This window comes from Apodemus sylvaticus, chromosome 4 (genome assembly GCF_947179515.1).
Source record: "Apodemus sylvaticus chromosome 4, mApoSyl1.1, whole genome shotgun sequence".
NCBI classification, from domain to species: Eukaryota; Metazoa; Chordata; class Mammalia; order Rodentia; family Muridae; genus Apodemus; species Apodemus sylvaticus.
In genome coordinates this window covers 133,946,068-134,231,945 of record NC_067475.1, presented here as the reverse complement: position 1 = coordinate 134,231,945, position 285,878 = coordinate 133,946,068, and the positions used below count along the sequence as shown (strand labels likewise).

The 285,878-nt window shown below is 41.0% G+C and overlaps 1 protein-coding gene, 1 long non-coding RNA gene and 2 other non-coding genes across 5 annotated transcripts; 3 read left to right on the top strand and 1 right to left on the bottom strand.

Moving 5' to 3' along the window:
* Window positions 1-36,622: 36,622 nt before the first annotated feature.
* On the top strand, window positions 36,623-36,693 carry LOC127683870 (small nucleolar RNA SNORD45). Its single transcript, XR_007977657.1, has one exon. It is a non-coding gene; the product is annotated as a small nucleolar RNA SNORD45 (small nucleolar RNA).
* A 106,597-nt stretch (window positions 36,694-143,290) lies between these two features.
* On the top strand, window positions 143,291-143,395 carry LOC127683825 (U6 spliceosomal RNA). The gene has a single exon (XR_007977627.1). It is a non-coding gene; the product is annotated as a U6 spliceosomal RNA (small nuclear RNA).
* A 20,223-nt stretch (window positions 143,396-163,618) lies between these two features.
* Window positions 163,619-261,553, top strand: Atp11b (ATPase phospholipid transporting 11B (putative)). The gene is made up of 30 exons (XM_052180635.1): window positions 163,619-163,930; window positions 185,007-185,123; window positions 189,594-189,683; window positions 191,687-191,767; window positions 195,335-195,442; window positions 195,702-195,830; window positions 196,848-196,951; window positions 202,357-202,404; window positions 205,193-205,257; window positions 207,105-207,186; window positions 209,718-209,868; window positions 210,779-210,976; window positions 213,332-213,571; window positions 214,101-214,276; window positions 214,676-214,744; window positions 216,089-216,162; window positions 216,251-216,354; window positions 218,092-218,273; window positions 219,840-220,043; window positions 228,353-228,506; window positions 229,952-230,054; window positions 234,148-234,293; window positions 235,659-235,718; window positions 239,555-239,682; window positions 240,494-240,632; window positions 241,992-242,057; window positions 242,526-242,629; window positions 244,028-244,193; window positions 255,625-255,758; window positions 260,414-261,553. Exons 1-30 carry the CDS (start codon window positions 163,904-163,906, stop codon window positions 260,493-260,495), a joined length of 3,531 nt encoding a protein of 1,176 aa, XP_052036595.1. The 5' UTR covers window positions 163,619-163,903; the 3' UTR covers window positions 260,496-261,553.
* A 15,403-nt stretch (window positions 261,554-276,956) lies between these two features.
* LOC127683416 (uncharacterized) lies at window positions 276,957-278,152 on the bottom strand. Of its 2 annotated transcripts, none has more exons than XR_007977537.1 (3): window positions 278,133-278,152; window positions 278,031-278,081; window positions 276,957-277,996 (listed from the first exon to the last, which is right to left on the bottom strand). It is a non-coding gene; the product is annotated as an uncharacterized LOC127683416 (long non-coding RNA). The 2 variants fall into 2 exon arrangements; XR_007977538.1 differs by having other exon boundaries at window positions 278,116-278,135.
* Between the last annotated feature and the right edge of the window lie 7,726 nt (window positions 278,153-285,878).

Here is a 285,878-nt window from a genome sequence, read left to right as displayed (position 1 = left end):
ACTGAAGAGGGTGAGTTTTCTCCAAGAAAGGACTCTCCAGATGGAGGGCTGGGTTCACCTCTTAAGCCATCAGGTAACCTGCGGCAGTCTCTGAACAGACCTCACAAGGTGGCAGGCACTCCAGCCTGTCCCAACAGTTCCCATAGCATCACACGGGCCGTTTACAAAGAAAGGGGAGCATTTATTTAGATCCCTGAGTGAACTTATGGAATGGCAGATCCACCCACTCAACGCCGTCTGTCTCTACTATAGGAATAATAATGGTCTATGACCAAGATTGGAGTTTGGAGCAGGCATGCACCTCCTGGTTGCTAGACTCTGCCTGAGGTTCTTCAGAAAGAGATGGAGCTAGGAACCAGGAAGCCAGGGCTCTCCTTGTTGCTCTAGCGATGCCCTTTCAAAAACTGTATCTGAAATTCCAAGATGGTATACACCCTTTCAAACTTCACTGACCTGCCATCAAAACAGAACAAAAAGGATGGGATACAGCTCAGTGGTAGAGCTCCTGTCTACCATGTATGCATGAGGCTCTAGGTTCAGTCTCTAGTATCATAAAAAAGTAAAGCTTTAATTTTAATTAATACATAATTACATCATTTTCCCTTCCATTTCTACATTACAACTCCCTTTGCTCCCATAGCCCCAACCCTGCCAACTCCTTTCCAAAGTCATGATCTCTTTTCTTTGAATGTATGTATGTATGAATGTGTGTATGTGTATGTGTATGTATATGTACATATATGTATATGTAAGTGTATATGTGCATGTGTGTGTATGTGTTGTATATGTATATGTATATATGTATATATGTATATGTGTATATGTGTATATGTGTACATATGTATGTATGTATATGTATGTATATATGCATGTATGTTTTTGTATATATGTATATATGTATGTATATGTGTGTATATATATATGTATGTGTATATGCATGCATGTATGTGTATATATGTATATATGTATGTATGTATGTATGTATGTGTATATATGTGTATGTATATATGCATGTATGTGTATATATGTATATATGTATGCATATATGTGTATGTATATGTATGTATATATGCATGTATGTATGTGTATATATGTATGTATATATGTGTATATATGTGTATATTGTATATGTATGTATATATGTATATGTGTATATGTGTATATATATGTATATATGTATATATGTATATATATATATATACATACATACATATGCACATGCACACATACACATGCAGCCTGCTGAGTCTAGTGAGTGTTGTTCACATGTATAGGATTTCAGGGCTGACCACTTGGTACTGGATAACCATTTAGGGGGTTCATGCCTGGGAAAGACTAATTCTCCTTCTCTCAACAGTCTAGAGACCTAATGAAAACTGTTACCAGTGGGTAGAGTCTGGGCTGAGCATTTCCAGGCCTTCTTATCAAAACAAAACAAAAAAACAAACAAAAACAAAACCTGAAGTATTTGGGCTGCTTCACATGTGCTTGGCACAGGGAGTGGTACTATCATAAATTACAGCCCTGTTGGAGGAGGTGTGTCACTGTTGGCTTGGGCTTAAAGACCCTAATCCTAGCTGCCTGGAAGCCAGTCTCAAGATCTGGATCACAGGTGTGCCCTCCATTTCTGGACTGTAGTTTATTCTAGATGTAATCAAATTGACAACTAGGAATACCCATCACAGTATTCTTATAAAGCAAAAAACAAGATACAATAAATGCAAATGAAAGAGCTTATAAGTGCACTGTATATCCGACACTAGGGAGACTGAGCTAGGACAGTTCAAGTCCACCCTGGAGGATTGGGGGGGGGGAGGGAGTGACACCCAAACACAACAAAAGCCTTCTTTCAATTCAGAAAGTAATATTTTGAGGAGCCTGTGGCGGTCACTAATGAGGTTACCAGGAGCAGAATGTGTGCCCATAAATATGCAGCAGTGGAATTATGAAAGCTCCTGCTGGGAGGATCCCAAGGCCACCCAGGTTGCTTAGCTTTTGTACTAAATAGCTTCAGTCCCCAGGGAGTGGTAAGACACAAAGCACCTAGGCCTTCCTAGGGCAGAGCAGGGTGTGTTTCCCAGCACATAAATGCCAACCTTACAGAGAAGCAGGATCTTAGGACTGCAACACAAAACTTAGTCCTTCCTCATGGGGCTGCATCGTAGACACCTGCTGTCTTTTGTTTTCCTAGTTTAAAAATCCAGATTTGTCTTCCCTTGACCCTATAATTTCCATAATAGGTCCGAAAAATTGCATATAATATCCAGAAGTCTCCTTCAAGTATGGCTTGCTGTTACCAAGCCAGTGGAGGGACTAATCATTATCTTAGGGGACAGACTCAGTTATGAATGGATGGATGATAGTTACAATCTCCTGGAATAGGATGATTGTGGGATAGGACTTCCTGTAAGACCAGAGAGTGCATGAGATGGGAAAAATGACTGTAAATCAGACCACTGTGACAGTCACTGAAATAGTTCTCTAACACTCACACACACATACACACATACACACACTGCACACTACACACACACACACACACACACCATACCACATCACATATATACAAACATATGCCATGTGCACAAACACATTTACCATATGCACACATGTATGACATGCACAAATATGCTACACATATACTATATGCATATGCACATACCACATATACATGCATACTATGTGCAAATCTACTTACACACACATATCACATGCACACACGTATATAACATACACAAACGGACCACATACACACATATCATGCACATACACACCATTTATATATACATACATACTATGTAAACACACACACAGGCTAGGCCAGCTGCACACACTGTTCTCTCAAGTATGATATTTTCAGCCTGTGTCTTTTCATCTCTCTTGGCAGCTTTGCTGTGTACATGATCTCTACAGGAATGCAGAAAAACCACCTGAGGGAGAAAACTACCAATCGCTAAAGATTACTAATCACTCTCTCACACTAAACAAATTCCACTAGGGGATTTTAGTTACACAACAGGATATGGGTGTTTTATTTTTCTTTTCCTTTCAGGCTAATGATACAAAGGCATGCCAAAAAAAAAAAAAAAAAAGGAAGCATGCCATATCTTAATATGCATTAGCAGGGATATTTCTACATAATAGCATCTAAGTATTAGGCCAAAATAGAGAGAGGCTAGACTGAACGTCTCTAATGCTCACTGCTGGGTCCTTCAGAAAGAAAAGGGGCAGGATAGACCCATACTCTCCACAGAGGGGAGACAATCCTTACCACCACCTCCACCCCAGGCTGCCCTGTAATTCGTATGACATGGGGTGACCTTGTTTCCAGGACATCCAGCTCATAGAGCCCATGGAGAGCTGTCATCTCTTTTTCACTAAGTAGATGACCGTATCATTATGGTGGGGCCACCAATATAGTATAGCATTACTCTGTTTATCTCAATCGAGTTATCATCCGTTTTCTTTAGTCATCTGTAACACCCCAAGCCTATCGGAAGTTGAGGGTCTCCAATGATCACACTACAAATCAGAGAAATTAGTAGAAACAGCAGCGTTAAGAGTTTTATTTGAATGTGCTCTAGGGCCTTGATTTCTTCTTTGCAGTTGTTGTTTTGACTGGTTAGAAAACATGACATCATTCACTATAAAAATGTTTAAGCGAATCAATAGTGTGACAGCTGTAGAGGGGCATCCTTCTTTAAGCCCTGCTTCCACAGATCATTGCACACATTTATCTTTTGTGTATACATATAAATATAACATCTAAGTGAAATGCTAAATGTATGGGCCTATAATTTTCTTTTCACTTAGCACTGCATTATAAACGCCTTTCTATGTCAATAAATATAGAGTTATGAACTTCTTTTGAATAGACCCCAAGTACTTACTTTGTCTGAAAGTATACCATGATTAATTCAAATACTTTTGTACTAACCTATTAGTGGACATATATCTCATTTCCTACTTCTTATTTTTATTAATAAAGTTTGTGTGAGGAAACTGAAAACACATCTTGCAGTATCTTTCTGGTTTTCTTCGGAAAATCAATTTCTAATAGAGAATTAACATTATCAAAGGATACGAACCTTGTCTGTTTTGGTGTGTGGTGACCATATGCCTTGCAGAGAAGCTAATGTGGCAGACCTACATTTTTTTCAAGCTATATGTGAAGACAGTGTTCTCAGTCTTTGGCAATCTGGTAGATACTACAGAATTGAGAGTCTCTGCTCTTTTTAGTTGTATGAAAGTTCCTATACAATAGGACCTTTTTTTCCCAAACAAACAACAAAAAAAATTATATTTTACATTCTACCCTTCCTCGGGGTATGCAATGTAAAAACAAAGTTAGCTTATATCTGGTATTTAAAAAAAAAAAAAAGAGCCAGGCAGTGGTGGCGCACGCCTTTAATCCCAGCACTCTAGGAGGCAGAGGCAGGTGGATTTCTGAGTTCGAGACCAGCCTGGTCTACAGAGTGAGTTCCAGGACAGCCAGGGCTACACAGAGAAACCCTCTCTCAAAAAACCAAAATAAAAAAAAAAGGCTTAATCCTTATTTAAAAGCAAAAACCTATCTGGGACAATTGCATACTGACTCAGGACCCTGGCAGTAAACTGAGTCTTAAACTCTTCTTCTTTCTATGGGAGAAGCACACCAGACATACCCTGTGTACAAACATCATGTGTGAACACATGTTAAAATGTTCCTGTGACATTTGGCTTTCATGTCAAAAGGGTCTGTCCTGAGACTCATCTCCAAATACATCAGTTTTGTTTCTCCTCAATGTTTGTTTGGCTGGTGAGAGCCCATGGGGTCTCCCAATGACTATCTGGTCAAACAGTTTCCTCTAGATCAGCTGTTGTACCTGACCCACACATGAGCATTGGAGAGGCCTCAACATTCCTATTCTTCATTTGAGCAGAAAAAAAAATGAAAACAACAACAACAAACCAAAGAGGTAGATTGAATTGTCCACAGGCACATGCATATGAGAGGGAACTCGGGAAACCCCACGATAGCCTCGACCCTATTTAGACACATGGTGAATGAAATTTGAGATGCAGTTGACACCAAAATCAACCTTAAAATAAACAGTTGCAGACACAGAGCTCTCACTTTCTGCTACTGTGCCATGATTTATCTGTTAGGGCAATGGACATGCTGTGATAAATATGACTACAGTGTCGGAATGCAAGGGCGGCATTGGCATGAACTCTGAGCGTTGTCTGCCATGTGGTGTTTATACAAACACACATGGTATTTTTTATTAGAAGGCTGTGTTTTGACTCCAAGACACAAAGTACATGAAACTGCAGAAAGGGAGTTCTGGGGGCTGGGCAGTCTGCTTCGTGGATAAAAGCCCCTGATACACAAGTGTGGGTCTACATCCCAGCACCTGGGGTAAAAAGCCAGAGATGGCTGCATGCCTGTGGTCCCAGCACAGTGGAAAACAGAGACAGGCGGATGCCTGGGGCTCGCCCGCTGCCAGACTGGCTCCAGGTTCAGAGAGGGGTTCTGTCTCAGAGGAGTAAGGTCCAATAAACTGAATATCAGTGTCCATCTCTGACACATACATGCATTCATACCACACATATGTGTACCTCACATTTATGCATTACACACACACACACACACACACACACACACACACACCAAAACAGCGTTCTCTAGTACCTTCCCACCCTACACGAGCTCAATGGCTGTTCCTGATGCCTCAGCTCAGCTGTCTCTAAATATGAAAGCATTCTCCAATCCTGGTGCTCTTTATCTATGTATGTGTATATCTACCTATCTATAAACTGTCTATCATCTATCGATCTAGCATCACCACCTATCTATCTTTCTATCATGTAGCTGCCTACCTTTCTGTCATCTATCAATCACATTCACATGCACAATGTATTATAAAATAGTAATGAAAATTCTGCCTCATGGAAAGCCTACCAAAACCCAAGAATCGCTGGGTCTTTTACATGTAAATCTAACTACAGTACTGTACCCATCGAAAGAGGGGAAATTAGCATCCTTAAAGACCCTAAAGGAAGCCTTAAAGGCTTTGGGAGAGAATAGGAACTGCTTCATTGACTTATTTGCTATTTATTTATTTATTTATTCCTTTTTAATTTATTTATCCATTCATTCATTCATTTATTCATTCATTCATTTATTCAGATACAAAGGGGTGGCTCTTATGTTTCAGTAATATTTCCCCAACCTCAAGTGGTGGAAATACCATTCCTCTGCCCAGTATTACTCACTGGGTGGGTTATGTTTGCTCAAGCATTGGCATGCCAGGACAGCAGAGAATCAAAGAGAAACAGCCAGAGTGATTAATTTCTCTTATTTCTACAAGAAGAATAATTATCCTAAGCAAACCACCTGGACCAACATGAATACATAATCACAGTGTGTTTGTGAGGGGTCACAGAGAAGGAGCTTGGGCCTGCCTTTGTTTCTGGATTTCAAATTCCTGAGTTTGAAGATGGGAACACCAAACCTGACAGAAACCTGTTTCTGGAAGAAATTCGCTCTCCCAGACTGTTTAGGCGAGTTTCAAACAGGCTGACGGGGCACTGGATGAAAACGAGGAGTGTAACCGGGTCTCCAGGAAGCTGCTGCTACGTGAGGCCTCCAGATAATTATGCTGTGTTCACTGGAAAACTGTCCTGAGCGGAACTGAGCCTCGGGAGACCTGGCACCAAGGTTAGGAGACAGGCATTACTGGCTTCACATCTACCCGGTTCAGTGACTTTTTTTTAGTCAGTGAAGCAAAGCTCTTGAGATGGCTTTTTTCCCCCATTATTTAATTTTTTTTGTTTTATTTACTTACTTTACATCTCACTCACTGCCCACCTCCCAGTCACCCCCTCCCGCAATCTTTCTCCCATTCCCCACCCCTTCTCCTCTGTGTAGATGGGACCCCCACCCTGGGTATCCCCCTACCCTGGTACTTCAAGCCTCTGCAGGGGTAAGCACTTTTTCTCCCACTGAAGCCAGACAAGGCAGCCCAGCTAGAAGAACATATCCTATGCACAGGCAACAGCTTTTGGGATAGCCCCCACTCCAGTTGTTTGGGACCCACATGAAGACCAAGGGGCACACCTTCTACATATGTGCGGGATCCAGCTGTGTATGTTCTTTGGTTGGTGGTTCAGACCCGGAGAGCCTCAAGGATCCAGGTTAGTTGACTCTGTTGGTTTCCTGTGGAGCTCTTCTCCCCTTTGAGGCCCTGCAATCCTTCCTCCTCTTCTTCAGTAAGAATCTTCAAGTTCCATCCACCGTGTGGCTGTGGGTCTCTGTATCTGTCAGCTGCTGGGTGGAACCTCTCAGAGGACAGCATGCTCCTGTCTGCAAGCATGGCAGCGTATCATTAGTAGTGTCAGGAATTGGTGTTTGCCCATGGGATGGGTCTCAAGTTGGGCCGACTTTTGGTTGGTTGTTCCCTCAGTCTCTGCTCCATCTGCAGTCCCTGCATTTCTTGTAGACAGGATAAATTTGGTGCTGCAATTTTTATGGGTGGGTTGGTGTCTCTGTTGCTCCACTGGGGTTCATGACTAGCTACAGGAGGTGTCCTCTTCAGGTACATCCCCAGTGTAGTGAGTCACAGCTAAGGTCAACCCCATTGATTCTTGGACACTTCCCTTGTCCCAGGTCTCATCTTGGAGATGCCCCACCACCACCTCCTCACCCCTGTCAACTGCAGATTTCCATGACCATCTAGCCATTGAGATAACTTCTGAGTCTCAGGAGAAAGAGTCCTACTATTGCCCTCATTTGATAGAAGGAAGACAGTAACTTAGGCAAAATGATTTTTTGCTACTGTTTTTCGCTATTGTTTAAAAGGCTTAGGTCAAGGCCTTGGTGCTATGGGAAGACCTTCCTCACGATACTGATGCTGCGATGGGACGTGGGAACACCCACAGCATCCTGAGCTACACACACTAGACAAAGTTGACATTCTCCCCCCCACCCCCATCCCCAACCTGTGCCATCTCCTTAGAGGGGCCATGTGATTAACTTAGGGACTCCACATCTGTTAGACAAGACAGAATCAGATAAGCCCACACTGTCCACTGCCAATGTTATAGATGGAGCCTCCTCGACTTCATTGGCACTGCCATCACCAGAACCAGCTTGAGAGAGGAGTGTGCTTCCCATCCAGACCAGCCCTACCCAGTTCTACTCCCCCACTTCACCCTCACCCTCTCTTCCTGTGCCCAGCCACCCTGATAAGTCTCACTAGCTCTAGAATAACCAGATCTGAGTTCAAATACAAATGGATAAGGAGCTGTGGTCCAAAACCAAGCTTTTACCCCCTCAAACCCAGGTTGACAACTGTTGGCAATAATAAGACAAAGACAGGGCCCACCCAAACTCCAAGGAAGAAACGTGGTAATGTGATTGTAAAGCAGACCAGAGAGCACATTCCCACCCAAGAGAAAAATGAGGAGAAAAAAAGGGTGGGGGTCTTAGCTTGAAGGATTCTGAGTGGCTGAGGAAGAGGTTAAGAATGGAAAACATGGCAGAAGAGGGACGAGCACCTGTTGTGTAGGCAGGGTCTCAACACCATGGCAGGAAGGAGGCCAGGACGTGGTGAGGTCCCAGCACTCATGAGTCTCAGTGTGACACACAGTTGGTGTTGTCCCTGGTGGACCCACCCTGCCTACATGGCTCCAAAGAACAAGGCCAGGCTTAGCATCATCCAGGTACGGCTCCCGTGAGAGGATGGTTCCTTGTGACACATGTGGAGGGACTGCAGCCCATTAGTGCAGCATGTCTGCAGTGCTGGCTGAAGGAGGTGGCCTCTGACTTTTAAGCCCCAGTTGATTGCTACATGGAAAATGGGATTTGTCAATGAACCTTCCTAGAAGCTCTCTTCTCCATTACATAGAGCAAGCTTGTGTGTCTTCACTTCCTCTGACTACCTAGAAGAGTTTTCTAAGTAAGGAGATGGGATACCGTTATTTTCCCATTACCATACTCATTAACATTCAAAATGTGGTTAACGCTCTGAAATACTGGATTATAAATCTCTTTCCCTGCCCCTGTCACTCCAATGTGTTAAAAATAGAAAATAAGATCGGATAGAAGCATTTTTAACTTTTGAAAAAAAAGACTCATTTCTATTGTTTTTAATGAAGTGTGCATGCGTGTGTGTGTGTGTGTGTGTGTGTGTGTGTGTATCTGCCTGTCTGTTTGTGTGTGTGTGTGTGTGTGGTGCAAGGGTGCACACATGTGACTGCAGATGCTGTCAGAGGCCAGAGGTGACAGATCCTACTGGAGCTAAAGTTACAGGCAACTGGAAGCTACCTGACATGGGAGCTAGAGACTGAACCTGAGTCCTCTGCAAGAGCAGTAAATATTCTTAACTGCGGCAGCTGAGCCATCTCTGCAGCCCCTGACAGTTGCTTCTTTTTCAAAGTTCAAGACTGAAAGACTCAGCTGCATGAATGTTGTCATTGTCAATTTTCCTTGACAACAAAGCTGACTGAGAATCGCCTAAGAGTTACACAGCTGGGCATGCCTGTGAAAGTGTTTACAGAGGTTCAGTGGGGGAGGGAAGAATCACCAGATGTGCAGGTCACCATCCCACAGGACTGAACAGCCTGGGATGAATGAAGAGTCACTTAAGCAGTAGCGTTCTCCTGTCTCTGCTTCCTGATCCTTCCAGATGTGCGTCAGCAACCTCATCCTTCTGCCACCACAGTCCAAAGGCGTCCCCACCACACCGCACCTTCCCACAGTGATGGCCTGTACCCTCAAACTGTGAAGACAAACAGCTCCTTCAGGTTGTTTTATGCCTGGTATTTAATCATGGCAATGAAAACCAGATAATACACATTTATAATTTTCTATATTGTCAAATACACATAAGAAACAAGAACTAAAATATACCAGATATTAATATTTGAAACATAGATGACTGAAAGATCATGCTTTAATATATGAATAGCATATAAAACAAAAATCAATGTAGAGATAATCAGCAATAGAATTAAAAATAAGATCTGTAAATGACAAATAAAATATATGGGGAAAGTGATCACAGCAATCAAAGACATTCTACTTAGAACAGTATTTGCTGGCAAGAACACCAAAAACACTGCTTTCTACTTTTCTTCTATTTTCTTCTTTTTTTCCTTTTATTGAAAATGGATTTTCCCCTCACATCACACATCCTGATTATTGTGGGTTCCCCCCCCACCGACTCTTCCCAGTTCCCCCACCTCCCCTCCCACCTGACTCACCCCTTTCTGTCTTTCATTAGAAAACAAACAGGTTTGAAGTGATGATAATAATAAAATTAGATAAGATCCAAACACATAGGAATAGCACAAAACAAAAATGGAAGGAAAAGAGTCCAAGAAGAGGTTGGAGAAACAGATCCAGACGCAGAGACACACTCATTTGTACACTCAGGAATCCTGTAAAAACACTGAACCAGAAGACATAATATATAGGCATATATATATATACAAAGGACCTGTAAGGTAAAATGAGAGAAGAAAATACACACTAAAAATAAAAAATAAGAAAAAGTTTTAAAAATTAAAAAGAAGAATGACATAACATTATGAAACAACAACAAAATGTCTCCAAAATCTCCAGCAGTATCCTTTTCTTTTGGCCATCAACTGCTGGACACATGGCCTACCCTTAGGAGCACATTGTTTCCCTAGTGAAACTCACTTGGAGAAAACTAGATTTTCATTTTCAGGTGGTTTCCAATTGGAGATTGGCTCTGGGTTAGGAATGGGGGCACGTGTTCGCTTCTTCCTGCTCTAGAACATCTGGTATAGACCTGCTGAGGTCCTGTGCATGCTGCCTCTGCCTCTGTGAGTTCCTATGTGTGTTGACCATCTTGATTTAGAGGGTCTTGTTTTCTTGGTGTCCTCCATCCGCTCCAACTCTATATTCTTTCTACCTCCACATCAACAGGGTTCCCTGGCCCCTAAAGGGAGGAATTGGATGGAGACATTCTGTTTATAACTGAGTATTCCAAGGTCTCTCACTCAGTGTGATGCCTGGCTGGGGGCCTCTGTGTCTGTTCCCATTGGCTGCTTGAGGAAGCTTCTCTGGTGATGGCTAAGCAAGGTACTGAAGTGTGAGAATAGCAGAAAGTCACTGGGAGTCGTTTTATTGCTACACTGTTTTATTTGCTTTGTTTGCTTTTTAAGAATAGTAGTATTTGGTTTTATCCTAGGTCCCTGAGCTAGCTAGCATAAGGTTCGTGGTCACCTAGTGCCGGGTATATTTGTATGTCTATAAATACATTCCATGTGTATATAAATATGTATATAAATCCATTTCATCTTATGGAGTGAGCCTTAAGTCAAATCAGATATTAGTTGGTTACTTCCATAGCTTTGTGCCACCATTACTTTAGCATATCTTGCAGGCCAGACACCATTGTAGATCACAGGGTTTGTGTTTACACTCCTCTTTTGGTAGCTTGAAGAGAACCTTCCTATATCAAAGGCCTTAGTATGTAGGGGTGGAAGTTCTATGTAGGCACCAGCTCAACCTCTCCATGTTCAATGAGTTGCATAGGCATTGTCTTCAGCAGCGGGGCCTTACAGATTTAGAAAGCAACATATAGTCTTGGCAACAGTCTGAGTTGTTTGGGGGTTTCCATTGGTTTCCTTTGGCCAAAAACTCAATTAGACATAACCCAATCCTGGTACAAGAAGATTCAGTTGATGACAAGAGACAGCCAGATGGAGCTCTGTCTCCCCTATTATTTGATAATTTTATATATCCATATGTGTATATTTTAGGAATATTTTACTGTGTTAGATTTCAAAACCACTCCTCATATGGCTTAATCTTATCTCAATGTATTGCCTCCTTTGTCTCTCTTCTACTCCCCAGTTAACCCTCCCATTCCAGCCCCATTCCTATCCATCCATCCCTATTCTACTTCTCAATTTTTCTAGGCAGATACATCTGTCCCCTCTAGTCTCTTAATCTGTACCTGATTTCTGTGGTTCTACAGGTTGTAATTCTGTTATCAGTGAATTAATAGCTAATATCTATATATAAGTAAATACATACCATATTTCTCTTTCTGTGTCTAGGTTACTTCACTCTGGAGGATTTTTTTCCTAGTTCCATCCATTTACCTGTGAATTTTATGATTAATTTTTTAAATGGCTGAGTGATAGTCCATTGTATAAACGTACAACATTTTCTTTACCCATTCTTCTGTTGAGGAACACATATGTTGTTTCCAATTTCTGGCCATTATGGATACTGCAGCAATAAACATGGTTGAGCAAGTGTCTCTGTGGTAGAGTGTCATGCCCTTTGGGTATATGCCCAAGAGTTGTATAGCTGGATCTTGAGGTATATCAATCTCTATCTTCCTGAGAAACTTCCATGCTGATTTCCACAGCAGTTATACAAGTTTGCACTCCAACAAGCAATGGCTCTACAATCTTGTCATCATGAGTCGTCACTTGTTTTATTGATTTTAGCCATTCTGACAGATGTAAGATAAAACCTCAAAGTAGTTTTGATTTGCTTTCCCTGATGACTAACGATGATGGACAGTTCTTTAAATGTTTCACAGGCATTTGGGTTTTATCTCTGTTTAAATCTGTACCCCAGTTTTCAATTGGGTTGTTTTCATGATATCTAGTTTCTTGAGTTCTTTATATTTTTTGGATATTGGCCTTCTATCAGATGTGGACTTGGTAAATTCCCCATTCTGTAGGCTGCTTCTGTGTCTGAATTACAGTGCTCTTTGCCATCCAGAAGCTTCTCAGTTTCATGAGATCTCATTTATTTTAAATCAGAGTCTTGCTTTTCTAGTATATTGGAGTATCCAGGGCTTGCTGTGGTGGGAGAACTAGGTTCTGATGATGCCAAGTAGCCTTGATTTCTGTTGCTTATGTTCTTTCCCTTACCTCTCACCATCTGGTTATCTCTGGTGTTATCTGGTCTTAGTGTCTCTGACTGTGACTTGTCCCTCCTGCAAGCCTGTGTGTCAGTACTCCTGAAAGACCAGTTCTCTCCTGGAGGAATTTGGGTATGGAGTCCTGTGGCACAGGATCCTAGATCCCATTTATTAATTATTGATTAATAATTAGCACAGTGTCTGTGCTAATGGTGTTCTGTTCAGAAAGTCTTCTACTGTGAAAATACATTCAAGGTTATACCCCACTTTCTCTTCTATCAGGTTCAGTGTGTCTGTTTTTCTATTGATGTCTTTAATCCATTTGGATTTGAGTTTTGTGCAGGGTGACAAATATGGATCTATTTGTATTCTTCTACATGAAGCTATCCATTTAGACCAGTACAATTTGTAGAAGATGGTTTTTTTCTTGTAAGTATTTCTGGCTTCTCTAGTTTCTATTTTTATTGACAAACATTCAAAAATATCTGGATCCCTTTTTTATGTGCAACTGGAAAATGTAATTTTATAGAGCATAGTGTTCTAGTCCTTATCTAAGAGAGACAGGAAAGGCACACTCTTCCAGATTTTACTTTAGAATGTAATGGGGGAAAAAGGTGTTAGGAATAATTGCATGGAAGATCAACAATAAACATTTGTTATGGGGAAGATATAGAAAAAATATCTTCATTGCAGAGACATAACCTGAACTGTAGTAACTGAGACAAAAAGGAGAGAGAAATGGAGATAGAGGGGGAGGAAGAAATTGAGATGGAGATAAAAGGAAAAGAAAAGAGAGAGGAGATAAAAGGAAAGGGGAGAAGGGAGAGGAAAGGAGTAGAGAAAAAAGGAAAAGAGGGAAGAAAGGAAGATGGGGAGAAGATGGGAAGAGAGAGAGGAAGGGGAAGGTCTGGGAAGAGAAGGATGATGCTGGGCTGGCGGGTGGAAAGAAGACGAAAATTCAGAAGAGCTGTCAGATAATTCCCTCATGGGCCTTGATTAACAGCTAGCCCTACAACAGACAGCTCCTTAAGGGAAGAAAATAATCTTTATTTTCTGAATGTTCTTTCCCAACTTTCCTGGAGTATGCCATTCCACTGATTAGAACTGAACTTGTGAAGCATTGATGGCATTCACGGATTAGACAGTGGTTTAGAAGCTTTCTGCTTGTAACACCATAAATGGGAACAGACATGGTAACAGAGACACATCCAGGAGAAAAAGGAAAAAGGACATCAGGAATCATGAAAGATGTAATGGATAGTAGAAAGTCGTTGAGAAACGGCCACAGCTTCATCCTGCTTCCAGGGGATGACAAACTGCAGCCCCATATGTCAGGCTAACAGTAGACAAGAACTGCATCCAGTAAGCTACAGCCATCACCCTGAGAAACCTGCTATATGAAATTGAACGACCAGGAACAGTCACATCTCAAGAAGTTGGAGACACACTGCCACGGTGTCTGAGGTAGGGAGACAGGTCAGGCCTGAACATCTGAGGAATTGTGACAGTGGGGCCTTGGACTGTGAGAGACTCACACTTCACCAGTCCCACTCTATGCTGGGATACAATCTCCACCCCTTTTGGATACTAGTGGAGCCCAAAAGCTCCAGCCCTGGTTGGCCTTCCTCCTGAATGTGGTTGAGCCTAGGTCCAGGGAAGCTCTTGATTTCCACAGCCTTCACCTTCTTGGTAGTGGTTTGCTGCTGGGAAGCTCTGGAAAGCACCGAGACTGCCAGGTCGAGGGTTAAGTTCCCTCTGCTCTCCCCTCGGTGCAGATTTCCATATTCTGTTACTTTTTAATGCAGTTGAAGCATGGCACTCTCTCGGGTCAGTCACCAGGCCTGGATATGCAAACAAGGGGGCAGTCTGTCTAAGCAAGAATCTTTCTAATTTATAGATGATAACGCTCAATACAACTAGCAATGGGTCCCAGAACACCACCACACAGGAAAAGGAAGCTTCCAAAATGAATGTGGCATTGAAATGGACAACTGACCCAAGACACTGGCTAATCTCTTAGTAAACTCTAGACCAAATTGAAAGAAGATTAAGAACCTCCAGATAAAACCACCATCTAGCCAGGTATGGTGAGATACATTTATGATCCTAGTACTTGGAAGGCAGAGACAGGCATGTATCCTTTGAATTTGAAGCTACATTGATCTACACAGTGAGTTCCAGTACAGCCAGGGCTACATAGTGAGACCAGTCTCAAGACAACAAGAAAAAAAAAAACCACCATCCCCTATACCTAGAAGACTCCAAGTACAGGACCAATAAAGAAAACACTCCAATTCTTTGTCATCTTATAAAGGTCTCCTTCTCTTCCTCATCGCTTTTTATGTTTGCCTGCTTCAACATTTTGTTGATGTTTAATTGATTTATATTCTAAACTATTTTATCTTTTTATTATTTATTCCTTTCTTAGAGTTATTCAATTTTCTTTCTTTATTTTCTAAAAAGATTGTCTATTGCTTTTTTTTCTTTCCTTCACATTTTTCTCCCTTTTCCTTCACATTTTCGTATTTAGCTTGGTTCACTCTTTATTAGTTCCCTTCACCCTTCTGTGTTTTCATTCATTTACTATTATAATGATTACTGATTTTATTGTAATAAATATTTAACCTTATAGCTTACTATACTTTGTGTTCTCTTTTCTGCGGTTATTAGTTGCAATAGTGGTTGGGTTTAATTTATATTTCTGTGTGGCTTAGTCTGGTTTTGCTGGTGTTGTGGCTGTGCCTTTTGTGCTCGCAGAAGGGTGCTTGGGATTGAACCCTCAAGACAAAGCTGATTGACAAACTCACCAAATAAAACAGGAAGAGAAGCCACCCCAACAGACGCACAAATATCAACCCAGAAACAGAAGAGACACGAAAGGTCAATGCAGAGGCTTCCTCTAAGCAAAGTATTCCTAGGTCTAGTTTTAAACATGATTGATGACCCCAAAGAGCATTCCAATGAGCAAGCGGACAAAGCAAAGTGGTTAGTTTAAGACGTGGACTAGAAATTCTGCAACATGATTGAGAAAGTCCACAAGGAAATTAAGAGCTTGTAGAAACAAACAGAAAAAAGAAATGAAAAACTCAATGAATCAAATTAAAAAAAAAAAAAACTTTAGAAGGCAACGCCAATGCACTCAAATAACACAAGCAATAGCAGAGACTGAAGACTAAATTAAGGTCAAGATAAAAATCAAGAAGAAATTAACAAGCATAGATACAACTGTCATGATCTCTGGGACTGGACCAAACAAACAACCCTAGGGATCCATGTGAAGAAGATATAAACTAAAGGCCCAGAAAATCTATTTCATGACATTGTAGCTGAGCATTTCCAAATACCTCAGTTTCTTTTCCAATTGCTTTGATAAAATAACCCCAACCAAAGCAACTCACCAGAGACAGTAACCGTCACTTAGAAAGAAGTCAGTGATAGAAAGTCAAGGCAGTAGAAGTTTGGGGAATCTGGTCACACTGAATCTACAGGCAGCAAGCACAAGAGATGAATGAAAGTTTCTGCTTGTACTCCATATGTTTTCTCTACCGTCCGAGGCAACACAGTCCAGGTTCCTCTACTTACAAAATGGTGCCATCTGCATCTCGAGAATCTACCCATTTCACCTCAATGAACTTAATCAAGACACTCCCCAACAGACATGCTCAGTGGTTAATATTTTCATAATCCCTTGCCCCAGGGACTTGCCTCCAGGTGATTCTAGACACTGTAAAATTGACAGTTAAAAGTAACCATCACTGTACTCAAGTACAGGAAACATTTAGAGCTCCAAATTGGCACGACAGGGAAAGAACCTCTCCATGTCACATTATATAAAACGCTAAGGCTAAGAACAAAGGAAGAATATTAAAAGCTTCAGGAGAAAACTGCCAACACATTCACGAATGCAAATTCATCAGAATAAGATGAACTTCTCAGCAGAAAGCCTAGTTGCCAGGAAAAAAATCACAGAATAATAAAACCCGAGCCCTGAAAGGAAATAACTGTCAATCAAAACATAAAGTATTTTTTTAATCAGTGCATGAATGAAGACCTTTTAGAATAAGCACAATCTAAATCAATTCATGACCACAAAGTCAGAACTGCAGAAGATACTTAAAGTCTATCTAGTCATAGAAGAAGGACAGTGACAAGGACTAGAGTCCAGGAAAGAAAAAAATTGCATGAGAGGAAGAGATATGAAACACCAAACGAGAATGAAAATGATCACTCATGGCCAAAGCAGTAACTAGCAAACCCCTAATCGAATAAGGGAGAAAGAACAGAAGAAACTGTATTTCATCAAACCAAGAACACACTGAATAAAATCACAAGATTCACCCACCTCCTCTTAATAATATCCCTAAATATAGGTGGTCTTAATTCTTCTTAATTGTAAGATACAGATCAAGAGCTGGAGAGATCGCTCAGTAGTTAAAAGTCCTTTCTGCTCTCACAGAGACCAAGTTTGGCTCCCTGCAGCCTCTTCAGCCAGTTCACAACTGTTTGTACGTCCAGCTCCAGGAAGATTTGATACCTCTGACCTCCTTAGGGGCCTGCACTCATTTGCACATAACCTCACATACACACATATATAAAAAAATAAGTAAATATTTTTTAAAAGTTGGTTATGAATTGGTTTGATTAAAACGCAACATCTCTCTGTTCCCTGAAAGAATTTTATCTCTGTATCGAGGATACACAAGAAAGACTGAAAGGGAAAGAGTGAAAAATGATGCACCAATTAAGTGAAATGCAAAAAAGCAGAAAGATTATCTCTAACTATGTGCCAAATGACCCGCTTACAAAAATTAGCCAGAAGAAGTAATGATCACAACATGCTAGCAAAATACATCAATTAATCATGAAGATACGGGGGCACCAATTTCATTTAAAACAAATCACAAAGAAGCCTCAGTACTGGAAATCTGGAAATAAAGGTGTCTAGAAGCCCAAGTACAGTAATGGTGAGTGACTTTAATGCCCACTCTCATAAATAAGGGAGAACATCCAGACAGAAATTTCAATAAGGAAAAATCAAATGTAAAATTCACCACACATCAAATACACTCCATATGTACCTACACTCCATCCAAACATTGTAGAACACAGTTTTCTAGGAATCTAGGACCTTGCTACAAAATAGATAACATTATAGGTCCCAAAGCAAATAAATAAAATTGTGTCTTATATCTTATCAAATTGTAAAACAACACCCCCTCCTATACACACACACACAGACACACACACACACACTCACACACACACAAACCTAGAACCGAGAATAACTGTATGTGTGGAGACTGAACAGCATGCTATTGAATGAACAGTGGGTCATGGGCAAAATCAGATAGAACCAAATACTCCATGTTCTATTGGCACAGCCTAACACACACCCCTGCCAGCATTTCTGCATTGGTATGGTAGATTGTGTTCCACAAACCAGGAATAGAATAGACCCTTCCTCCCTTTGATTTCAAAATCTAAGGTACTTGGTCACAGAAACAGAAAATCATCTGCTGCGGACGCCAGTACAGAGCTGTGAGAGGGCAGGATCAGTGTTCTATTCTAGTACCAGTGATGCTCTTCAAACTATTTCAGAAAATAGAAAAGGCATAAACACTCCCAAATCCATTCTACTGAACTAGTATTACTCTAAAGCAAAACTGATAGTCAAACAAAAAGAAAAGATTCTACCCCCATTTGCCCAAAGAACATAGTATAGAGAGTCTCATAAGATTCCTATAACCCACATTCTCCAACACCTTAAAAATGTCATGAGCCATGATCGCATTGATTTCATTCCAGAGATGAGAGAGTTAAATGTAATATGGTAAGTAAATAGAATCAGAGAGAGATATCACACTATTATCTCAATACATTCAGTAAAAGCCTTTGCAAAGGTCATCATCTCTCCATGATAAGAGCTCAAAAAGAAACTAGATCTAAGTGGAATATGTCTCCACATAACAAAAGCTATTTATAACAAAATGTATAGCCATCATTACACTAAACAAGCAAGAAGTGAAAAGATATTTTTTAAAGTAGGAAAAAAATAAAACAAGAGTATTCTCTCTACTTTTACACAATCTGCTGCCTAAATACTGTTCTAGTTTGGTTTTCTCTTGCTGTGATAAACACCATGATCAAAAGCAAACTTGTTTAGTAAATGGTTTATTTCAGCTTTACAATTCGTAGATTATTATTGAGAGAAACCAGGGCAGAAACTCAAGCTAGAAGCTTGAAGCACAAACCACAAGGCAACACTGCATACTGCCTTGCTCCCCGTGGCTTGTTCAGCTATCTTTATAGGCTGGAACCAGTTACATCAATTAGAAGCCAAGAAAATCCTGCACACACCAATCTGATAGAAGACAATTCCTCAACTGAAGATCCCTCCTCCCAGGTGTGTCTAGATCTGTGTCAAGTTGATAAAAACTTGACAGCAGAAAGGCTTAGCACCACAGTAAAACAGGAGAAGAAATAAAGGGATGCAAATCAGAAAGGAAGAAGTCAAATTATCCCTACTGAAATATGACATGGTAATCTTAAATGACTCCTGGGGGTGGGGGGTGCTGGACATTGAGAATTGATAAATTCTAACACCACAACAGCATCATAGAAAATCAACATACAAAAATAAAATATCATTTTTACACACCAATAACAAACTTTCCAAGAAAGAAATCACGAGTACCATTTACAACATTAAAAAAAAAACCCTACCTATAAACCTAACTAAAGAGTTAAAATATCTTTTATAATGAACACTTCAAAACACCGAAGAAAGAACTGGAGGGGGAAAAAACACTGGAAGATGAAGAAAATCCTGTATTTATGTACTAAGAGAATTAATATTGTGAAAACAGTTGTATTACTAAAACCAATCTATAGAGTCAATACAATCCTTCATCAAAATTCTAATTATATGCTTCACAGAACTACAGAAAGTAATCCTAAACCCCCATGAAACACAATAGATCCTTAATACCCAAAGTAATACTGAGCAAAAGGAGTAATGCTAAAAGTATCACCAAACCTGAGCTCAGTTATTTTGCATGCCGGGGTGGTTTGAATAGGCATGGCTCCGCAAAGACTTATTCATGTGTTTGAATGCTTGGTCCATAGGGAGTGGCACTATTAGGATGTGTGGCCTTGTTGCAGTAGGCGTGGCCTTGGTGCAGTAGGCGTGGCCTTGTTGGGGGAAGTATGTCTCTGTAGGGGTGGGCTTTGAGGTCTCCTATGCTCAAGCAATGCCTACTGTGTCACAGTCTCTTTGTGCTGCCTGTGGATCAAGATGGAGAACTCTCAGCTCCTTCTCCAGCACCACATCTGCCTGGACGCTGCCATGCTTCCCACCATGAGGATAATGGACTGAGCCTCTGAACCTGTAAGCAGCCCCAATTAAGTGTTTTCTTTTACAAAGAGTTGCTATGGTCATGGTATCTTTTCATAGGAAGAAAACATTTATATATATATATATATATATATATATATATATATATATATATATATATATATATATATATATGTTTTATTCCTGAATCTATGTGTACCATACAAGCAAGTGGCAGCCAAAGTGTCAGGTTGTCAGCTGAGACTTGAACCTGGATCCCCTGGAAGAGCAGCCAGTTCTCTTGACCACTGAGCTACCTACCTTGCAGTACTCTTCACAATAGCCAGGCTACAGAATCAGCAGAGGTATCCATTAACATATGACCTGATAAAGAAAATGTAATTCATGTACATACCACACACACACACACACTGGCGTTTCATGCTTCCATATAGAACAAGAGAATCCTATTATTTACATGGAATGAACAGAGTCAGACATTATCATATTAAATGAAACCAGAGTTAAAGAGACAAATATCATGTTTTCATACCTATTTGAAATACAGATTTTAAAATCACCATATAGAGGGCTGGAGAAATAGCTCAGCCAAGAGAACATGCTGCTCTTGCAGAGGACCCAGGTTCAATTATCAGCACCTACATGGCTGCTAATAACTTTCTATAACTTCAGTGTCATGGAATGCAATGCCTTTCTCTGCCTCCACAGGAACCAGACATGTATGTGATATACAGACATCCATGCAGGCAAAACATTCACATGCACACAAAAAAATGAAAAACTAAATCTTCAAGAAATAAAATAAATGCAGAGGGGAGATTGTTTGTGAAGAGGGAGAAAATGGGACATGATTACAAAAAAGCCCCATTATATACAATATAAAAATGTCACAAAACTATTATTTTTGTACAACTCATATCTGCTAACACAAATATTCTAAAGAATGAAGTTTAAAATATTTTAAAAGTAAAATTAAAATAAGGGATAAAACAAGTGAGCCACATCTGAGTGTTATACGATACTCCTCAGATGAACGTTTCATTCCCTTCTTGATTTCACTCTTTTCCTTATTTTTATTTACTAGTGAGTGATTCTGTCTCCATGAGTTTGTTTACTTTTTGCCACTTTTTACTGCTATCCATCTTTAATCTCTGGTGATCAGATAGGATACAAGGTATTATTTTGATTTTCCTCTATTGGTTGAGTTTTTCTTTGTCTTATTGTGTTGGCATCTTTGGAGAACGTTCCATGTGATGCTGAGAAGACAGTAGACTCTTCAGTGTTTGGGTGGATGTTCTGTAGATGTCTGCTATGTCACTTGATTTGTGGCATTATTTAACTCCCATGATTCATTGCAGTATTTGTGGACCTGCAGCATAACACTATTTAGGATGGAGACTCCCATGATTCATTGCAGTGTTTGCAGACCTGCAGCATAACACTATTCAGAGGATGGAGGTTAAACCAAAAGAGCAGGATGCTCCAAGACCCTCATCACATCTGGAATTATTACTTAATCCAAATGGGAAATGTTAGCCTTCGGAGCTAAGCCTTTGTAAGCCACAGAAGGCTCTCTGTAGGGGAAGTTGCTCTTCTGGGGTCCTCGTGATCCGCTCCCATGGGGCTCACCAACATTCACCTCAGCATGTGACATCTGCATGCTCTAGTATGGCTGATGGTCTAGCTAGCACACATCGGCAAGTTTATTGTAGTTTCCAGTCTACAGTCTTGATGCCAAGAGCTGTACATTAATCTGTTCTCATATTTGGCAACATAATCTTAGGAAACAGCCAATTCTCAACCTCTTTGCAGAGATATTTGAAATGGATCTGCAGTGAAAGGTTCAGTGCTGTGTCTAAATTTACAAAGCAGAGAAGAAGAACCAGTCAGTTGGGCGCCACGCTGTCTTCATGGCACTAAGGTCTGCCACAGTATTGCGTGTTCCTCGGCACGGAACAACCCTCAGACAAACCCTCAGGGAAGTGCATCCCAGAGGCCTCACTGGTGGCAAAGCCTTCATCAGATATTTCAGTAATTCATCAACATTTGCTCTTCTCTCCGTGACCAAAGTCCCAATGCTTCTCAGTGTCACTTAGCAAGGACTCTCACGGCTATCGCTTGTCCCAAAGACCCTGGAAATCTAGAAAGACAAGATTCCCCTGTGACTTGGACTCTAAGAAAGGAAGCAGCAACCAAGGACATGAGAAGGGAAGATCAGACTCACTTCTCAAGGTCATGGGCTACAGCCACAGTGTAGGGATGGCCCTGACATCTCGTCTAATCTAGTAGCCTTGTCTTGGCCATTTAGATGCTTCTCAATGGTTTTATGACCTCTGCCTCAATTTTCTTACCCCTAAAATTATGATGATAGAGGGCAAAGGCCTCGTCACAGTCTGTATTTCTTTTCTCTTCTCAGCTGTGTGCATCTGCCCATGTTACCCAACCACTGCCCAAATATGTAGAGGAAACTACAGCTTGGATGTCTTTTTTTTTCCCAGAGAGGGTTTCTCTGTATAGCCTAGAATGTCCTAGAACTCAATCTGTAGTCCAAAGTGACCTCGAAGTAATAGGAATCTGCCTGCCTCTGCCTACTGACTGCTGCGATTAAAGTCCTGCACCATCAATGCCCATCTTAGATGCTATTCTTTAAGTAAATAAATAAATGTGTATAGCATGATATTCAACATTCCCACCTTTCTCTCTCCATCAACATTTTTATGCATTGACTTTCTTTTTACAGTTTTCTTAAGGAAATAACTTAAACCACAGCTTCCAGGGTGTGTGTGTGTGTGTGTGTGTGTGTGTGTGTGTGAGAGAGAGAGAGAGAGAGAGAGAGAGAGAGAGAGAGAGAGAGAGAGAACACATATACACTGTCATCATTCTGAAGGCCACAAAATGCTTGCAGCTGGCTTGCATTGAAGGTCCTCTTCTAGCCAGTGGCAGCTGGGGACCAGAAGGCATTTGTTCCAGGACACCCATGGTGGCAACAGCAGATTCTGGCCCTTGCTGAAGTTCAGCCCAGCATGGAGCCTGTCCAATCACACTCCAAAGACCCCAGGGACCCCATTGTCCTCGGAATCGTATCGCCCACATGTGGTATAAGATGCTCCCTGAGAGCAATTAATCCCCGAGGATACACATCACACCACATCCACCACTAGCCCTCTGAGACACCCTCTGACATCCGAGCACTATAAATTGTGTCCTATGCTTTCCCACAGAAGGAACCAACAAAAATGCAGACAGTTGGGAGGATTTTCTGTCTCCTTAAAAATAGGTAAGGAAAAGTGAAATATATCCAGACGCTGAAGTGTCTAAGGGGGAGTATTAGGTAGAGGATACAAGCCTACTACAGAGAGAGAGCAGGGGGCAAGGCCGACCCTCAGAAATTGCTACGCCATGTTCCCTATTTTTGTTTAAACACGTTCAAGGCCTTTTACAGACATCCCCCCTTCTGCTCTTCCCAGAACCTGCAGAACTGGGTAGAAGGAAACGGCATCCTTTCCTCTGTGTTTGTATTGCTTGATTGCCGCTGTGGTATTTTCCTTTATGAATGCTGCTCAGTACAGCCTAGAGAGGAGGCAGACCCAACGGAAAGAACGCCATGGGCTAGACAGTGAGCCAGTTGGCTGGGGACCAGCAGAGCCTTTTCAAAAGCAATCAAAAAGAAGCAGGTTTGGAAGACAGAACAGGCAGGCTGCCTTAGAGGGTTGATCTAGGAGTAGATGGCCAGCCTTTGTCTCTGCCGCACCTGGAGTTCAGTTTTCCCTGCTTTGAAATGGGAGAATACTATTTCCAAAAAGGTTCCCTACAGGATGTCAGACTCCCTCACCTATCCCCAGCATCCATAGCCACAGGGCAACTCTGAGATTTAAGCCTTCTTTTACCCAGGATGCCTTTGTCCACCCCAATCCTAAGCAGGAACCCTTTTAGATGGCTCCTAAAAACTGTCCCCACTTCTTGTGTAGCACTAAACTAAGTTTTGTACTTTAGGTAAGAAAAAAAAACATAAATTCCAATGTGCGCAGAGGACAAAAATTAAAGCCATATTCTTCCTTTTCATGGGACTTGAATTGAGAGGCCCAGAACATTCAAAGTGCTGAAGACACTGGCTTCACCAGCCCTGAAATTTTAGATTATCTTAAATTTTGTATGCTAACTCTTCCCCCTTTGACATCTGAGATATTTGGAGCTTAGAACCCGTTAAGTTTGTTCTAAAAAGGCAAACAAATTGATCAGCAATCTTGCGACAATCAATCATTTATGAAAGGTTAACATTGTCCTCCCTGGAAGTGCTGCAGTCATTAGTCAAAGGAGACAATGTCCACTGTGGCCAGTGGCCCTTGCAGCTGGGGACAAGGCAGGGGAAAGCAGAAATAACATAAAACTTGTAGGTGTTCTTTCCTCCATAGAATCCAGTTCCAACCCTGGGGCTCGCACTGGAAGTGCTTCAGTCCCTCTGTCCAATGCTCCGCTGTCAGCCAGTCATTCTTTAAAAACATAAATAGAATTGTGTTATTTATCTATTTGAAACATTCTAAAAAAATTTAATTCCAACTCACCTGTACAGAGTGAGTTGGATTCCAAAGAAGAGTAGGAAAAAGAAAAACTATTTCATATGAAAAAAAAATTGGCAAACCTACCTTAATCAAATGCTGTTCACATTGCAGTGATATCATAGAATGTTGGTTCGAAACCTTCCTAATGCTGTGAACCTTTAATATACTTCCTTATATTGTGGTGACCTCAATCATAAAATTATTATCTTTGCTACTTCATGACTGTAGTTTTGCTAGTGTTGTGAATCATAATGTAAATATCTGAGTTTTCTAACAGTTTTAGGTAACTCCTGTAAAAACCCCCATGACTCATAGGTTGAGAACTGCTGTCTTGAAGGCTCGGGCTCCTTTGTTGTCATGCAGTAAGCTGTGTTCCTCACCTCTACAGAATTATCCTAAAGACTCAAAAACTAAGTCTGATATTGAAAGAAGCAAGAAAAATCCACAAATTTGGAGCATTCCACAGGATTCCGTTCTAGTATTCCCCAAGGCAGGCAAGATCCTGAAGACTAAGAAGGACCACAGCATAGATGAGGCATGGGAGGAGTGATAATTTCTTTGGAACTGCTCTCAGGTTTGGTTTTCTTGTGAGGAACAAACATCACAGTTTTCCAAGAGGCATGCTTTCAACAGAATAGAGTAAGTATTTATAGTACTCTTTTCTTTACTTTCCCAGAGATGACCTGATTCACTATGGCTGCAATGTTAAATGTTTTCATATTTCTAAGTGAAGGTTGCGTGTGCAGGTATTTATGATGAATACAAAACTTTCCTGGTATCATCTACGTGCTCCACACCACTCTTCATCACCTGAAGATATACTATGTATGTTTGCTTACCAACATGCTAAGGGCCAATCTTTACTCATGTGTGCACTCATGGGCATGAAACTTGGATTCACCTGACCTCCTTGTATCCCAGCACCTAAAACAGTAGCCAGACACACAGCAGGCACCGCTTACCCGGAGGGCACCCCTGTGTGAGCAGTGGGACAAAATAGGCATAAGCAAGAACTCACATGCCATTAGAGGGGTGGCCAAGACCAGGTTCAGTCCACAGGGTATGTGGAGGGGGTGGGGGGACACAACCTGTGATGTGGTGGTTCTGGGCTGATAGCTGGAGAAGAGCAGACAGAAATATGGCTCATTGGCAAGTGATGTCTGCTGTAATAGAAGGGTGGTAAGTTAGGGCCCAGCAAAGTGGGCAAAAGACAATGTCTTGCATGGTTCATAGGCAAAGCCAGTTAATGCCCTATCAGTACTCATGAGTAGAAATTTAAATGGAAAATCCAGGCAGGAAAAGAAGCACAGCAGCCCTTCCTGTGTAGATATTTCTGTCTCCGATCTCTATCTAGTCTACATACTATGTTAACCATGGCATCCAGCAGAAGCACATCCTCCAAATGTCCTCTCTAGCATCCAACCTTATGCCTTCCCTCACTGTTCCTTCTGTCTGAACTGTCCTGTCCTGTCCTTTCCCATCTCCTCAGGGTGACTCTACCTGCTTAGCTTGTTGAGGGCCTCCTTTGCTACAAGGACTCCATCTTATATATAGTCTCCATTGTGTAGTAAGCTAAATTCTAAGAAACAGCTGAGTTCCCAGAGATGGCTTCTGGCCCCAGGTGTCCTGGATGAACTTAGACTACATAGGTGGGAACCCTAGGCTTCATTGGTTAGTTCTCAGCTGGAGGCCCTTCCAATATGCCCCTCAAGGAAACCACTGGGGAATAAACAAGGTCACATGAAACACCAGGTGTTAGGTACCTAGTGTATGCACAGACTTGATTGGACGCCCTCACCCCTCTTAATCTGTGGTTTTCTGTCTTGAAAGGTTATTCTGCCCTGTCCTACCACCACCACCACTGCTTTTGGATCTCTAATCCAGTCATCTCCCTGATATTACAGTTTCTGAATAAAATACTTTTGCTGACTTGAACTTGATTTTCATAGTGGATTATCTCCCAAATTCTTGAACCCTAATAAGCCAAAGGCCAGTTCTGGTGCTATAGTGTCAAAAGCTGTGTCTCATATCCTTTCAGAAGGTAGGTCTCATTAGCACAGAGATCCTCCGTCACCAGAGAAAAGAGGCTGCGATGTCAGAGAAAGCTCTAGGCTTGGGAACCAAACACATCTCGTTCAAACCAGCCACGCCTGCTTTTCCTGCAGTGCAGGCTTACTAGTTCCGCATTCTTCCCTCTGCTCCTAACCTATGGACCAAAGGACTAGCAAGATTCAGCCAGTGGTAAGTTTGTATTCCTCAAAGGTGTGAATTTGAGATAGGTGGGCTGATAGCCTCTTTGGGTTGGCAACATTCAACAACATGGACAGTTTTTAAACAAGTCATCAGGGCAGAGGTAGAAACCTTGGCTTGCTGCTGCAGCGGCTGCTGTAAGTTGCCCTGCCCTCACAATGTCTAGGTGTGACTGCTAGAAGTCGGACAATCTTTTCATCTTGGGTGGTGTTATGAAGGCCTTGGAGTCTGAGAGCAGGCTTTCCACCCTGGGTTTGAAGCTCTACAGGATATACCTTACAACCATCAATTTCTGGGGTAGTGGTAAGATGCTGAAATAGCATTCAAAGCCAGAAACAGCAAAGTTCCACTGCTGCTCCAAATTCAGATGCTCAATTCCAATTTGGTAAAACAAAACAAAACAAAAACAAAACAACAAAAGCATTTACATGTGGCTTCCTTGGTCACAAGGTTACATGTTAGGTCTATAGAGGCAGGTAGTCCTGCAGGCTTAGTTGACTGGCAGCACAGATTATACAAGAGGAACACATTTTGAAGGTCTGGACCAATGAGTTTTGTGTCACAGGATGCTGTATAAGGTCTGAAAGCTATCAGGTGACAGCGTTGAGATAAGAACCAGCATTTTGGTGTTTCCAGGAGTGTCCCCGTGTCCCAGGTAGTACAAACTGTCACCGTTCCCATTTTATAGACACAGAAACTGAGGCTCGGAAGTGAAGTATCTGACATGATATCATAAAGTGAACAAATATTGGAAGTGCGACATGGCTCCATCTGCATCAAGACTTTCCCCATACGCCAGATTGGAGCAGAACCTGGGAAAGGTTAGGGAATGGACAGTGTTGTGAAAGTGTCCCCGTCTGAGCATCATCTCAGTGAAAGAGGCCAGATGGAGGTTAGGGGAGAAAGGAAAGACTCATTCTGGGCCAGAACTATTCCTTTTAACTCTTCCAAAAGTAGACCCTAAAACTTTATTATTCTATTCTGAAGCTATATGGTGCATCTGGCCATTTCCCCCGTCTGTGGATATATCATGTTTGTATTAAGGTCATTTTACGTGAGACACAGGCACAAAAGGACCCTCAAGGATCCAGAAAATCACCCAACGCAGCCTTGCCAGTCTGAACATCGCTTTTTAACTCTGTGATTTTCATCAATTGTCAGACATTTCATATTATTGGAGACCTGGAGTTCCTTTAACCCTGACATGATTATGCCTCCAGGGCATGTATACGAAAGTCTTTGAATTACAGGTTGCAGCAGGGACACATCAGGACCGTGTGTCTTGGAGCATACACTAAACATTGCTCCTTCGGTGGCTTTTGAGTAAAAGGCCGTGGCCCTTGCTCTCGGTGTAGCACAGACCTCTTTGGCCACTGGAGGGTTCTGAGGCCTGAAGAACCTGGAAGATAACCCAGGCACTGAACCCAATATATCCTTCTTCACACACCCTGGAAAGATCTCAGAATCCTCTGCAGTTGGGTGACTGAGAGGTTTAGGAGAGAAGAGAGAGACCAGAGGAAATTCCACCATTTCTGGAAAAAGCTGTCTGACCTCACCTTGCTGAGGCTTTAGGGCTCTGGGATGAAGGATCTGAGAACCATGACATTAAAATACCCAGGTCTAGATCAGCAGTTCAGGAAAAATTTGCAATGCAAAGCTAAGAACAGTACCAAGGGAAAATTATGAAAATGGGACCCAGTGGATTCCTCTGAGCTAGTGGCTCTAGACCTGCCTAATACTGTGACCCTTTAATACACTTCCTCATGTTCTGATGACCCCCAACCATAAAATCACATCATTGCTACTTCATAACTGCAATTCTGCTACTGCTATGAATTCATAATGTAGATATCTGATATCTAGGATATAAGATATGCAACCAGATATATCTGATATGCAACCTCTGTGAAAGGCTTGTTCAACCCCCGTAGAGGTCGAAATCTACAGGTTGAGAATCATCACCCTAGGCAGACACAGAGCATCCATGCTTTTGAAAGTGACGGGTGAAGTTAAGAGCACTGAGTCTATTGAAACAAACTGTAAACCCCATGCCATCAACTTCATACTGTGTCTAGTATTGTCTTTCCCCATAAATGGCAGATAAAGCGATCGACGTGAGCTCACTTGTTGACAGATAGGTGAGTTCTCTTTTTTACTTGTATGTTGGAAATGTTTGTGACATATACATAGCTTACCTATGTTGGTGACTTATATTCACAGATAATGTATATCAAAATCTAGAGACATACACATAACACTTCTACAGGTATGATATCTAGCTAATGGACATGAAAGGACAGGACACAGACACAGTAAAAGTTCACTTAGAAAAGTTAGAGATTGAAAGAGAGAAAATGTGCTGTACTTGTGGAGTCCTCCACACAACGGAAGCCGGAGTCTTCGCTTCTGAGAAGGGGCGTGCTCTGGATTCTGAACGCCATGTCAGGAAGACAATGTCCATGTCTGGATTCTGTCTGGGTTATCTGCACCTTGATCTTAGTGCAACAGGGCTTGCCAGTGGACCATATCCCCAGGACAGAGATGGAAAACGGAAGCACATTCCTTCGCACATTATCCACTGCGACCTCCAGGGGCCAAGGGCCACTTCTGTCTGTGACATGTCCATCTCCTGTCATTAAGCTTCGATGCCTTCAACCATGAAGACTTTGTGAACAGAGAGGGGAAAGAAGCTTGACACACTCAACAATTTATTGTGATAAACACCCTTGAGATACGCGTTTTCCATACTGTTGCTATTTTCTGCCTTTATTACCCAAAGCTACACTTGACTGCAGGTGAAGAGGAGAAAATCCTGCTTGCAGATGTCCCTGTACATTCCTGCTTGTGGGGCACTACTCAGCCCCTTCCTTCTGGGGTACAATTCCTTTAGATAAAGAGTTCACGTGAGAACTGATACCCCCACTGTCAAGGCGTTCAGGTCTGCATGCTCCTCTCCAGTGTGGGTCACTTCACATGGTAAATGCTGGAGGCTGTCAGGTTAGAGTTTCCTGAAATCCTAGCGTTCATTTGTACAAATAAATGTCATCTGATGCTTAGCAAATGCATTCAGCTGAAATGGACAGAGAGCTTGGGTTTCGAATCCGGATGAGCAATGGGGAGAGATGGAGCAGAGGCTAGGGGATGCAAGAACTCTACCATATTGCCTTTTACAGCACCTCAGAACTTGGCAGAAAGTACCTATGTGCTGATACAGAAACATCTTAATTCCAGAAACTTTAACTTAGTAGCAAAAGAATTTAAATAATAAATGAGTCGGATGTGTGATACTTCCTAGCATTTTGGAAGTAAAGGTAAGAGGATCAGGAATTCAACACCAGTCTCAGCCACATAAGACACTATCTCACAAAACTAAATTTTAAAAAAAAGGAAATTAATATGAAGGTGCTGATTTCTATTAATGTCCCAAGTCATTGCATGTTTTCTAAAGGACACTAGCATGAAGCAACCGTCCTTCTCTCCACAGGCTTCCCTTGGGCCCTCATCTTCTCCAAGTCGTCCTCTAATAAACAATGCAGTTAGCCATACAAAGAAAGAGCTTAGGAGCCTAATGGTCTTCTAAGAAATCCTACAAGAGTACATAATGTGGATGTCTGTATGTATTAAAAGTATTTCTGCATCACAAAATTTGTTCTTTTATTCCATAAAACATTCCCTGAGCAGAAAACTAGAATGTCAGCTGGCTTGCTGATTTTATAAAACTTTCAGACTTCTAGGAAAAATCACAAAGAAATCACAAAGAAAAAAATCTAGAAAATGGAATTTTAGAGTTTCATCACACAAGGACAAATGTTTAAGGTACTGGGTGTGCTGCCTGTCCAGATTTCATCATTCCACAGTGAATCCACATACAGAAAGACAATAATGCACCCCGCTGGTCTGCACACTTATTACATGCTAATTAAAAGTAACCCTTAAGAGGTTCCTCAGAAAACTGGGCATGACACTTCCAGAGGGCCCTGCTATACCACTCCTGGGCATATACCCAAAGGATTCTCCAGCATGCAATAAGAACACATGCTCCACTATGTTCATAGCAGCCTTATTTATAATAGCCAGAAGCTGGAAAGAACCCAAATGTCCCTCAATGAAGGAATGGATTCAGAAAATGTGGTATATTTACACAATGAAATAATACTCAGCAATTAAAAACAATGAATTCATGAAATTCTTAGGTAAATGGTTGGAACTAGAAAATATCATCCTAAGTGAGGTAACCCAATGACAAAAGAACACACATGGAATACAGTCACTGATAAGTTGATATTAACCCAGAAGCTCTGAATATCCAAGACACAATTCAAATATCAAATGATTCCCAAGAAGAAGGAAGGAAAGGGCCCTAGTCCTAGAAAGGCTTGATGCAGCATTGTAGGGGAGTACCAGGACAGAGAAGTGGGAGGGGTTTGATTGGGGAACAGGTGGAGGGAAGAGGGCTTATGGGACTTATGGGGAGGAGGGAACCTGGAATGGGAAAATCATTTGGAATGTAAACAAAGAATATAGAAAAAAAAGTAACCCTTAATAAACTATGTAAATCCTAGCTATAATAATGACACATACTATGAGTGAGACCTACATAGACTTGTGAGAACGTATACTCCATATACTCAATGGACTTCATCTAGAGTTGACAAAGTACTTTCTTAAGGAAAAGACAACAGAGATCTCTATTAAGAGAGCAGAAGAAAGAACCAAGTTATAGGGTCTGGGGAAAGAGGGGCTTCATCTGATAAGGTGGTATGATAAGGAGAAAGGATATACACCAGAAATGGAAAGCAAGCCAGTTGCTAGAAAGAATTTCAATCGAAACCACAATGAGATGTCATTTTACAGCTATGAATCTGCTTATGATCAAAAGGCAAAGAGAGCCCTCCTACACCAGTGTAAGAATGTAAACTGGGGCAGTTCCTTTGGATATAGCTTAGCTTCCATGTGGCAGAGCAGTTCTACCTACATTCATATGTATAGTGTGTGTGTGTGTGTGTGTGTGTGTGTGTGTGTGTGTATAAGTATTCACAAACATTTATCCATATCTACTATGCATAGTAATCAACAGGTAAAAACATTCAGGTATACAAACCATGTTATGCTCATATCATTTTATAATAAAAGTGAATAAAGTGTAGACACAATCAAGCACACAATGGTCCTTGGAAACAGCTTGTAAAGTACAGGAAGCCAAATAGACAAGTCTGTGGATCCAATGGGTTCTATTTATGTAAAATGTCAAAAATATGAGAATCCAAGACTAAGAGGCCTGCAAGACAAAGGCATGGGGAGTGGTCACTGACGGCTTCTTTGGGCAAGTGCTTTACCGCCTGGCTGTGTCCTCAGCCCTAGTGACTCCTTTTAAGAGTAATGGGGATTGTCTGTCACTACACAGTGATTCTGTTTGCACAGCCTTGTAAGCACAATGAAAATGACTTGAGCTGTGCACTATAAAATGAGTGTTGTGTCTGATACATAAATGATGTTCCCGTTTTGTTGTTGTTTTTAATAAGTCAGAACTAGAACAGTAAAGACTGTTGTGAGTGTGACACAGGTGAAGCTGAACAAGGGTGTGTCCATTCAGGATATGGCCTTCATTAAAATAATGGAATCTTAAGGAGAAGGAGAGGTGGGATTCGTTATTAAAAAAAAAATCACTTTGACTGTGCACAGCAGATCACAGAGAAAGCATGGATGTTAACAGGCCAACTGAGTGACCATAGGAGATCAGACAGGACAAGTTAGAGGCCTAGACCAGACATGGAAGTAGGGGCACAGCAAGGTAGAAGGACAAAAGGTGGAATTGTGAGAATCACAAATTACACTTGCGTCTCTCAATTGTCAGCGCATCTTCCATAATGCTCCAGAACTAACAAATGTGGAGGAGGAAAAAAAAATCCCTGTCTGTGTGAATCATCTCTGTCCTCCGTGATATCTGCAGTACAGCCCTGTCCAGACTCTAGACTTGGATGTGTAGCCGAGGCAGTTACAGATGGAAGCCGCAGATGGTAGGCAAAGGCCATGTCAATAATTGTAGAGTTAGACATTACATTCTTCATGTCCAAGGACAAGGCATTGCCTGGTCTGTCTGGCTGCTATAACAAAATGCCTTACATAGAGTAATTCACAAGCCATGGGATGTATTGTTGACAGTTTGGGAGGCTAGAGGTCTAAGAACCAGAGTCTAGTGAGGGATGCTCTCTGCTTTCATGAGCACATACTCCTGATGACGTCACAGGATGGAAAGAGAAAGCAAACTTTCTCAAACCTCCCATTCATTTCCTAAAGCCCTCACCTCTTTCTTTTTAAATTTGCTTTCATTTTATTTATTTTACATCCGGACAGCAGTTTCCCCTCCCCACTCTCCTCCCATCTTTCCACCACCACCTCTCCCCTTCTCTCCCAGCCACCAATCCACCCCTCCTCTGTTTTTACTTAGAAAAGAGGACACCTGCTATTGACTTTAGATCTGCTTCTTCTTCCCAGTCCCATGCTCCCAGAAATAAGACTCAGACTCAAACTATATTTACAGATACATTGGTCATATAGGTAGGCTCTCCTCTGACTAGCTCATAACCTAAAATAACCCATTTATCCTAATCTACATTCTGCCACGTGACTGGTTACCTGTGAGCAGGCACCGTGTTCCAGAACTGGTCACATCTTCCCAGGTGAATCTCCCATGCCTGACACTATCCCAGAAGCCTTCCTGCCTACAGGATGTTCGACATCCTGTTTTCTGCCTAAGCTACAGGCTACCAAATGTATTATCAACAAGTGCCACGTCCATATAGACATGAGATGTTTTTCTCTACAGCCTCCCATGGATATCAACCAGCCATGGCATATGAAGTTGTTAAGAAGACTAGGAACCTCCCTGGCTTTTAAAGCTAAACAAAACCCAGAACAGGAAAGGGTCCCAAACTCGGGCAACAGAGTCAGAAACAGCTCCGGCCCCCACTGTTAGGAGACCCACAAGAAAGCCAAGCTACTCAACTATAACACAGATGCAGAGGGTCTGGGTCACTCCCATGCAGGCTTTCTGGTTAATACCTCACTTCTTAACTCTACCACAATGAAACCTAGAATGAATTCTGAAACAACATGGACATCAAGTGCGTGGCAAACATCTAAGAAAATGTGTCATGAGGAGAACCCCATCACACGCATTCCCAGACCCTTACCTTGTTCCCCTGCAGCAGTGCACCCCTCCTGGATCTCTCGATACACATAGCCCCTCTACCCTCACACCTTATTAGCTTCTAGAGGAATCTCACCTCGAGTATCTTTCCTCTGTCCACTCAGAGGACTGTTCTCTAAGCCTGAGTCTTAAAAAGAATATTGCCAGGAAATTTCCCCAAATAAATTAGATAGCAGTACATCAGACTCCAGCTATAAAGTCAGGTGGAAGGGGTGTGTGTTCACATAGCAGCTACAAGACTGAAAAACCATAGTGCAGTTGGGGCAAGAATTCCAAGTGAGTCTCTTTAGGATTTACACATATGCCACACACTGTGTTCAGTAGATAGCTATTGTATCCTACACTTCCCAAGACCTGGGACTAATTCTCAGAGACAGTGCAATTAAAAGAGAGGAAAAACTATTTCTCTGGTCTCTTTGTGCACCTTGTAAAACCAGCCATCTCACAAGGAAACTGGAACTTCACATTTTCATAATAATTTTACGAATTTTATAACAATTTAATCTTTCAAGCTGGCTTTTTTTGCCATCTACATTCAACCTGCTTAAAAATTGCACCCTCTCACCAAGGACAACAACAACAGCAAAAGTCCCATTGTTGAGACAAACATCCTTAGATGATTACCAATTACAACAAATGTACAGGAAGCCCCACCAAGTTTCTTTTTACAATGTCAAAGAGTTTATTTGTATCTACTAGACAAATAAAGCTTGGTTCTTCATGTTCTTAGAAAGGCATTTCGGACATGGAATGGCAGTAAAAGCTTCTTAACATCTAGACGTGTCAAAGATGGCTATACACTCATGATTGCTTTACTTTCTGTGTAGGCAGTCCCTGAATTCTAGACCCTCTGAGATGTGGTGGTAGTTCTCTGGGCCATTTGCAAGGCTTTCACACTCAAAGAAATCACACTCCTTGGTCCTTGTGAAGGTGTCTCTATGCCCCTATGGCCTGTGGAAGGCTCTTTGGTTTTAAGGGAGATTACAGTGATGTTGTGCTGAGGCTCCATCTTTGCATTTGATCACACTTGCTACCTGGTAGCTCTCATGTTTGGCAGCCAAAATGTAATGATTCTAACAAAACACAATTTGTTGGGAGGAAAATTCTCAAAATTTGTAGACCTTAGGCTTTTGAAAATGGCAGTATTAGAAAAAGGTCTTTGTGACCTTAAAACAATTCTTCATACAGAGCAGCTGCTTCCTGGCTTCCTAGCCATAGAAGCAGGGAACATTAGGCCAACGCAGTTCTGTTTGGTTTTCCGTATTTGTGTTTACAGTTGAAAACATTTCTTCCTTTGCATCTAAAGGTTATAATTATTAGGTGTTCCAATAATTAGGTGTTCTATTGTTGCATGGTTTTGAAAACATGCTATCTTTTTTGATGGCTGTGATATTATTAATCAGCTAATTATCATCATTGGAAAATATGTGTCCAAGTAGTTTTAAAATACACCTTCTCAAAACAAAATAATTTATAGTCTTAAAATGTGTATGGTGTTTACAATAAGATGCATTTTTGCAGCTCCAAGCAATGGGGAAAAAAGAAGAAGAAGAAGAAAGAAAGAAAATCACAGGACCCCACAGGAGTTGTGTGCCACCGTGCTGACTTGTGTGTCGGGGGCATTCCCACCAAACTCAGCACAAGGCATCTGTCTGTCAGCACTGGCCAGCTATGGGATCAGCTGACAAAGGCCTTTACTCTCTGGGTCACCGGCAGAACAGACAGGTTCAAATGCACAAGATGCTGGCTCTAGCTCTTCCTCAATGCCTTTCCTACTTTATTAAGCTTTAATCATGGGTGTTTTTGTAGGACAATAACACATGCTGGCACTCAAAACTTTAAACCTACTGCTTAAGTGCAGAACAGCCAACATAGGAAGACTCTGGCAAATGGATTCCCTGCAAAGACTTTGTTTTTTGTTTTTTGTTTGCTTTGTTTTGTTTTTTAATTTAATGAGGCTAAGATGAGAAGAATTTTCAACTAATTTATTTTGAAGAATGTTTATCCATATCATCGCATAATAATGACACAGCCACAAGAGAAAAATGTGGTCATGACAATCTACTCTTCATCCTTAAACCACACCACCAAAACCAAATATTGACCAATGTCATTTACTTTTACATTTAATTTATCAACTCATTGCAAAGTTTTTATTCAGGTGGAGGACAGAAGACAACTTTGTGAATCAATTCTCTCCTTCCACCTTTACATACGTGGCTTCCAAGTCATCAGGTCTACAGGGCGAACAGTTTACCTGCTGAACATTGCACCAGCCTGAGATGTGTTTTACAAAGCATATGTTTGTTTAACTGAGTATTGTGGCACTATATGTGTTAGAAATGGTTGAGGTCAGTGATGTCATGGCGTGTATTAGTTGAATGCTAACCTGATGCAAGTTACAAATGGCACTGAGACCTTGGAAAAGAAAATAAGGAAAAGAAAAAGAAAAAGAAAAAATGGCTGAGGAAAACAAGCCAGTAAAAACAGGAATAGAATCAGCACAACTCAGAATGAAACTGACAACCTAATGTCTCATAACATTAAGCCCGCACTGAGTGGGGTGGGCCGTCTTCCTTCTACAGAAATCCAAGGAGGTACAGAGCAATTGCAGAGGTTCTAAGAGATCAAAAACCCTATCTCCCCAGATCATTCCTAGTGTCTGCTCCTTAAATATTTGTTAATGAATAAGTAGAGTTCAGTAAAACCTCAGAACTCTTACCATAGGCATTTTCACAGGCCATAGGAGGAGAACTGAATTTCCAGACACAAGCCCTTGGCAGTCTAACCCTGGTACTTCCTATGGATGAGATGAAGTTTAAATTACCATGTTGAATTTGACTTGTGACTTCATCTTATTCCCCCAAAGCACCAGGGCAGTTCTAAAGAGACTCCTATCCACAGACCACCCGACTTGATTTCTCTTAAACTGATGACTTGTTGTTAATGGATGCCAAGGGCTGGTTCAAAGTGAGTCTCGGCATGTCAAATAAAGGAAAAGTTGTGGGAGATGGAGGAGGCTTAAATCATGAAATAGAAGGTCTCGTTGACAGTAAATGATATATTCAGACAGGAAAGAGTCTATCCCTTATGCCCAATTCCCATTGTGTTAAAATGTAAACTGAAATCCTTAGTACAGAAAAGGAAACATTTTGCAGCCTCTCACTCTCTATACTTTGAACAGTTGTAGGTCTGCGTTGAAGAGATCTTTTTATGTACTGTGTAAAACTTGTCTTTGTGTTATTCTAAAGCTGATTTCTGTACCAGCAGAGATCTAATTACAGGCTAGACTTTGGTATTGCTATTTTTATAAAGCATCACCTGTCTCAGTGTTTTGTAAACATCTTATCCATCACCTTCTGATTGGTTTAATAAATAGCATGAAGGCCTTTAGCAACGCAGGAAAGGATAGCTGGGACTTCCCGGAAGTGTTAGGAACTCTGAGAAAGAGTCTGAGGCTGGAGATTTGCTAGTCAGACACAGAGCAAGAAGCAAGTGTCCCTACTCAGGAGATAAAGAGCCACAGGACAGATAAGTGTGGATCAACTTAAGTGGAAGAGCTAATTGGGACAAGCCTAAGGAAGCTACGGCCATGCTTTCAGAATTAATAAAAGTTCTCAGTGTCATTTCCTGGGGGTCTGGCAGGCCAGAGACAATAGGTCTGTAGTAGGGTTCTGTAGAGGAGCAGAGCTGACAGAATGAATACATATGGTGTCGCTCTTCCTGCCCTCGGGGATCATCTACCAATACAGTCCACAAGGGCAAGGGGAGCAGAGATGACAATGGGGGTCCAGAAGCCCTGGGAGTATGTACAGTGTGAATATATGCATCAGGACCAGCTTTGGGGAGTCAGCTCGGTGTCACTTGGGGTGATTCAAGGCTTATATAATTTGGAATCTACAGGGCAGGAACATCCAGGATGGGCAAAGAGAACTGGCTGAAGGCTTAGGGTACCGAAATGCCTTTTAAGCATGGGAAAGCATTTCAGGAATCTCAGGTGCTAGGTGAACAGGTTCTTATCAGGAGAAAGGAAGTTGAACCTGTAATTTAACTGAAGCTATGTGGCATTCTGTAGGTAAGGGTGTGTGTGTGTGTGTGTGTGTGTGTGTGTGTGTGTGTGTGTGTTTGGGGGTGAGGGTTTGAATTCCTCAGAAAAGATCAGAGGAGAAGCCCTGATAACGATGGGAATCCTCCATTACACATGGAGCCCCAAAAGGCTATCCAGTTAATAAAGGTGGACTTCAACTTAGCTAGCAGAGTTTTCCCACAACCTGGAATTTATTACAATGGCTTACAGGCTGCATTCTGAATATTCCAACTATGGCTGCTGCTCAACTGAGAGGTCAAGAATCAAGTAGTTGTTCAGTCCATGAGGCTGGATGTCTCAGTGAGTCTTCAGTACAAGTCAGAATACCAAAGAAATCAGCTCTAATGTAAATGAAGTAATAAACTTGCCAGGGAGAGTGAGGGCAAGCAAAAGAAAGACAAGAGTTTCCTTCTTCCATGTCCTTTACATAGGGTGACAAGAGAAATTCCAGATTTAGGGTGGGTCTTCTTATGGAAATGTCCCAGTTAAGTAAACCACAGGTATCCCCAACTGATTGAGCTTTTAGTTAATTCCAGGTATAGTCAAGTTGAAAAACAAAAAATAGCCACCAATGCATCTTTATGTTAGTCACTGTACTGGCTGGGTTTCCACATCAACGTGACACATGATAGAGTCATAATCAGGAAAGGAACCTCAGTTACCAAAATGTATCCACAAGACTATGCTGGAGCAGGGCTGTAGAGCATTTCCTTAATCGTGATTACTAGAGAAGGGTCCAGCCCCTGTGGGCAACGGCAACCCTGAGCTTATGGTCCTGGGTTCTAGAAGAAATCAGGCTGAGGTAGACATAAAGAGCAAGTCAGTAAGCACCACTCCTTCAGGCCTCTGCATCAGCTCCTGCCTCCACGACCCTGCCCTGCTTGAGTTTCTGCCTGGATTTCATCCTTTGAGGATGAACAGTGAGTGACATGGAAGTATAAACCTAATAAATACTTTTCTCTTAAACTTGAGTTAAACTAGTAACTCTAAGTAGGACAATCACCATCTACTATAAAAGGATCATATCTGATGAGGATTGAGGATACACAAATCAGTTATGTATGAGAATACAGGACAGTTATGTCAAACTCCCTCCCCTCAAGGCTCAAGGATCACTGCAGAAGAAGGGACAGAAATATTTTTTAAAAGCCAGAGGTATTGGATGATGACAAATAAGCACTATTTTTCAGACACAGCATAGCAGTTGAGATAACCTCAGTTTGTGTCAAGTTGACACACAAAACCAGCCAGTACACTTTGTCTATCTCATGTGTAGGTGTGCGATGCCAGAGGTCCAGGCCCTGGCAACTCTCTAATTAAATGCATGATTTGGCCTCCTGCTCCTATTTTAGAAATGGATTTTGTCACTCTAAGGAGTTTTGTAGGACAGATAAATAGAAAATATATTTGGGGAGTGTCGGATAGCACACAAATCTCCCAATCCGAAGCTAACTAGTGCACCTAGCATCTACTCACGGTCAGTGTTTCAGAGGCGTTGTCCTGGAATGGTCGCTCCATCTGTGGTTTGGCCCCTCTTCCAAGCCCACCTCCACCTACTATTAGGTTGAGAATTTTGTTCAATGTATTTTGATCACATGCATGCCTTCTTTCTCTCTCTGCTCAACTTTGTATCCTTTTCTTTTTATTTAAACTGATTAAATGCAGTTGGTACCAGTCATATATGCTTCGATATGTGGTTTTCCATTAAATCACTGCCAACCTGCCAGAGGCAGTCTCTGTCCCAACAGCTATTAGTAGCCAATAGTGCCTTAGCTAAGGGTAATACATCACACTTACTTCTCTGTGAGTGGAGACTTTTGTCTGGCTTGAGCTTGTACAGGCTGGTTTTGTGTGTCAAATTGACACTAACTGAGGTCATCACAGAGAAAGGAGCTTCAGTTGAGGAAGTGCCTCCATGAGCTCCAGCTGTGTGGCATTTTCTCAATTAGTGATCAAGGGGGGGAGGGCCCCTTGTGGATGGTGCCATCCCTGGGCTGGCAGTCCTGGGTTCTATAAGAGAGCAAGTTGAGCAAGCCAGGGGAAGCAATCTAGTAAGTAACATCCCTCCATGGCCTCTGCATCAGCTCCTGCTTCCTGACCTGCTTGAGTTCCAGTCCTGACTTCCTTTGGTGATGAACTGCAGTGTGGAAGTGTAAGCTCAATAAACCTTTCCCTCCCCAACTTGCTTCCTGGCCATTATGTTTTGTGCAGGAATAGAGACCCTGACTAAGACACAAAGACTTTCATATGTATCTCCTCAAAACAAATCCCAAAGAAGTGAAGTACACAGCCCAGAAGAGTTGTGGGTAGCAGGTGTTCTGATGTAGACCTTGGTATTCACGATCCTGGGGTGTCTTGATCACTGAGCATCTCCTGTGTTTCCCATCTTGGATCTGCCATGGAAATGATGCCAAATTTCTCTCTCATTTTCTCTTAGTTCTTTGAAAATACTCACTTTCCTCTATGAGTACAAAGATGTATCTTAAGCCAATACCTCTGTCTACATTGGCAGAGACAGAGGAAGTAGCATTTCATGTCTTATGTATGACAAGAAGGATAAGAGATGGCATTGTGTGCTAGAAAGTGGGAAGGGCACAGAATCTAGCATGAAAATGTAAAGTCCTGAGGTGTTTCTTTCAAGTGTGTAGTATTCTTGTCATACATAAAGTATACTCTATGCTAACTGTATACTGGAAAGTAGCTTTTCAGATAATATGCAGACCATTAAATAACTCACAGGCCCAACACTTCAACAGGCCAATTATTCTGCTGAAGATTCTTGGGTCTGTTTCATGTCTCAAAATAGACATAAAAACTTGATGTTGCTACTATATCAAGCCTACGATATGAAAAAGAAAGAATGGTTAACATCTCATGTTAACGTGACTAAGCCAATGACTTACCACAAAGAATTTTTATATTACCACAGCTGGCAAGGCATGGAAGCAATTAATAGAAATATTTTCAGTCACTCAGCCTCTTGGTGCAGAACCAGATCCCCCTAATTCTTTCCCACTGCCTTTTTCACCCTTTCTTTCTATCCTATCTCCATTCCTTTAACACTTCCTGACCCACAAAACCCCTCTCTGCCAGAGACCCCCAGTGGCCACAGAAGGCTGGGGCTGGGTAGGTGACCTTTCTTATTTTCCCTTTCTTCCATTGGGTGTCTGTCCAAATTTACTGTTAGTCCTGCGACAGCCTGCCCACAGAAGTCACTCATCCAAGCCTATCTTCATCTGCTCAGAACCCTGCCTGCTGGCACAGTCCCTAGTCCTTTCCCCACCGGCTCCTTTAGCCTTTCTTTCATTCCTTGGTGGCACCATTAAGCATCATGGACTCCACAGCCACCACACTCGGATAGGAGCCAGAGCAGGCGACAGAAACCAAAGATCTGATCATCCATGGAACAAAAATGAGAACAGGTACCTACAGCAAGAAACAACTCAAATGGCATAAGTCCAAATACCTAGATCCTGGCACAAAACACCTCCTCGGAAGCCAGCAACCCTATTGCAACAGGCACCCAAGGAAAGCAATTTAGCTGAAGCAGAAGACAAGAAGCTCGGTGAGTATACTCAAGGACCTTAAAGAATATATGGCTAATGTGTTAGCGAAGACCCTGAAAACACAAATGGGTGAATGAAACAATTCAAGATATGAAAGCAGAATTTAGCAAGGAAATGGAATCACTAAAGAAAACCTAAAGTGAAATAAAACTGAGGATGAAAACCTTAAGGGATGAAAAAGAACCTCTGGCGCCAGTTCCACCAACAGATTGAGATGTGGAAGAGAAAATTTCAATTCCGTAACACAAAGAAGAAAATGGACAGCTCAGTCAAAGAAAATGTTAAATCAAAAAAAAAAAAATCCCAGGCACAAAACATCAAGAAAATCCCGGATACTATGAAAGGACTAAACGTACGAATAATAGATATAGGGGCAGGAGAAGAAACCTAGGTCGAAGTCACAGAAAGTATTTTTAATGAAATAATAGAAGAAATTTTCTCCAGTCTAAAGAAAGAAATGCCATCAAGGTGCAAGAAACAAGAGAACACTAGATAGACAAGACCAGAAAAGAAACTTGCTACAACATATAATAAAACAACAAATGAACAAAAGAACCAAGAAAAATATTAAAAGCTGCATGGGAGAAATATTAAGTCACATATAGAGGCAGGACCATCAGAATGATACCTGACTTCAGTGGAGACTCTGAAAACCAGCAGGGCCTATACAGATGTTCTACAAGCCCTGACAGACCACAGATGCCAGCCAGACTACTATATCCAGGAAAATTATCAAGCACAGTTGACAGAGAAAGAAGCACATTTCACAATAAAAAACAACTTAAGCAAGTTTTAATTAAAATTTTCTTGCATACAATGTATTTTGAGCATGCTTTTTCCTGTAACTCCTTCCAGATTCTTGATTTACCTCCCAACCCACTTGATTTTATTCCCCCAACTCAGAAAACAAAACAAACAAAACATGAAATCAAAAATCAAAACAGGCAAAAAAAAAAAAAAAAGGCCTAAACAATGAGAAGCGAGACAAAGCACCTGTATGAATACTGTGGGTTTATCTTGTGTGGCTAACTACTTGTGAGCAGAGGGCCCACCCCTGAGGGTGGTTGATGCACCCAGTGACATTCCATTATACCAAACTGATTTTCCCTTTGCCAACGGCTATCGAGTGCAATGGCTTCTTGGTCACGGTGGGAATGCAAGTCCACTTCCTGACTCAGTGCTAGACTTTGCCTGGCTTGAACCCAGTGCACGCTGCCACTCACTCTATGAGATCACCCGCATTAGCTCTGGTGTCTGGAAGACAGTTTCCTTGGATTCATCCACCACCTCTGGCTCTTACAATCTTTCTGCCTCCCTTTCACATAGATCCCAGAGCCTGAGGGTTGGGTGCTAATGAAGAAATCCCATTTAGAACTGAGCACCTAGGGATAATTTGAACTAAGTCAGTACCTAAATCCCCACCAGTTCCAGTCATGCTGAAAGCAAAGTAGCAGGAAGGGGGAAAGGGGTAATGGCTCTTACTTGTGTAAAAAGCACTGAACCTGAAAGAACTGGATGCTGACAAGCACGTTTGGTCTGATACAACAGTGTTGAGCATTCCCGGAGATCCTTAGTATCTACAAAAGCGATCGACGAAGGAGAGCAAGGGATTGCAAACAGGAAACCAGTGGGCGAGAGTGCACACAGTGAGACTAAGACAGTCTGACAGGTTACTGCATAGGTCAGCCTTAGAAGACCTGGGCCTGGAGCCATGGGGAAGAAGAGAAAGATAAGACTGCCCGTCATCTGGGCAGAATTGCACTGTGCAGGAGCAATAGCTGAGCTCTGGCCCCAGAGGCGCATCTGCTTGCATTCTACTTTGTCTGCAGAAACATCTGGAATCCAAGAGCATCACTTGGTTATGAGCACTTGGGAGGTATAGGTAACAATCTTCTGTTCTGAACACACACACACACACACACACACACACACACACACACTTACCAGAGAAAGGAACTAGAATATGCAGATACATAGCCAGGCCTTCTGGATACTTAGAAAGTTGAACTGCCAAAGTACATTGTTGAACATCATGCTACATTGAAAATCAAAGCTGAATAGGTAAGTAATGACGTTGGAGAACACTCTAGGCCCAAGAAACTTTCCAGCGTGAGGTTGGCAGCATCCACGGGACTTCCTGGCCCTTGACCTAGTGTTTGCTTATACAGTGATGATAAATACATATTTGAAGAAAAATTTGCTTTCCCCAATAGTGGTACAAGATGTTTAGTAACCCAGATACATCAATGTGCTTGTTACTGCTTGGTGGAGTCGGTATGGGAAGATGATACGCACACCTCCCTTCCTATCCTGACCTCACTACAGTTCTATGTCCTGGCAAGTGGCCAACAACCCTATGGTCCTACTCATGTTCATACAAATGCGCAGTTTATTTTTCCTTACATCTAAATGTGCTATTTCACACATGAGACTAGATTTTGTCTAAAACCTTCAGGACTGGTTTGTCTTCTTTCTCCTTGTTCTTCTGCTAGTGCATTTGCAGAGCTTAGACTGACGCTGCTGCCTGCCTTTAGGGCCCTTTCCTCCTACTGGGATGCCTTGTCTAGCCTCAGCAGGAGAGGAGGAGCCTAGTCTTACTGCAACTTGATATACCATGGCTGGTTGATGTCCTTGGGAGGGTGGCCTGACATAGGACTGGGTGGAGAAGAGGGAGGGGAAATTATATATATATATATATATATATATATATATATATATATATATGCATACACACACATATATACATATATATGTATGTGTATACATATATATGTGTGTGTTTATATATATACATATATATGTGTGTGTTTATATATATATACATATATATGTGTGTGTTTATATATATACATATATATGTTCGTGTTTATATATATATACATATATATGTGTGTGTTTATATATATACATATATGTGTGTGTTTATATATATACATATATATGTGTGTGTTTATATATATATACATATATATGTGTGTGTTTATATATATATACATATATATGTGTGTGTTTATATATATACATATATATGTGTGTGTTTATATATATACATATATGTGTGTGTTTATATATACATATATATGTGTGTGTTTATATATATACAGATATATGTGTGTGTTTATATATATATATATATATATATATACAGATATAAGAAAAGGAGCTTAGAAAACAGTAAATGCAACAGAAAGAGAATGTTTTATCAATTCAAATACAAAGGGAAGTAGCCACCAAATGGTTTTTCCAGCCCCAGATTTATTTTTTCTAGAAGGATTTTACAAAAGGAAGTTTGCTACACACTGTCACAACTCAGAGGATAGCACTCAGGCACCATTGTCCATGGGGCACACACCCAATGAGCATAATTTAAAGACAACCAAGAGAATTCTATTACTTCTGTCTCAGAAATTACAGTCAGCAGAGAAAAGAAACAAAAGAGTTGGCTCCTTGTCTCACTTTAGAAGGGCTGGGTAACTGTTTCTGTGCAGGAGGTTTGGATGTGAATAATTTGGAACAAATCCACAGGCCATTTAGGCGATTTACTCCAAGTTCTGGCTTCCACACACCCATTTGGCTTGAATCAAGAGCTAAATTTCAATTTCAAGAAAAGCGTCATAATATGAAGATTAGCCCGAGTGCTGGGGTAGTGATCAGAGTGAATTAGCATACCAAGCTACAACCGCAGCACAATAATCCACCATTGTCAGGGTTTCTACCCTTCAGTTTCAGATACCTGGCATCAGCTTGGTCCAAACAATTGAATGGAAAATCCAAGTGGTAAACTGTAAGTCTTCTGCATGCCGTGAAGAAGTCTCACGCCATCTCACTAGCGCATCGACATCGTCACCATGTTCTGCAGCTACCAGGCACCTCATTGAACGATCTGCTCCCCTGCTGTCCCGGTGCTCGTGATCAAGGAGCTTTTACTTTCCTTAATAACATCTCAGAGCACAAGAATAATGATGTCAGCCATTAGCGTGCAGAAGGACAATTTGCAAGGTGCTTTCCAGGGGGGAAAAAAGGTAAAAATCTATCATGGTTTATATGGAAAGGTATAGCATACATGATGTTTGCTGCTGTCTGTAGCAAATCCCCACTAGGTGGATTTGGAAATGTCCCCATAGGTGAGGAGGAGCTGCCGATGCTACAGATGAGCACTCTATTCCCCCTTTGAGATTTGGGTGAACTGCTCATCTTACTATAATATTTTTATTAATTTATTGAGAATTGCACACATGCATGCAAGATAGACTGAGCATATTCATAACCCAACACTTCTTCCTAACTCCTCCACATCATCCTCACTTCCCTACCTCCTTCTAACTCTCCACCCGCTTCTCTTGTTTTTAAACATCCAACAAATTCGTATTTGTGCTACCCACATATTCCTAGGTGTGGGGCCACCCACAGGAGTATAGTTTACCTACCAGAAACCACACCCTCTTCAGAAAGCCAACTCTCCTGCTACCTGAAAACATCAACTGTCTGCACCTACTAATCTAGGAGTGGGGGTCATGTGGCCTCATCCCCATCTTATGTTGGAATATTTTTCAGATTGTTCTTGTTGGGGTCTTGTGCATGTATCAGCATTTGCTTCCCATTCATGCCTGCAGCGACCCTGTCAAGTCCAGACTGTTTCACCAAGGTCCTCCCCAACCCTTGGCTCTCACAACCTCTCGATCCAGTCTTCTGAGATCCCTGGGCTTTGCAGAGATTGAGTGGCTCTGCCACTCTTCCATCACTGCTTAGCTGGTTATTGATGGGAATGTTCAATTTTCTTAATGAAAATAAATGTGGAAATCTTGAACTGCTTGGAGAATTTATTGAAATACAGATTTCTTAGTCCTGCCTCACCCTATCCTTAAATTTCTGGCTTAGCAAACCTAGAGAAATAGCATTTCTATTATAATTTGCATTTCTGACAAGTTCTTGGCTGGTGTTAGTGTTCATAATCTAGAGATGATGGCTTGAATATTAACAGATTAAAGGACATTTTTGTTGATTATTAGTCTTAACGTATGCAAATAACTCTGCCTCCCAGGCTAGCATCATCTGCATTTCATCCATGGATATTTCTATCATGTGATCACTGACATCTTCACCAAGTAAAGAGTAAACCTGTGGAGAAGCTAAGGAGTGTGCTGGTGAAGCAGAGAAAGGAAACTAACACAAAATACCAGAGTCACAGCTGTGATGTGAGGGCTCAGGACCCAGAGCAGGGGCAGAGCATGTGCCTAGCATGAAATATGCTATGGGTTCACTCTCCAGCAATATGCATGCATGCTTGCATGCGTGTGTGTGTGTGTGTGTGTGTGTGTGTGTGTGTGTGTGTGCGTGTATGTGTGTGTGTATACACGTGTGTGTGCATGCACGCGCGCACACACAGAGAGAAAGACAAAGACAGAGATACACAGAGAAACAGAGAGACATATATACAGAGAAAGACAGAGAGAGATAAACACATACAGAAAGAGACAGAGAGAGAAGGAAGGAAGGAAAGAAGGAAGGAAGGAAGGAAGGAAGGAAGGAAGGAAGGAAGGAAGGAAGGAAGGAAGGAAGGAAGGAAGGAAGGAAAGCTGTAACTTGGTCTGCCTAAAACTCTGAACTCTATCAAAGGATTCAACTGCAAAAGTCCATCTCTAAACAATGCTTGGTTCTAAAAACCATAGAAATATGGCCTGTATGCGAATGTTTAGAGAAATGTGAGGTATTTGGGGGTCAGATAATGCATATTTTGCAGAAATGTCATAAATATGCATTTCAGAATTTTGTTAGCAACAAATAAGAGGCAACTTCCCTTGGAATTGGATGACACCATAGGAAAATCTTCATAATGCATTACCTGGGGGACTTTAAAATATACTACTGCCTAGGCCACAGCTCAGACATTAAGCAGATTCCCTAAATGGCATCGCCTGGGTAGCAATGACTTCAAATCTCTCAGGTGACTCTGTTTGAAAACCCTTGGGATAAAACACCAATATTAACCTCTTTTGCATATTTAAGGTAGTTAAATTGTTGCCTCTTTAAAGGGCAATAAAATTGAATAAAAAATAAAGCAAAAGAGGCAAGCCAAAACAATTTAATACCTCTAAAATAGAAAGGCAGCCTAACATTCTCAGTTTAAAGATAGGCCTCAGAGATAAACACACCAAGATCATGTGGTAAATACAAAGCTACACTAAAAAGAAAACTGTTGCTTTATTTTTCCAACCCAGTCGCCCAGTAAAAGAAATCTCAACTCAATCAATATCAGTACAAGCTACAAGCCTACAGTGGGCGGATCTCCCACTACACTACTCTATTCCCATCTATGTTATCCCACATAACTTGCAGTTTCTCCAGGCCACAAGTTTCTCTCCATCCTCTCCATCTGTCCTCCATAGCTCCTCCCCCTTCCCATAGATCCTTTTCTCCTTCCCCAGCCTCTCAGCTCCTCCTTCTTCCTCCTGCCCAGTCATTGGCTCTAGCCTTTATTTGAAAAGTTAAGGTGGGGAAAAGGTTCACAAGGCACTTGTATATGTGATTAACATCTTGTCTGCAGTCCCTCCCAGGAGTGGAATTAACATCAAAATACAAGCCCAGGACTGTCCACAACAGAAAACTGCTAAGAATGCTAGGCTGGACTTGCCTCCACGTGGCCAAGGGTCTGTATAAGAAAAACACTGCTGTTGTAGAATGAAAAAAAAAATACTCTATTCAAAAAGCAATAAAAATGATAAAGATCATGACCATAGTGCCCAAAAATACTGCTGTGTGATCAAGAGCTCAAACCCAGAACCCACAAAATAGGAGACAGGATAAAAAATTAAATAAATCAGAGGTGTAGAGAATCTACACTACACATGTAGAACTGAAATATTACAAAATCTAAAGAAAAAATAGACATCGAACCCCATAAGATGTATTTAGAAGCCCACCAGACTATAGAAAGAACGGGCTTTCTGTGAAGTATTACAGTTGATATATCAAAAATACAAAGCAAAGAAACAGTATTAAAAGGTATTCCAGGAAATGCCAACTCGGCTACAAAGACAAACATGCCAGAAGATCAACCCTAAAAAGCAGGAGTCCTGAAAAGAAATAACTGATAATCAAGATTTATGTAGCCGACAAAGCTATCACAGAATTGACAGAGAAAGAGACATCTCCAGATAAGCATAAATTAAGGGAGTCCTTTACCACTGAGCCGAGTGACTACCACAACTGTACACAAAGGAATGTAATACACAGAGAAGGAAGTTTATCTGCCTAGCTTATTTTCAACTTTGTTCCTTCTAAATATCAGAAGCCTGCTCAGGTAGCCACACAGGCTTGACACTTGTGATATTGAGACGGGAGAATTATTTGAGTTCAAGGTGAGCTTGAGCTATCAAATGAGTTCTCAGGCCAGCCTGGGCTAAGAAAGAGAGCATATCTCAAAAACAAAAGAGAACAACAAACAAACAAACAAACAAAAAACCCAAAAGACAGAAAAGAAAAGTCTACATCTTACTTAGAAATGTTGTAATTCTTTAACTTTGAGAAGTACAATGACGTGTGTGTGTGTGTGTGTGTGTGTGTGTGTGTGTGTGTGTGTGTGCACATGCGCGCGCACATACGGGTGTGCACACCTATAATAAATCCAGTCACTGCTCCATTGGAAATAACACTTAAACCTAAAATCTAGCCATAAGATGTATTCCTTTCTAAAAGGAAAATCAGAAACAATGCAATACGGGCACAGAGGAACCACAGCAGTGCTACACATAACTCTAACAATCAGAGATTCTACCTTTCATTAACTTGCCAATTTTTACGGTGATTTGTATTTTTGGTGAGGGGAAGAGCACATTATTGAGAAGGAGGGGAGGAGCATGTCTTTGATGTCTCCCTTGTCTTCCCACGTGTGGTGGGAATGCTCAGACCTGACCACAGCGCCTGTCTGTTTATCCCTCTGGCCCCTCCCTGAGTCCCTCCACTTATGGCCGCCAAGCTGTGCCTCCCCTGATCCGCAACGCCACTCAGTGCCAACGTCTCTGCCAAGAATGGCATGAAACACATGCCCTCATTTTTTTCTCATGGAAATAGGAACTGGCATCGTCAGTATAGCAATGTACAAATCGAATAATCTTAAGTATGTTAAGCTGTCACTCTAGTAACTCTTCCTGTGAAGAAACAATGTGCACATCTGAGAATCATTCTCATGGTAGTGTTGTACATTAGAGGAAGGAAATGCAGAACGGCCCAAGGCTTCAACAATAACATACTATTAACTTACAGCAGGGCTGGTAAGTGCAAGTGGCCTTACAAATCATTCTTGCAAAGAATATGTAAAGGAATGCAAAAGCAGACCATGCTATCCATGCTGAATATTGACAACAGATGCAAACCTTACACATACGCCAAGTTATTTAATGATAAAGGTAAATATTTGTCAGGAACAGAACAACTAGAAGCAAGCAAAGGTGCCTTGAGCTTTTCTGTTAGGTGGCAGGCTGAGGACACTGCCCTCTTCTCTGTTTCGGCCTGTATTTCACTTCTGCTGGTCCCTCCATATAAACACCTCCTGGTCAGTGTTGCCTTTCATGACCCACACCTCCAGAAAGATGTCCCCTTATTGTCCCTTTGAAACACCAAGCTTTCTCCACCTCCACATCTTAGCTTGAACCGGTCTCCAAGCTTGTCTAAGAACAAGCTTCAAGCTAGCTCTAGCTAGTTTTCCCTGGCTTGTAGAGCCTCTTCTTCCCTAAGCCTCTGTGGTCCCGTGAGTGGCATCCTATACTGTTTATCAAAGACAGGAGTTCCTCCTTCTGTCTCACAGCCTCCCGAGGAGTCTTCTGTTATTGTATCCATTTCACTGTGAGAGGCACAGTGTGAATCAAAGCGATTAGGTAGCTTGTACAGAGCAAGCTTTCATTACTCTTTAATGATTTCATGTTTTGACATGGCTTTGTCTCTCCGCTAAAATTGTAGCCATGTGGTTTTCGGGGATCCTACTTTACTCCATAGGACTTTACTTATCTGGTATTCAGGAATTAATTTCTGTCATAATTGAATTTTTTAAATAACCGTTGTAATTATGAAGCTATGTTTTATGCTAACAACTTTTAGCCATTTTTGGCAATTCCAGATGTCTTGTAATATTGGGAACCTAAGGAACTGTTTCCCCAATATGTGCGTCCAATATAAAATCAATTATGATACCAGGCTGTAACACAGTGATGTTGTCATGAAATAGCGGTGAAGAGAGAAACGTGCCTTTCCATGAATGTTACTCTAACTCCTTCCTCTCCCCCTTCTGAGAAATGAATAGAGAAGCTCATTTTAACACGTGCAGCACTCTGTCTACGCGTTCCCAGCCGCCTCTGTCTGCAGATAAAATGAGCTCAGTACTGAGAGCACAACTGGGCTAACTGGAACTGAAATTGTAATGAAAGTGAGTAATTGAAAGAATGGGGAAAAAAAAACAAAGCTTGTCTTATCTCAAGAACTCTCAAATAGGACCCATGCTGCAATCCTCAATTAAATTCTAATTAGGAAATAGATGGTTGAAAGATAGATAGATAGATAGATAGATAGATAGATAGATAGATAGATGGATAGATAGATGATAAAGGATTAGATGATACATATATGCATAAATATATATGGGTAGATGATACATACATATATAGTAGATACATAAGTAGCAGTGGTTGCTGGCCAGAGACCAATTGGATGATAAATAATAGATCCGATAGATGATATTTACATGACAGATTATTACATGATAAATTGGGTGATAAATGATCACCAGACAGACAAATAGATGCTAAATCAACAGAATAATATATTTCCACAGACACATAGGTACCCTGTGGTTATTGATATTAAAGTATATTCACATGCTTTTGTTATAAAATTAGAATCACAGAACCATCCATAATTGCCTTATGGTGGAAATACATGCATTTGGAAATACTACTTGGTGCTATGTTAGGCTTCTAGGGTGTTTTTCTGGAAATTCTGATTTCTTTGGGTGAAAAGAAATCTGAGAACCTAATTTATTTGGTTTTTGTTTGGTTTTGTTTCTTTTTTTAAAGCAACCATTCTAGGTGATTTGAGGGTCTTCACCAAGAATATGTTTAACGTTCATGCGTGCTGTTCTCCAGCTTGCCGGATGTGCTGACTGGTCCCTTTGTGTCACAGCAGGAGGAGTGCACTGGGGCTCTGTGGATACGTGAATTTGGTACCGAAAGCATCTATCTCTTACTTTGCTAAGGATGGCTCCTAGATGGTAAGAGAGAACAAGGGAGTCCTCTGACCTCACAGTGTCCATATCCAAACAGGAGACAGGAGACAGTGAACAGGGAGCTATGGGATGCCCACATGCCTGAGGCCCCAGTTCCACACCCAAACACTACAGAAAGTAAAATTTAAACTAAGTACACAGTAAAGCAAGAATGATATGTATGTATAGAAAACCAAGAGGGAAGGGAGACGGAGTAACCAAGAAGACTGTTATCTAACTAAAATACAGTAGGCCAGAAAGGCCTCTGTAATAGACAATAACTAAGCAAGGCAAACCCACACAACCATTTGTCACAATGGCAAGGTTCATTCCCTGCTGAGGGGAAGCCAGCAGAGGTCAGATGGGAGATGGGAGCTGCGAAGGGGTTTGGCACACTGAAGTTCCGGGATCTGACAGTTGTTCTCCAAAGGGTCTTCTGGCTGTTGTGGGGGAACTGACTGCATGAGAAGCTACTGGCGTCCTCCAGGTTAGAGAGCACCGGGGCTTACATCAGTTGTCTGAGGGCAAAGGTTCACAGGCTTGTTGCGATGTTTTTCCTGCTCTCATATAAATCAGATTATAATAATTGTGTCTCAGCCTTCTGCAGGTGTTGTATCCCATTGTCTTCTGGCTTTCATGTTTCAAAGGGAAAGCACAAGGCCACTCTTTACGGGACGTGTTCTTCTGTTTGGAAACTCGAAGGACTTCCCTGCTTATCCTTGAACTGAGGTCTCCAATGAAGTAGCGAGGGCAGGATTAAGTCAGGTCAGAGAGGGTGACAGTTAAGTTATCAAATCTAGGTCAGAAAAACACAAAATCAGGGACAAGAAAACCAGTGTAGGCCTTGGGCCTGAGCACACCGTCCAAAATGGATGAAGGGCAGGAAGTCAACTTTCAAAGAAAGTTCCTGGGGCTGCTTTACCTGGCCACAGAGTAACTGCAGGACAGCTGACTGCATGCTCTAGCCGGCTCAACTCAAAACACTGGCCCTTAGATCCTGCCTCTGGACTACGCTAAGAGTATCTGCCCTTCCATCTCCATTGCCATGCTCCTCTGACCAGAATTTTAAAAAAGATTTATACTTGGTGATATCTTCATGGGCCTCCCCTATGTTGACATTTTAAATTCTGTATATATACTTTCATCTCTATTCATAAGCATCTGCTCTATATACTTAGTCCTTAGATAGATCTAAGTATCTATTCACATATATCTGTGGCCCTGAAGGAACTTGGATATATTTATTCAAATGTATAAGTAGAAATTCTGCTTTATTTAGATGCGTTTCTTGATTTTTTAAAATTTCGTATTTGGCTAAAAGCTGAGTTCATTTGTATCTATAAAAAGTTGGTCTCATTTGGGATGTAGGCAGAGAGGAGCTTGAAGGAAGTGTTTATTCCGTATACAGCTTTGTGTGAGCGGTGGGAAGAGGAGAGAAGGGAGGCCTGACTGAACACAGAGAACGCAGCCCAAATAAAGGAAGTGGCGCATCCACCACAGAGGGCGGCCGACAGCTGACTGGGGAGAGATGTCAAGACATGACCAGGGGGCTGGGAATGTAGCTCCCTTGACAGAGTGCTTGCAGGCATGCAGCAAGCCCAGGAGTCAATCTGCAATGCCACATAAACCAGGCATGGTGGCATCTCCTGAAATCCCAGGATACTGTCAGTGGAGCTAGGAGGATCCATGCTCAGGAGGTTCAAGACCAGCCTCGGCTATATAAGACACTGCCTTGAGGAAAGACTGCTGTAGGGACATACCACCACAGGACAGTGGAAAAGCCACATCATTTACTCTGTTTTCCCCTGCTTTGTCTCCTCAGGTGACATGACTTGTCTTCCTCCCCAGTCTGGCTGCTCTCACACAGCCATTTCTCTTTGACCATTCCACGAACATCTTAACCCACATGTCCGTGTCTTCAGAGAGATACTCTGGGGACGTGCAGTGTACACAACCCAGAAGTGGATGCGTATGAATTGTGGCCCAAGAGAGGTGATCAAGCCAGAGGGTTGGGCGAGATGCTCAGGCAGTGGAGAGAACAGAGATGAGCAAATTCCAGAGAGCCTCTTGGCTACCAGACGGGGAATCAAGACCGAACTGCTTCCCAAATCAAAGGGAAAACAGGGGGCAGCCCAAAGACTTGCAGGACAGAGAGAAGAAGTAAAAAGAGAACCAGGACCTCTGAACTGGTTTCCAAGGAGATTTTCCTAAATAGGAGGCAAGCAGAGTGGAGGATTGGGAGGAGTGATAACCTTTATGTCTTCGTGGGATGCCTAAAAAGTGGGATGTGTAGGAAAATCGCAAAGAGCGTCCCCATGTTTGACTTCAAAGTGACCTTCCACAGTGGCTGCATTTGTTGTTAAAAATGCAAGTGCAGTAAAGCGTTCCTCAAGGGAATGTCTAATGCTGAAAGGGTATGCGGGGGACACGGTCTGGGGTGGTATTGTCACCTTGTGTGAAACTCCCTCCTCCTCACTTCATTCTTCATGAGGTTGGACTTGGGATGAAAGAGCAGAATGGGTCAGAAGGTCCTGTTCCAAGTAATTAGAGAGTTTTTCTTTCATCTAAATGTGCCTTGTTAAAGTATATCAGTGTCAGCCAGGTTAATTGGAGTTTTAATACATAATTGATGTTAATTTATGGTCCTTTTTGTTCCGGGATGCGACTGCAGACCTTAAAGTCAGGATACAGTTTTCTTGTTATTAATTATATACAGAAAGCCAATATCCCCTTTGAGAAGACACCCATGTCTTCTGTAGCTTATTTGAGATCCAGCATGTCAACCATGGGCCTCTGTCACTGTGAGAGGCCTCCTTAGACGCCACACTACCTCACAATGGACTCAAGCTTCAGAGCCGTGCATACTCTATATTAAAACGCTTAATGTAGAAGCGTTCGAAATGAATCGCGTTTCTCTGGACTCACTGTGTTCCACTGTATCTGTAACTGCACGGAGGTCAGTTTGCCATCTTAGAACCACAGGTATTTCTAAAATGCAAAGGCTTTGAGAGCTGAGGCTGCCTTGGAAACAGAGGGCCCAAGGGAGACTTTTAACTGTTGGGTTTTCCTGTAGACTTCTGTTGCACATCTAAATCCTTTTGACTTTTCTGGAAATAGAGGGCAAGTTAAGGATTTTATCCCACTGTTAAACTGATGATGAAGTCAGTGCAAAAGTACAGGTCCGAAAGCTCAGGATACATTGTCCAGAGTGGCCCAACCAAAGCTTATGGTGGAAACTGGTCAAGAGCTGACTCAGAAGCAGAAACTCACCTGATGGCTAGCCGCTGAGATGCGCTGGTGCTGAGAGACTCACACCACCAACTCTCCCTAACGGCTTTTGCTTTGAGAGAGCGGGTGATCAATGACTTTATACAAGTCCGAGGTTGGCTTTTACTAATAACTCACCATCCTCGTTCAACTTTACCACAGCATCGTCAGCTATGACATTGTGTGCCAAACGGTAGGCTTGTCTCAAAGGAACAGGACACAATTTAATGTGTCAAGTTTCTTTTGAACTTTTCTTGGGATCCGATATCAGCCAAAAGGAGGTCATTTTAATTATCAAATGATTAATTAATTAGATAGTGAAGCATCAGAGGCGGATGACTGGGTTCACAACAGTGTTGCTGGGCTCACCCATGCTTCCACACAGGGGAACCATGACTTGCAAAGGCCTCTGGTAGATGAAAAGAAATGGAGGTGTAAGGACCAGAGTTATCCTTCATTCCTTTAACATCCACAGACACACGCTTTGTACACAACCAGGTGTAGGAGTCATCTCAGGGGTGGGGAATCCTTCCTGCTGTCGGAGGACTAATACTCGGGAGAAAAAGGTAAAGCCTTCCTAGAAACAATCTGGACATTTAGAAAACAGCCGGCAAACACATTTTCGAGCTAACAATTACAAAACAATGTGAAAGCAATAAATTAACAGAGGCACATACTAGCAGCCAACCATTGGACTGCAAGGGGTTCCCAAGGGAGGAGTTGGAGGGAGGACTGAAGGAGCTTGTGGAGTTTGCAGCCCCATGGGAAGAACGATGATGTTGGCCAACTGGATGCCCCAAGACTCCCAAGGGACTAAGCCATCAACCAAGTGGTACACATGGTTCCAGCCAAAAGAGTGGCAGAGGAAGGCCTTGTTGGGCATCAGTGGAAGGAATGGTCCTTAGTCAGGTGAAGGCTCAATAGAGACCCCCAAAAAAGGGAAACCAGGGGTGGGGAGGTGGGAGTGGGTTAGGTGGAGGGACATATACATGGAGGCAGGGGGCAGGGGGAGGACAAATTGGGGGTTTTCCGGGAGGCAGGAAACCGGGAAGGGGCATAACATTTGAAATGTGACTGAAGCATATATTCAATTTAAAAAAATGAACTATTTCTAGTACTTTCCTATTGTGTGCTTTTTAGGGAAAGTTGCCACATTCTAGGTACAAGAGTGATCCAGGACAGGGCATATTTCCTTTTTAGAAATATAATGAAATCCGGTAGCAAAGATCAAAGTAAGTTGCAAGTCAAACTGTTAGAATCCTATGCGAAACTTTCATAAATTAGTGTATGTGTGTATGTGTATGTAAGCGTACATGTGTATATGTGTATGTGTGTGTGCATGTATGTGTAGTATTTGTGTATGTGCATGTTTCTATATGTGCATATGCATATGTGTATGTGTGTATATGTTTATGTGTGCATGTGTGTATGTATGTGTATATATGTATTATGTATGTATATATTGTGTATGTATGTGTGTGTGTATATATATGTTTGTATACATGTGTATGTGTGTGCACATGTGTGTGGATGGCAGAGGTCACCCTTGAATGTCATTTCTGAGGAATACCATCCACCTTATTTCAAGAGATAGGGTTCTTTCTTTAGCCTGGAGCTTGCTATAAATTAGGCTGGCTAGTCAGTGACACCAAGAGCCTCTTTTCCCCATCTTCTCCATGCTGCTGGTATTACAGGTGCACACCACCAACTGGCTTCTCCTCTGTGTGTGCTGGAGCACTAACTCGAGGCCTTATGCTTGCACAACAGGTAAGTGCCCGAGTCACCTCCCCAGCCCACAAGTAAGAGTTTCAAAGGGAATGCTTTCCTTGTATTTACCTACTACACGCTCAAGTGCAGAACACCTCACTACTCAGTTTTCTTCAAAGAGCTGGAACCTCCCAACCCCAGCATCAGAAACTGCCACCATCATAAGGTCTTTTATACATATTTAGAAGAGGTCTTGGCAATCAATAGCCATTAGTGTGTATGTAGAATCATTGCCAAATGCACCTACTTATCTACATGCATGAGAGTCTGTTCTAGGCATTATAAAGCAAAATAAGAATGCAGCTAATGTTCAACAATTCAAGATTTAAACTACTGAAAATGAATGACACGGTTTCCGCACGATTTCCCATCCTCTGGCATTTGCAATTAGTCTCATACACCTTTCTGGGCCTCTGTCTCTTCCACTGGGAAATGAGAGTACACGTCACGCGCAGATTGGCAGCATCTCAAAATCACATGTGCTGTTTATCGGCCCTGGCACCCTAAGAGAGAGGTTGCCAGAGCACTCAGTGGATTTTTAGATAAGAAAAAATACGATAGCGCACTTTAATTGTTTAAATCTAAAAGCTCAAGCTTCCGTTTCACTGTAAGTGATGCTGTTAAAATGTACTCCCTCTTTAGCATGCGTTTCAAGACAGGGTTGAGCTAGGTCCTGCCATCTCCCTTGTCCCCCACTGCAGATCCACCAGCAACTTCTGCACGTCTGGGTGCAAAACACACCTGGAATCTATATTCTCTCCCTGTGCAGCAACAGCTCCCTGTCCTGGGCATCAACTTCTCCCCTCAGCTTCCCTAAAGATCTTTGGCCCATACAGCCTCCTATTGTAAGTTCATGTACCACTACAACCACCTACTATGTGCTCATTCACCCATTCTGTTCCTCTTCCTGTGATGCTAGATGAAAGACTTGCATTCCCAGCTAAGCCCGGTGTTGTATTCCACACCCCATTCCTTCTGCTCACTGGAATACTCCAGTAATGCGTCCTCAGCATCTCCCGTTTCCTTCTCTCTTGACAATTCCTATCCACAAACAGCTTACCACACAATTCTCCCTGAATCTCACCCATGCCTGCTGTGTAACAGTTTCCTCAGAGACTGAAACATGCCATCCTTGGGGCTGGAGAGATGGCTCAGGGGTTAAGAGCACCGACTGCTCTTCCAAAGGTCCTGAGTTCAAATCCCAGCAACCACATGGTGAGTCACAACCATCCGTAATGAAATCTGATGCCCTCTTCTGGTGTGTCTGAAGACAGCTACAGTGTACTTACATATAATAAATAAATAAATCTTTAAAAAAAAAGAACAAAAAAAGAAAAAGAAACATTCCATCCCACACGGAAGCTCCTTAAACAGGAAGGTAAAGGACTCAAAATTGCTTCAGGAAGTTCCTGAAATTGAACAGATTCGCTAGGCGTCAACCTCCCAGAGTAAACAAGCCAAGCTGCAAAAATATCTTTCAGACAGTAAAGCTACAAAATGACTCTGCAACCGGACCAGCTGCCTGGAAGCATCAGAAACCAACCGAGCTTCGCAGAAGTAGTTTCACTTGGAAAGCAATCCTTTGAGCTGCCTGCCGGCGTGCAGCTCCGTCACCCATACTGGGGTGAGCCTTGGTGGCGCAGCTGTCTTTGAGTCATTTCTGCTCCTATAAGTACCCACACACCCATATCCCTATAAGTAACCCTCAATAAAACTCATGGTTCACAAAGTTAGAATTTGGTGGTGTCCAATATAATTTGGCTTGTTGTGGGCTCGCTGTCTGGGGTAAGTGGATGTGTGTGTCACACAACAGTCTCCAGGCTAACCTCCTCCATGTGTGCAACTCCAAACAATTCCACATATATGTCTGAAGCATTGGGTAGCATGTCCACCCTGAGCACACAGTCTTCCTGTAAGCCTGGTCTCATGCTATATCATGCTAACTACCTGGTCTGGGTGCATAGGGAAGCCATCCTTCCAAAATATTCAGGTCAGGACCTTGATTCCTCTGTTTTTCTTATGAAGAAATCCAGACTCTCCCTGCATTTGCCTCAGAATCAATTTCTATCGGCTGTCCTGTAACATACTGTTCTAAATTACCATTCCCTTCTAAATTATAACATACACAAAAATTGTTGTTTCCGGTCAACAACAGACCATACACACTGTGGTGCTGCATTAGTCACCCAGTGGTACAGATGACTTGGTGTGAGTATATTCTGTGATGTTCACTCACATAACAGGAGGTCCCAGAGCACATACCCTTAGGAAATAGTATATGGATGTACTGTAGTAGACTACCCACCCGCCCACCTACCAAGCCCACCCTGTTCTTCCTTCAATCTGTTCTCAGCACAACAGCCATAGAAATCCGTTCACCTACGAATGTGCATCTCCTCAGCTCAAAAGCCTTCTCCAGTATGGTGACTGCCGTAGTGTTTAGAATGATGTAAAATTTCCTACCTGACCTACTCACCTCATACCCCCTACTTATCTTCCCATTCCAACCTTACCTGTCTCCCCATTGCTTCCTGAACTGGCCAAGAGTGCATGCATTTCAGGACCTTGGCACTGGATCCTCCCACCAGCAGAAAGCTCACCCCTGGGGATGTTCAGGTCTCCTTTCACATCTTCCCAGGTCGTCACACAAATTCACTAACTTACCTCAGTGGTGACTTAACACCTCCCCAACCCAAAGCACTGGGTCTTTCCGATATTGGACCAAAAACTCCAACTCTATAATTGAGTCTAGAGAAATTCTTACAGACATCTCTGTAGAAGGATGCTGCCTGTGCTTATATGTGTAAGAAAACAAGAAATGAAAGGATCATGCAAAGATGTTGTCGTAAGAATGCTCCAGGCGTTAATATTTACTCTGCAATGAAATGGCAAATGTACTAAGACTGCCACAGCTTTGGGGTCCAGGATTGACCGCACAGAAAAAAGCAAAGGCTGCATCCTTGTTCATCCTCAGGTGGGCTGATGAACGGTTCTTCTCCTGGTTCACAGTAGACACAATGTTGAAGCCAAGGGCAGAGACCAACTCCCATTAGATGCTACCACCCACCCGCCCTCCAATCCTGCTGCCCATTCCCCAGCAATATCTTCCTCACCCATCACAGTCCTCACCCACAGTAAACCGGAAACATCACAGATGATCACTAACATCTCCCTCAAATATCCCTGGGTAGACAGACTACACAGAAGTGAATGATTCAATGTGTCAACTAGAGATTGTTTACTTCCTGCACTGATGTCTCAGATATAACCAGATAGAAACTCAAAGAAAAAAGGATAATCAGTCAGAGGTCAGGGGTTAGCTATTCCTACTGAAGAAAGAAGGGAAACCCAAAAGATGAAATGACTTGTGGGCCTTCAGACTTTCAATTCTGTATCTCAATACGTAACAATGTATTAACAGGCAACAATGTATTGACAGGCAACAATGTATTGACAGGCAACAATGTATTGACAGGCAACCATGATAAGTTTCAAAGAGAAAAGGCTCAGTGTAGCAAATGTTTGTTGAGAAAGCGTCTCTTCCTCACTAAGCGGATCCATGTGCTGCGGAGCTGGAGTCACCGCAGATTTTGAGTCAGAGTGCTGGTGCTTGGAGCAGTGCTTCAAAAGGCTGACCAGATTTCAGTGAGACCCTGCTGGCTGTGGTGGGCACAGCTGTGATTCCAGCACCAGTGTTGCTGAGTCCGGCGGACTGTTTGAAGCGATCCTAGGATAGGTAGGGAGACCACCTCACAAGGGAGAAGAGAAGATAAAAGACAGAAGTACATTCCTAAGCAAAGGCCATCTGAGGAGCCAGCTCTAAGCCGTGAAAGAAACCAAACACCTTGACTTCAGATTTCCAGGCCCCAGAGCTGAGGAAGCCCATTTCTGTTAGCTAGTCTCTGGGATTCTGCCATGGCTACTCTGGGAATCTAGCCCAGTGGCCATTCTTAGAAGGTGGTAGGAAAATCCTTCATTCACAGTGATTTGAGTGGGGATCTTCTGACCCTTCAGTGGTGTGAAAGTACACCCACGTAAGCATCCCGTTTTCCATGCTCAGTGCTCAACACGTCACTGAAGATGCTCTGCTCCTCTTTATACGTGGGCTCTGTGTTCGGTGTCTCCAACCAGCAGCCAGTGTGTGGGTTTTCTGAGCATTCTGGAGCATGCACAGCTCGCACAGTGTAGTCCATCCAATATTTTCAATTTACAGTGGCTTTATCCCCACTGTACATCAAGGTGACATCTAAATTGCTCCCTTATTCCCATCTCACGACCCCCAACACTCATTTTCATCAGACCAGGAGGGGCACGGAAGCCTCATGTGTTTGTGGGGATGGAGAAGGCATAGAAGACCTTTAGAAGTGAAGATCTTTTCTCTCCTCATGTCGAAGTTATTTGGACCTGGGTAAAATATTAAGGTCTAGATGGAATGTTAAAGCCTAGGTAAAATGCGAAGGCAGAGGTAAGTTACCTGGCTAGCCTGCCGTTATTATAAAGAAACTTTCTCATATGTTTCTGCTGTTACTAGGAAACTTTCTAATGGCAAGGCTGATTACATAGTCTGTTATGTTCTGTGCCCTTGGAGACCAGTCACGGTAGACGTCAGTAGAACTGCTTTGTATGGTTACCCACACCAAGCTTGGACCCAAACCAACCACCCAGCAGCACTTCCTGTACCTGTATATAAGCTTTAATGGCATTTACCTTTATAAGCTGCTTCTGGGATACACCCCAATATAAGAGAGACACCTGTACCAATATAAGGAACTATTTGGAATAAGACTTCCATTTTGAGTAGGGGTCTAGTAAAGTTTAAGTTCCCAAGGTCTCCCTGGGCACTGATATCCTACTTGGTAGACATCTGGGTTGGCAAGTTAAGACATGAATTTTATTTAGACAAGTGCCATCCTAGTAGGCAAGCTACAACAGGAATATTAGACAAGGCAAGTCCTGCCACAGTTGAATACCCTAACCAATGGGAGCAGGATACGTGTACAACAAAGACATATTCCCAAGGAAATCGCCTATCCCTAAATCCTGATTGGTGGAATAGCTTGACACAGATGTTTGTGGCATGGGGCTTTAAAACCCTGCAGAATCTTAACTTGGGTTCATGGTTCAGTTCCCGAATCTGGACCTCAGCCCTGGAAGAGCAGTCCTGGGGAATATGCTCAATAACTATTCCTATCTGACTGAGATTGGTGTTCATGTGGTTTGTGTGGTAATTCCTGGAGCCCAACAGAATTGTAACAAGGTAAAGATGAAGTTGTCTGGAGAGATAAGGGATGGACAGTTTCTTCACGTGACAACTCAGAACCAGAACTTATAGTAAGCTGCCTTTCCACACATGTCCCCCAAAAGTGTTCTAAGTCCAAGGCAAACCCTGGTTGGTAGGAGAAGCAGACTGTAACGCATTTATAGTACTGGTTCTAATTAATGAGTGGGGTAAAGATTATCATAAAAATACAGCCTTAGTCGTATATTTGTTTTTTGGAGAGGAGAAGGTTTGCTGCATGTACCAAAAAGAAAGTTAAATACTTAAAAACAAAAACAAAAAAAAAAAAATTACAAACCCATAAGAGACAACTGTCACAATGCTACTGAACAGATAACATGAAGAGGCAATTCACAAAATAGAAACTCGAAATGCCTTCCTGTCGCCTTTGTTGAATTAATTCAATCACTATTTCAGGAGCTCCCGTGAGTGCTCGGGGTCTGCTCCGTGATACAGCACCAAACTGTCAAGCCCAAGCTACAGAGATGTAGAGATTCCCGTGGTGGAAGGGACGCCTCAGGCGTAGGTGCAGGCGCAGGCAGGCAGATGCCCACACAAGCAAGGCCGTAGGCGATTACTATGGAAACTAGAAGCCACCCTCCTGCCCCGCAGTTGGCATCATGTTAAATAAATTGAGGCAGACCCTGAAATTTTTTTTTCTAAAAATGTTTAATGTCATTAGAAAACTCTCACAGCCAAGTCTGTGTGGGGAAAGTACAGTATGAACGTGGCCACAGCGATGCTCGGCCGCGGTTGTGTGGGTGGGTGAGCATAAGTTCCGCATTTTCTAGAGTAAAAACAGTAGTCTAGCAGCTAAAGTGCCGAATAACCTGTTTACATATGCACCTTCCTTTTGGTTTAGATTTTTTAAAAAGTGGCAAATCACCTTTTTAATACTTTTTATTAAATTATTTTAAACATTGCAAAAGTCGCCCCCTTTCCAGGTCCCCCCTCCACGGTTTCTTAATTTTTTTTCTTTGCGGGGTGGGGGTGTTAATAGTTTATTTGGTCACATTAGTGACATTAGACATAAATGATCCTCATACAGTTTGTGAAATTTCACTGTCAAATATTTTGACACTTCTAAAATTAATTTTTTTACTTTTTCTGAGTACTGTACATTTTTAAATACTTAGCTTTTTTGATACATTTTTCTCTCAGTCTCCAGAATGAGAGAAATGTGCCACCCTGCCTCTGAGAGGGTGTTTCCCCCACCCACCCCAACCTCCCCCCCATCCCGCCTCTCTCCTGCCAGCGTCCCTCTTCCCTAGGACATCAAGTTTCCACAGGACTGAGTGCATCTGCTCCCGCTGAGGTCACACACCGCTACTACATATGTAGCCAGGGTCACACACCAGCCCATGTATGCTCCTTGATGTTGATTTTTGAGACAGGGTCTCACTTTTTGCTCTGGTTATCCTGAAATCAGTATTGGTTGGCGAGATAAGGTTGGCGAGAAATTCTCCTGCCTCTGCCTCCCGAATGTTGGGTTAAAGGTGTGGGACGCCATGCCCTGCTTAACTATTCTCTCTCTCTCTCTCTCTCTCTCTCTCTCTCTCTCTCTCTCTCTCTCTCTCTCTCCAATATGATATGATATCCTACATTAATGAAACTATACAGATGTGCCTTTTGGACCCAGAATGGCCATCCATGCCTGCGATCTCAACGGCGGAGAGGCTGAGCGTGGTGGGCCACAGGTGAGGCCTGCCTGGACGATTACCCCCTTCCCTATGGGAGCGCTCAGCTCTGTGGGCTCCGTGCCCCTACTAGGTTCTGTCCTCTGTGCTGCACCCTCTCTGCTCTCCAGTCTCTTGGACAAGATGTGCATTTGGGACTTCCAAGACCGTCTGTCCTGAACTAGAGATCGAGGTTAAAGGCCACTGTCGTATTTGAACCCATCACACCTGACGCAGACTCCCAGCTTACTCGGCTGCTGACTTGGGTCATGCACACTATGGATGTGTTGTGAGATTTCCATCCTAAAACATGGATGACGATTCTGAACGTGCTTAGACATATTACCTATAACTCTATTTACACAAAATGCAATGTGAATTCTATACTACCAACTCAGGTGAGAACGTGAGATTTTTTTTTTAAGGTGGGCTGACTATAATCTTCCGATAAAGCGTATTTTAACTTTAAATGAAAATTATTGTCTCCAAAACTAATCTGTCTTTTGTATAGAGGAGACACAAACAATGTAGGTGAAACTTGTTTTCGAATGTAACACGTTTCTATTACATTTGTCAACGTGCAGTAATTTAGAAGCGGCTGCTAGCACGGTAGGCACTGATACTAAAATGGTTTTGCCTGGTCCACACAGTGCCCTGCTAATGTGCTTTTAATTGCTCTTCAAAATCCCTGCTAGGAGCAAAGAAACCTAGCTCTCCCTGAGTAAGCAGTCTCTGAAGCAGCAGCGTGGCATTTTTGGTGATGAGCTTGGAGCGCCTCCCTGTGGCCGAATTTGAGTACTGCAGTCCCAGACTGCCTTGGTTGATCTTAGTAACCTTCTAGCTCCCTTTCCAACCTCACAGTCAGTTACCTGTTATGCTTCCTTTCCACCTGTGCGTTTAATCTCCTTTGTATCCGAGAAATTTTACGTATTTGTTAAATTAAACAAGTTGTACATTTTGCAATTCTGTTCTCCCCCAAACTTCCCAGGTGGTGCAAAAATACAATGTTTTTCAGCCAGCTGCATTGGTGTACATCTTTAATTGCAGCACTGTGCTCAGAAGGCAGAGGCAGGAGGATCCCTGTCAGTTCAAGGCCAGCCTGGTCTACATAGCAAGGTCCAGGACGGTCAGACTTACAGAGATCGAAAACAACAACAAGCGACAACAATTTTTTTCTTGCAAAACCTGAGTTAGTCTCTACTGTGACAGGTGGGAGCTCTATACAGAAAGGGGTGGGGAGCACCATAGTTGCTGCTGCTGCCTTAGATGTTGCCTTCTGAGACACCTTCCAGCAGCTGGTAGGCATGCTGCCACAGATACTGAGACCTTTGGCTCTGAAGAACAAAGAGGTACAATACGGAAAGAGCAGAGAGAGAGGCTGGAGAGAGGCCTCGGTGCCTGAGAATACTTGTGCTCTTGCAGAGAACTGTGTTCTGTTCTAAGCACTGACATCCAGTGGCTTACAACCTTCCTAACTCCAGTTCCAGGAGAATGAGACACCTCATTTGGCCACTGCATGTGCCTGTGTACCACGTGGTGACTGCAGACACACACACACACAATCAATCAACCAATCAATCAATGTTTAGATTAAAAAAGAAGAAAATGAAGTGCAGAAGTAAACTGATTACTGTCCTCTGGAGACGAACCTGTGCTATGGACCTATTGGGGATTCCGTTTCTCTGAATTTAATTTATTCTAGTTGTGGTAGCTAATCGTGGGTGTCAACTAGACACACCTTGTTGTGGGGGGGACTTCTCAATTACAGAATTGTCTCTGTCAGATTAGCCTGTGGGCCTGTCTATAGGGAATTTTCTTGATTGCTGATTAACATAGGAGGGCCAAGCCTGTAGTGAGTGACGTCATCCCTTAGCAGGTGGGCAGGAGCTGTTTACAAAAAGTAGCTTAATGTAGCTCTTAGAGCAAGCCAACCAGTCAACTTCCTTTCCTGTGTTTGGTTCCTGCTTCAAGCTACTGTTTTGGAGTTCCCGCCTTGACGTCCCACCATGAGGGACTATAAACTTAAAGTCCTTTCTTCTCAAGTTGTCTTCAGTCACAGTGTTTATCACAGTAACAGAATACCAGTCTTTGTTTTTAATCTCAAAATATGGGCTGGCCTGGATAGCTCAAGTGGGACTACTTGTCTCCTGCACAAGAAGGCCTGGGTTTGGTTCCCCAGCACCACATAAACTAGACATGGCGTCGCACACTTACAATCCTGTCAGTGAAAGGGTAGAGGCAGGAAAACAAGGCAGGCCTCACTGACGAAGCATTGGCCACCTCCGCATAAACATCAGGGACCAAATAGCTGTGGAGGCAACTTCTGAATGGGGACCAAATAGAAGACTGCCTGAGAGCCTAAAGCTCGGTTACTCAGACAACGACAACCAATGAGGAACTGCCACGTGGAAGACCCAAGGAACGAGGGGAGAGGGTATAAAGCGCGCTCTGAGAATTAATAACCGAGCTTGGCTGAGTTCTCAGGAACTTGCTGCAGCCTACTCGCCTGCTTCCGGAGTCTGAGAAGAGTCTGAGCGGTTGATTCCGGTCAAGCAACAGCCTTCAAAGTCATCCTCGGCCACATAGTGAGTTTGAGGCCAGCTTGGGCCACATGACAGCCTATCTCAAAACAAAACAAACAAAAACAAAAAATAAGACACAAACAAGAAAAGCTAAAAGAGATACACAGTAGCTAAAAGCCTTCCCTGTGTGATTAGTGCTGCTGTCAAGTCTTGTTTGGGGACCGCTAGTCCAGCCCCTCTTATCTGTTTACCTTGTTCTGATTTGATCTCCGTGCTTCCGCCAGCTCTCTATGATGCTGCAGGTCTCACAGAAACCCATATAAGATCAGCTGAAGCTGTCTAGAAGAAGTAGGAACAGTCAGTCCTAAAGTTCATCATGGGGGTCAATGTGCCACCCCAACATTTGATGATCAGCACGGCCACCTGCTGTGCTCTGCTCTCAGAGACGATGCGCGTTGCCACGGGTCATTCCATCTTGTGTATCTGACACCCAGACTCTGCACACTTCAGTCTAACTCTCGGGGGATTCAGGCATCTACCTGAGACATTGCCTACCAGTGGACCCTCAGAAATGAGAACAGAGCTGGCACTGGGTGCCCCAGAGATCCTGAAGAGGTGTGCTCCAACTTCGCACAGCCGACATGTGCCTGGAGACACATGCGTCAGACGAATCATGTTAACTTAGTGAAGAAGTTGTCTAAGCAACAAAACCATGCAGTGGATGTCCTATGCACTAGACCCCATTTCATGTGTAAGCAGTGCCTCGCTTTGTAAATACAGACTTGGGACTCTTGAAAAAGAAAATAAAATGTTACCTAGAACTTTGCATTAGAATCGAACAGGAGATCTTATTAGAATGTTTTTGGACCATGAGTGACTGAACCCAGATCTGCCTGAGAGATGATAAATAACACGGAGATTAATAGCTCAAAACTAAGCCTAGGCTTCAAGTAACGGTTGATCTAGAGGTCCCCATAGTGCCACCGAAAGTTACCTTTTTCCTGGCTTTCTGCCTGTCTTCCCAGGGACTTGCTTCACCTTTGGATAATGCTGCAGGGGGTGACTCAATATTGTCTAAGAAGGAATCACGTGTGAAAACTGCTCAGTCACTTGGCCATTTTTTTTCCTAAAATTAAAACAATCTAGAGAGTAAACAGTGTTTAAGAAACAAAACTTTGTTTGAGTCTGCTAAGGAAGGTCCGAGGGGAAGATGCCGTTTTGCTGTGGTACAGAGATGTCTGACCTGTCATTCAAGGGGGCTGCAGACGAACACACATTTCCCAAGCCGCGTAAGTGCGCTAAATTCAGTGCTGGGAGAGACTGGTCCAGCCTCTGGCCTTCCTTGTTGATTGCATCCTCGGAAGTAAGTGAGAGCCAAAGAGTGGAAGGGATTTAAAAGACACCCCAACCATGAATGGGGGTAGAGGCCGTGTGGGCCCAAGTTTGTTTATTTGTCAAGAAAAACCAGCCGAAAATCAAAGTCTCGCCAAAATGTCTCTACTCCGAATCAGCCACATCCCCACGCGCGGTCTCAGAGAGCAAGTTCACAGAGCTCTGATACCCTCAGCATCCAACCAGCTCAGCCTGGTGTCCGGGAATCAAGCAACTCTGACGACAAAGGACACTGTACGTTTCAGAAAATATCCTCTCACACTCAGGACTTTGGGAAGATGATGGTGTAGAAGGAGACTGTGGTTTATGGATTCATCCTGCTACAGCTTGCACAGTCTTTTTTACTTCCGGTACAGGCTTCAGAAGTACCCTCGGATCTCCCCCATCAACTTCGCATATTGAAAGCAAGTCTGAGGTGCTGCCCTAGTCCAGAAAACCTTCCTATACTCTAGGAATCTGAGGGCATTGGGGAATATTTTTTAAAGACTTTTAATAATTTAAAAACATTACTAGTGTTGAGTTACTAATTTCTATGCTTTTTCTGAAAACTGTAAAGAGATGGGATTCATTGGCATTCACCCAGCTGTGTTCTTGCTCCTCTGTTTGTTTTCCAAGGAACTTCAAGTCCTTTCTGCACACCATCTTCAGTCTGCCAAATTGTATGCACAACTTGTGTTGGTGTTGAGAGGTCGTTGCTCATTTGATCATTCTGAGTCAGGCTGTCTGTGGTGAGCTTATATTTCCCCATACTAAGAGAGAGAAGTGAGCAGGGAGACCACAAAGGGACTCTGAGCAACACCATTACCTGATCACTGCGAATAAAACCCCATCAATTCTTCTAAAGTACTGTTGGCAAACACTTGAAACCTTGTTAAAGACAGGATTTAAAAGTCTCTCAGACTGGTCTGCTGGCGCTAGACAGTCAGAAAAACTCTTCTGGAAGTTGAACACTACTAGCACCACACACCCTGAGACACACACACATACACAGACACACACACACACACACACACAAGCTAGTAGATGCATGCAGATCCCCATTGCATTCTGAATCTGTAAGGAAAGGAAGTGCCTCATCATGACTCCTCCAAAAATAAATTTTAAACATGCGAGACAGTTGGGAGGGAAGCTAGCATAGCAGGCACACAGTTAGTTATCTGCTGAGCTCATCTCATGCTAGAAGCAAGCACAGTAGATGAAGGAACGCCCCATGCTGAGGCCCCCAAACGATGCTGCAGCTTCTTGAGGCACTAGTTCCCTAGCCTTAGCAGAAGGTCTTAGGGAAGGCATCTCCAGTGCTCTCCCATAAGATTCCTATAGCTCCAACAGGCCTGATGAACAGAGCCCAGTCCCTAGATCCTGCGTCAAAAGCCAGATGCAGCGGAAGGGTGCAGGTGCAGGTGCAGGAGCAGGTGCAGGAGCAGGTGCAGGAGCAGGTGCAGGTGCAGGTGCAGGTGCAGGTGCAGGAGCAGGTGCAGGTGCAGGTGCAGGCCCAGTGCTCTCATGGCAGTGTGAGATCACCAGAATCCTGGAGGGTCATCCTGCCAAAACAAAGTGGAAAAAAAGAACTGACCTCTAAAGGTGTCTGTTCATCTCTACACACTGCACACATGCATTGTGGCATGTGCATTCACACATACGCACACACACACAAATAATAATGATAATAATAATAATAAATGATATGAATATATCTTTTATTTGCCTGAAGTAATTGTTGTCTCCAATGCCTTCATTGACTAACCTAGACCTAGTCCTGGAAGCTTCCAGCCTCCATACAATCTAAATTGGTCCTAGAATGTTTTCAGTCTCTGAGATTTGCTACAGAATAAATTCAACCCTTCCTAGTTCTCCCTGAACTCTGGTTCGCTGGTTCAACTCAGTTATTCTGGCTCAAGCTCCTCTCCAAGATGGCCGGTTCCATCTGGCTTCTCTCTTGGCCTATGACTTGTTCTGCTTGACCTCCAACTAACTCCGGCGCTCTCTTCTGACCTTCTGGCTCCTTCTCATTCTCTGGCTTGTTCTGTCGTCGCCTGTGTCTAGCTTGCTTTCTCTCTGTAACCTGTCTCTGTACAACTGTCCAGTAACTGTCGCCTGCCTTTTTTTCTCTATGCCACTCTTGCTTAAGTAGCTTCTCTCTCCTCTCATCTCCTGAGAGCCAGGCAGATCCTCTTCTGTCAAATCTTTCTCTGATTCATAACTTTGTCTGCCTCTCAATTAGACATCACTTTCAAACATGGGTGCTTCCTTCTACAAACTACCTCCACCTTCATTGTTTGGGATTTAAGGTGTGTGATAAGGGCTGAGACATACCACAACTAGAACCAAGGTTGTTTTTTTTTTCCATCGAGCAACACAATCTTGAGGTTCACTGTGTGATCAAATATCCTGCAACAAAAACAAAACAAAACAAAACAAAACAAAAAAAACCAGCAAATGCATATGGAAAGAAGCAATGCTAACTATGAAAGACTTAAACCACAGAAAATTATATTAATGATTTTTAGATACAGAAAACAAAATAAAGTCCATAAAGTATTTAAATGATTAAAGATGCATATTTCTGAATTGGAAAGATTTTGAAACAATTAAAAATTATTGTGAAGGGACGTGGAGAGATCGCTCTATAGAGAAGCTACTTGCTGCACCTGCAGAGGACCTAAGTTCCATTCCTACCACACATTCTAGCTCACAACAGCCTGTAACTCCAGTTCCAAGATGTCTAACACCCTTGTGTAGTATCCACAGATAACCATTTACACATGGCATATGCTAACACAGACATACATACACATAAATAAAAAAACATTGTTAAGAAACTCAAAAATATCCCTCAGATTTGAATAATAAAAGCAAAAATAACTTTGTAAATATAAAATACAAGTGTTGTAAAGAAAGAATGTGGGATAAATTGGGGAGTAGATATAGACAAAGAATTAATGAAGCTGAAGATGTACTGAAAGAAATATTAAGGATTCAGAAAAAATCAATATTATAATAAAGAAATTGAAAGACATAGAAAACAGAATAAAAACCGTTACTATCTCCTTACTCAGTATTTGAGAGGAAAATGAGAATTTTCTAGAGCTGATGAAATGCATTCACAAGAAAGAAGTCAATATATAAAAATTGAGCTAAATAAAAAGAAGGTTACAAAGATACACAATATAGTAACATTACAGCCACAAAAGGATAGACTGGCATTAACTTGAAAGGGAAGAGAGGCCAACCAGAATCTCCACAGTGAGGCAGAAAGCCAAAGAGAAGAGATTCCTTCAGAGTGTGAGAAGCAACTGTGTATCCAGCACAGCAGTCTCTCCTAGATAAATGTCTGTAGGAGTGGTCAGGTGAGCAACAGTCCGATTTGTTATGGACACCTCTCCACCACAGGAACTTCTAAATGAGAAACTTCTACAAGGAAGGAATTTGTCACCAAAACAAGAGTCCCACCTGTAAGGTGGTTAATTTACTACAGATTAGGATATGTCTAAGAAAATACAAACAAGTGTTGTAAAGAAAGAATGTTTCTTGTTGAAAACAGAGGAAAAGGAGAAATAAAAATCAGACAAGGGGAGGGGGAAATCTAAATTTTAGTTTTTAAAAAATAAAGCACAAAGGTAAAAACCAAGCCTCAAATATCCTCCAAATGAAAGTGGGCAGCTGATCCAGAGGTGTTACAAAATCTTTTTCTTAGGGGAATAGTCTTTAGCATACTTACTTACTTTAAACTTGAATTGACTATGTACAATAAAATGGCAGTATTAATTCCTGGAATAGTATAGAGATTTACCACATGGGGAACATATAAACCAAATTGCTGAATTAATAAAAGGCAAGAAGAAAGAAACCAAAGTTAAACAAGTACAGGAAACTTTTCATTGATAGGGTTCAAGTCCAGATAAATTTTAAAAAACATAATAAATACAAATGAATAAAATATCACTTTTTCTTTTGTATGTGTGTGTATTCTTTTTTATTGAATATATTCTTCATTTACATTTCAAATATTATTCCCTTTCCCTCTTTCCCCCTCCCAGAAAACCCCTATCTCATTCTGCCTCCCCCTGCCTCCATGAGGATGCCCCTCCACCCAACCCACTCCCACCTAACCTTCCCCCCCGACTCTATTTCCCCACCATGGGGCATCTATCACCCCTTCATTGGATTAAGGATCTCTTCTCCCACAGATGCCTGACAAGGCATTCTTCTGCCACAAATGTAGCTGGAACCATGTGTACCCCCTCATTGATGGCTTAGTCCCTGGGAGCCCTGAGGGGTTTGGTTGGCCAACATCATCGATCTTCCCATGAGGCTGCAAACCCCTTCAGCTCCTACAGTCCTCCCTCCAGCTCCTCCATGGGGACCCCGTGCTCAGTCCAATGGTTGGCTGCTAGCATCTGCCTCTGTATCTGTAAGGCTCTGGCAGGGCCCCTCTGGAGACAGCCATATCAGGCTCCTTGCAGCAAGCACTTCTTGTCATCCACAATTGTGTTGGGGTTTGGTGACTGTTTATAGGATGAATCCCCAAGTAGGACAGTCTCTGGGTGGCCTTTGCTTCAGTCTCTGGCCCACACTATGTCTCCATAATTGATCCTGTGAGTATTTTGTTCTGTTTCTCAGGAAAACAGAAGCACCCACACTTTGGTCTTCCTTCTTCTTGAGCTTCATATGGTCTGTGAATTGTATCTTGTTTGTTCTGAGCTTTTGGGCTAATATCCACTTATCAGTGACTGCATACCATGTGTGTTCATTTGTGATTGAGTTACCTCACTCAGGATGACACTTTCTAGTTCCATCCATTTGCCTAAGAATTTCAGGAATTCATTGTTTTTAATAGCTGAGTAGTACTCCATTGTGTAAATGTACCATCCATGCCTCTGTTGAAGGACATCTGGGTTCTTTCCATCGTATTATAAATAAGGCTGCTAAGAACATAGTGGAGCATGTGTCCTTATTACATGTAGGAGCATCTTCTGGATATATGCCCAGGAGTGGTATAGCTGGGTCCTCAGGTAGTACTGTGTCTAATTTTCTGAGGAACTGCCAAACTGATTTCCAGAGTGGTTGTACCAGCTTGCAATCTCACCAGCAATGGAGGACTGTTACTCTTTCTCCACATCCTCTCCATCATCTGCTGTCCCCTGAGGGTTTTTTTGGGTTTTTTTATATTTTTATTTTCTATATTCTTTGTTTACATTCCAAATGATTTCCCCTTTCCCGGATCCCCCTCCCCATATGTCCCATAAACCTTCTTCTCTCCATCCCTTCTCCAATCACCTCCCTCCTTTTTCTCTGTCCTTATATTCCCTTCCCATGCTAGATCAATCCTTTCCAGGATCAAGACCCTCTCCATACTTCTTCATGGGAGTCATTTGTTATGCAATTTGTGCCTTGGGTATTCAGGGCTTCTGGGCTAATTAATATCCACTTATCAGAGATTGCATTCCATGTGTATTCTTTTGTGATTGGGTTACCTCACTTAGGATGATATTTTCCAGATCAAACCATTTGCCTAAAAATTTTGTGAATTCATTGTTTCTAATTGCTGAGTAGTATTCCATTGTGTAAATATACCACATTTTCTGTATCCATTCCTCCTTTGAGGGGCATCTGGGTTCTTTCCAGCTTCTGGCTATTATAAATAAGGCTGCTATGAACATAATGGAGCATGTGTCTTTATTGCATGCCAGGGAATCCTTTGGGTATATGCCCAGGAGAGGTATAGCAGGGTCCTCTGGAAGTCTCATGTCCAGTTTTCTGAAGAGCCTCCAGACTGATTTCCACAGTGGTTGTACCATCTTACAGCCCCACCAGCAGTGGAGGAGTGTTCCTCTTTCTCTGCATCCTCACCAACACCTGCTGTCTCCTAAGTTTTTGACCTTAGCCATTCTGACTGGTGTAAGGTGAAATCTCAGGGTTGTTTTGAACTGCATTTCCCTAATGACTAATGATATTGAGCACTTCTTAAGGTGCCTCTCGGCCATCCGAATTTCTTCAGGTGAAAATTCTTTGTTAAGATCTGTACCCCATTTTTTAATAGGGTTATTTGGTTCCCTGGGGTCTAACTTCTTGAGTTCTTTGTATATATTGGATATTAGCCCTCTATCAGATGTGGGGTTGGTGAATATCCTTTCCCAATTTGATGGTTGCCGTTTTGTCCTTTTAACAGTGTCCTTTGCCTTACAGAAACTTTATAATTTTATGAGGTCCCATTTGTCAATTCTTGATCTTAAAGCATGAGCTATTGGTGATCTGTTCAGGAACTTTTCCCTTGTGCCCATGTCCTCAAGGGTCTTCCCCAGTTTCTTTTCTATTAGTTTCAGTGTGTCTGGTTTTACATGGAGGTCCTTGATCCACTTGGAGTGAAGTTCAGTACATGGAGATAAGAATGGATCAATTCGCATTCTTCTGACTGGTGTGAGGTGGAATCTCAGGAGGGCTGTTTCAATTTGCATTTCCCTGATAAAAGAAGATTTTAAACATTTCTTTAGATGTTTCACAGCCATTCAAGTTTCCTCGGTTGAAAATTCTCTGTCTAGCTCTGTATGCCATTTTTAATAGGGTTATTTGATGATCTGGAGTCTAACTTCCTCCTCCTCCTCCTCCTCCTCCTCCTCCTCCTCCTCCTCCTCCTCCTCCTTCTTCTTCTGTTTTCGAGGCAGGATCTCTCTGTGTAGCCCTGACTGTCCGGGAACTCACTCTGTAGACCAGGCTGGCCTCAAACTCCAAAATCCACCTGACTCTGCATTCCAAGTGCTGGGATTAAAGGCATATGCCACTACTGCCCGGCTGGAGTCTAACTTCTTAAGTTCTTTGTATACATTGGATATTAGCCCTCTATCAGATATAGTATGGGTAAAGATCTTTCCCCAATTTGTTGGTTGCCATTTTTCCTCTTGACAGTGTCCTTTGCCTTACAGAAGCTTTGTAATTTTATGAGGTCCCATTTGTCAATTGTTGTTCTTTGAGCATAAGCCATGGGTGTTCTGTTCAGGAAATTTTCTCCTGTGCTCATGTGTTCAAGGCTCTTCCCTATTTTCTCCTCTATAAGCTTCAGTGTGTCTGATTTTATGTGGAGGTCCTTGATCCACTTGGACTTGAGCTTTGTACAAGGAGATAAGAATGGGTCAATTTGCATTTTTCTACATGCTGACCTCCAGTTGATCCAGCACCATTTGTTAAAAATGTTGTCTTTTTCCCCTGGATGTTTTTAGCTCCTTTGTCAAATATCAAGTGACCATAGGTGTGTGGATTAATTTCTGGGTTTTCAATTCTATTCCATTGATCTTCCTGCCTGTCTTTGTACCAATATCATACTTTTTTTTTTTTTTTAACATTACTGCTCTGTAGTAGAGCTTGAGGTCAGGGATGGTATTCTCCCAGAAGTTATTTTGTTAAGAATAGTTTTCTATATTCTGTTTTGTTGTTGTTGTTGTTGTTGTTGTTGTTATTTCGAATGAATTTGCAGATTGTTCTTTCTAGCTCTATGAAGAATTGATTTGTATTTTAATGGGGATTGCATTGAATCTGTAGATAGCTTTCAGCACTATGGCCATTTTTATTATATTAATTCTGCCAATCTATGAGCATGGGAGATCTTTCCATTTGAGATCTTCTACAATTTCTTTCTTCAGAGGCTTGAAGTTCTTGTCATACAGATCTTTCACTTGCTTGGTTAGAGTCATAACAACTCTGTAATATTATTTGTGACTATTGTGAAGAGAGTCATTTCCCTAATTTCTTTCTCAGCTTGTTTCTCCTTTGAGTAGAGGAAGTCTACTGATTTGATTGAGTCAATGTTATATCCAGCCACTTTGCTGAAGTTGTTTATCAGCTTTAGAAGTTCTCTGGTGGAATTTTTGTGGTCACTTAAGTATACAATCATATCATCTGCAAATAGTGATACTTTTACTTCTTCCTTTCCAATTTGTATCCATTTGACCTCCTTTTTGTTGTCTAATTGCTCTAACTAGAACTTCAAGTACTATGTTGAATAAATAGATAGGGAGAGAGTAGGCAGTCTTGTCTGGTCCCTGATTTTAGCAAAACGTTCCAAGTTTCTCTCCATTTAGTTTGATGTTGGCTACTGGTTTGTTATATATTGCTTTTTCTATGTTTAGGTATGGGCCTTGATTTTCTGATCTTTCCAAGACTTTTAACATGAAGGGATGCTGAATTTTGTCAAATGCTTTTTCAGCATCTAATAAAGTGATCATGTGGTTTTTTTTAGTTTGTTTATATAATGAATTACATTGATGGATTTCTGTATATTGAACCATCCCTACATCCCTGGGATGAGGCCTACTTGATCATGGTTAATGATCATTTTGAAAATATTCCTTTTTCAAATCATGTTTTTAATAGTTTCAGTAGTAGCATGTACAATGTAAAAGACTGATAAATAAAAAGATAAAAAGCATTACTAGATAATAAAAGAGATAATGACATTAATATTAAAGAAAAGAGAATGTAAGCCTATGACCATAACTGGGAATAAATATAGGTATTATATAATGGTGAAAGTTTTCAATTTGTTACATAATTATAATTTTAAACCTGAATTCACATAATAAAATTGTCCAGAAATAGTGTGATATTTTAGCAAACCTTAATATTTGTGGATCATTTTGAAGAGAGCATAAGGAAATATTTAAATATCAGAGATTACAAAGTTGCTACAAGTGACACTTTGATAACATAATGACTGCAGATTATAGTTCTTAAGTTCCGCGTAAGGCTCACAAAGTTGCATCTCAAGAAATCAGCATCACAAAGACAGTAAGAGTCAGAAAGTTCACCAGCAACAGCAAATCTGATAGAATACATCAAGTTATACACTCAAGAAGTCCTATGAATCCTAACCAGAAGAATAGTTCAGAAAAAAGCACAACATAAAAGTCAGGCGAGAACTACAGAAGGAGCCGATTTTTAAAGGATCCAGAGAGAAAATGGGTATTATCTTCAAAGGGGGCAGTGAGGTGAGCATGTACCTTCTCAACAGGAAGAAAAACAATAGAAAGCGAACAACACTAACGTGTGTAACCAGGGCCTGTCTGAGCCTGTCCAGTTCTTGAATGAGGACCCGGAGACTATATGTATTTATAAGCTTTTGGCATTGTTTCCCACTGATTGGTAACTCAATTTTCCCATTTGTATTAATCTGAGTTCTTCCACATGGCTGATTAGTTACCTCTCCTTCCTTCCCGGCCTGCTTCTCCTCTGTGTCTGGCTCAATCCTTCCCAGAGGTTCTCTCCAGAAGTCCTTACTATTCTAATTTTTGTTATAGGCTTTTTTTTTTTTTGATTTGGTTTTTTCCAGACAGGGTTTCTCTGTATAGCCCTGGCTGTCCTGGAACTCACTCTGTAGACCAGGGTGGCCTCGAACTCAGAAATCCGCCTGCCTCTGCCTCCCAGAGTGCTGGGATTACAGGCGTGCGCCACCACTGCCCGGCTGTTATAGGCTTTTTATTTGAACCAATCACAAGGTAATGGAAAATACTGTTTTTAAAATACTAAGGCAAGAGATGCTTAACAATATCAAAATTTGGCCTGTAATCAGATCTGCTGGTTCAGAAATCAGCATTTGAATAATATAAGGTTAATCTTTACAGAGTACACAAAAACATTACTACAACAAAAGTGAAGCTTTATAAGTGATAAAAAATATCCATTAAAGATAAGAGCAAAGAGGCTGGAAAGATGGTTCAGTGGTTAAGAGTACTGGCTGCTCTTCCAGAGGTCCTGAGTTCAGTTCCCAGCAACTACATGTTGGCTCACAATCATTTGTATTGGGATCTGATGCCCTCTACTGGTGTGTCTGAAGACAACTACAGTGTTAGTGTACTCATATAAATAACCTAAATAAATAAATCTTTAAAAAAACAGAAAAAAGAAAAAAGGTAAGAGCAAAATGCAGTTTCGAATATACAAAGCTTGGGTAAATTATCACTCTTGGTCCTGAATTAAGGCCACTGTTAGAAGGCAAAATAGTTAAATATGGAAGTTCAAAGGTGCAAGAAGAAATGGATATCATTAGGGATGGCATTGTATGTGTGACTATAAATGAATATTTACAATATTAAACAATAAGACATTACAAACAGATATCATAGGACATACCTATAATCCCAGCAGGAGGAAATAGAGGCAAAAAGATTAATACAAGTTTGAGACCAGCCTAATCTACATAATGAACTGCCAGGAGCTATTCTCACAGAGATCTCAAAACCCCTTCCTCTCAGCCATTTCCAGCCTGCTTCCTCTAGGCTGCTTTAGAAGGAAATGTACTAGTTTAAATATTAGCCAAGTAGGCTAGATGGTCAGTACATACAGAGCTCACTCAAGTGGGCTCGAACAAATGAAGCTCACCTGTGGTTAGGTTACCATAGCAACTCCTTTCCACCTCACCTCCTCATGATCAAAATATGATGCCAAGTTCCTACTGCACTTGCCAAATCTTCCCTGCGATTCTGAGAGACAATTCCGAGAAACTGTTCCTGAGAAATGATGCTAGGCCCCTGAGATTGTTCCCCCGAATACAATGACTTTCCCCTTTCACCCCTCCCCACACTTGCTTGCTTGCCTTTATAATGCCTTGTGTAAAAATTAAAATTTGACAGTTTGATCAGAAGTTGTCCATCTCTCGCCTTTCCCTAGGTAGTTCCAGGGACCCTGTTGACTGTCCTGTGGGTCGGGACAATGAACTCAAGACAGTCTTGAGCTATACAGAGAATCTCTCTCCAAACAAATTGTTATGGGGAAAAATAGATAAATATGAATAGGTGATATATATATATATGTAGATGGATGATAGACACATAGATGGTGATGATAGATGAGTAGACAGAAAGATATATAGAAAGAAAGAAAGATAGATAGATAGATAGATAGATAGATAGATAGATAGATAGACAGACAGACAGATAGATGACAGAATTTTATTGGTTGATAGAACAGTAGTAGCACAGAAGTCAAGGAAACAAAGGCATCCTAACGTCGTTATGTCTAGAATGCTTGTTCTCAAAGTGTAATGCACAGATTAGCATCATAAACATCACTCAAACCATTATTAAAAATGTAGATTTTTCAGAATCTACTTAGATTCAGAAACTTAGAAGATAGGGCTCATAAATTTATATTTTAACAAATACTTAAAACAATTTTGAAACTTACTTCATTCTGAACTATTGGCCTAGGAAATACCAAAAAGTTAAATTATATAGACATATAATAAAAACTGTTATCTTTAGGAAATAATTAAAAATATAAAAAAACTAATGAAATAACATAAAAATATAAACTAGAAAAGTAAACTAATGAAATAATTGAATAATAACCATATTTTATCAAAATACAAGATAATTTTGTGTACTAATTTCCTCCAAGACAGAACCAATCTACAAAAGTAGTTCATTAAGCTGCATGATATTCTAAAGGGAGGTAAACCAGGATGTTCTCTAAAAGGAGATAAAACAGTCCATACTGTAAAAAAAAAAAAAACAAAAAAACAAAAAAAAAACTGTAAAAGTAACTTTTATTCTCCTCTGTAATTGTCATGTCGGAGGTTTACTGCTAAATAAGCTCACCCTTTTAGTTCTTTCTGAATACTGGCTGACTGATTCAATATGGCTTCTCTCAGCTTCTCACGGAATTGCTCTGCTTGACCTCAAACTAATTCTGGCAATTTGTTCTGTCTCTTTATTCTCGGCTTTCAACTGCCTTTGCTGAGCTGCACTGAATGGTTGAACTCACTAAGGAACTCAACTCCACTGCACTGCACTCACTTATTGTACTGACTCTGAACTGACTCGACTCTCAACTGCCTGAACTCTATTAAACTGACTGATCTGACTCTCTGCTTTGCTCATAAATGGCTTTTCTCCTGAGAGCTGGGCATATCCTATCTCTGACTAATTCCCTCAAATCTTTCTCTGATTCATCACTTTGTCTGCCCCTCAATTAGACATCATTGTTCGGGATTAAAGAAGTGTGCTAAAGGATTCCAGCCAGAGCGATTAGAGGGGTGTACTGAGGGCATGTCTGCATTCCAGCTGGAGCCATGCCGAGAAGGTCTTTAGAGGTAACCAGGGCAGTCATGCTGCTCAATTAAAAGTCCTCTATCAGCTCCTTAAGCTAAGGAACAAAACAACTCAATAGCTCAGGAAGTCTTTGAAACTGACTAGATTTCACTAGACTCCTCCTACCCCAAGAATATATAAACAGTAAGGACTGCTGAGGGACAATTTGAGACAAGTTGAGATGCCTAAAAGAAACTCAAACCAGCTGAGGCATCTGGAAGAAACAGACCAGACCAACATCTGCAAGAGGCTCAGACAACCTGAGCTACATGGACATGGATGTGTTGAGCTGCCTGCTGGTGGTCCAGTGTGCTTCAGTCTTCTAGTTCTGTGAGCTTCCACCTGTGTGGAGTGGGCTTTAGTGATGCAGCTGTCTTTGAGTCAGTTAAGTTTCTTTAAGTAACCCCTCACCCGCACTCCTGTGAATAACCCCAATAAAACACAGTGGTTCATCAAGATGGACTTTAGGGGTATCTTTAATTTATTTTACCTTAACTTCCTTATTTTGGGTGAGTAGACTTTTCTTTTTTGCCTCTCCAGGAAGAATGCTAAGCCATAAACAAAAGCTATATGATACAGACTTAACAGTTTCTTCAAAACTGAGTTCTTAGACAGTTGGCAACTGTATTTAAGGAAAAAGAAAAAGAAAGAAACAAAAATATCTAGACTTTACACCTTCCACCAAAAAAAGTCTCAAAATAGATCATAGATCTAGGTGTAAAACACAAAAAAATTAAGTTGTAAGATAAAGAAGAAAATATAGGTGACCTTGAATTTAGTAATGTCTATTTTTAGATGTTAAGTACACATGGAAAACTGGGTTGGATTTAACTAAAATTTAAAGTTCAGTGCTTGAAAAGAGACTTTGCTTTTAAAATAATAGCAACTGTCAAAAAAAGGGCAAAGAGAACTAAAGGGCACATAAAGTGCCAACTCTATTTGATAATCTTTCTTTCAATAAAAGTTTAAGTTAAAAAATTTAATATTGCATGCATGTATACAAGGATTGAATAGTTAAGTGACTAAGTAACATAGTTGGGAACATTCTCATTTATGAGTTGGGTGTTATAGAGAAAAGGGGGAAAGAATGTGTGCACTACTAGTCACACATTAAAGCATGTGTGGTAAAAGCTTAGAGTTAAAGACATCGGTGGGAACATACATTCAACTTAAATGTAGATACGTCATATAAAAATATTCACAAAAGAATATACTCATTCGTATATGTATACATACATTTCTTTGTTGAGGCTGGGTGTCCCAACTGGCCTTTGTATAACTGTAATTCTGAAGAAGTAGGTTCCAATGGATATGCTGGCAAGGTAAGTGCAAGCTGCCAAGGAACAAACCAACCATTCCTTTTTCCATTGTCTGTATATAGGCCTCCAGCAGAAGGTGTGGCCCAGATTAAAGGTGTGCCTCAAGATCTGGATTAAAGGTACGTGTCAATCCAAATTACAAGTACATGTCATGCCACCGCAAAGTCTGGATCAAAAGCTTGTGTCTTCCAGCATTGAGATCTGGGTCACAGGTATGCCCTCCTTTTCTAGATTCATTCCTTTTTTTTTTTTCTGAGGTGGGGGGGATGAAGAAGGAATGGATCTGGAAGAGAGGGGAAGGGGCAGGGCAGGGAGGAGACTGGAAGGAGTAGAAGAAAGGGAAATGATGTCAGGATGCAATGCATGAGAGGCCCCTACGTCCAAATATTCCCATATGAATACACTAGAGTAACTGCAGAAAGCAGGGAAGTTAAAAGGTATCATTGCAAAGTATGGGCTGTTGGAGATCAATAAAGTGGGGGAATAGCAGTGTTGGGATTATGTGAAGAAAACAGAGAGACTCTTTAGGAAGAGTGGATGAAGGTAAATACAAAAAGGAGGGAAAACAGATAGAAACAAGGCTGTCTGAAGAAGTTGCCAAAGATCATCTAACAAAAACCCAAATACCAGACATGAGAAGCCCTCTTTTGAGTTGTTGATCAGGGCTGTCCAAGGAACTTCCCCAAAATACAACCTAATCCTATTACCCTTGCTGTCTCCACAGAGATGAAAGGCACATCCCTATTACTAAAGACACCAAGCAGTTGAGAAGTAGGACCCAGAGGGTCCTGTGCTTGTACTAACCTAAATGCCTTCCTCTGAGCACTTGTTTTTATGGTACCAGAACATGCCATGCAGACTTCCAAAAGAGAAAGATAACCAACAGTCCTACAGAGCTATGACACATGTGAGCAACATCCGTAACCAGCACAGCATGATAACCATAAGAATGTAGTAGTGGCCTGAACACCTGGCAGTAACCAGCAAGTCTTCTAATTGGACTTCAGACCTTCTCAACAAGATGAAACCATGCCTGCTCCTGGAAATCTGGACAACCACTCAGTACTAGTAGAGTTATAGCTCTTACAGAAGAACCTTCAACTACTACTCTCCTAAACCAACATAATTCCTAACAATCTAAACATTTGTTCTTATACCCACAGATATATAGTCCTCACTCATTATCAATGAAACTTCTCTCTGCAACATATGGAGACTATTACAGAAAGCCATAACTAATTAAAACCCAGTGTTGTGGATCACAGTCCCAATGAATACATCTACAAAACATTCCCACATCTAAGGTTCAGGGAACATTGCAGAAGAGTGGTCAGAAAGATTGTACGAGCCAGAAGATAGGGGAATTTGCTCTGAGTTTGTATTTCTAAGTAATCTCAGAAGCTATACCCATAAAGTATCACCAGAAAAACTGCCTAACATGAACTGAGCAAGGTTAATACCAGCAGACATACCAAAACACATGGAAAAAGCCTACAAGGTCTCAGACCTACACAAAGAACTACAGGCAATTAAGGAATGCTTATAGTAGGAGGAACAGTCTTCTCAGGGAAAAGCACACCAGCTGTTTTTCTAATACTAAATGGTCAGCCCTAAAAACATACATACAAGTAACTTTATGAAGACTGAGAAAGTTATATTTATGAATGCACATGTATATGCAAATACATATATACATGTAACAACAATTAATGACAAAAAACAGACCACAAGTTTTAAAGAGAGCAGGGAGGGATACATGGGAGATTTTGAATGAACAAAAGGGAACGGAGAATTGATTTGATTATACTATAATCTCAAAAAGAAGGAAAGAAGGGAGGGGAGGAAAAAGAGAAAGGAATGAAAAAGGAATGATGTTGAATTAAGTTAGTGATGACCATAAAATAATGATCATAGTAGCAGAATCAGATGTAAAAATGAGAGGCGCCATGCAAATTACAAATATCTGTAGGTGAAAGAAGTGCGACTACACATATTATCAACACTTTAAAAGTAACATTTTAATCATTTGAAATTTTGAATGACATTGGGAAGTTCATTATAAACTATAGCAACAGTCATACAAGAACAAATACAGATTCCATGTGGAAGACTTTTTGCTACAAATCCTTTAATAGATAAACAGATGATAGATAGATAGATAGATAGATAGATAGATAGATAGATAGATAGATAGATAGATAGATAGATATGATAGATAAGTAATAGATGATAGGCAGACAGATAGATGATAGATGTTAGATAGATAGATAGATAGATAGATAGATAGATAGATAGATAGATAGATAGATAGATAGATAGATAGACATGATAGATAAGTAATAGATGATAGGCAGACAGATAGATGATAGATGTTAGATAGATAGATAGATAGATAGATAGATAGATAGATAGATAGATAGACATGATAGATAAGTAATAGATGATAGGCAGACAGATGATAGGTGATAGATAGATAGATAGATAGATAGATAGATAGATAGATAGATAGATAGATAAATAGATAGATAGATAGATAGGTAGATAATGGATGGATAATAGATTGTAGATAGATAAATAGATAGATAGATGATATATGAGTTGTTTTCCTCTTTACTAAGAAAAACCAGTTTATGTAGATGTTAAGTTTATGTACCTAAAGTCATGTGTGATAACTACACTTACTATCTATTATTTGTTTATTATTACAGTGTTTATAGCAATGTCCTCTTTTGTAAGTATCATTGATTGTTCGTATCTTCTCTCTTCTTTCTGATTACTCCTACAAGTTTGGTACTGTCACCCAGCTTTTGCTTTTCTATTTATCTCATTAGTTTCTGCTTTTATTTTTTTCTTTCTTATTTTGCTTACTTTGGGCCCCATTTTTCTTTTTCCTGTGTCATAAGTTAAAAACTGATAATGTTCTTCTACAACAAAAGTAACAACAAACTTATAAATATCATACTCTATTTAAAAAAAAAAACCCAATGACAAAAAAACCATAACACTCGACTTCCAAGATCAAAAGGAAAATAAGGATAGACCCCTCACTGTGACTATCCTAAATATCATAATAGAGATCCAACACCGTGAAGAAACGAGGAAAAAGAAAAGACATGCTTATTGGAATTAAGAAATAATCCTGTCTTTATTTATAGGAAATATAAATTTCTGTGCTTAAAATTCTAAAGATTTCACAAGAAATAAAGGGCATAAGGAAAATGACTTTAGCAAGGGTGCAAACTCTAAGACCAATATTTCTCAACATTAGGTATAATTCTACATAATATCATTAGTCAGTTAGAGACTGAAATTTAATAGGCCACAGAGATGACTCAGATAGTAGAGGTGCTTACAGCCAAGCTCAATAACTTCATGCCAGGACCTACATGGTAGGAGAACCAGTTCCTGGAAGTTGTCCTCTGACCCATGGCTCATGTGTGTGCACACACAGACACACATACATACATACATACATACATACATACATACATACATACATAGTATTATAAAATAGAAATTGAAGGTTTAAATAACTATTTGCAGTGTTTTCTAGTTCTTGAGCTATAAGTGCAAACCACAGCAGCAAACTCCCCGGCTACAAGCTGCATTTGGGTGTGTGGGAGATCCTGTGTGGGAACTAATATAAGTGTGCAAGCTTCTGGAAACAGATGAGCTGTAGACAAGCCAGAAGAACTGTAACTCTCAGAAAGGCAAATGCTTTTTAGCCACCATCAGGCCACAGCGTCTGGATTAGGACACAGCCTTCTAAGTCTGCTGCTAAAAATACACAAACAAACAAATAAATGGGATCATTTAGAATACCAACAACAATATGAAATATTCAGAAGTAAACAAAACATAACATGGAAAACCTAAACACTCAAAAGTATAAAATATCATTGAGAAAAATCAAAGAACTAAGTGAATGTACTGAGGCCACAGGTCAGTAGAGTCAGCACTGCAGATAGAAGCTCTCACCAGTCCATCTTCAGATTCAAAATATTTTCTTTCATTTTCCCATGAGGCTTTGTTTTGTGTGTGTGTTTTTTTTTAAGAACAGACAAACAGAAAAACATAGAAAGAAAGAAATTGAGTGTCTTAGTGTTCTAGTGCTGTGAAGAGGCACCATGACCACAGCAACTCTTGTAAAAGAAAGCGTTTAATTGGGACGTATTTCTATTTTAGAGGCTTAACCCAAGGCATCATGTCTGGGAACATAGTGGCACCCAGGCAGACATGGTGCTAGAGAAATAGCTGGGAATTCTATATCCAGATCTGCAGGCATCAGGAAGAGAGATACTGAGACTGGACTGGGCTTTTGAAACCCCAGTGACACACTTCCTCCATTAAATCCACACCTACACCAACAAGGCCACACCTACTCCAACAAGGCCACACCTTCGAATCCCTGTCAAGCAGCATGATTCTGTGTTGACTCAGCATTCCAATACATGACCCTATGAGGACCATTCCTATTCAAAACACCACAGTGAGGATAACCTATCTTCCCATCAGGCACCCATAGATTTTCTAGAAAATAATTTGTAGTTCATTTGGAATATTTCTCCAACTAATCTATCTGCACTACAATGATACCTTAACATATTGTACTTTGAATAATTGTGTATTCTTCAAACCACAAATAATCACATTTTACTAAGACATTTATGTTGCTATAAAACCATTCAGTTAAAATAATTTTCCCTTCTTGATTGGGTATTTGAGATAAATCAAGGTGTTTACATAACACTGAAAATTTACTAATTTTTCTAGAAAATAAGAACATTAGTCTGTGTTTTTTCACTTGCAAACTGTTGGATACTATAGTCTTTTCTATAATTTCACATCAGCACCTACTGCTAGCAACCACTCCTTTTTGTATGTTTGTATGAAAGTTTGTGCCAGTTATTGTGAATGCTATCAAAACAGATGGTAGATAGATCTTGGGTGATACCATGGTACACTTCTTCCCAACTCAAACATCCCATGTTGAACCAAGGCTGTTAAGACTCAAGAAACAAATAATGCACAACTTAGAGAGTCCCCGAGATATATTAGAGTCACAATAACTCTCCTTCCCCAAGGGTGCATAAGTAGTAAGGGCTACCGAAGAGAGGAGACTCTCAAAGCTGTTGAGTGGCAAGCAAGTTGTAGAAAGCTTCAGGGCTACAGCTTTCCTGGGTTGTCACCCATTCTGAATAACGTTTCCCTGATGTGGCTGTCTTTGAGTTGCCCATGCTTCTGTAAGTGACCCCTCACCTACACTCCACTCATTGGTTTGCCAAGATGGACCTAGGGCTGTGGTCAGTTTCCTGTCTGGGTTGAGCAGATGTTTGTTTATACCTCTCTAGGAACATTGTCACACACAAAATACACAAGAGCCTTGCATTGAGAGTATGACAGCTTTAGAGCACTGGTCTAGCATGTACAATGACCTGACTTGGACTTCTAGCACCTCAAAAAGTAAATTTCTTTTCTTAAAAATGATTAAATTTCATGTCACCTTACCTCCTCTCCTTTCATAGTCTGCTACCACTTGCTTGATCCAGTCATCAACTATCATTAATGGTTAACTTGTCTAAGAACCTCCTAGAAATTCAGATGGATCTCAGCTGTACCCACTTGATTAGCTCATTTTGCAAATTTCACAAAGCCTATTTGGCCACAGGATAAAAATCAGTAAGGAAGGAGACCACAGGAGCAACAGGGGTTGGGCTCAGAAAGCTTATCACAGCATGCAAGCTTTGTAGAGCTCTGTGGCACCAACCCATGGTCTGCAAACTTTTCATCTGCACACAAACTGCATTTCACAGCAACGCTGGAAGGGTGGTTTCTTATGATACACGTGGGAGGTATATGCCAAATCCTGTTTTCAGATAATGGGATTACTATGAACACTTGGAAAGTTGACTCAGAACTCTCCATACACAGCCATAGCTAGCCACTTATGGCACTACAAATAAAAACTTCTGCCAAATCATGTTTAATCCATTATTACTGTCCTTATTATTTCTGTCTCAACTCTTGGGCTGAGCTTTAGCAAGAACCATGCTGAGGTGAGTACTGGTTTCTTCTTTCTCACAGTGACATAGCTATACCCCTCCTGACCTCCAGTAACACCAAAGTAGCTATGCTTTTGTCCTGAAGCCCAAAGAAAAACATAGGCCTTGAGAAAACTAAGGAGAAACATTGGGGGGAAAATGAATAAACATAGGGCAGATGTAATGGTACATGCCTTCAGTTCAGCATCTGGGAGGCAGAAGCAGGTGTGTCTCTATGACTTTGAAGACAACCTGGCCTAAATAATGGCTTCTGGCCAACCAAAGCTATATAGTCAGACCCCATCTAAACCAGAACAAAAGAGGAGGAGGAAGAGGAGGAGGAAAAAGAGGAGGAGGGAGAGAGGACAAGGGAAAAAGAAAACAATAGAAAAGAAAGGAAAAGAAAAAAAGGAAAGGCCAGCATTGATGAGATGCCTATTATGAATGTGTAACCAAAAGATCTGGAATGGTGGTTCCCCATTTATGTTGTCATTAGCTGTGACTTAATCCTTTCATTTGTCTTAGATTTTGAACATTAGAACAGCTTGAAGCCTGCATTCCAGTAGCAATGAAGGGGGAAAATGGGGCGGGGACTTTAACTGGGGTGTGAAGAGGAAGGGCAACACACAGGGAAATGGTAGACAAATGGATAAATCACACAAAAAATGTTTGGGAAAAAAACCATAAGCAATCATATCATTTTATGTTTATCTAAAATTATGCAATGTATGTGTATATATTAATATATATTACATATATACATATTATATATGTATGTAATTATATGTATAATTGCATTTATATTTGCATGTGTGTGTAGTTTAATCAGAGTCGGGCCACCTGCAGTAATAATGCTCGCTCCAAGAGCAGCAGGCTATCTAACAACATCTCCAGGAGTGAGCGTGGGAGACCTTTCTAGTTGTTGTTTAGGAGAGCCCAGGAGGCTCCAGCTGCTGCTACTGCCCTTCGTTGCTTCCCAGAGACTGAAGGTGAGTCCTAATTGCTGAAACTGCACCTAAAACATAGGACTTGGGAAAATACATCTGGACTTGACTTGGAAACTTCCTCCCTGAGGACGAGCTTTGATAGTGCTGGAAGACCGGTGGTATATCTACAGTAGTCCACTGAATGTTAGCTATATCTGCAGTACTCCAGCATGCTCTACTGAACTGTGAACACATAATGTCCAATGCCTGTGAACCACAAAGCAGGGCAAGATAGCCCCAAAAGTCTAACAGTGGCTCTTATGTTGGCTATGACAAAGAACAGGTTAATTGGAGTTAAAGCCCACTTGACAGCAGGGAATTCATGCCTGGTACTATAAACCTGCCCACAACCTGCCCACAGCCAGTACAGCTATAAAAGCTAGAGGAGAACATACTATGGCCATTTTCCCAAACTACATTCTATTCTCTAAGTACATTCTTAATACTAATCTTTGTACCTGCAGGTAAGTATAGCTCTCACCCTTTGTCAAAAAGGTTTATGTTCTGTTTTTGCTTGTTTGCATTGTTTTTGCTGCAGCAGATAGAGACTAAATAACATTATAAATAATCCAATGTTCAACGTCTGGTGTTTATTTATTTCTGACTCCCCCAAAAGAACGTGGGTCACTTCTCTGTCTCTGTCCTCTGAAAGACACGCACCACTTGTTTTCTAGGCTCCAGTTTGCTGCTGTTCTTGGTGATCCTCCCACGGCACTGACATCTCCAAAACACTGCCGTCTTCCACTGTAACTAGCCTTCACCAATAGCTTCTCATAGGCTCTCTTCCTGGTGCCAAGCCTCAACTTCTTTACATGACCCCTGCAGTCCTGGACTGTCAACTGTCACTGAGGCTGCACCTTCAGTGGCCTCTCTTGACCTCTCAGGGCCCAGCCTCAGCTGTTCTTAATGACCTTTCATGCCTTCAAAACCAGCACCACTTGGGCAACTCTGGCACTACCAAGTTCAGTTCCCAGGGTGAGGTACAACCTTGACTACCTCTAGAACAGAGCTTCTGTGAGCTGTGGAGACTCTAAGGAAATGCTTCCCAGAAGATATCACCTCAGAAGTGCTGGTCTCTTTTCTACCATTACTAATTTCTCAGCTCTAGCAGACCAGCATCAAGTGTCCCAGCAAAGCAATACCAAGTGTTCAACTCTAACCATATATGTATGCCTCAATATATGTAGGTTGCATTTATATATTTATTTATATATATTTGAATATGTTACATATATGTATATATGTACATGTGACAATAACAATTAAAGTAAAAGAAGCCATGAATTTGATAGGAGTAGAAGTACAGCATAGGAGGAAATGATGTAGACATAGGAGGAAATGATGTAGACACCTGCTCTCTTAAGGATGGGAGGAACTCCTTCTCTGCCTGGATCTACCACTCTATACAGGGAGACTAGAGTTGTGACGGTCAGGACTGGATGACTGTCTGCCAATGTTCTAATCAGAAAGGCCTAATCTAGAAAAAAATCTCCCTAAAATGTGAACATATTTATTTGGAAGTTATTCATGAGTATAAATTTGATATATCACAGTCACTACAAATTATATGGAGTCAAACATAAACCAGGCTCTTGTTGTATAATGCCAGATGACCTAGAACTCACCATGCAGATCAGGCTGGACCACTGACTAGAGGAAAATACTTTTTTTGTTTTGTTTTGTTTTGTTTTGTTTTGGAAAATACTTTTAATAAAAGAAAAATTAAAGATTCTTAGCGTTACACAGGTTTGCCTGTGTGTGTGCATATGTTAATGGCTAGACTCTGCACACGACAGAAAACTTCATTTTCTCTCTCTGAGATTGTGTGATGTCACTTAATATTAGCATCCCAAGTCCATCCACTTCCTGCACTTTGTGATCGTCTTTTCCTCTAGGGTTGAATACTACTGCAATTCTTATATACACCAAGCTTTCATTATCCATTCATCTATTAATGGACATCAAGGTTGATTCCCATTCTTTGCTATAGTTAATAAAGCAGCAATAAACATGGGGGTGAAAATATCTTCATTAGCTATGGTATAGTTTTCAGGTAGCCTTGGGGTGAAAGAGTGGAGTCATACAGCAGTTTTAATTTTAATTTTATGGAAAATCTCCAAACATACACAATGTCTGTATTAATCTGCGCACCCTCAACAGTAAATAAGAATTGCTCTTTTTGCAACCTCCCCAACATTTACTGTCAAGTTTGTTGATCAGAGCCATTCTGACTAGAGTGAGGTGATATATCAAAGAAATCTTAATTCACATTCCCTTGATGGCTAGGAATATTGAACATTTTAGAAATAGTTATTGGCCTTTTGTGGTTTTTTAACTGACTATTCATTTCATTTGCCCATTTTTGGATTGGCAGTTATGCCTTGATATTTAATTTCTGCATTTCTTTCTATTCACCTGCTTGTCTGAAGAGTACCTAGTGAGGATTTCCTCCCATTCTGTAGACTGACTGTGTGCTCTACTGATAGTCTGCTGTGAGGAAAGCTTTTATTTCCAGGTAGTCCCATTTATCAGTCCTTGTTGGGGCTGCTTCCTTTACTAATAAGGTTTGATTCAAAAAGTCCTTGCCCTTTGGTTAGTGACTCAGTCTCTGGGAGGGCCCAAGGGTCCAGGTTAGTTAACTCTGTTGGTCTTCCTGTTGGTGTTCCTGTCCTCTTCAGATCCCTCAGTCTTTCTCCCAACTCTTCTGTAAGACTCCCTGAGCTACATCTAATGTTGGGTGTGAGTCTCTGTATCTCTTTCCATTCACTGTTGGTGGAGCCTCTCAGAGGACAGTTATGCTAGGTTCCTGTCTGCAAGCCTAATGCAGTATCATTACTAGTGTCAGGGATTGATTTTTGCCCATGAGATGGATCTCAGTTTGGGGCACTCATTCTTCAGTTGAGAGACATCTAGGTTGTTTCCAGTGTCTGGCTATTTACAAATAAAGCTGCTATGAACATAATGGAGCAAGTGCCCTTGTGGGATGGTGGATCATCTTTTGGGTGGAGACCTTACAGCTGGGTCTTAGGTAGAACTATTCCCAATCCTCTGAGAAACTTCCAAATTGATTTCCAGAGTGGCTGCACCAGCTTTCACTCCCACCGGCAGTGGAGGAGTACTTATCTTGTCCCATAACCTCCCCAGCATGTACTGACTTTTGGGTTTTTGATCTTAGCCATTTGGATGGGTGTAAGGTAGAATCTCAGAGGTGTTTTGATTTGCATTTTTCCTGATGACTAAGGATGTTGAGCATTTCTTTAGGTGCTTCTCAGCCATTTGAGATTCCTCTGTTGAGAATTCTCTGTTTAGCTCTGCACCACATTTTTTTAATTAGCCTATTTGGATTGTTGGTGTCTAGCTTCTTGAGTTCTTTATATATTTTGGATATCAGCCCTCTGTCGGATGTAGGGTTAATGAAGATCTTTTCCCAATCTGTCGACTGTTGTTTTGTCCTAATGATGGTGTCCTTTGACTTACAGAAGCTTTTCAGTTTTATGAGGCCCCATTTATTAACCAAAGAATGAACATAGACTGGACCTAGGCTCCCTGAGCATATGTAGCAAGTGAGCAACTTTGTCTTTGTGCAGGTCCCCCAAACAACTAGAGCAGGGACTGTGTCTGACCCTGTTTCCTGCCTGCCTACCTGTGGATCCCACACCCATAAATGGACCAGACAACCTTGTCTGGTCTCAGTGGAAGAGGATGTGCCTAGTCCCCCAGTGACAAGATGCCCAGGGGAAAGGTAAGGGGATGACACCCAGAGAGGCGTCCCCTTCTCAAAAGAGGAGAGGAAGGGGGAATGAGAAAAGGACTTGCATTAGGGGGTACCAGGAGGAGCAGAAGGGCTGATATTGAGTTGTTAAGGGAATAAATGACATTTTAAAAACATTCTTGCCTTTTGCCATATCTTGAAAGGTATCCCTTATATAGAAGTTTCAGTGTTTCAAATTTTAAGTCAGGGTGTTTGATCCACTTTAAATTTATATTTTTGTTGTTTTTGCTTTTGTTGAGAGCAGTGGGGAGGGAGACTGGATAGAGAAGTGGTGAGGAGCCTTCATGTGTTTAGATGCCACTTTTTTCTGTAAATAAGTTGTTCTCTGCTACAGTTTTAATACACAGGTGGTCTATTTGATTTTACTTGGGCTCCTTCTACTGCATGAATTCTCAGACTTGGTCTCTGGTTTTTTTTAGATATTTTCTTTATTTACATTTCAAATGTTATCCCCTTTCCTCATTTCCCCTCCCAAAACCCCCTATTCCATCCCTCTCCCCCTGCTCTTTAACTCACACACTCCCACTTCCCTGACCTGGCATTCCCCTATACTGGGGCAATGAGCCTTCATAGGACCAAGGTCCTCTCCTCTCATTGATGTCCAACAAGGCCATCCTCTGCTATATATGTGGCTGGAGCCATAGGTCCCCCCATGTGTACTCTTTGGTTGATGATTTAGTCCCTGGGAGCTCTTGGGGTGCTGGCTGGTTCATATGTTGTTCCTCCTAAGGGGCTGCAAACCCCTTCAGCTCTTTGGGTCCTTTCTCGAGCTCCCCCATTGAGGACCCTGTGCTCAGTCCAATGGTTAGCTGAGAGCATCCTCCTCTGTATTTGTCAGGCACTAGAAGAGTCTCTCAGGAGGCAGCTATATCAGGCTCCTGTCAGCAAGCACTTGTTGGCATCCATAATGGTGTCTGGGTTTGGTAACTGTATATGAGATGGATCCCCAGGTGGGGCAGTCTCTGGATGGCCTTACCTTCAGTCTCTGCTCCACACTTTGTCTCTCTATCTCCTCCCATGGGTATTTTGTTCTCCCTTCTAAGAAGGACTGAAGGATCCACACTTTGGTCTTCCTTTTTCTTGAGCTTCATGTGGTCTGTGAATTGTATCTTGGATATTCTGAGCTTCTGGACTAATATCCACTTATCAGTGAGTGCATACCATGTGTGTTCTTTTGTGATTGGTTTAACTCACTCGGTATATTTTCTAGATTCATCCATTTGCCTAAGAATTTCGTGAATTTATTGTTTTTCTTGAATGTACCCTAGACTTCTCAGAAGGAACATTCTCACTCCTTAACTTTTCCCTTAGGTTTTTTTTGCTTGCTTGTTTGTTTGTTTGTTTGGGGTTGTTTTTTTGTTTTGGGGTTTTTTTGTTTTTTTGTTTGTTTGTTTTTGTTTGTTTGGTTGGTTGGTTGGTTGGTTTTTTTGGTTTTTTGGATTTTTTTTTTCTTTCCGAGACAGGGTTTCTCTGTATAGCCCCGACTGTCCTGGAACTCACTCTTGTAGACCAGGCTGGCCTCAAACTCAGAAATTTGCCTGCCTCTGCCTCCCAGGGTGCTGGGATTACAGGCGTGTGCTGCCACCACGACCTGGCTAGTTTTTTTTTTTTTAATTTATTGATATATTTATTTACATTTCAAATGATTTCCCCTTTTCTAGCCCCCCACTCCCCGAAAGTCCCATAAGCCCCCTTCTCTCCCCCTGTCCTCCCACCCACCCCTTCCCACTTCCCCGTTCTGGTTTTGCCCTATACTTCTTCACTGAGTCTTTCTAGAACAAGGGGCCACTCCTCCTTTCTTCTTGTACCTCATTTGATGTATGGATTATGTTTGGGGTATTCCAGTTTTCTAGGTTAATATCCACTTATTAGTGAGTGCATACCATGAGTCACCTTTTGAGTCTGGGTTACCTCACTTAGTATGATGTTTTCTAGCTCCATCCATTTGCCTAAGAATTTCATGAATTCATTGTTTCTAATGGCTGAATAGTACTCCATTGTGTAGATATACCACATTTTTTGCATCCACTCTTCTGTTGAGGGATACCTGGGTTCTTTCCAGCATCTGGCAATTATAAATAGGGCTGCTATGAACATAGTAGAGCATGTATCCTTATTACATGGTGGGGAATCCTCTGGGTATATGCCCAGGAGTGGTATAGCAGGATCTTCTGGAAGTGAGGTGCCCAGTTTTCGGAGGAACCGCCAGACTGCTTTCCAGAGTGGTTGTACCAATTTGCAACCCCACCAGCAGTGGAGGAGTGTTCCTCTTTCTCCACATCCTCTCCAACACCTGCTGTCTCCCGAATTTTTAATCTTAGCCATTCTGACTTGTGTAAGGTGAAATCTCAGGGTTGTTTTGATTTGCATTTCCCTAATGACTAATGAAGTTGAGCATTTTTTAAGATGCTTCTCCGCCATCCGAAGTTCTTCAGGTGAGAATTCCCTGTTTAACTCTGTACCCCATTTTTTAATAGGGTTGTTTGGTTTTCTGGAGTCTAACTTCTTAAGTTCTTTATATATATTGGATATTAGCCCTCTATCTGATGTAGGATTGGTGAAGATCTTTTCCCAATTTTTTGGTTGCCGATTTGTCCTTTTGATGGTGTCCTTTGCCTTACAGAAACTTTGTAATTTTATGAGGTCCCATTTGTCAATTCTTGATCTTAGAGCATACGCTATTGGTGTTCTGTTCAGAAATTTTCTCCCTGTACCAATGTCCTCAAGGGTCTTCCCCAGTTTCTTTTCTATTAGCTTCAGAGTGTCTGGCTTTATGTGGAGGTCCTTGATCCATTTGGATTTGAGCTTAGTACAAGGCGATAAAGATGGATCAATTCGCATTCTTCTGCATGCTGACCTCCAGTTGAACCAGCACCATTTGTTGAAAAGGCTATCTTTTTTCCATTGGATGTTTTCAGCCCCTTTGTCGAGGATCAAGTGGCCATAGGTGTGTGGGTTCATTTCTGGATCTTCAATCCTGTTCCATTGATCTGCCTGCCTGTCACTGTACCAATACCATGCAGTTTTTAACACTATTGCTCTGTAGTATTGCTTGAGGTCAGGGATACTGATTCCCCCAGAATTTCTTTTGTTGCTGAGAATAGTTTTAGCTATCCTGGGTTTTTTGTTATTCCAGATGAATTTGTTAATTTCTTTTTCTAACTCTGTGAAGAACTGAGTTGGGATTTTGATGGGTATTGCATTGAATCTGTATATTGCTTTTGGCAAAATGGCCATTTTAACTATATTGATTCTGGCGATCCATGAGCATGGGAGGTTTTCCCATTTTTTGTCTCCTGAATTTTTAATCTTAGCCATTCTAACTGGTGTAAGGTGAAATCTCAGGGTTGTTTTGATTTGCATTTCCCTAATGACTAATGAATTTGAGCATTTTTTAAGGTGTTTCTCTGCCATCCTAGTTTTTTAATATATATAATCAAAGTTCTGCACTCCTGGGATTTGTTCTTCTTCATGGTTTGTTGTCTGTTAATTATGGCTTCTGTTGTGGTATTTATTTAATTGATCATCTCCTGACTGCCCAGAAACATAGCAGGCAAGCTGTGCTCACCTTCCCCTGCTTCAGTAACATACTCAGAGGCATTATGGAAACAGCTCCCGATCTGCCACAAGACCTTCAGTACCCTCAGCAACCTGATGATGAGAAACCCTATGCATAGTCTTCATTGTTTCTCTTTCAAACTTGGAGCTATCTGGACTGAAAGCCTTGAAAGATGCCAGAGCATCACAGGCTTGAGTCTCCTGTTCTACTGAACCTCAGATTCAGCTTCAGTTCCTCAGGATAGTCACTGGTGACAATGTAATCTAATCATTCTGCAAGTTCTGCTCTGTAGCCATCCAGCAGCCACAGGTGAACTGGGTTTACCTGAAAGGGAGGCTGGAGATAAAAGGCAGGGGGTGGGGGGAGAGAAGAATGAAGCCAAGACAAAGTTCTGATCAAGGCTCAAAGTTTAATAATAAGCTTTGCATTTATAAAGAAAAACCACAAAACCCATCCCCTTCTTCAGCTGGAGTATGTTGTAGAGCAAGGTCTGTGCAGGCAGCCAAAACAGCTAAGCTCCCATAGGAATCTGCAACTGCAGCCAAGACAGATGTCTCTGTCCAGATTGATAAGACCTGTCGTGGCGAATGCTCAATGTCTGCTTAGCCTGCTCAAGGCTGGGAAGGTTGCACTGTTCCTTTAGCAGACACTGAAGAATACGCTGGGGATATAGCCATGTGGTAGAGTGTGTGCTTCACATCCATTAGGTCCCATGTTCAAACCCTAGAACCAAAGAGCAAAACAAACAATTATGTGCTTTGATAATATCATGCTTTAGACTGCATGGGCACTCTAGTTGCCTGGCATTTGCCCCTGAGAATATTGAGAGAAAAGGACTATGAATATTTAGGGAGTGAGGCCTAAAGGAAGGAAAGTAAGTACTAAGGCTGTGCCCTCAATGGATGGCGATAGAGAATGAATTTGTACTCTCTCTCCCTCCCTCCATCCATTCATCCATCCATCCCTGCCTCCTTTCCTTCCTCCCTCCCCTCTTATAGACTATGATAAGATTCTGAAACCACAATGTTGGGCCTTATTTGGCCAGATACTGAGGCCTAGTGAGGGAACCTGAGCCTTTGCTCAATTTTAGAGACCTGTCTTGGTCACTTCCTTACTGGAGTGACTCAGCATGACCTGCTTAAGCCCGCCTTTGCCTACCTAATGCTGATGTAGAATAACTTCATTGGCCCTGTCAGTCACCCCATAGCCTCCGTCACCCTTCCCCTGCTCCTACGTCATCTCACCACAGCAAAAAGCCCCACCTCCTCTCTCAGCCCTTTATAAACAAAAGACTGATACCATTAAACATGCTTCTGCTTTGACAGACCCCTGGCTCGGGGTGGTTATTCTCTAGAAGGCAGGAGATCCGAGCCGTGACATCACCATCCTGCTTCAGCCCTAGAGAGACTCTGCTGGACCACTTTCTCTCCTCTCAGCCTGGACCTGCCAGCTCTGGTGTCAGAGCTGACACCAGAGGGCAAAGTAAACCCTTCCCCTTCTGGTTAGTTTTCTCAGGCGTTCTGTCACTATGAACCAAAGCTCTGACTATCAGTGCCAAGAAAAGGAATTACTGTGATAACAACCTGATTGTGTGGTTCAGTGGCTCCTGAAATGGTTGGAGGGTAAAATTTGCAAAATTTAGCTAAAGGATGTGCAGCAAGCCTCAGATGCTCTAGCAGGGTTTAGTGAGGAGAGGCTTCGTCTATGGCTGTGGCCCTGGTCCTTCTGGGAAGCTTCCAATGATGCCAGCCAGGTACAATATTGTTCACAGGAAGAGCTTTAACTTAGGAAGCCTACTCCTTCAACAGTTATAGAATTAGCAAGATCTTCCCTTTTTAAAATTGTGTCAGTTTTGATACATTGGCAAGTTATTTCTGCTTTAGTAAGTTTGCTATCTGCCCAAAACTTGAACATCTGAGCTGAGTTTTCAAATTTCTTAGGACACAATTATTCACACTTGTCTTAGTGTTCTCCTGCATGACTGCAGCAACACTTACAAAGGAAGGCATTTAACTGGGGTTGGCTTACAGTTTCAGGGGTGTAGTCCACCATTCTCGTGGCAGGGGACGTGCCAGCACGTGGGCAGACATGGTGCTGGAGGAACAGAGGAGAGTTCTACGTCTGGATCAGAAGACAGCAAGAGGAGAGAGACCCTAGGCCTGGCATGGGTTTCTGAAGCCTCAAAGCCCACCCCCAGTGAAATACTTTCTCCAGTAGGGCCACACCTACTCCAACAAGGGCACACCTCCCAATTCCTCTCAAACAGTACCACTCTCTGAAAACTAAGCATTTAAATACATGGGCCTATGGAGGCCATTTGTAGTCAACCCACCACAGCACTGTTTTCGTTTTTAATGTTTGCATCGCTGGTGATTGTCCATTCTGCATGCTGGTTATTTGCTCCATTTTTTTGGATAAGGTTTATCAGAATGAAATAATTTCATTATGTTCAAATAGCTACCTGACTGAGAGTCCTTCATTGTCATCTTGCTTTATCAATGAATGAAAACCGTATACTGAAATCCTCCCTACTGGCAAATTTGTTTATAGCTGCTGTTCTACCTGGTTTCCTGCCATACACATTGACAACCTTCTGTTAAGAGCATGTGAATATACATTTGCCTTATCTCGCAGCAGAAGCTAACCTCTCATCATTAGAAAGTAAAGCCTTTAACTCTATTTTGGCTTTCTCCATAATCTCCATTTTATCTGATAGTCACATAGTTACTCCCATTTTAAAACAAAATAGGACATAGGAGGAACTAATATTTATTCTAATGCCTTCCATAATCCCACCTAAGGTCATTCTTCCTCAGTTAAACTACTAGGAATATAGGAATACATGTGTGTGTGTTACTGTGTGTGAGTGTGAGAGTGTGTTTGTGCATGTGTGACTGTGTATCACTGTGTGTCTCTATGCATGAGTGTGAGGCTGAGAGAGAGAGAATGTGTGTGTGTGTGTGTGTGTGTGTGTGTGTGTGTGTGTGTGTGTGTTTTTCTGTGTCTGTTCATGTGCACAGAAACATGTGTGCGTGTTTCTGGAGTTATAACCTGGTTGCCATGGGCTTTCTCATTTTTTGATAGATCTATACCCTTTTATTCTTGCTCTCTCCTCTCTTGCTCTCCTATACAATATTTGTATATTACTGTCATAAAACACCATGGTCATGTGAGTCATAAAAGAAAGTTTGTTTGGGCTTATGGTTGCAGAGTGTAAGAGTCCATTGTGGCAGGAGGCCATGGCAGGGACTGTCAGGCGTGGCAGCAGGAGTTGGAAGCTTAGGGTGCACATCTTGCACTGCAAGCATGAAGTAAAGGATGAACTCGGAAGGGTGTCATGTTTGAGATCCCCACAGTTTTCTCTCCGCGACATGCTTCCTCCACAAGGCCACACCTCTTAAGCACACCCAAACACCACCAGCCACCGTATAGCCAGTGTTCAAGCATCAGAGCCTATGGGAAACACCCTCATCCAGACCACCACAGTGTTGGCTAGCTCAATTTTGCCTTGTCTTGAATGGTACTTTCCCTGTTTGTTTAAAAGATGTCTTCTTGAATCTTATAATAGTGATTACCCAAGAGCTTACAAAATGGACCATTAATTAATAAAGTCTAATGTGAGCTTAAGGATTGTGAAGGTTTGTATATACTTGGCCCAGAGAGTGGCAATGTTAGGAGGTGTGGCCTTGTTGGAGGAAGTGTGTCAGTGTGAGGGTGGGCTTTCAGACCCTCCTTCTAGCCACGTGGGAGCCAATCTGCTCCTGCCTTCCTTTGGATAAAGATGTAAAACTCTCAGCTCCTCCAAGGCCATCCCTGCCATGTTCCTTCCTTGATGATAATGGACTGAACCTCCGAACCTATAAGCCAGCCTCAATTATATGTTGTCCCTTATAAGAGTGCCTTGGTCATGGTGTTTCTTCACAGCAGTAAAACCCAAACTAAGACATGGATGTTACCTTCATTTGCTTCTCCATCCCCGAGGCATGAATTGTGTGTGTGTGTGTGTGTGTGTGTGTGTGTGTGTTATTAGTTATTGAGAATTTCACTGTTTTGATTATATTTACTTGTCCTCCCCTTAGTCCTCTCAGAAACACCCCAACACCCCCACTCTTCTCCCCTACCCACCAACCTGTGCCTCTGCTTATTAAAGCCTATCACGTCCAGTTTGTGTTGTCCATATCTCTAGCCCAAGCTGGTCTCACCTCCTGGGTGCATTTGCTTCTCTTCAGGCACCTGGGGCACTTGTATCCAGAGCACCTTGCAAGGGATGCCCACACAATAGGAAAAGTGCAGACTTCTTTAGAACTGGTTTACTTCCAGCACATTTGTGTGCCGGTCCAGAAAGCAGGAGGGGTGCTACCTGTAGGTACACGGGCTTTGCATAGCACTCAGACTCTACTCTTATAACCCTGCCTCAGAGTCAGCAGCACACTCTCCTCCAAATCCCCAGCAAAAGCAACCAGTCAAACGTCCACATCCTGGGTCCCTTCCTCGGCTGGCTCTCAGCCCAGTAATTCTTCACCATGTTGTCTGCTCTTTGCTGCTTTTTGGGAAAATTAACATATTTCCTTCCCCTCTTTAGTTGCAAGGTGAGCTGGCCAGGTTTTATGTGAACGTGACACAGGCTAGAGTCATTTGGGAAGAGAGGACATCAATCGAGAAAATGCCCTCACCAGATTGGCCTATAGGCAAGCTTGTGGGGGCATTTTCTTGATTGCTGATTGATGTACAATGGTCTAGCCCATTGCAGGAGGCGCCACCTGTTCCTGTGATCATGTGGCATGAAGGGAAAGATGAAATTTTAAGTGACCTTCATTAGCTTGCCTTGTCCCACCCTAAGGAACATGCTGTAGTAGGTTGTGAATTCATTAGACTTCCTAGAGATAAAAAAAAAAAAAAAAAAAAAAAAAAAACATGTCAAAAGAGTTGGTGTGCTTGGGTCATCTGTGTCCAGCCATGATTTATAAGGAAATTATGATGTAAAAAGCATCAGACATGAGGAGCCCCCTCCAGGTGCTACTTAGGCCTCTGCCAATTGAGTCTAAATTTTTTGTGAACTTCTGTGGAAGGTGTGTGATGTTGACCAGTATAGGTGTTCACAGGCCTATCCATGAACAATTGAAGCAGCACAAGCAGAAATTCACCTCCCACCCTCTGAAGAGTCATGGATCTTACATGACCTGCTACAAGAATTCCTTGTACTGCAGAGTTGTTAAGATGCTGGCCATTCTATAGTTATAGGTTTGTCTCAGGCAGCTCTGCCGTCAACTTTGTTGTGTTCTCACAGTGTGCATTTTGAAAGGCAGAGCCACAGACTAATAACATAACAATTCTGGTTTTAGTAACTAACCTTCCAGAAGTGTTTAGTTCCTAAAAGAAACTTGAGGAATTCCACCGTGTTATAAAGTTTCCACTTAATGAGCTAGTTTAGCAGCTGCCTGGTTTTGTAACTTTAGTTTAGAAGAAATATCAGTATTAATTAGCATGCGGCTATGAGATGGAAAGTTGAAATTATTCTATAATGAATCTCTTTGCCAGATGTAACTCAGATTTTCTAGTTACCAACGGGAGGGAAGCAGGCGATGGTTAAATCTCTCTGAGTGTGAGAACATTTTCCTACAGTTTAGTTGACAAGCACATCCGTTCAGGAAACCAAGAAGCCAAGGGGTCGGCAGTGACTCTGACCAAGACTGCAAACCACTTCTAGGCAATAGTGTTGGCATTATCTGAGCAGTCAAGGGAGAGGCTGGGAGACTAGACAGAAGTTAGAGGTTCTTGGTCAAGTGAAGACGAGTCTTGAAGACTTTGTTGAACGACTGGAAACATTAGTGAGCAATCTCAGACCTTGAACCACATGCTTCCCTTGATAAGTATGCATTTCCTTACCAAGTTTCACTTGAAGTTGTTTTTTGAGATGTGAACTGAAACAAACGTGAATCTGTTTGTTCAATGGTATGCTGTGCTGGAAAGCTGAAAGCTGGCAGCAAATTTAAATTTTCAATTTATTTTAATTTTTGAGATTATCAAAGTGAACATGAATCTACTTTTGAGACACTGTATGAGGTGTGAATGAATCAGCCCATGAATGGATAAAATATGCCCATCCTTTCTTTGGATTCTTAGGCATGGGTCTGCAGTATAAAGAACTCTATAACACTAACAAATCCACTAAAAACTAAATGTATGAGTCATGGAAAGAAAAACGTTGTATTGGGATCCCATCTTAAATCTGACAAAATAGCCAACATCCAAAAAATAAAACAACAAAAGATAATAAATCTTGACTAGGTTGGTGGGGGGAAAATCCTTATCGAGTGCTAGTGGGACTATTACTCATGCAGCCAGTATGTGGGCCACTATGGAGAGTCCTTAAAATTTAAAAGTAGAACCACCAGAGCTGGAGAGATGGCTCAGTGCTTAAGAGCAATGGCTACTCTTCCAGAGGTCCTGAGTTCAACTCCCAGCAACCACACGGTTGCTCACAACTATCTGTAATGTGATTTGATGGCCTTTTCTGTGGTGTCTGAAGACAGCTACAGTGTACTCACATACATATAATAATAAATAAAATCTTGGCTACCAACAGCTGCTAAAAAAAAAATAGAACCGCCATATCACTCTTAAGGTATATACAAGAAAAACTCTATATCAGCATACTATAAAGATACGTATAGAGCCATCTATATTGCTGTACTATCTTCAGTTGCAAATGGAATCAGTCCAAATGCTAAGCAGCTTAAAATTATAGGAAAGCAGATGTGGTACTATATACCACAATCTCAGAAGTTAGGAAATGGAGATGGGAGGACCATGTATTTAATATCATCCTTAAATTCAAGACTAGCCTGAACTACATTACATAGCCCATCTCAAAACAAAACAAACAAATTAAAAGAGGGACTGTGTAGGGTGTGAAGGAAGAGGAGGAAGTCTAAACAGAGAGGAGAGAGGAGAGCAGGAAAGGTAATGGGGAAGAGAAGACAAATATCGCATATACAGATGTCCCTCATATACAGATGTGTATATACGCATACAGGTATGAAGCCAGAAAGGGCACTGTTTAAGGGGTGGAGAACAGCATGGAAGGAGGATGGAAATTGTAATGGCAGGATATATTGAACGTGAGCCAAGTACAATGATATATACATGTGAAAATGTTACAGTGAAACTAATAAAACAACAACAACAACAACAACAATAATAGAAAGAGAAACAGAGTGCTTAAACCTAGCCAGATTTTTCTCCAGTATTATGCAAGGTTCTTAGTGTGGAGAGACTTGTATTTGTACTGCACTTCTCTGGAGGCTCTGTGGAAAACACCTCAGAGATCTTGTCTCTGAATGTGATTTAGCATTCCAGTAAATCCTTTCTCTCTCAATCATATAATAATGCACACAGAAAGGCAGTCTAGCAGCTCTAAAGAGGAAACAGCAGATGTGTAGGTCTTACCCCAGACTCAATGAAAAACCATGAGGACCACCATGAGTCTAGAAAACCATCAGCCCTAATATAAGAATCCAAGCCCTTCCATCCACGCCTGCCCTCACGATGGTCTGTTCAGTGTTTATTACAAGCACTTGAGCAACAGGAGACCTACACAAAGAGCTGTCAGCCTAGTAAAAACCTATTCCAGGCACCAGCCACTACCTGAAACAATTGATGTCTTATTTTCAACCTAGATCCTCAGTTCTGATCTCTGTGTCCTGTCCTCAATGAGTCTTCAGTGTCTGCTGCCATCCGACATTTTGCTGAGGCTTCCTGTCAACTGATACACTCTCAGAATAGAAAAGGATCAGGCCATGGCACAAATGAGGGTGGCCGGTGAGGAACAGTTGGACACATGATCAGTCCCACCGCTGGAGCAGAAGAGCACACAGACTAGCCTAGCCCTCAGAGAGTGGCTTCTGGCACTCTTCAAATATGATGCACGTGTAAAGTGATTATAGCGTATGTTCAGAAACGCAAATGCTCATACTAAATGCTCTAAAGAAAGTGATCTCCCAATTCCTAAATTAAGTGTGTGAAATGCTAACTATATCCCAAGATGAGCTGTGAGATTAAAACAGGCACTGTATTCACATCCACTGTTACACTTATGTCATCAGAATCCTGCTAGCTAGCCATGTCAGAAATACAAAATACAGAAAAGAAAGACGGTATAAAAAAATGTCTCCCTGCTGGGGCAGGAGTCGGGGGTTAAATGAGGAGGGAGAGGGAAAGGGGGAGTAAGGGAGGGACTGGAGGAAGGACAACTAACTAAGGGTCATTTGAGGGGGTCATACGGAATCCTACTTTTGTAGAAACACTTAAAACATATAGAAAATAAATCTAAATGGAATCACCAAATAACAGGGAAGACAATGCCACAACTAGATAACCACCAAACGAACCATCTAGTGCCAGAAATAGGCTACATCTCGCTGAGTTGTCAAACAAAGAGCCCCATGCAAACTCCCAAAAGAGTTCAGGCTGTTGCCATGGCTATCAGTCGTTCTCCAGCAAAGTATCTGAGTCAATAGCTTAGCCCATTGCTAAAGACAACACTTACCTATGTGACTGAACCAAGAGACGTTGAGACGGTGCCTGAGTGGAGCCTTCACCCTTACTTACCTTTTCATAGTGCTAGAAAGTACTCTGCACACTACCAGAGAAAGGTAACCACCAGCCCAGCCCTAAATCCATCTACAACTGTAACCTGCCTGCAAGATATGCTGGTGCAATACAGGCACTGATGTTATAGTAATAACCAGCTACTCTCTCATTAGATTTAATACCTAATCCACATGATAAAACCAGTGCCCAACAATGCTCAGGTGGCCAAAAATCCAAGATAGACTTCAGATATAGGGGAAAACCAAATACTATTGTTCTGCTAAGCAGTGGTTGTCAGCTTGTGTTTTGCTACCCCTGTGTGGGTCAAGTGACCCTTCCATAGGAGTTGCTTATCAGATATTTATGCCACAATTCATAACAGTTGCAAAATTACAGTTATGAAATAGTAATGAATGAAATAATTCAGTGGTTGGGGTCACTATAACATAAGGAACTGTATTAAAGGGTTGTAACATTAGGAAGGTTGAGAACCAGTGCCTTAGAGAACTCACGTCCATTTGCTTCTTACTTAGCTAATTATAATGGACTAAGTTGTAAGTAAGTGTAGTCTCTGAAAAATCCCCACCTATTTCAGGACAGAGAGCACCCTAGACCACCATGTGGACAAGGCATTAAATAGGAAGTGACCAAGGACAAATGAAGCTACATCTCCTTAGCTGTGGCTGGAGTCAGTTCCACGGTGACACCATAAAGCAGGTCATGTAAATGTGAGACCAAGGAAAACAATCTGATTAGCAGCCAGCGGCACCTCCAGGGTCAGCAAGAGCAACGCTGGCTACCGCTGACAGACGGACAAGGTCGGTAGCTAGCGAGAAGCTGGCGTGGACAGGAGCTGGACAGGTCTTCAGCTACCATTAGCTGCCCGTGATCACTTTCTGATTAGGCCAGAAAATGCAGATTGCATAGTCCTATGATTGATTCAGCCTGCAATGCATTCAAAGAATTCATCAATATCCTAGAAATTATCCCATCTCCAATCATAATTCTTATAAAAATCCCCCTAGACAGACAGTCCAATATTGCTATCAAGGTAGTTTTCCCTTGAGAAACTCTCCCACTTTGGGGAGCTTTTATCTCTTTACCTCATTAACGTTATTACATACTAACATCTCCTTCTACCCTGCTTGCTCCCATGTCTTTAATAATCTTCCATTTAAGACAGCAAACTGGAAAATGTCTGTCAGGAATGAGAGAAATTTCATTGATCTAAAAACCATGCATACAAGTTGGGCATCTGAAACTTTTTGAGCCTTGACATGACACCACAGTAGAAATTTTCACATCATAACCCATGTAACAGATTACAGTAAAGACAGAACTACATTTAAAAGTATTGGGCTGGAGAGATGTCTCAGCAGCTAAGAGAACCTACTGCTCTTTTGCAAGATCTGAGTTCAGTTCCCCAAACTCGCATGAGGACACTGGCAACTTCCTGTAACTTCAGGGGCTCCGATTTCCTCTTCTGGCCTCCTCAGGGACCACCCAGCCACACACACATACGTAATTATAAATATTAAATATTTTTTAAAAATAATGTACACACAAGGCACAGTGGCACACACCTGTAATCCCAGCCCTCGTGAGACAGAGCCAAGAGGATTCCCACAAGTGTGATGGCAGTCTACATAGTAAATTGTAAGCCAGCCAGGGTATGCATAATGAGATCCTGAAAAAAACCTATATATGTAAAGTATCTATATCATAAATTATGTTATAATTATACATTTGTGTGTGTCTTCCATGAAGGCAAAACTCCATGTTTATTCAAATTTGTGTGCCCTGCTTTTAAAATTACTTAAAATTACCTTTGGGCTATATATGAGGTGCATATGCAATAAAAGATATGTCATTACATATTTGCAAATAGTCCCTAAGTTCAGGAATATAAAACCTGAAACACTCTGGTTCCAACCATCTCAGTTAAAAGACCAGGGTTGGTTTTTGTCCTGTCACATGCATTGAGAGTCCATGTGTTTGTGTGGTTAGGGACTGGGGCTGTCATTGGGCATGCCAGTCCACTCCTGTGCCCAGAGCAGTAGTCAAGATGCTAAGGAAGGAAAAGGGCAAGACACCCCAGCCATACATAGCAAGGTAGCAAAGTCTCTATCTGTCTCTGTCTCTCTCTGTCTCTGTCTCTCACTTTCTCTGTCTCTGTCTGTCTCTGTCTCTCTGTTTCAGCCTCTCCCCCTCTTCTCTCTCCTCCTCTCCTCTCCTTCCCCTCCCTAACATGCCCCTCCCCTGCCACCGAAGAACTGTGCTGTGAAATAATGCAGATCAAGGGTCAACTATTCTCTGAGATCTTGCACAAGTTAGCTAGCTTCCCTAACATTGGGTATCTGATTTCTGAAATGAGACCGTATGTGCCTCATAAAGTCAGTGCAAAGTTTAAATAAGATTAAACGCATGCCCATTTACTCCACACAGTCATTGCTCAATAAATATATGCTATTCCTTCTACTGTTTTAACGTTAGAGATAATAACCTAGTAACTGTAGACAATACAGCCAAATACGTGGGTTCAAGAGTCAGACCTGAGTGGGGCTACTTAGTTAACAGTGTCACTAAGCAAGTCACTAAATCTCTCCATCTCTCTTTCCCAGTCTTTAAAATGGAGATTGCTGTACTAAGCTCCTAGGGTAGGAAAGAATTAAATGAGGGCCTGGTGTGTGGTCAGGTCCTTCTAAGTACTGACTGCCACAGTCGCCAGCAGCTGGCCACTCTGCTTCCTTTGATTTATCCATCTGCCTTTCCCATCAATTGTACTATATGCAAAGTGGTTTTCCTGTGCTCATTCCAAACTAGTCTTAGGGTATCCTGTGATAGAAACGAAGGAGAAATTTAACATAAATTACATAACTTTCTCACAAATATTTGTCCACGCTGAATCACCTATTTTAATGTCATCCAATATGGTTCTCACTCTTATAATATTAAGCTTGAGAAAAGAAATTAATGTATAGTGCACACAAAAATGTACTATAGGGTCCTTGTTTGAATTTGTTGAGAGCTTGGTGACAAAGCCGGTTTAAGTAGGTGCAATTCTGCTCACTTTGCAGAAGGTGGCGCCAAAGTATGCTTTAATCTATGGTTCCCATTAGGTAATGCTTTGAGAGGCCATTTGTGTGGTTATGAACTGGTCACACCTGTAACCATAGCAGGCAAAAAACTGAGGGGCAGGAAACTGAGGTAGAAGCTGTGGACAAGATGTCCAGCTGACCCAGGAATCTAGTAATACAAAAGTCTTAGCCAGTAGCTTCTCCAAGGCTTTTGTGCCTTCAATGTCTAGAAATCTCTTCCACATGGGTAAGACCAGGAACATTCCATTACAAACGCGTCTAAAAGTCACCTTCCAGGGCTCATGCCCCCCTCAGCTCTAAAGAACTACAAGGAGCCGAGGAATGCTGAAATCAGGAAAAACAGCCTTATCCAGCGAGGTGCACACCAATTGGCTGCCCGACATCAGATGGTCAGCCTTGTGCATACAAGTAACAGTATGCAGATGGAGCAGGTTATATTTATGTATTTAGTATAGGAAGGCCACTGATTTGCTTGTGTTAATTTTATAACCTGCCACTTTGCTGAAGTTGTTTATCAGATGTAGGAGCTCTCTAGTGGAGTTTTTTGTGTCACTTAGGTAGACTATCATGTCATCTGCAAATAATGATAGTTTGACTTCTTCCTTTCCAATTTGTATCCCTTTGACCTCCTTATGTTATCGAATTGCCCGAGCTAGTACCTCAAGTACAATATTGAAAAGATAAGGAGAAAGGGGGCAATCTTGTCTGGTCCCTGATTTCAGTGGGATTGCTTCAAGTTTCTCTCCATTTAGTTTGATGCTGGCTACCGGTTTGCTGTATATTGCTTTTACTATGTTTAGGTATGGGCCTTGAATTCCTGTTCTCTCCAAGACTTTAAGCATGAAAGGATGCTGAATTTTGTCAAATGCTTTTTCAGCATCCAATGAAATGACCATGTGGTTTTGTTCTTTGAGTTTGTTTATGTAATGTATTTAGGAGTGTGTGTATATGTAACAGCAATTAAAGAAAAAAAAATACTATGAATTTGAAAAAGAGCAAATCTGGGGGGCAGTATATGGGATGGTTTTAGGAGAGGAAAAGGAGAAATGGCATAATTATGTATAATCTCAAAAAATAAAATTAAAAAAAAAAAAGGTGGATTAAAAAATCACCTTCCAGTGCAGCACCAATACAACTTCAGCAAAAGTGTTGAGCTTCTTCGAGGAAGCCATGCTGTTTTTCTGGAAAGCTGAAAACAAACAAATGGGAAAGAAAGAGAGGAGCAGCAGCAAAGAGCAGTGGCTCACTTGGTAGAGTACTTACCTGGCTTGCCTGGCATGCACAAGGGCCTAGGTTCGATGCCTGGCACTGCATAAACCCAGCATGGTAGTGTTCACCTCTTATCCCATCAATGAAGAGGCAGAAACATGAGAAACTTAAGGTTATCTTTAGTCCACATTATGAGTTCAAGGCAAGGCCTGGCTATCTGAGATCCTACCAGAAAGACAAGGAAGGAGAGGAGGAGAGGAGGGGTGAGGGAAGGAGGGGTGGGGGAGGAGGGGTAGGGGGAGGAAAGGAAGGAATGGAAGAGGGAATCTAGAGGCAGACCTTGAATCTACTTTGAATATGCTGTTGTTGAATCAATAGCCCTTGACAAGAGTGTGAAAAAGGAAGAGAGGCCTCCACCTGAAGTTTGGATAGTTGCTGGGTGCTCCTGGAGAGCTGCTCTCTGAGAAGAACTGTAGCCTGAGATAATATAATTAGCCTCTGTGGCCTACTTTCTCTCTGTCTCTGTCTCTCTGTCTTTCTCTATCTCTCCCTGTCTCTGTCTCTCTCTATTGCCCCCATTGAGAAGTACCGTCCACTTCCCCCCACACACACCCGCACCCTCCCTCCCCCATGAATCTCTTGTGTGAGATCTGTTGCTTGGTGTGATTTCTGCAGCATTCCATGGCCCCTGTTCTGTCAAGGTACTCTTCCACAGCTAAACCCTAACACTGATGCCTGACTCCAATGGTGCCTGTACTCCCGCTCATTCGCTCGCTCGCTCGGGGTATGAGCCACACCAGGACCCCACCTGTATCCTCCACCTGCAACAGGTGCACTTTCTAGCCCACTGCTTGATTGGCCCTCCATCCATCACCAGAAAATTTTTTGGGTATTTCTAGCTACAGTAAATAGAATTAAATTAAACTTTAAAAAAATTAAATTTTTAACCCTAATGATACTGCATAATTGGAATGTATGGATACATACATACGCACAGAGAGACAGTGAAAACCACTGAATCTTTTAAATGCTAGTTTTGATTAAGGGAGAGGTGTGGGGGAGCAAACCGACATATGAACAACAAATACACGATTAAACAAAAGGACATAAAATCTTCACGCGTAACCTCATAAAAGCCAAGATTGGTATTATTTTATCACTTAGAAAGATAAATATTATAAGATTGTTTTTGAAAAACTCTAATTCTAAAAGAAACATTGAAAAAGAGAGAAAGCTGTTTAGTTACTTGGGACTCTCGGTTGCTGGCAGTGCTACAGATGAGTACCATCCAGCATTGTCGAAGTCCTGGGAACGCGCACTCAGACGATGTGAGACCTCACCACCTAGAGTTTCCCAGTGGAAAGGGAGTCAGGAGTACCTAGACACAGTCCTGACCTTTGCATCAGAATGCGGTCTTTAATGTAATTTCTTTCTCTCATGTGATGAATGAGGCAGTGTTCGTCTACAAAGGCTGTGCTGCAGCCACTGCCTGAGGGTGTAGTCAGCCTTGAGAGTCAGTCCATCGTGTTCATATGCTCATGGGTCCTTCAGCAGCAATAACAGACATATTGCTCATCTCTTAGGAGTCACAAATTCATTGTTTTGTGACAAGAGCTCACTGTGTAGCCCTGGATGATCTGAAATCCTTTGTAGAGACCTGACGGGCCTTGAACTCAGAGATCTGCTTGCCTCTGCCTCTTAAGCTCTGGGACTAAAAGTGTGTTCCACCAGACCCGGCCACAAGCCATTTAAAAAAAACAAACTAATATAGTGTTTGATTATAGAAAGTATTGTTTCTCTTTGAAGCGCCCACTGTGAACTCATTTTGGCCTGCCCTGGGCTTCTGTCTTTGGTTTTACAAGATGCTGATTTTAAGAAGATTACCCAAATCTGATGACTCTGAGCTGATGTTCATATCCCTGTCTGCCTACCGTGGTCATAAGGAGACATGGTGAGGCGGAAGGAGTATTGAAGAGTCTGTGCACAAAACACAGAAGGGCACACTGAGACTCTCGACGATGTCAGAATTTATTAAATACTGGTAAATCCGCAAGCTACATCGGTTTTGTGGCTGCAGTTTACCCCAGTGTCCCGTGACAGCAGACTATTATCAAACACATTATTTTATTCTGATCTTAATCACTAACATCAGCTCTCAGATCTCACATCATAGTTCAGATAGTACTTCACAAGTATGCATGCATGTGTGCATGTGTGTGTCTGTATGCATGTAGATTACAGAATGGCTACTAAAGGGTCAATGCAGTGGTACAGTTCAAAGAGGGCTTTACAAAGAATTGATACAGATGTAGGTACTGCGGGTAGTTTTAAAATCCAGTTGGAGAGCAGCTGGTGGCACTGAGCTGAGCCATGGGGCCACAAGGTAGGGCAGAAATGCAGGACGACGACGGTGGTGAAGACCTACTCCATAGGTACAGACAGACGGACCAACAGATGGCAGCTCATAAGGGATGTTTCAAGCAGTGAGGAGCCTGCTGAGCTGAAGCCCTGGGGACACTCAAAGAATCCCTGCCTGCATACCAGACAAATGGATGACAGTTGCCGGGACTGTCATCATCACAGTATTAAGTGTCTTTTGATGGGGTCTAGTAAGGAGATCCGCACCCTTCATTGGCTTATGTGTTTGAAAGGTTCTTGGGTCTGGATTTTCTGGAATGGTTTTGAAAAGCCTGTTGGTTTTCCATAGGAACCCATATATTTGTGTGTTTCTAGTCTACTTTGATAAGTTTATAATTGGTACCTTTCTAAATTTAAGAATAAGTTATCTGGCAGTCTGTGCTTCGGGTGGTGATGGTCAGTCGGTGGTGTCTATGTGCACAAACAAGTTTCAGAGTTATGTTGCCTCTGAATTCGTGCCCAGAATAGAACCACTTACTGCTTTGTAAAATGGTGTCACCCAGAGCACAGTTTTCACAGGACTGAGGAGTACTCAGCCTGATCCTCTAGCAAGTGATTTAAAGGAATCCACATGAGTGCAGTGCCCTCAGAGGCCAGAAGAGGGTGTCATAGTCCCTGGAGCTGGATGGAATTATAGGTATCAGATATGAATGCTAGAAACTGAACTCGAGTTCGCTGGAAGAACAGGACGTTTTCTTAACTGCTGAGCCATCTCTCCAGCCCTTGCTTTCCCATTTTCATTGATAAGCTCAAGTTAAGCAAGCAAACTTTGTTCACTATGCCTGTCTTTTCCCGTGATGCATCTGCTATTAATCATGTGCATGCCCGATCATGTATAGGCATACGATGGTAAGTAGTAGTTCTTTCTACAAGTTCAATCACAGAACACACTTTACCTCACTGTGAATCTTTGGAGAGCGGCTGGTTCAATCCCCTGTTCCCGGATGTACTTACGGTCTTTCTTGCCACTCTTGTGCTTACATTTACATTGAGATGCCCTTGATGAAATCACCATCTCTGCTTCAAAGTTCTTTTAGCGACTGAGTTAAGGTCGGTAAAAGTCCCGAGGCTGCTAAGGGTGACAGTGTGGCATGTGTCCTTGTCTTCTCACTGGTGACATCATCGCTAGGACTCTTGAGGTGTGAATAGCCTACACCTATACTTCCGGCTTGTGTCATTGGAGCAGCTCTTTCTTTCCGGCCTCTGCATAAGCCTGTTTTAAAACAGCTAATAAAATCTCTGTTCTGATAATCCTGAAATTCTTGCCATTAAAACAGCAAGTCCCATTTCAGCCTGAATTGGGGGTCCTTAAACTTCTGGGGTAGCTAGGATTCAGGCTATGATGGCGGTGTAGAGACTTGTTTCTGACCCATCACGACTGGCACCTCAGTAGGAAGAGAGACAAAGAGATTTGCCGATAGTCCCTCCCCCAACCCCACCCTGTCTATCTTCAGGATGTGCTGTCATGAGCTAACTGTTAGTAAAAGGTGAGGGGGGGGGTGCATAAATAGCCCTGGACAAGGTAGGGTCTTGCAAATCACTGACCCATCATTCTCTGCAAGGTGATCTGACAAGGCGCAAACTGTGTTATGGAGACAAGGTCCCCTCTGATTAGCTAAGGCCTTGAGCCTTTTTCTTCTGGTATTATGAGATTCCTGAGGGGAATTATGATTTCAGAGGGTGGGAGGCACTCTGTCTGTTTGATAGCCAAAGTAAGGAATACAAGAATATTTTAGAATATCTTCACTTGTCCGTCCATTTACAAAATTCCCAAAACGTGCCACTTTGGCATGAGCGTTATTTTGAATGGAAGGTATTTGAAAAGCAGCAGATGCTGAAGGAAGGAGTCCTCTTCATCCCCTTCTCCTTGGAAACAGGAGAATTAAAAACACACACACACACACACACACACACTGAAGACTAGGGGGAAAGGATGCTCCTCAATGGCGAGGCAAAACAAACAGAATTCTGTACAAACAAACCCTGTAAAAACAATTCCTATTTTCCTTTAGCCTGCCTTCTACAGAATTCACTTTTCTGCAGTTGTGTCTCTTTGTTCAACTTAATATAAAAACATTTGAATGTCACCCCTTCCCTGGACTTTCATATCTTAATTGAAGCTCCCCAGTCCACAAAATTAAGATTAAATACTCATGTTCCCCTCTTATTTTTTATCATGTATCAAATTAGTTCTTGAGCCCAGCAGGGGAACGTGAGAAGATAGCCATAAAATTCTTGTTTTTCCTACTCAAAAAATTATTTGAATTAATTCCATCATGTGTTGCCTCAAAGACATACAGCAAAAAAAAAAAAAAAAATTGAAACACTGAGATTAATGGCTGATTATTTAATTTTAAGATTTATGTTTAATAATGTGTATGTGGGGGAGGGCGTGCTGGCGCCCATGATGGGCGGTGCCATCAGACCTTTCTGGGGCTGGACTTACAGATGGTGTGGGTGCTGGGAACTGAATTCCTACCTTCTACAACAGTATACAGTTTACAGCTGAGCCCTTTCTCCGGTGGCATATAGGCTGATTTCTGATTAAACAAAAAGTAACCACATACTTCCTTTTCCTTCTTATTTAAATCCTGCTAATACCACTAAATGAAGAAAAAATGAGTATCTATAAGAATTAAGAAATGGCTGAGAAGGTGGCTTGGATGATAACGCTCTGGGAGAGAGGACCTAAGCTAAGCTCTCAGAGGCCACTTGGGAAAGCCCTGTATGGCAGCACACATTGTAACCCAGTTGAGGATGGAGTAACAGGTGGGGGGGGGGGGAGAGGGGGGATCCTGGCTTCAGGTTCGGTGAGAAACCCTATCTCAGAAATAAGATGGCACTGGACATGGTGGCACACACCTTTAACTCCAGAATTTGAGAAGCGGAGGATCTCTGAATTTCAGGCCATCACGGTCTATATAGAAAGATCCTGTCTTAAATAAAAGATTAGGAGGAAAAAACAAGTGAGAAAGATAGTAAAAAGAAGGAGGAAGGGGGGGGAGGAGGAAGAACAGAGAAAGAGAGACAGAGAGAGACAGAGACAGAGAGAGACAGAGACAGAGACTAGAAGGGGTACCTCAGTGCAACAAGCAAGAGTATCTTGTCCAAGGAAAAAGAGTGACTGTAACTGAAGAAGAAATCCCTGGCAGGAGGAACCTAGCTGGACATGGTGAACGTTTGAGAAACTTAGAACTCGAAGTAACATGAGCCAGACAGGGTGGAGATGCTGTCTACATTAAGGCAGCGAACTGATTGAAAAACCCCGCGTGGAGCGTGGACCTCTACCCAAACGTGACTGCCTGGAGCAGAAGCTCCTGTTCTGGAATTTGCTTTCATACCATTCGCTTAACACTGAGCAGGGCGAGCTGGGCAGGGCATGGAGCTCTGTAAAGCTTTGGTTCGGTCTCCAGCAGGAAACAAAGTAAAACCAAACCCCATAGGGGCTCTTCCCTGAGGAACCTAATTTGATATCGTCAAGCTGCAAATCAAATCTGCCCCAAAGGAGCTGAGAACCGGGACATGCTCTCTACGCCGAAACAGCATCTTGGCTGGGGTAAATGCATGACCCGGTAAATTATTTAAAAGATTATGAGACTTTTTTTGTCACTCAGTTGTGCAGCTCTTGAGCATGGCTTTGCAGGTGACAAGGTTGTGTTGCAGAGCCAAAAGGGTGGATGCCTGTGAGTGAGGGGCACCCGGTTCCTTTGCTCTGTGCAGCCTCCGAAACATTCCTTGCGCTTTCTTTCTGGGTCCCTTCCTTTTGTCTCCAAATCAGGATGGCACCCTGCCAATGTGATCTCTTGCCCATCACCTCTCCTCTCTTCCTTTAGGAAGATCTGGATTGCATTTGGGGCTCATCTGGGTCATCCAAGATAATATTCCCATCTCACCGTTTTTAGACATCTTAAGGACTATGGAAATAGTCTTTGTAAGTAAACATTCCCAGGTGCCAGACATTGGGATCTGAATCCCTCTTGGGGCCATATGCAGCTTATCACAGATTTCAGCTGCCGATTATGTTTTGGGTAGAAGGAGACAATGCAGGGCTCTTTTGTAATGCGACACCCTGGTTCCTTGTCCAATTTCACAAGGCTTATTACCGACCTAATGGGGACAGACCTCGATCTTGGCTGTGATAAGCTAGAGAGGAAGCTATGCAGATCATCCAATCCCAGTGAAGCAGGCTCTGAACAGCTGCTTCTGCAAAAAGCATCACTCCTCAACTGGCCTTCTCTTTGGCTCTTAGAAGATCACCATTTTATGCTGTGTTTAGCATGATTCAGAACTCAGGAGCTTGAGGCTGACATCTGAAGAGCAGATACACAAAGCTTGCATTCTCCCTATCAAATAAATAGAATCAAGAACAAGAAACTCTCCCAGGCACAGATTAAGGGAGAACCATACGACTCTCAAACCTGATTATTTTCTCTATTAAAACAAGAGATCTGGGTTGGAGAGATGACTCAGCGGTTAAGAGCACTGACTGCTCTTGCAGTGGTCATGAGTTCAATGCCCAGCAACCACATGGTGGCTCACAACCATCTGTAATGAGATCTGACACCCTCTTCTGGGGTATCTGAAGAAAGTGACAGTGTACTAAGTACTCACATAATACAATAAATAAATAACTTTTTTTTAAAGAGAGATCTTTGAGACTTCATTTTCGTCTGCCTACATTTAATTTTTTTTTTCAGTGTCTTCAAAAGACCCAACAACATGGGGCCTAGGTCCTCTTTGCACCTTCAAAGGGCTATTAGCCTGCCTCACAGTTAAATTTGCATATGTTCTTACTGTTTTCTATACATTGTAAGGTGTCTATAGGCATGGAAGGCAAGGCATTTAACTCAAATCCCCACCCTTAACCCCACCTTAACCAAACTATAAATCAATTTACTTTCAACTTCTCTCCCAATGTATTTCAAAATGCAGAGAAACTGTGTGACAGATTTAACAAATCTGACTGTCCAGTAAGAATAACAAAGGAGGCAGCTCTGTAGACAAAGGAGAAAAAGGCAAATGGTACAAGCATGAGACGGGTGCCCCTATAGGGAGCTAGTCAGACAAGACACCATATGACTTGACAAGACACCATGTGACTGCATAGAAGTTCCAAATGAAACAGTGCTAGTCAGTGCTGGCTGGTGCGACATGGGTGCTTCATCTTCTTACAACAGCATCTTCCTAGGACCGGCCTTCTAAAGCAGGATGCTCCTGTCAGAGAGCTCCTGTCATAACTCCCCAAACTCATGTAAGGGGTAGTAGTCCCTATTGCTAGGGAAAATCTCCATCCATTCCCAGGATTCCATCATTCCTTAACTCAGGAATGAGTCACACTTCCATTAGAGTCTGAAAACAAACAAATAAAAACCAAACCAAGCAAACAAAAAATTATTAAAAATCCCAAGAGTCCTGACTGTATCTTAAGAAGCTGGCACTGTCTTTTAAGTGAATACTTTAAGTTTGAAATAAAAATTTTCCTACTCCCCCTCTTTGTCTCATTTCGAAGTTCTTTCACTAACAATGACAAAGATTTGGAAATACTGGGTAGAGGTTTCATTCAGCTCTGTTTTTGAGACCTCAACTTTCCTGGGTGTTCTATTAAAAAGAAACAAAACAAAACAAAAGGTAGGCAGATACATTTGTATTCATCTGCAACGTCAGAATTCATTGAGTAGTAATAAATTCACAAGCTTTTGACCTGAGTTTCCCAGTATTTCAACTTCCCTCAAGAGTGTGGCTGTTGGTAATCACAGATTGTATTATGATCTTGATTACACATACTAACTCTGAGATCCCACATGTTTGTGCATGCACACATGTGTGTGAAGGTTAGAGAGTGACTGCAAAAGGTTAAACGGGTTCCAGCGTTCAAAGAAACAGAGCTGACATGGATGAAAAACTTGCTACAAGTGGTTGGGTTAGATGTAAAGGAACCCAGCAGCAGAGCAGCTGGAGGCAGCCAGAACTAAGCCAGCAGGGGCTCAAGATAAGAGAAGGAGAGGCCAATTTAAAGGTTTTGGACGCACTGAGAAACAGGGTCATTTGAGCATGTGGGTCTATTCTAGAACATGTTAAGCATAAAATCCCTTAGGCCTTCTCAGCCCGTAGCTCTTATGTTATATATATTGTGTAGCAACTTCCTCTGAGAGAAAACACTCCATTTTGGAGGGGTGCCTGTTAAGATACAGGACGTTAAAAGGAAGGTGAAATGGTAGGACATTCTAAGGAGAGGTGAAACACCCTATCCTGCAGAGAAGGGCCTTAAGCTCAGGAAGTAAACAACTCAGTGGCTTCAGGAAGTTCCTGAAACTGAAAGGTTAGCTCTTGAGAGAGGATCAGACCAACTGAGATACCTGGAAAAGACACTCTCCAACATGCACCTTGTGCAGTGTACTCCAGTATTCATGAGTTCATCCATTCTGGGGTGACACAGCTATATCTGAGTCATGTCTACTCCCATAAAACACCTCTCACCTATATTCTTACAAGTAACCCCATCAAACCCCTTTGGTTTATGTCTTAGTTAAGGTTTCCATTGCTCAAAAGAGACACCATGACTAAGGCAACTCTTATATTGGATAACATTGAATTGGAGCTGGCTTACAGGTTTAGAGGTTCAGTCCACCATCATCATGGCAGGAAGCATGGCAGTGCCTAGGCAGACACGGTGCTGGAAGAACTGAGATGTCTACATCCTGATCCAAAGGCAGACAGGAGAAGACTGGTATTCCCAGGCAGCTAGGAGGAAGCTCTCTTTGCCCATCCCCCCAGTGACACACTTCCTCCAACAAGGCCATGCCTCCCAGTAGTGCCACTCCCTGGGCCAAGTATGTACAAATCACCACAGTTTATCAAGCTGGACTTGGGTGATTTCCTAACTTCGGTCTGCCATCAGTTCCTTCTTTGTCATATCTCCCCAGAAATAGTGTCACAGAACAGTAGAATATGCAACAGATTTGGTTAGATTACAGGTCATTGTGAGCCATCACCCTCATTGCTACGTGTTTCTCCTTTTATGTAATCCAAGGAAGAGGACTGTGTCCTTCATCAGTCTGGTATAAGCTCAAGTGGCTCTGGTTGTTCTGATATACCTCTCATATACCCATGTGCCCATGTGCCCATAATTACTTCATTTTATTTGTGGTAATACTTTTTTATCTATGTGAAAAAAAATTGTCAATTTGTCTGTGTTGGCAATGGTATCTGTGGGCACAAATGATAAAAAGCCATTCTGTCTCTGCATATTTACTGATAATGGAACCAACAACTACTTTGTTAAAGGGAGTTACTCAGCACAGGGCACAGCCTGAAAGCCACTATTTCGTATACTGTAGAATAGCTCAGGCCAGAGCAGTAGCTTAAAACAGGGTGCAGCCTGGTGTCCACACTAGCCTTTACTGTCAGCAACATGCTGGTCTTTATAAAACCTGGAAGAGAAGCCATTGCTGGCACAATAGAGCCTCCATCACTGGTCCCCTCTTACCTGTTGCCTGACTGCCCGTGTGTGCAAGTTGAACTCCAACAGAGAGAAACCATACAGGGTTTCTCCCCGTGAGAGAAATCCAGTGCAGACTAGCACCAGAGATGGGCCAACAAATCCCTGGCTAAGGTGGAGCATTAAGCCCTCTACAGTGGCCAAGAGCTCCTCTGCAGCAGTGCCATCTGGCACGGCTCCCTTTCATAGTTAACTACCCTGTTTTGTTTTTAATTGGACAAGTCTGGGGCTTGAATAACAATGGCCCCTATAAGGTCATGTATTTGAAAACTTGGATTCCAATTAGAGGAATTGTTTGGCAAGTGTGCTGGCGGGTTTTCTGTGTCAACTTGACACAGGCAGGAGTTGTCATGGAGAAAGGAGCTTCAGTTGGGGAAGTGCCTCCAGGAGATCCAGCTGTGGGACATCTTGAGGATAGCCCAGGGCCTGTATTTTGATGTTAATTTCACTCCTGGGAGGGGCGGCAGATGAGGAGTTAATCAAGTATACTGTTGCCTTGTGAACCTTCTCCCCACATTAACCTTTCAAATAAAAGCTAGAACCAATGATTGGGCAGGAGGAAGGGGGGAGGAGCTGAGAGTTTATGGGAGGAGAAGAGGATCAACAGTGGGGCGGGGGAACTACACTGGAGAAACCTCATGTTTTATGAGATAACATATATAGGAATAGAGTAGTTTAGTGGGAGGTTTGCCCAGTCTAGGCATATAGCTTGTTTTGATATTGATTGAGTTGAGATTTCTTTTACCGGGTAATTGGGTCAGAAAAATACCATAACAGGCTATTTTCTCAGTTGGTGATCAAGGGGGGAGGGCCCATAGTGGGTGGTGCCACCCCTGGGCTGGTATTGGGTTCTATAAGAGAGCAGGCTGAGCAAGCCGGGTAAGCAAGCCGGTAAGTAACATCCCTCCATGGCCTCTGCATCAGCTCCTGCTTCCTGATCTGCTTGAGTTCCAGTCCTGACTTCCTTTGGTGATGAACAGCAATGTGGAAGTGAAAGCTGAATAAACCCTTTCCTCCCTGACTTCCTTCTTGGTCATGATGTTTGTGCAGGAATAGAAACCCTGACTGAGACAGGAAGGGTTAGGAAATGTAGCCATGTTGGAGGAGGTGTGTCACTAGGTGTGGACCCGAGTCTCACTCTCTCTGCCTCCTGCCTGTGGATCAGCACATAAAGCTTTTGGCTACCGAAAGAGACTATTCCTTGCCTCCCTCTCTGCTGACACTTTCCCTGCCATAATCGTGGACTAACTCTCCGAACTGGAAACAAGTCCCAATTAAATGGTTTCTTCTATAGGCTGTTGATCATAGTGCCTCTTGATAGTAACAGAATAGTAGCTAAAGCCTCATGTGACTGTCATATATTTCTCTTGGTCATATCTCTTGATGACATTCTGGATAGATATAGGGAGGTCAAGCAAGAAAGAACAGGGCAGCAAAAGAAGCCTCACTTGGGGAATAAAGGGCTACTGTTGTGGCTGTTACTTCATGGGTGTGGTAACTACGTTACTTTATTTTGTCTTAAAACAAATATGTCCTAACGGTACAAAGTGAGGCTTAGCCAGGTTACTCTTATCAAATCACAAACTTAATAAGAGGTAGTTTGGAGTCATGTTCCTGCTAACCTCTTCACTTCAGGGCAGCTTGGAAAGCAGGTGATTCTGACCACTTCCATGTAGTTTACATTTGAATTTTTTTAACTGCCAGCTGAATATTATTTCTTCCTTAATGCCCCACACTTCTAACAACCAAATCAATGGTCTATCTCAAGTAAACTTTACACATTTGAGAAACTGTTCAGCAAAGTCTACCATAGTTTACTCTGTTTTGCATGCCAAGATTATTCTATGGACCAGAGGCATTTTTTTTTTTTGATGAAGTATTGCAGGCACCGTTAATAGAAAAAAATCAAGGCAAATATTTATAACATGTTACTTGAATACAAATGCTAATGTCTAGGTCTGGAGAGATAGCTTAGATGCTAAAAGCACTTACCACTCAAGCATGAGGATCAGAGGTCAGATCCCAATACCCCTGTAATAAGCCAGATATATGCCTGTAACTCCAACACTGAGAAGGGTGGAGACAGGAGAGTCACTGGGATTTGCTGTCTGCCAAACTAACCAGAAGGGGAAAAAAAAAACAAGAAATAGGAGCACTGTGTTCACTAAAAGACCCCATCTCAAAAGGAATATGGCAGGGAGTAAAACAGTAGGACATCTGATGACCTTCCCTGGCCTCTGTGCACATGTATACAAACATATATGTACCCACATATGCATGCATATATCATACATACACATACATATCACACAGGAATACATGCATGCACAAAAACATATACAAACATACATTCACACATGTATACATATGTAAGCATGGATACCCACAAATCACACACATGCACATATACACAGATGTATGCAAGCACACATGCAGGCATACATGTACACACATGCACACCTGTACTCACACACAAGTGAATGAGGGAGATATTTTCTTTCTACATTTGAATGGACCTGACCAACTGGCACTCTGCACTGAATGAACAGACCACCGGGAAGATCCTTATATGTAAAGCAAGACTCATTTGTCAACATCTAAGAAACCTTGACAATGGTTACAAATGTCTGCAGTGATACATAACTACTTTTATTCAAGAAATTCAGCAGCCCAAGGCACACTCCACACACTGCCGATCAGAACCCTCTCAGGTCTCTGCACACCCAGTGTGGTTCCCAAATGCAGGGCACACTGTCTTATGCTTCCTTGTCTGACTGCCAGTAATACATTCAAAAGTGCCTCTGAACTGAAGGGCATGTTACAGAAACCCAGGGTTCCATTTAACGTGGCCATAAAGATCTTGTCCTAAATTAAGGGTGAACCTGCGGATGAAAGTTATTTAGCCATTAACAATAACAACAACCTACCTGTTCTCCACTCCTTGACACCTTGTTTCTGTTTTCTGTCAGGACTACAAGCTCCTGTGTTTATCCTCAAAGTAAACAGCACCCTACTCAGTAAAGCACCCTCAGCATCTTTCCAAGCTGTGTCTTGTCTGAGCGGCGAGAAGAGGCTATCTAAACTGAGGGCCCACTGGTGGGGATCTCTCTCTTGAACCATGAGAAATCAGAATTAGTGGGGAAAGCTGCACGTGGTAGCCATGGGTGTGTGTGCTTCCAGGCATGAGGGGATGGTGACTGAAGTTCAAGGAAGAGAGGCAGCTTCTAGTACTACGAATCAAAGTCCAAAGCCAGGCCTGGGAATTCCAGCAAAGCCCTGAACCAGGAGAGTCACCTGGGAAGGGCTAAGAGGGAGTAAGAAGGAGCTGCTCCCCCATGCTGACTTTTACAAGTTCAAAATACAGGACCGAAAAGAGTCTCTAAAGTAAAATAGATGCCCTGGGGGTCAAACTCAAACTAGGCCCAGGATCATCTTGGAACCGTGTTAAAAAATAAGGTTCTAACTCAGTAGACTTTAGAGCAGAGCCCAGGACAAAAAATATGAATCTGGATTTTTAACAGTCACATCAAGGTACTCTGATGAAGACATTTCATGGCCAGTTTTTAAAAAGAACTAAAATGTTATAGTCATGCTTAAGTTACTAAGTTACTACAATTATCATCAGAAAAGTGCTTTCCATAATTTAAAGTGTGTGTGTGTGTGTGTGTATGTGTGTCCTATGTGATTTAATCCTATATATTGGTTAATGTGTATTTTATTATTTCCCACTACAAGGTATCTGTAACAGTCATGCCAGAGCAAATTATGTACTATCAATAAGTACCGAGCCCTAGAAGTCAAGGAGTGTAGTGAATGATAGGGTGGCTTCCTAATTGCAGGGTGCAGCGACATGAAGCAGCCTTTGGGGCTATCATGTAATAATGGTATCATAGGTCAATGGTTTCACAAACTTGCAGGGCAGAATTTATAAATTAGCACTACAGTAATTCCTAAAGTGAGGTTTGTTTTGTTTTGAAGAGGACATGCGGGTTTGGGTTTTGAGTGTGTGTGTGTGTGTGTGTGTGTGTGTGTGTGAGAGAGAGAGAGAGAGAGAGGGGGGAGGGGTTGTGTGGTGGTTTTGTGTATGTGTGTGTGTGTGTGTGTGTGTGTGTAAGAGTGTGGGTGTGGGTGTGTATGTGTGTGACTTAGTACTGGAGCATTTGTCTAGCATGCACAGACCTCATGTTGACTCTCTCTTTCCCTCTCATAGTCATATGACAATCACTTTAGTGTTTTACAGCTGAAGGGGGAAAAGCCTTCATTAAGATTATTTAGATTTTATAACAACAACAGGCATAAAGTCCCAAAGAGATAAGAATGGAGTTGACAGTGAACACAACTGCTGTAGAACAAAAGACAGTGCAGAGATCAGCCCTCACTGCAGAGACACTGTCAGAGGAAAGATGTATGGACGGCAGTTTCCCAGGTTCTGAGGAAATAAATCTCTGCGGTACTCTTCCTCTTAACTTCTGTGCACAATTGTGGAGACAAGAAGTGACCTCTCGCTTCTGTGAGGATTCAGTCCTTTGCCGTGTTGCTGGGTCTAACCTTCTGTGAACCCTGACCCTGCCTGTGGCTAGCTGGCTGGCATTCCTTCCTGAGTTGCTTCTTCCTGTGCTTGCACAGGAATTGACCAAATTATTTCTTTAGCTGTTTGTGCTGTCATTATGTTCAAAGAAAACCATCCAAATTTATTTTCTGCTGCTGCTTTGGGGCCATATTTTAAAATGTACTTTTGTGTGTATGAATGTTTTGCCCACAGGTGTACCAGTGTGCAGTGCCTGCAGGAGCCAGAAGAAAATATCAGATTCCCTGGGTCTGGAGTTACAGATGGTTGTGAGTTATCGTGTGAGCGCTGGGAATGGAACCCGAGTCCTTTGGAAAAGCAGCCAGTGCTCTGAACTGCTAAGCATCAGTCCAACCTCATTGTGGCCATTTTTGTTTATATATTTACTCTGTCCATATTGACCACGCAGAATTCATTTCAATGAATTTTGTCTTTGAGGGAGAGAGAAAAAACAAAAACTCATGACTAAACATATATTCTACCAGTAAATTGAACTCCCAGACACAGTGGCTCATTTTTTTTATATCACTTGTATTTGATAAATTGTCCATGTGTTTGCTCCAATAGCACAACATGTACTGCAAATGCTATACAGCAAGAGGAAGCGAGTAGCCCAGGAGACAATGCCAGGGCCACACAAGCCCTGCCTGTCTGTGAAATCCCATCTGTTCCAAGGGGACACCCTCTAGCTTCTGCTTTGAACACTGGCCAAGAAGGAAATCAAGGTGGGATCAGATATTTCCATGCCTTTTGAGGTCAGCCATGAACAGAAAGAGACAAAGACAGTGGAGTCACAGTTTGGATGTGGGATGAGGCCCAGGGCCCTGTCTGTCTTGTTTGTGCCAGACAGAAGCTTTACCATTGTACACCTCCAGCCTTAAAAACAAGATTTTTTAAAAAATTATTGTGTGTGTGCATAGTGTCAGAATCTGTGTCTGTGTACCACATCCATGCATTCCTGGTGCCCACAGAGGCCAGGAGGGACCCCTGCATCCCCTGAAGTTGGAATTATAGGTACGTGTGAGCTACCCTGTGAATGCTGGAAACCTTGCCCAGGGCCTTTGGAAGAGCAACCAATACTTTTAACTGCTGAACCATCTCTCCAGCCCTTCCTTCCTTCCTTATTTTTATTTTATTAATTTTTTTCGGTATTTGAAAATACTATAAATTTATAGAAGCATGATTGTATTTATTCATGCCTATATTGTCTATGGCTTCGGCCAAGGTGCTATAGCACACTTAGGTAGCTGAAACACATATAGTAAATATTTACATTATTATGTTGTTGTTTTATATGTAAATATTTGTATTTATATTTGGCCATAGTCCTTTACAGAAAATGTTAGCTCACCCTTCTAGATTAAAGGACAAAGGATATAGGTCAATCAAATACAGTAGTTGTTCCTGTTCATCTGTTTGTTTTATTTGTTTGATGGTTTTTTTTTTTTTGAGATCTATTGTTTTTGGCTTTCTCTTTTCTTTTCTTTTCTTTTCTTTTCTTTTCTTTTCTTTTCTTTTCTTTTCTTTCCTTCCTTCCTTCCTTCCTTCCTTCCTTTCTTCCTTCCTTCCTTCCTTCCTTTCTTTCTTTCTTTTTTGTAAGCTTCATTTTGAGAAAGATTCTTGCTAAGTTCCAGCTGGCCTTGAACTTTCTCTTTTACCTAGGGAGTCCTAGACCCATTGATCTTCCTGACTTAAAAATCTCATGTAACTGGTACCACTAGGCTCAGTTTATGGTTTATATCTTAAGTGTTTCTCTGAAGGCCGTGTGCTGAATGCTCCACCAGCAGCTTGCAACACTACTGGAAGGTAGTGAAACTTAATTTTGTGCATGTTGATAAGTATGAATCCATTTTCAGTTGTCTACATGCAGACATCCGGTTTGACAACTGGATGCTGCATTTTTTCTAGTGTGTACTTCTGGCTTCTTTATCAAAAATCAGGTGTCAGGTGGGAAATTTCATTTCAAGATCTTTGAAGAATTGTGTTGGGATTTTGAATCTGTATATTGCTTTTGGTAAGGTGGCCATTTTTACTATATTGATTCTGATAATCCATGAGCATTGTATATCTTTCTTTTTTTAATTTTTTTAATTTTTTTATTTTTTATTTTATTTTTTTATTTTTTATTTTTTTATTTTTTTATTTGTTTTTTTAATTTTAATTTTTTATTTTTTTATTGTATATCTTTCTATCTTCTGATATCTTCTTCAATTTCTTTCTTCAAACACTTAATCTTGTAACTACTAAGGGTTAATCTTGTATCCCCCATTTTGCCGAAAGTGTTTATCAGCTGTAAGAGCCGATTGTGTTAATTTGGAATTTTTAGGATCACTTATATATACTATTATATCATCTTTGACATCTTCCTTTACAATCTTATTCTTCTTGATCTCCTTCAGTTATCTTATTACTCTACCTAAAACTTCAAGTGCTATATTGGATAGCTATGGAGATAGAGAGCAACCTTGTCTTGTTCCTGATTTTAGTGGGCTTTTTTGAATTCCTCTCCATTTAAATTGATGTTTGCTAGGGGCTTTCTGTCAACTGTTTTCATTATGCTTAGTTTATTGAGTATTTTTGCATCTAAATTCAATAAGGGAAATTGGTCTGTAATTCTTTTTCTTTGTTGGGTCTTTATATTATTTGGGTATCAGGATAACTCTAACTTCATAAAATAAATTGAGCAATGTTCCTTCCAGTTCTATTTTGTGAAATAATTTGAGGCGTATTAACTCTTCTTTGAAAGTCTGGTAGAAATATGGTCTAAAACCATCTGGCCCTGAACATTTTTTTTGTTCAGAGACTTTTAATGACAGCTTCTATTTCAATAGGGGCTATACATCTGTTTAATTGCTTATCTGATCTTAATTTAACTTTGGTAAGTAATATCTATTGAGAAAATTGTCCATTTCTTTCAGAATTCCAATTTATTATAGTCCCTTCCCATACCCATCTTCCCTGCCCACTGAGTCTTCCGGGGTAACCCCCAGCTGCCCTGAGTCACCTGCTATCCCTGGCAGACCTCCAATCTCTCGACACTTCTCTGCCCACCTTTATCAGACCTGCTGATCTGGAAGCAGACAAATTGATCAATGGAATCAAGTTGAAGACCCTAAAATAAACCTACACATCTATGGACACTTGAGTTTGACAAAGAAGGCAAAACTGTACAATGGAAAAAAGTAAGCATCTTCAACAAATGGTGCTTGTGTCTACATGTAGAAGAATGCAAATAGATCCATATCTATCAGCCTGCACAAGACCCAAGTCCAAGTGGATCAAAGACCTCAATGTAAAACTAGAAACACTAAATCTAATAAAACAGAAAGTGGGGAATAGTCTTGAACTGATGGGTACAGGAGCCAACTTACTGAGCAGAACACCAATGGCTCACACCAAAGATCAACAATTGATAAATGGGATCTCACGAAACTGAAAAGCTTCTGTAAGGCAAAGGATACTGTCATTAGGATAAAACAGTAGCCTACAGATTGGGAAAGGATCTTTATCAACCCTATATCTGATAGGGGGATAATATCCAAAATTTAAAAATAACTCAAGAAGCTAGACACTAACAACCCAAATATCTTAGTTCGAGTTGCCATGGTCATGAAGAGACACCATGACAAAGGCAACTTTTATAAAGGACAACTTTAATTGGGGCTGGCTTACAGGTTCACAGGTTCAGTCCATTATCATCAAGGTGGAGCATGGCAGCATGCAGGAAGGCATGGTGCTGGAGGAGCTGAGAGTTCTCCATCTTGATCCAACTACATCCAGGAGAAGACTGGTATCTTCAGGTGGCTAGGGCAAAGCTCTCTCAAAGCCTGCCCCCACAGTGACACACTTCCTCTAACAAGTCTACACCTACTCCAGCAAAGCCACACCTCCTAATAGTGGCCATTCCCTGGGCCAAGCATATTCAAACCACCACACAAATAACCCAATTAAAAAATGGGCTGCAGAGCTAAACAGAGAATTCTCAACAGAAGAATCTCAAATGACTGAGAAATATTTAAAGAAATGTTCAGAGCTCTTAGACATCAGGGAAATGCAAATCAAAACAACTCTGAGACTCCTCCTTATACCCATCAGAATGGGTAAGATCAAAAACTCAAATGTAGCAGGAATTAATTTAAAAAATACCACCTGCCAGGCCTCTTTACCAAGTCCCAGCCCAGCGGGTCTCCATCAGCACCCCAATACCTGGTAAAACATGACTCTTGAATAGTTAACCAAATATATTTATGTATAAGAAACTCCCAATTTCATACTGCCAATTTACAATGATAAGGTATTATCCCAATATTTCTGGATTTTTTTTTTCCAAGACAGGGTTTCTCTGTATAGCCCTGGCTGTCCTGGAACTCACTCTATAGACCAGGCTGGCCTGGAACTCAGAAATCTGCCTGCCTCTGCCTCCCAGAGTGCTGGGATTACAGGCATGCACCACCACCGCCCAGCATATCCCAATATTTCTACCCTCTTGAAAACACCAGAAATACATCTGAAGCCATCTGTGTCTCCTCCTCTGCTCTGCTCATCTAGTCTACCGAGACTCTCAGAGGAATAATATAACCACAAAACTCAACATCACACCCATTATGAAAATCAAAACAATCTAAAACAAATGAAATACGCTAAGATACTATATGAGCCTCTACTTAGGCAACTCTTATCTAGCCAAGGAGGAAAAGACATCCAAAATTCCATGTGTGGGCCATGTTAAAAGGAATATGAGCTTCCTCTGGCTAGGTTAACAGGCTATATCATCTTTTGTTTGGCTCTCTACCCAGAGCAACCATTCTGTTAAACCTATCTTTTGAGCTCTACCAGAGCCACAGACTTTTAATAATTAATACATGTGCTAAGCAGGCAACTGTTGTCTCTATACTCTTTAGAGTCAGTGACTACTTCCCTATCCTAGTTAAAATTAAAACAATCCAAAACCAGTGAAATAAACTCTTTATTCTAACTTAACACAATTGATTCACCATTCCATCTGTACCCACTTATAAGCAAGCCGTTAGTGAATTTAAAGCAGAATTTAAACCCAGAATTCCCGTAGTGCCCACGTTAGACAGAATTTGAGTATCTTGTTAAGACCTAATTTCGCCACTAGGGCTCCTCATATTTTCAGCCTTTCCTTTGTTTCAACTTGGCACGCTTGAGTCATGTGACCCGATTTTGGTGCTCTTACTCACTTAATAACAACAACAACAACAACAAAAGAAAAAATAAAACTCTAACTTTTAGACTAGTAATCTCAGGTTTTTAGTGGAAACATGCCCACATTGGTTTGCCAATGTAGTGGCGTGCACATGTTGGCAAGGATGTGGAGCAGGGGGAACACTCCTCCACTGCTGGTGTGAGTACAACCACTCTGCAAATCAATTTGACAGTTTCTCAACTAGTTTGATCTAGCCATACCACTCTTGGGTGTATACCCAAAAGATACTCTACCATACCACAAAGACACCCTCGCAACTATGTTCATAGCAACTTTATTTGTAATAGCCAGAAACTGGGAACAACCTAGATGTTCCTCAACTGAAGAATGGATAAAGAAAATGTGGCGCATCTACACAATGGAATACTATTCAGCTATGAAAAACAAATACATCAGGAATTTTGCAGGCAAATGGATGTAACTTGAGAATATCACTCTGAGGTAACCCAGTCCCAAAAGGACATGCATAGTATGTACTTACATATAAGTGGATATCAGCCATAAAGTGCAGGATATCCAAGCTATACTCCACAGACCCAAAGAAGCTAAGCAAGAAGGAAGGCCAAAATGGCAATGCTTGAACCTCCCTTAGAAGGGGGTAATAAAATAGTCTTAGAAGGTAGATGAAGGAAAGGGATGGGGAGCGGAATGAGGGGTTCCGGGATCGGGTGTGGTGAGAGACAGGGGAGATGGCCAGATGGCCATGAGAATTAATGGATATCTGTGGCTGATGAGGGTAGGTGAGGTGGGGGGCATCTGGAAGACATACCAGAGACCTGAGATAGGGGAGAATTTGAAGAATCAATGGAGGTAAACTTAGCTGAGACTCACAGCAGTGAGGATATGGAACCTGAAGAGGCCACCTCCTTTAATCAGGCAGGAACACCAGTGGAGCAATAAGGACATTAACCCACCCACAAAACTTTTGACTCAAAATTTATCCTGCCTACAAGACATACAGGGACAGGGCACAGAGCAGAAACTAAAGGAATGTCCAAGCAATAACTGGCCCAAGTAGAGACCCATGGGCAAGCACCAAGCCCTGACACTATTAATGATACTCTGTTATGCTTGCAGACAGGAGCCTAGCATGACTGTCCTCTGAAAGGCTCTACCCACAACATTAGATGGAGCTTGGGGACTCTTATGGAAGAGATGAAGGAAGGGCTAAGGACCCCAAAAGGGATAGATGAACAGAGTCAACTAATCTTGACCCTTGGGGGTTCTCAGAGACTGAACCACCAACTAAAAAGCACACAACCAAAGAGCTGGCTCTAGGCTCCCCACACACATATCGCAGATGTGCAGATTCATGTGGGTCCCAAACAACTGGAGTGGGATCTATCCCTAAAGTTGTTGCTTGTCTCATCTGTCTTTGTCTGGCTTCAGTGGGAGAAGAGGTGACTAGCCTTGCAGAGATTTGATGTGCCTGGGAGGTGGGAGGGTTGGGGGTGTGGGGATGGGGTAGGGGTGGTGGTGTGCCCAGCAGGGCCCTCCACTCTCTTAGAGCAGACGAGGGGGGAATTGATGGAAAGGATTGTGGGAGGGAAGGACTGGGAGGGACAACAGATGTAAAGTGAAAAGGGAGGCAGGAGGGGAGGAAGGAAGGAATCAAGGAAGGAACAAAGAAAGAATCTTCTGGTATATCTCCTCAGACCCTTCTGGGTTTTAGAGTCTCCACTGAGAAGTCACGTGTAATTCTACTAGATCTGCCTTTATATATTGCTTGACTCCTTTTTCCTTGCAGCTTTTAATATTATTTCTTTTTTCTGTAAATTTAGTGTTTTGATTATTATATAATGAAGGAACATTTTTTTCTGGTCCTATCTGCTTGGTATTCTATAAAATGCTTGTGCCTTTACAGGCATCTCCTTCTTGAAGTTAGGAAAAGTTTTTTCTATGGTTTTTGTTGAAAATATTTTCCGGGTCTTTGAGCTGGGCTTCTTCCTCTGCTCTGTTTATTTTCAGGTTTGGTCTTTTGGTGCTGTCCCAGATTTCCTAGATGTTTTGTATCAGTATTTTTTCCTTTTAACATTTTATTTGACAAATGTCAAATGTATCAATTTCTTCTATTGTATCTTCAACGCCTAAGATTCTCTCTTCCATCTCTTGCATTCTGTTTGTAATGTTTGCATCTCTTGTTCCTGCTCACGTGCCTAGTTTTTCCATCTCCAGGATTCCTTCAGTTTGTGTTTTCTTTATTGCTCCTATTTTCATTTTCAGGTCTTGAACAGTTTTATTTGTTTCCTTCACCTGTTTGTTTCTTGGCTTTCCTTTAAGAGATTTATTCATTTCCTCTCAGTGTTTGTAATTTTTTTTTAGGATTTTTAAAAGGGATTTATTCATTTCCTCTTTAAGGATCTCTATTATCATCGTATACTTGATTTTAAAGTTGTTTCTTGTGCTTCAGCCATGTTGGAATATTCAGTGCCTACTGTGGTAGGATAGCTGGACTCCAGTGGAGACATGTTACCCTGCCTGTGGTTGAGTGTGTGCTTCTGCTAGTGCGTCAGCATCTGGGTTTGTGGTGATTATAGACCTAGGTGCTGTTTTCTAGATTTCTCTTTTACGTGTAGGTATATCTTTCCTCGGTTTCTGTTTCCTCTTTGGATTTTCAGGGAGGTTGATGGCTGCGTGTTGCCTGTTTTCCTGACCTACTCAGCTTGGGTGTTCACAAAGAATGCCTGCTGGTGTTGGAGGCTGGGATACTGGGATGAGGTAGGGTAGAGTGATGGTTAGGAGAGGGTAGTCTGTGGAATCTACAGGAAGAAAGGGAAGCTGCAGCTGGGGGTCTGTGGCAGTGTTTGGGATTGGGTCTAGGGGAACAGAGAGAGAGGAGAGAAACTGCAGGGACCACTCCTTGATGTTCATATTGCTTCTCATATTTGAAAATGGCACTGAAACAATTAGTAAAGACATAAACAACATAAAACTAGGGTTAGAGTTCACTTGACAAAGAGCTTGCCTAGCATTCAGGAAGTCCTGAGTTTAATCTCTAGAACCACATGTGACTGGGCAAGGTGGTGTATGCTTGTAATTGCAGAAGGAGAGTCAGAAACTCAAGGTCATCCTCTACTACCCAGTCAGGGTGAGACAAGTTTGAGCTGGTCTCAACATTTTGAGATCCTGTCTTGCTTGCACATGCTAAATCCAACGACATTCAATTGTATTTTCAAATAATTTGATCCATCAAGTTTAAAACAAAACAAAACCATAGGATCAAATGCTAGGAGGCTAGGAGGAAATATTCTGTTGTACTGGATCTATGGTAACCAAGTAGTATCAGTACTTAAAATAACGCCTGTCTCTGTTGCTCTTTTTCTGCAGGCCAGAAGTTTAGCCTTGTTTCTTAAATACCCCACAGTCTTCTAAATGCCTGAAGCACTCCAGCAGTTTCAGCAACCACAAAGTCTCCAGTTTCAAATAGCCCTGAGGAACTACTGGCTCTGCCCAAAAAAGCAACCCCCCGAGTTTGTTAAGACCCTGTGACTGTACGTAACTTGGTGTTATAGTTTGGTCTCACTCAAATATGTCACTTGAGTCCATGATATTAGAGATGGTTCCAGAATTCTACTTTGTAAGAAGTAATGTTCTCCCACACTCCTTTTGCCCTTACAAACATAAGCTTATACCCCCACAGTTCCCGGGGGGGGGGGGGGCGGGGGGGGGGGAGTCCGCACTGCTTAGAAGTGAATGTCTTCACCGTTGGAGCTCTAGATCAGGGAGTCCTACCCAACAACACTCAGCAGCCCACACCGTCCCGACTCCACCCTTTTACTTGTTTCTACAGAACAAAAAGAAGTACTTCCAGGAACCGGAAGTGCCAGGAAAGAACGAGTTATGCAACTTTGCAGAGCAAATGACTGATAAAGGGGAAGGCGGAAACTTTGGGTGGAGCTGTGATTCCCACCTCGACTGGTAGTGACTAGTATTTCCAGGGCAAAAGTCACTGCCTTAAAGGATAATTGTGGAGAGGGAGAGGCTAAAGAGCCTACCTAGCGCTGCTTCAAAAACAGGTTTCTCCAGTTCTGCTTCTGAAAAGTTGCATCCCTAGTGAGTACAAAGGGCAGATTTCCTCCTGGCTGTGCCTCTGACTCAGTATAGGTCTTTCTTCTTGTTGAGCTGAATTTGGTACTCAGAGAAGTAAACCACACTTACCAAACTTGACAGTTGGCTTCTCTGGGGAGCCTCCCTGAGAGGAGAGTACCCGTCTCCCAGCACGTTGTGAAAGTTACTCCACCCGCAATTAAGTCTGTACTTTGACTCTATGTAAGTGATGATAGTTGTATATGTCATCTGTGATGGAACTGCCTTCTGCTGTTCCTGTCATGCCAACATCAGTGCTCACCATATTTTCAGTAAGAGTAAAATGGCTAAGGCAAGTAGCAGATTGTATACTCTCTCTCTCTCTCTCTCTCTCTCTCTCTCTCTCTCTCTCTCTCTCTCTCTCTCCCTCTCTCCCTCCCTCCCTCTCTCCTCTCTAACACAAACATCAGTTTGCAATGCAGTCTCCTGTCATGGGGAGAAAAGCAGTTTGACTGTCCAATAGAAGAAATGTGATTCCCCTAGACAGATAAATGGAGTAAGCCCCACCTCCATCCCACCTCCCCCACCCCCACCCTCATCCCCCTCACACCCCATATCTGTTCTCAAAACATCAGCAGCCCCCTAGCTCCTCTCCAGGCTCCCCACATCTGCACTTTTTCTTTCCCAGTCAGGCTCAGACTGAAGGTCCTGCCCCCCTCTCCATCTGTGTTCTCCACCCGGTCTGTCCGTCTATCAGTCTTGTCTCCTTCCTTATTCAAACCAACACACACCCCTCTCTTTTGTCTACCTTCTCTAACCCAGAAATAAAACAAAAGGCCAAACTGTTCCATTAACCTTTTACCCAGCTTCTTCTTGTTCGTCTCCACCCACAGCTGCGACTTCTATGTCCTTCACTTCTAAGGAAACCTGTTTCCACTTGCAGAGTTCTGGCAGACCTGCAGTGTGCACTGGAAGACAACCATTGTGTTGTGGCTGTCTTTACCTTGGTGGCCCTTCTATTGGAAAGGTTCTCTATCTTTCAATTCCAAGGGATATTTCTCATCAAAGTTTCCACCTGTTTCCGTTGGTCCTCACCCATTTCCTCTCCACATCCACTGTGAGATGAATGCCCCCTGCATCTGAGTCTTCCAGATGCTTGACATTAGAACAGCTGTACTAACTCACTGGACCGTTCCAATCGGATCACTTGGCTTCCTGAGTCACTAAGTGTTCAGACTAGATGTGTATCAGAGGCCTGTTTCTTTTTACCTTATTTGGTTGCTCTAAATTGTCCTGTCTGTCATTTCACTCTGTTGCACAACTGAATACTCACACTCTTTGATTGACACTTTCATCCATTTTGGCTACACATTTACACGTCAGAACTTGGATCCTGAATTCCCTACTGGGCTTTTATTCTATATTTGACTATCTCCTGATATTTCCATTTACCTTTCCTGTTATCATCTCAAACTCTCACCCCTGTAAGAATACTCAATTCCTTCTTTAAGTTTTACTAATATATATGTATATTTAATTATTATTAATAGTATACATATTACTATGAAATTCATATAATAAATTTCATTATATTTTATAAGTATATATTATATATTTTAATCATAGTTACCCCCGTTGCTTCCTCTTGTCCCACTCCCAATACTTCTTCTGATCTTCTTCTACTTCCCAACTTGTATGTGTGTGTGCACATGTTTTTTTGTTTGTTTGTTTGTTTGTGTGTGTATGCACACACATGTTCTTACACACGCATCTACATGTGATCAGAGTTGCTTATATGAGCATATGTTATGGGCTGTTTACAGTAGCATGGGCATCAGTGGGTATACCACTTAAAAGTACATCATGCCCTATCCAACAAAGGCGTGGCCTCTTTAACTCCTCCCTCAGATCCACCATTAATTGGATGGCACTTTTTCTCATTCACAAATTGTCTTCAATGGCACTATCACTCACCCAGTGAGTGTTGTTTCCTCTCCCTGTTCTACCTACTAACATCCCCTCTTATTTTAAATCTGAGACAGAGTTTGCTTTGCTGTCCATACTGACCCCAAAGACTTCAGGGGATCCTCCTGCTCGAGCCTCCCAAGTGTCTGGAATTATGCCACTGGTCCCCACTCCCAAGCTCTTCTTCTTTCAAACATTCTTCTCTTTTCTTTTCCTTCCATTCTATTTCCATAGAAATGGTTTATGCACTCCATTTCCATTCTATTAATCTTCATAAAACCCTGATCACAAACATGCATTGCCTATATTGACCAGGCATTTAATTATACAGGCTGGGATGTAGATCACTGGTAGAGCGTTTCCCTGGTGTGTGCAAGTCCCTGGGTTCAAATCCTAGTACTGAAAAAATATCAAGTGGAAAAGAAAAGGAAAAAGTATTGCTGCACACACAAATGTTGAGGATGAGTGCCTGCAGGAGTAGTGGAGTCAGGACCAGCCATGGCAGCCTCCTTGCATCCCCAGACAGGTGCCACCTAAGCTGCCATCTGCACAATGACACAGCAGGGGTGAGGCATTGTTCACAGGAGCACTCTGTCATTGTCCAGCAGAATTCCCAGGACGGACTGGTTTACAGGACCCACATCATGGGAGCACTGAGGAGTCAGGGGGTGCTCCCAGAGAGCACAGAGTAAAAATAGGCCAGCCTGGCTGCCAGAGAACAGAAGGGTGCAGTTCCAGAATAGAGCATCTATTCTGAGTAGGCAAAGCAACAGATGTCCAAAACGCTCTTCCGTGACTCGGGTGAAGTCAAATTCCTCAGTCTGACACTCCAGCCTTCCACCCAGGGTAGCCTAAAATGGTCTTTCTTACTCAACATAATCCTGTTGTCTGATTCACTCTTAACTATTTTCTGTCCTTACATTTCTCCACGGTCTCCCCACCCTCGTCTTTGTTAATGTCACAGTCTACATTACTTCTTAACTTTACTCATCCTTCAAACTCAAGATTAGTCCACCTTACCATCCTGGACTGTAATGCTTCCATGGTTCATTACCTAGGGCAGACAGACAGAGCAGAGAGCGACTGCCATCAGACTGTGGGCACAACCAAAGTTTGGAGAAGATGGAAAAAGTATTGACGTTATTACTTATAATGAGGAAATAAATAAAAACTAATTAAAATTTTTGAAAAGTAGAAACATCATGAAATTACAAAATCCAAAGAACAATAATGTGTTAACCGCCTCTCTCATAACATATTATGTGTCTGCTGCATGCTTGAATCCATTCATTTATATGTGTAGTATATTCTTTAATTCATTCATTGGAAAGACATTTTTAAAATTCTTTCTATTAATAGAGAAACTATTTGGTTTCCTGCTTTTCATAAGAGATTCTTTTAAGAATTTATTTCACCTTCACAATACACATTTGATAATATTTACATAAATATTTATTATGTCATTCAGAGAAATGTCAATCATTCTAAATGATGTGTGTATGTTTATTTTAAAAAATGATCTGTAAGGTTTAGGAAACTTTCAACAGATTATTCTCTGGCTCCTTATACCATAAAGCGTGTTGCTTCTGATAATCCTACCAGGTAAAAATAGGACCACTACCACAGTTTTTCAGCCAAATTTAAAGCAAGCTTTCCTTATTAAGTACTGGCCACGCCTTGCTGATTACATGCCTCCCTCCTGTGTGTGCGATCAAACATGTCCTTGTTTGATCAAGCCTGTTTACGGAGCTTGTTTACAGAAGTGAAAACACTTGGCTTATTATCTTACATGAATAACAGCCCTCACAATTTTAGGAAGTTATCTAACCTTGGGCAAGTGGGGATTATGGATTACAGGCATTTTTGTTTTATATACCCCTTAAGCACAGTAATTAAACTTAAAAGGGAACCTTAGGCGGCACATCGATTTTCAGCCTACTGCCTTGGTACTTGGTACTGTGGGGCATGCAGCCATGTTAAGATCTGTCCCTATTCTCTTTTAGATGAAGAATGGCTTAAGGATCAACGTGGAGCTGGGAAGGAATATTGTCAGGACCCGGTTCATTTCCTACACCAGGATGGCCGGGCGGAGCTGTGTGGACACATCTAGGTAAATCCCACTAGAGCCAGTTTCAGCTCAGCTGGAGTCCAGAGCACTGATGGCTTCTCCAAGGCAGGGAGGGAAGTGTTCTGAAGGAGAAGTAGAGAGAAAAGCCATTATGGATAAAATAAACTCATAAAAACACATTGCAATGCTTACTTTTAAAATGTGAATGATTTTTAAAACAACACTGAATATTTTATTGGTATACCTTGCATGATGTATGTATGTAAGGCCTGACACTTTTGATGTCTGTGGGAGATATTTACAATTCCATAAGTCATATAGTAACATGGAAGACTGCTTCCGTAAGCATGTAATGTGTGTTACCTTGTGGAATATGTATTTATTCTTGATCTTTGCTACTACTTTTTCCTCTGTACTACTTATAACATTTTATTTTGTTATTAATAAATGAGTTAAATAAAGTATTTTATATCTTTATTTGTATGAGCCGTGATTGTTGCAGCAGTTAGTTAGTGGCTTTGGCTCCCTGTGGGTCACACGAGTGCACCTGCCCAGAGGCTATCTGAATTCTTGAATGAAACACACACACACACACACACACACACATACATACACACACACACACACACACACACAAGTTAATTTTAATATGCCTTGACCAACTCCAAGTTTGGGCAGTTCTAACCCTCCTCTGCCTGGTTAGTGTACATTTCCCTCCAGTACTCCTGGCTCAATACCTTCTAAATCTATGATTTCTCTTTGATGCTCTCTTACCTCTGGGAAGTCCCTGCCATAGGGCTGCTTTCCCTTTCATCCACCTACTTTTGGATGAATTTTCTTCTGCAGCTCTAAATCTGATCCATCTCCTTCTGAGACATGGTGATTCTTCTATCCTTCTTTTCTCCTAATGTACCAGCCCAGCCATTGGCCATTGGTTCTTTATTGATCAAACAAAAACCAACTGGGGACAAGGGCCTTCAGCATTTGGACATGCAGATTTCCAATTTTGGGGGCCAGATTAATTCAAAGCATTAGAGCCAATCTCTAACACATGATTATATATATTTACACACACACACACACACACACACACACACACACACACATTTTGGTTTAGGGTTAGAGATTAGGTCAGTCCCAATGGTCCCAAAACATAGTAACTGTCCTTTACCTTTTAAGAGGACTGTGGTGGTTTGAATAGGAATGGCCCCATAGACTAATCTGTTTGAATATTGGCCATAAGGTGTGGCACTATTAGGTTTGACCTTGTTAGCATAGGTGTGGCCTTGTTAGAGAAACTGTGTTATTAGAGGCTCTGAGGTCTAAGAAGGTCAAGTCTGGCCAGTGTGTCAGTCTCATTCTGCTGCCTTTGGATCAAGATGTAGAGCTCTCAGCTCCTTCTTTAGCACTGTGTCTGCCTGCATGCTGCCATGCTTCCCACCATGATGATGATAATGGACTGAACCCCTGAACCATAAGCCAGCCCCTGTCAAATGTTTTCCTTTATAAGAGTTGCCATGGCCACGGTGTCTCTTTACAGCAATAGAAAACCAAACTAAAACAAGGACAAAGGCAAGAGTCTTCCCATTTTCCCTTCCTGGACATCTCAGTTGTCAGGTACTGGCATCTGTTGCTAAGTAACCAATGAGACCAATCCCATTATCGCATCCCAGTTCAGAGAAGGGCAAACCCAAGGGAACTGGCCAACGTGTCAAAGCCAAGGGTCTGAGTTACTGTAGCTCATCCTACATGGCAGGATGCAAAACTTGAACGTTGATGTCTGTTTACAAAACCAAGTGCCTCAAAGAGCAGATGTTTTCAGCAACTAGATCTCAAAGGAGAATGGCAGCTGCCAGCAGCAGGCCTCAACTAGTCAGTCAGGGTCGTTCTTCTCCCTTCCCTTAGGTCGGCTGAGTCGCAATGACTGCAAGATAAACTTTAATCTGTGAAACTTAAAATAGAGCTGCATTTTTGTTGTCTTAAAAGATCAACCTTAGCATTCGGGTGTCATTCTTCCTATGTGCAGTAGTGCTTCTTTCATGAAAGGAGCAGCCCTCAAAACTGTGACAGTAGTAGTAGTAGCAGCAGCAACAGCAGCAATCATCATCATCATCATCATCATGTTTAAAAGTATAGTTCAAAATAACCTTGAAGCTTTGAAAAAAAAAAAGAAGTCCCTTGTCCTTAATCCTTTAGGATTCTTTTGAATGGCTTTAAGGGCCAAAATTTATGGCTAATACAAATCTGGAAAAGTAGTTTCACCAAGAACCAAAAGACTTCCTTAGGATGGTTATATGAAATTGAAAGGGGCGGGGGAAGATAATGGTAGAACATTAGAGTTAAGTTAAAGTCCTTAAAATTTCTACCAAAGATAAGATAGGAAATTAATATGTATTAACTGTTACTGTGTGTCAATCATGTCCCTGCTTGTGTTTACTAGCTCTTAGATGCAGTTACTGGAAAGGATGCGTAAGGGTTAATTATCATTAAATCATTTAACGGGGTTATAAGGATCAGAAATGATATACACACATTGCCGTTACATAATAGGCATGCAAATTATCATGACTCTTATTGGCTCGTAATGAATGCTTTGGACTGAAGGTCTCCTTTTGTAGAAGAACAGGTAGGCTTGCATTCTAAACTTGTAGCCCTAGGTCTGAACCCTGGTGCGGAGGGAGAGAGGGCATCAAGATAGCTCGCTGGGTAATGGTGCTTGCTGGCAGGCTTGGTCATTGATCACTGTGATAATCTTAGTTCTATCCTCAGAACCCATGTGGTGGAAGGAGAGAACCAACTCTCTCAAGTTATCTTCTGACCTCCATATATTCATATACATGTATCTCTCTCTCTCTCTCTCTCTCTCTCTCTCTGGGGGGGAAGGTAAAATAAATTAAGTGTAGGGATGCTTGAAAAAACCTATAACCTTTACATCCAGTAACACTTTTATATTAGGTAGAAAATATAGATACACATAACAGTCTTAACTATAGGAAAAATGAATTTGCTTTCTGTGGCCCTAAAGTGGAAATAAAATCAGTAGGTAATATCTGCTCTGGGAGAGCAGAGACAGGCAGAGCCCTGGGGCTTGCTGGTCAGAGAGCTGGGCCATGTCAGTGAACCCCAAGCCAACAGGACACCCAGTCTCAAAACCCAAGGTCTTTAAAAACACAACAGACAGACAGACAGCAAGACAACCATCATTAAAATGAATTAAAAAATAATAATTTTTTAGGAGTACAGAATATTTTCAATTCAATTTCACCCAGTTCTCTGCCTCACCCCCATTTATTTCCTCCAATCTTAGTAAAAGGGGGATGGCTTTTGTAATCGTTGCCTATACAGCACCACCAAACGCTTTTCTAGTTCTCTGTAAAGTCCCAGTAGCTGAAAACACCAAACAAAGCAGAATACAAAAACAATGAAAACGACAGAAGTTCAATTAATAAAGAGAAAAATTAGGCAACATTTTAAAAGAAAGTCTACCATATGCCTAAACATGCAGACACAAAAACAGATACAGACAGAGATGCATTCTTTCTTTTTCTGAAGCAGGGTTTCTCTATGGAGCCCTGGGTGTTCTGGAACTAGCCCTGAAGACCAGGCTGGCCTCAAACTCACAGAGATCTGGTTGCCTCTACCTCCTGAGCCATGGGATCAAAGGTGTACACTGTCACCACCACCCGACTACAGCCTCTTTTTAAAAACTTTAACCTGAAAATAACTCTGGAAAATAAGTTTTATTTCCCATGAAATGTAAGATGAAATTGAGAATCAGGTGTTCTAATTCCTCCAGGAAATCCTAAAGCTGACACTCAAGGTAGACACTGTGAATCTACACAATAACTGAATCTTATGAGGAGGAAAGTATCTGATAAGCTTTAAAACAAACAATGTATAATAAAATATAGAGATGAAGCTACTCCACAGGGTTGTTCTGTTTTTGAGAAAAAGACAAATGTAAGCAGGTGGAGAGATAAGAACTTGACGGCTCGTGAGGCTGAGTCTTCTTGATGATTCAGCCAAGGAGGAAGTGGAGAAAGCAGCTTGTGTTCAGAACTGCAGAGCTCCAAAACGGCCTTGCTTTCACTCCTGAGTCCTCAGGTCTCCCCTGCTGGGATTGCAAACATGCACTGCCTTGTCTAGCAGGGCCATGCTCTGAGTGTACCAACAAAAGTGCCCAGCTTTCATCCAGATGAGAGACAGAGACAGAGTGACAGAGAGAGAGAGAGAGAGAGAGAGAGAGAGAGAGAGAATTTTTTTACTTTACATTCCATTGCAGCTTCCCCTCCCTCTTCTCCTCCCAGTCTCTCCCTTCCCCTCCCCTCCCCCACCTACTCCTCCTCCCCTTAAAAGAGAGGCCTCCAATGGTTATCAACCTGCTTTGGCATATCAAGTTGCAGTAAGACTAGGCACACCTTCTGTTGAGGATAGACAAGGCAGCCCAGTTAGGGGAAAGGGATCCAAAGGCAGGCAATGAAGTCAGGGACAATCCCTGCTCCCGCTTTAGGTGTCCTACAGGAAGACCCAGCCGCACAGCTGTTACTTATGTGCAGAGGGTCCATTCCCATCATCCCATGCACACTCTCTGGTTGGCAGTTTCATCTCTATGAACTCCTATGGGTTCAGGTCAGTTGATTTTCTGTGTGTGTGTGTGTGTGTGTGTGTGTGTGTGTGTGTGTGTGTCCGTCCTTGACCCTTTAATCATTCCTTTCCCATCTTCCACAGGATTTCCCAAGCTCCACCTAACGTTTGGCCGTGTGTCTCTGCATCATTTTCTATTGGTTCCTGGCTGAAGCCTCTCTTATGACAGTTATACTGGCCTCCTATCTGCAAATAGAGCAAAGTAACTTCATTCTGGGTGGTAGGCTCCCTCTCATGTCCTGGGCCTCAAGCTAGGTTAGTTATTGCTTGGCCTTTCCCTCAAATCTTTTCTATCTTTTACCCCTGCACATTCTGTAGGTAGGACAAATCGTGGTTTTGTAGCTCGGTTGGTGGTAAGGATGTGGAGCAAGGGGAACACTCTTCCCTTGCTGGTGGGGGTGCAAACTGGTACAACCACCTTAGAAATTATTTTGGTAGTTTTTCAGAAAATTGAGAATAGATCTATCTCAAGGCATAGCTACACTGCTCCTGAACATATACCCAAAAAGATGCCCCACCATATCACAAAGAGACTCACTCAATTATGTTCATAGCAGCTTTATTAGTAATAGCTAGAAATTGAAAACAACCTAGATGTTACTCAACTGAAGAATGGATAAAGAAAATGTGGTATAGTTACACAATGGAATACTACTTAACTATGAAAAACAATGATATCAACAAAATTTGTAGGCAAATGGATAGGACTAGACAACATCATCCTGAGTGAGGTAACCCAGACCCAGAAAGATGAACATGGTATGTACTCACTTGTAAGTGGATATTAGTCACAAAGACAGGATAAGCATGCTACAAAACACAGACACAAAAAAGCTACCTAACAAGGAAGGTGCAAGGGGGGGTGTGTGCTTGACTCTCACTGAGAAGGGGAAATAGATGAGACATGTGAGTGGAGGGAGGGAGGGAGGGCGGGGGAGGAGATGAGAACAGGAATGGTGAGGTTGAGGGAAGGATGGAGAGATAGAGTACTGGAAGAGACAACTAGATTGAGGGCCATCTGCGGGACAAGTTAGAAACCTAGGACAGTGGAAAGTCCTCTGTGAGAGTGACCTGAAGTGGAAACTTAAGGATTCTTTGGAAAGTTGGTTGGATGGTGTTTTGCTGGGGCAAACATGTGAAGGAATGGACACAGGTAAAAGGCTAAGGCAGACTTGTGAAGGAACGTTTTACTGAAGCAGACACCCGAGAGAGGATGTTCTGCTAAAGCAAGCACATGAAAGGACATTCCTTTGCTAACAAGAGACATGTATTGGTCCAACTTACATTGTGTAGTTAAGCTCCATTTGTCAGGACTCCACAGAGAGAAACTGTACCAAAACCTTCTGGTGGTGTGCTGCAGTTTCTTGCCGTTTCTGCAGACTCGGGCTGATTGGCAGAGTGATGTCAGCTGAGACAGACACTCATGCTGAGGCAGACTGGCGGAGGACACATGATGTTTGGAGGGAGGATAAATAGAACTCCACAGACAGTGACTGAGGCTGAGCTGGGCTTGCTTATAGAGAGAGCTAGCTGTGCAATGCTTGTTGGTCTCGAATTTTCGCTGAGAGTGGCACAGCAGAGAACTTCTCCTGGCATCCCTCCAGGTTCTTCCTGCTGACTTGTACCTGGCAGTTCCTGCTAGTCATGCCACCCCTGCCGCAATCCTGACACTACCAAACGGGGTTGCTGGTGTATCTGAAAGGTTTGTGAGTGGACCGAGCTGCTGCTGTGAACGGAACTGCTGACTTCCTGACAATGCAGATGGGATTTGCTTCAAAGAACCATTTCTAAACTAGTCCACTCCCCTGTATTCTTTCTTTCCCACTACCTCTGGTGGGTGGTGGGCTAAACGAGAGGGTAAAGCATTTAAGAACCATCATTAAAAATAGGCTTTGAAAAAAATTAAAGTTACAGTGACCCTAACTACAACTCCTAGCAATGGGGGATATAGAGCCTGAACTGGCCACCTCCTGTAACCAGGCAAGACTTCCAGTGGACAGATTGGAACACCAATCTAGCAGGGTTTTTAAGGCAGTGTTCCTTACAGAGAATATGGTTATTTTGAGAGACAGTATTCGCTGTCCCTGAATGACATCTCCTCTTTCTCAGAATAACTTGTATTCAAAATTTAAAAAAAAATTAGTGTTCAATTCAGCATCACATATACTAAAATTGGAACAATACAGAGATGATTAGAATGGCCCCTGAAAGAAAGACATGCAAATTCATGAACTGTTCCATATTTTTTCTAAAATATATAAAGATCTAAAAAAAAAAAAAAAAAAGAAAGAAAGAAAGAAACAAAAACAAAACCCAACTGGACATGAAGAAAACAAATAACTCAAATTAAAAATTGGGTACAGATCTAAACAGAGTATTCTCAATAGAGGGGCCACAAATGCCCAAGAAGCACTTGAAGACATGTTCGACAGCCTCAGCCATCAGGGAGAAGCAACTCAAACGACTTTGAGATTCCATCTTACATTTGGCAGCCACCTCTCCAACCCCTGAACTTCTATTCTTATCTGGTAGTATGACTCATCCTTTCTTGAAGATGGCTGTGGCTAGGTGGTTGAATTCTAGACAAGAAGCCAATGGGACCATTACATGGGCTTATAGAGCATATCAACAGCTTCTCTCATAAGCGGTTGTCCATGGTGCCTCATTTCTTGGTCTCTGTTTCTTGATTATCAGACATGGCCTCTAGTTGTGAATTATATCACAATTGACTGGGAGTGTTGCCCTTTTCCAGTTAGAGCTTTCCTGCTTCTTTGGGAGGTCGCTCTAAGCACTCTATGATGAAAAGGATGCCCAGATGCCATGGTTTCAGCAAGAGACATTAGTTTATTAAGCATCAGTGAAACTGACCGGTGCAGAGCCTACCCTTGCTGCCTGGCCACAGCTCTGTGAGAATCTCCATAGGATTGGAATCTAGCTGAGAACTTTAGAAGCTGGTGGGCCTCATTGTCTCTTGGCTTTCTTTCTAGGGTATGAACATGGTATGTTTTCCTTCAAAACACAATGTAGTCCCTCAAATACCCACAACTAGGAGCTGTATACTCTGTTCCCTCAAGTCAGATCTCACTTTCCTACTGACCAACAAATAAAACAGTCTGAGCGTTGTTGAATGTTACCTGTCCAATCCTAAAGAACCAATCAAGCTGTTGTGCTTTTTTTTATATTTGGTTTTTCTGAGACAGGGTTTCTCAGTATAGCCCTAACTGTCCTGGAACTCACTCTGTAGACCAGGCTGGCCTCGAACTCAGAAATCCGCCTGCCTCTGCCTCCCAGAGTGCTGGGATTATGTGTGCCACCACTGCCCGGTTCTATTGTGCATTCTAAACAGCAAGATACCACATTACACTGTTGTCAGTGTAGCCCTGGCCAGTCAGTCACATACTTATCTTGGCTCAAAATGTCTGCTTTTCTAGTATTGCCACCCACAATGTCATTCTCTGATGGAAGGAAAAAAAGAATGAGGGACAGAAAGACTTTTATGAAAATGAGAATTTGCCTTGTGGTCCAGTTTGAAAGCTCTAACTAAGTTCTTGTATACCCTCAAGTCATTAAACTTGATTTTGATTGAGCTAATAGACATGAAGGGCTATATAATGTCAACTAATTTCATCATTCTCAGTCACAAGTTTTAAATGTGGCTCACAAGGAAAACCAATCCAGTGAAGGGGAAAGTAGGAGTTTGTTATGTTAAGCAATCTCATACTCCAAGATTGCATCTGTGCTTGGAAATCCAATGGGGAAATGTATTATCCTTTGTCTGCGAGTTTGCTACTGGAGTTAAAGACACATTAGTCACCTGGAGTTTGTAAGAGTAAAGGCGTAACTAACTGCATTTGGACCACTTATGCTGTCACCTCACAACCTTCCAGAGCTCAACAAAGGAGACAGAAGGGAAACATGAACGTACCTAGGAATGCATAAGTTTCTTGTGTGTATTAATGTAAAATCATTAACAGTTCTTAAGCCATATAGAGAAGAGTAGACAGCAGAAAAGACAAGAGAAAGGGCGGATCCACTCCTTCTGTGCCTACCTAATGTGTGCTCTGCCTTCCGTGGTATCCTCCTCTTCCTTATGCTTCTGTAGATTTAGACAGCAGTGCTTTGTGCCTTTTAAATTTGGGGTGTGACTTAAATATATCAGGCAATGATTTTAACTTGTCTGGCTCCCATCAAAGTTTTTTAGAGTCAGGGTCTAGGAGCAGGACCTATCATGGGGCATTCCAACCTGCTTTGAATAAGTAAAGTAATTAACTTTCTCTCGTAAGTGAGTACAAGAGCAGTCTACATTTCTAATGAAATAACAGAGAAAGAAGCCAGTTATGGTAATGTTAAAACAAAATGTTTCTTTTGATCTTTTCTACAGGATAAAAATATAGTGGGTCGAATCATCTGTCCAGGATTTTTAGAAGCATGTTATTTTTGGAATATGATTCATGAGGAAAAAGAGACCACATTCATGTAAAATGTCTGTCAGTTTTGTAAAGTTCAGTGGTATTTTGAATATTCCTTCTTTCTGCTTGAAATCTGTTTTTTTCCCCCCATTTTTCGAGACAGGGTTTCTTTGTGTAGCCCTGGCTGTCCTGGAACTCACTCTGTAGACCAGGCTGGCCTCAGACTCAGAAATCTGCCTGCCTCTGCCTCCCAAGTGCTGGGATTAAAGGCATGCACCACTACTGTTTGACTTTTTTTTTTTTTTAATTGAAATCTGTATCTTGAAATCTAGTCAGAGAGTCAGGATTCTCCAGAGAATAATTAATGAGATGCATGCATCATGTCTTTATCACCTATCAGTTATTGTCTATTGTTTATTATCTATCATCTGTATATCTACTTATCATCTATTATCTGTCTGTCATTTAGCCAAAGACATTCATTATAAGAAATTGGCTTATATGATTGTTGAGACTGACAGTATGAGCCAGTCAGGGAGAAAGCTGACATCATAAAGTCCAAAGACAGTCTACTGAAGAACTTCCTCTTTCTACAGCAAACTATTTCTCCTCTGTTTTCTCTTATTCTAGCCTCACACTGATTGAACAGGCATGGTGGCTATTTCCAGTTGTCAGCGTGACTATGGAACTAACTACAATCCAGAAATGGAGGACTTGCCTATGATCCAGATCTTGAGGCTGGAAGACATAGGCTTTTGACTCAGATCTTGAGGCATAGTGGACATGAGAAGCTTCGACCCAGGCAAGGTGGTAGACACCATTAATTTCAGCAGACAGAAACCAGCAGATCTCTGAGTTCAAGGCCAGCCTGGGACAGAGCAAGTCCCAAGTAAAGAACAGGTTAGGTCTAGGCATGATGGTCACACCTTTAATCTGGGCCACGCCTTTAGATGGTGGAGGCACATAAGGACAATGGAAGAAGGAAGGCTTCCTTCTTTGCCTGCTTGCACTTAACTGCCAGCACATCCGTTGGAACCTAAGTCTCCGGGATTCCAGCTTATACAGAAGGCCAATTGAAACACCTCATGGGACTGAGCAACTACTAGACTCTTGGACTTCCTCCCATTCACAGCTGTCCATTGTTGGACTGCAAGGTATAAGTCATTCCAATATTTTCCCTTAATAATATATAGAGACATTCCATAAGGTCTGTGACTCTAGAGAACCCTTAGTGTAAGGGGTAACCTGCTTTATTTTTACTTAAAATGTTGACCCTACCCCCAAACACCATTGCAGCAACACGTAGATTTTTGTTTGGCAAGTAAACACAAAATTAATTGTGACAGCATTCCTTTGGCAATGTCTATGTAAATTTTTGTCTGTGACTTTGCTTAATGATATCTGAAGGAAATGGTCACATTGAATGCTGCTAGTTTTGCGTATGTGCCTGGCATGGACTCCTACCTCAGAGATCTGGATTCTGAGCTCTGCTATGGCAGACTGGTATCTCTGTGATACTGAACAAATTATAAGTGTGTGTTCTGGCTTCATTTGTATTTTAGGAATACTACTACTACTACTTCTACTTCCTTATAAAATAATGAGGATTAAATATATGCACAGTGTTCAGATCAATGTTTGGCAGACAGGAAGATTTTACAACTTTCCTTTTATGATAAAAATGCCAGCACAAAGGAGGTAACTTTTAATAGCAGAAATACATACTCATGTGTGTGTATATGTACTATGTATGTTTTAAAGAAAGATATGTGAAAGTAATTCATATTCTTCTGAAGAGTTCCGGAGACAGACAAATTCCATGAAGCAGAAACTACTCTCTGGTGTAGAGAGAGAGAAAAAAGGAGCTATTAAATATTTTAAAGTTGTTTTTCAATAGTATAATTTCCTTCCCCCAACTCTGAAATGTTATTATTGAAGAAAAACTGTGTATTATTTAGTTTTCTGTTGTTGTGATAAAACATCCGGACCAAGGCAACTTAGGGTAGAAAGAGTTAATCCTGTATCATGGTTCTAGAAGGGTCAGAATCCATCCTGGGGTGGAGGCAAGGCAGCAGGCAGTCATGGTGACAGGAGCAGGAAGCTGAGAGGTCACATCCTGCACCATCAGCATGAAGCAGAGATAGAGAACCAGAAGGAGGTTGAGGCCAATCCTATGGAGGACATTTCCTACTCAAATTACCACAAATTATTATAGCTTTGTAAAAGTTCCCAGTGTCTAGGTGTGGTTGACCGGATGTCCATGAAGCTATTAAATGTGGCCCTCAAGACACTGAACCTTATTTTTCTATGAACTGAAATCTGAATAAGAGGATAACACTACACATTGCTTGACTAGGGGGAAAATAATCTAAGAAACCATGGTGGACATGGGGCATATCCCTGTGATCCCAGAACTGGGAAGGCTGAGGCAGGAGCATTGCAATGAATCCGAGGCTACCCTGCTTACAGTTAGTTTTAGGCCACATGACCAAAGTTAATAAGCTGGGAGCAGTTTCTGCTCGTTCATGCTGAGCAGTGTGCTGAGTCAGCAGTGCCCCCTCCCCCACTGGCGGGAGCATGGCCTGGACCCCACCAGTCTTTTCTACTGTGTGGGTTCTTTTCCCCACTGCTTATCCCTCCACTTTCACCATCTATTACTAGATAGGAGAGAAAGAAGGAGAGAGGAAGGAGATATCTCTAAATTTAATTTCTTCCTCTCTGGGCATGACTACTAACAATCCACAACCAACTGCCCTAAATGACTAACAACCACAGAAACTATCTGCATCTGGCCAAACTGTGCCTCTGTTAGAGCACGAGGCAAATCACAGTCAGCCGATGTGGACAGTTCAAAGAGAGCTCCACAACCTTACATCTGGGATTAAAACGAAAACACATTCATTCTTATAACATTTCCGTGTTTTTAAAGAAATGAGAATTCCAGAATTATCATTATTCTTACACAGCACATCCAGGTGACAGGAATTTTAAAGAACAAATTTTAACTCTCCTGTAGATTTGATTTCTAAGAAATTTAAATTTTTTAAGAATTTTTCATTTAAAAATTTTCATTTCTGCATGTGTGCACACCACTTATGTGTGAGTATGCAGGGAAGCCAGAAGAGGGTGTCAGATCCCATGGAGTCAGAGACACAGGCAGTTGTGAGCTGAGCTACCAGCATGGGCACTGGAATTCAAACTCAGCTCACTGGGCAGAACAGTAAGTACTCTTACCCACTGAACCATCTCTCCAGCCCTAAATTCTAGGAAATTTAATTCATTGCTTTCCTAATATATCATGGGCTTTTCTTCTTCTAACTGGCACCTTAGTGTCCAATTCAGTAATAGCCATGCTAATGAAATACCAATAGTAGCATAGAATTAACATTTTTATTTTATATATTTTATATATTTGGTTTTTTATTAAAAATATTTTTCCATGCAATATATTCTGATCCTGGATTCCCCTCCCTCATTTCCTCCCAGATCCTCCTACTTCCCCGTCCTATCCTTCCACCCCTTGGCCACCTATCAGTATCAGTCATGGGTTTCACCTCATGGAGTGGGCCTTAAATCCGATCAGAGAGTGGTGGGTTACTCCTGAAACTTTTGTGCCACTATTACACCATAGTACAATGCAGATGGGTCACTGTTGTAGACTGACGGTTTGTGAATTAACTTTTTTGTTTACCAGACAGACTCTGGTTATATAGTTCTGACTGGCTTGGAACTCGTTACACAGCCCAGATTTTCTGTAAAACTTCCTTCTGAGTGCTATTATTCAATGTGTGCACCATCCTGCCCAGTGTAAAACAAACTATTGAATCTGTCAATGGCTTGACATTAGGAAACCCTCATTTTAAGCATGTGACTGCTGTATTCTATTTTCATATGAATATACCTCATGGTCTCGTACCTTCCACCTCCAGTGTAAGATAAAAATGATATCAAAGGGCTGGAGAGACGGCTGGGCTGGAGAGATGGCTCAGTGGTTAAGAGCACTGACTGCTCTCCCAAAGGTTCTGAGTTCAAATACCAGCAACCACATGATGGCTCATAGTCATCTCTAATAGGATCTAATGCCCTCTTCTGGTGTGTCTGAAGAGAGCTATCGTGTACTCATATACATAAACTATATAAATAAAATCTAATAAAAATGATATCAAAATAGTCCAAAATTTTTAGTAATCACTCCAATGCATAATACATGGGGAAAACTGTACATGGATCTGGTCATGGTGTTGCATGCCTGTAATATTAGCATTCAGAAGAAGAGGAAGGAGGATTGTGAGGAGCTTGAAGTCATCCAGAACTATATAGTGAGAGCCTGTCTTTAAATAAAAGTGTCCCCAAAGTATTATAAAGACTTTCTATTTTTCTTGGTTGCCTACTAGAATTAGTTGGTAAGATCCTCTTGCTGAAAATGCCACATACTTTCCTTTGTTTTCAAGATATGAGTACATCAAGCTAGAACTGAGCTAGAGGCTTTTCCTTCTGGCTAGCATAGTGGTGAAAGGTGCTGTACATGCTGCTAGGCAGTTGTGAATCCTATTAACTACAATAGCAACCTGTCAGACAAGACATGTGCACTGGTATGATAGTGGTCCCTCTATTATGACTGTCACCAACCACTCTTTGATTAGATTTGAGGATTATTCCACTAGAAAGAATTCATGTCTGACAACTATAAATTCAGTCAAAAGCTCATGGCTAAGGAGTTGTCAGGCACCAAGAGTTGTTTAGCTAAACTGACATAGCATCAAGCTACTTTCTGAGTATTATGTTTATATACATAGGCAAGATTCCTCCTAGATTTAATTGGAGAAGCTCTCTGCAGCGAACAATGGTGAATGTGGAGACTGGGGGCCATTTAAGGTGTTGAGAGTAAGTGTGGGCTGAGCATTCCACCCCAAACAGGACATTTATACCACTCCCTCCCTAAACGTCTCAAGAATCAGTGCAGGAGAGAAAAGATGTTGGAGCTTGAAGATGTGGAAAAGACCTGTGTAATGCAACTGTGCCGGTTAACTTTTGTCAAAGAGGACAGAGCTCAACTGTAAAAAAAAGCCTTCATCAGGTTGGCCCGTCTACGTGTGGTGTTTTCTTGATTATTGATTGATGTGGGAGAGCCCAGCCCACTCTTGGTTCCATTCCTGGACAGGTGGGCCCAGAACATATAAGAAAAGTAGTTGAAATGATCCTGAGAACTAACCAGATTTGCTCCATGATTTCTGCCTCTGTTCCTGCCCTGACGTCTCTACTCAATGATAACAGCACTTGCTCCACTATGTTCATAGCAGCCTTATTCATGATAGCCAGAATCTGGAAACAACTGAGATGTCCCTCAACCAAAGGATAGATGCAGAAAACGTGGTTCGTTTGCACAATGGAATTCAGCTATTAAAAACTTGGGATGGGCACCAATCCCTGATACTATCACTGGTGCTATGTTGTGCTTGCAGAAAGGAGCCTAACATGGCTGTCCTCTGAGAGGCTCCTCCCAGCAGCTGATTAAGATGCAGATACTTGTAGCTAACCATTGGACTGAGGTCAGGGACCCCTATGGAAGAGTTAGGGGAAGGATTGAAGGACCCAAAGAAGATGGCAACCCCACAGGAAGACCAACAGTGTCCACTAACCTGGACCCTGGGGAGCTCCCAGAGACTGAGCCCCCAACTAAAGAGCATACATGGACTGGTCCGAAGCCCCTGGCACATGTGTAGCAGAGGGCTGCCTTGTCTGGGCTCAGTGGGAGAGGATGCACGTAATACTATAGAGAGTTAATGCTCTAGCGTGCGGGGATCCCTGGGGTGCACCCTCTCAGAGGCAAAAGGGAGGGGGAGGGGGAAGAACTCTGTGAAGGGGGACTGGGGAACAGCGTCTGGTATGTAAATAAATAAAATAAGTAATACATTTTTAAAAGGTGTTTTAAAAAAGAACTTACTATTAAAAATAAAAACAAAAGTAAAATGTAGGCTAAAGACGTTCCCCCCCCTAAAGAAGTGAGGGTGAGGGGGGCAGGAGAGAATAATCCTTTGGATATGAAGATAAAAGTGGACGCGGAGATGAGACACTCAAAGTGATTGGAAAGAAATGAAAATGGCCTGCTACTGACTGATACTGTTCCGGGGAGAGATAAGGAGATAGGGCCAGCCACAAACAGTATAGTCAGGAAAGGAGATAACTGGTAGGCTGAAGGAAGTGAATGTGTATGTTTTCACCCAGGCCTGTCTATTTGGAGGTGTTTGGTGCTATAGCACCACATCAAAAACTTGGGGCATTTTCTCGCTGCCTATCCCCTTCAGGACATTGTCTGAAAGTCTGACCACTTGTGTGGTTTCTGCTCAGTGACAATGAGAAGAACAGGTGTAAGGATTCCCGCCCCCTCCCCTGCTCCCAGTAGTTTTCATTTTCACCGTAAATTAATAATGCCTGTTTCTAATTCAATATGTAACTTAGGTAGAATGTTGACTAAACTGTACACCCCAGCTTCAGAATACTGATAAAATTGGTTTCCCAATCCCAGGTCTAGACAGAACCCTGACACTGTGATTTCTCCCCCATTCCGTGCTGGTAAATCTCAAGTAAAGGTTTTCCACTAACAAAATCACTCGTCCTAGTGAGCAGGTGGACCGCTGTTCAGACCCCATTTTAGCTGCGGAATGTAGATGTGGGATGCATAGGAATGGTGTCCAGAAGGTAAAGGTCTCTTCCAGGGCATTTACCCCTCATTGGCATCATCTTTTTTGAACTATGGCATAACAAGTACTTCCTAGCAAATAGTAGGTGCTCAATAAGTGTGTTAACAAGTACTTCCTAGCAAATAGTAGGTGCTCAATAAATGTGTTAAAAGCATGGCTACTAATTTACACCAATAGGGTGATCTTCCACAAGAAAGGTGTGCTCAACTTGACCTGCTAAATCCAGTGACTTGGGCTGTAAAAGAGCAGAACTTCCAACAGTTTGGATTTTTTTTAAAGACATTTCCCAGGTTGCCAAGGGCAGGAACAATGTAACTAGGACACAACAGCCCTCCTCAGTAACCACCCCTGCCTGTGGTGGGCGCACATACATGCAGGCAAAACACTCATACACATAAAATGTATTGCATGAAATCCTAAAAGAATAGACCATTATTTAATTTAAAAAAATTTTTTTTGATTTTTTTTTTTTTTTTTTTTGGTTTTTTCAAGACAGGGTTTCTCTGTATAGCCCTGGCTGTCCTGGAACTCACTCTGTTACCAGGCTGGCCACGAACTCAGAAATACGCCTGCCTCTGCCTCCCAGAGTGCTGGGATTACAGGCATGCACCACCACTGCCCGGCTTTAATTTAAAAATTTAAGGGAGCTAAATATGAAATATGAACACATTACTTACCCACATTTCCTCGAATTGGTGCAAATATACACATACACGTGCAGAGTGACACACTTAAAACATCCTCATGCTTGGTTTTGTTGTTTTGTTTCAAAGGTATAGGGAATTGAACCCTGTGACTTAACACATCATAGGTAAGAACTCTCTACCACTAAACTATAGCCCTAGCTCTGCCTCTCTCGCTTTGTGGAGATAAGGAGCAGCCTCCTTTCCTGCAGACAGAAGTCCTACCTGCCGCATCACGGATATGTAGACACTCATTAGTGAAGAGCGCCAGCCTACTCAAAGAGTTATCACATCTTAGTTGAACATTTGAGGACCTGGCTGGAAAAAAAAAAACCCTAAGAATTCTAAATTTGAACTCTCATTGATCTTCTTTACTTCCTGTACTTATAATTTCCTGTGGGTACGAATACTTTCCCCACACTTTCTGGTGACACTTTTTTCTGTATTCAATATGGCATCCATAACATTATTTGGGAGTTAATAATCTAATCCTGAAGCAATGGCCATTTGGGTTTTAAACTATAATATTTAATATATTTTAAATGATGTATGAAATTTCTACATACTAACAAAGTACCATATAATGTTTTAATACACGAATGCATTGGATAATGTTTAAATCAGGTCAAATCTGCTATTCCTTTGTGGTGAAAAACCTCAAAACACTTTCTCTTAAGGGTTTTTGAAATGTGCATTATTTCTGTCATCTCTTCTCACCTTACTGTGCAAAAGCACAGCAGAAGTTATTGCTTCTGTCTAACTATAACTTAGCACCCACTCATGTTGAACTATAAGCCTCTTGAAAGCACCGCTAGTGGGACTAACTATTCACCTGGGGACCTAGCACAATGACTAGCTTTTGTAAGTGCTCCACATTTGCTTACTGAAAGACCAAATGGGAAAAGAAAAGGGTATGGAGAGAGAGGATAGAGTCTGGGCACCAGAATAGAACAGAAGTTTTTAAAATGAGTTTTATAAAACTGTTGATTTTACACTGACTATAATGACAGCTTTGCATTGCATTTTACTAGTTATCTAAAGATAAACCAATTAATCTCACCAGAAGTATAACATTAGGTGACTGGTAGAGCTGGTGGGATGGTTCACCTGGTAAAAGTGATTACTGTCAATCCCGAGGATCTCAATTCAGTCCCTAGATCCTACTGTGCAAGTGGAGAACTGACTCCTTTCAATTGTCCTCTGACTGCCATTTGTGGACATGTGTGAGCATGCATGCAAGTACACACATGCATACACACACACACACACACTCGGAGTAAATAAATATGTAAAAAAATGTGACGAACAAAGACATTTTCTAAGTCTTTGATTAAATGAGTATTTTACAGGAATATGCCTCTTGTCCCATCTGCTTTTCTGTAGTCAGCCATCTTTAATTCCCCCGTCTGAGCATGCAGTTCACCATCCTCAGAGATCTCTTGACTTCCCCACTGGTCACTTCAAAGGTGTTTGCTGTCCATGAAGCCACTCTTTAAACAGCTAGGTGTTTGAGTCACTGATGAACGCCTCACAATCCCTGCTCCATAGAGTCGTTTCTCAGAGGAAAACAACACTGAGGTCACAGCTCACAAGCACATGATTACCCATGTGCAAAGTCCAGGATGCACACATAGAAGCATGGAGATGCTTAATGGGAGGCGGTTCACAGCAACCTGGTTAGAACTCTCACTACTTGCCTGGGGCATCCTGAAAAAATGGCTCAGAAAAGGAGACTAAGAAGGGAAAGCTTAAGATAGCTTACACTAGAAAGCTAGGGAGAGCCTTTGAATCAGAGGAGAATCTAGAAAGAAGCTGCTCTGAATAAACGTGCCTCTTGTATATTCAAGAAATAATCAGTTTTATATTCTTTGTTTGCTAGGTTGGGCAGGGGCACCTTTTAAGTACAGAATCTTCTAAGTCCTCAGAGCTTATGAATGCTTTAATCCAGTGTGGTAAAGAATCCCGACCTTCTCTGAAGGGTTAACCAAAGCCAGACTTAGCTGAGTAAGAAGGTAGGGGATAAGAGACCAGATTTCCAGAGGTTACGTGCAACACAAGAAGCAGCCAGAGATGCTGGAGTCAAGAGTGGAGAGCCACGGGGCCAGCTCGATCTCCCTGCTCTGTAGGGAGACAGCTCTAAAGGTGATCTCATCTTAAGGAAGGTCTTTCCCGAAGAGAGGGCCATGTCAGGACACAGCCACTCAGGCTGGAAGGCAGCTGCACAGCACAGACTGTCGGCTGATTTCAGGCAAGCGTGCATTTGTATACCCAGAGTTTCTCCTGCTCTGGATCTTTGTCTACTGCCATGCAGCTGCTTTCCTTATGGAGGTATTTGTCTCTCTGGCTCTTGGGGCAGTAATGGTTTCTCCTCCTGCCTACACTTTTCTTGCCCGTGGCATCCATCCAAGTCTCCCTTCATCTCAAACCATCCCAGCACAGTCCTCAGGTCCCACCTTCTTCTTATCCTACCTGAGCAGAGAGGAATCAACCTACTATCTGTTTGCCATCTAGGGCCACAGAGGATCCAGGAATCACATTCTTATTTCAAAGACGCCAACAGACACACACACACACACACATACACAGAGACAAACACACACAGACACAGACACAGACACAGACACACACAGAAGCATGCACATGGAGACACACACACATGCACACACAGTGACACACACATATACAGACAGATACACAGACACACAGAGAGATGCATATACACACAGACACATACAGACACAAATAAACATGTATACAGACACACACAGATGCATACTTACAGACACACATACACAGACACACACAGACAAACACAGGCACACACAGAAGCATACACATGGAGACATGCATACACACATACACACACAGAGACACACACATATACAGACATACAAATATACAGACACACACAGATGCATATACAGACAAACACATGCACAAATAAACACATACACAGACACACACAGATGTATATACAAACACAACACACATACATATACATACATATAAACACACACATACACATGCACAGACACACACGCACCTACAGACATGCATAGACACAGATGCACACACACATACACAGACATGTACAGACACACATATAAATAGACATGCACAGACACACATATACATAGACATGCACAGACACACAAATATGCACAGACATACATAGACACACAGACATACACAGACACACACAGACACACACACACATACACACACCCCCCTCTCACTGATAAACTGTTTCCAAAGCCAGATATTCAGCTTAAGCACTTGAACAAGTAATTGTTCTTCCTGTGACCCAGACAAAGTTTCTGAGTTCGAGGCCAGCCTTCTCTACAGAGTGAGTTCCAGGATAGCCAGGGCTACACAGAGAAACCCTGTCTCAAAAAACAAACAAACAAAAAAAAAAAAACCTTCACGACATTCATCTCGTTCTTCTCGCAATCCTGGGGCTGCAGCCTTCAGCTGGCCTTTCCTTCTCCCTCACACTTTCTCCCCTCATGGCCTTTCTTTCCTCCCTACAGTTTACTCAGTATTTTGTTTTCTTTTTCTCAACTGTCTTCTCAACATCATTCCTATAAATTAACAGTTAGAGTCACCATGAAGAAGGAAAGGCTTATGTAACTGTGGCAGATGGAAGGGAATAGTGTGATCTTTGGACTTGGTCATATGGAGGGCTCTCTCTAATCTCAAGAGCAGTCTTTACGACTTGCAATCATAAATGAGTGCTGTATATTCTCCTTTATTCTGTCTATTCAGAAAGATTGAAGGTTACCTATAAAGTGTGGATAGTGCAACAGAACATACAGGAAGAAATCAGTCAAAGGTCAACCACGAGGAGACAAAATAATAAATCGACCTTGAAAAACTGACAAACGTACAGCATGGGATCCAGGTGGGAGCTGTCATTACAAGTCACCAAAACAGCCATGACAGGAAGTGCACCAACTTACACAATTCAAAATACCACAGGATGCTGAAACAAAGAGGTCGCTTGGGGAGTGCTGTAGTTACGAGTCATTACTGAACTTCTTCCCCGGTGCCTGGGAGGAGGACACGGTTGATGAGAAAGTAGTGTTTTCACAGCCTCCTTCAGTGGACACAGTTCTGGGGTCCTCGGCTACTTTTCTTACAGTTCCTGGATTTATGCCTGTGCTCTGTGGGTCCGTGACAGTAAAAGGAAGAGCCACAGAGTAGCAAAGAGTACCCTTTGACAGGGTTCCTAAAACCCTAAAGGTAAAATCTAGATCTTGAAAAAATGGCACCACGTTTAGAAAATCTTCCATCAACATTCCTTCTTTCAGCTGAGAGTTTAAGCTAGGAGACCGGCACTGTGCTAGCAATTCATTTGCACTGGTAGACAGACTGCAGGTGGAGTAATGTTTTGTAAAAGCTAAATAAAAAAAAAAACCTAAAAATATTTGTGTGTATTCAATATTTTCCCCCTAGAAAACAATTTTAGCCCAGAAACATCTACATAACAATTACTAGGAAACTCCTGCCTAGTGCAGTCAATTTAATCGGAAAAAAAAGAAAAAGAAAAAGAAAACAAAACTTACAAATCTTCTAACTATGAAATGTTTTGTGCAATGAAAGTGTCTGTGGTGGCTATAAAACAAGATGCTGCAAAAGCAATGTTTTTGGAATGTTGTGTAGTTTGCGCAACTGTGTAGGGCTCCAAGTTGGTTAAACATTGGAGGCAGCCTTAAGAGCAACAGTGTTACAAATTTCAGTATTATTGCTAGAGTATTCTTGCAATTATTGACTTAAATCCACTGATACTGTTGTTAGAAGTTCCCTCTTTAAGCAAGTATGCATAAAAGAAGGTCATTAGGGCTGTTTTCATTCTGTGTGTGTGTGTTTATGTATTTTAATAAATGATAGAATACCATGGCCAGTGCATCCAAAAGTAGTATCAAGTTATGAAAGGGCAACTTAAAGTCAGGAAGAAATGAGGTATGAATAAATTTATGTTTTTCCTGTTTTCTTGCCTTTCTTGTGATAGTTTTTATGAATTCCAGTTCTCACAGTGGTTTTGGATTTCAGTTAGGTGTTTGTACAAATAGTTCAAAAAGTTGAAACTGAGTTTATATCACATAGCTCACTGTAGATATCTATCTGAGGACTTTTCAGGGTGTTGTGTGACAAGACTTTTCCTGGGGAGGTACAACACACACATCTTCACATCCCAATGGGCAGACCACTACATACCAAAGTATGGATCCACCAAAGTCCAATCTGGTAAAACAATTGATTTTACTGGGGCTACTTAAAGAAGAAGAAATGACTAAAAGACAGCTACATCACCAAAGCCCACCCCAGCATTGGTGACAGCTTACAAAGCTGAGAACCTGAAGCACACTGCACAGCCTGTAAGCAGCTCGGCAGGCTGGAGAATGTCCTTTTCAGATGACTCTGTTGGCCTACACCTCTTTCAGGCATCTGGGCCAGTCTCTGCTTCTTCCACGTAGTTTGTCTAGTGTCTGTTTCCTTTGAAGCTCAGCTTCTCTGAGAGTGACTCTCAGAAGTCTTTCTGGCTTACTCCTGGAGGGAGGGCCTAGTGAGTCTGATTAGTTTTAGGGACTTCCTGAAGCTATTATGAGTTGTTTACCTTCTGTCTTAAGGAGTTTCCTTACAGGACGCAATGTTTCAATCTCAGGGGAAACTGCCTCATACACAAGAAAGAATCCTACTACTAGGGCACCGCTGTCCTGTAGCAGGTCTCCACAAGGTCTAGAAAACTCTATGCAGGTCTAGAAAAGCTTGCCTCATTTCTTATTTTCCCTGTGTAAAGTCTAGTCTAGAACTCTTGGAATAGTATTTATTCAGAAGGCTTTTTTGTTGTTGTTCTAGGATTACTCTTTTGTAATCTATCCTATTTGTGACTTAAAATTTATTTATTTTGTGTGCATGCATGCCACAGTGCATGTATGAAAGTCAGAGGACAGTTTGCAGCAGTTGGTTCTTTTTTACCATTATATGGGCTCTCAGGATTGAAAGTCAGGTCATCACATTTGACTACAAGCACCTTTATCCTCAGAACCATCTTATCAAACCCAGATTTGTGATTTTGAGGAAAAGTACAAGTTGGCATTTTCAAAAATGAGATTTAAAAAGATTTTCCTAGCATGTCAGTTTGTTGATATAATAAATAATTGAGGCAACACACTGGTAGGGTCAGTGTACTTCATAGAGACTGACACTGGAAGCGTCAGGGAGGTGCAGGATTGAGATTGACTTTAACCTAAAGAAGTAGTTCTCAGCCTGTCTGTCACGACCTCTTGAAGGGTTGAACCACCCTTTCACAGGGGTTGCCTACAACCATTGGAAAACACAGATATTTACAGTATGACTCATAACAGTAGCAAAATTACAGTTATGATGTAGAAATTAAATAATCTTATGGTTAGGGTCACCATAACATGAGGGTCACCATAACATGAGTATTAAAGGATTGTAGCCTTAGAATAATTGAGAACCACTGATCTAAAGGATAGAGAGAGACCACTGGTCTCCCCTAGATTAGAATCTCCTTATGTCATCCACTGTGCATTACCCTGCATTGCTTTGATATTATGAACCTAGACATTTCATTTCTTTCCTCAGATACTCATTCATTGATTTCTCTAGTTCACTGAACAGTTACTGAGTACTCGTTGGATACCACGAGTACCAAAATGAATGAGCTGTGACTTCCAACCTAGACAAGCTCATAGACTGTGCTTTCTTCTCAATCATGGCCCAAGATATTCTGCACAAGAAAAATGCCTTTGTCTGTAATACCTAAGATTGCCTGTTATACCAAGTTAGAAAGTATTTGGTATTGTTTTCCCTGAGAATGCACGAAACTCCTCAGCATAACTGGCATATAATTATTCTAACATGGATATTTGTAGTCTAACATGGATACAAAAGAGCCATATTTATCATTAATGTAACAGCTGTTAAATGATGCTGATGATCCCTGTCTTGGGAGTGTCTGCCACTTCATTGGAATGGCTCAAGTTTCAGGTTTCCAGGGTAGCCTGTGATGTGCTTTACATCTGGCCCTCTGCCAGCACTTTCTACTCAGTGCTTGATTCTACCAGTATGGAGTTTTCTATCGGCCCTCCCTTCCCCCACTGCCTGCTGCACAAAGTATTCATGGATGAACAGACACCCTAGACAAAAACTCCTACTGTTTTCTTATTTAGAAAACTCCAGGAAATCTCCATTGAGGAGAATTTTGTCTTAGCCAAGCAGTTGCCATCTTGGGGATGCTCAGCTTTGTCTCCTTGCAAAAGACCATCTCAATGGGCATGCTGCCTATTTACAGGCCTTAATGTCCTGAGTGTTTAGCTGCTCCTTTCTGTTTGTCGTATACACGACTCTGCCTCAATTGCATTTGGCCTCTGGGAGAGACTGGAGTACCTAGTTAGGGACAGACTAAACAGGGAACTTCCTCTATATGGCTTCCTGGGAAGCTCTCATTCCTGCTGGAGAAGGGCTCTTGAGGTGTGTCTTGGTGTGGGAGCAGCACCCACACCCCTGCAAGTGACAGATATCTCATTTGTACTCTGTACGGAAGGAAGCTCAGTAAGCTCACTGGTTGCCTAGAGTGAAGTTTGAGGCAGTCATGCCTTGGTAACTAGGTTCTTAGGAGAAGGGTTAGACATTGCTTATATCTTCTCCTGGGAAGAAATGTTAGCAGCATACATTAAAAAAAAAAAAAAAAAAGCAAACATTTGTAATCAGTCAAGAACTCGACCTCCCGGGTTTCACTTTACCCATACAGTCCCACTTCTTCTTTCCCTGAATTAGTTACACCATCTTACACATCCAGTGCTTTCTTAACCCAAACATTTGCCCCTGCAGCTAGCTCATCGGGCTGCAAAGTCTATCCTTTCTTTATCCTCTCATTTCAAACTCAGTTTAGATTCAGATGTGGTCCAGTGGTAAGCTATTTGCCTAGAATCGAAGATAAATACAAATGACGTTAATAGCCTTTCTCCTGACACCTTCCCCAACTGTTATTGTTCAGACCAAGTTTCTGAAATTAATATCATCAGTATAATACTTTAGGGTTTGACTGTCACATGGCTGACTGGCTTCCCCTCTGCGACTGTTCTTTCCAACTAGATTATAAGCTGCAGCCAGGACAGAGGAGGATGCTCTAAAGTGGGGTTTCTGCCCTTTCCTAATTTTAGCCCATTTGCACACAATCATTTGATGCTGAAATGCTGAAGAAATAGTTGTGGAATAAATGAATTGCTACAAACTCCAAACATTTTCTTTTTATACCTGGTTCCTACCTTCTTAAGTCATGTGTTTTCCCTTTTCTCTTCCTAAGCCTTCCTAATCACAAGCAACAGGATGTGTTCCTTTTATATTGTATGAAGGTGTTTTCATGAGGTCCACTTAAATCCAACTGCAACAAAGAGCCAGAATATCTCAGAATATTTAAGCTTGCAAACCACAAACTTCTGTGGCAAGTAATTGTTACATTTTTCCATCATTCAGGTTAGGAGTTGGTTCCTGGGCTTGGGAACATGAACTTAGTTTAATCCTCCCAGCAAGATGGAGAAGCTGTCCTTGAGACAATCTCTCTACAACATAAGCTGTTCAGCTATAGGGAAGTCCGCAGCTCCCCTAGGGCCTGGGACCTTGAACTTTCCCTCTATGATTAAATGGGGTCTGAAAACAAAATGGCAGTCCTTAGGACAAGTTTCTTTTGTTTGTTTCCAATAGCATATGTGCCTATGTATACACATACAACTGAAATCAAGATTTCAGAGAACTGATCCCTAACAGTTTCCCTCTGACCTCTACACACCCACATGGCATGCATTCCTACCTCCAATAAATAAATTTAATTTAAAAAAACCCACTGATCATTATACATGTAGAAGATTTTGCCATCTAAAGAATTTCAACTATAGTATAAAAATACTTTCCACACCATGGTCCTGGTAGAAAATGTTTAGAGCAAAACACTGCTCTATTGCTAATTTTTGTTCCTGACAGTTTGAATTTTCATATGGTCTTCACATCCTTGAGTTACTTTCTGCCATATTGCCTTAGAGCACCTAGAATCTAACTCCTTCCTAATTCCCCGTCCCCTGCCCACTTCCACCGTTAGACATTTGGAACCCAGTTCAATGATGTATAATGCATCCTCTAGACTGCTGTTTCACAGGTTAGCTTGACAAATTTGGTGGAAATATAAATAAAAAATTTCCAGGCCTACTTTGTAACCAAGTCATTTGGAAATAAAATGTGAGAAATAAGCTTGTTTAGGAATAAGCTTAAGAGCACATGTTCTACTGCCTGATAATCCATAATCCAAATCACAGTTTTGCCAAATTATTTAACTTGTGCTTCTTCAGCCGCACAATCAGCATAATACGTACTTCAAAGAGCCAATGGATAAATTAGAGTATTGGATAGCACTTGATGCAGTGGGTTCTGGGACACTGCCTTAGGAATGGAAGTAACATTTTATCCTCTCTAAAAACTTCCCTGAAAGTTCATGCTGGTGTCATAAAGGAAGGTTCTGGCATAAGGGCAAAACTAAGATTCCCTTTTCTTTTTAAATACCTGTTCTAAATTTGGGTAGTTTATAATATAAAAAAAATCCATTGTAGGTTTTATAGGCCAGAGATATCAGAAAGAAAAATTCTGATTTCAGTGCTGGATTATCTAAGAAATGCCTACTGAAACCAAAAGACTGATTTGTCTAATCATGGTAGCTTAGATTTAGGTTTTTGCTCAACGTTACTTTTCAAATTACAAATGTCTGATGGTAGAGAGTTTTAATTCAGGAAAAAGAGAGTAGAATAAAGACATACAGGTGGCTGCTTTTAGACAGTGTAGGCTTGTTCCAGTTGCTGGTATGGTCCTTATCAGTTATGTACACCCTTGTTATAGAGGTCAAGCTACTTCCAGGGTAGTTTTTTTCATTGCCTGCTTAGTAATTAGCTTTCCATAGAAAGCTTTCCCCCTTAACCTTTCCCGTTTAATTCAGCAGGATAGGATCTCAGCAATATCCCCAGAAACTGAGGTGTAGGCTGGACTCTCACAGAAAAGTCTCAAACTTTCCCCAATATTAGCCCACTTTGGTTACTCTATGAGTTACATGTGAAGCAATTAAATACCTTTGACAATTAAAAAAAATATTTCTTAACAATTCTATGAGAATTTCATACAATTTATTTTGATCATAATCATCTCCCCCCTCCAAATGTAAGCCTTTGATAATTTAATGAAACCAATATGGGGGCCTCTGGGGACTGACCTTTTGGTCACATACATTTGCTGGTGTGGATCCCAGTGTTGGGAGGATGGGGGTGGGGAGGGGAGATCTGCAACAGGGCAGAGCCGGAGAACTGCCCGCTCAACTCCCCCTCGAGGAGTTGCTGCAGCCCGGCGGGCCAGGGTACAGAAACTCGGAAAAGGCCCACATAACAGGCGAGCCTGACGGTGCTCACGTTTTCGCTGCGTACCGTCCCGAAAAGGGCAGGCAAACCAGCGCGGAAACAGGGAAGGGTGGGCCTCGGAGAGGTAGCGCAGCGGGCGGGTCCAGAGCAGGTGAGGGAGGGGCACAGGGCTCGGGGCGGGGCCATGGCGGCCGAGGGTGGGGCGCAGAGCTTGGGGGCGGGGCCATGGCGGGCAAGGGCGGGGCGGCGCCGTGGGGGCGGCGGTGCTTCGGTTTGACAACGGTCAGAGATGAAGGTGGCCGCGGCGCAGCGGGGAGTTGAGCTGCACCGGGCGCGGGTAGCAGCCAGGCCGCGCCTGTAGGACCTCGGGGCCGGGGTGGCGGGATGGGGACCCGACTTGGGTAGCAAAGCGGCGGCAGCAGAGAGCGGAACTTAAGCCCGAGGGGCTCGCCCGCTCCGGTCACACTCGGAGTCCTCTTCCACCTGCTGCCGCTCGGCCCCGCGTCCGGCGGGCCACGACGGCGTCGGCGACGGCGGGGGCATGTGGCGCTGGGTCCGGCAGCAGCTGGTAAGTGAGGGCTGGGTGGCGCGGCGGGGCGGCGCGGGCTAGGCCGCGGCGGGGGCGCGCGGCTCTCCCTCGGCCCGGGCTCCGCACGGCGCCGGGATGCGCTGCTGCTTGCGGCCGCTGCGGGTCGCGAGCGGCGCGGGCCCCGAGGTGACGGAGGCAGCGCCGCGGGGCGCGGGTCAGGCGCCTCCCGGGACTCCGAACTAGATTCATGCGGGCTCCGGAGGAGGTCTGGGTCCTCCTCGGCCTCCCGGCGGAAGCTCACCCTGGGCCTAGGAGGAAGGAGCTCCGGAAAGGTCCTCACCGCAGCCGGGTGCAACTTCTCTGTGAATCTGTCACCCACCCCTCCTCAAGGCGGTTAGAACGCAAGGGTCTCGAGCCAGTGGGTAACTTTTGAACATTACTGACTGTGTGACCTGGAGAAAGAAGAAGAAAACCCTCGAGTGACTTAAGTGTCTAAAAAGCGTCACCTTTCTCAGAAATTACTCGCAGACGAAAATCTCTCATGTCTCTTGGCACCCGCAGCCCAGAAAATAACACCACCAAGGCGACAGTGACAGTAAAGGCAGATATCACTTCAGTTCTAGGAATGCTAACCTATATGCTGCTTAATTTTGACATTGTACCCATTGCAGTATTTTTGTTTTATTTACGAGGTTTCGAGGCAGTGATAAATCTTAGTGAAGCAGAAATGTACTGTTTTGAGACCAAAATCTTCATTCTCCTTTTTCCCTGCGGTAGGACAGCTTTTCAGGTAAAAACTAAAAAGTATGTATTTCAGTCAGTCTCCTGTTTATTTTACAGTAAGCATCATTCTTAAATAAAGAAATCTTATAAATAAAACTAGAGCTGCCTGCCACTCCCTCGTACAAATGGTGGGTCTTTATTTTTAGCTAACTGTTGCAAATTGAAGTATTCGAGCTTTATTGGGAATCCAAGCTAATGATGTCATTTAATCCACACTGTTAAACTGTTTTGGCTTTCTTGTGGCCAGCCGGTACAGTAAGGAAGTTAATTATTACAAATCTGATCTGCTTTTGACTTCTCAGACGTCATGTGAAGAAGGCTTAATTTTACACCTTTTATCAGATGTTTTGTGTGAGAAAATAATTTTTAAGTCTGTTTTTTCAAGCTTTTCCCAGTATGTTAAGACTGTCTCAGTGTGAGGTGCTTTTTTGTTAGCTTGAAAAAAATATCGGGTAATGTTGGGGAAAATGGCTTTAATGTTTACAGCTGAAAGGGAAGAACCAGAAGCTGTGTGGTCATTTTTAAGTCAGCTGTCTTTTGGGACTAACAAGTTGAGCAAGTTGCCTTGCTATCTCTGATATTTAGTTGCCTGTCACTGGCTTTACTTTTAAGATAATCAAGTCATTAAGACCTTGTGCCAGGGCTGCAGAGATGGCTCAGCAGTTAAGAGCACTGACTGTTCTTCTAGAGGTCCTGAGTTCAATTCCCAGCAACCACATGGTGGCTCACAAACACCTGTAATGGGATCTGATGCCGTCTTCTGGTGTGTGTGAAGACAGCTACAGTGTACTCATATAAATAAAAATAAATAAATCTTAAAAAAAAAAAGACCTTGTGCCAAAGCAGGACTTTGTTTTGCTGACTAAGTTTGTGTAATCATTTAAATTACAAATTAAGGACAGTGTACAGAATACTGAAGTATGTTGTACTGGCTCGGTAATAAACAGCCATTCTATTCGCTACTCCAAGAATTGAGTTCAAAAAAGTTGAGCTTGGATTATTCAAATTATACAAATTTTATATATAAATAATGCAAATATATTCTATATGTGCTCACTGGGTTTAGTTTCCAGCATTATGTTAATTGTAAAATTCATAAAAGAGAAAATTTGGGTAAATCAATATAGGCACAGGTTGTTTTGGAGTTTCAGAACATTTCATATGAATCCTGGCTTTCAACTAATACTTTAACCAAAAAAAGATACTTTTTGTTTTAATTTTCTTATTAATGCTTTGTGTGTTTGTGTGTGTGTGTGTGTGTGTGTGTGTGTGTGTGTAAGTCACCCTGTGCCAGTTGGTTCTTCGCTGCCTTGTGAGTCTCAGGAATCAAACTCAGGTTCTCATTTGCCTCCTGAGACATCTCACTTAGCTTGCTGTCTTTTTATGATAGAGACAACTCTATCTTCTACTTATTTATTTGCAATTTAAAAAAAATTGATTTCTTATCTCTATAAAATATTTTTAACTGCCCAATGATGAGAACTCATGATCAAAACTGACATTTCCCTTTATGGAAATAGTGAAAACATATGGAATATCCCTTTCTTTTTTCTTTTTTGTTTTTCTTTCACATATAATGTTCAAATTATTTTATGCTAAAAGTTATGTTTTTCTGGTGTAGTTCATATTCATAGTGTACCCCTTTTCAGTAACATGCTGTACTAACTCATAGTACATCCTTAACAGCATCTCAGTTATAACAGCATAGGATGCCTGGTATATTATTATTATTACCTTGCCAGTGCTGGTGTCAAATCCACAGCTTTACACATGCTAGTGGTAGCTGTTGACTGCATGCGCTGCTAAAATTTGTATTAAGAGAAGAATATTTTCAATAGCATATTTATTTTTATAGTACTGATGTCTACCTTTAAGCAAAAATCCTTATAAACAAATATAATTAGATAACATATAAGGTTTCATTACAGAACAACATAATACCATATTTTCATAGAGGTTACTTGTGTGTAGGTATATGCTAAATCCTGTTTTACTTTGAAGGTGATGAGGCTTTTACTCATGACTGTTCTCAGCCAGCCCCCTGTATTGGGTATATAATTAGTCTTGAGAATGTTTTCTGGATAATGAATAGATTAGGAAATAATGAATATTATTTCTGTGGTTAGCAGTATAGTGATAAAATTTAAGTCTGACCAGCCCAGAAGAATGTAGAAAATGACTGTAACTTGCCCGCAAGCACAAACTAGCAGGCGGGTGTTTGTTTAGCTGGTGGGACATGCCTGTAATCCCAGCACCTGCGAGATGGAGGCCGGGAGATCGTGAGCTGGGGTACAGTGCACTGCAGTTCTTATTCTTGCACTGGTGGCCGTGAATAGAAGCTGAAGACTGTCTCCTGATTCACCAAGGAAACTGGCAGGTGCTCAGCCACACCTCCCTGGGTGTTGTTACCAAATGCATGCCACACTTGCTGTGCCTGTGCTCCTGCCTTGTTTGTGCTGTGGCTGCTGCCACAGGAGTGAAGCCCCTCTGCAGGCTCCCAGCTGCCTGTGGTTACATGCTGCTCTCAGTCATTCCCTGGCCTCTGCCACCTCGCAGAGCAGAGCCGGTGCCCTTTCTCATCCCTTTAACCTGCAAACACAGTGACTCGTCCCTCCTTATCTTAATTTGCCCTGTACTGAGCCTAACTGCCAAATGGTCTTTAATATAATAATAATTTTAAAAAGGTTTATCCTGCATCACAGTTCTACCTAATATACTTGAAATGTGCCTGGCTCACATTGAAATTTTCTTAAATATAAAACATAATGGATTTTAAAACAGAAGAAAAATGTGATATAACGTATCTCAGTTATATTTATTTCTGTAATAGTAAGAGACTTAGCAGAAAAGGTACTTGTTAACCAATTACTGTAACAAATGCACAGTAAATGTGCTCGGTCTGACCTCTGGGATTCACTTAGTAGAAGGAGATTATCTCCTGACAGTTATCCTCTGACTTTTACATTTGTGTGATGACATGCACCCACTCCCCAGTAATAAATAAATATAATAAAAATTCAATTGTTTATTTTTAAAATGTGGCTATTAGAAATTTAAAAATAATGTATGTGCCTTGCATCTGTGGCTCGTGTTTTATTTTTACTGGTACTGCTATATAACATCAAAAGTAAGCCTTGGTTCCTTTGGAGCACATTAAATCTAGATATCTTTCTTTATATTCATATCTGTCTATCTATCTATGTCTATATCAGTTGATTTTTTTTTTAATGCATCACAGGCTAGTTTTAACTTGTGATCTTCCTGCTCAGTCTCCTGAGTGTTGGAATTTTGGAAGTGTATTCTTTTTTTTTTTTTTTCTTTTTTTGGTTTTATTCCAGACAGGGTTTCTCTGTGTAGCCCTGGCTGTCCTGGAACTCGCTCTGTAGACCAGGCTGGCCTCGAACTCAGAAATCCACCTGTCTCTGCCTCCCAAGTGCTGGGATTAAAGGCGTGCGCCACCACCGCCCGGCTGGAAGTGTATTCTTAAATAGCAAGTTTTTCTTTTGGTCAAGGTGACCTGTTAGAGGTGTCTGGTGTTCCCAGGAGCACTCAGGGACCTTGCTTCAGAGCCTGGGTGTACGGCTTTCCCCAGAGTGAGGTCAGTATATCAGGTGCCACCATTGGAAGCAAACTTATTTTCCTCCCCTGGCAGTAATTAAATGCCAACAGCTCTTCAGCTAAGGGCTTGATTTCATGCCTGCTTCATGTCCTCCAGGCTGAGAGTTTGTTTTCTCTAGCTTGATCTTGTGCAGGCCATGTATATATTATACTGTCAAACTGTTATGAATCTGTATGTGTATCTGCCCCATTGTGTCTGGAAAAGTTGATTGAAGTCATTCACCGTCTCTGCATCTTAATTTTCCCAATTCTTTGACTTAGATCCCTGAGTCTTGGGGGTTTATATAGCTGTCCAGTCAGGGCTGAGCACTCTGACATCTCTTGCTTGCCACATGTTGAGCAGTTGTGGGTCTCTGTAGATGGCTAATTGCCATGTATTGCAGGAAGAAGCTTCTGTGATGAGGGCTGGGTAGGGCAGTGATCTACAGACACAGCAATAAGTCATTAAAAGTCGTTTGTTGGCATGTCCATTTAGCAAGGCAGTAGTAGACTTGTCCCTAGAGCCAGTGATGTTTCTAGCACAGGTTCTTGGTGTCATTAAGGCTGTCACATATCTCATGGAGCAGGCCTTAAAGCTAATTCAGTCTGTTACTCCATACCACTCACTGCTATTGCATCAGTGGACAAATCTTGCCAGGCAGGCTGTGACTGTAGCTCTCAGTGTTCGTAGCTGGGTGAGGCTGATGATTACTTTTCTCGGAGTGTGCAGCACTATGCACTCTAGGCAGTAGAGATGAAGTTACCAGTTCAGTGCCAACTGGGTGTCTATATGTTCTGTAACTCAAGTGTGTGGTGCTTTCAGCAATAGGGTTTTACTGTCAAGTTCTAGAGAGTAATCAATAGCATTGGCAATAGCCTGTACTTGTGGGGAGGGGGGTTATTGATCCTTTTGCCAAACAACTCAAAAAGAGCTAACCCATTTCTGGTCCTGGGAGCTTCATTTAGTAGTGGACATCTACTTGGGATATTGTCCTCTCACTGTAGAGTAACTCCATTTAAACTGGAAGCTTCCACAATAGCAGGCCTTGATGTGTCTTTTCAGAAAGCCTTCAGTCTTAGTTCTCCCTCCTCAAGTTCCCTCCTTTACTCTATCCTTCCATCCTCAAACCATTTAATCTTACCTGTACTGGTTCCTCCTCTGTAACACTCTATTATTTTTCCATGATCGACCCCCCTCCTATGTTCCTTTACTAGTTACCTCAGCTGTCTATGTTTTCCAAATGAAATGCACATTATCTAAAGCTGAAAAGCATCCACATGTGAGAAAAGAGGCAGTGCTTCTGGGTTTTGGTTACCTCGCACAGGCTGATTGTTTCCAGTTCCATATATTTATCTGAAATTTTCATAATTTTGTTGTCTAACAGCTGAATAATGCTCTGTTGTATAGTATACCACATTTTCTTTATTCATTTATCAGTTGATGGCTATCTAAGCTGTTTCCATTTCCTGAGTCTTGTGAATAGATCAGCAATGAACATGGTTAAACAAGTATCTCTGAAGTAGAATATAGAGTCTTTTAGTTTTAAGCCTAGGAATGGTGTAGCTGGAGCTTGTGCCAATCTATTCCAGCATTGTGAGGACCGTCGTGTTCTACAGTGATTCCCACGGTGGTCTGCTACTTCCTGTTCCACTCCTCTAGCATGTGTGTGCTCGCTCTCTGCTGTGCGCACTCTCCCTCTCCCTCTCTCCTGTGTACATTCTCTCCCTCCCCCTCCCCTGTCTTTCTCTCCCCTCCATCTCCCTCCTCCTTCCCCCTCCCTCTCTCCCTGTCCCTGTCTATCTCCCTGTCTGCCCCCTCCCTCTCCCTGTCCTTCTCCCTCTCTCCCCCTCTCCCCCTCTCCCTTTCCCTTTTTCCTTTCCTTCTGCCCCCTCTCCTTTCCCTTCCCCCTCCCCCTCCCCCCCTCCCTGTCTCTGAGACAAGTGGCTCTGATTAGAACTTAATATATAGACTAAGCTAGCCTGGAACTCCAGAGAACCACCTGCTTCAGTCTGCCTCCTAAATACTGAGATTAAAGGCATGTGCTATTTGTATGTAATCTTTAGAGAATTCTGTTTAGTTTCATGTTCCATTTTTAAATTGGGTTGTTCCTTGATGTTTAGTTTTTTTTTTAAAAAACTATATATTCTAAATACCAACCCTCTGTGATTGATATCCTTTGCTATTCATAAGCTTTGTAGTTTTATGAAATCTCATTTGCCAGTTATTGATCTGAGTGCCTGTGCTATTGTTCAGAATGTCCTTCTTGTGCCTATAAGTTTAAGCATATTTCTCACATTCTCCTCTATCAGGTTTGAGATATCAAGGTCTTATATTGAGATCAGCTTTCTGTTTTACTCAGTCTAGGACCTCAGCCTAAGCCTGGTGCTGGCCCATATTAAGGGTGGGTCTTCTTACATCAATTAATCTAATCTAGTCCACCATAGGCATGTCCAGAGGTTTATTTCCACTGTGATTCTAAATCCTATCAGTTTGACAATTAACTTTGGGGGCCTGGAGTATAGCTATTCAGATCACTTACTGCTCATGCAGAGGATCAGAATTTGGCTATCAGCACACACTGGCTGCCTCACAACCACTCATAACTCAGCTTCAGGGGGCTTGAACTCCCACCCTCTGCGGGCACACGCACTCTGTGCATGTGACCCCGCCCTCCATAAATTAATCAAAATCTTAAAAAATGATTAGCGTTATAAGTAGGTCCTCTTTTCTTTGTTCTTTTGTAGTGTGGATGCCATTTCTTTGTTATATGTGCTATAAATACCTTCTTCCATTCTTTGCCCTCTATGTAATTTTGTTCATATTTTTCTTACACATTCCCCTTTAAGTTTCTTCGTAGGAAATTTGATTTCTGTCTTCTGTTACCTAACAATTTCTTCCCTATATTAGATCAAAGGGTTGCTTTAGTATTGTTTTCTTCAATTGTTTTAATATGTAGTTTTTTAGTATTCAAATTTAATATACTTAGAATTGATTTTTATATAGAGAATACGGGAATTTGTGTTTTACTATTGGAAAGTTTCATCCCTCAGTGTGTTGCATGAGCCATTTTTGATGTCTGATATTATGTGTTTGCCTTCTCTGTTATGAATGACATTTTCAATTTCCCTCTAGGTTCTCTTTTTTTCACTCATCTATTGATATAGCAGTAAAGAGTCATTTTAATTACAGTTTTTGCATGCTGAGTCATTTGTGAGGTAGAATCCCACATGCCTTGGTTTCTCTTTCTCAGAATTGCGTTGGACCTTTGTTCTTCCATTTACGATACAGAAGCAGGTTTTTGTATTTGTTCTTTTTATTAGATATTTGCTTTATTTACATTTCAAATGGTATCCCCTTTCCCCAATCCTCTGAAAACCCCCTATCCCTCCCATTCCCTCTCTCCCTGCTTACCCCCTCCCCGGTTTTGTTTTTTTAATTCTTTGGGGCAAAATCAAGGATTTTGATTGACTTTGTGTTGAAATTTATTTGGTTATTTAATTAATTGTGGGAGGAGGGGAGGGGAGGGTCATGCGTGTTGGTGGCAGAGGATGGTGCTCAGGACTGGCTTCTCACTTTCCACCTTGCTGCTTCTTTGGCTGCACATCGTGTTCTAGACTAGCTTTAAGTACACTGGTGTTGCAGGTGTGCACCACTGCATTTTTATGTGGGTTCCTAGGATGAAACTCAGGTGGTTAGGTTTGGATGGCTAGTACTTTTATCATTTGAGCTATCTTCCCAGCTCTGAGTTTCTTATATTTATATTCTTTCCTTTAAAGACGTAACAGCTGGGCCTGCAAGATGGCTCAGCAGGTAGGCTTCTGCTGCCAAGCCTGGCAGCCTGAATTGTGTCCCTGGGACCTTCATGGTAGAAGGAGAGAACCAGTTTTGCTTTTTGTTTTTTTATAATGTAATTTTTATTTATTTTAAATTTATTTATTTATACACTTTACACCCCAATATCAGCCCCTCCTCTCCTCCCAGCACCCCCTTACACAGATCCTCCTTCCACTTTACCCTCCCCTTCTCCTTTGAAAAGGGGGTGCTCTCCTCTGGGTGTCACCTCCCCACTCCCTCTCCACTCCCACACATCAAGTCACTGCAGGACTAGCTGTATACTCTCCCACTGAGGCCAGACAAGGTTGTCCATTTAGGGGAATGGGGTCCACAGGCAGGCAGGCAACAGACTCAGTGACAGCCCCAGCTCCAGTTGTTGGGGACCCGCCTAAAGACCAAGCTGCACACCTGCTACAGATTTGTAGGGGATCTAGGTCCAGCCTGTGCTTGCTCTTTGGTTGGTGGTTCAGTCTTTGAGAGCCCCCAAGGGTCCAGGTTAATTGACTATGTTGGTCTCCCTAGGGAAGTCCTTTCTTCTTTGGATCCCTCAATCCTTTCCCCAACTCTTTCATAAGACTCCCCAAGCTCCATCTAATGTTGGGTGTGAGTCTCTGCATCTCTTTCCATTGACTGCTGGGTGGAATCTCTCAGAGGACAGTTATGCTAGGTTCCTGTCTGTAAGAATAATACAATATCATTAATACTGTCAGGGATTGGTTTTCGCCCATGAGATGGGTCTCAATTTGGGACAGTCATTGGTTGGCCATTCCCTCAGTCTGCTCCATCTTTGTCCTTACATATCTTATAGGCAGAACACATTTTGGGTCCAAGGCTTTGTGGATGGGTTGCTGTCCTTATCCCTCACCTGGGGAGTCCTTCCTGGCTACAGGAAGTGTCCACTTCAGGATCCATGTACCCACTGCTAGGACTCTCAGCTAGATTCACCTCTCTAGGCCCCCTGGGGCTTCAGCCTATCCTGTCCCACCTAGAGATTGCTCCTTTCCTCTGATTTCCCTTCTCTCTCCCCTGCTCTCCCATCTGATCCTAACTGACTGCCCCCCCACTCCACCCCCTTCCCATCTCCTCTCCCACCTCCTTCCATAGACTGCTGCTATCTACTTTGCTTCCCCTTCTGAGAACCAGTTCTTAAAAGTTGTCCTCTGACCTCCACATGTATACAATGACATGCTAACACTCTTCCCCGTGGGAACACACAAAATAAAAGAAAATTAAAGAAGTTTAAAAAGATTGATAGTAGATTGTATGGGTTTTTTCTAGCTATGTCTGTAGTTATTTGAGTATACTTGTGTCTAAATCATACTGTATCATAGAGGTTTTCTGTGGGGTTATATTTTCATTAGACATAAACCTAAAGAGTAAACTTACTATAGCCTTAATTTTATAAGATATTATGAACCTGTTTCCAAACTTTTATCCCATTTCCCAGTTAGATTTTACATTCCCCTGCCTTTATGTAGTTTTCCAACGTTTTTTTGTGTTTTTTAAGTTGTAGTTATCCCAGTGGATTGAAATGTGATTTTGATATTCATTTCTATAATGGTAAAGGCTGTCAGACATCTTTTTTTTTAAATTAGATATATACTTTATTTACATTTCAAATGTTGTCCCCTTTCCTGGTCCCCCCCCATGCCCTAACCAATCCCCCCTCCCGCTCACCAATCCACCCACTTCTGCTTCCCTGTCCTGACATTCCCCTATAATGGGGCATCGAGCCTTCTCAGGAGTAAGAGCCTCTCCTCCCTTTGATGTCCAACAAGGCCATCCTCTGCTGCATATGCAGCTGGAGCCATGGGTCCCTCCATGTGTATTCTTTGGTTGATGGTTTAGTTCCTGGGAGCTCTGGGGGTACTGGGTGGCTCATATTGTTGTTCTTTCTATGACACTGCAAACCCCTTCAGCTCCTTGAGTCCTTTCTCTAGCTCCTCCATTGGGGACCCCGTGCTCAGTTCAATAGTTGGCTGAGAGTGTCCCCCTCTGTATTTGTCAGGCACTGGCAGAGCCCCCCAGGTGACAGCTATATCTCCGGTCAGCAAGCACTTCTTGGCATCCACAATAGAGTCTGGGTTTGGTGACTGTATATGGTTTGGAACCCTAGGAGGGGTAGTCTCTGGATGGTCTTTCCCTCAGGCTATGCTCCACACTTTGTCTTTGTATTTCCTCCCATGGGTATTTTGTTCCCCCTTCTAAGAAGGACCAGAGTATCCATACATTGTTCTTCCTTCTCCTTGGGTATCACTTGATATGTGAATTGTATCTTGGGTATTCCAAGCTTCTGGGCTAATATCCACTTATCAGTGAATGGATACCATGGGTGTTCCTTTGTGATTGGATTACCTCACTCAGGATGATATTTTCTAGTTCCATCCATTTGCCTAAAAGTTTCATGAATTCATTGTTTTTAATAGCTGAGTAGTATTCCATTGTGTAAATATACCACATTTTCTGTATCCATTCCTTTGTTGAGGGACATCTGGGTTCTTTCCAGCTTCTGGATATTATAAATAAGACTGCTTTGAACATAGTGAAGCATGTGTCCTTGTTACATGCTGGAGAATCCTCTGGGTATATGCCTATATGCCCAGGAGTGGTATAGCAGGGTTGTCAGACATCTTTTTGTATCTTTTTTTTTTTTTTTGAGAAATGGTTAGTCTGAGCCTCTTGCCTTTCTAATTGGCATCTATCTTTCTTTCTTTTTTTCTTTCTTTCTTTCTTTTTTTAAAGATTTATTTACCTGTAAATACACTGTAAGTACACTGTCACTGTCTTCAGACACACTAGAAGAGGGCATCAGATATCATTACAAATTGTTGTGAGCCACCATGTGGTTGCTGGGATTTGAACTCAGGACCTTTGGCAGAGCAGTCAGTGCTCCCAACCGCTGAGCCATCTCTCCAGCCCAGCATGTTTTTTTTTTTTTTTTTTTTTTTAATCACAGAGTTTTAAGAATTCTTTATATAGTGTGCATTCAGGACCCTTACTAGATAATGTGATTTACAAATTTTTTCTCCTAGAATGTGATTGTTTGTAGTGCTTTGTTTTCTTTTAGATCCCAAAGTTTTTTGTATTGTTCACTTGTTTATATTTTGAATAATCATCTTGCTTTATATGATTAATATTTGTGGGAATGATGCTGGAGTTAAATTCAGGATCTTACTGAAATGTATGTTTTACTACCAAGCTGCTTACCTGACCTAGTCATTTATCCACTTTTTCTATATGAAATTACTTTCATTATTCCTTAGAGTTTTACAAAATGATTTATTATTTTATGTGCATTGGTGTTTTGCCTGTATGTATATTTGTATGGGAGTGTCATATCATCTGGAACTGTAGTTACAGACAGTTGTGAGCTGCCATTTGGGTGCTGGGAATTGAACTCAGGTCCTCTGGAAGAGTAGCCAGTGCATGCCCCCCCCTCTTAAAAATTATTATTTAATTAATTAATTTATTTTTTTGGAGAGCAAAGAGTTTATTTCATCTTATATCTTACAGTACATTATGAATGGTAGTCAGGACAGGAAATCAAACATGAACTTGGAGGCAGGCATGAAGAAGAGGTCCTAAAGGAGTAGAATTGCTATCTTGGGCAGACTGATTTCTTATTCCAGCTGTTCAGGGATGGCACTTGCAATAGTAAATCATCAGTCAAGAAAATACTCATGATCTTTTGCCTACTAGACAATCTGATGGAGACTTTTTCTCAACTCAAGTTTCCTTTTTCAGTTTGACTCCTGTTTGACTATATTTGATGAGATGGAGGGAGACAGGGACAGAGGAAGGGAGGGAGCAAAGGAGGGAGGGAGGGAAGAAGGAAGGAAGGAAGGAAGGAAGGAAGGAAGGAAGGAAGGAAGGAAGGAAGGAAGGAAGGAAAGAAAGAAAGAAAGAAAGAAAGAAAGAAAGAAAGAAAGAAAGAAAGAAAGAAAGAAAGAAAGAAAGATTTTCTAAAAGAATCAGCTCCTTGATTCTTGTATAGTGCTTTTTGTTTCTACTTGGTTGATTTCAGCCCTGAGACTGATTATTTCCTGCCATCTACTCCTTTTGGGTGTATTAGCTTCTTTTTGTTCTAGAGCTTTGAGGTGTTCTGTTAAACTGCTAGTGTATGCTCTCTCTCCAGTTTCTGTTTGGAGCCACTCAGAGTTATGAGTTTTCCTCTTAGCACTGCTATCATTGTGTCATAAGTTTGGGTATGTTGTGCTTTCATTTTCATTAAATTCTAAAAAGTCTTTAATTTCTTTCTTTCTTCCTTGACCAAATTATCATTGAGTAGGGTGTTGTTCAGCTTCCAAGTGTATGTGGGCTTTCTGTTTTTGTTGTTATTGAAGACCAGCCTTAGTCCATAGTGATCTGATAGGAGGCATGGGATTATTTCAGTCTTCTTGTGTCTGCTGTGGCCTGTTTTGTGACCTATGGTCAGTTTTGGAGAAGGTACCATGAGGTGCTGAGAAGAAGGTATTATTCTTTTGTTTTAGGATGAAATGTTCTATAGATTCTGTTAAATCCATTTGGCCCATCACTTCTGTTAGTTTTACTGTGTCTCTGTTTAGTTTGAGTTTGCATAATCTGTCCATTGATGAGAGTGGGGTGTTGAAGTCTCCCACTATTATTGTGTGAGGTGCAGTGTGTGCTTTGAGCTTTAATAAAGTTTCTTTTATGAATGTGGGTGCCCTTGCATTTGGAACATAGATGTTCAGAATTGAGAATTCTTCTTGGTAGATTTTTCCTTTGATAAGTGTTCTTCCTTATCCTTTTTGATAACTTTTGATTGAAAGTCGATATTAGAATGGCTACTCCAGCTTGTTTCTTGGGACCATTTGCTTGGAAATTTTTTTTCCAGCCTTTTACTCTGAGGTAGTGTCTGTCTTTGACAATGGGCAGCAAAATGCTGGGTTCTTCTTATGTATCCAGTTTGTTAGTCTATGTCTTTTATTGGGGAATTGAGTCCATTGATATTAAGAGATATTAAGGAAAAATGATTGTTGCTTCCTATTATTTTTGTTGTTAGAGCTAGAATTGTGTTTGTGTGGCTATCTTTTAGGTTTGTTGAAAGAAGATTACTTTCTAGATTTTTCTCAGGTGTAGTTTCCCTCCTTGTGTTGCAGTTTTCCATCTATTATCCTTTGTAGGGCTGGATTTATGGAAAGATATTGTGTAAATTTATTTTTCTCATGGAATATCCTGGTTTCTCCATCTATGGTAATTGAGAGTTTTGCTGGGTATAGTTGCCTGGGCTGGTATTTGTGTTCTCTTAGGGTCTGTATGACATCTGCCCAGGATCTTCTAGCTTTCAGAGTTTCTGGTGAGAAGTCTGCTTTAATTCTGATAGGTCTGCCTTTATAAGTTACTTAATCTTTTTCCCTTAATGATTTTAATATCCTTTCTTTGTTTTGTGCATTTTATATTTTGGCTCTTATGTGACAGAAGGAATTTCTCTTCTGGCCCAGTATATTTTGAATTCTCTAGGCTTCTTCTATGTTTATGGGCATCTCTTTCTTTAGGTTAGGGAAGTTTTCTATAATTTTGTTGAGGATATTTACTGGCCCTTTAAGTTGGGAACCTTCACTCTCTTCTATACCTATAATCCTTAGGTTTGGTTTTCTCATTGTGTCCTGGATTTCCTGGATGTTTTGGGTTAGGAGCTTTTCGCATTTTGCATTTTCTTTGACTGTTGTGTCAATGTTTTCTATGGTATCTTCTGCACCTGAGATTCTCTCTTCTATTTCTTATATTCTGTTGGTGATGTTTGCATCTATGACTGTTGATCTCTTTCCTAGGTTATCTATCTCCAGGATTGTCTCCCTTTGTGATTTCTTTATTGATTCTGTTTTCATTTTTAGATCCTGGATGGTTTTGTTCAGTTCCTTCACCTGTTTGATTGTGTTTTCCTGTAATTCTTTAAGGGATTTTTGTGTTTCCTCTTAAAGGGCTTCTACCTGTTTACCTGTGTTCTCCCATATTTCTTTAAGGGAGTTATTTATGTCTTTCTTAAGGTCCTCTTTCATCATCATGAGATGTGACTTTAAATCAGAGGCTTGGTTTTCTGGTGTGTTGGGGTATCCAGGGCTCACTGTGGTTCTGATGATGCCTAGTAGCCTTGGCTTCTGTTGCTTATGTACTTGACCTTGCTTCTTGCCATCTGGATATCTCTGGTGTTAGCTGGTCTTGCTGTCTCTGACTGTGGTTTTTCCCTCCTGCAAGCCTGTGTGTCAGTACTCCTGGGAGACCAGTTCTTTCTGGGAGGAATTTGGGTATGGAGAGCTGTGGCACAGGGTCAGCTCCGGGGTGCAGACAGAAACCTAAAGGATCCTGTTCCTGGCTGTTCCTTGGTTCCTGTGTTCTGATGACTCTGGGTTAGTCCTTCTTGGGCCAGAAGTTTGAGCAAAAGTGGTGTTAGCTGTGCTCACAGGTGTGCCAGCACTCCTAGGAGCTCTCTCCTGGCAGCATTTGGGTATGTAGCACTGTCACAGACAGCTCTGGGCGCAGACAGCAACCAGAAACATCTGTCCCAGTCTGATCCTCAGTTCCTTTGTCCTTAGGTCTCCAGCCAGGTCCCTCCGAGCAGAAGTGGTGGTCTTAACCTGTTCTCATAGGCTTGTCAGCACTCCTGGGAGACCAGTTTTCTCCCTGTGGGATTTGGATGTAGATCGCAGTGGCACAGGATCAGCTCTGGATGCAGACAGAAACCAGAAGGCTAGCCAATGCTCTTTAAGGAATAAGCCATCTCTCCAGCCCCTTAGGTTGGTTGGGTTCTTTGTTTTTAAGCAAGTATTGATAGATGATAAACTCTTAGTTTTTATGCCTTAAAATATTATTTTATATTTACTAATTGTATTTTCATTTAGTCAGATACTAACTTATTGAGGATACAATACATTCCCTTGCTTTTTGGCATTTTTTTATTGGTGTAAAGTATGCTTTCAGGATCATTATTTTCTTGATGTTTCGTTTCACCTTAGTTTTAATTTCATCTTTGATGCTTCGTGGTTTTAGTGTGATTGTAGTATTATTTTTCGTACTCTTCCTCTGCACTTTTATTTCAATCTGAAGATAGCTATTACTATAGTTAGGAACATTTTCAACCTTTCCTTTCCTTTCAGTGTTAATTTTTTTAAATTAGATTTATTTATTTTATGTATGAGTACATTGTTGCTATCTTCAGACACACCAGAAGAGGGCAATGGATCCCCATTACAGATGGTTGTGAGCCACTATGTAATTGCTGGGAATTGAACTCATGATCTCTGGAAGAGCAGTCAGTGCTCTTAACCTTTGAGCCATCTCTCCAGCACCCTCCCCCCCCCCACCCCCCCACCCCCGCCGCCTTTTCCTTTAAATGCTGCTTCTTAGCCCTTAATTCTTGAATTCTAGAGTTAACTGGTGAACATAATGGTGAATCTCTTTTTCTATCTGCTGTAATGTTTAGTGCTCTTGTTGTTTTGCTGCTTTCATTACTTCTAGTTTTTATTTTAAAAGATCATTTATTGTAATGACTTCAATTCACCCCTCCTACGCACACACTCATGCACTCACCAAAGTAACAGCATGTGTTGCAGGAAATATTTAAAAGAATCCTGAAAATTTCCACACTATTGCCAGGCACTGGCAACTCTCTGTACCGGTGGCCTGATTGGCCATGCACTGGTGGGCAATGGCTGACTTGTTTTTATCTTGTGGAGACTCTCTGGCCCAGAGCTTCCAAAATGTCTCCACCCAGCTCGCCAAGTTCCCACTGGTGGGTTGCTACCACATCAACCCTGTGCTTAAAATTTGAACCCAGTCAAACCCGGCGAGTGAAGGAAAACTCCACACAGACTTAGTTCAGAAACAAGGGTGACTCAATTGCTGTCCACAACAACTAAAATCTTAACCTAGTAAGCCTTATTAAATCTAAATCCTCTCATGGGAATCTTGATGGATCTGCCATTGAAACTGGGAGACACTAGTAATTACATCTTGTCCTCATGCTATCCCCTAACTCTCTCCTGCTTCCTGTCTTCCTCCATCCAACCTGGAAGTCCACCTACTCACCCAGTGATTTGCTTCTTTATTCATTAGGGGATTAGTTCATAAGAAATCACCTGAGTATGACTCACTCTTTGTCCACAGCCCCTCCCAGGAAAGTGGAATTAGCACCAACATACAGATAGCACCAGGCCCATCTACAACAAGCATGTGTCTTCCCTAGATCCCATCCATAAAGATAGATTAAGATAGCCACTCAATTCCAGCCCCAAAAAGTACATCTTTATCATCTACTGGAGGTCTTGGAAGACTGGAGGGAAACAGTGTCTTCTGGCTATGATGGGACCACTACATTCATTAACCCACAGTAGCTGTGGTTGCCTGCACAAGACAGGTACAAGGTCAAGCCATCAGCATAACAGGATAGAACAGGGGAGGGTCTCATGAGCCCCTTCTGCTGAGGAGCTAGGAACAGTTGATGTCTTCTGATGAAAGAATCAGTTTTGATTGAAGGTATGGGCACTAGGAGGTCATGCAAACTCCACTGGATGACTCCATAATCATGAGTATGTGGGTGGCAAAAAGTGTAGGTTACTTTTTAGTAGTTTATCAGTGGGGTCCTAAGAAACTGGACCCCACTGGTCATTGTGCAGAGAATAAAAGACTGTGTGTAGTGCTACACTCTAAATGGGACATCCATGTCACTCCTTTTCCACTGAAGGCTTATTGCAGAAAGGGGAGGGGGGGGAGGTAGAAAGATTGTAAAAGCCAGAGGTAGTAGATATCTGCAGCAGAACAGTATTTCCTGGAGTTCACAGCATCATTGTGATATGAATGTAGAGTGATTGTGACTGTATATACAAAAATTGCACAGGATCAATCCAGTGACAAATCCTACCATGAGTCAAGGTGGGACTTATGAAGACATAAGACATCTTTCTTGCTTATTATAATCGAACCTTTATTATATCTGAAATGAAACTAGACTATACTTTTAAAGCTTTATTCAGAAGAATGTACTTGATAATAATATTCTCTAAGAAAAGACATACATTTTCTCAATTTGAAATTTGTTTTACTTTTCTGTGATGGAAAAATGTATATCTAGTCAGCTGTACTCGGTTTAAATGATCCAGATGGCTTATATATGGATTAGATGCTGTGGGTTGTTTTGTGATGTTCCCTGGCTGGCTCAGGACTCAGGCTGGTTTGTTTCTCCTGGGACTGCTCATCAAAGGGAGCTGCAGTGTCAGGTGGTGGGCAGCATGCACGTTTTCTCCTATTCTTCCTCTGTTTTTGGTTTTTGAGATGAAGTCTCCTTGTGTAGCCAGGGATGACCTGCCTTGAACTTAGAGTGATCCTTCATCTTAGCCCCCAGAAAGCTGGGATTTATATGAATACCATGTTCAGCTGTGACTGTGGGTGCCTTTCAGCCCTGCTCCTTGGCTTGACATCTAATGCCTATTGTTGTTCTTGTTGTTGTTTGTGCAAAAAAGGTGGGACCTCCACAAGGCCCTGAAAAACAGGCAGGGCCCACATAGGGAAAACAGGCAGGCAGAGCCCACATAGGGAAAAGTGGCAGGCAGGGCCCATATAGGGAAAACTGGCAGGCAGGGCCCACATAGGGAAAACTGGCAGGCAGGGCTCACGCACTACACCGGGGTAGGGACGGTAGGCATGTTCTGGCATGGGCCTCCTGGTACCTGTAGAGGAAGCTTGGCAAAGAGGCTGGGTCCTTTCCTCGGGCTGGTAATGCTGAGGCCTGATCCATGCGCCTACACTGATAAACTATGAACTATCTCTGATAAGAAGAGATAGTTCATAGTTTCAGTGCTTTAGTATAGAAAAGTCAGAAGAGAAAAGGAGATAGAGAAGTAAAGAGAGAAAGAGAAGATAGAGGGATGAGAGCTGGCCATGACCACGTGGAAAGAGGGGAAAGAATGGGGAGAGAGGGGGAACAGAGAGACAAGAACAAAATGAGAGAGAAAAAAATGAGAGAGAGCAAGGAAGGGCAAGAAACCTTCTTTTGTAGTGGGCTGGGTTGCCAGGTAACCGTGGGATTGGGGAAAACCTGCTTGTAGCCAGGTTACTGTAGGGTTGGATGGAGTCCCGCCAGAAGATGGCCACAAGGTAATGGAGTTGAGGAGTCAGGAGTCTGGGAGTATGGCTCACTGGTTCTGTCCCTTGTAGAATGTTCTACTGGGTCTCCTGAGTAAGCCTTGCTCAACCAGGCTACAGACTGCCTTACAGGGTTCCACAGTTTTTGTCTGTTTGCTTTGAGAAGAGTCAAGAACTTCTTTCTTTCCTTTCACTGCCATTGTCTCATCTTTTTCTGTGCTGGAGAAGGAATCCAGGGCTAGATAAGTGGCTACCACCAAGCTAAGCTACATCTTCTATCATTAAGGCCTCACTTTTTAAAAATAAAATTTAATTTAGAATAAGAATAATGTCTTCTCATTTTGGTATTTCAGTAGTTCCAAGTGTGTTTCCTGACGTACAGTCTGTGCTCGTTGCTTTTATAAAATGAAGATTGCAAGAAAAATTATAGGATGGTTTAGCATATAACATTCTAAGTGATTTCTTATTTCAGAATGGTCAAATAATTTTTTTATTTTTTTTATTTATTTTTGTTATGGTCAAATAATTAAAAAAAATTGTCACAGTGCTTAGCACAGTACTAAACATGTTTTCTCAGCACACATTACCTATTGATATCCTAAGGCTTGACATTGAAGAGTCTTTATAATGCTATGGTGGGTAGTAGGTAGCCCTGCTGCTCAGCACACCACTGAAGACTTCAGTTCTCGACCTACGTCCCTTCAGCCCTGCTTCCCTTGGTGCTCCACTAGTGGCTCTTACATTAGACCATGTGTTCAGAAAGCTCCACGAGTGGCGGTGACTTGATTCTTTGATAGTGAGAGACAGGAGAGTTCATAATCTTGGGGGTTTTTTTTTGTATGTTGAACGTTAAATATGAAAAAATGGGTTTCTGATCCAAATAAGATAAAGATACCATCTCTGTTTGAGGGTCCATCTCCCTTTATTTTAGTTTTTTATTATATTTTTACTATTTCAAACTTTTTTTAATTATATTGAATGCAGGTTTATTGGGAAGCTGCTCTTGGGTGGCGAATTCAGTGGTCCCAAGGAAGGAGGCCAGGGAAGGTGCCATGGGAAGGGAGAGGGCGGAGAGGGGGAGAGAGAGAAAGAAACAGTGCACACGCAGAGGAGAGAACGAGAAGCTTAAAACAATTTTTAAGAATATTTTGATCCTATTCCTCCTCTCCCCCAAGTCCTAGATTAGTGGTTTTCAAGCTTCTTGATATTATGATCCTTTAATATAGTTCGTCATGTGATGACCTCAACCATAACATGATTTTTGTTGCTTCCTCATAACTATAATTTTGCTACTGTTATGAATCATATTGCAAATATTAGGTGTTTTCCAGTGGTCTTAGATAATCTCTGTAAAAAGATTTCTTGACCTCCCTCATCCCCCAAAGGGTTTGTGACGCACAGGTTGAGAACCACTGTTCTAGATCCTCTTCCCCTCCCTGCAACCCAACTTTAAGTTCTTTAATGCAAATTTAAAGAGAGTAGATACACTAGTTCCTTGCCAATGTTGACCTCTTGATTCCTGGTTGATGGAACTGTTTGGGAAGATTAGGAGGCATGGCCCTAGAAGAGGAGGTATGCCATTTAAGGCAGGCTGTGAGGTTTCAGAAGCTCATTTGTTCCCAGTTAGCACCTTCACTACCTCCAGCTTGTGGAACAAGATGGAAGCTCTCAGCGTTTCCTGTCACCACACTTTTGCTCTGCCATCATGGACTCTTATAAGTCTCTAGAACTGTAAGCTCCAAATTAAACCCTTCCTTTAAAGTTGTCTTCCATGGTCAAGTTGTCTTATCGTAACTATTGAAAAGTTACTAAGACACTATTCTAAGATTAACTACTGTACCTAGAGAAATGTCTTAATTTGCATTTTATTGCTGTGGTAAACACTATGACCAAAAGTACCTTGGAAAGGAAAGTGTTTATTTCATCTTATACTATATAGTCCTTTATCTATGAAGGGATGTCATGGCAGGAAACTGGAGTCAGGAACTGAGTCAGAGACCATGGAGGAACAGTACTTAATTGGCTTACTCCTTGTGACTTGCTCTCTATGCCTCTCTCGCTCCTGGTATATCAATCAGGAAAATGACCCAAACAGGTCAGTCTGACGGAGGAATTTTTCTTAGTTGGGTTTCCTGCCTCCCAGATATCTCTAGCTGTGCCAAATCAACAAAGTCCTGATCAACACAGATGGCCTTCTGAATTTGAAAGTAGGGTATGTGTTCAGCCAGGAATCTTATGAACATATTGTGTCTACAATTCAGGAAGTCTTACCTGTTTACCGCTACAACAAAATGATTCAGTGGTATAAATCTGTGAAATGAATCTTAGTCTTTTGAGAGCAAAACTCTTTGATCTTGGTATAAGAGAGGTTAAAAATAAGCATAAAACTTTGCTGTCAGGCATGGTAGCCACATATTAGTTATACATATTTCTGTCTCTCTCAGTAATAATCTGTCACAGGACAAAGCAAGGCTCTCATGGGAGTAAAAAACAAGGAATGTAGTCAAGAATGCTTCTAAAGTTCTCATATCTGATTTTTTTCCTTGTACCATATTTTAGAGTGTGAACTATTTTTCATTATTGAAGGTATGATTTAGTTAATCTGTTTCTAAAAGTATTATACCTGTTCACCTGTGAAAAAAACATTGGTGGCTTACCTGTCCTAACAATAGAATGGATTCAGTCTATGTGCAGTTTAAGGCCAATACTATATATAATTTGATCAGTTATATAAAATCAATCATAAAATATTATAACAACTAGCCTGCTGACTAGTATTCTTTTTCTGTTGTTTGGTCTTAGGGTTTTGACCCACCACATCAAAGTGACACAAGAACTATTTACATAGCCAACAGATTTCCTCAGAATGGCCTTTACACACCTCAGAAATTTATAGATAACCGGATCATTTCATCTAAGGTAAGAATAAACAATTTTATTATTAAACTATAGATGAGAACTTGGGATATATTTGTAGTCCATTTGGTAGAATTACCTCTCATATACAAAGTCCTTAGTTCAGTCTTCAGTACCACATAAATTGAACATTATGCATGCTTATAATCTCAGCACTCTTAAATTCAAGGTCATCTTTAGCCATATAGCAAGATTGGGGGATATATGATACAATACTTTGTCCCAAATAAACAAACATAATGGTAAATTTATAATATTTTAAAAATGATTTACTGAATGTGTGCAAATATATATGTATACTTTTTAAAAGTCAAGAAACTGAAGGTTGATATATCTCACCCAACATAAAAAAGAAAAGAGGCTGTTAATTACTATCAGTTAATAGTTGTCTTCAACTGTGGCTGTACTGTGATGGTCGGAGTCTGTTTCTTCTCACTTTATATCATTTAATGTGTGAAGTAACTACTAAATCTTGTTTATAAACTGTTGTATTTATATTATCACAGTTCTTTGATTTCAGTGCTTGCAAATTGAATAATTTTCTCAAAATTGTAGGTGGCTTGGCTACAGTTTGAGTTCTGTTCTTTGTGATTTTAAAGCCCCCTTGTCCCATTGTCTAGAGTCTCCTATAAATATTTTACTGTAAGTAATACTTCATTCTTATTTTTTCCTTTTGGCTCTTGAGGAAGTGTTTGTTAAAGCAGAGTATTATAAAGCAGCACTGTCTAATTCATTTCTCTTTTATGGTAGAAGTGAGTTGCAGTGTTCAGTAAGAAAGCTAGTAGTGCATAGGACTATTAAAGGCCTTAGGAATATGGCTGGTACAGCTGAAGAACTGAACATTTGAAAATTATCTTAATTCAAATGTCATAGCTCTATGTTACTAGTGCCTCCTTTATTAAATAGTGCGTTGATTGATGATGTGAATCAGAGAGACTTGGGCCTGGCATTTGCATATAAGGTACCACAAGAAACTTTCATATGCTCTCGCCCTGCCTTCCAGAGACAGCTTTCCCTCTGATACTGTCTCATCTTTCCTAAGATGGCACCTTAGCTTGTCAGTCCCTTTTCCCTGTTCTTTTCTTTCTTCTGCCACATTATCTTTATATATAACTGATCCATTGATGACTCTAAAGCAGCCTGTTCCAGTTCTCATGTATATTCTGAATGCTGTATAAGTTTAAAAACAAATTTTAAAGTCTATTTTTTATATTTAAGTTACAATTTTATCATTTCTCTCTTTCTGTTTCTCTCTTCAAGCCCTCTAATGTCCCACCCCCAACCTTCATTCCCTGTCAGATCTGCAACCTCTTTTTTTTGTTATTTTTACATATATAAGTACAGCCTGCTGAGTCCATTTAATGTCACTTGTACATTTATGGTTTCAGGGCTGACGCCTGGGGAAGACTAATTCTACTGCTTTTAGCTTCGCTTAGTTACTGGCCCCTGACTGGTGTGAGACACACTGGGATCTCCTCCTTTCGCGTTAGCATGGTTATTGGTTTTTTCTTGTTTTGGGCTTGTTTAGGTACTGTTGAGGTATCATGGGTCACACTTCCCTGTCAGTCTCACAGCTGATTTTCTGTTTTTTCGGCTCTTATATCCTTTCTAACTCCCTTTTCTTTGACATTTCTTAGGTGTAGGAAATGTGTTGTAGATATATTCATTGGGACTGGGAACCCCACAATCAGGTCTGCATTTTGACCAGCTGTGGCCCTCTGCAGCCATCTCTGTCTATTGCAGAGAGAAGCTTCCTTGATGATATATAAGAGCTATGCTTGTTTGTAGATACAAAGAAAAGAATTTAGGATACAATTAGGAGTTATGTAAAATGATGACGTAGAGCTACACTCTATATATGTACTATATGACCTCTCTAGCCCTGGGTAGCTGGCTACATTTCCAGTTCCAGGCATGATTTCCCACCTGTTGAGTGGTCCGTACATCCAATTGGAGAGATGTTTGTTTCTGCCAAGATATGAATGCCACTGATACAGATACAGATTTACCACTGATAAAGATCCTTTAGGAATATCTTACAGTGCTGATCATTGTTGTAGCTAGTAAGCCTCACAGCTGAGTGGGACTGCTGCATGCTTCCCTCTGTTGGCAACTTGCTTAGCACCTTCCAGTTCTGTGTGACCTAATCATCAAGGAGGAATCTTTCAGATCAGATTGTCTAAGTCCTGTTAAACTCTAATATTTAAGATTCTTATCTGTATGTCTTCACATAAAACATAAAACAGGTCAACATAAAGCACTTCAACTGGTGTTGGAGACTGAGAGTCCTGAAAAATTTTTCGATTAAAGAAGTCCCTTTATATGGCTATTTTCTCATGCAATTTAGTTTCAGAAATATAGGTGTTTAAATAGACACCTTCCCTAAGCCATTTTAGCATAAGTTTCTTTAGATGACTGGCTTTCCTGCAGTCCCAGACCTTTGTGACTGTATTGCTGGCAGTCTCCTAGCCTGCAGGGAGCTCTTTCCCATGGACCTTTTTCCGGATTGCATACTTCCCCTGTGGTGCTTAAAATGTGAAGATCTAAAGATGCTTACCTCATGTCAAGAGCATAGACACTTTAACCACAACTGTTAATTTCTTTGTTTTGCTTATAAGCCTCTTAGTGTATCTAACATGTTGTAAATCTATTTTGTTTGTTTGCTTTTTTTTTTTTTTCTTTTTGAGACCATGACTCATTATGTAGCCCTGACTGTCCTGGATTTCACTGTGTAGACCATGCTGGTCTCCAACTCACAGAAATCTGCCTGCCTCTGAGTGCTGGGCCTAAAGCAATGATACTCAGCCTTCCCAAGCTGTGACCTTTTAATACAGTTCCTCATGTTGTGGTGACCTCCAACCATAACATTATTTTTGTTGCTGTAGTGGGTAATAATAAAGAGTACCATCCTGCCAGGCCTCTGCACCAAGTCCCGGCGTGTCCCGCTCAGGGTGACCCTCTCTTTCATCCCAGCTGTGTTTCCTCTCGGCCATAGACTCTGTAAACGGCTGGAGGGAGTTCTGTACTCCCACCCTACACCCAAACACCTGGTAAAGCATGACTCTTAAATAGTTAACCAAATATCTTTATATATATATAAAACTCCCAATTTCATAATGCCAGTTTACAATGATAAAGCCTTATCCCAATTATCTAACCTCTCCAAAACACCAGAAATACATTTGAAGCCCTCTGGATATCCATGCCTCCTTCTCTGTTCCGCTCCACTGGTCCTCCCAGTCTCTCTGCCCCACCTCTCTTAGCTCCTCCTCCTCTCTCCCCTCCAATCACTGGCCTCTCACTGCCTCATTGTGAATGGATAGGGAATATCTTGTAACATGTTGCTACTTCATAACTGTAATTTTACTACTGTTAGGGATCATAATGTAAATATCATAATGGTATGCAACCCTTATGAAAAGGTCACTTGACCCAAAAGGGGTCGTAACTCACAAGTCACCATTTGCCTAAAGGTATGTGCCACTGTGCCCAGTTTGGATAATGTTATATCTTAATTCAATGACTTAGTCACCTTATATTAAATTTAAGCTTCCTTGAAAAGGTCAGTTATAAAGTCATGCATGACCATAGAGAGGCTTTACTGATTCTGTTATCTTAACCTCTATTATATAATAATTAAGATAACTTTAAAGCTTAACAAATTATTTTTAAAAGTATTTTCACATTAAATAGTATGTCCTTTCCCTCTCTAAGGTAGGATATGTAGAGAATTTTGATTTACTCTATCTGTTAATGTTTATAGAAACATGAAAACATGAAAATAATATTCTGTCACTAGTAAACTGCTTTGTATGTATGCTTTGTATAAAATTTTTATCTCATCTTTCTCTTGTTTTTATGAGCTTTATGAGCTAGCCAAAGGAAATCCGTTCTTTTAAGACCAATTTTTATGGGATTGGGGAGATGGCTCAGAGGTTAAGAGCATTTAATGCTTATACAAAGGGCCTGGTTTCAGTATCCAGCATCCACATGACAGCTTTCAGCTGTCTGTAGCTCCAGTTCTGTGCATGGTATCTAATATTTTCTGTACTCCACAGGTAACACACACACACACACACTTTTACACATACATTTTAAAGGATTTATTATTGTTATTTGTGTGTGTGTGTGTGTGTGTGTGTGTGTGTGTGTGTGTGTGTGTGTACAGGCAGGTGAGTGTGGGTGCCTGTGGAGGCCTGAGGATTCAGATGGTCCTAGAGCTGGAGTTATGGGCAGTTTTGAGCCCCCAGCTGGGCTGCTGAGAACTGAGTTTGAGTCTTCTGTAAGAGAAGTCTATACACTCATAACTGTGGAACCGTCTTTCCATTTTCTAATAGAAAATGTCTTGAAGCCATTTTCCTTACTGCCAATTTATGTAATTGTTTTCTTTAAAATTACACAGAGAAAACTATTGTTGGTATCATAATCTATATTAAGTGTTTGTTGATTATTTTCCCTTTCTCTTTTTTCTAGTATACTGTATGGAATTTTGTTCCAAAAAATTTATTTGAGCAGTTCAGAAGAGTGGCAAACTTTTATTTTCTTATTATATTTTTGGTTCAGGTACGTTTTATCACTCACCCCTTGAATTATTTATGAACTTGCTGCCTAAACATATTATTTTATAATATAGAAAAATTACATTGTATTCCTTGTTGTTTGACTGTGGGGTTGTTTTTCTTTTGTAGTTTCTCCATTGTATTCATGAATAAATTATCTAAATCAAATCTAGATTTCTAAAACAGAGGCTATAAATTTTAATTAATTTAATTTAATCATTTGCATTTTGTTTCTTTACTAGTGTATCTTAATACTGATAAGTGTAAGCTAAGCTAAGAACAGTACTTGTAATTTTTCTGATGCCTGCCTTAGAGTGCAAATGTTATAGCTGTTAATAAGTAGTGCATCGTTGCCACATGTCTGCCTATGAAATCATCTTAGTACAAGATTATGTGTGTGCTTAAATTTTGTTCTATCGATGTCTGGAATTACAGATACTCAAGAGGCTGAGGCAGATGAGGATTGCTTATACCCAGGAGTTTGATGCTAGCCAGGCAACATAGTGAAATCCCAGACCAATACATTTTACTTAACTTTATAAAGTTTTAACATTTCCTCTCCCTCCTTTTTTTCTTTGTCCTCTTCCTCATTTCTTCCACATCCTCTTCCCTCTCTTCTTTTATCCTCCTCTTCTTCATCCTTCTCCTCCCCTTCCCCCTCCTCTTCTTCTTCTCTCTCTTTCTGTGTGTGTGGGGGGGGGGTGTGGGTGTGTGGGTGTGTGTGTGCGCGCGCGCACCTTAGAGTCTCACTATGTAGCCTAGACTGATTATGAACCTACTTTCTGTCTGCATCTGCTGCTCTGGAATTACAGGTGTTTACCACCACATTCAGTAGATTATTTTAATTTTTAAGTATTTACAAGACTATTTTTCTGGGCTTAAATCTGAGGTCATCATAAACTATTAAGTAGCTTCTTGATCTAATTTTTTTTTTTTTTGCTTTTACATATATATGTATATATATCAAAATCTAAGTTGAAACTCAAATATAAATCAATTTGTAAATATAGTAATTATCATTTTCTTATGGTTATTATTTCTTATAAAACCTTAGAATTTTTTCTTTAGTGTTAAATTAAAATTTTGTTTAAACTCTAAACTGGTCTCTCAGTAGAACCTAGGATTTCAAAAGAAAAGTTAAAATTACTCAGATAATCATTTTAAAGCTTTAGAAAACAATTAGTTTTAAAATGCTTTTCTTCATGAATTGAAAAGGAACTTATCATTTTTTATCAATAGAGCATCTAGTGTCTTTCCTAGAAAATGAAATAATGCTAACTATATTCACGTGACATGTGTGCAATTATGTAATTCCTAGCTAAGATCAGCATTATATTGCATAGAGCAAATTTAATTGGCCTATCCAGAATGAAGGGAAATTAATAAATTGTAAGATTTGTGTTCTTTCTAACCCATGTAATTACTGCAAATACTTCTTCAGCAATTTATAGAATCTTTAGTTATATTATTTATATCATAATTGATATACCATTTTCCTCACTGTTTTCCTCTGATTTCCGTTTTTAGTTCTCTTTCTTCAGGATTGAGGTTATCTTGAATCCCAGATTAAAGTTGCTGATAGACTTTTCAGTGTTTTGAGGGATGTACAAAGAATATACAACCCATATTAGTTCTACTCATGGGTAACATTGAAGAAGAGCTTAAGAACTGTGAACGCCAAGTAGCCACATTTGGTGGTACATAGCCTAGAATCCCAGCAGTTGAGCAGCAAAGACACGGGGGGAGGGAGTGGTTCAGTTTTGTGTAAGCATGTGTAGCAAAATCCTGTCTCAAAAGGCAAAACAGCAATAAAAAAGCGGAGTAACTGAGTTCAGTCTAGCAGTGTATGAGAGTAGACAATAGAGACTCAACCAAGCCCATGAAGTTGTCAAGAAAGTGAAATAGTCAAACTGTATGCCTTGTACAACAGTGTGAGATTTGGGGTATTAATAAGACAGCATATGCAATATAAATATGTAATTCTCTACATTCTGTCTTTAAATCTAGCTTATGATTGATACACCTACCAGTCCAATTACCAGTGGACTTCCATTATTCTTTGTGATAACAGTCACTGCCATAAAACAGGTACGTAATACTTCCTGCCTAAGTTCTTCCAAAATTGACTCAGAACTTTTCAAATATTTCCAGATTAACATTATTGTGAAAACAGTTTCATAACAAAGCAACAGATTTATTTGATACACAACAAATTATATTCAGGTATCCTGTGACTGATTAATGAATGATTGCAATCTTTAAAATATATTATTGTCTTGACATAGGAATCGATCTAAAAACAAATATATGTACAGACTGATTTATAAAACAAATTAGTATAATCATTTTTATAATTTTAGTGAAGCGTGGTTCAAAGGAAGTTAGTTTATAGAATAGAAATTTGCTTTTGGCATGAACATTTGTACTTTGCTAAATTATACAGTTTTCCTCAACAAAGTTAGTTTTTGTGTGTGCTAGTACCTGATGGAAATAATTTCAGTCAGACTATAAGTTGATATTAAGATCTAGGAAAAGAGAAGTAGAATATTGGAAGCATACTAATTAAATAATATCTTTAAAATGTCAAATTGATATTGCTATCACTCCTCAAAACATCTACTCAGGGTCTCAGTGATATAGAGATGATTCCTTCCACCAGGCACAGAGTTCATTGCATTTTTTTTACTTAAATGTTATTAAAATCCTCTGTTTTATAATTTGTAAAAATACTGTGTTGGTTGATGGAAAATGAATTTAACAAATACATTTGAAGTTGAGTTTTAGAAAATAGGAATAAAAGGACAATTGATAAAGATGGTAAGAGGAAAACCATTTAGATAAGGACCCATCTACAAGAAATGTTCTGAGGAATTATAATTGGTTTGTGTTTCAAAAGTGCTATTAGAAATAGTGAGTCTAATTAACATAAACAAAGGATTCTTTGCTGTAATCATTGAGAGTCAATAAAATGGTTTTGATAAGGCTACTAAATGTTTTAAAACAATGTATTGGGATAAATCTAGGAATGATAAATAATTAGAACTTATGAACTTATATTAAAAGGATAATGCATTTATTGTTATCGCTTTGCTGTTAGTGTTGTCTAACAATAGGAGGAAGTAAACTTTTTTCAGAAATGATATTTTAACTTAGCTTTTTCTAAAATTGACATATTTTAGCTTAAATTGGGTCAGTACAATCCAGATGTCTCAAAGTGCTTTCTAAAAATATTTTCTCCAATATTTTGATTTAACACCTCTAGCTCTTACAGTCTTTCTGTCTCCTATTCTGCATAGCTCCCCAAGCCTTGCTGGGAGGGCTTTGATGATGAAAGACATCCCGTTAAGGACTGAGGATCTCACAGTCTCTTACTGGACACTGTCCAGTTGTGTGTATCTGTGTTAGTTCCTATTTACTTCTCTGATGAGGGCTGAGAAAGTCGCTGATTTATAGGTATAGCAGCATGTTATTAGGAGTCATTTTATTGCTGTGTTCAGAATAATGGCATTAGGTTTTCCTCTAGGCTCATGATCTCTGTAGTCTCAGGTTCTTGGCTACTCTAGTGGTGTGGGGTATAGGTTGTATTTCATGGAGTGTGCCTTAAAATCAATGAAAGTTGTTGGTTACTCCTATAACACTTATGCCATTATCACACCAGTGTATCTTGTAGGCAGGTCTCTGTTGTATGTCTTAGGGTTTATATCTGGGCAATATCAAGTACCATAAACAATAGTCATTAGGAGTGAGGTTTCTAGTTAGGCACCAACTTGGCTTCTTTGTGTTCAGTGCCATAAGTGTTGTCTTCAGCAATAGGGCTTTTCCACTAGTGTGTAGAGAGCAACCAAAAGCCTTAGCAAGACCCTGTGATGCTGGGAGGACTTCCCCCATTGCCCTTTATAATTTTATGCAGTATTTTAAAAATATTTTTATATATAAAGTAATGTTTTACATGTAAAGCCAGATGTCGAATTATCTGCTTTCATATATCATGCCAGGTCTCAAAAAAGGTTTATATTTTAAATTATTTTTTATTAAATTATAAATTATAATTATACATTATTAAAATATTAATAATTTAAATTAAATTATTGATTTTGTGGTCTGTATTTTAAGAAAGAGAGAGAAACCAACCTCACTTTTAAAGGTTTTTTTTGTTTGTCGGCAGCCGTACTCTAAATTGATACCATATATCTAAAACATCATTTATACATAAAAGTCATATAAATGATTGAATAGTTGTTAGAAAATTGTAGAAGTTGTGAGTCACCCTAGATTTTGGCATGGTTAACTGTGACATTTGTCAATTCGGACTTTAGCAATAGCATCCTAAAATAAGCTTTGACTATGCTTAAGATATTTATGAGCCCAACCCTTGCTAAGGAACTGTGAGATACTGGGAAGAAGGGTGTCTTTGACTCTCTATTGTCTCTCTTTTATTCTCCAACTCTTTTTGAGATTTTATTTTAATTACATTTCTCCCTTCTGTCTCCCTCAAACCTTTCATATATGCCTCCCCACTCTCCTTCAGTTGTTATGCCATGTATACATACGTTTTACATACACATACGTTCCTAAATATAACCATATAATGTTAGGTACATATTTCAGGGCTGTTTGGCACTGGACAGTCGGGCAGTGTGCTCTTTCTTACCTCTCCAAGCTTTAAGCAGTGGCCTGGAATTGTTTGTTCCGTGCTGAGGCCCCAGGGCTCTCCCAGGGCGGTGCGGTGTGATGTGTGTATTGGTGTCCTTGCTGTTCAGCTCGAGTTCGGGCAGTCGTTTAGTGAGACTTCATGGGTGTCGCTGCTGCTGTCACTTAGCAGACACAGTCTCAAGCAAAGTCCCTGGACCTCTGGCTCTTACAATTTCTCTCCATCCCCTCCTGCAATGTTCCCTGAGCCTTAGGTGTGTGGGCATTTTGTAGATCATTTGGGACTGAGCACAACAATTCTGCATTTTGATTGGTTTTGGATTTCTATAGTGGCCTCTGCAGAAGAGAAGTTCCCTCGATGAGGGGTAAAGGCAACATGTATCTGTGGGTATAAGGACAAATGTTTATACTGCCCCCATTCATGCTCACACCAGCAACCTAAACTTAACTGAGTTTGTTCACCTGCACAAAAAGACATTGTAGGAGGAGTTGGCTTGTTGAGAGAAAGATTTCTAGGGGTGAAGGTGAAAATGACCGGAAATATATATTTTTTCATACATACATAATATATGAGGGCATTTAAATAATGATCTTTATAAAACCTCAAATGGAGATGTTAATAATGCAGTTATAAATTCACTTTTGAAATCCAGAAGAAATGTAAGTTTGAGAAAAAATATTTAGAAACATCAGTATACCTTATATTACTTGAATACATAGAAATAGAGTAATTTTTTGACTTTTATAAAGTAGAGTAATTTTATTACTAAGAGTGAAGTATGTGGAAAGCACTCTTAAAGGTGACAAAAGAAACCTTCATAAGAAAACAAGGAAAGGTCAGGATCTCAGAATACCAGGAACATATATGTAATTGAAACAGTTAATGTTTCTAGTAAGAATGAATGTCAGAAATGTCTTTTCTGTTGTAGGCATCAAAGTAGCCAAGTAGAATTCTGGTGAATGTTCCTGAGAAACTATAGGATAATGTTTCTTCTTTATTTACAGGGTTATGAGGACTGGTTACGCCATAACTCAGATAATGAAGTAAATGGAGCTCCTGTCTATGTTGTTAGAAGTGGTGGGCTTGTAAAAACTAGATCAAAAAACATTCGGGTATGTATATGAAAAAAGATATAAAATTGTATTTTGGTATCATAGTTTTAGTCTTGATTTTATCTATATATTTTATATTATAAAATCCTACGTGTGTACGTGTGTGTATCTCAGTGGCAGAGTATTGCTTCACATGCTCTAGCCGCCAAGTTCATCTACACTGCAGAAAATATATACAAAGTAAAATATTGTGGTAAGACACCTATCTAGAAAAGAATGAAAACAAGTGTATGATCTCTCTTCTCCTGATTCCCTCTAGGTGGGTGATATCGTTCGTATAGCCAAAGATGAGATTTTCCCTGCAGACTTGGTGCTTCTGTCCTCAGACCGACTTGATGGCTCATGTCATGTTACAACTGCTAGCTTGGATGGAGAGACGAACCTAAAGGTTTGTTCCTGTATATGGTTCAGTACTGCTTTGGGGGAATATAGTGCCTCATGTTTATAATGTTTCCTTTTAGTGAAGTGATCAAGTTTGACCTGATAAAGTTCTTTTTAAGTTACTGAAACTTATAAAAAAAATTTTTTTATAAAAGTTAATGGATTGGGACAATGGCTGTGTTAGTAGAGTACTTGTTACCCAACGCAAGCATCTGAGTTTGAATCCCTAGTACCTACTTAATAAAGACAGGCACAGCAGCACATGCTTTTAATCCCAGCCCTGGGAGGTTTAGATGGGGCATCTCTGGATCCTGATAGCCCATCAGTGTGATGACTGGTAAGCCTTCTGTGCAGTGAGACCACCTCCATACAGAGCAGAGGGATTGAAGACCCCCCAGGCCAACCTCCAGGCTCCGGACACACATGTAGATCTGATCTCTGTACACTCATCTGTAGATACTTAGACATGCACACACTAAAGTTTAAAATTTAAATTTATTGTTATAATGTGTTTAAGGGCATTCTCATCCTAACTTTGTTCATATTAAAAGTACAAATGGATAATGTTTTAGGAAAAACAAGATCTTTTAATATTTTTGATGTGTTTTTTTTAAAAAAAAAAATCCAGATTGCCTTCAAACTCTGACAGTCCTACTTCTTCTGCCTCTCCAGTACTGTGATTATAGATGTGAGCCACCATGCCAAGCTTGATATATTTTTTAGTCAAGAAAGTATAAATTTGCCCAGTTTTCAGAATCTAATAAGGGGGTGTAAATTCACATTTTTCTACTAAATAGGATATAATGAATTTTTAGACACTTGATTACAAATAGATTCCAAACAAATAGGATTGCTCCAGGTAATCCATTGGTTATCTGCCTATTTCTAATTATTTCTCTTCTGTCATCTTAGCAGAGTGATCTGCAATCTAGTATGCCATGATTTCATCTAGAAGACATTTGAAGTAGTTGGTATCTGAGGTCAGGATTAAATATATATCAATCTTGTGTAATTTTTTTTTCAGACACATGTGTCAGTTCCGGAAACAGCAGTATTACAGACCGTGGCCAACTTGGACAGTCTCATAGCTGTGATAGAATGCCAGCAGCCAGAAGCAGACTTATACAGGTATCGTGTGCTACTTGGGGAGCTTGCCTTCATCTAACAGCTTCTGCTACAAGTAAAATTCTAATAGACTATTATTAAATAGTCACAAATAGCTTACAAAATTATTTTTAAATTTTATCTTAAAAAATTTACTAATTTTATATAAAAGTTCCAATAGAAGATTAATTTTCTATTAAGAAAACCTTGTTTTCATAAACATAAAAATAAAACTTTAAAATTCTTACATTTTACTCCTTTGTGTGCATATGTGTGCATGTGTTTAGGCATGTGCATGCCACTGTGTGTATGGTCTGAGGACTACTTTTGGGAGTCTGTTGTTTCCTTCTACTGTGTGGGTTATGGGGATCGAACTCTATCAGACTTTGCAGCAAATGTCTTTACTCATGAGACAACTTGTTAGTTCTTAAATTAAAACTCTTATCTGATTTGGTACTAATATTTGCGAGGCCTTCAGTCAAAATGAGAAATAAAAAACAATTTGGTAAGATTCTAAGCAAAAGATACTCATTAAAATTTTGGTGTTAGACCAATAGCATATGCTCTAAGATCAAGAATTGACAAATGGGACCTCATAAAATTACAAAGTTTCTGTACGGCAAAGGACACCATCAAAAGGACAAATCGGCAACCAACAAATTGGGAAAAGATCTTCACCAATCCTACATCAGATAGAGGGCTAATATCCAATATATATAAAGAACTCAAGAAGTTAGACTCCAGAAAACCAAACAACCCTATTAAAAAATGGGGTACAGAGTTAAACAAAGAATTCTCACCTGAAGAACTTCGGATGGCGGAGAAGCATCTTAAAAAATGCTCTACTTCATTAGTCATTAGGGAAATGCAAATCAAAACAACCCTGAGATTTCACCATACACCAGTCAGAATGGCTAAGATTAAGAATTCAGGAGACAGCAGGTGTTGGCGAGGATGTGGAGAAAGAGGAACATTCCTCTACTGCTGGTGGGGTTGCAAATTGGTACAACCACTCTGGAAATCAGTCTGGCGGTTCCTCCGAAAAATGGGCACCTCACTTCCAGAAGATCCTGCTATACCACTCCTGGGCATATACCCAGAGGATTCCCCACCATGTAATAAGGATACATGCTCTACTATGTTCATAGCAGCCCTATTTATAATTGCCAGATGCTGGAAAGAACCCAGATATCCCTCAACAGAAGAGTGGATGCAAAAAATGTGGTATATCTACACAATGGAGTACTATTCAGCCATTAGAAACAATGAATTCATGAAATTTTTAGGCAAATGGATGGAGCTAGAGAACATCATACTAAGTGAGGTAACCCAGACTCAAAAGGTGACTCATGGTATGCACTCACTAATAAGTGGATATTAACCTAGAAAACTGGAATACCCAAAACATAATCCACACATCAAATGAGGTACAAGAAGAACGGAGGAGTGGCCCCTTGTTCTGAAAAGGCTCAGTGAAGCAGTATAGAACAAAATCAGAACAGGGAAGTGGGAAGGGTTGGGTGGGAAAACGGGGAGGGAAAGGGACTGATGGGACTTTCGGGGAGTGGGGGTCCAGAAAAGGGGAAATCATTTGAAATGTAAATAAATATATCAATAAATTTTAAAAAAAAATTTGGTGTTAGGTTGGGAAGGAGAGAGTGAGCTAGCATTTTGTCTTGCATGTGTTTATCTTGGCATGTGCATCTGTGTATGCATGCCTGGAGAGGCTAAAGTCAGTGTCCTGTGTCTTCCTCAATGCAGATACTAAGGATGGAGCTCAGGTCTCATGCTGATAGCAACCTCTTTACAAGCCATTTCCTCAGTCTTAGCCCTGTAAATCCTTCTGACAGGGCATATTAAGTTGAGAGGAGAAGGTTAGCAACAGCTCTTTCTGATCCTGGTTTTGGCTTTAAAGGCTTAATGTGTATGTGAAGCCTGAAATGCATCTGTACTCCCAAGCATTAGCAGGGTTAAACAGCGAGAGTCCCAGTAGTTGCTGCCTTAGTTGACTTCTCCCTTGCTGTGATAAACACAAAGACCAAAGGCAATGTGGATAGGAAACGGTTTATCCTAAGGTTACAGGTCCAACATGAAGACGTCAGAGCATGAACCTGGACGTAGAGCAGAGACCATGGAGAAACTGTATAGTAGCTTGCTCCCCACAGGTTTTCTAGTTTGCTTTTTTTTTAATTGGATTTTTTTCTTTATTTACATTTCAAATGTTATCCCCTTTCCCCATTCGCCCCTCTAAACCCCCATCCTATCCCATCCTCCCTCCTCCTGCTTCTATGAGGGTGTGCCCCCACCTATCCACCCATACCCACTTCCTCACCCTTACATTCCCCTACACTAGGGCTTTGAACCTTCACAGGACCAAGGCCCTCCCCTCCCATTGATGCCCAACAAGACCATCTTCTGCTACATATGCAGCTGGAGCCATGGGTCCCTCTAAGTGTACTTGGTTGGTGGCTTAGTCCCTGGGAGCTCTGGGGGTGGGGGGGTGTCTGGTTGGTTGATATTGTTGTTCCTATGGAGTTGCAAACCCCTTCAGCTCTTTCAGTCCTTTAACTCCTCCACTGTGCTCAGTCCAATGGTTGGCTGCAACCATCTGCCTCTGTATTTGTCAGGTTCTGGCAGAGCCTCTTAGGAGCCAGCTATATCAGGCTTCTTTCAGCAAGCACTCCTTGGCATCCACAATAGTGTCTTTGTTTGGTGACTGTGCATGGGATGGGTCCCTAGGTGGGGCAGTCTCTGAATGGCCTTTCCTTCAGTCCCTGTTCTACGCTTTGTCTTCTTATTTTCTCCCATGAGTATTTTGTTCCCCTTTCTAAGAAGGACCGAAGCACCCACTCTTTTTAGCTTCATGTAGTCTGTGAATTGTGTCTTGGGTGTTCCGAGCTTTTGGGCTAATATCCACTTATCAGTGAGTGCATACCATGTGTGTTCTTTTGTGACTGGGTTATATCACCCAGGATGATATTTTCTAGTTCCATCCATTTGCCTAAGAATTTGATGAATTCATTGTTTTTAATAGCTGAGTAGTACTCTATTGTGTAAATGTACCACATTTTCTGTATCCATTCCTCTGTTGAGGGACATCTGGGTTCTTTTCACCTTCTGGCTATTATAAATAAGGCTGCTAGGAACATAGTGGAGCATGTGTCCTTGTTATACGTTGGAACATCTTTTGGGTGTATGCCCAGGAGTGGTATAGCTGGGTCCTCAGGCGGTACTATATCCAATTTTCTGAGGAACCTCTGGACTGATTTCCAGAGTGGTTGTACCAACTTGCAATATCACCAACAATGGAGGAGAATCCCTCTTTATCCACATCCTCACCAACATCTGCTGTCCCCTGAGTTTTTGATCTTAGCAATTCTGACTGGTGTGAGGTGGAATCTCAGGGTTGTTTTGATTTACATTTCCCTGATGACTAAGGATATTGAACATTTCTTTAGGTGCTTCTCAGCCATTTGGTGTTCCTCAGTTGAGAATTCTTTGTTTATGTCTGTACCCCATTTTTAATAGGATTGTTTGATTATCCGGAGTCTAACTTCTTGAGTTCTTTGTATATATTGGATATTAACCCTCTATTGGATGTATGTAGGCTTGGTAAAGATCCTTTCCCAATCTGTTGGTTGCTGTTTTGTCCGATTGACAGTGTCCTTTGCCTTACAGAAGCTTTGTAATTTTATGAGGTCCCATTTGTCGATTCTTGATCTTAGAGCATAAGCTATTGGTGTTTTGTTCAGGAAATTTTCCCCTGTGCCCATGTGCTCAAGAGAACTTCAAGTCTTTGAAGAAAGAAATCTAAGATCTCAGAAGATGGAAAGATCTTCTATGCTCATGGATTGGCAGGATTAATATAGTAAAAATGGCCATCTTTCCGAAAGCAATCTACAGATTCAATGCAATACCCATCAAAATTCCAACTCAATTCTTCATAGAGTTAGAGTAATTTGCAAATTCATCTGGAATAACAAAAAACCCAGGATAGCAAAAACTGTTCTCAACAATAAAAGAACTTCTGGGGGAATTATCATCCCTGACCTCAGGCTGTACTACAGAGCAAGAGTGATTAAAAACTGTATGGTACTAGTACAGCCACAGGCAGGTAGATCAGTGGAATAGAATTGAAGACCCAGAAATTGAACCCACACACCTGTGGTCACTTGATCTTTGTCAAAGGAGCTAAAATCATCCAGTGGAAAAAAGATAGCCTTTTCAATAAATGGTTATAGTTCAACTGGAGGTCAGCATGCAGAAGAATGCAAATCGACCCATTCTTATCACCTTGTACAAAGCTCAAGTCCAAGTGGATCAAGGACCTCCACATAAAACCAGATACATTGAAACTAATAGAAAAGCAACTGGGGAAGACCCTTGAGCACATGGACACAGGGGAGATTTTCCTAAAAACTTTTTTGAAATGTCTTTACCTAAAGATTAACTTGAAGCTTTGTCCAGAATTTGCTTTCTGACTTGTGCTCTTGAATTAACTATGTAACTGTGCTGTTTTCAGTTGTGGAAATTAGAGCTGAAAATCTAGATTTCTTATGGTAACAGGTCATCCAGCCTAGATTTTAGCTACAAAACCTTATACCGTTGAAGAATCTCAGGATTGTCTCATGCTTGAGTTTGCTGCTTTAGCTCCACGAATTTTCTGAAACATAGTTGCTCATTGGATATTTGTTGAATAGATAAAATATTTGATCTGGTTTGGTGATTTGTAGGTAACAGAGAACTTTAGTAAACTGTAGTGATATATATATAAACATTCATCGTTGACTAAGTTCTATATGTATTTTTGTGTATTAATTTGTAAGTTAGCATGAAAAATAGATTAATAATAGTGACATGTGACATTTACATGGGCATTTTGAAATAATTTCATTCATTACTTCAACCATAATCAGTTTTTAAAATTTAAAGCCTAACTTTAAAGAAATTCATAGTACTAAAATTAGATGATAATGTAAGATATGAGACCTAGCTTTTGTTCCCAGCACCAGAATAACAAAATTTCCATAAAAACTTGATTAGAGGCTGGAGAGGTGGCTCAGTGGCTAAGGAACTTGTGATATGGTGATGAGGACTGCAAACCATATCCTAGAAAAAGCAGCAAGCCTAACCAAGTGCTGGGTGTGGGGGGTGGGGTAGAAACAGGAGGAAGGAAGTTTGCAGCAGCATGCTGGCTGGTAGCCTGCAAGAAACCGAGAGCTTCAGGTTCAGAGACCCACCTGCCTAGAGGAGTAAGACAGATTGCTAGAGCACCACAGGACGTCTGCTGTGCTTCTGTATGTGAGCACGCGCGCGCGCGCACACACACACACACACAGAGATTCTAGTCCATTTGGCTATAATGCTAAATGTATCCTACCCATTGATTCCATAAGTTATTTTTTGTAATGTGATACATTCTTTTACAGATTTATGGGACGAATGATAATAACTCAACAAATGGAAGAAATTGTAAGGTAAGAATAAATCATGTTATCTACTTATTGTAATTGGAAACTGGTAGAGAGACCAAAAGTTAAATGGAATTAAGTAAATAAACAGCATATCATGGAAAAGCATAAATGTAAAAAAATATGTCATCAGCCATATGTTATTAGGAGTAGCAAGTGAGGATGAAACACTCCATTTAATGACAAAAAAGTATGTAGATTTATATATTTGTATTTTTGATAGTCTTTGGTGGCAACTTTGAAATGAAATGTTGCTACTTTAATCCAGATCCTTAACCATTTAAATCATAATACTCAAGTCAAGTGAGTTAGGATTCAGTTTGATGGTACAGCAAGAATACTATATAGGACGTCCAAAGTTCAATCCTCCTACCACAAAAAAAGGTTTTGTTGGTTTTTTTTTTTTTTATTTATTTTTATTTTTATTTTTTGGTTTTTTTGAGACAGGTTTTTCTCTGTATAGCCCTGGCTGTCCTGGAACTTACTCCGTAGACCTGGCTGGTCTTGAACTCAGAAATCTGCCTGCCTCTGCCTCCTTCCCTTTGGGATTAAATATATGCACCACCACTGCCCAGCTCACAAAAAAAGTTTTTAAAAGATGGATGCTTTCCATGATGTTTAGCAAATGTGAATTCTGTGGTTGGCTTTGTTGTAAAGTGACTGAGTGAAGCTAAAGCAGGTGGTGACCAATTCTGAATTACTGTACTCCTTCTGATGGGTTTTGTTGTTGGCGGTGGTGGGTATTGTCTGTTTCAGCTTCTAAATAAGAGGCTTTGAGGCAGTTTAAAGACCTGCTAATAGGATGAGATTACATTTTTATTTATGCCCCGAAGGATCTTAACCATTAAATTTTTATTTTAATTAGAGTTTGCCAGCTCTCTTCTAGGGATACATCCACTGTATATTGGTGCATGAAATAAGTCAGTAGTAGAAAGAGTTGAGCATTTTAAAATTATATCTTCCAGATAAGCCATCAAAATGTCATGTATCAGCTCTGACTCATATTTTAATAAACATTAGCATAGAAAATGCATTCAATAAACTTCAAAAATATGTTATTTATAATCTCATATATATATATATATGCGATGTTATTAAGTATATACATGAGATCCCTGATGAATAACTGTGACTTAAGGTTTTTTTTCAAGATTTATTTATTTATTTTACGTGAGTACACTGTTGCTGTCTGCAGACACTCCAGAAGAGAGCAGCAGATCCCATTACAGATGGTCATGAGCCACCATGTGGTTGCTGGGAATTGAACTCAGGACCTCCAGAAGAGCAGTCAGTGCTCTTAACTGCTGAACCATCTCTCCAGCCCCTTAAGTTTTATTTTTATTTCTGTATTGGAATAGTGAAAATTTTGTGGATGCATTCTAAGGTATTGTGTCTGGTAAAGAAACATGGTAGCATAGAACATTCACTCCTGAGTGGCTGAAAACTGAGCTGTGCTCTTTACTAAACAACTGTAGTTAACTATTGAATTGCCTTTATTTGGAAGCTGTTACGGTATCCCACTCCTGTGTGCATTTTTTTTAATTGTTCAAACCAACGCTATGTTATTGAATAGAAAACAATAGGGTATGAATGTTTAATTGGCACATGGTTTCTCTTTGTGATGAAAGTATTTTCAGTGAAACAAGGTATTTTGTAACTGCTGAGTAGTTATTCACCACACTGGTTCTGGCATATCAGGTATGAATTCTCACCAAGCAGGACTCTTTAGGAAAACCATACTTGGTTAAATATGTCCCAGGTCCTGGCTTTCCTGGCTCAGTGCATTTTATTTTCACAGTGTTTGGGTTTGCTGATATTTTTATAAATGGTTCAGGTCTTGTGCAATTTGAATAAACATTTTTTGTATGTTTCAAAAAAGTTTAAGGACTACCAACAAGATAAAGACTTTTTAACTTATCATGACAGACTCTTGATCTGTCATTAACAAATTACAAGTTCTTTTGTAGTTACTCCTTTTCATTTTATATCTCCTTAATGGAGAAAATTCAAGCAGCAAGTAGTCCTGTCCACTCAGAGCTGTGCAGGACAAGTGGGCAGCTTGTGTTCTGTGATCTTACCTATAAAGCATTAACATATTTTGTATATTTTGTACTCTAATATAATTTTAATGATGTAGAACTTGTGCATTTATATTTTTAGGTCTCAAGATAATTTTATGTTTGCACTGCATTTCCATTCTATATTTTCCTATTTAAAACTTAATTTTGCTAATAATTTAACTTTTGTCATCTATATTTTCTTAAATCACTGCTTACTTTTTCATTTTATTTTATGTTTAAAATTATTGACATTAATGGCTTTGTGAGTTTACTTAAGTGTATAATTTTCTTTTTAAGCCACTAGCCTTAGCTTTAAGAAGGTTATGTGTATGGGTCTTTTGCAAGCATGTGTCTGTGCACCACTTAAGTGCCAAGTGCCTACAGAGGTCAGAGTGGATATCGGTTCCCTTGGAGCTGTAGTTAGAGATGGTTGTGAGCTGCCATATCAGTGCTGGGAATCAGACTGAGGTCCTTTGCAAACAGCCAGTTCTCTTAACTGCGGAGTGATCTCTTTAGCCCTGCCATTAATCTTAAAATGACTGAAATGCTAAACCAGATGTTGGTTGTTTTGGTAGCTGATATTATTAGCCCAGGAAGTCTGATAGTAGCTGAGGTTTTGATTTTATATGAAAACATGTTATAACTACAAGTTAAGTACCTCTGATTGAAGATGCCTTTTAATTGATTTGAAATTTTAACATATTCAGTGCCTTTTGGATTTCTTTTTTCTTTAGACCTCTGGGACCAGAGAGTCTCTTGCTTCGTGGAGCCAGATTAAAAAATACAAAAGAAATTTTTGGTTTGTACATATTAAGTTTTTTTAATTGTTTGTATGTTTTGTATTGGTGTTTTTTATATGAAGCTTTGCTTTTATAAACTTGGAGGTGCTGGGTACTGAACTCAGGTCTAGCACACAACAGGCACACACTCTGCATGGCTCTAGACAGTGTCCACAACCTCTGGAAAGGAGCCTTTCAGCACAGCATTTTATGCTCCTTTGATTGCATATTACTTTAGTAAGTGAAAATTTCTTTTAAGGTTTATTTTAATATTGTATTTTGTCATTGTTGTTAAACTCTCCTTGCGACTAGTACTAGAGGCTTCTCTTACTGTGTTTGTGAATAACTATCAAAATGAGTACTAAGAAAATGATTCTGGTGTACTTGAAGTAACATGGATACAATCGGTGATTTTTAGTATCACAGTAGTAGTCCACATGTCTTCAATTTTGTTATGGTTATCCTTCGGTTGAATTAATAATTGTAGACATTCTGTTACCAAGCAGTTTCTTACTGAATGTGGGAAAGGGTACTTTTTGGGACATACACTCTATTACTCAAAAGGAAGAATAACAGTGCCCTTGCCTTATAGAAGCCGGGCTAACGGCCAAAGATTGTACGCTTCCTTCCATTTGAAATGCCCCACATAGGTATAACCAGAATGATGGAGCGCTATGTCATCTCCAGGGGTTAAAGAAAGAAAGAGAAATCGATATTTGATGGGTCCAGCCATTGTTAACTAATTAAAGTATTCTCTAGTTAGGTAGAAAAGATGACTCCACAAAATTGTGAATGTGTTACCACTACTCTGAACTATACATGTTAAGTAAAATAGGTGGTATGCTGATGTTACATATATTTTGTTACCATTTTTTAAAAAGTTATAACAATGTTCTACTATCTGAAACCAAACTAAACCTCCAGGACTTTTACATTTTCTCTCATGAGACACTGGATGTTTATGACTTTCTGGGAGTGATGCTTTTTGTTCTTGATACTTTAAAGTAGGAGTCCAAACTATGCTTCGTTTTAGAAGCAAATATGCATTTGAATGCTTTTAAGTAGAAAAGCATTTCTACTTAATTGTTTGCCTTAGAACCCTTTTCACTGTTGTTTCATTCTGAAGGTATTTTTTTCTCAAATTGCATGGTTTCAGTGCTATGTTTCATTTTAATTATGACCCCCAAATTTAAAGAATAATTATTTTTAAAGTCCCAAGTCAGATAATTACTAAAAGGGCACAATTGATTCAGTGTTGTTTCTTTCATATTACTTAGGAATGGGAATGAACATTTAGAGCTTGCTCTTGACTGATTAGTTTCATTCTGCAGGTTTAGTCCCACTGTTGTGACTGGTCTCTTTCGTTGCAGGGGCTCCCATAGCATTTATGAATGCTTACTTCATTTACTTTGAAAGACATTAATATCATTCTCAGTACTTAAGGAATGATATGGACATTCCAGATTCTGACTTGCTGGGTCTTGAGCCTAATGCATAGCTCCAGTTTAACACAAGTGTTTCTGTTGTTGCTGTTATTGACGCCATTAGCACTATAACACCCTTAGCACCAAATGCAGTGGCTATCTGACTATTTTTCCATCTTCTTTTCCCACCAGTTTCAATTCCTAACATCTTTCGCTCCATATCTGTTATGACTGAGAAACAAAATTCCATCTATGCAGGTTGAATGTCTAGATCACCAAAATTAGGTTGAATGTCTAGATCACCAAAATTTTAGGCTTAGCAGGCTTTAAAAGCTGTGAAAAGACTCAAGGAAATGTCAAATTATATAAATTCTTATACAGTGCTTTTTCTTCAAAGCTTTCATGTTAGTAAGTACATTTAAAATGGCAGTTTTGTTTTATAGGTGTGGCTGTATACACTGGAATGGAAACTAAGATGGCATTAAATTATAAGAGCAAGTCACAGAAAAGATCTGCAGTAGAAAAGTAAGAAAATGCTACACATAATTATATATGTATCTTATATATGTATAACATATTTGAAAATAGACATTTCAGGAGCTGGAGAGAGGACTCAGTGGTTAAGAGCACTGTTGCTCATGCAGACAATCTGGTTTGTTTCCCAGCACCCACATGGTAGCTCACAACCATTTTAAACTCTGGTTCTAAGGGATCTCCATGGACATTAGTGATACATACAGTGCAGTTACACCAATGCAGGCAGGACACTCATACACATAAAAATAGGTCCTTTAAAAAGATATTTCATATTACATATAAAAATGATATTCTTATTGGATAGAGATGATATTTTATGTTTTTGTATATATTTAGCATTTTGCTTGGTATTTATTTGACTGTTAGTGTGAAAATATGATTAAATATAGTGTAGGTTATGAAGCAATAGCTCTGAATAAAATACTTGGTGTGCAAGAATAAGAACCCTGAATTGAGATACCCATTACTCATATAAAAAGCTAGTTATAGTGGCATGTACCTGTAATCTTCTATGTAGAGACAGGAAGATCACAGGGCTTGCCAGTCAACCAGTCTAGCAAAGATAGTGAACTCTGCATTTAGTGTGAAACTCTGTCTCAAGAAATAAGGTATAGAAGGTATAGACCAAGAAAGGGACATAGCAATATTAAGCATATATACACCATAACACATAACACAGTGTCTGTGTATCAATGTAGGCATGCAAACCCACATAACAAGCGCACACACACACACACATACACAAGTAATGCTGGAGCGTACATGGTGAGGGTATTCCAGTAGTCCTTCTACTTGGAAGGCAGAGACAGGAAGATCATGAGTTTCAGAATACCCTGGGCTAGTGATCAAAAGCAGGTCAAAACTAGCTATGAGTCCAATCCTGAAGATGATTGGCAGAAGTGGGAGAAGTGGAAAAAAGGAATAGTCTAAACTATATTTCTTTGTCGGTTGGGTTGTTAGAGGACAAGGCTGAACACTGAAAGAGTGCCTAGAAGGTTAGGAGAAAATACGTAAGATAGCATAAAAAAATGTTTATACATAAAGCCTGCCTAAATTCTTACAAGGCTGATAAGCCTGTGTAGGTATAAGTTGGCAGTAAACAAACAACAGAACCTAGCAGAATGTCACCAATTGCAATGAAGTTCGGTGCTTAAAGTTAACTGTCCTCTAGAACACAAATCAACACTCTTCTGAGGAACATGAAAAGCTATAGACTCTGCAACCTGTTATTTATAATACCCAGGGTGAAATTTTTAATAAAAGTGAGGGAGCAGAGAGCTTTTGCCAATGAGAGGGCATACACCAGGACCACAGGCTCAGTCTCCAGTATCCAAAAATAAGGATTATTGAATAAGTATGAATGACAGAATTGTAAAGCCATATACAAATGTTTAGGATCTGGACAAAAGCACATTAAAAAAAAAAAAAACAAAAAAGAGTATAACTCCTGAATGACACAGTTAATAAATTAACTTCATGTAAATTAAAAATGTTTTCAACTCCTCTTGAAAGGATGGAAAGACAAGCTACAGACAGAGGAAAATATTTGCAAACCACAAATTTAAACAAAACAGTAACACAAAGATTAAGTTAGATGTAATCAAAAAACATGAATCACAAGTCATCAGCAGAACCGTAGGTGGCAAATGAAGAGAGAAAGATGTTGATTCAACATCGTTGCCTGTTATACAATATCATCAGAACCCCAGTGAAGTTAACTCACTGTTTAAGAAATAAGACTAAAGGAGTACTCTTAATAGTCATAAGTGTTAGAGGGAAGCAAAGGAACTAGATCTCGTACACTGTTGGGAGGGATGTAGGATGATAATCCCATTTGGAAGGCACATTGGCAGTTTCTTTCCTTAGCAGCTTTATTTATAACAGAAAAACAAAACAATACTGGAAAATAGCCATTGTCTATACATGGGTGATAGTTGGACAGAAAATCTGGTATAGCTATGTTATAGAGTGCTATTCAGCAAGTTAAGGGAGTTACATTTCATGCATCGGAATAGACCTCAAAATTGTTATACTTGGAACAGAAATCAAGTTCAAAGACTACATACTGTATAATTCCAGTTGTGTGACATTTTCAGAATTATAAAGCTGTATAGGTTGGGGATAGATTATTGCTGCCAGGGGACAGAGATTAAGTGTGGGGTGAGTGGAAGTAGAAAGAGTGAAGGGATTCTGAGATGTAGCTCACCAGTTAAGAACACTTGCTGATCTTGTAGAGGACCTGTACAGTAGACTTCAAGTCTAGTTAGATGGTCTGTGATACCCCCAAAATATAGATGCCCTATTGTACTTTGGGATATATCTTGCTATGTGCTTGTGATTCATTAGTTTATAACTGGATTGCTGGTAATTATTTTTTATTAAGTGGTCATCTTTCAAAAACACTGTTCTGTAAAATGGGTATAATAAAATCTTAAATATTTTTATATATCTAAGTATTAATTTCTGAGCAAATGAACATAAAATTTATTGCTATGTTTATATTCTTTTTCTTGCTTTAGATCAATGAACACGTTTTTAATAATTTATCTAATAATCCTTATTTCTGAGGCCATCATCAGTACGATCTTGAAATATACCTGGCAAGCTGAAGAAAAGTGGGATGAACCTTGGTATAACCAAAAAACAGAACATCAGAGAAATAGTAGTAAGGTATTATATGTTGTTCCTAATCTAGCTGTAAAGGAAGTTCTATGGAGACGTTTGGTGCTGTGGGAGTGACATCCGATGGGAGGACCAGTGTGATGGCAGCGGCATTGTATTGGCCCGATGTCTCTTTAGAAGAGCAAGCAGCATGCTAGCTTTGGTGTACTTTCCCTAGCTTAAAGCCTGAGCAGAACACAAAAGTTCATATGTCAGAACATGTGTGCTCTACTTCAGGGTCCAGACTCAGGGCTTCAGCGGCATCGATTGTACCTTATAAATGAGTTAAAGAATATATTTATTTTAATTCATGTCTGAATAATTAAAAAAGTCTTAAGAGTCTTGACATGTGAACAGAATTTAACATGCATTTTTAGTAAATAATTGTTCTCTAAATTTCTGTTTAAATTAAAATGTACATATTAGAAAACATTTTGATCTCACAAGGTGACAAAGCAGATCAGTATAGGCCCCATTGCCAGTATCATTTACTGAAAGGCTGCTCTGCTGTGCTGTTGCTGCAGTTCCTACTGTAGTCCTGCTCTTCAGACTCTATTTAACAGTTCTCCCTAGAAAGCATGGCCCAATATGTTTACGTTTCACACATATCTTAGTCGGCATGATCTTTACAGAGTCATAGTAGGATGGCTGTCACACTGCACAGTGTGCTTGTGATTGGGGGTGTTCACATGCCAGTGACGTTAACCTCTGAAAAGTGACAAATTAAGTCCTGGGGATTTACTTTTTCCTTACCTAAATAAGCAGAGGAAATACAATATTAAAACAGTTTAGTCTAGGACTTTTGGTTCATGATACTAGGTTACTTCAGAATATGGTTGATGGTTCATTTAGACAGAAACATTCTCATAATCTTCATGGAATTATCATCAAATAATTGTTTCTTTCTCTTTTTTTCTAGATTCTGAGATTTATTTCTGACTTCCTAGCTTTTTTGGTACTCTACAATTTCATCATTCCAATTTCTCTATATGTGACAGTTGAGATGCAGAAGTTTCTTGGATCATTTTTTATTGGCTGGGATCTTGATCTGTATCACGAAGAGTCAGATCAGAAAGCTCAAGTCAATACATCTGATCTGAATGAGGAGCTTGGGCAGGTGAAGATGAGCCTTGTGTTTCCTTTTTATCAGAGAATCGCATGTACAAATTCTGTTACAATAGGAAATAGCACAAAGGTTATACCACAGCATCTTTTACTTTCCTTCAGCTACTTACTTTTTTTATTCACTTTATATCCTGGTCATTTCCACTTTAGATCTTACCTTCTTTCTACCATAATTTACTAATGTGTTTGTATATGATATTGTATCATGAACTAAAATTTTAGACATTTTTAGTTATGGAATATAAAGGGGACTAAAGAGATGACTCAGAAGTGAAGAGCACATTCTGTTCTTTCAGGGGACTTCAGTTCCTAGAATTTACAGTGGATATGAATTCAGATTCAGAACTGAACCTCAGCTTCATGGATTTAAAGCCTTTGGCTTCCACAAGCGCCTGCAGTCATGTGTACTCCCCATATACAAACACACATGTACACACATGATTCTAAAAAACAGTAAATTTTTTAAAATGGCAGCTATTACCTTACTATTTCCTATACATACCCCAAAACTTGCATGTTCTTCCGATGCTGGTGGGTTCTAATTTGACATCTAATAAGTGCTTACATTGTGACCCATAATACTGTTTCCAAACTCCTATGTCCTTATTTATTTGTAATACTATAATCATATTTTATATATTTTACCTCCCCTAGAGTTAATTGCTGTTTCTTCATTTGCTTAGTTTTCTATGCCTCAAGTCTTTTATAGCTGTATTCACCATCTCTATATATACTCAAATATGTCAGTTAGTCCAGAATTTTCCCACCCCACCCCCCAAGCATGATTTAGGTTTGGCTTTTGCTTTGGTTTTCTCTCTCTCTCTCTCTCTCTCTCTCTCTCTCTCTCTCTCTCTCTCTCTCTCTCTCTCTCTCTCTCTCTTTGAAATGGGGCCACTTTTTTTTTATTGCTTAAGCTATGCTTAAACTTCTGAGCTCATCCTAACATATTGACACACACCTTTAATCCCAGCACTCCGGAGGCAAAGGAAGGTGGACCTCTGTGAGTTCAAAGCCAGTCTGCTCTACATAATGAGTTCCAGGACAGCCAGAGCTATGTAGTGAAACCCCGTCTTTAAAAAATAAAAAACAAAACAGAACAAAAGAAGAAACTAAGCTCAAATGGTTTTCCTGTTTCAGCCTTCCCAGTACCTAAGACTACATATGTAGACTGTGGTATATATAGACTGTAGGCCTGTATAATAAATTATTTCACATAGTAGACTTCCTGTGTCTCAAGTATTGTAGTTACTTTTATTGTAACTCCCAAGAGTATGGACTTTAAAGTACAGTTTCATATCCATCTTTATTTCTTGGTTAAAGCTGTTTTTCCACTTTAATTCTTTGATTTTGTACATTGATATTTTATCCTGGAATCTCACTGACCTTGGTTGTTATTGCTAATAGATTTTTTTTAAAGTAAATTCCCTTGGATGATGTATATGCAAGGTTATTAGATAGGCAAATGGAGATAGCTTTATTTCTTTTTATCCCTAATTAGGATAAATTGCTTCTTCTTTTTCCTCACTTGAAATTTAAGTACAATGTTGAATAACTTATATGAGGACAACCTTATCCTATTATCTCTGGTCATAAGAAGAAGACACTCGGTGTGATATTACCAAGTTTTAAAGAAGCTTTTATCATAGTATGTTGTGTTTTTATCATAAAGTGTTGAGTTTTTACTAAATGATTTTGCTGTATCTGTTGAGATAGCTATTTTATTAATAAAGGGCAAGCATCGGTAATCTGATTAATTGTACACATCAAGTTACTAATAAATTCCTGAGATATCTTATATACATATGATATATTTCTGGACTTAGTATACATGTATGTGCAAGAGAGATATTGGTCTGTATTTTGTTTTGGCTTCTTTTCCTATAATGGCTCCTTTCTTTTTACTTTTCTAGTTATGTGCATACCTGTGTGTTTGTGTGTGTGTGTGTGTGTGTGTGTGTGTGTGTGTGTGTGTGAGAGAGAGAGAGAGAGAGAGAGAGAGAGAGAGAGAGAGAGAGAGACAAAGATGGGGGAGAGAAGGGGGCTGGAGTATGTCTTTACATGGAGAGATACGCTTTCCCTGTTTCTATACCATCTCTCCTGACTCCTCTTCACTTTCTAGGTTATTTAGCCTTAGCCTAAGGGTTATTCTACCCTTACTTCAATGGTAAGAGTCAAATCATACTATCTTGACCAAGAGATAGACATGAAATTCAGTCACCTCTACAAATGAACAATATATATATATATATATATATATATATATATATATATATATATATAAAATTTTTATTACCTTATTCAACACTTACTCTTAACCAAAAAAGTTTCTTTTGTTTTCTTTCTCTAGGTGGAATATGTGTTTACAGATAAAACTGGAACACTGACAGAAAATGAGATGCAGTTTCGAGAATGTTCAATTAATGGCCTGAAATTCCAAGAAATCAATGGTAAACTTGTACCTGAAGGACCAAGCCCCGACTCTGCAGAAGGAAATGTGCCTTTCCTTGGTAGTTTATCCCATCTCAACAACTCAGCCCATCTTACAGCCACTTCTCTTAGAACCAGTCCTGAAAGTGAAACTGAGCTAGTAAGCAATTTCCAGATTAATCCTTATGGGTTTCCTGTGAATTAGTTCTCTTTAATAAATGGGCTAATGGGAAATTCCTGTCGGTGAAGCTACAAGTGTACGTTTGAAATAGATATCTTTGATTTATCAGAATAGGCCACAAAATCCTATTCTGATACTCTGTAGTTACAGCCCAGTTTAGCTTGACATTACTAAGCATCTTAAATGCCCTAGCTTGCTAGTCATTCAAGGGCAGCAGTTAGGGAATGCTGTTACTGCCTTGAAGTGAGAAAGAATCTATGTGTCTGTGCTTTCTGAGACCTGACTTCCTCATAAGGCCATATTCTCCCTAGCTTCCGACTCATGCTTTCTACAAAGATGCTCTTATACCAAAGACTACTAAGACAGTGTAACATTGAAATCCACAAGTTTCAGCTCTTTCTCAAGAAATTCAGGTTGTAGGACTCTTTGTTTTAGCTCTCAGGGTCTTATGTCTGTTTTCCTATATGTTACTGGGAGTGCCTTGATCATGAATGCTATGTTTTTGCAGATCAAAGAGCACGATCTGTTCTTTAAAGCAGTGAGTCTCTGCCATACTGTGCAGATCAGCAATGCTCAAACTGACGGCATTGGGGATGGTCCCTGGCAGCCCAACCTGGCTCCTGCGCAGCTGGAGTACTATGCATCTTCGCCAGATGAAAAGGCTCTGGTGGAAGCTGCAGCAAGGTGATTGAGCTGGATTTTCTGATCCTCAGAGAATACTCTCGAAACAAATGTTGGAATATTAGAGAACTTCCATATAAAGTTCTCATTAAGTTTTTATTAATGATCTTTTGAAAATTGTTTAGTATGAATTTGTATAATAAAACTTGTGAGAGTACTTTGCATAGTTTTGGATGTAGTGTAGCCTGTCAAGTTCTTAAGAAAGGGGAAAGCATTCGGAATGTAAACAAAGAATATAGAAAATAAAAAAAAATTAAAAAGTTAAAAAAAAAGAGTGTCATATTATTTAAAGGCAGTATTAAATTTTCAATTAATGTGTCTTCTTTCAAACCAAGTTATAAAGTTATACTGTGAAACATGAAATATCTTCCCCTAAATTTTATTACTTCTTTTTATTTCTAGAGCTGGTATTGCATTTATAGGCATATCTGAAGAAACTATGGAGGTTAAAGTACTTGGAAGATTGGAAAGGTAAATTCTTTGAAATATGTAATATCTATAATAAGTACAGGATAGGGATCAGCAAATTTGGTTTATAGGTCAATTCTGTCCTCCAGTCTGTTTTTGTGTAGCCTGTGAGCTATGTTAGATTGCGTTTAGAGCTGTTTATAAAAGAAAAAGAGAGTAATGGGGAGGAGAGAGAAGAAAACAGCTCTGGTAGTATGGAGGCTATAGAGGATGGTCACAAGTTCAAGACCTGCCTAGGCCATAAAGTGAGCCAGGTTCTTAGTAAGAACCTGTCTCAAAATGTTTTAAAAAGCAAGAGAAAGACTGAGGTGTAGTTTAGTGTTAGAACACTTGTCTGGTATGCAAGAATAAGTCCTGATATACAGCAGAGAAATATATGGTCCGTAAAGTCTAAAATACTTTCTGACTATGTAAAACACTTGCTAACCTCTGTTATAGAGTGATGTTGGTATTACATTGTATCTTATCACAATTACAACAGTATGCTGTTTTCTGAATTTACTTACATATTAAACACTCTTGTGGTAGAGATTCCATAGGTCATTAGAAAAAGAAACATCTTTGTCTTTTGTTTTTGTGGTACTGGGGATCAAAACCAGTGTTTCAGGAATGTTAGGCAAATGCTGTGCCCTGAAGCTCCTCCCCAGTGTAAGTTCCCTTGTGTTGTCTGGGGTTTTATGTCCAGGCATTCAGGAACCGCGGTCTCCTTATCCTCTTTCTACACTAATAAGTTCTGTTGTCTGTTGTGTACCTCAACCCTTGCTGTGCTTTTCCATACTAAAGTAGGGCCCATTCAGAAGCTGCTTTCATGAGGGAACCTATAGTCAACGAAGAACATTCATTGCTTACACATCATTATAGTATTATCTCCTGGAAGATTTTTTTTCAGGCCTCACCACAGTTATCCTCATAAATTTGCTTGCACTTCCATACAGAGACATTTGCTTCCTGACCCTCCACCTCAGCACCTACCCCAGGTCCAGAATCATTGCTGACAAACCTTTGAGACCGCATAAAGGTTGAATTGGGCAGATGTGTTAGGACAGGAGATGACAGAGAATCAGACGGGCAGAGCTGGGTTCCAGTCCCTCTCTACTACTTACCAGCTTCCTGAATAGTAATCTTTCTAGTGGTCCTCATCTTGGCTTCTGTGGGACCCAAGTGACCCGAGGTCTGTAAAGTACATGATAGTTGTGGAGGCTGGACTGCCACCTCATTTGTGTGCGGTACTATTACTGATAACTTAGGGCCTATCACCATACAGAGGCAGTTCTCATTTCCTACTTCATGCTTGTCTTGTAGATGTTAATACTTTAAAAATTAAAGATTATCATTCTTAATTTTTAGGTACAAATTGCTTCATATTCTGGAATTTGATTCAGATCGTAGGAGAATGAGTGTAATTGTTCAAGCACCTTCAGGTAACCAAGCTAAACTGTTATGAATATTTATTTATCTAATATAGAACTTGATAACTAGTTTGTTTTTTATTTGTTTTTTTTTTTTTAGGTGAGAAACTTTTATTTGCTAAAGGAGCAGAATCTTCAATTCTCCCTAAATGTATAGGTGGAGAAATAGCAAAAACCAGAATTCATGTTGATGAGTTTGCTTTGGTAAGTAAAGATAGCTATGATTTAAAAAAAAAACAAACTTGAAAAATATACTTGTGAAAAGGTTGAGGTTTCATCTTTTTAGTAGATAATTCAAGTTTTAGAAATTCTATAATTCTTTGTTCTTTTGCATTAAATGTTAACTCTTTATACTTGTAAAAACTGATTTTTAACCTAGTAACTTGAAATTTTTCTTCCAACCTGTTGTAGTAGGGACTTCTGGCTGCATATACTGCCTAAACTTTACCCTTAACAAAATGAGTATTTAGGGCTGAGAGTGAAGCACAAACCCCTGGGCTTCACCTCCTGAATGGCTAGATGTCTTTGGTCCTCCTCTCCCTCCCTTCCCTTCTGCTCCCCTTCCCCTACCCAGGTTATCCTGGGCCTGTGGTGGAAAGGCAGAGACAAGACAGAAGCTTGAGCCCAGAAATGCAAGAGCAAGTAGGGCAACATAAGTAAACCCAGACTTTCAAAGGAACAAAAAATTAAGTGTGTGTTTCAGTGTAGCGGACATACTAACAAGGTAGCAATAGGCTTACTAGAGGAATACAGGAGCTCCAAGGAGTGGAGAAACTAGAGGTTGCATACATGGTGCAAGTCATGTAGCCTTGGAACACTTCAAAAGGTAGGAATTAAGTTAGAACCTGACCTAGCTGTATACTTGGGTGTACACCAAAGAGAAGGGCAAAGGTATATCTAATGAATGGATGCTCATAGCCCCAAATTGGAAAAGCCTTGATGCCCAGCTTGGTGAATGGATAAAATATAAGCAATGTAATGAGATATACATTACTATATTAATTCTACATTACTATGTAATTAGTTAGTCATTAAAAGAAATGAGGTACAGGTATCTTGTAGATGCTACAGCATGGATGGACATTGAAAACTTCACTGAAAGAAGCCAGTCACAAAGGACCACACAGTGCATTTATATGAAAGCTCCAGGGTAAGGCAGGTTCATAGAGACAAAGCAGTGAGCAGTTTCCAAAGGCTTCTGGATGAAGGGGGAAAAAGGGAGTGACTTCTGATGGGTAGGGAGTCCATCACAGGTGAAATATTCTAGTAGTGATAACAATTTTGTAAGTACTCTAAAAAGCACTGCATGATACTCTTTAAAAGAGTTAATTGTATGCAATGTGATTCTAATTTAAAAGGAAAAAACACAAGAAACTTCCAAAAGCAGAAAACCTAATTCAGGATCTCTCCTTCTCGTCTTCCTGTGTGTGTTTCATACTTGGGCTTCTCCTTACCTATTTGGATTGCAGTTGCCTACAGTCTAATTCATCGACCTACTATGGTATCTAACCACATAGACATTTTGTCTAGAACAATATCCACATATAGTTATTGTAAAGTGAATTAATTAGTACATATATTAATATCTAGTGGCCTCTTAAATGTTATTCACAGCGTGTTATTTACAAATCAGGAAATGGCACTATTTTCAGATTTGCTAAACATGGTCATATGGTGTTTTAAAATCTGCCCTCTTCAACTTCTATTGTTATAACATTTATTTTTAGTTATTCTAAGGAAATATATAGTAAGAAATCTTTAGATTTGGATTCTAATTTTCAGAGATCAAGAAAATTTGAGGTCTATATAGTCAAGGTAGTCAAGTACAGATTGCTAAGTGTGTGTAGTTCCGAGTCACAGGTGAAGACAAAATGGTCGTATTCAAGTCAGGTCCGAATCTGGCTCTTACGTGTGCCTGTCTTTCCTCTTCATGTCTTTTAGAAAGGACTGCGGACACTGTGTATAGCTTACAGACAGTTTACAGCTAAAGAGTATGAAGATGTAGACAGGCGCCTGTTTGAGGCCAGAACTGCCTTGCAGCGTCGGGAAGAGAAATTGGCTGATGTCTTCCAGTTCATTGAGAAAGACCTGATATTGCTAGGAGCTACAGCAGTAGAAGACAGGCAAGTATCAGAAGTGGGCAATATATTTCTTTTTATTTTTTAAGATTTATTCACTTATTTATTTATTTTACCCATTACAAATGGTTGTGAGCCACTATGTGGTTACTGGGAATTGAACTCAGGAACTCTGAAGTAGCAATCAGAGCTCTTAACTGCTGAGCCATCTCTCCAGCCCCCAGTATATTTCTTTTAAAGAACATTTTAGTCAAGTGCTAATTAAATAAGTGCTAAATAAGTGAAAACAAATACCATTGAATAACATCCTATAACAAAATAGAGAACTAAAGAAAAATAAAAACCATTAAATAACATCCTGTAACAAAATAGAGAGAACTAAAGCTTTAATTTTTGTACTGTAGATAATGCTGTTTTATTCCAGCATTAGATATTTTTCTAGATACTTGAAATAGGTAGAAACAATTATGTATATTACATTTCTAGTTACTGTTCCTCAGTGTGTTGTACTGACACCACACACTCACACAGCTCTCCATCCCCCTTCCCTACTGCCCAGTCTCCTTCAGGCTTCAGACACCACGCTGACTGCTGTGCTGTCTACCAGCGATGCCTGACACAGTGGCGCCTTTGTGCCTTAGCAAGGCTGTGCACTTGTGAACTCTCATCCACGAAGATCTTTTCTGACAACTGACATGATTGAAAATGCTCTTCTTTGTGAATAGTCTGTTGCTGCTTTGTTTTGTGTTATTTTGTTTTTTGTTTTGAGACAGGGTTTCTCTTTGTAGCCCTGGCTATCCTGGAACTCACTCTGTAGACCAGGATGGCCTCGAACTCAGAAATCCACTTGCCTCTGCCTCCCAAATGCTGGGATTAAAGGAGTGCACCACCACTGCCCAGCTACGATTGTTTTTCGTTTTGATGCTGTATTAAATTATTTGTTTAAAGATTTTTCTCCTCTTTTAGCATATAAATTCCTTGCAACTTGTTCAGTTTTTTCAACCCAGCATCTATGTCAGCATTAGTTTGAATTAAATTGAATTTTATAAGTTCTTGGGTGTTCCCTGTGTCTACAGAGGTGTACATGTTTAAGTGTGAGTTTTCATTGTCCTTTCAGTTGTTTTCATTAGATGTCTTAAACTAACATGAACTTCTATAGTCCTGTATTTGCTATAGTGTGATGGTTAGCTCTCTGAGTGATTTTCTTCAGGGCTGGGGTGGAGGAAGATCTTTGGTTTGAAATTTCAGATTTTGTAGTGGCACATTTTCTGCCTAGCATGCACCAGGCCTCGATTCAGTCCCCTCCTCCCAATACCACTTCCCAGGGAGAGAAGTTTATGAAAGCTGCTGAGTTAGTTGGGATCATAAAAACCAACTCTGTTGATAATACCCTTAAAAACATACAGTTATCAATTTTAATTGATTGTTTTTTTTAATCTAGATATCCCTTAGTAGTTTATTCTTGTTTCTTACATAATGAAAGAAAATGTCCATTATGTGGATACACTATAATATTCCTGTAGAGTTTATACTTTACATGAATTGTGTAGCTTATATTTAATATACACTATAGGAGTATTTTTCACTATAAATTTTGTTTCTTTTATTTAGACTACAAGATAAAGTCCGAGAAACCATTGAAGCGCTGAGAATGGCTGGTATTAAAGTATGGGTACTTACTGGAGACAAACACGAGACAGCTGTTAGTGTGAGTTTATCATGTGGACATTTTCATAGAACTATGAATATCCTGGAACTCATCAATCAGAGGTCAGACAGTGGATGTGCTGAGCAGTTGAGGCAGCTCGCCAGAAGGTAAGACAGCACTGTCTGGGCCCGCTTGCCACTCCCGCTTCCATCAGCCTAAAGATTGAGTCAATAATTAAAAAAACAATTTTAATGTTTGATTTTATGCATATCATATGGCTGTTCTCACACACATATGTCTGTGTTACCATGTGCATGCCTCGTACCCACTGTAGAACAGAGTATTACATCCCATGGAACTAGAGTTGAAATGATGGAGTCTTTTCTCCGATGTATGTTTTTACCATCTTTGTCATAAATAAAGTGTATGTGAGTGTGGGCGTTCATCTGGCCCTCACATCTAGTCCTTTGAGTGTGTCTCTGTGTGCTAGTGCCGTGCTGTGTTCTCCGCTATGGCTGTAGTCTCACTTGCAATCAGGAATGGTGAATCGTGCAGCAGTGTTTTCATTGTTCTGGACTGCTTTAGCTATTTTTATGCTTCTTTATGAATTTTAATAGTTTTTCAATTTCTGTGAAGAATTACATTGGATCTTTTTTGTGGAAATCTGTAGATTGGTTTTAGAAGGATGGTGGACATTTTCACAGTATTCATCATACCAGTCCATGTATGGGAGACCTCTTCATCATCTGCTGTCTTCTTTCATTTCTGTCTTTAGTTTTTTAAAGTTTTATTTGATTAGTTCTTTATCTTTTGGGGTTCTCGTTGTTTTGTTTGGCTGTTGTGGATGATAAGACTGTTGCCCTGACTTTTTTCTCAGTCTGTTTGTCTTTGGTCTATAGGAAGGCTACTGATTCGGGGATGTTAAATTTGCAACCTGCCATTTTGCTGAAAGTACAAACTTTTAAACTCAATAATGTGTATGGTCCAGAGATTGATATGCAAGAACCATGCTTTGGGCTTTGAAAGAGTAAGGTTATTAAGTATATTGCAAGCAAAAGTAAAAGCATAAGTATTAAGTAGTAGATCACAAGAAGAGTAGGTTCATAGGGAAACATGACCAAATCAGGTATTCAAAACACCTGTCGAAGATAACATTAGCAGTCCTACTGAGTGAATAGGCAGGAAGTCGCATCATCAGATCAGAGTCGTAAAAACATAGAGGAAATCCAGTGGAGAAGCTTCATTGGGGCAGCCAGCTAGAGTTCTCAGTCTGGAGTCTGGGTTGGAATAGAGTGTTCCATTGGGTGAGCATCCTAGTAGATGGACGCAGAACCACAGTTAGACAACGTCACACATCAGGTGCTTACAATCTCTCAGCAGAATCCAGCCAGAGAAGCTGAAACAGTCAGATGGAGTTCCTGATTGGGAGTCCCAGACAGAGTCCTATCTCTCCTCTCCACAGAGGAGCTTACATATTCTCTTTTTCCATTGCATTTTATTCTAGGACAAACAACAATAACTTTTTAAAATGGTCTACCTTCTGTTCTTATTTCTAAAATTATTGTATTTAATAATTATTCCAGATGTTGCCCATGGCCTCCTCCCACAGTTATGCCATCCTTCCCCTTTGCTTCTGAAAGGATGCTCTTCCCTTCCCTCCACGCCCCACCAGGCATGCCCTTACCTGGGGCCTCAACACTCTACAGGATTTAGGCACATCTTCTCCCACTGAGGCTAGGCCTCCGACCGGCCCTTAGTGCTGGCTAGTTGTTGGCTCAGTCTCTGGGAGCTCACTGGGGGCTGGGTTAGTTGAGACTGCTGGTCTTCCTGTGGGGCCACTCTCCACTTGAGCTTCTTCAATCCTTCCCCTAATTCAACCATAGGGGCCCCTGACTTCAGTCCAATGGTTGGATGAAAGTTTCTGTGTCCATCTCAGTCAGCTACTGGTAGGGCCTCTCACCATGCAAGGGCCCTCTCTATAAGCACAACATAGCATCAGTAATAGTATCAGGACTTGGTGCCCACCCCTGTAAGATGAATCCCAAGTTGGGCTGGTCACTGGACCGCCTTTCCTTCAGTCTCTTCTGCAGTTCTTTTAGACAGGAACAATTCTGAGTCAGAAATTTTGACTGTGGGTTGGTAACCCTGCCCCTCCACTTGAGGCCCTGTCTTTCTCCTGCAGGTGGGCACTTCAAGTTCTTTCTCCCCACTGTTAGGCATTTCATCTAAGGTCACTCCCATTGATTCATGAAAGTTCCTCCCAGGTCTCTGATACTTTCTAGAGGGTTCTCCCACCACCCACTCCCAGAGGTTACACATGTTCCATTCATTCACCCGGCTCTCTGGGCTTTTCTCCTGTCAATCCCCCAACCCTCCTCCCATGCTGCACCAGATCCTGTTCCCCTTTCCCACCCCCCATCCCTCTCCCAACCAGGTACCTCCCTCTCTTTGCTCCCTGTGATTATCTTGCTCCCTCTTCTAAGTGGGATTGAGGCATCCTCACTTGGATCTTCCTTCTTGTTAAACTTCTTACGGTCTGTGGGTTGTATCCTAGGTGTGCTGTTCTTCTTTGGCCAAATCGATTTATAAGTGAGTACATACCATGGATGTCCTTTGGGGTCTGGCTTACCTTACCTTACCTACTATTTTCTAGTTTCATCCATTTGCCTGCAAAATTCATTATGTCCTTGTTTTTAATGACTAAATAGTATCCCACTGTGTAAATGAACCACAGTTTCTGTATCTATTCTTCAATTGTGGGATATCTGGGTTGTTTCCAGCTTCTGGCTCTCACAAATAAGACTGCTATGAAATAGTAGAGCACATGTCCTTTTAGTATGGTGGGACATTTTTTTAGGAATATGCTCAGGAGTCATATAGCTGTCTCTTCAGGTATATCTATTTCCAATTTTCTGAGGAGCTGCCAGACTGATTTCCAGAGTGTTTGTACCAGTTTGCAATCCCACCAGCAATGGAGGAGTGTTCCTCTTTCTCCACATCCTTGCCAGCATGTACAATCTCTTGAGATTTTTTTATCTTAGCCATTCTTATTGGTGTAAGATGGAATCTCAGGGTCATTTTGATTTGCATTTCCCTGATGACTAAGAACTTTGAACACTTTTAGTGCTTCTTGGCCATTTGAGATTCTTCTGTTATTAATTTTTTTATCATTTTGTTCATTTACATTTCAAATTATATCCCCCTTCCTGGTTACCCCTCCACAATCCCCTCATCCCATTCCCCCTCTTCCCCTTCTCTTTGCGTCTATGAGGGTGCTCCTCCACCCACTCACCCACTCCCATTTCACCATTCTAGCATTCTCCTACGCTGGGGCAAAAAGCCTCCAGCAGAACCAAGGGCCTCCCCTCCGACTGATGCCCAGCAAAGCCATCCCCTGCTACGTATGCAGCTGGAGCCATAGCTCCCTCCATGTGTACTCTTTGGTTGGTGGCTTAGTCCCTGGGAGCTCTGAGTGGTCCAGTTAGTTGATATTGTTCTCCCTATGGGGTTGCAATCCCCTTCAGCTCCTTCAGTCCTTCCCCTAGCTCTTCTATTACCGTCCCCGGGCTCAGTCTGATGGTTTGGCTGTATCTGCGTCTGCACTGGTCAGGTGCTGACATGGGAACAGCCATATCAGGCTCCTGTCTAGTGCTTCTTGGGATCCGCAATTCTGTGGAGGTTTGGTGTCTGCAGATGGGATAGATCCTAGGTGGGGCGGTATCTGGATGGCCTTTCCTTCAGTCTCTGTTCAATTTTTTGTCTCTGTCTTTCCTTTGGACAGGAACATTTCTGAGTTAAAAATTTTGAGGTGGGTGGGTGGTTCCATCCCTCAATTGGGGGCCATGCCTATCTACTGGAGGTAGTTTCTATAGGTTGTATTTCCCCTTTGTTGGGTATTTTGGCTAAAGCCATTGCCATTGGCTCCTGGGAGCCTCTCGCTTCCCTGGAGTCTGGGTCTTTGTAGTGGCTACCCCCAGTTCCCATTCCCCACTGCTACTTGTTTCTATTCAGTTTACAAACTCATGCATGTAAACAACGAATCTTGATCATGTGTATCCCACACTCTCCATTCTCATCCCCATAGGCATTGCCCGCATGTTCTCTTGATTTTCATTTGTATTTTTGCTTTTTTGTAACCTACTAATTAGTGCTGTCTGCTGGAATCCTGAATCATCATGTGTCTTTTTTTTTAAGTAACCATAGCTGCTGTGAGTTCATGAGTGAAATGGTCATGTGATGTCCAGAAAACACTTCCCAGCTCTCCTGCCCATCCTCCACTCTTAGACTCTCTTCTGGTCATCTTTCACAGTGTTCTCTGACCCCTGAGTGGGAAGGAGGGTGGTATGGATATCTTCGGGCTGAGCAGCCAGTGGCCAGTTAGACTCTGTATTAAGTGCTGACTGCCACAGAGAAGTTTTTCTCTTCAAGGCGGAATACAGCATTAATCTAATGGTGTAAGTATAGATTTTAGAAGGCAGTTTGATTTCACTAGCTATGGGATTTTGCCCAGGTTTGTCATAGCAGGCATGAATTCCCTTTTATGGAGCAGACCTCAGCTTTCATCTAAATGTGATTAGTTACCCCATAACTGCCGTGCCACTGTTATACAGGTGGGCACATCTTGCTTGGTATGTCAGTATTATAACATGCCCAGTTAGCTCTGGGCAATACCACCAGTGGCTTTTCTCCCCTAGTGGCCTCCAGGGTACCTTCTGGCACTATGAAAGCTAACCAGCAGGAAGGAAGCCTTCAGTTCAGTTTCAGGGTGGTTTCTCAAAAGATATATATATATTTTTGTAGTGTATTTGGCTTATAGATTCAGGGATGAATCCATAATAGTAGAGACAGCATGGTGGGAAGCTAAGTATCCTTTATTATAAATATGAAGGAGAAGCAGGAAATGAGCATGCCATTGAACTGTTAAACTTGTCTTCAGAGGCATGCTTCCTGCAGCCTTGCCTGTTCCTCCTAAAACTTCCCACATAGGGCCACCATCTGGAGACCAAGTTTACAGACACTCAAGCCTGTGGGGACAGTCCTCATTTAAACCACCACATTCTTCTCCCTGTCCCCAAATCACAATGCAAAAGGCAGCTATCCCTACTTCATACGTTCCTGTAGTCTTTCCTAGTCTCAGTACTGTTTGCAAGTCCAATCTCTTCTGAGACTCAATGTATACTTTTTAATTGTAACCTCCTGTAAAATTAAAGGCAAATTATATACCTATCATGTGTCACAGAACATACATTCCCATTCTAAAAAGGAGTGGGGCATGTGGAAGAAATACTATACCAAAGCAAGACTGAAACCCAGAATGGCAAAGTCCAAATCCTGCAAGATCTGTATCTGATGTCAAAGGGCATAGATGACACACCTTTGCTCCATTCAATCTTCGTTGCTTTCTGGGTCTGCTTCTGCTCTCCTTACTCACACAGTCTTAGATCCCATGTCTCTGGCACCCGCCCCTTCTCCCCAGGGTCTTGAGGTCTCCAGTAGAAGCCTGGCTTCTCAGTCACAACTTCAGGCCTTCTCAGGGCCTTCTTGCGGGGAAGGCCACATTTTGTCTGGCTTCGCAGGCTCTCTGAAACCGTGGTGAAAGAGTCTAGAGTTCCTTCACTCTTGTATCCTTATGCCTCTAAAGCTAGCACTGCATTAACTGCACTGCCATCTTGGACATCCAGAGCCATCTTAGAATGGATCCTCACTATATTGAATCATATTAGTAGCAGCTCTTTTACTCAGCTCCATACTAGAACCAGAAGGGGGCTCAGGCCATTTCTCAGGTTGAAAGCGTGTCTGGATAGGGTCTTACTTTGAAGGTACCCCTTTCCTTATTTCAGCGCAGAGCAGGCCTCTCCGTGTGTCTCCAAGGCCTCCCTCACACATTCCCTCCTCTACTCCCCCTCCCCCTATCTGAGAGGGTATCCCCCGCCCTGGGGTATCAAGTCTTGGTGCATCCTCTTCCTCTGAGGTCAGACAAGGCAGCCTTGTTGAGGAACTGATACCACAGTCAGGCTACAGCTTTAGGGAGAGCCTCTGCTCCAGTTTTGGGGGGGATCCATGTGGAGACTGAGCTGCACATCTGCTTCATACATGCTGGGGACCTTGTACCAGACCATGTATGTTCTTTGGTTGGTGGTTCCGTCTCTGAGAGCTCTCAGGGTTCCAGGTTAGTTGACTCTGTTGGTCCTTTTATGGAGTTCCTATTCCCTTCAGGGCCTTCAATCCTTGCCCCAGTTCTTCTGTATGGGTATCTGTATCTCTTTTAGTCTGGTTAGAACCTCTCACAAGACAGGCATGTTAGGTTCCTGTCTGCAAGCATAGCAGTGTCTTAATAATGTCAGGGATTGGTACTTGCCCATGGGATGAGTTTCAAGTTGGGCCAGTTACTGGTTGGCAATTCTTTCAGTCTCAGCTCCTTCATTGTCCCTGCATTTCATTTAGAATTGAAAGTTTTGTGGTGTCCTTCCCCCTTCAATGGGGGCTCCTTCCTGGCTATGGGAGGTAGCCTCTTCAGGCCCCATGTGCCCACTGTTAATGTTGGCCAAGGTCACCAGCCTCCCCCATCCCAGGCCTCTGGGACTTCCTAGGGATTAACCCCTTCCCGACCCCTGGCAGCTTCATATTTCCATTCATTGTCCTGGCCCTCTTTTTCTCTCTTCTGTCTTACCTGTCTCTCCCCACATCTGATTCTGCCCCCCATTCTTCCCTCCCCTCTCCCACCTAGTTCCTCCCTACTTCTGCCTCCTATGACTATTTTGTTTCCTGTCGTAAGTATGATTCAAGCATCCTTACTTCATCCTTCCTTCTTGCTTAACTTCTTTGGTTCTGTATCCTGAGTGTTCTGTACTTTTTGGCTAATATCCACTTATCAGTGAGCACATACCATACATGTCCTTTTGGGTCTGTGTTACCTCACTCAGGATGATAATTTCTAGTTCCATCCATTTGCCTGCCAAATTCATGATGCCCTTGGTTTTAATAGCTGAATAGTATTCCATTATTTTAAGTCTTTGTTTGGTTTGGGAATCTGAGTAACGATGGCCTCAGAATGAAGGCCATGTGTTCTCCTTAACAATTACAGCTTTTCTTACTTGACTGTAACACTAAGCTTCCTAGTGCTGTTTTTCTCCAAACTCTACATTTTGTTTTTCTTTCTGCTCCGCATGGCTCTTCTCATTGTAGATCTGTGTACACACTATCATTAATAACCATGCTTCAGAATCAATAATATGTAGTCTGGACATTTCTTCCACTTAATTCCATTTTCTCCATTTAATTTTGCCCCTGGTAAGATCTTAGGACTCAGACAGAAGGCAGCCAGACTAGCACAGAAATAGTCTAGCCCTGTTGCTGTTAAAGTTCTTGCCTCTCTCTGAAACCTCTTAAGCCATGCCTCTAGTCTGCTTTGCTTTAGCACTACCATCCAGGCTGCTGCTAGGATGGCCTTATGAGTGCTGATTACAGCATTGAATTGCTTTCCATGCCACAATTCCATAGTCTTCCACATTCCTACAAACAAAACAAAACAAACCAGAAAGTCAACATGATCATGTTCTTCATAGCAACATCCTGCTCTTATGCCAACTTTTGTACTCTGTGGTCTTACTATTGCTGTGATGAAGCATCCTGACTAAGGCACTTTACAGAAGAATAAGGTTCTCTGGGTGTGTAGTCCCAGGGGGCTAGAGTCTGTAATGTCCGAGACTTCGTGGCAGCAGGCAGTGAAGCTGAGAGCTCACATCCTTTACTGCCACCATGAAGCAGAGAGTCAAAGAGATATTTTTGAGAGTGTTACTTCTAGACAAGTCTTTGCACTTCATCTTGGAAATTGTGCTATTTTGAGAGCACGTGAATACCATTGTGGTGAGTTACTATTAAGAAGAATAATGACAGGAACAAATTAACTGCTCAGAATGATTTGAGATGGATGTATATATTCTAAAGTTACTTCTTGGTTGATGAGAGTTATGTTGCACCAGGGAGCTGGCTCAGTGGGTAAGTATGCATGTTACCAAGCCTGCCTACACGAGTTCAGTCCCTGAGACCCACATGGAAAAAGTGAACCATTTTTTGAAGTTGTCCTTTGACTTCTACATGTGTGCATATGCATATATATATACACAATAAATAAATAAAACGTAAACATTTTAAAAAGTAATATCACTTAAAAACACTGGACATTGTAAGGAAGATACAATGTTGATAACACTATACAAGTATGTAAAGCTTACTGGTTGCATGTTTTCTTCTGGTCTAATATGTGTTCTTTTGGTAAATGTGTTACATCATTAGTAGTATTTATTTCTTTTTTTATACAAAAGCTATAGTTTATCTCACCTTTCAGGTAATACAACTGAGTTAGTTCACTTATACAGAAGTCATTCAATAGTAGTCTGGTTGAACTGTCTGTCTTTCAGTAAGTAAATAATCTGGCTTCAGAGTATGACACACATATAATTATTTTCTTTTCTAGAATTACAGAGGACCACGTGATTCAGCATGGGCTGGTAGTAGATGGGACCAGCCTCTCTCTTGCACTCAGGGAACATGAAAAGCTATTTATGGAAGTTTGCAGAAACTGTTCAGCTGTATTATGCTGTCGCATGGCACCTTTGCAGAAAGCAAAAGTAAGTATAGATCACAAAAAATGTTCTATTAAAATATTTAGAGGTAAAAATACTCTTTAAGGAAGGAAGGGAGAGAGAAGGAGCAAGGAAAGGAAAGAAAGAACAAACAAGATAATTCTTAAAAGTTATCAGCTTCAACATAGGACCACATACCTGTAAATCCTAGCAGCCAAGAGGTTGAGGCAAGAGAACTGCAAGTCAGCCTCATCTCACAAAGTATCAAGGAGGAAGGGAGAGACGGAGGGAAGAAAAGGAGACAGCAGCTATTAAGTTATAAATAAGGAAGGTTGATACCCAATTCACTTTTATGATCTTCTTATGATAAACTGTATACAAGAAATACTTAAATTGTAGGTACCTAGGATTCAACTGAAAACTTACTCAAACAATGTTTGTAAATTTTTGGAATATATAAATTTTTGGAATATTTTGAGGTTTAGACTCTTTCCTTCAAGAACCATTCTTAGCAAGCCATGAAGATGGCTTACTCATCAGGTAAAGTCACCTGCTGTTAAGCCTGACTACCTGATTCTATCCTCAGGCCTCACATGGAAGAAGGAAGACCAGACTTCCATGAGTCCTCCTGTGACTTCTGTATGCATACCCATATACATAGACACACATGCATACACGCTAGATGCACACTTTTTAAAGAAACGCATCATAATATTCTTAGCAATACAAATAAAGTGCTGGTTGTTTTGCATACAAACATCCATGCTTATTCAGATTCATGAAATTTCGTGTGAAGATTAAAATTAGAGCACAGTCATGTCTCTGCTCTTGTAAGAACACTTTCAAGAATTCTACAGCAAGGGTCAATGGGTAAAAGCACTATCAGTCAGCCCGGTGACTTGAACTCAGGACTTAGATTCACAAAGGTGTGAGGAGTGAAGCCGCTCCCCAGAACTGTCGTCTGACCTCCAAACACCGACCATCGCCTGTGCAGACCCTCCTCCTCCCAGAATGCACAGGTTTCAAAAGTATTTTTAAAAGAATTCTAGATAAACTTGCTTTCATTTCTCTAATTATAATATTTTCTTAAATCTTGAGATTTAGTTAATTAAACTAAATATATGTCTTTTCTTTTTATCAAATAGAGTATTTTCTTTCTTGAGAACTTTGTCTGACTACTCAATGACTATATTTATTTAAATAAGTTGTTAGTCTTATAAAAAATTTAGAATACACTTAAAAAATTCTTATCTTCCTAAAATCCAAACAGAAAACTACTTTGTTATGATATTTCTGGAAGACATTCTTAAACCCTTAATCTCCATACCTCTCTGAAAAATGAACCTTATTGCATGATACTGTCTTAGCATGGAGTTAAACGTCTTCTTCACCACCATACTGCTACAGAAGATTTTAGATAGAGGGCATTGTGCAAATATAAGAAAATTGAAATTTAATCACAAAGCATGAATTCATTGTATATTTTTCAGGTAATAAGACTAATAAAAATCTCCCCTGAGAAACCGATAACATTGGCTGTTGGTGATGGCGCTAATGACGTAAGCATGATACAAGAAGCACATGTTGGCATAGGTAATTGACTTTTTCTTGAATTTTAAAGTTAATATATAATTATTTGGTAGTTTTGAATTTTCCTTTTTGTAAAGTACAATGTTCAGTATATGAAATGAAAACAAATACAATGTGAAATTACATGACAGTATAATTATCCCCATAAGAAACTAATTATTATTTAGCTTACTATTTATAATATTTTAGTTTAGAATATTAATTAAAGGAAGTAGTATATTAGTGAAATTTGTCTTTTCTTAGTCAATAATAAAAGTAATTTTATTTTTACATCCCATTTTGTACCTCACAAACTTTATACGCTGTACTGAGTATTGAAACTGATTTGGGGGCTGTGGAGATGGCCTGCGGAGTGAAGTGACAGCTAGGCCAGACGACTGAAACGGAGGTTCAGCTCTCTGGTACCCACATAAAATCCAACCAGAGTACAAATCTACAACCCAGGCAGCAGCACTGGGCTAGACACAGACTGACCAGGGGCTTGCACACAGCTACCTGTGGCTGAGACAGGAAGCCCAGGCTCATGAGAAGCTCTTTGCCAGATGCATTGTCAGGATTCCGGTGCTTTGCATCCAGCCATGTCTGTCCACTACTTGCATCCATCCACAAGCGTGTGTACACACATGCACACATACACAAGGAGACCTTGCTTAATGCTATATAGCAAAGGAAACACTTAAAGCTTCAGTAAGTAAGTAACAGCAAGTTACTTTTTTGATTGAAAGAAAATTGTATGTATTTTACTACCTTTCTAAAAACAAATTACAGATGGAGTAAGATGTAAGTAATTCTTTAAGGTCACAAAAGGTAACTGAAGAAATTTTTATGAGTAATTTTTAAAATTTTTTTATTGGATATATTCTTTATTTACATTTCAGATGTTATCCTCTTTCCCAGTTTACCCCCCTTCTGGGGAGCCCCTACCCCATCCTCCCTCCCCCAACTTCAATGAGGGTGTTCCTCCACCCACCCCCTCCCACCTCCCTTCCCTCGATTCCCATACAATGGGGCCTCTATTGAGCCTTCATAGGACCAAGGACTTCTTCCCCTATTGATGCCCAGCAAGGCAGTTCTCTGCTACATATGCAGCTAGAGCCATATGTACCCCTTGGTTGATGGATTAGTCCCTGGGAGCTCTTGGAGGCTGGTTAGTTGATGTTGTTCTTCCTATGAAGTTGGAAACCCCTTCAGCTCCTTTAGACCTTATTTGAGTTACAAAAAGACATTTGAAGCATAATACCACACCAAGAAATTTAGTTGACTGTAAGGAAGAGATCACTATGTATGACAGGGGGAACAAAGTCCCTGGAAAGTTTTGTTTTTTTTTTTTTTTTAATTTTCTTTAATCTTTGTTTACAGTCCAGTCCTTATCCTTCTCTAAGTCTACCCTTTGACAGCTCCTCATCCCATTCTTCCTCCTCCTCCTCTTCCTCCTCCTCCTCTTCCTCCTCCTCCCCAAGCTGACTCCAGCCCCCCACCCCCATCCCAACCCCACCAGACCTCCCTATTCCCTGGGGTCTCAAGTATCTCCAGGGTTAGATGCATCTTCTCTCACTGAAGCCAGAGCAGGCAGCCCTCTGCTGTAGATGTGTCAAGGGCCTCATGTCAGCTAGTGTATGCTACCTGGGTTGTGGCTCAGTGTCTGAGAGATCTCAGGGGTCCAGGGTAGTTGAGACTGCTGGTCTTCCTATGGGGTTGTCCCCCTCCTCAGCTTCATCAAGCCTTTCCCTAATTCAACCACAGGGCTCCCCAGCTTCTGTCCATTGTTTGGGTGTAAGTATCTGCATCTAACTCTGTTCAGCTGCTTGTTAGGCCTCTCAGAAGATAGCCATGCTAGACTCCTGTGTGTGAGCACACCATAGCTCAGGCCTTGGAGCCTCTCCTTGAGCTGGATCCCAAATTGGGCCGGTCACTGGACCTCCTTTCCATTCAGTCTCTCCTCCATTTTTAACCCTGTAATTCTTTCAGATAAGAACAATTCTGAGTCAGGGGTTTTGTCTGTGGCATGGCAGCCCCATCCCTCCATTTGATGCCCTGTCTTTCTGCTGGAGGTGGGCTCTACAAGTACCCTCTCCCCGCTGTTGGGCATTTCATCTAAGGTCCCTCCCCTTGAGTCTGAGCATCTCTCACCTCCCAGGTCTCTGGAACATTCTAAGGGTCCCCCACCTCCTACCTCCTGAGGTTGCCTTTTTCCATTCTTCCTGCTGCCCTCAGGCCTTCAGTCCTGTTTCCTCCCACGCCCACCTCAATGCCTGATCTTGTTCTCCTTCCCCCTCCCTGTCCTCTCTCCCTCCCAAATCCTTCACTCCCTCTGCTGTCCCCCAAACCCCTGTGATTGCTTTCTTTTCCCTCCCAAGTGGAATTGAGGCAACCTCACTTGGGCCCTTCAGCTTAACATTGAGTCCTGTGGATTGTATTCTGAGTATTCTATGCATTTTTGGCTACTATCCACTTAGTAGTGAGAACACACCACGCCTGTCCCTTTGGGTCTGAATTACCTCACTCAGGGTGATATGTTCTAGTTCCATCCATTTGCCTGCAAAGACAAACTAGGTAAGATAATTGCTCTTGATAGTAAGCAAAGCCCTACTCTTCCTAATGTAAGAAGTCAGCACACTAGCAAGAGAAAGACACTCAAGTAGACACAGTAGGCACACTGGGGGTGGGGGGACCATCTGTTAGCATGACATGAAAAGCATTAAAATGAATACTAAGTGTGTGAAAGCAGTCTGTCAAACAGAAAATACAAATTAGGAGTCAGGGCAATAATGATAAAAGTTGATAAATTTGGCAACATTTTTGAGACTAAAAATTGGTACAGTTATTTTATAGAACAAAACTTTTCATTTGTGTGCCTAACCTTCCAATCAGTTTATGTAGGATTTTATTATAAGAAAATAAGCATTTGAAAATAATTTTTATTTTAAATTTTTAAAATGGGGCCACAGTGTGTAGCCCTTTCTGGCTATGTGACTATGTGAACCAGACTGGCTTCAGACTCACCGAGATCAACCTGCGTCTGCCTCTGGCCTTCCTCCTGAGTGCTAGGATTAAAGTGTGCTTTGCCACAGTCCCACTGCAAGTTTTAAGTGGTGTTCTTACTGTTGAAAGAAAAAAGTCTTGTTTGTTTATGTAAGACCTATTGGGTTTTTTTTAAATATGCCAAACATTGTACATACACAAGTGTGTGTGCATACACACACACACACACACACACTCACAATGTTTATTAAGGTCACTTGTAATTTAAAATATAAATAAAATGTTATAAAAATACATGTTTGTTTGTTTGTTTTTTAAAAGATTACTTTTATTTTCCAGATAAAATGATGAATTGCTTTCAGGGCGTACATTTTTTACCTATTTTTTTTTTATCCATTGAAAATTTATAGAAATCTGTTTCTTACTATAAAAACATTATCACTTATATACCACAGCTTAAAGTTCTTTTTAAAAAATGTGCTTATTTTTTATTGGGTTCAAATTCCTCATTTTAATCTTTTTAGAATCTTTGAAAGTAGTGAGTGTAAAGACGTCCTGGAGCCGTGTGCTCACTAAAGTTCAGCACTTGGTGCTCAACAGCATACGGTGATGACGCCTTGGCTAGATATGAACATTTCAATGTTATTTATATTTATTTTTTCTACATCCTTGAAAATTGATGTTACAGGGGCTGGGGAGAGGCTCAGTGGTTAAGAGCACCTACTGTTCTTCTAGAGGTCCTGAGTTCAAATCCCAGCAACCACATGGTGGCTCACAGCCATCTGTAATGGGATCTGATGCCCTCTTCTGGTGTGTGTGAAGATAGCTATAGTGTATTTAGATATAATAATAAATAAATCTTTTTAAAAACAAAAGGAAAATTGATGTTACATGTCTAGTATATATTTAGCTTTTACACTAAACATATTTAAATAGAATAGCCTTTTTGGATAGCTGTTAACTGCTGTATATTACTATTTAGTGTCTAAGTGGAGCTATAGCAACTATCAATAGTTAAGAGTGATTTATGTTTGTGTGTGTGTGTATACATATATATAGTAAAAATTATACTTTGATTATCAGTGAATATTCCTTCTTGTCTTCTTTTTTGCAGGAATCATGGGTAAAGAAGGAAGACAAGCTGCAAGAAACAGTGACTATGCAGTAGCTAGATTTAAATTTCTCTCCAAATTACTTTTTGTTCATGGTCATTTTTATTATATTAGAATAGCTACCCTTGTACAGTATTTTTTTTATAAGGTAAGTTTTGTTGGATTGTAAGAATCTATTGATATTTTAACTTGAAATTCTGATTTAAGAATGTTACAAATATTCAAATTCTTAAAATAGTTTCTTTAAACAAAAATAATTTTATAAATAAATTTATTGCTGTCAGACTGCAAATCAGTAGTTGCCACTGAACACAAAGTAATAGGATCGCTTAAAAGGCTATAAAAACATTTCTGTGTCAGTGAAAGGGTTAAGTGCCACTAAGCCTGACACCATGAGTTCAAACCTAGGACCCCCGTGATAGAGAACTCCACAGTGGAAGGAGAGAAGGGCTGTAAGCTGCCTCTGACTTCCACATGTGCGCCAGGATGTAGACTTGATCACTCTCTCAGGCTCCGCTCAGGATCCCTGTCAAAAACGAGAGAGCATACAAACACCTGCTCTTTGGGAAAGTTCTCTAATCTTATGGTATATAAATTTATTAGGCATCAAAATTTATACTTAAAATTTATTATTCTGTGCAAATTTATCTACAATAAATTTAATTTCCTTAAAGCTATTTTATGTTTGCTTAGTAATAAATTTAATTAAATCTGATTTCATGAATTCATAGCAGAGTCCTTAATCTTTTTTGTTTTTATGGGTGGTCCTGTGGTCGTAAATGCATAAGCCTCTCATTTATGGAGGGTTCAATTGTATAATAAAACAGAATGTAATGTTGAAACACTGTTCTCTCATTAGAACCCTTTTAAGGAAGGTGGGATTCAGTGAATCCATGTTTTGAGTCCCTGCTAATAAACATTTACTATACCAGACTATCTCATGCTGTATGTGTTCCTATAATTAATAGTTGTAAGATGATAGAACACAAATATGTGTATTACCATAAGCAGGCATGAGTTTTCTTCTAGCCTGTTGTTGTGGCTTTGCCTTGTGATGAGAGTAGATCGGCAGTTACTGTAGCGTGGCTGGGCGGGGCTCTGTTTCTTGTTCTTGCTTCACTTGTACTACGAGGAATACTGAGATAATAAGAAGCTGTGCTAGCTCCACTCACATGCTCTAAATAGTTTGGCAATATTAAATTATTATAGCAACTGTTACATATAATAATATCTATGATATTATAGAGTAAGAGTTTAAACATAACTTTCACTGCTTAGAAGTGATGGGAACTAAGAACTTTCATTATAATGTCTGTATGATTCTCTAAGCAGCTTCTAGATATGATTTAGTAAAATGAGAGAACTCTGTGTTCTCATTTTACATGGGTGTGTCCTTAAGGAAAATGCATCTTATAGTAGGTAGCAACTGAGATGTTCTTTCTAGGCATTTGTAACCATTTAAGATCTCTGTCTCTGTAGTCATCACTGAATCACTTCCCATCTTGTCTTCCAGAATGTGTGCTTTATCACACCCCAGTTTTTATATCAGTTCTACTGTTTGTTTTCTCAACAAGTAAGTAAAACACAGGTTTGTGTTTGACCATTCCGAAAGTTAATGTGTTCAAGTCTTGACAAGTATTTAAACAGACTTCATTTTTCCTTTGTCCTGCAAGGAACTACGCATAGTTATTTAATCCACCTAGCATTCATAATAGTTATTCTGACTTTAATTTGTGATTACTGTTAATACCAAAATATATCTTCATTGTGGACTCTTTTCAAATTGACCTTAAATCACTAACTCTTCATTTGTTTGTTCGTGGGAGGTTTTACGGAGTGCGTGCATTCCTCTTACTGTGTGTCATGGACGATGTAGAACTGGTTCTCTTGCCTCCACTTCCCAAGTGGTAGGACTGCAGGCTTACGTTCCCACCACCATCTCCCACCACCACTCCAGTTCATGTGCTGCTGAGTGTAAACTCCAGTCAAGTACTCGTAACAACTGACTCACTTCCCCAAGCTTGATAGCTGTTTGCATTTATTCATGGTATTTCTGTATAGTTGATACCAGGTCAGAGCAAGTAAGTATTACTTACTTCCTGATCCAGAAGTTTTAAAAATTTGCTGAGAGCTGGGCAGTGGTGGCGCACACCTGTAATCCCAGCACTTAGGAGGCAGAGGCAGGTGGATTTCTGAGTTCGAGGCCAGCCTGGTCTACAGAATGAGTTCCAGGACAGCCAGGGCTACACAGAGAAACCCTGTCTCGAATAAAACAAATCCAAAAAAAAAAAAAAAATTGCTAGGAACCTTAATGATTTAGTTCCGGAATTACATAACTCTCACCTCAAAACTAGCTTTCTATTATTACTCTTTCACATAGCAACTTATGCATCTTAAAATGCTGGCTACAATGGTTCTGATCTTCAGCTGTAAGTTAAATCACTAATTCCTTTTTGTAATCATCTTTTCCCCATTTACAATACAGAACTTTAACTTTTAAATCATATCATAGATGGAGATTATTAGCAATAGCTTATCTGAATTAAACACTTTCAGGCCACATGACAATAGGAACCTGATACATTTTGACAAGATTTTTAAAGAGACAGGATTAATAAGTGTCTTCATTATGATTTCTATTTCTGTGATAAAACATAATGATCAAAAGCAACTTGGAAGGAAAGGTTTATTTTATTTTACAATCCTTAGGTCACACTCCATCCCTCAGTGAAGTCAGGGCAGTGATTCAGGAGGAAGCATGACAAGGAGGTGAAGCACAGGCCCCTGGGAAGCACGTTTGCCGGCGTCTCCACTCGTGCCTGCCCTGCCTGCCCTGCCTGCGTTCCTATCAAACCCTGAGGCCCTGCCCAGGGAGGCACAGTGCACACAGTGTGGCCTGTGTCATTAGTCAGGCATTTCCATAGACTGACCAATAGTATGTAGGCATTTTCTCTATTAAATAGAAATGTTCCATTTTCTCTGGGCAGGGAGGGTGTGTGTGTGTGTGTGTGTGTGTGTGTGTGTGTGTGTGTGTGTGTGTGTGTAATGGCTCAGTGGTTAAAAACATTGGCTGCTCTTCCAGAAGTCCTGACTTCACTTCCCACCAACCACATGGTGACTCATAAAGGGATCTAATACCCTTTTCTGGCATGTAGGTATACATGCAGACAGAGCACTCCTATATTTAAAAAAAATACATAAATAAATTTTTAAAAACTTTCTTTTCTTACATATGTCTTATTTGTGACAGGTTGACAAAGACCAATCAGCACAATGATGATAGGGCCATAGGCAAAAGATGTAAAGCATTAGTGCCAGCAATAGTAACTGTAACACTTGAGAGTTACTTGATGTCACCAGGGACTTAGCCATGTAAAAAAAAAAAAAATAGGAAAAAGAGAGGTCTCAGTACTGTAAGCCATACAGAAGGTGGACGGTGGGGGAGGGGTGTAACCATAGGAGAACTACCCAGCAGCCGAGGGTGCCTGTAGGACGACTCTCAACCTGCACCACACCGACCAACCTAAGAGTCTGAGATGGAAATCCAGTTTACTACACTGTGAAAAAATGTTCAGTTCTCCCACACAACAAAGCTGTAGAACAGTATAGATTCTAATATAAAACAAAGCACGTTTATTTTTTTTATTTTTTTATTCGATATAATTTATTTACATTTCAAATGATTTCCTTTTTCTAGCCCCCCCACTCCCCGAAAGTCCCGTAAGCCCCCTTCTCTTCCCCTGTCCTCCCACCCACCCCTTCCCACTTCCCCGTTCTGGTTTTGCCGAATACTGTTTCACTGAGTCTTTCCAGAACCAGGGGCCACTCCTCCTTTCTTCTTGTACCTCATTTGATGTGTGGTTTATGTTTTGGGTATTCCAGTTTTCTAGGTTAATATCCACTTATTAGTGAGTGCATACCATGATTCACCTTTTGAGTCTGGGTTACCTCACTTAGTATGATGTTCTCTAGCTCCATCCATTTGCCTAAGAATTTCATGAATTCATTGTTTCTAATGGCTGAATAGTACTCCATTGTGTAGATATACCACATTTTTTGCATCCACTCTTCTGTTGAGGGATACCTGGGTTCTTTCCAGCATCTGGCAATTATAAATAGGGCTGCTATGAACATAGTAGAACATGTATCCTTATTACATGGTGGGGAATCCTCTGGGTATATGCCCAGGAGTGGTATAGCAGGATCTTCTGGAAGTGAGGTGCCCAGTTTTGGGAGGAACCGCCAGACTGCTTTCCAGAGTGGTTGTACCAATTTGCAACCCCACCAGCAGTGGAGGAGTGTTCCTCTTTCTCCACACCCTCTCCAACACCTGCTGTCTCCTGAATTTTTAATCTTAGCCATTCTGACTGGTGTAAGATGAAATCTTAGGGTTGTTTTGATTTGCATTTCCCTAATGACTAATGAAGTAGAGCATTTTTTAAGATGCTTCTCCGCCATCCGAAGTTCTTCAGGTGAGAATTCTTTGTTTAACTTTGTACCCCATTTTTTAATAGGGTTGTTTGGTTTTCTGGAGTCTAACTTCTTGAGTTCTTTATATATATTGGATATTAGCCCTCTATCTGATGTAGGATTGGTGAAGATCTTTTCCCAATTTGTTGGTTGCCGATTTGTCCTCTTGATGGTGTCCTTTGCCGTACAGAAACTTTGTAATTTTATGAGGTCCCATTTGTCAATTCTTGCTCTTAGAGCATACGCTATCGGTGTTCTGTTCAGAAACTTTCTCCCTGTACCGATGTCCTCAAGGGTCTTCCCCAGTTTCTTTTCTATTAGCTTCAGAGTGTCTGGCTTTATGTGGAGGTCCTTGATCCATTTGGATTTGAGCTTAGTACAAGGAGACAAGGATGGATCAATTCGCATTCTTCTGCATGCTGCCCTCCAGTTGAACCAGCACCATTTGTTGAAAAGGCTATCTTTTTTCCATTGGATGTTTTCAGCCTCTTTGTTGAGAATCAAGTGGCCATAGGTGTGTGGGTTCATTTCTGGATCTTCAATCCTGTTCCATTGATCCTCCTGCCTGTCACTGTACCAATACCATGCAGTTTTTAACACTATTGCTCTGTAGTATTGCTTGAGGTCAGGGATACTGATTCCCCCAGATTTTCTTTTGTTGCTGAGAATAGTTTTAGCTATCCTGGGTTTTTTGTTGTTCCAGATGAATTTGATAATTGCTCTTTCTAACTCCGTGAAGAATTGAGTTGGGATTTTGATGGGTATTGCATTGAATCTGTATAGTACAAAGCACCTTTATTAATTGAAATTCTTTTAAAGGGATTTTAGTATAAATTGAAAAGTTAAGGTTCTTATTTTTAACATTTTTCCATGACTATATATGCAATAGAATATATAATTTAGAATCTCATATTTTTTCCAATTTATTTCTCTTTTTAGACACTGTATGACAGCGTGTACCTGACTTTATACAATATCTGTTTTACTTCCCTACCTGTTCTCATATACAGTCTTTTGGAACAGCATATAGACCCACATGTATTACAGAGCAAGCCTACTCTCTACCGGTATGTGTTGCCTATTATTGGATGTGTATAGGTAGTGGGAAGGGTAGATGTTAGATGATTTTAAGTTTTTCAGTGTTAAAGAGAAATTTTCAATAAATTTCCAGTGTTTTTACGAGTAAGCACTTCTATCATTGGACTGTTGTACACAAGAGTACTTATTCATTTGTTACTAGCATCTAGAGTTTCTTTAAAAATTGGCTTATGTTTGACTATTACATAACGTATGAGTGCTGATCAAAGTTAAGTGCAAGGGAAGGGCGGCACTGCCTGCTTTTCAGAACTCCCCAGCCAGGTGACCCTAGAGCTGGGGGGCCTGTCTGGACCAGCCATGATCTTCATAAACTGCCACAGAGGTGTAGAGGTGCCAGGTGTGTGAGGATCGCTTGCTCTACTTGGCCACATACCCAGGCCAATCTTACCCTCATAACTGTTAACTTCTGAAATGAAGATAATGAGGAACCTTGCTGCCAAAGTCAGCTTGTCTCTTACCAGAGAGATCATCCTGGCAGCGAGGCTGAATGAGAACAGACTAAAGACAGATAATCAGCTTTTCACAGTTACAATGAAGTACTATCCCTGTATTGTGTTTTACTATCAAATGAAAAGATATTTGGATTTATTTTATGAATTCTGAGCTGTTATCAAGATACATGCTATTATTAGAAATGGTTTGTAAATTTAGTTTATTCTTTTTGCTGATATTTTTAACCATCTTAAAATTCTATCATTATAAATTATTAGTTAAATTAATTTTTTAGAAGACAAAAATGACTCCTAATGTGTTGCTTTTTCTTTTTAAAAATTATTGCAGGGACATTAGTAAAAACCGTCTCTTGAGCATTAAAGCATTTCTTTACTGGACTGTCCTGGGTTTCAGCCATGCCTTCATTTTCTTTTTTGGATCCTACTTTCTAGTGGGGAAGGATACATCTTTGCTTGGAAATGGCCAGGTAAAAAATGTTTTACAAATGTTTGAAAATGTTAATAATGTTGAAAAGAATGTAAGCTTAAATCACTTTGGCTTAGCCCCAACCCCCAAATGCTCCTGCCTCAGCTGAGTTTAAGAGGATGTCCAAATGGGAAGAGTTGGTCTTCATGAGCTCACTCCTCACTCCAAAAGAAGGCACCCAGTGTGACTTGCTCAAGGGAGATAGAGCATGGCATGCCTTATGTAAAACCAGATCCTTAGGATTAGGCACATAGTTCCAGGTCGAAGTTGCCTGCTATTTCAAAGCCACCATAGTCCTAAGAGACTGGCACTCGGGACTTTAGTTGATACCCATTGGTTTTTGGAATTTCTAAATCTGCATACCTAAAAAAGTGAGAAATAAGCATAGGTTCAGTATGATTTCTATATTGTGTCTTCTTGGAAGTCTGCAAGGTACCCTTAAATAAAGGAATGCAAATTGATGGTCCATTAGTAATAATAAGCAATGTGTGTTTACCATTCACTTTTTACATACCAGAAACTTTGTCCATTCTGCATACTTTGAATGTCACTCATCCTCATTTTACAAATGATGTGAAAGTCAGGGGGCTTCAGTAATTTGTCAAGTAATTTGCTGGTAGACATGTAGACATTAAAGACAAATCAGCCTTTACATAAAGTTCTAAGTGAGTGTCGAGATTATGAGTGCTTTGTAAGATTCACAAAATCTGCATACTTAGAATCTTAATATGGAAATAAAATCTTGATATTCTTTGGGATTCTGCATGTCTTTTGGGATTCTGCATGTGTGATAGACTTTGTACATTTGTACTCTAAAGACAAAAAGAGTGCTTCTGCCTGATATTATTTGCATATTACTTATCCTTTGCCTAGTTCCATTGGCCATTATCTTTTTTGTTTCCGGATACTGGTTTTAAGTTTAATTTTTTTTTGTTTGCTTAGATTTTTCTATCCAGATGCACTATAGCAAATGTTCTATTATAACTTCTAGTTAGAAATATTTCAGAAAATAACTGAGGTCAAGCAAGGCATTGTTATCATTTTTATAAGAGGACAAGAATACAACAACACACTGTATCATCCTAAGTAGAAACAGTCTTGATAAACAAGTTCTGCCTTCTGAACTATCTTTACATTTCTGGTTTTATTTATTATCCAGAGGGTGTTTGTTCAGAATAGTTATCACAATAAGGCTTCAATTATTTTTGTCCTTGTCATTTTATTAATATAATCTGAGTTTATGTATATGTCTGTCTTAAATAATTCAGATACTTTTTGTAAAGAATAAAATTATTTTTACCTTATAGTGGAGTTGACATTATGTTGATAACTAACATATTAGTCTGTTCCTTGTGTTTAGATGTTTGGAAACTGGACATTTGGTGCTTTGGTCTTCACAGTCATGGTTATTACAGTCACAGTGAAGGTATGCTACAGTATTAGAAACAGTGTGCACTTGTCTCTGTATCTCACTCACTTCGGCTTTTAGCCAGAAAGAGAGAGTTTCCCTTTTGGCTTTTCAACAGTACATGGTCTTACTAAATTTTAATCATTTATTTAAATTATGCTGTAAAACTTTCCTTTTAGTCAGTTGTTTAGAAAGCTTCATATGATTTTGGCTACAAATTACTGGAATTTGGATTCACTGTGTATCATCTAATAACAGGGTTTTTTTTGTGTGCCATAGAGTTGAGATAATGTCTGTCATCACATGATATTTCAATACTGCTTTCCCTCAGAAGGAAAATATTTCAGTATTTCCTACTAAGACTGTTTCATTGATACTGTGTCTGTCTTCTAAGGAACCAATCCACAGGGCTTTTAGACAGCTGTAATTGACAAGTTAAAGTAAAGTATTACTATACATTGCTAAGGCACTTTTTTTTTTTTTTAGATGGCATTGGAAACTCATTTCTGGACTTGGATCAACCATCTTGTTACCTGGGGATCTATTATATTTTATTTTATATTTTCTTTGTTTTATGGTGGGATTCTCTGGTGAGTGAACTATACTATGTCTTAATTATGTTGATTTAACAATAATGAACATTTATTGTGATTGGTTTAGGATGATCAAAATTCTGCTCATAATAGTTTTTATACATTATGTGATAAGTTCATTCCTTTGAGTTGATATTCACAATAATCCTATTGTCCTCATTTTTCTACATGAACACTGAGCCTCATGATCACAAAGGTAAAACCAGAAGAAGCCTATACTGTAAACCGTTCATCTGACTTCATGGAAATGGTCTTTATACTAACCACATTAGTCTTAAATTATTCGCTCATGCAGTAAGTCATAGAACCTGTCAATATTTCATTGGTAACATCTCTCTCAAAAGTTGTCAGTGTGCTTCCTCCTCATTAAGTGTAGATCGGTCGTTGGCTCTGGAAGGCTAGTAATTCATGCTTCCCTAAGATTTTTTTTAGTAAATGATGGCCGACTGATACCTTTTCTTCTTTTTGGAGAGCATTTGTATTACATGTACCTTAGGTCGACTTACCAAGGCAAAACTTTCTAACGGTAAGCACAAAGAACTTGAATCTGTTAACTTCCATAAAAAGGATCATTAAAGAACACATTTATGTATATTGTTTTGTGTAAACCTTTCCCTGTTTCTATTTTTTCCTATAGTCTCTTACAATTGAGATATACAAAAGTTGAAAAAAAAGAATACCTTCATAATACCATGATCTGAGTTTCTGAGTGTGTTTATAAAGAAAAGCCTAGCTTTCAGTCTGAGCTTTGGATAATCAGGAGGTTGTTCTGGTGTCATTGCTGGAGGCTGGGGTGTCGGGCTCTGGGCTCCAGCACACATGTGGTCCGAGGGTTCTGGGGTCCCAGGGCTCCAGGGAGAGAACCAAGTGCTCAGGATTGGGCAGTGTGTACTTTACCCAGCGGGCTCATCTCATTGGCCCAGATTTTTTTTGTTGGTTTGTTTTGTAACCAATTGAAAAAAATTTTACACCTTTATTTCTTGGTTTCTTACTTCTATAGTCTCCATTGGGCTCTTCTTCGTTATTCTTTTTATAACTTGCTAGGAAGCTGGGGCTGTCTAGTTATCTAGCTTGCCATTGCCCTATTAGGAGAAAGGTATAGTTGGTAAAATACTTTATCTGGATTTTACAGCCTGTTTTGTTAGTTTAAGTTCTTCCAGATTCAATTTAGAAAAATTCCCTGGCACTCTTAAAGTTGTTATTTTAAGGTGAGTTTGGTGATGTCTTGATTTAACTCTTTGAGTTTTGATTTCGCTTGTTTCTAAAGCAGTGTCTCCCTGTGTAGGCCCCAAACTCAAGTTTCTTCTCCATAGTCTTCAAGTGTTTATATTGCTGGCATGTGACACTGTGCACATCCAGTGTTCACTTTTACTAAGTTACTGTCTTTCTTTGCAGGCCATTTTTGGGCTCCCAGAATATGTACTTTGTATTTATTCAGCTCCTGTCAAGTGGGTCAGCTTGGTTTGCCATACTCCTTATGGTTGTTACATGTCTATTCGTTGATGTTGTGAAGAAAGTGTTTGATCGACATCTTCATCCTACAAGTACAGAAAAGGCACAGGTAGGCATCTTTTCATCCTCAGTAACTCTTTAGTTGGAACAGTTAGGGATGGGTAACTATAATCATAATACTTTTTTTGTATTATACAATGCCTATTCCTATATTAAAGAGTTTTCCAAAATTTTTAAATGTGGCATTTTTAATTTTTTTCATATTTTTCCTATTAATTTTTATGGCTGCTAGTAATTATAATTATATTATAGTAGCTGTGTCTCTAAACTACAGCAAACATTAGCAGTATGCCAATGCTTAAGGACCAATTTTGGAACCAATACTATTTTAGCTGCCAGCTATGCCACAATTTCCTCATTGATAAAATTCTGATTGAAATGTCTTTCATTCCCTCTGCAGTGACGAATAAGTGAAAGAGTGTTTAAGCACAGTAGATGTTAGTAAAGAACCGTTCCCTTGCTTACACCAGCATCTCTCTCTCTCTCATGACTGTAATTCTACTGAATGTCTATGTCGATGCAGCCTAAGGTGGTGAAAATGAGGGTATTACTCTGTCATAGTGATTTCTAAATGGTGCTGAAAGGAGTCCCATGATTTTTGTGTCTGCCTGTGCATGTGTGCACTAGCTGGGACAGACTTCCATTCTATAACATATTATTGAAATCTATACCAGAAAGCTGTGCCTTATTTTTAATATTCAGAAATAAATATTTATAGCCAAAGTATTACTTTTAGTGTATTTATTATACTTGCTTAGACTCTTCAAATAAAATATTTTGTTTATAATTTTCAACTATTTGTATATGTATGGGGAAGTTTGTGCACGTGGATGTAGGATCCTTGGAGAGCGGAAAAGGGCGCAGGCTCTCCTGGAGATGGCGCTGCAGGGGGTTGTGAGCCACCCAAGTGGGTGCTGGGAGCTGAGCTCAGTTCCTCAGCACAAGTCTGTGTGCACAGAGCGGCCGTTCTTGTTCCGCATTGTAGACATCTGTGGAGGGAGGTTGACTTACCTTATGGTCTGTATTACAGGTCCCCTTAAAACTGGTGAGTAACATCATATTAACCTGTATTTACATTTGTCCTTATGTTCTATGATTTGAAAGCTTCAAATATATTTTCATAGCGATTGCTTATTGGTCCAAAAGGTATGATATTACTTATTATTACTTTTTCTGTATCCTTGTTTTAAAATATCACAAGAAATATTTGAGGCTTTATTTTTTTAAACAAAAAGATTGAAAAATACTCAATATACTTGTTTTATCATAAGTTAAATTTATTAAAAGGGAATTTACACTAAATCATTTTATCACTTGTGAAATCAGAATAATTTTCCTTGCTGTGTAAATTAATATCCAAATGATTAATGAGATGTTCTGATTGCTCTCATTTGGGAAGGGAAGGAAAGTTTTACTTCCATTCATGGGCCTTGTAGCCTGTTACTGTCATCTGTGGTTTTCTCCTCTTTTCTTTTAATACTGGGACAGTATATGTCATTTATATCCCAAGTGTAATATTATCCCTTTGCTGTAAGCAGTGGTCATTTCAGCTTCTAGTCTTCCTTCTGACTGCAAATGATGGAGAAATGGCTCCTACATTATCAGATAGCAAGAAAGTCACATCAAAAGGAGAGCTTCCGGCTATTATCTGAGTGCTTTTTTTCCCCTCCAGAATAAGAGCATGTTTTAAAAAGTGAACAGTAATTTTTTTCTTATGGCAAGGCAGACATCCTACAAATATCACTTGTGTGTGTACCATGCGTATTTCTGCTCTTGTGGGAACAGGTGTTTGGTATTTACAAAGCTTGTCCTGTGTCTGTCTCCTGGATAATGAATACAGCTCACTGACTTGTGTGTGTCCCATCCCTTTTCTGTCTACTTATAGATGTACTCCAACACAGTGGCTTTAAGTGACGAGTTCATCGCACTGCAGCCTTTGTCGAGGGCAAGGAATCAGCTGGGCAAACTTAGGTAGAGTAGGAGTAGACCGTTGCTCACCTTATGCATGCCACAGGTCAGCTAAGTAATATCCAAAAGATGGGCAGAGGCATCAACAAAGAGTCAAGTATGCACAGCTCTGTCTCTAATTTGACCTTAATTAATATGTATATTAAAACTTAAAACTGATATCCATTCTTCAAGAACAAAATTTAGACGGAAATTGATCATAAGAGGAGAGAGCTGTACCTTGTTACATATTTTTATACCTATCTTTTCTAGCATAATTCTAATGCTTCTGCTTGTCATAGTCATATGTAAGAATGCTCTTGCATGTTCGGTAGTTAAAAAGCTATCATAAAGTTTAAACTTAAGTAGTTACCTGGAAGTGAGAGTTGCTCGTTTTTTGTCTTGCCTTAATCTGTAATATAAATACATGTGCGAGTATGTCTTTGTGTACTGTAGTGGCTGCATAAGTATCTCATGCCCTTGCTCTTCTTAACTGCATCTATAAATTGAAATATATATATTATATATAAACATATACATATATATATATATAATATATATTACATCTTATATTTAATTGTATTTCCACAGCCATGCCAATTTGGAAGTTTATAAAAAAAAAAAAAGCTACTAGTCTCAAAATGTCTTTTGAAAGAAGAAAATAAAAAGCTGAAATTCTAGAACTTTGATAATATAGCAACATGTCAATCTCTATATATGTATACACACACACACATATATACACACATACACACACACAAAGACACATATATTTATTGGTTTGTTAATTAGTTGGGTTTTTTTTCTTCTTCTTCTTCTTCTTTTTTTTTTTTTTAGAGACAGCGTCTCTGGCTGTCCTGGGACTCACTCTGTAGACCAGGTTGACCTCACACTCACAGAGACCTACCTGCTTCTGTTTTGAGAATGGGGATTAAAGGCATTTGCAACCAGCCTGACAATTATACATTTAATTATTTTTATTCTCCAGATTTCTAATCTGTATATATTTATATAATCAAATGAGTAGCTATGACATAACACTATTTAATCTTTCGGGTGATACAATAACAGTCTATAATTTAAAAGGTGTTTTGAACTTGTACTAACCTTTTTATGTTTTTATTATTGGCTTTAACTTTTTTTTAGATGTTTAACTTTGAGTGACAACTACAGTAACTATGTATTGTAAATGAGTGGTAACTGTTTTTTATATTTCCAAGAACTAAACTCAAATGTAAACCTTTGTTTTTACTTTTGGTTGAGCAACTATGTATATTCCCACTTTTATCAATAGCTGATTGTCTATAATAAGTGACTATCTATCATATATTTGAGGGTCTAGCTTTTAACTCTGCCAGTAGGAGAGTTTGTTATATAAAAGAACACTGGACAGCTCTTGATAAGGGAAGATAACTTGCATTGTGATTAATTATATTGTGGTGAATTTGTAGTTTACATGTGTTGGTGTAAATGAATCGCTTTTAAAACACTAATACTGGACATAAAAGAATGAGGAAAGAAAACTATAGAAATCCTAGGTATTATATATTATAATAAACTAGTAAGATTAACGCTCTCATTCTGAAAGTGTACCATGAAAGCAGGCTCTTTGGATGGCTCTGGTGTCACAGAGGGGGAGCTACTGTTCTCCTGACAGCGGGCCTGAGTGAGCGTGGGACCACACTCGCTGCTCCCTTAGCAGATGTCTGTACCACCCACAGCCCAGCACTCGCCCTCTAGACTCTAGGCGTGTGCATAGCACACGATGGTTGTTATGCTGTTAACTTAAAGTCAGCAACAAAGAAAAACAAAGAGAAGATACCATCCTCAACTAAAGCCAGACAGAAGTCATGCCCTGGGCTATAGAGATGGTACAGTGGTTAAGCAGGTTGTGGCTGTTCTTCAGAGGACTCAGGTTCAGTTCCCAGCACCCACATGGTTTCTCATAACCATTTGTAACTCCAGTTTCAAGGGCTCCAAAACTATCCTCTGGCCTCGGCAGGAACCAGGCTTATACATGCATGCAGCAAAAACACTCATACACTTAAAAAATAAGATAAATCTTGTAAAAAAAAAAAGTATTCCCTTGAGAAATATTTTAATTTAATTTTATTAACAAGTAAATCACGACCCCTTTTCACTAGTGCTGTTTATAGGTCAGAACAGTGTCCTAAGATGAGAGTGTAAGGGTTAGAAAATAAATGCTGAAGTCCTGTGGCTCAGAATTTTACAGAAGAAATAGAATTTAACTAAAGAAAACTTGATTTTTGTTGAGTGAAATATTAAAAAGTAGAACCAGCTCGTTCCTGTGCTCTCCAACCAGCTCACTAGGTTCCCACTGACCAGCCACTACCACACCAACCCCATACTTCAAATCCCCCACGGCCTTTGTGGAGCACCTCAGGCAAACCCACACTCAGCTGCTGTACCTTTCTCTCTTGAACCCAGACAAGCCACTGTGAAGGAAAACGCAAAACAAACTTAGTTTAGAAACAATGGTAACTCAATCTCTGGGTGCAACAACTAAAACCTAATCTTGTAAGCCTTATTAAAATCTGATTCCTCTGGTTGTGAATCTTTGTGGATCCGCCCTGATACCCATGATACTGGGGAAACTGTAGCAGCTACATCTTACCCCTCTGCCATCCCTCTCCTGCTTCCTCTCTTCCCTGTCCTACTCGCCCAGTGATTGGCTCCTTTACTCATTAGGGATTGGTTCACAGGAACAGCCCCAGGCCCACCCACAGCAGACTTTGACTAGCCCCTGTTCTAAGAGCTTTGCACTCATGGCTTCATATGGTGTGCTTTGCCATTTTCTCCAAGAAGCTCCTTGGCTCCTCTGTCCTGTGAAGTAACTGTGCTGCTTGTGAACTTTGTCTATGCCTCACAGCCTGTAGACCCAACTCACTGCTTTGGTTTTAAATTATACACTGAGAGTATTGTTGTGAATATGAGACTTACCGCTTTTCTGTCCTTCTAGATGGAAGAAGATAAGGGTTCAGTCGGCTCAGCATATGAATTTGCTGAAAGCCAGCACAGAGGGGAGGACAGGAGGCTCCTGCTAGCTGAGGCTTGCAGCCGGCAGGGCAGTTGTTGCGTGCACTAGGTAGTACTTTGCTGGGCCTTTCTGGGGACGTGTGCACTGCATTCTCATGCTTGGGGCATCCATGGAGAATTGACATCACATTTCATTTCACTGTACTAATTCTTCACTGTGCCTTGGATGTTGTCTTGGTTTAGTTATTTTCCTTGTTTGTATCCCTTAATTTTCTTCATGTTTACCCATGAATTTCTCATTTCACATTCGTTTGGATATAGAGTGATAAATCATGTTTCACCTCAGATTCTATCATAGTAAGGTAGTTTCACAGCCTATTGTCTGACATTCAAGAAATTACTCCTCTTCACTGTTTTTGAAAGTATGGCATGCCTTGCCCATTTTGAAATCATTATCCCCTTTGAAGTTGTAATTGTCTATATTTTTATACATTTTAATGTAGACACTGGGTTACTGAGGTTCTCCAGACTTTTGAGTTGAATTATCAAATGAGCAAGTGTATTTATATTTACTGAAGAACTTTCATTAACTGGCATTTAACAGACATTCGTCTCATAGAGTTTCATAGATTGATGGGGATGGAGAGATGGCTCAGTTCTTCCTATTCTTGCAGAGGACCTGGGTTTGGTTCCAAGCACCCATATGATGCCTCAGAACCTTCTTCAGGGCTGCACATAGTGCACATGCATACATACAGGCAAAACACTCACATACATAGACTAAGTAAATCTAAACAGTACATCTAAAACTATAGTTATGGGACTCATTTACTCCCCCTTTGAAGAATAAATCTAAGCTACTTCTATATGTAATTGGGGTATGGTTTTGTTGTTGTTTTGGGTTTTTTTGTTTGTTTGTTTTGGATTTGGTTTTTTCAAGAGAGGGTTTCTCTATATAGCCCTGACTGTCCTGGAGCTCACTCTGTAGACCTGGCTGGCCTCGAACTCAGAAATCTGCCTGCCTCTTGACTCCTAGAGTGCTGGGATTACAGGTGTGTGCCACCACCGCCCAGCGGGATATGAACAATAATTTGTAGTAATTATAAATCTTATCACCAATAATTCTATTTTTCCTTAGGCTATAATTGTCATTTTATTGTGATTTTTTTTTTTTATTAAGGAAGATGTTGTTGTATCTTCAGGAATAAGAAAATAGAGAAATTTGAAGACAAAGCCATTTAAAGACTATAAATCTTTGAGCTTTCCTATAAATCAGATTATGGACCATGCATACTAATTTGAAAAATATGGATTATTTATGAGACATATTTTAAAGGTAGATTTCTTTAGTGAATTTCCCTGAGCGAGGATAATTAGTTCTCAATTATTAGTAGTAACAGTGGTAGTAATTCAGAAGAAAGTCAAATGAATTCTGAATTTTCATTTTGATTTGGTATGTTACAAAAGATTAGAGTTAGGTGGCTGGGGATGTAGTCAGTTGGTAGAGTGCTTGCCTCGCCTGCACAGAGCATGGCAGCATGCATTTTCAATCTTAGCCCTCAGGATATGGAGTCAGAAAGACCAGGAAGGAGTTCCGTGTCACCCTTGACTACATAGCAACTTCAAGGCCAGCCTGGGCTGCATGAGACCCTGGAATTTATAAGCAGATTTTTCTCCTTTCACCCATGACTTCCCTTTTATAATGGGGAATTTTAATGTTTCATAAATACAGATGGTCTTCCTTAACCAAACTATAAATTTCCATTCATATATTCTTAACCAGTTTAATAAATACATCATTTATATAAAAGGGCTCCAGTGTCCTTTGAAAATAGGGATAAGTCAGTTATAAAAATATTTATATAATCAATATAAATTTTCATTTAGTTTTATCTTTGCATGGTATGTGTGCATATGAGGAGTGTGTGTGCATGTGTATTCAAGTGCTTAGGCATGTTCCCAGGGCAGTCCTTGGAGTGAGTCATAGTCAGTCTCTGCACTTTATCCACTGAAGCAGGGTCTCTCTCTCTCTCTCTCTCTCTCTCTCTCTCTCTCTCTCTCTCTCTCTCTCTCCCTCCCTCCCTCCCTCCCTCCCTCCCTCCCTCCCTCCCTCCCTCTCTCCCTTTCCCTCTGTCCCTCCTTCCTTCTCTCCCTCCCTCTTCTCCCTCCTTCCCTCCCTTCCTCCCTCCCTCCCCCCTCCCTTCCTCCCTCCCTCCCCCCTCCCTTCCTCCCTCCCTCTCCCTCCCCGTTCTGGTATTCCTTTACTCATTTGGTTTACCCAGCCTGTTTCTTACTCTAGAAACAGGCGTCTCTGTCTCCACCTTCCCAGTACTGGAATTACAGACAAGCTGCCACATGCCCTGGGCTTCTTTATGGATTCTAGACTCCACTGTAGTCCTCATACCCGTACAACAAGCTTTTTGCCTGCTGAGCCCTCTCCCTAGCTCCCACTCAATATAGTTTTTATTATACTTTTTATTTTTGTGTTGAAATGAGACAACATGCATAGAAATACCTCTCTAGAAAGCTCCCAAACAAACATGGGAGTATTTCATTTAAATGTCTTTAAAAGTTTTATCATTTTGGAGGTGTTTGTTTCTCTTGGAGTGAAGGAAAACAGGAAGGGGATAGAGAAAACAATAATCTGGAAACAGGTTCTCCTTTCAGGGGTTTTGGAATAAGATGGTTAGCCATCTCTAACTGCTGTATGAGGAGATAAAATCTCGCATTTTCTTGAGGACTTAGAATTCTTAGCAAAAACATTGAAAGTCAGCAATAATTTATGATTGTTGGTTTCTCTAAAAGCAAACTTAAATCTAGATAATGTTTCATACATACATATATGTATGTATACAATTTATGGGCAAAATCTATAATAAAGTTAATAACTTGACAATTCTTACTTAAAATTTAAAAAACCTGTAGTTGAAATTAGAGTGAAATATTTAAAATGTTAAGAAACAGCTTTCTAAATGAGATTTAAGGAAGTTGTTTAGTAACTAACAAAACCTCAGCATTCATCCATTAATATGGAATGAAAGCTGTAAGTTATTTCAGCAGTTTAGGTCTATTAAGATGGATATTTCCCTGAGGCAGCCATTGCCATGTTGAGTCGCCATGGGTTGGGTTGGGGATACTGCCTAGAACTTGGGAGCAGGGTGTGCTGGAGAGTGAGGCCCACTACTGTCTGCTGCAGTCAGACCTAGTTAGGTACAGCCAAATGCCATCTCACACCATTACTTTTTGTGGTTTTCATATATCCTAAAAAAATAAAAACCTCCCCTCTTGTTACTTTGAATTAAAGAAAACTCCATTTCCACCCCAATGACACTTGACTGCTGTGGTTCTAGGTTCTGTCTGAGCTTTTCCTGAATGCTGAGGTAGGTGATGTGCCCTAGAAAAGCTTTATGGGTGGTTTGCTAGGTCAGGAGTGAGATAGCTTTACAGTATTCACCATTTTACAGTGCACCTGGATTTTGTTGTTACTATTTCTCCCCCCCCCCCCAAGGGTGGAACTTTTATTCCACTCAGATGATATAAAAGAGGACATTATATAATAGTTTTGACATGTTGCTCTCTTGGCTGTCTAGGATTTAACATTTAGCCATAGCTTTAAGTGATGTAAGACAGCTATGTGAAAACAGATACAGACTCAAGCATTCTTCAGCACATAGATGGGCACAAGCATCCAGATGACCTGTGGATGTGACTTTCAAGAGACCCTTCCCAACTAGCTGAGCGCAGCTATAAGCAAGGCATGGGACATTAAACTTAGAAGTTCCAAACAAAACCTTCCTCTCAAGTTCTTGGGATAGCTCAGTACTTTCTGAATGAATTGCTAAAACATCAGTTTTATGGTTTTTTTTTTAAATATCCTGTCCTTCAAGTACCAATACTGTTATGCTTGTGATAAAACTGAATTATTGAAAATATAATATATAGAAAATAATCCCTGATTTTACCAAAACTTATTCGATTTAACTGTTACAGAGTTAGTTTGTCAAATTGTTTTCCAGCTTTTCTTAACTCTGTCTCTAGCAGCCCAGAAGCACTTCCTTCATGCCCAGTGACAGGCTCTAGAGGTCAGCATTGAGCCCCACTGTCACTGTGCGTGACACTGCTGCTCACCTTACCCTCCCCTCACGAGAGTCCAGTTTCTCTGTCTGACGACTGCCACTACCTTCTTCAGTTGACATTCAAGGCTTGTACCATTCAAGGGATGCTTCAAAAGTCATAAACAGAATTCAGAGAGTCCTTCCAGTTGGAGATAATATTATTTCACCTGAACCAGGCCCACAAGCATGAACTACAGCGCCCACATTGGTTGGTGTGGAGCACACAGGGGAGCATCTTCCCTGCAGGAAAGAAGCTGGAGCTTGTGGAGCACAGGAATCAGCAAAGCACAAACTGGGGATTGATGAGAGCCTTTGCCTAAGCCAGCATCACCCAGAGTCCTTCATTATAAATTTATGTCCCTTCTGTGGTAGTTAGTGGTTCATGGTTCTTGGTACATTGGGTCAAGTAAGGGAAATACAAAAGTGTGTGTGTATGTGTGTGTTGGTTTTTTTTTTTTTTTATCTTACTGGGTTTTTGCTTGTGTTTTTAAGAGAGAAATGAAGTTGGGTGGGTAGAGAGATGGGGAGGATCTTTGAGGAGTTGGGGGAGAAGAAAGACGATGATCAAAATACATTGTGTGAAAAAAATGACACAGATTGTAGAATGATGGTCTCAAGCTCTACCACTGAGACTTAAGCACATTTCCTGACAGTCTAAAAGCCTGTTTGAAGCTTTGTTGGATTATTTCCCAAGGTACTTATTTAGTCATAGAAAGCCCTCTCCTTTTAAAAATGAAATGTTTATGTAAACATCTCACAGACATAACTAAAGGAATCTTGTGTTAAACTAAGTCCTAAAACAAGGATGTTTAAACTAAAGAACATGGGAGGTTTGTTCTCACAATGCTTAGCAGAGCCCAGGGTGTAGGTGCAACCAGACACTTACCAAACAAGAAACCCTGTTGTGCCTCCCCCTATGTGGAATGGGCAGAGACTCCATACATGGATATTGTAGCACTCCACCATTTACTTGCTTTCTAAATACCCAGTTCTTTACATTCCCATCTGTCTGTCTGTCATTGTGAGTCCTCAGTGTCCTCTGTTACCATCCTTCGCATGGCCCACGGTGACTCCCAACCCTGTAGATGTGAGCTTTACCGAATTTATTCATTTCTTCTCTGAATCTTCTAAAAATGTATCATACAAGACATTAGATACATAAAGAAAAATAAATTCAGGTAAAATCTTAAACTTTCACTCAGACGGTAGGGGTACATCTGTGTGGCTTCAAAACCAGCCTGATCTACTCACTGAATTCCAAGGACTAGTGAGTGAGAGCCTAGAGAGAGACAGAGACAGACAGACAGACACAGACAGACAGAGAGACAGAGAGACAACAGACAGAGAGAGAGAGAGAGACAGACAGACAGAGAGAGACAGACAGGGGGAGAGACAGAGACAGGGAGAGAGACAGAGAGACAGTGACAGACAGGGAGAGAGACAGGGAGAGACAGAGACAGGGAGAGACAGGGAGAGAGAGAGAGACAGACAGAGAGAGAGAGAGAGAGAGAGACAGGGAGAGACAGGGAGAGAGAGAGACAGAGACAGACAGAGACAGGGAGAGACAGAGACAGGGAGAGAGAGAAGCAGGGAAAGACAGAGAGGAAGAGAGGGAGAGAGAGAGGGAGAACTTTTGACTAGCAAAACTAGGGTTGGGATTCATTGAGCTGTGTGATGAGACCATTTGCTCTCATTTTAATAATGAAAGCTGTTGTTGTTATTGAATTAAGTTACCTTGCTGAGCCTAGTTATGCCTTAATCAGAAATCTTTGAAATCTAATGAATTCAACTTGAAATTTTATCCATGTGCCACCTGCTCACTGTTTAAAAATAAAAAGATACATTGCTAATGTGCAAAGACGGCATCTAAGAGTTGTCCAGCTCGTTAAGGTAAATGTGGATGGAGTAGCTGTGTGTTGGATATTTGGTTTTAGCACATAAAAAATGCTACTAAAGTTCTTATTATATTGTTAATCCTATTCTTACTAGGTAATCTAAGTCAGATTGTTATTTCCCAGTCTTCAACATAGTTTTTACTCCACTGTTCTCAGTAGCTGGGCATTTGTTCTTCAAGCATAATTGCAGGAACTCCAAAGATGAATTAGAGTTCACTGCCATCCTAAGTACTTGGCATAAGCCAACTTGACCATAGCAGATTAAGAAGTGGCAAAATAATAAACCTTTGCAGACAGAAATGCCTATCTATTCATTTTTTATACCATTAGTTATCTAGGCTTCTGATTAGAACAGGGGGCTTTAAATGTATATATTATTGCACTCTAAGAGTTCTGTACATTCCATATTGTAGTAATCTGTGTATGTTTTTATCCGCCACTTTCAGTTTTAAAGTACTTGTTTTGATTTCTGAATGGTTTTGTGAGGTCCGAATCTATGAATAACTAACTTGCTCTTCTTCTGCAGCTTGCTGAAGCACATTCAAGTGTCAAGTGCTTGGACTCCATGTGCTGTTTCCCAGAAGGAGAGACCCCGTGCGCATCTGTTGGAAGAATGCTGGAGCGAGTCATAGGACGGTGTAGTCCCAACCATATCAGCAGGTGTGGCATTCATTTCACTGTGCCTGTGCTGCAGACTAGTGTGGGAGTGAAGCAAGAGCCTGCTGTTGCTTTGCAGCAATTACTCTTTGACTTGAGATGACACTTGTAGCTTTGTGGTTTGGTCCTGTCACTCAAAGGAAGAGAAGGCATCTTTGGGGAGACTCTCCTTCCAGTGAAGGAGTTACTGGTTTACCCTTTCTAAGCTGCAGTGAATAGTGTGTGTGTGTGTGTGTGTGTGTGTGTGTGTGTGTGCGCGCGCGCGTATGTGTGTGTGTGTGTGTGGTGCTCTTGTTGGCGTATGACTGTTCTCATTATTACTTCACTTGTACTCTGCTTTATTCTCTGCGAGGGGTTTGGTGTTTGTTGTTGCTTTAACCTCCACACTCAATGGCAAACATCTTTGCTTTCCTTATTCTTTACCTTTTTCTCCAAAGCAAGTCAGCCTTTTAAGGCTGCACAGGAAAGGCTGTCCAGTCCATGTTCCTTCCTAAGACGTCTGTAATGAAGTTTTAAAGTGAGTTTTGATTTTTAGATTCCTTTATTTGGCCTTTATTGTCCAATTAAAAGTTTATGCTCAAACAGGTTTTAACAATGCTACTAATAACTTTGATAAATTGTGGATCAGAAGAAACTCTGGGTGTTTTTTTTTTCCTACTCTCGTCTGTTAGAATTATCATAGCTGTTTTTATAGATCATTAAATCTGTTTTAGTATAAATAGCATTTAAAATTCTTCTTTTTAAAAATGTCTTTATGTTTACCGTGTGTGATTGTTAGGTACTAGAGAGTGCACTAGCCTCTGCTTGGTCTCATGCCACTTCCCCAAATCAAAGCAGCGATGCACTGGGTGTTGGTTACAGCTGCGATCACACAGAAAGGTGCTAATGCCCATTTCCCTGTGTGCCATGCAAACAGTAAGCCCTTCACTAATGAGTGGCATAGGAGGGCCTGGGGTATGCTATGGGCAAGGTACAAGTGGAGCAGTCTGCCCTTTTGGAAAACTACTTTTAATATTTGGTTAGCTTTACATTTTGAAAAATAGCAAATATGGTATTATTTGCATAATATGAAATATAGTTTCTTGTGAACAAGTTCTTTACTTTATCTTTGGCTTTGACATGACTTTGTAAATACACTGCCTATGGATTTAGCCTCATTTATTCTGACTTGAATATGCCATATATGATGTGTTTACAAAAAGATAAAGGGGGGATATATTCTATGGCGGTGTAGTCAGGTGTGGGGGAAGGGGTGCCTCGGCAGGCCTATGCTGAGACATCCCTTCACATGGACGGCATAGCACAAAATAGAGTTTATTCAGAGCATGGGGAGATAAGAGAGTGGTAGAAGCAAGTTAAGTAAGAAAGTGCTTATTCTGCTTACAGTTCAAGGGCAGAGTTCATTATGGCAGGGCATGCAAGGTGAAAGAAACTTAGAGCAGCTGGTCGCATTGCATCCTAGTCGGGAAACAGATGGGAACATGCTCTTGCTCTGTTTCAGGTTTCCACCAGTTAGTTTAATCAAGATAATCCTACAGACATACCCACAGGGCATCTCCTTGATGACTCTAGATTGTCACGTTGTCAGTTAACACTTTAACCATCATCATAAAACACACTGGCAACCTCAGCACTTGGGAAGCAGAGGCAGAAGGGTTGGTAACTTAGAATGAGCCTCACTCAAAATTCACAAGTAAAACAGGGATGGGTATACAGTTGACTGGTAAAGCATTTCTGAGCATGAGGAAGGCCCTGGGAAGGGAGCATGAGGAGAAGGAAGAAACCTTTAGCTAATCAGTGTTTCCAGTGTTTAACAGTCTTTCACAGTGATGTTGAACATGAATGCATGCATATGTTGAAAGATGAAAAACAAAGGAGACATCATTGGATACATTTTTCTCTGTGTAAGCAGTGTTTGCAAAGAAAAAAACTAATGAAGGTTTCTGGCTGATTAGAATTGAACAGTTAACTCCATTGGGATGTAAGCAGTTACAGGTAAAAGAATACTATTTCCTTCTGCTGGCCCTCAGGGCTTCAGTACTGTTTCCCCTCCCCCCAATACCTGACCATGTTCCTCTCTTCCCCTCTCTGTCACTGCCTTTCCCACTCAGGTCCCTCTCTCCCTGCCCCTCCTGTGATTGCTTTCTTCTCCCAAGTGGGACTGAGGCATCCTTACTTGGGCCCTTCGGCTTGTTAGCCTTCTTGAGTTCTGTGGATTGTATTCTGGAAATTCTGTATTTTTTTTTTAGCTAATATCCACTATTAGTGAGTACATTCCATGCATATCCTTTTGGGTCTGAGTTACCTCACTCGGGATGATATTTTCTAGTTCCACCCATTTGCCTGCAAAACTAATAATGTCCTGGTTCTTACATTTTCTGTATCTATTCTTCTGTTGTGGGACATCTGGGTTGTTTTCAGCTTCTGGCTATCACAAACAAGACCACTATGAACATAGTAGAACACGTGCCCCTATGGCATGGTAGGGCATCTTTTGGGTATATGCCCAAGAGTGGTGGTTTAGCTGGGTTTTCAGGTAGATCTATTTCCAAATTCCAGATTAATTTCCAGAGTAGTTTTTACCAGTTTGCAATTCCACCAACAAGGAGGAATTCCACCAACATGGAGGGGTGTTCCTTTTTTTCCACATCCTCAACAATATGTGCTGTTACCTGAGTTTTTGATCATAGCCATTCTGATTGGTATAAGGTAGAATCCCAGGGTCCTTTTGATCTGCATTTCCCTGACCACTACGGACTTTGAACATTTCTTTAAGTGCTTCTTAGCCATTTGAGATTCCTCTGTTGTGAATTCTCTGTTTAGTTCTATATCCTATTTTGTGATTGGGTTGTTTGGTTTCTTGGTGGTTAGCTTCTTGAGTTCTTTATATATATTGGATATTAGCCCTCTATTGGATGTAGGGTTAGTGAAGATTTTTTTCCCAATCTGTAGATTGCTGATTTGTCCTATTAACTATGTCCTTTGCCTTACAGAAGCTTTCCGGTTTGATAAGGTCCCATTTAATCAATTCTGGATCTTAGAGTCTGAGCCATTGGGTCCTTTGGAGTTCTGTTTAGGAAATTTTCCCCTGTGCCAATAAGTTTGAGGCTCTTTCCCACTTTCTATTCTATTAGATTCAGTGTACCTATTTTTATGTTGAGGTCCTTGATCCACAAGGTGACAAATATGAATCTATTTTCATTTTTCTACATACAGATTGCCATACTCAACAAGAGACAGTCATAGTCCTACTTTTATTTATTTACTTTATGTTAGCTGCCTAGTACCTGCCAGACTTGAGTTCTCTGTGCTTAACAGTTGTAAACAAGACCCTCCTTGAATCACGGTTGAAGGTCCCAGGCTTCTCTGAGGCCACGAAGATGAGACCCTTTCTGTAATTGTGTTTTCCTGGCCACTGACTCAAGCTTATGTTACATACACAGAGAGTCATTGCGAAACAAGATGCTGAATATAAAGGAGTCGGAGCTTCTAGCTTTAGCCCTGTTGAAGGAAGGCGGAGACCCTAATAGGAGCTGTGTGCTATGTGTTTAAAGTTATGTGCTTTCAATTTTTATAAAATTACTTAGTAGTTTTAATACTGTCCTTGGGCTAAGGGCATGTGTTTTAAACATGTCAGTCTGTTTTGTGAAGTTATTACTTCATTTTAAGTTAATTCAAGATAATCCAAAATGACAGATGTAAATATGATATTGACTTGCATAACTTAACACCTTGTCTGTCAGTCAGCTAGTAGTTACCTTGCCACGCTAGTAAAGAATCTGCAAGTTCCTTTGATACCCTCTGATGCTAACCATTTATGACATTCTGGCTAATTAAGCTAAAATTCTTACAGGAGAATTTATACCCACAAGAAGTGACCAATAATATGAATGTTTACTAATTCATTCCAAGTCTCTTGGTAGTTTTGCTTATTTGTTTTTCTATGATATCAAAGTACAAGTTTATTTTTCAATAAAATTAAACATTTTTTTACTTTCATTGTGTGTATGGTGTACATGTACCTTCTTACTTGTGTGTGTGTGTGTGTGCGTGTGTGCGCACGTGTGTGCGTGTGTGTGTGTGCACGCGCACGTGTGTGTGTGTGTGTGTGTGTGTGAATGTGTGTGTGTGTGTGTGTGTGTGTGTGTGTGTGTGTGTGTGTAAACCAGAAGCAGGAGTCAGTTGTTATCCACCTGTTCCACTTCTTATGTAGATGCTGTGAGTCCATGTCCTGTGTTGCACGGCAGACACCCTGTCAGCTCCCTTCATCCATCTCCCTAGCACCTGGACACGTGCAATTCTTAATAGTTTACTTACTTCTTAGTGAGTTATTAAGATTTCAAAAGCGCATTATGTTTACTACCTAGAAACTGGTGCTGATAATGAATGCATAGATTGGAACTAATTTCTGTATGACTACAGCCTAATTTTTCTCAGGTTTTTGTATAATCTAAAATAGTCAGTGCTAATCTGAAGAACTCTTTAGCATTTAGAAATGAATCAGTAATTATTTTAAAATTTAAATTGTATTTTAGTTCTACATTTAATTTTAGGTCCTGCTTTGGTTTGGTTTGATTTGGTTTAATTTGGTTTGGTTTGGCTTTTCAACTGAACATTGATTATGGTAAGCCAAAAGTCTCTCTTAATGTTCCTTTCAGGTTGTGGAGTGCGTCAGATCCATTCTATACCAATGACAGGAGCATCTTGACTCTCTCGCCAATGGACTCATCTACTTGTTAAAGGGACAGTAGGACTTTATGGGAACAAGTTTGCTTGTCCTCAGGTTTGGGGTCACCGTCCAGTTATAAAGGCCAGTTACTTTCTGAAATCTCTGGAAGAGTTGAGACTTCCTCAGAAACAGGCAGTTACATGAACCCATCTCCCTTCTCTTTAATTTGAATATGAATACATTAAAATTTGGAAATAAAGAGATAGTAACAATCTCTTTGTCTGGTTTGTCCCTTCTGCTCACGGGACTCCTGGTGGCATTACAGCCTTTGCTGAGGCCACTATATTTTAATATCAAGGTAGAGAAAGGGGCTCTTGGTTATGTGTACTTTAGGATGAGTGTGGTTTGGGACTCTTCTATTTAAATCTGCTTCTGTAAATTATGCTAAAGATTTGCCTTGAGAATTCTATTTTTTTTATTAGATTATAAATATTGAAGCTTTTCATGGGGAAAGTTAATGTGAATATTAAGGAATTTTGGTCCTTCAGTGACCTGTGTTGTTAATCCATTAGTGCTTTTTAAGTCATAGAGCAACTAGGAGAGCACATTTCTAACTGTTGTCCTTTGCAGTGTGGGTCACAGCTTCTTTAAGGATGCTGTGACCCAACCAGTGAAGCTAAGCCAACAAGTGCAAAGAGAGTTTGCATCTCGTGTCCAAGTCAAGATAGGGCCATTTACTAGACTTCACATTGTGTTTGCTAATCTCTTTGTGGCCAAGTATGTAAACTTGTAGTGGGTAAATTCAATACCATTGTCATATTAATTTACTGCATCTGTCTTCTCTTTTGCATGCTTCAACCTGGCTAATATATTTAAATCCCACCACACTCCCTCCTCCCCTCCCCCATTATTACTTTCCTCCCTCTCCAAAGACTCTGTTCATAGTTTTATGACAATATTGTAAAGTTCAGTTGTATCAATAAAACAAGTTTGGTCAGTATTTAAATATTGCAAATATATTTAATTATATAAATTGAAATATAAGCCATAAAGTCTTCCTTTGGCCCACTTAGAATTGCTCTTGACTTGCTGTAAGCCAACCTTCAGAATAAAGGACTTTTGTTAAGAATCCTGTTGTTGTGTGTTATCTGATTGAAGGTGGACTGCCACAATACAGTGAGTCGTGCTGTGTCCCATTGTAAGGTATATTGTCAGGTATGGTTAGTGAATAAAAATGAAACAGAGTCTAAAATGCAAAATTTTTGCTAGCAAAAGAATTTTATCAGCAATAAGTTAATATGCTATGAATGGCTAATCAGATACACACTAGTCTTAATTCCCTGAATCTCAAAGTCTAGTTTCCAGGTAACCTATCACTGAGACTCAGTATTCTTTGTTTTATGTATAAATAATGTTTTAAGAGTTGTGGATGATTATTAAAGACCTCCTCCCACCTAGTTCTTAGCATGCGATGCTGCACACACTCCTTCATAGGAAGGAGCACCGGGAGGCTTGGTCAGCCTCTGCAGAGTGGGCCTTCTCACCTTTGCTGAGGCTAAGTCAGGAATCACAGAGTGAGAATGGAGACTGACTGTGCGTTACAGAGTGCCTGCTTGTCTGTTTCACTGATGCAAGGGTAGTAGATCATCAGTGTTCGCTGGATACTAATTTTCATAAACAGCTCCTTTTTAAAACTTAGATCTTACAGGATTTTATTTAGGATAACTTACTATTCTGGAAATATGTTAAAAGTATAATACTTATTAATGTTCTAGAGATGACATATTACATACAGATTGAGAAGAATAGTTGGTAGGAAGATAATACTGCTTTATGTTCTAGGATGTCTTAGAGAGCATGCATGCCATGGCACGACGTTGAGTGGGCATGCTTCACGTCTGTCTTATGGCATTGATGCACTGTCCCCATGCTGATTATGACAGCAGACTACAGAATCGCCTAGAGCAGAGCAGAACTCCACTGGCCACCATGTGGCCCAGAACTGCATGTTGGTAATTTGGAGCATTCACCACTTTTATTTAGTTAAGAAGACTTGCATAAGCTTACATGTCCAGCCTATTTTCTACATAATAATGAATAGCATTGGACCAAAGCTCAGTAGCAGACTGTATGGCTAATGTGTTTGAAAACCTCGATTCCATTCCCAGCACCACAGTAAACAAGTAAGACATCCACTGGTATGCTCATTCTGCTTTATAGCTCAGAATAATGTTTTAAAAGAAAGACTATTTCATACTTTTAAGAACATGATTCCCTTGCATTCACTTAAGAAAGTAATCACTGGAGGCTTTGTTTTGGTTTTGTAGTATTCTGGTACTAATTTCATATGATAAAACTGTACTACAGAATACCAGAAGAACTCCCCCTTGCATAGTCCTTCAAATTCTTTGGCCAGTTCAGTGTTGATAATGAACTTTTATCTGTCAAAGGATGCTAAACATGTTAGCTTACCAATGGCCTCCAGTCTGTTTGCGTCATCCGAAGGCTGTGGGCCTGAAGTTCATGACAAGCACCACGTTAGCCTGCACAGTTGCCAGTCAGCACCCCACTCAGCTGTAGCAGAGCGGGCTCACCCAGCAGTCAGCTGTGGGCCAAAGAGAACTGCACCTCCCATTGCCTGCTCTGGGGGAAGGAGAGCAGCAGAATTTATGGTTGTGTTACCTCTACCTTTTCTTTGGGACTGAAGCTTTGGAATGTAGAGGTGTTCCCAGAGTTGACCTAAACCCCAGCAGTCTCTTGGCGACTTTAACTGAGACAAATCACACTACAGAAAAACCTGTGGTTAGCTCTGTCATTGGTATTAAGACTGAGGTTATTCCTAATGCAGAGCAGTCTGGAACTGAACATTTCTGAGAAGCTTGAGACTTGTTGGACAGGGGTTAAAGCTACTACAAATTTTATAACTAAGAGTCCTCAAAATTAGTTTGGAGTCTGGGGGAAATTCTATGCTTCTGTTTACCCTCAAAGAAATCAGTTCAAAATACGAGCAGATATAAAAGCAAACCAACCAATGGGATACATGTTGCTTCACTTTATAGACATTTTTATTTCTCCCTTAAAATGAATCATTTTCATAAAATTAACACATCATTAAGATGGTGTTTGATGCAAAATAACTTGAATGATACTCTGAAAAATTAAACCATCACTGACGATGTATTTGTGATGGTGACGGCAATATTCCTGGGGAGTGATCAGCGGAGACATGGCAGCAGTGTTTAGTCAGCTGTTAGTGTCATCGCACTTTCCTGCATCATCAGTAGCCACACCGTACTCCCTGTATAGCTTTAACTTTTATACTTCATGAATTCATCAAATAAAAATGTCCTCGTATTTGAGTACTTCCCCATGATTTGAATTCATCCTTTGTCTGCCAAGCTTGCTTCAGGTTAGTGTCCAAAATTTCTCTCAGTAGGGTTAGTGGGGTGCCAGGGCGTGGCTGCTGCAGGTGGGATGTGGGAAGCTGACTGCACTTATCCCTGCCCTCACTGGGCAGCGGTGTTGCACTATGGGGAGGTCATGGTACACTGTTCTGGGGGAGGGGAAGCACAGTCTGAGATGTGGGACAACAGGAGCTGGCTTGGGGGCCCCTGGGCCTGCAAGGAGGCTGGGGCCATCTGGTTCTCAGGCTCCCGGACACCCAGGCCTCCTAAGAAGAGCTGAGAGCAGAGTGGGGGCCATGGGCTGGATCTAGCCCAGGGCCAGGGGAAAAGTGGGGAGCTCAAGATGGATCCCTGGGGAAGAGGCTTTGGCTTGTCAGCAGTGGCAGGTTTGAACTTGCTTGGGCTGGGGGATGGCTGTGGCTGGGAATGCAGAGAGTACTTCTACAGGAGATTAGACGGTGGCTGTATTGGCAAAGGCCTTCTCCATAGCTCCCCATGGCAGATCCTGGTGAAAAGAGGCAGCCCATGGTTTTAAGGCATTTATTGTCATGGTGGAAGATGGATGAATAAAACCATACCCCACTTCTCAGGGAGGGCCTGAGGTTAAATACCTTTTGCAGGGAGGAGTGTCTGCGAAGGAATGTTTATTGGCTAAGCCTCTAGGTACCTCATTAAAATGGAGATCTGTCTTGAGGCTGTATAACCATAGGTCATGTCTTCTACCTATGGAGGAGATTGGGGTGTTGCCGTTATGCGACTGAAGGCCACAAATCTATGGAAGTCTGGCCAGTGACAGGAGCCTGATGCCCAGGAACGAGGTGAAATGCCTACTGTCCCTTTAGAGTCACTGGGGTTTCTGACCTTAGCTCAACAAGGAACCAGGCTGCCTTTCAGGGTCCTACAGTGACTTTCATTGTCTGTATGGAGGCAGGGTGAGTGTCTTCTTTTTGAGATAGTGTTTTACTCTGTAGTCCTGGCTGGTCTGGAACTTACATAGACCAGGCTGACCTTGGAAGTCATTTGCCTCTGCCTCCTGAGTGCTGGGATTAAGGTGTGCAGTACCAAGCCTGGCATAAAATAGGAATTTTCAAAGAGTGACTGGAATTGGGGAGGTAGTAAAGCACTTACTATTTAAGTGTGAAAATCTAATTTGAGAGCACCAGAACCCAAATTAAAGCTGGGCCTGTTAACTACCTGTCTGTAGTCCACGTGTTCCTGTTGATAAGATGGGGGACAAAAAGCAGAGTCCCTGAAAGCTAGGAGGCTAGGGAGCCTGGTATGTTCACTAGGGAGCCTAGTGTGTTCACTAGGGAGCCTGGTATGTTCACTAGGGAGCCTGGTGTGTTCACTAGGGAGCCTGGTGTGTTCACTAGGGAGCCTGGTGTGTTCACTAGGGAGCCTGGTGTGTTCACTAGGGAGCCTGGTATGTTCACTAGGGAGCCCGGTATGTTCACTAGGGAGCCTAATGTTCACGAGCAAATACCAGAGTCCCTGTCTGCAGCAAAGTAGAAAGCATGGAAGTTCACAGAAAACATAGTCACTAACTTAAATGAAGAGAAATGTAAAGCAATTCCACAAAAATCATAAACAAGACAAGCTTGTCCACTATCCCCATACCTCTTAAATATAGTATTTGAAGTCTTAAAGCAATAAAACAACTTTAAGGAGATCAATTCACACTGGAAAAGAAGATAAAGTATCTTTATTTGTAGATGATATATAGTGTATATAAGTGACCCCAAAAATTTTACCTGAGAACTCCTACAGCTAATAAACACCTTCAGCAAAGTGGCTGGATACAAGACCAGCTCAAAAAATCAGTAGACTTCATATATACAAATAACAAATAGACTGAGAAAGAAATCAGGGAAATAACACCTTTCACAATAGCTAGAAATAATAGAAAATATTTTGAAATAACTAACCAGGCAAGAATGAACCCAGGCGGAGATGGGAGTGAAAACTCAGTTCAGATAGACTTCGTCAACCTGGATTAGACTTCAGGGAGTCTAATGCCAGGCTGTTCAACGTCAGCATATTTAAAACACAGTATAATTTGGGGAAAAGTTTTCAGGCAACAAACATTCCAAATCCAGGTGTACAATAAAGGTCAGGGTGTGACTACATAGAAATTCCTTTGTGAAGTACATGTGATCATGATGGTAGGTTCTATGGCTAAAAGGCCTAGAATCTAATATGGTCTCTCTCCAAGATAGCAAAGAGTTCAGAAATACATAAGATATATATGACATCTCTCCTAAGGATAGGTTCTACAAACTCTGAGAGCTAAAGATAAATGTCTAGGGGGAGTCTAGGGTAATCATTCTGGGAATTTGGGTAAGGTCTAACTCTATAGCAAAAGGTGGGTGAGAGCTGTCTCCACAGATAGCAAAAAGGTCACTATGTCATTAACAATATCCACCCTCAGCTTTCTGGATGGAATACAGGTATGTTATCTCCCCCCTTGAGGTGACAACCTTGGATGATTAACATTCTTGGTTCCCTCCTGCTCAGCAGGTGCTAGGACCTTTGTGCCCCCAAAACTGTTGCAGCCACAAACCCTTTGATCCACAATGGCGTCCTGACTACAAGATGTGCTAGGGCAGTGGTGGCACAGAGCTATGGGAATAACCAAACAATATCTGATTTGACTTGAGCCCCACCCCACCACAAGGTGAATCCCATACCTGGCACTGCTTGAATGATCAAGAGCCTGAGATTTGAGACTGGATAGTTCAGGGACCTAGGGTAAAACTAAATGCTATGGTTAAACACATGTCAATAAGATGAATCCTAATGACATTCTGCTATATTCATACATTAGTGCCTTAGCTCAGCCATCATCTGAGAAGCCTTCTCCTGTAACAGATGGGAGCAAATACTGATCCCCACAACCAGACAGTCTTCAGAGAGCCAGAGCCTTGGTACACTCAGCCCTAAATTGTATTTTTCCATCAAATCCCTCTCAAGGTTCAGGGAACCTTGTAGAAGAAGAGGCTGAAAAGAGTGTAAGAGCCAGAAGAGATGGAAGATACCAAAAATCAACCAACCAACTCAACCAACAAACAAGCTAAGGCCCCTAAATCAACAGGATCAATACACATATTAACCTGAAAAGACTGAGGCAGCATGTGCAGGTCCTACATGGGTCTAAACCAGAGGGGTCCTTGATCTGAAAGGAGTGCACATATGCCCCCGTTCCTAACCTAGAAACAATCTCCAATTGACAACTACTTACAAATGAACATTTATCTGTCTCCTAGGACATCTCACTGGGGAAATGAACACCCCTATAGGATAGGCAGCGTCCTACCAGCAGATGAACAAAAAATTAACTCGGTGGTGTCTTTGGGGGTTCGGTCTCTATGATGTAATGTCAGGGCTCTTCCTTTGCTATTTTTAATTTTTTTTCCTTTCTTTTTTATTTTCTATATTCTTTGTTTACATTCCAAATGATTTCCCCTTTCCCGGTTCCTCCCTCCCCATATGTCCCATAAGCCTTCTTCTCTCCACCCATTCTCCAATCACCTCCCTCCTTTTTCTCTGTCCTGGTACTCCCCTACAAGGCTGGATCAAACTTTTCCAGGATCAGGGCCCTCTCCTTACTTCTTCATGGGAGTCATTTGTTATGCTAATTGTGTCGTGGGTATTCAGAACTTATGGGCTAATTAATATCCACTTATCAGTGATTGCATTCCATGTGTATTCTTTTGTGATTGGGTTACCTCACTTATGATAATATTTTCCAGTTCCAACCATTTGCCTAAAAATTTTATGAATTCATAGTTTTTAATTGCTGAGTAGTATTCCATTGTAAATATACCACATTTTCTGTATCCATTCCTCCATTGAGGGACATCTGGGCTCTTTCCAGCTTTTGGCTATTATAAATAAGGCTGCTATGAACATAATGGAGCATGTGCCCTTATTGCATGCTGGGGAATCCTCTGGGTATATGCCCAGGAGAGGTATAGCAAGGTCCTCCAGAAGTATCATATCCAGTTTTCTGAGGAAACACCAGACTGATTTCCATAGTGGTTGTACCATCTTGCAATCCCACCAGCAGTGGAGGAGTGTTCCTCTTTTTCCATATCCTCGTCAACACCTGCTGTCTCCTGAGTTTTTAACTTTAGTCATTCTGACTGGAGTGAGGTGAAATCTCAGGGTTGTTTTGATTTGCATTTCCCTAATGACTAATGATGTTGAGCATTTCTTAAGGTGCTCCTCGGCCATCCGAATTTCTTCAGGTGAAAATTCTTTGTTTAGGTCTGTATCCCATTTTTAATAGGGTCATTTGCTTCCCTGGGGTCTAACTTCTTGAGTTCTTTGTATATATTGGATATTAGCCCTCTATCGGATATAGGGTTTGTGAAGATCTTTTCCCAATTTGTTGGTTGCTGTTTTGTCCTTTTGACAGTGTCCTTTGCCTTACAGAAACTTTGTAATTTTATGAGGTCCCATTTGTCAATTCTTGATCTTAGAGCATAAGCTATTGGTGTTCTATTCAGGAATTTTTCCCCTGTGTCCATGTCCTCAAGGGTCTTCCCCAGTTTCTTTTCTATTAGTTTCAGTGTGTCTGGTTTTATGTGGAGGTCCTTGATCCATTTGGAGTTGAGCTTAGTACAAGGAGATAAGAATGGATCGATTCGCATTCTTCTGCATGCTGACCTCCAATTGAACCAGCACCGTTTGTTGAAAAGGCTATCTTTTTTCCACTGGATGTTTTCCACTCCTTTGTCGAAGATCAAGTGACCATAGGTGTGTGGATTCATTTCTGGGTCTTCAATTCTATTCCATTGTTCCACTTGCCTGTCACTGTGCCAATACCATGCAGTTTTTAACACTATTGCTCTGTAGTATTGCTTGAGGTCTGGGATACTGATTCCCCCAGAAGTTCTTTTACTGTTGAGAATAGTTTTAGCTATCCTGTTTTTTTTTTTTTTTTTTTTTTGGTATTCCAGATGAATTTGAGAATTGCTTTTTCTAACTCTGAAAAACTGAGTTGGGATTTTGATGGGGATTGCGATGAATCTGTATATTGCTTTTGGCAAGATGGCCATTTTAACTATATTAATCCTGCCAAGCCAAGAGCATGGAAGATTTTTCCATTTTCTGAGGTCTTCTTTGATTTCCTTCTTCAGAGACCTGAAGTTCTTGTCGTATAGATCTTTCACTTGTTTGGTTAGAGTCACACCAAGATACTTTATATTGTTTGTGGCTATTGTGAAGGGTGTCATTTCCCTAACTTCTTTTTATTTTATTTTTAAGATTTATTTATTTATTATATGTAAGTACACTGTAGCTCTCTTCAGACACCAGAAGAGGGCGTCAGATCTTTTTACAGATGGTTGTAAGCCACCATGTGGGTGCTGGGATTTGAACTCATGATCCCTGGAAAAGCAGACGGTGCTCTTACCCACTGAGCCATCTCTCCAGCCCATTTCCCTAACTTCTTTCTCAGCCTGCTTATCCCTTGAATATAGGAAGGCAACTGATTTGCTTGAGTTGATTTTATAACCAGCCACTTTGCTGAAGTTGTTTATCAGCTGTAGGAGTTCTCTGGTGGAGTTTTTTGGGTCACTTAAGTAAACTATCATATCATCTGCAAGTAGTGATTAATTTGACTTCTTCCTTTTCAATTTGTATCCCTTTGACCTCCTTATATTGTCTAATTGCTCTAGCTAGAACTTCAAGTACAATATTGAAAAGATAAGGAGAGAGTGGGCAGCCTAGTCTAGTCCTTGATTTTAGTGGGATTGCTTCAAGTTTGCTCTCCATTTAGTTTGATGTTGGCTACCGGTTTGCTGTATATTGCTTTAACTATGTTTAGGTATGGGCCTTGAATTCCTGTTCTTTCCAAAACTTTTAGCACGAAAGGATGCTGAATTTTGTCAAATGCTTTTTCAGCATCTAATGAAATGATCATGTGGTTTTTTTTCTTTGAGTTTGTTTATGTAGTGGATTGCATTGATGGTTTTCCTTATATTGAACCATCCCTGTATCCCTGGGATGAAGCCTACTTGATCATGGTGGATGATTATTTTGATGTGTTCTTGGATTCAGTTGGCAAGAATTTTATTTAGTATTTTTGCATCGATATTCATAAGGGAAATTGGCCTGAAATTCTCTTTCTTTGTTGGATCTTTGTGTGGTTTTGGTATCAGCGTAATTGTGGCTTCATAGAACAAGTTGGGTAGTGTTCCGATTCTATTTTGTGGAATAATTTGAAGAGTATTGGTGTTAGATCTTCTTTGAAGGTTTGATAGAATTCTACGCTGAAGCCATCTGGTCCCGTGCTTTTTTTGGTTGGGAGACTTTTTTAATTAATTCATTCATTCATTTATTTTTAATTTATTTAAATTTATTTTCTATATTCTTTGTTTACATTCTAAAAGCTTTCCCCTTTCCCAGTCTCCCCCCCCTCACATATGTCCCATAAGTCCTCTTCTCTCCATCCATTCTCCTATCTTTCCCCCTCCCTTTTCTCTGTCCTGGTACTCCCCTACAATGCTGGATCAAGCCTTTCCAGCATTAGGGCCCTCTTCTTCCTTCTTCATGGGAATCATTTGATATGCTAATTGTATCTTCAGTTGGGAGACTTTCTATGACCCCTTTAATGTCTTTAGGGGTTATGGGATTGTTTAGATGATCTATTTGATCCTGATTTAATTTTGGTGTTTGATATCTGTCTAGGAAACTGTCCATTTCCTCCAGATTCTCCAGTTGTGTTGAGTATAGGCTTTTTGTAGTAGGATCTGATGATTTTTTGAATTTCCAAAGTTTCTGTTGTTATATCTCCCTTTTCATTTCTAATTTTGTTAATCTGGATACTGTCTCTGTGCCCTTTGGTTAGTCTGGCTAAGGGTTTATCTTCTTGATTTTCTCAAAGAACCAGCTCCTGGTTTTGTTGATTCTTTGTATGGTTCTCTTTGTTTCTAGTTGATTGATTTCAGCCCAGAGTTTGATGATTTCCTGTCTTCTACTCCTCCTGGGTGAAATAACTTCTTTTTGTTCCAGGGCCTTCAGATGTGTCCTTAAGCTGCTAGTGTATGCTCTCTCCATTTTCTTTTTGGAGGCACTCAGGGCTATGAGTTTTCCTCTTAGCACTGCTTTCATTGTGTCCCATAGATTTGGGTATGTTGTGTCTTCATTTTCATTAAATTCTAAAAAGTCCTTGATTTCTTTCTTTATTTCTTCCTTGACCAAGGTATCATTGAGTATAGTATTGTTCAGTTTCCATGTGTGTGGGGGTTTTCTGTTGTTTTTGTTGCTATTGAAGACAGCTTTTACTCCATAGCGATCTGATAGGAGGCATGGGATTATTTTGATCTTCTTATATTTGTTGAGGTCTGTCTTGTGACCAATTATATGGTCAGTTTTGGAGAAGGTACCATGAGGTGCTGAGAAAAGGGTATATTCTTTTGCTTTAGGATGAAATGTTCTATATATATCTGTTAAATCTAATTGGTCCAAAGCTTCAATTAGTTTCACCGTGTCCCTGTTTAGTTTCTGTTTTCCTGATCAGTCCATTGAGGAAAGTGCAGTGTTGAAGTCACCCACAATTATTGTGTTAAGTGCAATGTGTGCTTTGAGCTTTAGTGAAGTTTCTTTTATGAATGAGGGTGCCCTTGCATTTGGAGCATAGATGTTCAAGATTGAGAGTTCTTCTTGGTATATTTTTCCTTTGATCAGCAAGAAGTGTCCCTCAGTGTCTCTTTTGATGACTTTAGGTTGAAAGTCAATTTTATCTGATATTAGAGTGGCTACTCTGGCTTGTTTCCTGAGACCATTTGCTTATAAAATTGTCTTCCAGCCTTTTACTCTAAGGTAGTGTTTGTCTTTGACACTGAGGTGTGTTTCCTCTATGCAGCAAAATGTAGGGTCCTGTTTGAGTATCCAATCTGTTAATCTATGTCTTTTTATTGGGGAATTGAGTCCATTGATGTTAAGAGATATTAAGAAATAGTGATTATTACTTCCTGTCATTTTTGATGTTATTTTTTATACTTGATTGGTTATATTCTTTTGGGTTTGATGAAAGAAGGTTACTATCTTGCTTTTTCCAGGGTGAAGTTTCCCTCCTTGTATTGGTGTCTTCCTCCTATTATCCTTTGTAGGGCTGGGTTTGTGGAAAGATTTTGGGTAAACTTGGTTTTGTCATGAAATATCTTGGTTTCTCCATCTATGGTGATTGAGAGTTTTGCTGGGTATAGTAGTTTTGGCTGGCATTTGTGTTCTCTTAGAGTCTGCATGAGATCTGCCCAGGATCTTCTAGCTTTCATAGTCTCTGGTGAGAAGTCTGGTGTGATTCTGATAGGTCTTCCTTTATATGTTACTTGGCCTTTTTCTCTTACTGCCTTTAATATTCTTTCTTTGTTTAGTACATTTGGGGTTTTGATTATTATGTGACGGGAGCTATTTCTGTTCTGCTCCAGTCTGTTTGGAGTTCTGTAGGCTTCTTGTATATTTATGGACATCTCTCTCTTTAGGTTAGGGAAGTTTTCTTCCATAATTTTATTGAAGATATTGCTGGCTCTTTAAGTTGTAAATCTTCACTCTCATCTATGCCTATAATCCTTAGGTTTGGTCTTCTCATTGTGTCCTGGACTTCCAGGATGTTTTGGGTTACAAGCTTTTTGCGTTTTGCATTTTCTTTAACTGTTGAGTCCATGGTTTCTATACTATCTTCGGCATCTGAGATTCTTTCTTCTATCTCTTGTATTCTGTTGTTGATATTTGCAACTATGGCCCCTGATTTCTTCCCAAGGTTTTCTATCTCTAAAGTTGTCTCCCTTTGAGATTTCTTACTTGTTTCTACTTCTGTTTTTAGATCCTGGATGGTTTTGCTCAGCTCCTTCACTTGCTTGTTTGTGTTTTCCTGTGATTCTTTAAGAGATTTTTGTGTTTCCTCTTTCATGACCTCAGCCTGTTGACCAAAGTTCTCCAGTATTTCTTTAAGTGATTTTTGCATTTCCTCCTCATTGGCTTCTATCTTTTGACCTGTATTCTCCTGAATTTCTTTTAATGATTTTTGTGTTTCCCTTGTAAGGGCTTCTAACTTTTGATCCATTTTCTCCTGAATTTCTTTAAGAGATTTATTTATGTCCTTCATGTGTTCCTGTAACAACATCATGACCAGTGATTTTAAATCCAAATCTTGTTTTTCTGGTGTGTTGGGGTATCCAGGACTTGCTGTTAATGGAGAATTGGGTTCAGATACTGCCATATTGCCTTGATTTCTGTTAGTAACGTTTTTACATTTGCCTTTTGCCATCAAGTTTTCACTGGTGTTAGTTGGTCTTGTTGTCAATGACTGGCACTTCAACCTCCTTTGAGCCTGTAATGATATTTCCACAACACTGAATGACTGGGTTTCCCCTGGCACAGATTTCTGATGTGTTGCCCTCCTTTTGGGTGCTGTTGGAGCCCTGGTGTGTCCTGCCCCAAACAATGTTATACTTGTGTTGTCTCTGTGGACGGAACCTGATGCTGCCTGTCTGCTCTGTCAGGGAGCGAAGATGGCAGCGGGGATCCCGCAGGGCACAGGCCCCACGCCTGGCTGGCACACAGATGAACCGCTGCTCTGCCCAGGTCCTGGGTGCAGGCGGCAGCCAGCAGCTCAGCGGTCTGCATCCCCAGAGGTCTTAGACTCGGGATATCTCCGTACCTGGGGTTGCCTGTCCCGTCCTACTGGTGGCAAAATGGCAGCTGCCGACCTCTCCTCAGGGCACCAGTACCTGCCAATTTTTATTATTTTAAATTTTTTATCTTATTATTTTCCAGTTTAAGGGTTTTTTTTTTTTATTTATATTTTTTTTCTTCTCTTTTTTTTTTCCTGTAGACCCTTTGTGTATTGTAGCTTCCAGTTTAGGAATTTTATAGGTTTCCTATGTGTGTGAACAAGTAGGTCTCTGTTTCTTGTGCTTTTTCTTGGGCTATTTTCCTTCTGTCTATTTTGTCCAATTTCAATGCATTTTTATCTTATCATATAGTATATATGTGTTTCATTACTCCCCTTAGAAGCAGGTTTGTTTTCTAATTAGAGACACCATTACAAGATACACAATGCTGCTCCTATTTCTATACACTGACAATTCAAAAGGAAAGGCTGAGCATGGTCGGACACACCTGTTAGACTCTATCAGAGTACGACTTGACTGGAACAGGAGGATCTTGCATGATAAGCCAGTCTGAGTTACCCAGCTAGCCAAACCCTCTCCCTCCCCCCCAAAAACCCTATGAAAACGAAGAATATTACATTTATAGAACCACTGTGAGAATAAAATACATGCTTCATGGGAAGCCTGTGGCATTTGAACACTCCACAGTCCCGGAATGCAGGCTGTGTTACCACTGGCCATCTTGGATTTATGGTATACTTTCCACTGCTGGCTCAAGAGCCACTCCTTGCCTAGTTTCCTTCCTAGGCATTGCATGTGGGTTCTTCCCTTGTTTTACCAGGGCTCAGGTGCTCTGCTTCTGTCTGACCAGACCAGCAAATAGCCACAGGCCTGTGAATGGCTAACCGTCTCCTACCAGCTTCTGGACCTGCTGGTGGGAGTTTGTTCTAGCAAATCCATTGGTCCTGGTGGGACCCCATCCGACCTTCTAGACACAGGATCAGCATTACACACTGGACAAAGTCTGAAGCTATAACCACTGCGGAGAAAGGAATAGAGTTTGATCATCAAAATACTTTTTCTTAGAAGAAGAAACAACTTGGAGGACACAGAATTCCTAATTTCAAAGCATATTAGAGAGTTACAGCAGTGGAAACGACACTAGTGTGAAGACAGTCACAGCGCGATGCATCCGGAAGCCTGTAACAAACCCTCTTGTACATGGTCAGTGGCCTTTAAGTAGGATACCAAGCGCATTCAAAGGGAAATGGCAGCTTACTCAACTGGAGCTGTTGGGAGACTTGATACTCACGTGCAAAATAATAAAGACCTTGCTTTGCACCAAATGTCAAAATGAAATTGACTCAGGATGTAAAACTCAAATCTCCAAACTTTAAAAATTGCAGACTAAAGCAGCTGGAAATACTCATGACCTCAAATCTTTTTGGTCATCATTTCTGTCTTTATTCTCACATGCAGGTTTGGACCCACTGGCTGGTTTTGCATGATGGTCTGACCGATCATTACAGGGTCTGCAGCAATATGGCCAGGTCTCGGCCCCATATTTTCCTAGGTGAAAAGCTACAGCACCAGCTTCCAGCATCTCTTTTATAACAAAACTACATCAATATGTAATCCAGAACTTTTTGTGTTCTTGGTGCACTACATAAAGTTTGTACATTACTTCCCTTGTCTTAATTCAAGAATACTCTGTCAATGCCTATGGAATAGCTTCAAATACTTCATCACATTTCCTAAAGGCATACTGTGGAAGTCCAGGATATGTCTCTCCATATGATGTGATCTGTTTGGCCAATGTAATTTCCATTGCCCTCCATGAGGTATAAAATGTGCCTCTAAAAACGGAAGCACCAACATCACTCTCTACCATGCTTTTTACATCACTCATCCAATTCTCTATAGAACCTCAACTGTAGTAAACATGGTATCTTCTTTTTCATGCTTCAAAGCCATCCCCTGTGTCTCTGACTCCCGAGAGTTACGCTCGCCACGACTTCAAGCCAGGAGTCAGTCTGGGAAGAGTTGCAGTGCCAACTGCTAAAGTCTTGTGAGATCCTGTTTCAAGTTGCCTCTTCATATTAGGGTCACACAAGGAAGAGTCATGTTTGCCGCTTTGCCACCAGTCCCTCTGAGACCTGCACAGTGCCAGCAGTGGCTTTTTTGAATCCAGGAAATTTTCTTCTTCTCACTAAAATCCACCAGCTCTTCAGTGGTCTTTGCAGGTGCTGGTCCCTTAGTCTCTGTTCCACCTTCAGAGGCTCAAGCACATGCTGCTGTCTTCGCATCACTGCGCGGTCAGCTCACCTTCACGGTCCTTAAAACATGTGCCGGGAAATACTCAAGAGCACAGGACTTTATAGACTGGTTTTATAAACAAAATAAATGCCTCAGCAACAAACTTGGTCAGCAAGCTTATTTCATTGCATGTATATATTTCATTATATATACATATACATACATATATATATATAATTTTGGAGGTACAAAATAGAAATGACATTCATCAACATCCCAAAGGACTGTTGCAGAAAAACTTACCCAATTCAGAAAGGACTTTCATGGGCTTCTGCAGGATATTTCATAACCCATGACCTCTGAAACTGATGGGCCAATATTAAGTTCTTCAGAAAGTTTCAAAAATGCGACAGCAAATTCTGGGACAAAGTATGTGCCATTTCCAGCCTCTGGTTCTAAGAGCTCACTTAAACTACATGCTTCATCATGGGTCACAAACAATTTGTCATGTAAAAGTTGAACACAGGTGCTCCAACGATGACTGCCTGGTATTCCAGAGGACCTGGGTTCAATTCCCAGCACCCACATGGCAGCTCACAACTCTCTGTAACTTCAGTTCTAGGGCATCTGATATCCTCACACAGACATACATGCAGACAAAACGCCAATGCCTATGAAGTAAAATTTTAAAAAGTTGAACAGACTTACTAGAGAATCCTAGATATATTTCTAAACATTTAAACACTTGTATATAAATGTAGATAGCACTATTATTTAACCCAATATCAAACTAAACTCAGACTATCAATCAACTGACAGCTATATAAACAATGTATATCTTCATAATGAATATTATTAACATAAAAATGAATGAAGTGCTGATATTTGCTATAGTATATAATAAGACTTGGAACCATTATAGTAAGCAAAATTCTAAGCACAAAACTAAGTATTTATGATTTCATTTATGAGAAATGTATAGGAGAGACGGGCCTGCCACGCATCAGCCATTGTTAGGTCATTGTGAGGGAGAAACAAGAGGGACAGCTCAGCGGTCACAGCTCCTCAGTGGAAATGTTCAGAGATTTAATCGAGGTGATCACTGTACAGCACCAAAAATTATTAAAAGCTGTTGAAATTGTACACTTTAAGCAGGTGACTTTCATTAAGTTACATCATAATAAAAATGTTTGCGAACTGATACAAGATACAAAAGAAAGACAAATTATAACCAAGTGTGTTTGATCCAGAAACACAAGTGTTTTAATATCCAAAAAAGTCATCAGTGTGATACATACACAAAAAGGATAAAATAATAATCTAAACAGATATTTAAAACATACTTAGAAAAATCCTCCATTAACAAGGAAAAATGCAGTTTAAACCACTTCTCAGACTTAATAGTGAAAAACAGATGTTTTCTCTCTAAAATTGGGTAAGTAAAAGGCAGGACATTTTTACCACGTCTATTCAACATTATACTAGCCAGTAATATAAGACAAAACATAAGTCCATATGGATTAAGAAAGAATTACGCCATCTTCATTTGCAAATTGCATAATGATGTAGGTAATTATAGAGGATTCTAATCTATAAAGATTAGAATTTATAGAGGTGCATAGCAACATCATGGGACTCAGGATAAATGGACAAAGCTCCATTTTAATTTAAATACTAGTCACAAAATACTACACATGAAATTAAAAGGCAATGACATAAAAAATTTAAATAGTGCAATACTTATTGGGGAAGTCATAAAATTTGCTAGGGAATAAGATCTAAGCAATATCTATATATATATATATATTATTACTATTACTATTATTGTTATTATGATCAATTATTTTTATACCTAAAATGATAAGCTTCTTTCAAGCTAATATATAGCTTTAAGACAAGGCTTCTGAATAGCATTCCTGGCATCTGGATGCAAAGCATGGCTTACTGGGACACTGTGCTCACTGCTCACCTGTCCCTGTTGCTCACCTGTCCCTGTTGCTCACCTGTCCTGACTGCTCACCTGTCCTGACTGCTCACCTGTCCTGACTGTTCACCTGTCCTGGCTGCTCACCTGTCCCTGCTGCTCACCTGTCCTTGTTCCTCACCTGTCCCTGCTGCTCACCTGTCCCTGCTGCTCACCTGTCCCTGCTGCTCACCTGTCCTGACTGCTCACCTGTCCCTGCTGCTCACCTGTCCCTGCTGCTCACCTGTCCTGACTGCTCACCTGTCCTGACTGTTCACCTGTCCTGGCTGCTCACCTGTCCTTGTTCCTCACCTGTCCCTGCTGCTCACCTGTCCCTGCTGCTCACTTGTCCCTGCTGCTCACCTGTCCTGACTGCTCACCTGTCCTGACTGCTCACCTGTCCTGACTGTTCACCTGTCCCGGCTGCTCACCTGTCCTTGTTCCTCACCTGTCCTGACTGCTCACCTGTCCTGACTGCTCACCTGTCCCTGCTGCTCACCTGTCCTCGCTGCCCACCTGTCCCTGTTCCACTAGGTGCTAGCACACCTGCCACACTCTAGCTGTAGTAAAAAGTGTCTGAAATGCATCTTTACTTAATTTTTCACAATAGAGTTGGGAAATAAACTCCATGTGGTGGGCTGCTGGCCTATTGACAAGGTATCAATATAATTCAATGGGGGAGGGTGTAACCTGATTGAATAGAACTGGAATCTAGACTCTTGCACCACATTCAAACCTAAATTGAACCATAAAACTCAAATGGTCTGAACTATAAAATTCGTAGAAAACTAGGGGGAAATCTTAGTAACCTTCACTTAGGCAAAAATCTTTTAAGTTACAACACAACAGTTATTGATTGATCTTTATCAGTTTTGGGTCAGGGGAAGGAGGGGCAAGATTGGGGAAGAGGAAGGGAAGGAATGAGGGAGTACAGAAGAGGGAGGGAGGGAGAGAAAGGAAATGTAGACTCCCCACCCACAGGCACACACACACATACACACACACAAGACATCACATGCAAGACTTATACACAAAATGTATCTGAAATAAAGGACTGCACCCAGAATGTATTTTTAAAGTCTCTTATAACTCAATAAGAAGAAACAAGGCAAGAAGATGAAAAATTCAGTGTCAGCTGGGGCTACAAACCATATGGGCTCCATGTTATCTACAAATCCCTGCCACGTGCTGTATCCTCGAGGGCCGGAAGGATGTAGCTGTGGGAGACGTGCTAACAGCCTGTGAGGAACATGTTTCAACAGCAGAGTCTCAAGGCCCAGCTCTAGATCGACTGTCATTTCATGAGTGACTTGTACAGAATGAAAAACAAATGCTCACCCAAAGGAGATCTAATTCAGAGTGAAATGATTCTTAGATGTGCCAAGACAGTGGAGGACCTGAAGTGAGAAGGCTCCAGAAGAGTCATCAAAGACAGAAATTGTGTCTGTGTCTGCAAGTGCAACGGGCTTTTAGTGACTTTAGAATGGACTTAATAGTGACTTTACAGTGGCTTCATTTCTTGGTAGAGACACAAAACCTTTGGCTGTGACTGTAAAGCATTCTCCTGTTGGCTTCCCCTAACTGGGTTGTCCTTGTCCAGTCTCAATGAGAGGGGATGAACCTAGTCCTGCAGTGACTTGACGTGCCTGTGTGTGTGTGTGTGTGGGGGGGTACCCAGAGGTTGGCTTCTCTTCAAGAAGGGGAGTGGGAAGTTGGGGGGGGGGGGACAATCTGTGTGAAAGGGTTACTAGAAGGAGAACTGATATTGGGACTTAAAGTGAATAATTTTTTAAAAAAACACATTTTTTTCCTGTAGAGCATAGGCATCAAATTCTTACTCTGAACACCTGCTCTCAGCCCCAACAAACCAACTCACAGATTAAAACCAAAACTGCATTGGTCATGTGAGCTTCTGGCTTCAGCCTGCATCTGAATCTCCAAATGGCCTGAAAGAATTCAATGCAGAGTTTCCTGCCGCGAAGCTTCCTTGTTCCTGCTTGTTCAAATCTCTTTACTAAGGACAGCTGTTCTGCAGGGTCAGTGCTGTTTCCCTTAGATGAGATGCTGCCCATTCATACATTTCTAACAATGCCTATTAGGGCATTTAACTACTTTGCTGAAATTCTGTCATTCAACCGAGCTCAGGGATATCTGACTCCTACAAGATCCTCAGCCTCCCATTGCAGAGGAGTTTGCTGGGGGTGGGGGATGTCACCCAGACTGCAAAGCCTAAAGCAGATGCCTGGGCTCTCAGGAAAAGGGGATCATCCAAACTTTACCCCTGCTGTGCTCACGAAGTGTGCCTCCCGGAAACTCCCTGCAAGGCTTTGAAAAGCTGAGGATAAAGCAGGAGGGTTTGAATTGAAATTCAAAGAACTCTCAACACAGACTTCCTGGCTTCTTCAGGAAACCCCGTGGGATATTACAGTTTGTGTCATCTGTCCCCAGGTAACAGTAGGACGCAGGAATTATCAGCCACCTCTTCCTTGCTGCTCAAGGGGGGCGCAGCACGGAGACTCCTGACTGAATGCAGCTGAATGTAATTATCTGGACAACAGCCTCACAGCTCTGATCAAAGTGATGATGCAAAGTGCAACCTGTCCCAGGCCAACCTCTTCCAAAGGCCTCAACTCATCAGCGGGGCCCCACTCCAGGGACTTACCAAGTTCCTTTCATCAAAGATTACGAAGACACAGGTCTTTTTTAAAGGGAACATTCTGGAGGGGGGACTGAAGCACGTGTGCACCAATCCTGCATATTGCTAGAAAAAAACCTGATTAAGTACAATGTATACGCCACGGGAAGGCATACGGTTCAGTGTGTACAGGGATCTGACCTCAGCAGACCCTGCTCGTCCCCTAAGCTGGCGCCCATGAGCAGCTATTTTTCACTTTCCACCAAGGGTACCATCCACAAGTCCTTCTCGGTGACTCTGCCTATTCTTGACGTCTTATAAACGGAATCCTAACTTTCCCCCTTCAGACTGGTCCTTGTACCCACCACAATGTCAAGGTCATCCATGTTGTAGCATTTTATTTCACTGAATTAGTAAAAGCATTGAGTGGAAAAGAACCACATCTCCCACCCACCACCTCCACAGAAAGCCCTCTCTGCCTTCACATCATGTGGCCTACTACCCTCCCCTTTCCCTCTCATGGTCCCCTTTCTAGTTTTATAGCTAGTAGCTACACTCACACCTACGTATATATACATATATAAAATTAATAGCTAATGCCTGTGTATAAGAACAGTTCTTTCTGATCCCGGGTTTGCAAATTTTATTTAGCTGAATAAAATTCAATTGCGCATTTGTACCATATTTCCACTATCCGTCCATCTATGGATGTGTGCAATATGAGCAGGGATAAACACCATGGTAGTTTCTGTGGTGGGGTAGAGTCCCGAGTAGAGACCCAGGAGGCACACACAGCTCACACAGAGCTAGCTATCTTTACAGATTTCCACAACAGCTGTATTAGTTTAGTCCCACCAGCAGTGTATAAGGGTTATTTCTCATCCTCACCAACAATTTGTTGCAGTTTGTTTTATGATAGACATTAAACTGTATTTTGCATTTCTCTAATAGCTAAGGATGTTTTTTAAGTAACTTTTTATTCGCACTTCATCCCTTCTAGCCAGGTGGTACTTGCCCTGCTCTCGTTAGCACCTATGCTTCTAATATTCTCTATGCTTTTGTATGAGCGAGTGTTTTCCATTCTTTTGGGTATACTTAGAATTCTTAGCTCACATGCTAATTCTGTATTTAATGTATTCAGGAAGAGACAATCTTTTTTTCTGAAGCCAGTGCAACAGTTTGCAATCTCACCCACGATATTTCCTTCCCTACAGTCTCAGCAACAAATCAAACCCAGGGTGTCACACGTGCAAAGCCAGGGCTGTCACTGAGTGGCAAACTCAGCTACTGTTCCACTCTAGTAATAGTGACGCCTGTTACGATGTGTCTTCCTTATTATCCTATTGATGATGAATGTCTTTCCTTATGCTAAGTGAACAGTTAGAAACTAAGAAACTTTACAGAAATGACTGCTTCATTTATTTGGAAACCGTATCTCATAGCTTCTGGGCCAGTGAGATAGATGCTCAGGTAATAAAGGTGCCTGCTGCGGAAACCTGATGGCCTGGGCACACTCTCCCGGACCCATGTGAAGGTGAGAAGGAACTCTCTAGAGTTGTTCTCTGACCTCCATGTGCAGACCATGGCATGCATACCCACACAATACACATACATCACGCACACATACAATACTAATAATTTTTTAAAAAAGATCAAGAGCTCATTATATTTTCTGAGTCCATTACACTGGCTGTTTCAAGTCTGCTGACCTAACTATAGTAGCTTCTCATGTCACATTCCTCATATTCAAAGTATGTTCAAGTTAGGATACATATTTTTACTAAGTACATCAAATTTTCATCATAAATTTTTGAAATTGCACATAAAAATTAAAGCCATGGCAGCTATCTCAAAAAAATTACAAGGAATAGATAATGTTTGGCTCCTGCATGTTTTATACAGCAGGCATAAATACTGGCTTGAACATAGCTTGCCGGGCACTGGTGGCACCTGCTTTTAATCCCAGCCCTCCGGAGGTAGAGGCAGATGCAGTCACAGCTGAGTCAGAAGCTAGCCTGGCCTACAGAGTGAGCTCCAGGACAGCCTAGGCTGCATAGAAAAACCTTGTCTTGAAAATCAAAAGCAACAGTTTTCAGTAGGAAACTACTGATAACTAAATGAAAAACAGAACATGGTGATGTTTAAAAACACAATGAAATAACTACCTGTTAAATCATTTGCTTTCTGGGACTTGCTTCAAAACAGTCAAGGTTTCAAACACAGGTGGCGTGCATGTATGTTAAGACAGGTGGCATGCATGTATATTAAGACTGGCCAGGAAACCAGCATGTTTTTGTTTCATGACTTTTCTGCCTGAAATTTTTCATTAAAAATTTTAAAAACACAGCCATAGGAAAGCACAGCAGCTTGGAATCTGAAACACTGGTCTGATTTTTTATATATATATTTGTCGTAGTGGGGACGGACCTCGGGCCTCACACTAGACAAGAGCTCTAAGTTCCACCCCCAGTGCCATGCTGCCCTTTAACCTGTAACCAGGGGCCACCTGGGCGGAGGCAACCTTCTACAGCTGCACAGGCAGCTGAGACAACAGAAAATAAACAATAAACCTTTAGAGATTTCACCAAAAATTCACACTTTCCTCAAAAGTAAAGATCTAGAAAACATACACAGTACTTCACGCCATTTCCAGGAGCTCACACTGATGGTGTGACTGATGTCATAAAGGACACAATGCAGCCTGCTCACCCTCAGCACTCATCAGCACCCTCACTCAAGGAGTCTCCAGAACCACTCACTTGCACTGGCTTCAGAAAACACAGCCCAGACTGGTTTCATTCTTGTCCCCCCATTCTAGAGAAACCCCCGAGGTCATCTCAAAGTCCCTCAGACTGCATGTCCTGAAGATGAGAGCGCTGAGATGAACATGCATACGAAGGAACAAGGACAGGAAGGACCTGCAACACTTGTGTGGTGGTAGGACATGTCTAAATGGTACAATCACAATTAAAACTGAGAGATGAAAATGAATTCACCAGACATAGTATCATCTTTAAAAAAAAAAATAAATGTGTGCCACAAATAACAAAGATGGAGTCAGGTTTACTCCAGAATGGAAGTGCTCTGTAGCCCCAGGAGCCAACCCACATTCGAGGCTCAAAGGGAACAGGATACCCTGAGGACAATGCAAGCTTACAACCTGTCTGATTCTCCCTGGAATGGAAAGGTCTGCACACAGCAAGATCAGCAGGGGTCCTTGGAGGGACAGGAGCAGCTCACGGGACATTTCCAGTCAGGTGGTCATGTTCTAAGACTTGATTGTGATGGTACGGCTGTCGGATCTGCTGGGTGACTGAACCATGTAGGTACAGGGATTATACTTCAAAGGAGCCATGTCTGGTGGGACCAAGGCCACCACTGACAGGGCCTTCAGCCCCTAGGAAGTGACCAAAACAAGTGCTTAGTTAGGAAGACCGCCGACACTGGTTGGCAGGCAGTCTAGAGATTCGATATAAATGTTAATGACTCTCAGGACACAATCCACATTCGCTTGAAAGCATGTTGCCTGTAAAGGATTCCACATCAACACACCGCTCGCAGTGGCTATGGTCTGCTGGGGGGAGGGGCAGGGGAGAGGGCAGGCAGCCACATGACCTCTGTTCACCACAGCGCGTCGGCCATTTCACACATCTCACTCTAAATTCATCCATTCCCAGTTTTGATCTCCATTTTCTTCTGGAAAAAAAATTCTTGCTTGATATCACCGAATTTGTTTTATTAAAGTTTTCTCTATTTTATAACCTGAAATAAGATTTTAGTACTTATACTGAATATGCCTTTATGTACACGTGTACTTTCGAGATGTAAACAGCTGTACTTTTCCTCTCCGTGTTTGTTAACTAAGCTGTTCCTTGTATGCTTCAACAACTGCTTCAAACCAAGCTTTGTTTTCACTCTTTCGGTTGGAAACTTTTCTGTTTTCTTTGAACTTGAGGCTGAGAGCTTTCTCCCAGAGGAGGGCTTGCTTCTAAGCGGATGCTGGCTTTTCTTTTCATCCCCAAGTCTGCGCTGGCTGTCAGATTTGCGAGAGGTAAGGCGACCTTCTCAGACAGCACATCTTAGGTGTGCAGCCCCGCTGGTCGGTGCCTCCGGAGGCCCCGGTTCCATCTCCAGCACGGCATAAGCCTTGCCTGTGATCCCAGTACTGAGGCAGCGGTCAGGCGCTCAAGATCATCCTGAGTTACATGTGGAGTTCAGGGCCAACCTGGAGGCCGCATGAGACCATCTCAAAAGCAAACACAAAACATTTTAAAATGCAAATATTCAGAACCATCCTAAGGGACTTGAGGGAGGCCCAGCAGGTGAGACCATTGCTCCACTCTAGGATCTGAGTTCCACTCGCAGAAGCCACGGGTGGCTCATGGTGGCTGACTTCGGTCTCACAGGATTCGATGGCCTCCTCTGGGCTCCTTGAACATGACACAGAAATACATAAAGGCAAAACACCCACACATGAAAGGGGGGAAGAAACCAACCCAAGCTGCTCACGCTATCACACGCCTCTGGGATAATCCAGCATTTGGGAGGCTGGGAGGCAGAATTACATTCAAGGCAATGCTGGGTACATCCCATTTCCAAAAATACAGTATCAAAACAAAGTTAAAAAGTCTGAATCCTAACAAATCTATGAAACACTTGGAAGAGAAAAAAGCAGTAGGGTGTGGTGGCGCACACCTTTAACCCCAGCCTTCAGGAGGCTGAGGCAGGTGGATCTCTATGAGTTCATGGCCAGTTATCTGAAAACCCAAACAAAATGAGCAAAACCAAATCAAACAAACAAGTCCCCAAACCACCACCACCACTACCAACACCACCAATCACCCACAAAGACCAAAGTGTAAAGCCCTGGGGTGGGGACGTCTGCATGGGACAACTCAAACACCAAACCAAAGGAAAGTAAAACTGCAAAGAATTAAACTGAAAGTAACTTGTTTCCGAGGGGAGAGAACTTTTGTGTACGCGTAAGCACATCTTTAAAATTAGGGGCTGTAGCTTTGTCCTTGGTGCTTCGCTCGTCTTAGCACACACAGTGCCACCTTTGATCCCTAGCTCCAAATAAACCAGGTGTGATAGACCACACCTGTCATCCCAGCACTCAGGAGACAGGGACTGGAGGGTCACAAGTTCAAGGCTATCCTTGGTTACATAGTGATTCTGAGAATAGCATGGAGTCCATGAGTCTCCATTTCAAAATAGGAACAACAAAAGCAAAATTGGACACTGCAAAGTTAATTCTCTGGAAGCGGCTCTAGATGAAGCCATTACCCTTTAGGCCCTGCTCTTTCCACCATGACTTGCTGTTATTTTTGCCGATGCTTGTTTTTCAAATTAACCTGGGGCTGGAGAGACCAAGGACAGCTTGCTCTGCTCCTCAGGTCTCGGCAGCTGCCTCGGGTGGCTCCCAAGTGCCTGGCTCCCTAGCTGTCCCGGGTCCCATGCTTTCTTTAGCCTGAATCAGCACCTGTAATCATGTGCACACACCACACATGCCCCCAGCCACATCACTTCAAATAAAAAAAAGAATCTTGAAAAACAGTCAGTCAAAGGGAAGTCAA

Excerpts from the sequence above, each read along its gene's own strand:
- Atp11b (XM_052180635.1), top strand. The coding sequence starts at position 163,904 with ATGTGGCGCTGGGTCCGGCAGCAGCTG. Across the intron at positions 189,684-191,686 it reads TTATTATATTTTTGGTTCAG|CTTATGATTGATACACCTAC; the intron begins GTACGTTTTATC and ends CTTTAAATCTAG. Across the intron at positions 216,163-216,250 it reads AATTGTTCAAGCACCTTCAG|GTGAGAAACTTTTATTTGCT; the intron begins GTAACCAAGCTA and ends TTTTTTTTTTAG.